The 265,052-nt window shown below is 38.0% G+C and overlaps 1 protein-coding gene across 1 annotated transcript; it reads left to right on the top strand.

Annotated features, from left to right (window-relative positions):
• Positions 1 to 41,213: 41,213 nt before the first annotated feature.
• Positions 41,214 to 247,431, top strand: CCDC141 (coiled-coil domain containing 141). The gene is made up of 24 exons (XM_056110401.1): positions 41,214 to 41,383; positions 44,876 to 44,998; positions 102,444 to 102,635; positions 107,459 to 107,567; positions 110,381 to 110,634; positions 125,085 to 125,201; positions 151,500 to 151,694; positions 165,178 to 165,350; positions 178,117 to 178,258; positions 179,773 to 179,892; positions 181,609 to 181,800; positions 192,034 to 192,213; positions 200,643 to 200,822; positions 201,464 to 201,589; positions 203,655 to 203,843; positions 205,562 to 205,741; positions 208,152 to 208,301; positions 220,099 to 220,239; positions 221,189 to 221,383; positions 224,687 to 224,870; positions 228,467 to 228,579; positions 231,972 to 232,088; positions 242,155 to 242,996; positions 245,299 to 247,431. The coding sequence occupies exons 1-24, from the start codon at positions 41,282 to 41,284 to the stop codon at positions 245,564 to 245,566; spliced, it is 4,584 nt and encodes a 1,527-aa protein (XP_055966376.1). The 5' UTR covers positions 41,214 to 41,281; the 3' UTR covers positions 245,567 to 247,431.
• The last annotated feature ends 17,621 nt before the right edge of the window (positions 247,432 to 265,052 follow it).

Raw genomic sequence — 265,052 nt, 5'->3', positions numbered from 1 at the left:
CATTTAGGAAAAAAAATACTCAATGCCAGTACCTTAAGTTTATATTATGTTTAAATGTTAAGATACATATAATTTAAATTTTGTTAAGCTATATGGTTTTTCATTTCAGAAAATTTTTTTGAAAACGATTTAAAAAAATAACTTTGGTTGTGATCAATACAGAACTGTAGAAAGACTTATATGCTGGTTTCTTCTCCTTTGTCTACAAATGTTCTTATATGCTCCAAAGCAAAAAAACTCCGTCTGAACATTCTAATTTCTCCAGCCTTCTTCACTGCCAGATTCCTTAAAGAAATGTTCATTCACCGCCCCTATATTCTCCTTGCTCCCTGTTCAGCACCTTGCAGTCTGGTTCTCTGACACACACTGTGGTGAAATGGTTCTCAGAGGGCTTGTAGGTATCAGATTGAATGATTTTTTTTCTCAGTCCCTTTCGGTTTTTTCTTCTCTGATTCTGCAACATTTTGTATCATGTCGTAAAGTACATCCTCCCTTGAAGATAGTGTTTTCTGCCATAACTGTGAGTATAGTCACATAACTTATTTGAAATGTGTTTTATTAAATGCTAAGCATCACAGATGTTTGTCTTTAGAATATTTGAGGATCTTCTAGATCTACTGTTCTTCTGTGGGTATCTTATCTTCAGAGTTTCTGTTTCATCCCTGTGTCCTATGTTATGCATCTCTTCCAAAATTCTACACCTGTGCTTTTAGCTACCTACTTGATGTTTCAGCTTCAATGAATTTGTTTATCGTATTAATCACTGTTCTCATCCTGGAGCAATTTTACTTAGAGTTTCAGCCTAATGCCAGAAAATATGGGGCCAAAGTTTTCAACTGTTCCTGCTTGACTTATGCTGCCAGTGCTTCCAGAACATCCTGGAAGTTCTTTCTATATTTGATAATCCTCTCACTCTTTTAGGGCTTATCTACTATGAGTATGAATTTCTGCAATTCTTCATTTAAATCTTTATGATGGTGCTAAACATATTTTTGAGTTGTTTATATCTATACCTGCTGTATCATAAGTTCTCGAGGGAATGGTTCTTGTGTGACTTGTATCTCCAGCCTTTTGCTCTTGGATAACAGTTGTTCGGTTCCCCTGTATGAGAGTGGTCTATTATAGGGAGTAGTAATAATCCTGGTTGGGGTCTGAAGTGTGTTTTAAACACACTTCCTAATACTAAGACTGACTTATAAGTAAATCTGCTCATAAGGAAGCCATTTGGCATTAAAGATAAATGGAAATCAGCTAATTTAGATATTTACTTATACTCTTACCTTTTTTTTTACTGAATTTCAGAATAGTTAGAATGTCTTTATTAGGACTTTGCTAGAAGGGAACAAGATTATAAGTAATCAGACTCTTATTTCTAGCATACACTCAACTATTTATCATTAGATGAATTAACTGTCATATGCCTTAAGCTATCCTGCCTACCTACCAGACAGAAATAAGTTTGCATCTGAAACTGTTATTTTCAATTTGAATATTTCAGATAACATGAAAGTCCTTCCAGAATAGTAAATATTGTTGTTCATTTGTAAATTTGCTGCTACTCTGTATCTGTATATATAGTAACGAATGAAACCCAACAATATCCCAGTATAACCCCTCGACCCCCGATAGGTTCATAGTTTATTTAGAGTACATGTGAGGAAGTGACTGAAGTCTATTACAGATCACACACTCTTTGCATGTTTGCATACAGATAGAGAAAGCACCATCATTCCTATTGATATTCGCCACCTCATTTCACATTACTCTAGTTCATCTCAGGGAATGATTAAGTGTTAATTGGGAATCATTTGCTTTTTTTAATCTCTGGTTTCGGGATTTCTGTCTTTTTCTTTGTTTTCTAATCATATTTGCTCCAGTGTGTGTGTGTGTGTGTGTGTGTGTGTGTGTGTGTGTGTGTGTGTGTAAAACGGCAGTTTGGCATCTCTTCTTTTCTTTTCTTTATGTTTGTCAAACCCAACAGAGTTATGATGGAAAGCTAACCCCTTTTCAGATGAAATGGCACTATTCCCAGTTCCCATTGTTCATGATCTTATTCTAGAATGATTCATTGGTGATGTTCATCCTGCCAGCTTAGATGTTGGTGAGCCTAGGCTTCATGGCTGTGTAGAAGACTGGACACTTCTTTTATCATATAGTCACATAATTTGGCCAGTGTTCTCAAGTGTTATCTAGTCTTATCATGTTCATTGTTTAATCATTACTCTAGAAGTTGGCATACGTTGTGCCATTCAGTTCTTTTTTCCTTAATTTAGTATTATCTTTTATAGCTTATTCCTTAATAAAAGCATGACAATTACTTTTTTCTGGTAGTTCTAGGCAAATTATACTCTTAATTTAAAACAGGCGGCATAATTGAAAGATTAGCTGACCCTATCTCATTCTAATGTTTACATTAGAAAGAATTTAGAGTTCTTTGTAAATTTCTTGTTAGAGATTGGACATTGTATTGGACTTTTTCCATTCTCTCAGGGGACAATGAAAATATACCCTGGCTACTAAAACTAAAGATTATGATTGTTGAAGTCCTTTATATCTTGATTCCATAGAAAATGGTACAGGCAGCTAACAAAGTAAACATAATAAATGAACAAGAGTTGTATGAGTGGAGAATCTCAGCTTAAATCCCCAAAGGAAATTTTTTTCTATAATTAAATAAAGGCCAGACATAGCTGAATAGCAAACTAAATTAACAAGCTTGGCAGTTGTCACTGGTCACTTTCAGTTCTGAATAAGAAGCTTAATATGAGAGTAGAAAATACTCTTCTGGTATCTAGGGGGAAAATTCCTTGACAAAGCAAAATGAAGCACTGGCTTAACATCACACAGTATTGTATGTCAGGGCACACTATGGAAAAGTCGAGGCTATGCTTTATTAGTATGAAGACAGTGAAGAAAATTCAAAAGTTAACATTAAAACAAGTGAATATAATGGAAATAATTTGGAGTTTGAATATCTGACTTCAAAATCTGACTTAGCCATGAACTAGTCTATAAAAATCACTAAACTTCTCTGGTTATTAAATAGAAATACATAAAATAATTTCAGGAATAAATTATGGTTTTTTTAAGTTAGCTAAAGTGTTATCCAAAAAGTGAAGTATTTCCATAATTAAAAAGATGATTGTTTTGTAATAGAAAAGAGCATTGTTTAATCTTAGGCTTGTCTCAAATGGCAAACATGAGGTTTGTGGGGAAGCAGTAGTTTCTGGCTTGTCTCCCTCCCTCAATCCCATTTGCCCTGTATTTATTTCCCAGTTTTACATAAAGTGGGAGTGGAGTTAATCCCATCAGTAAATTACAGAATTTTTATATCAGACAAATTAGTTCTTACTAACAGGATAATAGAAGACCAGTGAGAAGGATCATCTACTTTGATGATGACTGGACATGTTACAGTTTCATTAGTAAATAACTGAAAAAAGTTATTTGGAGTGAAGATTAGTAAGAGACAATTTCTAGAAGCAACGTTGAGCTTAAATATAATAAGGTTAATAATAAAGTTTCTTAATACTAAGGTTAAAAAGTAAATTTAAAAGCCATGAGACTTACATTATTTAGTCTAACTGCACTGGTAGCAGCAATCTTGGCAAACTTGGACAATGATAATTCTAGGACTGGTAATAGAGATCGATGGTACTATGATTGCTCTGTGAATAACATAATGTAGAAGACTGAAAAGGGTTCATAGATATGTTGAAGAACTTAACTGCACTGTTTTAAAGCAAACTTGAAAACTAGTCACTAGTGCCTGGGCTTCATAAAACAAAATTATGCCTTTACAATCTTTGAGATCAAAGAATAGCTAGTAAGAGCTAGATATTTTTAAAGCAGTGAGTACATTTCTAACAGCATCATGACTGTTTCTATAAAAGAACTCTTATGAGGAAATATATGTAGTTCCTATGTATAATGATGTAGGAGCTCTCATATAACTAAAAACCATTATCAGTTGCTAGATATTAAGAACAGAATATTTACAGATTTTAAATCAGACATAAAAAAACATTGGACAAAAGACTATTGAAAACTGAAGCCAACTTAGAGTATCTCAGGGAGTCACCTACTTAGAAATACCTAAAAGCCAAATGCCATCTCTAATGCATTCTAAATGCTTTCATGTAGGGGCAGAAACAGGAGGATAATTCTGATGTTCTTCCTGTCAGAACTTAGGGGCTGTTCACTATGATCAAGCTACATACCATGTTTTGGGTCTACTCATCTTTTCTATTATAGTTACCTTGGTTCTCTTTCACTTAGTAGTCAGGGTAAAATCTTTTTCTGTGCTTGACTTTTCTCTTAAGAATGTTTTTTCATCTTACCTCTTATGTTAGTCGATTTAACCAGCAATATTGCTCAAAATTTACCATCCATGTATATATTGTTTTTTAGAGGTGTGAGGGAATCAGAATATCACTTTGACAAACTTGAGCCAGAATGGAATTGAGAACTTATTTCTCACCTCACACTCAGGAATATGCTTTTACATACTCTTAAATTTCTAAATTAAAGCCAAGATGAAGAGTTTAATAATTAAATTACAGTAAAGTGAATAATAAAATTGCAAGTGGTGTCCTTTTGTAAACATTTCCTATGGATTTCTCCTCAATTTTTATTACAAAATTTTTCAGCTAAAACGTTACAGTATTCCATCTAGCTAGTTAACATCATGCTTTCATTATGTATCTGCAAACTCATCCATTAATCCAGACATATTTAATGCATTTAAAACTAAGGATGTCTACTAAATACTTTAGCATACATATCATTAGGTAGAAGTATTTGCTTACATTTTTTCAAAATGAAAAATCAGCATACACTTAACAGAAATCTTAAGTGTTCATCTGCTGAATTTTGTCAAATGTGTACCGAATTATTAAAATGTCACATATCAGAAAGTTATTACATGGCCCTTCCCAGTACATCCTTGTCCCCATCCTGCTTTATCCTACCATAGGTGAGATTTTTTTCTATTCTAGATCTTGTTGTAAATAGATTTGCATAGCATATACTCTTGGTAGATGGCTTCTCATCACTCACCATGTTTTGGATTTACTCATGTTGCTGGGCATATTAGTAGTTTATTCCTTTTTATTGCTGAATTGTATTCCAGTTTTTGACTGTTGAGGGTTTTTTTAAATCCATTTTCCTATTTATGAATACCTGGGTCTTTATCAATATTGACAATTATAAAGAAGGCTGCTATGACTATTCTTAACGTAAATCTGAGATGACATAGGCTTTCATTTCTCTGAGTGACTTCCTAGGGCTAGAATTTCTATGTCATAACGGTAGTTTTCGAGAAGCTGCCATGCCATTTTTCAATGTGGTTGTATTGTGTCCTGAATTTTATCTATATTTTGGATGCGTGGAAAGGTGTAAACTATTTTTATGATTCATATTTGAAACATTTAGAAGTAGATTGGGGATAGAAATAGCATTATTCATGGCCAAGAGTTGGTACTGAGGGAAGCAAATACCTGTCTGCTCAGAACTGCACCCAAGGGAGTTTCTATGCCTGAAAATTTTGCATTTGTTTCCCTTGAAGGATTAAAAGTGTCCAAGCATGGTTTTATATTAGCTAGAAGAAACAACTTTGGGTTGTTTATGTTACTAACTTTTGCCGCCCGCTTTCAGTAAAATAAAATTGATTATTGAACAGAAGAGGTTATTTCTATTCAAAAGGTGGAGAAAGGGTAGTGAGCAACAAGCACTGCCATTCATCCCAGGTACAGCAATGTGAGAGCATTCGTCTGGCAGGGAAGACTCCTAACGAGTGGTCAGAAAACAGGGTGGGAAGAAGTCTACCTCACAATTGTGCGTAGGAGATAGCTATGTTTTTGCAAGATATTTTAGCCTTTAGAATTTCATATTTTCAATGTTTTTTTTAATTCAGTACCACCCAGCTCTAGTTATTCAACACCCTATTTCTATTGGATATAGCAGTTACCTATCTAAGTCTGTAACATTAAAATCATGTGTGTATGTTTCCAATCTGTGTGTTCAAAGATATTTATATATGGTTCATTCGATCTTTCCTATTAGATTTTTAAGGGCTGGGAAATTTGGCTTCTACTGTAAATCCTTTTAATGTGCCACACATTGTAAATATGCAATAAAATGTTAAAATTCTAAGTAATGGTAGTAGATTTTGATATGTATTTCTTTGATATGTTATGACTTTGGATGATAAGTTTTGTTCCTGTTAATAAAGAGTATAATATGGGGAAATTAAGTTATACTGGTTTTTATAAAATAATGTGTAAGTTGCATTTTGAATTTTTTTAAATCGTTTTACACAAAACTTTAAATATTTCTAATAACATTTATATATATTGAAAATATAACTTATTTCGTCCAAAATAATCGATGAGAGTCTTTGGCAATAGGAGCTGTCCTTTCTCTCACTGGAATTTCCCTTCTCACTCTTGAAAATTCCCTATCCCACTATCCCTATACCACAGGAATTTGAGAGTTTTCTCTAGTCCCATCTTATGAAAAATAGATTCTTTTCACAATAGATAGTGTATTTGGTACTGGGGAAATCATACTAAAACAAGTTAGCTGTATTTTATCCTCTTATTCTATAAATAATAGTACCTACAGAATACCTACTAGGAATTTGGAATTGCCAAGACTGGGGAATTGGCAAGCCTTATACTTTGTCCAGTGAAGTTAAGTACATTTGAATAGTAGTTCAATGTGTAGGCAACATATAAAATGAGATACTTATGAATAGATACTTTCATTTTTCTAATGACTATTCACCCAACTTTAGTTTTTCCTTTAGACAGTATAACTATATAGCCATTCCATTTTCTTTAAGTTGGAGGCAGAGGGACAAATACAAGGTGAGCTCACCCATCCGTGGTATATAGGGAAATAAATCAAGGATATGGGCGATACCAATCGATAATCTTCGACACTGGATTACAGACCTACTCATGGGATTTGGGGAGGCAAGTGGTGAGAGGAATGAATTGACTGGTAGTAACACAGGAACAGTGGAGCACGTGGTTGGTGCTTAGGGAGGTAATAGTAGACATCAGAACTAAATCAACAAATAGTGGCAAGGATGGGAGGAAGGGCTGAATGGAGGTAGTGCAGGGATGGGAGTGGAGGGTCAAGGGCACTTCAGTGGTGTTGGTGATGTGCAGAGTCACTTTGTACCATAAACATGAATACCATTGTAACCCTAATTATAATTTAAAGAAATGTTTAAGCAGTGCCGTAGTGTTTTATGTATAAAATCTGCCCAGAAATATTTTCATAAGCATAATTTTTTAGAAGAAATAATTTCATAATACTAAGAAATCAAGAAGTATCTTAAAATAGCCAATGATAAACTGGAAAAGAAGTGAGCAATTAAATGTAAAGGCTGGATGGTGAGTGTAACAATGGAATGTGTAACAAAGCACACATTTTTGTGTTGCATTGAGTTACATCAGCCCATAGCATAGTTATCTTTAGACGCTTCCCTTCCACAGGAACTCTAATCAAGGTGAACTAAGAGATAAGAAATATGAAAATCTGGGGCCGGAGTGATAGTACAGCAGGTAGGGTGTTTGCCTTGCACACGCCGGGTTCGATCCTGGCATCCCACATGGCCCCCCAAGCACCACCAGGAGTAATTCTGAGTGCAGAGCCAGTAGTAACCCCTGAGCATTGTTGGGTGTGACCCCAAAAGTAAAAGAAATATGAAAATCTGAGGAAGTCTAATTTTAAAAGTCAATATACTGTTGTATTCTCAAACTATGGAACATAATTCTCAGTGAATTTAGTGTTTAAAGTGTATTGAATGTTTCTTGGGGGATTGGTGTGAATTTTTTATCTGTTACATTCCTTCCTTCAGGTCTATTTTAATTAAATTACTTTATGTGGATCTAAATTCCATTTTAAGAGTCAACAGCAATAGCTGTTTTAAGAATCAGCAGCTCAAGAAGCAAGAGTGTATATTTGTATGCAGGAGGCCTCGAAGGAGTGCCCCCAGGGCCTCCTACCCAGCATCTAGCCAAAAATAGCTTTTAATGAATGTTGGATGTGACCCAAATTAAAAAAAATAAATAAATGAAATATTGTGTGTGGAGATTTCAAAGATAATTGTCCTTGTAGGTTATTGGAATGAAACCTCTATTAGAATTATTCCTTTATTTAAAGTTAAAATTCTTCAATCCCTGGATCTGGGATCCTCCAAACCCCAAATCAGAAAACCTGCAAAATCTCTATGGTGTTCAAAAAAAGATGGATAAAAAGTAATTGACTCAACCATACTTTCTCTTTCTTTTTGCATCAAGAGCATTCTTGGGACTATTACCTGCTCCACTGATAACAAGGCTAAGCGCTCCTGGGATCTTAGTGAATTGTTAGAGCCAAAACCACATATTTTTATCAAAAAACAAATGCAATTGGTTCTCTTCAACTACAATATGAGAGAAACAAACTACAAGATAGAATTAATAATGTTACTCCTGCAAATTGTTAACAGACCCACCATCAAGAGATTCTTAGAACATACCACATATATTATTTGCAACTGATCTGTTCTAAGGAAATATCTTTAGACCATAACGGTGTCTCTGGTACTTAGGACCCAAATATAAATTAAGTTGTTAAGGAGGAAACTAGCTAGATCATAAATGTGCAGCTAGAACAAGAACACATTTTCTAGTTCAGTGATAATCCAACCTAAATGTTCCTATCAATCAATTGGAAATCTTATTAAAATACAGATTCTGACTCCATAAGTCCAGGTAGAACATGAAATTTTCTTTTGGAGGGTGCACAACCAGCAGGACTAGGGGTCTGCTCCCAGCTCATTGCTCTGGGATTTCTTCCGTGATGCTCAGAAGCCCATGTGGTGCGACAGATCAAGGCTAGCCCTCCAACAGGCAAAGTATATGCTCAGCTCTTTGAATACCTACCTAGCCCTAGGTTCTTCATTTTCAGCAACTTTCCAGAGACTGCCAACATGGCCTGTCTGTAGCGAATATTTTGAATTGCAAGACTTCATAGTATTTTATTTATAGTTTGTTTGAGGGGCACATTCAGCAGTTCTCAGAAATTAGTCCTAGCTATGTTCACTGTGTTCAGGGATCTCTCTGGGAGTTTTCAGGGAACCACATGCAGTGCCAGGGATTGAACTGGAGTGTACAGCATGCAAGGCATAGGCCTTACCACCTGTACTATCTTCCCAGTGAGTCTTATTCTTTTTTCAAATGTTTGTATATGTATCTTCAAAGATATTGTCTGATTATTTTTTCAAATGATCTAATTCCTGCAATTTAAATAGAGGGATGCAGAGGTGCGTTTTGGGAAGAATGTATATAGGGATTTTAGAAATAAAATATATGTTTATAAAATTATCAGGCTCGAGAAAACAAGCATATAATATATGGTAAATTTTGATCAGCTCAAAATAAATAAATGCATAAAAATCACCTGACAAAATACAATACCTTCACATAAAAACCTAAAAATATTGAGAAGGAACATAACTCAAAATAATAAAGAAGGCTATGTTATTATGAGTCCATCACTGTCACTGTCACTGTCCTCCCGTTGTTCATCGATTTGCTCGAGCGGCCCCAGTAACATCTCCATTCGAGACTTTGTTGTTACTGTGTGTGGCATATCGAATACATCATGGGTAGCTTGCCAGGCTCTGCCATGCGGGTGAGATACTATCGGTAGCTTGCCCGGCTCTCCGAGAGGGGCAGAGGAATCGAACTCGGGTCGGCCATGTTGGCTGCGTGCAAGGCAAATGCCCTACCCGCTGTGCTATCGCTCCAGCCCATATCTAATACATAATGGTGAAAGGTACAAATCTTTTCCTCTGAGATCAGGAAAAAGACCAACTCTAACCTCTCTTACTTGATATAGATCTAGAAGTCCTAGCTAAAGCAATCAAACAAGATTAAGTAAAAAGTGCCCAAATTCAGAAAAAAAGAAGTAAAAATTCCTTTTTTCATAGGTGACATGATTGTATATAAAGAAAACCCTAAACACCACCCAAAAACTATTAGAATGAGCCAACAACAGGAAAATAATATGGTATAAAATAAGAAATATAAGTCTTGGTACATAAGTGTATCAACAAAATATCTGAAAAATACTCTATTCACGAGAGCATGGAAACCAATAAAAAATAAATTAAATCAAGAGAGTGAATTATCTGTAGTATGAAAACTAGCCTGGCAAGCTACCCGTGATACATTTAATATGCCGAATACAGTAAAAATTGTCACAATGTAGATGTTACTGGGCCCACTCGAGCAAATCAATGAACAACACGAGGACAGTGACAGTGATGAAAACTGGATTTTGACTAAAGAAATTTAATTTAAAAACTGGAAAAATATCCTATGATCATGAATTAAAATTAACATTGATAAATTATCTAGTCTACCCAAAGCTGTTACAATCTCTATTAGAATTATTATCACGTGTTTCATATAAATCACAATCCTAAGAAAATTTCGTGTGGATCCCCTAAAATCTAAGTAATACTGGGAAAAAAAAGAAATTTGGAAGCATCACATTTCCTAATTTCAAACTATGCTATAAAGCTATAATCAGAACCAGTATTACACACACACAATGTAATTGAACTGAAAGCCAAAAATAAATTCCCATGTTTATTATCAACTAACATTTCACAAGGAAGCTAATGACATTCAATAGGGAAAAGATAGTTTCTTCAACAAATGATGTTGAGTAAATTGGATAACCTTACGCAAAAAATGTGATTGGAATCTTGTCTCAGCAGAAATTAGCTGAGAATGAATTTAGACTTATTCACAAGTTGAAAATATAATTCTAGTGGAAAACGTAGGGAGAAAGCTCTTCAACATTTCTCTTAGCAAGAATTTTTTAGATACTTTACCTAAAGCATAAACAGCAAAAGCCAAAATCAATATATGGTACTATATAAAACTAAGATGCCTTTACATAGCAAAATACAGCCAACAACATGAAATGGAAAGCTACCCAAAAGATGAAAAGCTTTCAAAGCATTTGTTTGATAGACAATTAATAGACAATATATAAAGAACTTACAAATTAATAACAAAATACAAACCACTCAAAAATGGGCAGAGGAAATGAATAGATATCTTACTAAAGAAGATAAAGATATTAAACCTTACATAAAGTTATTAAACCAGAGGCTGAAAATTAAATGAACTACCACCTCACACCTTGTGGAATGGGTATCATCAAAAGACAAAAGAAAATACTTTTTGGCAAGATTATGGAGGAAAAAGAACCTGAGCATTGCTAGTGGAGATGTAAATTAGTGAAGCCGTTTGAAGAGCAATATGGATTGAGTTTCCTGAACAAAAAATAGATACCATATAGTCAACAAAAATTCTGGCTATATATCCTAAGGAGACAAACACAAGATCTTGAAGGGATATCTTCACTCTCATGTTTACTGCAGCATTATACTCTGTAGCAAAAATATGAAAAAAAAAACCTAAGTGTCTAACAATGAATTAGTGAATAAAGTTATAAGATCCATCTATCTATAGATGGAATGTAGATGAAACTTAAAGGACATTATGCCAAAAGAAATCAGGCAGAGACAGACAAAAACTGTTTGATCTCATTTAGATGCAAAATCTAAAAAAACAACAGTCATCCCCCACACACACTGATAGAAACAGAATAAAATGGTGGATGCTAATGGCGATGTTTCCATAATTTGGAAATAATTGATAATTCTGTTCCCGTTTTTTAAGATGTAATTAACAATGGTCTTGTTCCCATTATTCAGAAATGATTTTTACAGACTTGCACAGACAGAAAGTCATCAAGAGGAGTTTTTTTTTCTTAATTCAATTACTGTGAGATAAACCCTTACAAAGTGTTCATGATTAGATTTCAGTTTTACAATGTTCCAGCACCCATCCCTCCACTAGTGTATATTTCCCAGCACTAGTATCCCCAGTTTCCCTCCAATCACCTCCCCTTCCCCCAGCTTGCTTTGTCTCTCTTTCTCTCTCTTTCTCTGTCTCTCTGTCTCTGTCTCTGTCTCTCTGTCTCTCTCTGTCTCTCTGTCTCTCTGTCTCTCTGCATCTGTCTCTGTCTCTGTCCCTCTGTCTCTCTGTCTGTCTCTGTCTCTCTCTGTCTCTCTCTCTCTCTCTGTCTCTCTCTCCAAACTTTTGGGTATTCTAGTTTGCAATACAGATACTGAAAGGATGTCATGTATATCTCCTTTCCTACCTTTTTTTTTTCTTTTTGGGTCACACCCAGCGATGCACAAGGGTTACTCCTGGCTTTGCACTTAGGAATTACTCCTGGTGGTGCTCAGACTGAATCTGAATGATAATTCTGATAATTCTGTTCCCATTTTTTAAGATGTAATTAACAATGGTCTTGTTCCCATTATTCAGAAATGATTTTTACAGAGACTTGCACAGACAGAAAGTCATCAAGAGGAGTTTGGGATGCTGGGAATTGAATCTGGGTCAGCCGTGTGCAAGGCAAACGACCTACCCACTGTACTATCGCTCCAAACCCCTCCTTACCTACTTTTAAAACTCAGTTCTTGGCATGATCATTTTCAACTATTATTGTCATACTGCCTGCCGGGGCTCTGCTCAGGGCGGGGAGGGAAATTCAACCTGCCCCCCTCCAAGGGGCCACGGTGAGGACAGCCAGGCGCAGGGGCAGGAGACTGCGTTGTTCTCTTCCGGGAGCTCAGATCAGGACTGAGCCTCCTCCACCCAGATCCCCCATTTTCCAGTAGGTATGCCTTACATCCACCAACTGCCCCCAGTGCCATGTTATCGCATCAACAGCCAAGACCCAGAGACTATAAAACCCAGCTCCCGGAAGTGCATGGCGACCTCTTATCATCTAGTTCTTACTCTTGGAGAAGCCGGCAGGCTACCGAGAGTATCCTGCCTGCACGGCAGAGTCCGGCAAACTCCCTATGGCATATTTGATATGCCAAAACCCAGTAAGAATGATGGGTCCCGTTCCCCTGACCCTGAAAGAGCCTCAAATGCGGCACTTTCTAAAATCTCAGGGCTATGATGAAGGAGATGTTACTAGTGCCTGCTCGAGGAAATCAATGAACAACAGGATGACAGTGATACAGTGATTGTCATACTGATCCCTTTGCAAGAGTTTTCTTATAGGTATAGCTGTTATTTCCCTGATTACAACTTACAGGCACATCCTGCTATCTAGTCAGATCACCTCAAGAAGGTGGAATCACTGTATCACTGTCATCCTGTTGTTCATCAATTGCCCTGAGCAGGCCCCAGTAACGTCTCCTTCATCCTAGCCCTGAGATTTTAAAAAGTGCCACATTCAAGGCTCTTTCAGGGTCAGGAGAATGAGATGGGGGCAGTTGGTGGGTGTAACACCTACATACTGGGAGATAGGGGATCTGGGTGGAAGAGGCCCCAGTCCCAATCCGAGCAGGCTTGGAGATCGATGCCCCGGTTCCCGCACACCTGGGTTCCTCTGCCGGTTCCTTCATGCGTGAGGCTCATCCAAACGTGTGGAGAGTGGTCTAAAGCATGGCTGTGGCTGGCACCGGAGGTCTTCAGCTGCCGGGGCTTTGCTCAGGGTGGGGAGGGAAACTCAACCCACCCTCCTCCAAGGGGCTCTGGTGAGGACAGCCAAGTGTGGAGGAAGGAGACTTTGCTGTTCTCTTCCGGGAGCAGGTTTTTATAGTCTCTGGGTCTTGGCCGTTGATTGAATTACGCAGTGCCGGGGGCAGTTGGTGGTTGTAACGCCTACTACATACTGGAAGATGGGGGATCTGGGTGGAAGTATATCCTTTTTTTAAAACAAAACAAAAAAAGTGCACCTTTTTAGAGCCAAAGAGACAGTATATCAGATAAGGCACTCACCTTGCACGTGGCCAACCCAGGTTCAATCCCAAGCCCACATGTGGTCCCCTAAGCACTGTTAGGAATGATTCCTGAGCACAGAGTTAGGAGTAAACCCCGAGCAGAGCGTGTTGTGTCCCAATCCCCAATTTTTCCTTTCAATCCCTGTGTCCTCATAGGTTTCCACGAACAACACAAGGAATGAGCCCTGAGCACAGAGCCAGGAGTAAGCCTTGAGCACAGAACCAGGTATAAGCCCTGAGCACCACCAGCTGAGACCCGGAAGCAAAAATAATAATTAAAAATTGAAATATGTCCCTGCTACCTACCAAATGTAGCTTTTCCTCCTTTAGGATTGCCCACATTTGCAAGCATGCCCTAATAAATTTCTCTTTTGCTTCTGACTTTGGGACCTTCCTACATTCTTCCAAATTTAATTCAGAGGGATTACACCCATCACATTTCAATTTTCAGAGCTGTCCTTTTTCTGAACGTCAGAGATTTTCTCCTCTCTTCTGCTAAGACCTGAAGAGTCCTGGACAGAGAAACAGTTGGCTTATAAACGCCAAAGCTCAGTGGTTTGTGTCTGAGAGTTTCCCATGGCCGTTCTCAGTGACCCTTGCACCTTTCCCTCCTCTATCTTTCCGGACAGACCCATATTATAGACTTTGCTGTTCCAGCACTGATGGGTGAGTCTTGAGGATGCTCCTAAACATTGGAACTCATCTCATACTTTGGACAGTCATGTTTGGAGGAAAAAAACTAAGGAAGCTCATTTCCCCCTCTCACATTACTTTCAACTGGTGGGAGTAGGGGATATCTCTCCTGTCCTTGCAAAGCCCTGGTCATTGCTGCAGTTATGGTCACAGCTTGCCTTGGAACAATAACACAAACCACAGGAGACCATTCCTGTCAGTTCACCAGTTACTCTCCAGAAACACGCCTTCCATTCCCCATGATTCATCTCTGGGCTCTCTCTCTCTCTCTCACTCTTCTTCATGTCTTGGCCTTGCCTCCCTTTAAAATTGATTTTCCCTTTCATTTATTTCTGTCTCCTATTTCTATACTCACAGTAATGCTCTTTAAGCCATTCATCATGACTGTTACACTGATTTTGCTAAAATATTCCATGGTGGCACTCATTAAAAACCATGTAGAATCTGTCAGACAGTCTGTCCCTGTCCTCTGCACTGGGGCCTCAAAACCTCTTCTGTAAGACTCATTTCTTTTACAAGGACAACCATGACCCAAATTAATTCCATGGCACAAATCAAATTCAGAGGGATATTAGTTAGTTCATTTCTCCTAACTTTCTCTGCTTTACATAGTCTCCACTGGAAGGTCAAAACTTTCTCTGATGTTTCTTCTCTCTCTCTCTCTCTCTCACTCTCTCTCTCTCTCTTCTCTCTCTCCTGTATATTTCAGACTTTCAAACTTAAAAAATTGCTTTTCAAACCTTTCTGATTACCTTAAAGGTGCACAAAACAATGCCTCATAAATTTCCCTGACTTTCTCAAAAGGAAGCCACACTATCATAGACATAAATCATAAATCATTTAGCTACCATGAATATATGAAGTAAAAATTAAATACAAGTAAAAATTTAAAAAAGAGAAGAGTTATTTTAATAAACTGCTAGAGAAATTCTTTGCTTATAGTGTTTGGCAGCTAAGAATTTTAGAAGGAAAAAATACATATATAAGAAAAATACGTGAGTTTAACACTTTATAAAGAGATTCTGGAACCAGAAGAATAGTATAGTGGCTAGGGCACTTGTCTTGCACAGAGCTGACCCTGGTTCAATCTTGAGCACCCCATATAGTCCCCCAAGCCTGCCTGGAGTGATGCCTGAGCACAGAGCCAGGAGGAGGCCTTTTGTACTACCAGGTGTAGCCAAAGAAACAAACAAAAAATGAGACTGAAATTTTTAAAAAGAGAATTTTTTGAAGCATAGACTAAAACTAAGTGAACCTAGTAAGTGGAATAAAGTCCACATGCATGAAAAGAAATTTTATAAAAGGACCATTTAAAATAAAATTTAAAACAAGGCTTGTGACAGGAGCAATAATAGAGTGGGTAGAGCATTTTCCTTGCATGGGGCTAACCTGGTTTTGATCCTTGTCATCTCACATGGTTCCCCAAGTACCTCCAGGAGTAATTCCTAAGTGTATAGTGGGAGTAACCCCTGAGCATCATTGGGTGTGATCCAGAAGCCAAAAATAAAAATTTAAAAAACAACACTTAAAGATTTAGGTCAATCTTGGTAAAAGAGCCTACCAAGATCAGAGAAGGATGAGGAAAATTAAAAAAAAAAAATTTAAGTGTGGTTGTGGCTTGTCCTCATTGGCCTCACATTATGGTTATTTACATAAAGGTAACCATACATCTAAGAAATCTGGGATTGACCCAATGTTGTAGCAAAAAGGCCTAGGATAAATCTAGTATGCATGGTGCTAGGAGGAGCACAGGAAAAGGACCACTGGTCTGGTCTTTGGACCAGGGCTCAGTTGGCTGGTGGTCCTGGATTAATGCACCCTGGTCAGCCTCTGCAATAAGAGGAGCGAGTGGATGAGGCTGGGATCTGCCATCTCCATCAAAATCTAGGTCCATTAGCATTTCATCATTGTAATCTCAGATGACTCTTGACGAGGCGGGTAGGAAATCAAATTTCCACTTGATGTATGAGCCTCCTACTCTCCAATGATAGCCTGCTGAGCCCTCTCCAAAAATAACAGCACAGTGACAGAAACTGAGAGCCAGCTGGTCTGACACCTTATGTTATCCCTTATCTCACCCTTACCTGTGAAGAAGTCTCTGCTAGCCTTGCCCACTCCTTTTTTAATGTACCAGAGTGCCGATTCCTTTACTAAGGAGTGTGTAACTACATCTTTTTGGACATAATATTCACTGTCCCCTTGGAAATTAAAGAAAACAATTCTGTAATTACTAGACTCCAATATCTATTTACTCTCAAATGGCTGGAAGACGTAGTTAGAAGCCTGTCTCATGAGCTGGGGGAGAAGGCAGCTGGAAAAGAGAAAGGATCACTAAGAAAATGATGGTTGGAAGAATCGTTCGAGATGGGTGATGTGAAAGTAGATAAAGGACCAAACATGATAACCTCTCAGTATCTGTATTGCAAACCATAATGCCCAAAAGTAGAGAGAGAGTATGAGGGAAATTGTCTTCCACGGAGGCAGGAGGAGGGTGGGAAATGGGGAGTATACTGGGGACATTAGTGGTTGAGAATGTGCACTTGTGGAGGGATGGGTGTTTGATCATTGTATGATTGAAACTCAAACATGAAAGCTTGTAACTGTATTTCATGGTGATTCAATAAAGAAAAGTCTGGGAGAAAGAAAAGAGAGAAAGAGAGGAAGAGAGAGAGAAAGCAAGAGAAAGAGAAGAAAAGTGTCTTCCATAGGGGCAAGCTTGGGAGGGGGTGGCAGAAAGGAAATAGGGGACAGAGGTGGTGGGAAACATACGCTAAGGGATGGGTGTTGGAACGTTGTATGACTGAAACTCAATTATGAACAACTTTGTAACAGTTTATTCCAGGGAACTCAATAATAATAATAATAGTAATAATAATAATTTTTTTTAAGTCTTAGAATTCCAAATGACACCTAATCTCAAGGAAATGCTCAGGTTTGGGATGCCAAAGTTCCTGGAAGGTCAAAAAGGCCTGACAATGTTCAAATTCAGTTAAAAGTACCAGGATTTACCCTTGGAAAAGGCAATATCCCATTAAGCCTTAGAAAAGAAAAGGTTACAGCCCCTTTATATCAAATATCATCCATTTTGAATTAATAACAATGATGCTGTCACAATCCATGTTAGTTAAATCATATTCAAATATGAGCCAATAGTGGTATGCTAGGTAGTGGAGGTAGTAGAGGTCTGCCGATGAGTTATTTATCTGGTACCAGTAGGGTAGGTCTTCTGAGTGTAATCCCTGGGTCGCCAGAGGTTGGTCCAGTACTACGCTCCAGAAAGCTTCCCGGACACTCGGGCCAAGACTCACACATGAGTGAAGTCCCACAGAACCAGGTAAGCGGAACTCTGTGACCTTGGACTCCAGGCTCAAGGGGACCTGGGAACAGACATCCTCTGCCTGCTCCCACTAAACTCTGGCAACCAAGGGATTAAAACCAGAAGCCCCGCCCTACCCTGCTCTGTCTGCTTCCACCAACCACCAGAGACCCAGGGATTACACACAGAAGACCTACCCTGCTGGTATCAGATAAATACCTCATCAGAAGACCTACAGTACCTCCACTACCTCTACTACCCAGCCACCGCCATGCTTCAGGATGCTTTCCCGACACATCATAAGACAGTTAATACCCATCTTCCAAGATTACCGCACCATATTTGATAGGGTTCAAATATGGTTTGAACCATGGGAACACCTGCAAGGGCAATTAGAGGCCGCCCTAAAAGCCTCCATCCCTCTCGGAGAGCCTGGCAAGCTACCGAGAATATCTTGCCCGCACGGCAGAGCCTGGCAAGGTATTCATGGCATATTTGATATGCCAAAACCAGTAAATACAATGGGTCTCATTCCCTGACCCTGAAAGAGCCACCAATACGGCAGCATTAAGAAGGATGAGGAAGGAGAGGCTGATAAAATCTCAAGCCTGAGGGGCTGGAGAGATAGCACAGCGGGTAGGGCATTTGCCTTGCACACGGCCAGACCTGAGTTCGATTCCCAACATCCCATATGGTCCCCTGAGCACTGCCAGGAGTAATTCCTGAGTGCAAGAGCCAGGAGTAACCCCTGTGCATCACCAGGTGTGACCCAAAAAGCAAAAAAAAAAAAAAAAAACCAAAACTCAAGGCTGAACTAGTCTGCCAAAATGAAGGACAAAAATAACTGTACTTTCAACGCATGTACCCTGGCATTGGATGCATCCATTGAGGACCAGATGGTACAAGCGCAAAAGATCAAGTACGACATCATTGGTTTGACCGAGACGAGAAGGCATCAATCACTTCACGCCATTTTCGACACTGGAGAAGAACTGTTCCTCTGAACAGGTGACAAAACAGGTGTCAGTGGTGTCAGTATCCTTGTCAACACGAATTTGGCCATGAGCATTGATTTTGATTCATTCGAATGCCTAACAACCCAAATTGGACGATTATACTTGAACAGATGTGGCTCACTGCCAGTAGTTTTTATCTTTGTTGTCTATGCACCAACATCTAATTATGATGAAGGAGAAATTGAGAAGTTCTACATGGAGCTGGAGAAGTTCCGTAAAGAAGATCATACCTTTTACAAGATCATTGTTGGTGATTTTTTTTTCCCACTTCTTTTTTTTTTTTTTTTTTTTTTTTTTTTTTTTTTTTAGTGAAACACCATGAGGTACAGTTGTAGATTTACAAATTTTTGTGCTTGGATCTCGGTCATACCACGATCAAATACCCATCCCTCCACCAGTGCCCATTTTCCACCACCAGGATAATATCCCTCCCCCCCATCCTCCCATCCCCCCATCCCCCCCTGCCACTATGGCAGGGCATTCCCCCCTGTTCTCTCTCTCCTCCTGGGCGCTGTGATCAGCCAAAGAGGCATTGAGTGGCGAACATGTTCAGTCCAGTCTACTTTCAACCTGCATCTCCTCTCCTGGGAGGATCCTCCAAACACCCTCCACTTGGTGTTCCCCTTTCTATCTGAATTGTCCTTTCCCCTAGAATACCCAGCTGGCCTCTAAGTTATGGAGTAATTCTCCTGGTGTTGCTCTCAGCTATTCTTGGGTATTAATCTCATATTTTATTATTTTATATCCCCCAGATGAATGCTATCTTTCTATGTCTATCCCTCTCTTTCTGACTCATTTCGCTTAGCATGATACTTTCCATATTGTACCACTTGTATGTAAAGTTCATGACTTCATCTTTTCCAAGATAGGACCGAGAAGATCAGCCAAAGAACTACACATCAGGGCCCAGGGTGAGAAACTATCTGAGTTCATCATGTCAACCAAGACCAACCATGGCAACTCACAGTTCCAGAAGGCCGAGTCTAAACTTTGGACATCAGAATCTCCTGGTGAATTATTCCACAATGAAATTGACCACATCATATTCAATCGATGGTTTTGCCTGACCAATATTGCTGTTGTCCCAGAATTCCAAATGAGATCAGACCACCATCTCCTTCGTGCAATATTCTACTTCATGGAATGGGGAGAAAGGGCTACAAAGTTTAAGAGGAAAACTCACAGAATGACAACCAACTGGGAGCTCTTTGGCACTATTGCAGCAACATGGGAAGAAGCCATCATTGACAACATTGGCAAGGAATATGATCGACTGGTTCAGCACCTCCATTATTGTGCGAGGAATACCGAGAGATAGCCACAAAAAGATTCCTGTCTTTGAAAGTTCTTGAGCTCTTTCACCAACGTGGCTTAGCGCAAGCCTCAGGCAACCACAAGCTAACGTCCAAGTTCACAAAGCAGTGCAAAGAAGCGATAAAGGAAGACCTCAAAGAGAAAAGAGCAGCATTGCTGGCAGATGTGACAGAAGCTGAGAAAAGCATTCACAGCTCCCACCTGTCCTTCGCCAACTACAAAACCAAGACGACTGCCCTCCAACGTCCTGATGGATCTATCACATCTTCCAGAAGGGCAATGAAGAAGATTATCCATGACTTTAACTTGGACCTCCTGGATAGCCACGTACACCTGCCCACATACCAAATTCTGCAGGATTGATATGTAATTCCCAATGTTCTCCCTTCTGAAATCTGACACGCCATTTTGTCAGTAAAGAAGTAACAGCACCCAGCCTAGACAAGATCAGATCCGAACACCTGAAGAACCTGCCATCAGTACTCATCACTACATTAGCTCAGCTCTTCACATGCTACCTGTCTGAATGCAAGGTTCTGTCCCAGTAGAAAACCAGCAGGACTGTACTAGTATATAAGAAGGGAGACATCCATGACATTGGCAACTATCATCCGAACTGCCTGTTGTCTGTCGTCTACAAGCTGTTCACTCAAGTCATCCTGAATAGGATTGGCAGAACACTAGATGAAGGACAACCATGCGAGTAAGTTGGGTTCCAAAAAGGATTCAGCACGATTGACCATATCCACATGATAACCAAGCTCATTGAGGTTTCTCAGGAGTTAAGATGCTGCTCTGTCTAATATTCAGTGATTTAAAGAAGGCCTTTGATTCAGTTGAGACTGAAGTGGTCATGGAAGCTCTAGCCAAACAGCTGTTCACTGGAGTCATCAAATTCAAAACATCAGGATCCTCCGTGAGCTATTACGGATTCACTACCAGAATCTCACCATTCTACAAGGACATGATCATCCATGTCGAGAGAGGGGTTTGGCAGGGTGATACCATTTCACCCAAACTCTTCAGTGCCACCCTCGAGAACGTCATGCAAAGACTGGAATGGGAAGGAATGGGAGTGAAGATAGATGATCGGCAACTACACCACCTCTGCTTTGCTGATGACATCATTCTCATAACACCAAACATAAGCCAAGCGGCACAAATGCTGGCTGACTTTGACCATGAGTGTGGAACGGTCGGACTGCAGCTGAATCTCACTAGGACAATGTTTGTGAGAAACGGACTCGTTCCTGATGTTCCATTCGCTCTCAATGGTATGAACATCTCTGAATGCAACAGTTATGTGTATCTAGGTCAAGAAGTCAATATGACGAATGACCTGGCACCTGAGTTGCGCAGGAGGAAGAGAGCAGCTTGGACTCCTTCAAGAGTGTCGAAGAAATAGCTAAGAGGATGAAGAACCTCTGGCTCTGGGCATATCCCTTCGATTCCACTGTTCTTCCTGCACTAACATATGCCTGAGAAACATGAGCCCTACGAAAACAGGATGAGAACACTCTTTGGGTCTCCCGAAAAGGAATCGAAAGAGCTATGCTTGGAGTATCACGCTTCACTCAAATGAGAGAAAAAATCCGGAGTTCTGACCTCCATCGTTGATCAAGAATCAGGGACGCTGTCTCATTTGCCAAGGTGTTGGAAATCAGATGGGCTGGACACGTAATGAGATTTGGAGATGACCGCTGGACTAGAGCCATTACTGACTGGATTCCACGGACGTCAAAAGATCGCGTGGCTGCCCACCTATGAGATAGTCAGGCTTCTTCGTCAAACTCTGAATGATCGGTTTGAGGCTTTTCATGCTCCTAGAAAGAGCAGATGTCATTTGGCTATACTAGCACGAGACAGAAATGAATGGAGACATTACTGGCACCCGCTTGAGCAAATCGATGAGTAACGAGCTGTCAAGTGATCAAGTGGTATGCACTGGGGTCAATTCATGAAAGCTGTGTATATGCCCCTGTAGTACTCCCATTGTCCATCCTCTCCTTGTGCAAAACAAAAAACAAAACATTAAGTTCTAACCATGGGCTTTCTGACTGGAAGACCTGGAAATGTTCGCTGGTCTCCCAGTTACGTTCAGTAGCTGCTGGGTGACAGACTGTCAACATCACAGTACTGGTAAAGGAATCCACTAAAGTGACTTTGTATAGCCCCTTGAAGTTCTTTGTTTTGGTTTTGTTTGGGAGCCACACCCTGCAGTGTTCAGGGCTTCCTCCTGGCTCTGCTCTCAGGGATCACTCCTGGCAGGGCTCAAAGGACCATATGGGATACCAGGAATTGAACACAGGTTGACTTCATGCAAGACATGCTCTACTACATGCTCTCACCTGCTCTACTCTGGCTCCAGCCCCAGCCCCGTGAAGTTTTATGACATGAACAGATACAGGAAATACAGCTACAGGGTTAGCAAAGGTTAACACGGAGGGATTACTCAATACCAGCCCTTACTGTCATGACTTCCCTGAAGGAATTCTTAGGACCTGTCAAATCTTATCCCCTGCAACCTGACAGCCTAAAACTGGAAGCAGGGGAGACTCCTGGAGGTGATCAGAGAACCATATATGGTGCTGGGAATGGAGTAAAGGTCAGTCACCGGCAAGGCAAGTGCTTTAACACCTGTTCTATCACTTTGGAGGGTGTGGTATTTTAAAGAAGATTGTAAATCACATTTATATGTGGTCTAAAAAGAAATAGTAAAAAGGTAACCATTTGAATAATCAAATTTTTAGGGAGCCACCCAATGTTTGAGCATATTTGTACCTTTCATCTGTCTTCTTAAACCATCAACCCCTTCATCATCTATCTGTATCTTTTTAGGAATATAATATCCCAATGAAATGATAAGAGCAGACTATATACTCAATTTACTTGCAAACTCCAGAGTAAATGCTAAGTGTACTTGTTTCCTTTCCCAAGAATATTTTTCTTGCATAACATTGAGAAATGAAATAAAGAAATGAAAACCCAAGAAAAAGGATTATCTAATTTTAATATTTATATTTAATATTTTTTAATTATGAGGTAAACTAAGAAAGTGGAATTAAGTACCCGAAAATTAAAGTACTTTGGGATCGGAAAGATAATGCAGTGGGCAACTAGCTAATCCGGGTTCAATTCCCAGCACCACATGTAATACCCTGAGTCCTGCCAGTAGTGACCCCTGAACAGAGCCAGGAGTAAACCCTGAGCATACCCAGATGTTGCCCCAAACTAAAACAAACAAATTAAGATATTTAAAATAAAAACTGAGCACATAGCTCTGTGGTAAAGCCTATACCTCCCATGTGTAATACCCTCTATTCAACAACTACAACAGTATATAAAATAGATTTTAGACAGACATTTACAACAAATGCTTTTATTTTGTGTTTAAGGAAGGATAAGTATCAATGCATAATCCATACATGACTATAAATCACTAAAGTCTTTTAATGAACATTACCATAAGAATTAATTTTTATTAGGTTCAAAGAGAGAACACAAAGGTTAAGGCACTTGTCTCACTCAAGGTCAATCTGGATTTGATCCCCACCAAAGCATATGACCCCCTGAGCGCTGCCAGGAGTAATCTCTGAGCACAGAGCAGGGAGGAAGCCCTCAGAACGGCTAGGTATGACACAGTTTTCCCCCAAACTTCGCCCAAAAGAATCAAATTCATTCTTTTGTGTCAAGAATCCTTAACAATATTATTTAATGTCTTTTAAAAATAAGAAAAATTGTGATACAAACTCAAAACTTTTTTTTAATAACATTTCACATCCATACATAAAACTTCTGTATCTTGATTCATTGGTTTGTGAGACTCTTTAAGGTTCTTTTTATTTCCAGGCTATTTCAGCATGGCAGAGTTCCCTTGTTATAAAGTCCTCTTGTCAACTCATGTGCATACATTACTTTTCTAAAAGCTGAAAAACTGAAACCAGAGCTTCTGTGTTCTCTTTCAAGGGTTCTTGCTGTATTCTTCTCACCAAAGGGACATTGTCCAGGAAGTCCAACTACGTAGACTAGCAGAGTATGTTTGGGGGAAAAAATGATAATTTTAAATTTATTATTAGGATTAAAAAAACTATTTCCTGTCGCTTTGGAGCAACAGACCTTAATTGAGGCAAGTGAAATGGTTCTCAAAATCAACTGGCTTTCATTTAATGTTTCTCACCTCAGTCCTTTAAACCTACTTTTCACTGTCAAATTGTCACAAATGTTAGGCCTTCCCCCCATGCCCTGTCCCACAAAAATGTGAGGTGGAGACCATTATGTGAAGCTTTTTAACATTGTAGCTTAGATCACACAATTATGAGAGTGTTTAACGCTTACAGTTTTGATGTACAAAGCACCTTCAGTGCTGATTACAGTCCCTGGCAAACATCCACCAATCTCCTGAGTCAGTTTTAGTCTACTTCTTCCTCCCTGGCCCCTCTTACCTTTTGGAAATTTCAGTTCTGCAATCAAAAACCAAGGGCTAAACTTTTTTGGAAAGAAATTGGTAGCATTACTTAAAAATCGCTTAAGTTTTCCCTCCAACACCCATCCCTTCACCAGTGTATAATTCCCACCCTCCCCCACTCTCCGCCTGCCTCTGTGGCAGGTACTTTTCTCCTCTCTCTATCTCTCTGTCTCTGTCTCTCTCTATCTCTCTCTGTCTCTGTCTCTATTTCTCTCTGTGTCTCTATCTCTCTCTGTGTCTCTGTCTCTCTGTCTGTCTCTGTCTCTCTGTCTCTCTGTCTGTCTGTCTGTCTGTCTGTCTCTCTCTCTCTCTCTCTCTCTCTCTCTCTCTCTCTCTCTCTCTCTCCTATTCAGGTATTCTTCCAAATTTTGGTTCAACCTTGGGAGGTTATAGGAATCTAGAGATCTAGCCATTTCTTTGAGATTCTCTTGTTTTGTAGCATAAAAATTCTCAAAGTAATCTTTAATGATCCTTTGAATTTCTGTGGTCTCTGTTGTGATGTCCCACTTCTGATTTGGTTCTCTCTCTCTCTCTCTCTCTCTCTCTCTCTCTCTCTCTCTCTCTCTCTCTCTCTCTTTCTTTCCTTCTTTGTGAGTATTGCTAGTGGTATATCAGTCTTGTTTATTTTTTCAAAGAGCCAGCTTTTGGTTTCATTGATTGTTAGGATTGTTTTTTGGGATTCCAGCTCATTAATTTCTGCTCTAAGTTTTATTATTTCCTTTGTCCTGCCTGTGTTGGGTTCCTTTTGTTGGTCATTTTCTAAGATCTTAAGCTGTAAAGTCAAGTTATTTTTTTGGCCTCTTCTTCCTTCCTGATGTATACTTGCAAAACTTTCCTCTTAACACTGCTTTTGCTATATCCCACAAGTTCTTGTAGCTCTTGTCCTGACGCTTGTTTATTTCCAGGAATCTTTGATTTTCTCTTTGATGTCCTCTATAACCCACTGGTTGTTCAGTAGCAGGCTGTTCAGTTTCCAAGTATTTGATTTGATTCTCCATTTCTGTGTATGATTGACTTCTATGTTCAATACCTTATGGTCTAAAAAGATAGTTAATATAATTTCTATCCTCTTAATGTTATGGAGGTATGTCTTGTGGCCCAGCATGTGGTCTATCATGGAGGATGTCCCACGTATACTAGAGAAGAATCTATATTCGGCTTTTGGAAGGTAAAAAGTCCTGTGTACATCTACCTCCCCCTAATCTTCCATTTCCTTCTTCAAAGCCAGTATTTTCTTACTAAAAAAAATCACTTATTTTTAATAAGTGTAAATTGTCTACAATTATGTTATGAAAGATTAAACTTTCAAACTGAAAAAAAGAAAAACAAAAACATGATGTTCAGATTCTGCAGTGAAATACGATACTCTCCTAGATCTAGAGTATAAAGTTGTTGAGCCATCCAACCAGATGAAGTGTTTACAAATGTGAGGCAATTTAATAAGCACAGTGCTGAAGAGCAGACTGGGGCCTGCGCACATGACTGAGGTCCAGTGAGTGTTCTCCAGAGAACTTCACATCCGTCACTCCAGCTTCGTAACTCAAAAGCAGGGACATGCCAGACGCAGAAGGTAAACTCAAAATTGCATAGATGGACTTGGCTTTTGAACTCTTTCCTTTAGAAGCCTCTGCTTTTTATTTGTGATAGGAAACCTGTTGGCTTAGGATGGTGTGTGTTGTGTGGAGTGGGAAACAAACGGCCGGCTACTTTTGTTTCCATTTTTTATTTCCAGGTTTCTGTAGATTTTTCTCATCTTGTTTCCTGTTTTTCCTAAAAGCCCGACTGTCTGGCTATCTTTTTTCCTGCAGGTGTTAGTAACTTCTTTATTCTTCCGGACATCCTTGACAATCATGGCCTTTCATGTGGGTTCTGTGATCCTGGTGAATGATGTGCTAGCCAAAACAAGGATTCCCTCAGCAAGGGACTTCTGTGTGAAATCTGTTGAGAGACCTTTTTACTCAGAATAGAATGGGCATCTCCAAAGCTAACCAGAAAAATTCTAGAAACTCAGCTAAGTTTTTAATAAATAGATCCTTCTAGAGAGGAATCTTAAAATGTGGCTTTGCTACTAAATTGCTGCCAACATACTGTCAGTTAATCGTAAACTATAACCCTGGTCAACTGAAAAATTTCTTTATAACAGTATTTAAAAGAACCTTACTGTATATAACATATATCAAACACTTAGTTGTCTTTGTGTTTCTTAATTATGCCTATTACCAGGTTTTTTTTTATTATAATTCTGCATACTTCTTGCCTGGACTTGATGCATAATACGATCCTGTTTATGGTATCTAGTATTTTATGTCCTTAGGATTTACATTATATTTCTCTTTTTTGGCAAAAGTTATAGCAACTTGGAAAAAATGACAGCCCAACCTCAGTGACACTGCTGGCTTCCCAAGCCACTGGAATGACTGTTGTGCTTCAGACCTCCCTGGGGATGACTTGGGGATGGAAATTCTCAGCCCCCAACTGGAGTTTAGCAAGAGCTAAAAAAAGAGAAAAAAAGTAATTTTCCAAAATTAAGTTGATTAAGACTACTACCTTCTTATGTAATCACTGTCCTCTCTGAAAGGTAATTCTTAGGACACTTCATTATGAAAAGAGCAAGTATATCAGTGAGAGAACCCTGGTATGTTTTAATCAAGTATATAGTATAGTTCAGTACAGGAAGCGAATCTTGTGATGAACACTTTTTAAAAAATAATATTTCTATGTTAAAAGTCGTCCAGTGATTTTTCTAAATCTTTCCTGACTTGAAATATTGTGTATATCTCTTTGACTCAGTGAGGTATTTTCCCAAATCAACAATAGCTAAATATTTACTGTTTACTTTAATGAAAATTTACACATTAATTAAATTAAAATCTACACAAATGCCTAGCAATGAGTAATACAGTCTTCCACATTATACATTGGTCTAAATAGGGAATTTCAAGAAAAAATGATAAGTATTTGTATCATTTCACACATTATTTTGGCAAATCATTGCTTAAACTCAAACTAAATATAATCACCTTTGATCTCTTCACCAAACTAAGTATTCTTTGAACTTGACCAAGTTTTGTTTTCTTTATCACTTTATACAAGGGAAATTTTCTGGATCTAGAAGTAGCTTGTTTATAATTCTTCTTCCAGGTCTTATTCTCCAGGTTCTACGGAGAAGCTAAGGATTTGTATATCTAAACAGACTCTTTTGTCAGGAAATTTTTTTAACTCAATGTACAGACAAAGTATAATTGTCAAAAAGAGTTATAATATTTTTAATTTTTCCATTAAAACTCTGGTGTCCATATGGAATATCCTGAGGAACAGATCTCATACAGAGGTTGAGGCATTTGCTTGTATATAGCTGACCCCAATTCAAACCCCCTCTCCTACACATGGTCTCCCAAGTACTGCCAACAGTGACCTCTGAGAATAGAGGACTAAATCCTGAGCCCTTCAGTGTATGGCCCAACTCCTGCCTCCTACCTGGTCCAGAAATAAAAAAAAAATTCCCAAAAGCATTATGTTAGAACTGTAATGATAAAATTTTACTGTATTATGTTTTTATTCTTGATGGCTAAGTTTACTTTTCCATAGAGTCCTTTAACTCTAGTTACTTAAATGATGTCCTTCCTTCAGGAAGAAAGCAACCCTTTAATAATGTCCTCCCTCACATGAAATGAAATCCAAATGCCTTACCTTGACTTAAACAGTAGGGTTATCACATAATTATTCATACAAATGGAATAGTTACTAAATACTAAGCTGACCTAAAGGTAAATAGGGCAGGGAATAGATAGAAGCCATCGCTGTACCAAGCAAAACAGGGCATAGCAGTACATACCTAGGACGCCCTACATGAATTCATCAGCCATATCTCTGATCCGATGTTCTATCAAGGTCCTTTTCTCCTAGTCCTTAGTTCCTGCCACACCAACCGACTGGATGCTTTTCAAATATAACAAGCATGCTTCCGCTGCCTGGAAGGTTCTTCCTAAAGATATCTGCATGTCTTGCTCTTTTCAACTTGATCTCAGTCTTTACTTAAATCTTCTTGGTAAAGAGACCTTTCCTAAGTCCTTCTTAAAATAGTATCTTTCTTCTGTTCATATTCTCTCTCCTACCCCTTACCTTTCCTTATCTTTCTTCTGACATAATTGTATATGAACTAACTTTCTTTCTTTCTTTCTTTCTTTCTTTCTTTCTTTCTTTCTTTCTTTCTTTCTCTCGAGTCACACCTGGCAATGCACAGGAGTTACTCCTGGCTCTTCACTCAGGAGTTACCCCCGGTGGTGCTTAGGGGACCATATGGGATGTTGGGTATCAAACCTGGGTTGGCTGCGTGAAAGGCAGACGCCCTACCCGCTGTGCTATTGCTCCAGCCCCTGAACTTTGTTTCTTAATTGGCTGTGTCTCATACCACAAGGCAAACTCTATTAGTGAATGTACTTTGCCTTATATATTGTCATGTGCCTAACATTTAGAGCATTTCTAATACTTAATCAACATTTGACCATTTCTCATGAATTAGTAAATGAAAACATACAAAGATGTACAGATTGGTGGCTAGAAATGAGGCTGTTTAAAGAGGAAATAGAAGCTTTCATTTACCTATAGATAGCAAGTGAGAAAGATTGTTTTCTAAGAGATAAACATAACTCCCTGGAAATGTGTTACATGCTATATTATGTTAGGAAAATTTTTGTCTAAAGTGAATGATAAAGGTTGTATTCTAGAAATAATTAGTCACTAAAATGTATTTATTATGTTTACTAAAATGCATTCGCTGTTTGATTGTGGTGGGATAATTTCCTCTTTGGTGATACATAATCTATATCTTTCTAATACATTTTATCTATTTGGTGTACTGACTAAATTCTTTAGTTTAACTTATTTTTTAAAAAATTGTTTTAAATTTTGTGTTAGTTACTAGATTTAAGGGGCTGGAGCGATAGCACAGTGGTAGGGCGGTTCCCTTGCACACAGCCAGCCCAGCTGAGCCAGGTTTGATTCCTCCGCCCCTCTCGGAGAACCCGGCAAGCTACCGAGAGTATCTCACTCACATGGCAAAGCCTGGCAACCTACCTGTGATGTATTTGATATGCCAAATACAGTAACAACAAGTCTCATGATGGAGACATTACTGGGTCCTCTGGAGCAAAATTGATGAACAATGGGAGGATAGTGACAGTGACTAGATTTAAGAAACCTTGTAACAACAGATTGTGTGACTTTAGAAATAATAATACAATTGGAACACCACCAATGTTCCAAGCATTATTTTAATTGTTTTACAAAATATTTACTCATCCCAACAAACCCTTAGCTATTCATATTATCCTTAGCTATTCATATTATCCTTAGCTATTCATATTATCCCCGATTTGTTATAAGGAAATTTGGACACATTGACTTCAGGGCACTTGACTTCAGAATCTGTGCTCCTAACCTCCTTGTCTTTTCCATATTGTGTGACTTGTTATTCTGATTATTGTTTATAATCACAGTCAACGTAATGTTCCTATTTTATTTCTACATTTCAATAGAAACATCTGAAATAGCACAGAGGTAGGGCGTTCGCCTTACAAGCGGCCAACATGGCCGACCCGAGTTCGATTCCTCCGCCCCTCTCGGAGAGCCCGGCAAGCTACCGAGAGTATTCGATATGCCAGACACAGTAACAACAAAGTCTCCAATGGAGACGTTACTGGGCCCGCTCGAGCAAATCGACGATCAACGGGAGGGCCTTTACCTTTACCTTTACCTAAGTTCTGCCTTTAGATATTTCATCTACTTAAAAAACTAGTACATTATCTTTTCTTAGCTTTTTTCTGTGTATTTTTATATTGGTTATTTGTTTTATCAATTATGGTCTGTGTCACACATTTTCAATGATAGGGATTTCTGTTTTGTTCATTGCTATATTAAAAAAAAGTCTTAAAAAAAGTCTTTGTGAGACTTGGGGGCCATAATCCGTGGTGCTTAGGAGCAACACCTGGCTCTGTGCTCAAATTTCACTCTTGGCAAGGTTGCTGGTGGCTTAGTAAACTGGGAAATGTGGGAGGTAGACTCAAAAAAAAAGTGCTTCCACCTCTCTGTTCAACCAGTCTTAGCATCAGCTGTCAGGAAAAATGCCTGGCTTAGATGAGGACTGGTACAATCTACTGCAAGAACTTACACATCACAGGTGTTTACATCCTGCCTCCTCCACAAGGCAGCCATCAACCTTTTCCTGAAGTTCACTCTATTTCTTGGGTGGCCATAGACTCAGGCTGGAGCAAGGAATTGCTCTTTGCAGAAAAGGAAAGTAAGTCCTAACTCTAGCAAAGACTTGCTGAATCCATTGCTTTCCCTCACAGAAAAGAATTTCAGAAAGAGATTAAATTGGGAAGCAAGATGGTTTTTATTGAATGAAACTTACATAGGAAGACACGAAGGGCAAAGCAAAGAGGAAGTGCATGTCAAGACAGAACTCAGGCCTCTCCAGAATGGAAAAAAAAGAAAAAGCCAAGAGACATACAGACAAGCAAGCAAGAAAAATGCATGTTCAAGGAAGAAAACATGGGTTTGAAGAGAAAGCCATGAATGGCTTTTAGTAGGAGGTTTTATACAGTACTTGCACGTGTTTTTTTTTTCTTGGAGTTTTAACACATTAAAATTAATCTGGGTATTGGCACAGGAAAGCTTGCTCTGTTGATGGTCTTCTCATAATCTCATAGAATCTTCTGTAGCTTCTCCTTTTCTGAGGAGTCTGCTCTTCTCTGAGTGCAGTCTTGAATTTCTGTATTTGGTTGGTCTTTATGCCCTTGGGCTTCTTGAGGGCTAGGCAATCTCTTTTCAAGTTTTATTATTTCCCTAAAGTATATTTCAAGGACCACCCTACCTATCAGCCTGCAAGTGCTGTGTTTGGGGGGATTATATGTTGTGCTGGAGATTGAGCTGGGGCTGATCCCATGCAAGGGTAGTTTCCTACCACTTGTATGTACTATCAATTACCTTATTGCTACAGTTTAATGATTTACTTGGTATATACACTTGTGCTTATTAACTATTGGGTGAATTAATAAGTAATAAATGAGAGGTGGAACTAAGATGGCTGAATGTTTGCATTCTTCCTATGATCATGTAAAAATCTGTGGCAAAACTAGGATTAAACTACATAGATACTGACCAAAAATCACAGTAAGTAAAATTTTCAACATAAGAAAGTCCTCAGATGAAATGGAGACAAAGATGCATGACTGGGAGAGAAACCCTCCTCCTGGGAACTACAAACTGCAATGGGGAAGAGATTTCTAAAGTGCAGAACTTTGCCCTGGGAAGCAGGAGACTGAAGTAATGATGCACGTCAATCCTATTGTCCTATATTTACAACACTGGAACAGGAAGCAAGATATGAAGTATAAACAGGAGTCAGAGTCATCAGTAGGCACATCTTGGTGACCTCTCTCAACCTTGCTGGTGGACACCATATTGATCTGGCTCCAAAGTAACAGATCCTACGGGCAAATTCCTGATAAGCTTAGCCTTTTCCTAGCTCTTCGATGAGAGCAATCAGCAGAGGCTGAGAAACACCATAATTGTTTTAGTCTCACAAATTAATTGATCTGGTTTCCCTCAGTCAACATTCTACTGCAAGCAAATTACATCCTTAAAGGCAGAGAAAACCCTTTGGGTAAAATCAGAAATAGTGACAGTTGATTCACCACTGATCCTCCTCTGTTTCTTGCCAGCTCCCACTGTGATGCTGTGCTACTGGGGTCTCAGTCTCCTCTTAAGTCTGTTCCAGCCACAACACAAGTTTGTGCAACCAGTTCGCAGTGGCGGCAGGTCACTGGTGACCTTGAGTACCTGATTTCTGTATAAGAACTTTCAAACTTGATGCACAAGTGTCTCTGAGCACTAGTAATCCTGAATTTCATAACCTATCCACCCAGATGTCTTCAGTCTGTGATCATATACATTATTGAACACTTGAAACCCTGGTGTCTATCCATATCAGCTCAAATTAGGTGTACAAGTATCCCTGAACACTCATAATCTTGACTCTGGTTGCACCCAGGCTAGCTCAAACTTGGTGCTGCATGCCTTGCCAAACACTTGTAACTTTGCACTGCAGAGCAAAGCCCAATTATACCTCAGCAATTCAGATGCTACTGGACACTTGTGACCACAAATCTCCTGGTCAACAAAAGGGTATGCTCTGCACTTTGCTTTAGTCAGGCATTAGTGACCATGTGTGGCGAGTCACTGATTAGAACTTCTTGACTTTAACATCACATCTGCTGCTGGGCACTAGCAACTGTGAATACCCAATAACACTAGTCACTTTCCAGGTCTTTGAGATTTCAGTGCTGAGTCACTGTAAGGCACTCACAATTGCAAATTCTCAGAAATTAGTCAGATCCACATGAACTGAGAGCTGCATCTGCTTCCTAGCACTTGCCATCAGTAACCTCCAGTTGCTCCCAGGCCCGCTTGAACATCACCCCTCACAGGGCCTTTCACAAAACATGTAAAATGAGGTAACAAAAGAATTCCTCTTTTGAATATAGAAGACAAAGTCTGAGAAGAGCCCCCAAGTACACCAGAGTTATGTAAATGCTCTGAAGTAAACCTCAAATAAACAATCCTAGTGATAGGCACTCAAATGAGGAAATCACTGGAAGAGAACTTCAGGGCACAGAAAGTATGTTAAATATCCAGGCAAAAATTATTAAGCTAAAAAACAGTAGATGAGCTGAAAAATATAATAGAGTGGTGCAACAACTGAATGACAGAAATGAAAATCAGATCAGTGCGCTCAGGAATAAGGTATAGGAAACCATAAAAATGGAAACCTCAAAAAAATTAAGAATTGATTCATATGACTCAGTTTTCTCTACTTGGCATCTGCACTGAGGGTCCAAAAACACACTGAAAAAACATTTATGTTCTGAAGTTTTTGCAGCACTATTGCTATAGTCAAGACTTGGAAATAATCCAAGTGTCCAAGAACAGATAACTAGATTAAGAAATTGTGGTATATATACACAGTGGAATATCACTTGTCTGTAAGAAAAAACAAAATCATGCATTTTTCTGCCACATAGACAGAGCTGGAGCGTAATATTCGAATAAAATAAGTCAGCCAGAAAGGGTCAGGATTAGTATGATCTTTCTCATTGTGTAGGATAAAAGAAACAGTAAGAGAATAACAAATGGCCAAAGGTAATAGACCCTAAGAACTGTTCTACAGAACAGAGCTATCTGGGTGTGTGTGGTGGTAGGGGAGTGAGGACGGGAGGGGGGGCCAGGACTGCAGAGCGCGTGGAGGTAGATGGGAAGAGGCATTCTGGTGGATGGTGTAATGTTGGAATAATGAATACATGAAACTACCATAAACAGTAATGTAAACCACAGTGCTTAAAGTAAAAATAAATAAATACTAAGGTAATAAGCCACAGGGAAGGATACTATATAATGGCCAAGGGAACAATTACTACACCAAGAGGACTTAACACTAAGTAATGTCTATGACAAAGAAGCATATAAAGTAATTACTGACTGACCTGAAAAGAGAGGTTGACAGGAACACAATAAGCAGTAGAACAATTTTACACCTACGCTTTCACCAAAGGACAGATGAGCCAGACACAATTTCATTAAGGAAATAATAGCCTTAAATGGGGAGTTGGAAAAACTGAGCTTAATAGAGATTTATGTGGCCCTTCACCTTTCCAAAAGATAAATTATTATGTCAGTTATCTCTTCATCTTTATAAAGTTGAATACAGTTTAACCGGGCTGGAGCGATAGCACAGTGGATAGGGCATTTGCCTTGCATGCAGCCAACATGGCCGACTCGAGTTGATTCCTCCGCCCCTCTCGGAGAGCCCGGCAAGCTACCGAGAGTATCTCGCCTGCATGGCAAAGCCTGGCAAACACAATATTCGATATGCCAAACACAGTAAGAAGTCTCACAATGTTACTGGGCCTGCTTGAGCAACTCAATGAACAACGGGAGGACAGTGACAGTGACAGTTTAACCAGTAATAAGACACCCAGGATTCAATATTAAAACATGAGCATACCATACATATACTTCATCAAAGAAAATGAGTTATTTCCATGGCATATTCATGGACAGTGCTGGAGCGATAGCACAGCGGGTAGGGCGTTTGCCTTGCATGCCAAACGCGGCTGACCCAGGTTCGATTCCTCCGCCCCTCTCGGAGAGCCCAGCAAGCTACCGTATCTCGCCCACCACGGCAGAGCCTGGCAAGCTACGGGTGATGGTATTAGATATGCCAAGCAAAGCACTAGCAAGTCTCACAATTGTTGTGAGATGTTACTGGTGCCTGCTCAAGCAAACCGATGAGCAACGGGAGGAGAGTGCTACAGTGCTACAATTCATAGACAAATCAAAAAGTAACTTAATGATAAAGCTTTCAAATTATTTACTACATTTGTTTGTTTGTTTATTTATCTGGGGCATTCTGGGCCACATCCAGCAACGTTCAAGGATTACTTGGGCTCTGTACTCAGACCACTCCAAGTGATGTTCAGGGGACATTCTGAAGGGCCTTGAATCAAACCAGTGTCAGCTGTATACAAGATAAAATCACCTTAATCCCCTTTACACTCTCCAGTCCCTATATACCTACAGTTTATTAAAATGGCTGTTTGCCACGATAGAAAAGAATTTGTTCTCTTAAAGAATTAAAAACAGAATAATCATAAAATCGAGCAGTTCTGCATCTGAGTATATAACTAAAAGAACTGAAACCAGGTCTTGGTTGGTTTTGGTTGTTTCTTTATTTTTTAAGATTTTTTAAAATTGAATTACCATGAATTAGAGAGTTATGAAGATATTTATGATTGAGTTCCATGCGCATATTGTTCCAATGCCAACCCTTCACCAGTGTCTATTCCCTTCCATCAACACTCCCAGTTTCCCTCCCACCTCCTAGCCACCTCAGTAGCAGGCACTTTTCCCCTCACCTATTAGTGTCTTTGTGTTCCCTTCTCTAACTCATCCCTCTCACCCTTGCCTAAGTCCAAGCTTCCTACTGAAAACCATTTCTCCTGCTCTTTGTTTCTATTGCAATTGGACATTTGATATTCCCTACAGAGTTTCTTTATATCCCATGTATGAGAGAGAGATCATTTTGAGTTGGTTCCTCTCTCTCTGGCTGATTTCACTCAACATGATACTCTCCAAATCCATCCACATGGCAGCAAATTGCAAGACTTTTCTTAAGGATAAGTAGTATTCCACTATGTATATGTGCCATAGCTTTTTCAATCCAGTCTTCTATTTGTGGGCATTTGGGTTGTACCCATATTTTGGCTATTGTACAGAATGCTGCAATGAATATGGGATTGAAGATGTCTTTTGATTTTTACTTCTGGGTCCTTGGGGTATATTGCCAGGGGTGAAATTGCTGGGTGATATGAAAGTTTAATTCCTAGTTTTTTGCTGAATGTTCATATGAAAGTTACTCTATCCTCACATCCTCTCCAACACAGGTTGTTGTTCTTTTTGATGAGTGCCAGTCTTTGTATGTGAGTTGATGTCTCATTATTGTTATTATTTTAATTTCCTTGAATATTTATGATATAGAGCAATTTTTGGAATGCTTTTGGCCATTTGTATTTCTTCTTTGAAGAAGTTCCTGTTCATCTCTTCTTCCCATTATTTGATAGGGTTGGATTTTTTTTCTTGTAGAGTTCAACCAGTGAGATATATACATGTATAGATAGATAGATATATTTACATATATATTAACCCTTTATTGGAAGAATGGCGGGCAAATAATTTGTTCATTTGAACACTGGTGTTCATAGAAGTACTATTCATAATAACTAAAACATGGAAGCTTACTAAGTGTCCACAGATATATAAATGGTTAAGTAGAATGTATTGTATACAGGTGTGGAATATTATTCAATTCCCCAAAATAGGACATTGGGCTGAAGAGATAGTGAAGGTGATAAGCACTTGCCTTGCATATGGTCACTTTGAATGCAATCTTAGTTTGATCCCAGTCACTACATAAGGTCTCCAGAGCCCTGCCAGGAGTGACCCCCTGAGAACAGAACCAGTAGCAAACTCTGAGCATTCCCAGGTAGGGCCCCTAAACAAAACATTAAAAAAATAAAATAAAAACCAGAACAGGACTTGAGAACATTATGCTAAACGAGATTAACCAGTCACAGAAAGACAATGTATTACTGTATGATTGTACTTAACATGAGATAGTTAGACACATGAATAATGTGGAATAATGGTTTCCAGGGAGTAGAGGGAAGTCATTTAGTCATTACTCATAATGACTAAAACAAAAGCAAGATAAGTGTGTTTTCCACAGAGGGAAGAGGCCATAGAAAGATACAGATTTGAGCCAGAAGCCCTGCGCACCACCCATGTCTACCGCTATGTCGACTCACTCACCAGCCTGGCTCCGCCAAATCCTGACTACATCTCCCAGGAGATGCACGCCAAGCAGCTGAACTTTATGGAATTGCCTCCCCTGCTGCTGAAAACCCCAGAACTCTCAGGGGATGCAGGCAAGCTGAATACCCGCCAAACCACGGTTCCGGCAGCAGCACCCATTCCCCAATGCTACAGATACGCCAAGGACTCAATTCCACCGCCTCATGAATTTTCTCTGTAGACACCAACCTTCCAATAATTTCAGGTACCGGTGCTGGGGCTGAAAACTCTGATGGTTTTCGTTGTTTTTTTTTTTTCCGACTTGGGGTGGGCAGCCTCTCCCCAACCCTCTTACTTCCGGAAGCCGCAGCAGTCCCGCCCCCACCCGTGTTGCTACTTTGTTGACTCTGTGACCCAGACCACAGAATTGTCTGAACTGTGAATGGTCTGAACCGTGAGGTTGCTTCGACACCTCCTGAAGTAACATAAACCTTAACAAATTCTTAGATAAGGACTTACCAACCCAGTCATCAGCTTTAACAATGTTCGCATAAATTTGTTTTCTTAATCTATCAACTTTAATATTGCAACTTTGTTACCTAATCAATTTTAATTCTAGACTTGTATCAACAGTTGTTGCTTTTCTATACATCAAATATTTTAAATCAATATGCATATATTATTTATTTATATATCTATAAAAATAAAGTTATAGATTTGAAGGACAGGGGACGGTGGCAGGGAGGCCTCCCAATTGGAACCACTCCTGGTAATTCCTGGGTAACTGAGCAGGCAGTTCAATGTGAGGATGAGAAGCTTTTCAAGTCAGGAAGCACCAGTACCAACCACCAGCATGATGCTCGGGGACTTTAGAGCTATATTCAGTGTCGTGCTGGGGATGAAACCAGATTATTTGTCAAAGCCCTACACTATCTCCCCAGCACCACATTACAGTTTAATGAGCACAGGTTTTAGCTTTACAAGATGAAAGGGATAGTGGCGATTGGTTTTACAACATTATGAAATTACTTAGTATCACCAAGCCGTATATTTAAAATGATGGTGATACATTTTATATATTTTTTATCAAATAAAAAATTGGAAAAAGTGCTGTTTGCAACTCTGCTGAATCCAGTTATAGCTTTTTCATTCCCCATGGAGGATATTTCACTAAAATTCAACTGGTATGAAAACAGGCATTTCCCAGAGGGATAAACAGAGAACTCATAATAACCTCTGCAAGATCCTCCATAAACCTCAAAGAATATGAGAATGCCTGCAAGGCTTTTTATTTAGTATAGTTTGGGGTGTTTTTGTTTTCTTTTATTTTAGGAGATGATAGGGAAGGTAGAATATAAATGAAATGCATCTCAAAAGTTTTTAGTACTTTAGACTTAAGGAAAAAATTTCTAATAAAGTAATTTAGAATACCACTCTCTTTAGTACAATACATCGTGTACTATTTTCCAAACTATTTACTTGATTAATAATGCAAGTGATAATTAAATATAGAAAAAAAATAGGCCGAGGTGAAGATGGAGCAATCTAACAACAGAACTTCTGCAGAGGAAAGTAGAAAAATCTTAAAGAGGAAAAAAAATTAAAAAGGAGACCAAAGGGGAGAAAAAGTGATTTAATTCTTTTAAAGATTTAACAGTCAAGAATTTGAGCTTAAAGTTGTAAACTGCTTAAATTCCTGTATGCACTTGGCATTATTGTTTATGATCAGTGGTTTAGCAAACATTTTCTTTATGCCACATCCTTAACCTACTCCATTTAATTAATAGAAAGAAAGGTCATCAATGCATACTAAGTCACTGTTTTGGCGGCTGAATAGCTGGATTAATCTTTTTTAAAAAGTCTTAAATATTTCTCATTCCCTTTGCTCTTAAACCTTGGAATTAATCAGACTTTCAGTCATGTTCGCAAATCTCCTCTCCATCTCTCTGTTGCTTTTTTTTTCTTAGTGTGAACCTGCAATTCCACACATTCCACGCTGCCCTCCACACCCTTTATGCAATCATCCATCTTAAAGTGGAGCTTTGTGGACATAACCACTCTTTTCCTAGCCAAATGGTCCCTCCTGAGAGCCTTTATTCAACCTATGACACATGCTGTGTTTCCAACAGTAGGATTAACTTTGGGTAAAAGTGAACTGTGTGTATTTTGGGTGCAGATCAATGTTTGCTGTTCTGGTTGGCACTGTACACAATAACTTAAATGACACACCTTTGGGCATTTTAGTTTCGGTGTGGTCATTATATGACACAGTTGTCAACTCTTTTTTTTTTTGGAAGACAATGAGCTGAAAACTGGTTTTATTCTATTTGTTTTAGTTTGTTAAAACCAACTATTTGTTCATGGAGAGAGAGTACACGTACACCACTGAGGTCACCTCAGCAGAAAAATTTGTTGGTTCTCTGCAAATTCTTAATTGCCACCATAAATTAAAGCCATTTACAGTATTTTAGACTTTGTGGTGTCTTGTGGCATCTGATCTTCCAAGCTAACTACAACTGCTCTTTCAAGGTGTCGTTGAAGATAGCAAAGCTCAGGCACTCATATCTAGGTATGTTTTCGCTCTTACCAGAGCAGCAGGCAAGAGTCCTAGAGTAGAGGCCTGGGTCAAAACTGCTCAATTACAGAGCAGTGCCATATTCTGAGAGACAAAAAAAAAAGTAATTGCTAAACAAAACTGCCTGTAAAAGCTCTCTTCCCCTTTAACTCAAGAATATCATCAGGACCCTTAGCAAAAACCAAGCGGTGATGCTGACTTAGTTGTTTGAACATTGGCCCTGAACCTGAACATGCTTTTAAATTGAGCTAAGGTTTTTAAAACAGCGACTAGACTCATTTAACTCTGTTTATTGCTATATCCTCCACTCTGGCTTTGTCCCAGAGATTTCCGATAGCTGCAGCGGCTTTGGAGTCAGTAACTCTGGTGTGTTTGCATCTGACCTCTGACCTAAACCTTGGTGTTATTTTCAGCTGTTCTTTGCCAGGGACTCTAACAGCTGCTGTTTAATGCCACAGACAACTTGTGACCCACAGGGAGTTTCTAGCAATAAGATTAATCTACTGATCTTGTGCTCTGATTTGAAGCTGTCTATAATTTTCCTGAGAAGTGGGGAGAGGAGGTGCAGGATAAAAATCTATACTGAAGTTAGAATTTTTTCCCTTTCTATTTTATACAATAATAAATCATATGCAGTATTTACTTTTAGTTTAAAAATATCTTGTTTCAACTAAAAGGTAAAGCAAGTTATGTTTCTCATAGTTACTTCTGAATAGTTGTGATATCCTAACTTAAAATGTGTTTAGTGAAGTCCTTACCACAAAAAAAAAATGCTGATATGATAGCTATCTATTGATAATTGCTGGTTAAACAGTATTTTAAAGCTGGCTTTTTTTCTACTCTGGAGAAGACTGTGTTCTACTTGGACACTTATCGCTTTACCTTTCTCCTTTCTATCTCTAAAATTTTCTCAATAAAAACTATTTTCCTTCATTAAAAAAAAAAAAACAAAAAAACCCAAACTGTCCCCCAGAATCTGGGCTTTAGGAAATGTGAGCTTTCTATGCAAACTTTCTTTGGTAAGACAGTGAGTTTTAAAAAGAAAATCATTATGAAGTTGAATTTCAAGCAATTTTGGTTTAATCCCTAAACAAACATCCGTATTTATTTTTTCCAAGTACAGGGTGGTGGTGGGGGGCATGTTTCTTTGCTGGAGGGAGACTTTAATAATTCCAAAATAAGTTGATTTCCAGGTCATAATTGACTAGTTTCAAAGTCCACCATAGCTGTGTAGTTTGGCAAAGCTGATTTGGATTGTCAGGATGTAATTTTTTTTTCCTTCTGCTATCGAACATCAGCTGATAGGCAGAATGCTAGAAACTGCCCTCCACATTGAAGATAATGGCAAAAATAACAGGCGCTTACTGTTACCATACTAGGGGTGTGGCGATTCTCTCCTGCGCTCTCCTCTCTCTCTCTCTCATGATAAACTCAATGGGGTTGTCTATTTTTAACCTCCTGTTCTTTCCTTTTGGCAGAGTAATCAGTGCAAGCAGAGTTCTTTCCCTGAATGAATCCGAGTAACCCCGGTGACTGCCTTCTGAAATGACCGGCAGACACACATCTGCACAGAGGCTGTCCAAAGTCTAAACTCTGGATACAAAGTGCCATGTCCAGCCAAAGAGGACCGGGTGTGGAGCTTTCTGCAACAACAGTCAGTTCAGTAGCTGTGCAGGCTGGGAACTGCAGAATCGTCATAGCTGTCATAAAGGTAAGCCGACAACTTTCTTTCTTCTGTGTGGCTGTGGACTTCTTGCTGCTCCAATAATCCTAAAAAAAAAACATTCCACACAATCGGCTGTACACAGCATCTCAAAAAGAACACAGCCGGTACAGTTTACTGCTTAAACTGGCAACTTGGCGACTAAGAGAAACTACCAAGTTTTCTTCATGATCTCTTTTCATGCACCCACTACAGCAGCTTGATTAAAAGTAAATAAATTAAAAAAAAAAACACTCTCCCTATCCAAAAGAAAAAAATAAATAAAAACAACCACTCTCTACTTTCAATTTGATGTTTAGAGGCAAGGCGTTCTTGATTACAAGGTTTTAATTGCTAGGCTGAAGAGTCAAGTGTGAAATGATGTGATTTTTGAGAGTGGATGTGATGGAGGAGAAAAGAGAAAGGTCCCAGCAGGGACGGGTGGCAACGTTTGGAGTATGATGAAAAGCAGGGAGCTCCTAATGAGAACAGCCCTGCTAAGTGCTCTCAGTAGCACCTGGCTTGACATGGTAAAGACACTAATAAATCCTTGTCACTCGATTGCGAGAAGGAAGACTTTGCCAAAGAAGGTGCAAAGGACATGCATCAAATTTGCTCTTAAGAACAGGAAGTTGAAGCCACTGGGGCTTAAGGCTTTTGCATGTTTCATAACATGTCAAATAATGTGTTTATTTGCAAAGATGACTGCACATCTTTGGGCTGATGAAGACATCTATGACTTCATTTCCTATAAAAATATCCTGCAAGCCCCCCTCCTTTTCTTAAAGCATTATGTTTGGATTTAGGCAATTCACCCATCTGATACGTTTAAACAAGGGAATCCAGCACATAAGCTGATACCAACTGGGTACAGTCAGGACTCTACCAGGAGTAATTGAACGATTTTTATGGCTTTTTGCTAGAGCATGGAGGAAAAGGCTATTTAATTTCACTTAATTGTTGCAAATTTTATGTTAATGTGAACATTCATATAAGGGAAGCAGCAATTGACCTTGAGCAAAATGACTCACTCTAGAATCTCAGAAAGAAAAGATTTCCAACTAAGACTGATTTCCCAGTGCTACTGAGGCTTGACTGTACGTGAACAGGACACTGGTTCCTAGTGCTTTCAAAAGCAATGAATGGACAATGGAACCAAACCCAAGGCAGAAGTAGCAGACACAGTTTGTATGATGTATTTTTATGACGATTTAAGCAACTACAAATTGCAGCAATGAGAGAAAAATGGCAAACCCACTCTTTTAAAAGACTTAAATTTACCTCTAATATGAAATGTTTAGAGTGGGATGAGGACAGATATGTACGGAAAAAACGTGAAGGTGAGAGGACAGTAGATGCTTTGCGCATGGGAGGCCTGGTTTTGACCCCCTGCACCACAGAGGACCTAGAATACTACCAGGAGTAAATCCTGAGCATCATTGGCCATGGCTCCCAAACAAACAAACAAACAACAACAACAAAAACAGAAAGGGAATACATTACAGAAGAATTAGAAGAAGATTGATGGTAAAGGGAAAAAGTCATCTAAGATTGTATTAGAAATACTTTAACTGAATTTCATGTTTAACAATTTTTATTTTTTAAAATGTTTAAACCATATTATTTATTGTTATTATTTATTCTATTATTTTTCTATTTTAAAAAATTGTGATTTAGTTTAATTTAGCAAACCATTTCTAAAATCTCCCACTTCCAGGCCTTGCTTTCCTACCCCAGTTCTCTTAACTGACTGCTGTCCCTGTAAACAAAGTTTATTTTTGCCATTATCCTGACAATCCATGTCCCTTTTCCACTCACAGTGGAAAGCCTATCTTAGAGAAATGAAAGTGTCTGTACTGTGAACTTCTTGTCCCCAAATTTCTCTTGGTACTAATTATCCAGGATAGATGTTTCTTCTTATCTTGAGCAATTTACTTAGGCAGATGCATGTTAGTGGCTCCTCTTGTCTAATCAGTTGTTGCTTCTTTGAAAAGCAATTCCTCAGGAAATGAGATGATAAATTATTTCTTGGAGCAGTGATAGAACTCTGAGCATAGAAAACAAGTTGGCGGCATTGAAATGGCTCTTGTCACATGCATCTCACTGTATTGATATCTTTGTATGTACTTTGTTATATACTCAGTAACAAAATTTAAAACATTATACATAAAAGTTTAGTTTTTTGTCACCCGTTTACTCTGTGATTGAACCCACAAGGCCAATGTAGAGATAATAAGCCTTTAAAAATCTTTTCTGTATGATGGCTGGAGCAATAGCACAGCGGGTAGGGCGTTTGCCTTACAAGCGGCCAACATGGCCGACCCGAGTTCGATTCCTCCGCCCCTCTCGGAGAGCCCGGCAAGCTACCGAGAGTATTCGATATGCCAGACACAGTAACAACAAAGTCTCCAATGGAGACGTTACTGGGCCCGCTCGAGCAAATCGACGATCAACGGGAGGGCCTTTACCTTTACCTTTCTGTATGATGAAGTTTGTATCCTACTTGCCTGAGTAGTTTCATTATTATTTTGCTTTAGTTTAATTTTTTAAATTTTATTAAAGAACCATGTTTTACAAAGTTATTAACTGTAGAGTTTTAGACTTACTATGTCATAGCACTGATCCCATCACCAGCATCAAGTTCCCTTCACCAGGGTTCTTAAATTCCTTCCCACCACTCTTCGCCTGACATTTGACAAGCACATTTTAAAGTTTTATTGTCGTAGTTTGGATTTCGTGTTTGCAGTGCTGTTGTTGTTATTGTTGTGGGCCTATAGAGCTATACCTCCACATTACCGATATGCCCAGAGGTCCTGAACCCTGCTCTCCCTTTAGTTTTGTTTCTCATCTTCTTCATTCCCCCTCAGAGACTTTACTTTTCTGTCCTTCTCCTTATTGAGTTTCATTATTCTTAACGAAATTTTGTTTTGTGAATGAGAGAATATACAAATATGAGTCATTCTGCGATTTTAAAATATTTTATAGTGCCAAATGTATTGCACATGTTCCTTGGTTGAGAATTTTAAATTTAAATCTAGTGTGCCAGGAGAAAAAAATACATATTTTTTTCTAAGAATAAAATTAAAATAAAGATATTTTATTTTATTTTATTCCTTTTGCTTTTGTAGGGTCATATCTGGCAATGCACAGGGGTTGGTTACTCCTGGTTCTGCACTCAGGAATTACCCCTGGCGGTGCTCAGGGGACCATATGGGATGCTGGGTATCGAACCTGGATCGGCTGGGTGCAAGGCAAATGCCCTACCCGCTGTGCTATTGCTCCAGTCCCAGACATTTTATTCTAAGAATAAAATAAAGGCAGACCACAAATTCCTGGTAGACTTTTACTGTTCTTGTCAGAAATTTCTCTGTGAGAAGAATATAATGTTCTGGAGTTAGTACTAATTGGAAAACTAAAACGAAGGGAGGAAGGAGAAAACAAGGGTGAAGAGAAATAACAAGAGGAATTAAAAGTGCATTTTGTTTTATTTTTATTTTTCAGTCTGGCAAATGGGTACAGCTTCAGCTGTCTGAATCACAGCCAAATCTCCTAGAAATTGGTAGCAGTCTAAATGAAACCAAACAACTTCTTCATGATCATGAACTTCTTTTGGCCAAGCTCAAGGTGAGATATAGAAATTACAGCAAAATTTTAAAAGTTGTTTTTCATAGATTTTTAATTTGTTTTCTCTGTTGCCATTGACCTCTAGCTGGTTTAATATAAAGCTATCTAGACAATTTACTGGATGCATCCGATGCCAGCATAAGTGCATTGAAAGTGCAGACAGTCATTTTTGTCCTTCGTTTTGGCAGCCGAGGTCGGCCCTGAGATTTTATGAGCCTCTCCTTCCTCATCCTTCTTAACGCTGCCATATTGGTGCCTCTTTCAGGGTCAGGAGAATGGGACCCATTGTATTTACTGGTTTTGGCATATCGAATACAACACGGATAGCTTGCCAGGCTCTGCCGTGTGGGCAGAACATTCCTGGCAGCTTGCCAGCCTCTCCGAGAGGGAAAGAGGCTTTTAGGACGGCCTCGAATTGCCCTTACAGGTGTTCCCATGCTTTAAACCACATTTCAATGCATTCAAATATGGTGCAGTAATCTTGTATTAAGTGTTTTATGACGTATTGCGCGGCCGCAAAGCCCAGAAAACGTCCTAGAGGGTGTCCGCGGCTGGGTAGTGGAGGAAGTGGAAGTAATGGAGGTCTTCCAGGCTGTTGGAAGCAGGCAGAGGATCTCTGCTCCTGGTTCCGTTGAGCCTGGAGTCTGAGGTCACAGAGTTCTGCTTCCCTGGTTCTCTGGGTCTTCACTCGTGCGTGAGTCCTGGCCTGAGTGTCCAGAAAGCGTCCTGGAGGGCGTCCACAGCTGGGTAGTAGAGGTAGTGGAGGTAATGGAGGTCTGCTAGGCTGCTGGGAGTAGTTTTCTAGACAATTCCACTGGACGTCAAAAGATTGTATGGCTGCCCACCTATGAGATGGTCAGACTTCTTCGTCAAGACCCTGAACGATCGGTTTGAGCCTCTTCGTGTTCCTAGAATGAGTAGGTGCCATTGGGCTACATTAGCATGCAACAGAGATGAATGGAGACGTTACTGGTGCCCGCTCGAGCAGGTCAATGAGTAACAGGATGTCAAGTGATCAAGTATCGAGACAATTAGGAGCTTGCTATAGCAAGTTATGTGATAACACTAGCATTTGAGAATAATAAAAGGATTTTAAAAAATATGTCCCTAAATTAATAGAAATATAGGGTGTGGTAATGTTTTTGCTATACAAAAATAAGAAATTTTCCTCCAATAGGCTTTTGTAAAATTTTCCATTATTTTTCCATTTTCATAGGTTACATTGTCAAATCACAGTAACAGATCTAAACATTCTATTGTTGATAGCTGCTGGAAGAATAATATGGTGAATTCCCCTCCCCCACTCTGTTCAACTATTGAAAGTATCAGATTTGGGGGTTAATAGTTGAAGTCCTTGAAACCGGATGACACTTGTGGCAAAATCAGAGTTATTATTCCAGATATAATGCTGTTATTTGGTTGAGTCTAAAAATTACATATGGTTTGAGATTGCTAGATAAGTTATCAAATCAGGGTCAACTATATAGTTTTTGAGTCTCAGTGAAAATGCAGGGCTTCTGTTCAAACGGAAAAGATATCCTTGTCCTGTCCTCACACTTTTTGTTGTCTGCATTTTGTGTCCAGGTTTTCAGGCTGGAAGATATGTGCAGCAAGTGTAACCTACACAGACACTGGGACTTAGCATTACTCAGTGTCAGGGTGCAATGTGATGCAGCTTCTGCAGAGCTGTGTCCTGATTTCTGCCAGGATCCATCATTAAGGTCACTGAGCATGGGAGGGGGTGCAGATAGGAGAGTAGAGACTGTGACGCTTGGGAGAGGAGGCTTGAGTTCCTCTAACACCCTGCTGTCTTGTACTTCATTTACAAAACAAAAATCGAAAGATGTGATTGTTATGTATTTCAAGACAGTGACAAGCAGAGACTTAAACCCCAGGTGATCTTCTTCTGAGCTCCATGATGTGTGTGAGAAATAAAATTCACAGACAAATGAATGCTGTCATGAGAGCAAAGAAATTTGATTCAGTGGCTGGTAATGTTTATAGGCTACCTTTCTACTTTGCTGCCTTTTTTGAACACTAATGCTGAATTTACACTTGTTTTCTGTTTTTAGAGGTGGATCTTTTGATATACATGGACACAACAACTTTTTGGAAGGCAAAGACTTGAGGAGTTTAGGGTTTTCATGTAATGCTCAGTTGGCCTGAGGACCACTCTTGGTAATACTCCAGATGACTATATGAGCAAAATGGTCACTCATGCTTGTGTGCTGCTGCAGAAGCTACTGGGCCACACCTGGCAGCACGACGGGAGTCAGGGTGGGGAGCAAGTGGTACTGAGGTTTGAAATTGGGGCCTTGAACATTCCAGATATTGTGTGCTAGCCCTTTGAATTATCTTCTCAGGCTCTGGATAGTAGTTTCCAAATATTGCAGTAGGAAAAAAGAACTAGAAAGTCAGACTAAGAAATTGAAAAAAGAATTATTATTGAATTATGCAGAATTCATAGAATCCAGAGTTTATTCTCCTATTTAAGAAAGTTTCTGCACCAAAGTAATAAGACAGTGGGTAGGGTGCTTGTCCTGCATTCAGAGGATCCAGGATCAATTCCTGGTATCCCATATGGTCCATCAAATGAACATAGCACTGCACGGTAGCACTGTCCTCCCATTGTACATTGATTTGCTCGAGCGGGCACCAGTAACATCTCCATTGTGAGACTTGTTGTTACTGTTCTTGGCATATCGAATACATCATGGGGAGCTTGCCGGGCTCTGCTGTGTGGTAGGGATACTCTTCGGTAGCTTGCCAGGCTATCGAATTGTTAGGAATCAAACCTGGGTCTGCCCAGGTCGACCACATGCAAGGCAAACGCCCTACCCACTGTGCTATTGCTCCAGCTCAATGAACATAGAGCTAGGAGTAATTCCTGAGCATCTGGAGTATGACCCCAAACCAAACATTTTTAAAAAGAAAGTTTCTTACTTGAGTTTTGCTTTCAAGGTAGAAATTCTTGGTTGTGAGTTTCAAAAGGAAGGTAGGGGCATGAGGGACTTGAGCTTTCGGTAACCTGAGAACTCTTCTCCTGGCCGGCCCACAGCGATGGATTGATGAAGGACGAGGGGAACGGAGAAACAGGGACTGGGCCCCGGGCTAGTTGGTAGTCAATTTATTTCTCTCTCCTCCCCAGCATAGTCTGATCTTTTCCTTACAGGACAATTATAGTCATAGTTTTGGTCGTAGTCCCGATCATCATAGTTCCATCATCCTAGTCTCCCTATAGACCTCAAAATCCTCTTAGTTCTCCTCTTTCTAGTCCTTGTCTAGTCCTCTCTTACCTCTTACAGCATAGTTATATAGAAGTCAAGAAGGGTGGGGGTACAAATAGGTAGGGTTGAACATTATCATAACAATTCGATGTAAAGTCACTCCTTCAGTGGAAGTGCTATCAAGGAGAAAATTTCATCTGAGGGTTCAGCACTCCACATTACTAGGAGATCCACTCAAGCACGGGATTCCATCTAGGGATTCCATCCTCCTTTTCTCAGTTAGTAATCCATTTAAACAATCATAGGAAATTTACTTTCTAAAATATTTCTAGTCATTTTGTATGAATACAGTAAGAGATATATTAAGCTTAAAGATTGGTTCTTCCTGGAGACATCTCACTATATACTCCAGACCACAATCCTTAGGCCAGGTTTGTCTTTCCTAACCCCAGCAGGGTCCTTGTTCAGTTACTTCTTTTTGAGTCATGACAGAATTCTTACATGACCGTGCTCTTAACTTATTATACTTCTTATGTCATTTAGCTTGTCCCTTTCCGATGTCAGGGGCTTACCACTTGCCCTAGTCCATCCAGTCCCTTCATTGGGAGCCTGCTTTTAGAGTGCTAGGAAATAAAGGCAACTGAAGCTTAAGTCAGGTAAATATGATAGATGCGCAGGAGTAAAAAGCATAATATCAACTGTCTTCCTGTGTCTATACGAAAAGGACATTGCTAAATAAACCATGCAAGTGACATAAAGGAAAGTGACAAACAGTATAGGATTAGTAGTGCTTGATGGAATTGGGTGTGCCTCAGGGGCACTGTTGTGGGAGTAACTCAATAAACCGAAGCTCCCTGTGAGAGGAGCAAGGATAACCCAATGTTATCCAACACTGGGCCACCGTTATCTTGAGTATTTGAAAAAGCACATGATAATGAGAAAAAGTATCTGGAAATGGATCAGGAAATGGGGTCTTATGCTTATTATTTTAACTTACACAACTCATTTATTGGTGAATTCAATAGAGTCCAACAAAGCATTGCTAAATAGTCACACATCAAATTATTCAAACTACCAATGAATCACGCACAGTGATTCACCCCAAAATTCATTCTTGAAAGGACAAGTATAAGAAAGATAAGCTTTGTGTTATTATTATTATTATTATTATTATTTTGCTTTTTGGGTCATACCTGGCGATGCACAGGGCTTACTCCTGGCTCTGCACTCAGTAGTTACTCCTGGCGGTGCTGGGAATCAAACCTGGATCAGCGGCGTGCAAGGCAAATGCCCTACCCACTGTGCTATCTCTCCAGCCCTTTGTGTTATTTTTAAAGTCTTCTTTGACATGGTTCTTGTACAGTAACTTTTTATCCCCCAAAATTCTGAGATCTTTTGAAATATTTGGAAGAAAACAGTCAACAAAAAGTAGTCAACAAAAACTGAAGAAAAACAGCATGTGTGAAGGGAAAGCCCTATTTCAATATTAATTATACCACTAACTAGTGAATCTGGCTAACTACTCAAAGTTTGCTTCTATGTAAAAAGCTTGATTCCATGAACTATGGAAATACAACATTTTACTGGCAATTTCTGCCTATTGACAGAGGTTCAACTCTAGTAATTTCCTGTCTCTCGTTCTTTCTTTCTCCAACTCTTTCTGCTGAAGTTAGCATGACCTTGGAGCACATTCCTTCCCAGTTCCCATTGACAATTTGTGTCTCGATAACATTTTCAAATCCACTGATAAGTTGGGGTGGGTAAACTCATGGTAGTCTGAATCTCCCAGGCTGTCTCTTGTTCCCCAACCACAGACCTGTTCAGGCCCACAACTATAGGGTAAATGCTTTTTTTAAAAAAATTAATTTATTTTTTATTAGTGAGACACCATGAGGTACAGTTATAGACTTACAAATTTTTGTGCTTGGGTTTTAGTTATACAATGATCAAAGGGTAAATGCTTTTTAAGGCAGATCGGCTAAGTTCCACTTTACTCAGAGTTGTACTTAAGTCCATGAGGGAACTCAGCTGGGTTTTCCATTAGTAGAATCCATCCTCAGAAGTGGCTTATAGTACTAGATGTTTTCATCTTCCTCCCTCCCTCCCTCCCTCCCTTCCTTCCTTCCTTCCTTCCTTCCTTCCTTCCTTCCTTCCTTCCTTCCTTCCTCCCTTCCTTCCTTCTTTGTTTCTTAATGCCGGTATTCAGGGCCTAAAGTACCCTTCTGGAGTTTTTAAACTTTTTAAATTGTCAACCTAAAGAAGAGGATGGATCAAAGATTAACATATTCTGTGGTATTCTCTCTCTCTGGGTATGAGTCTAAGAACATAAAATCTCAAGTGAAAGGCCTTTGCCTTTATATATAGGCCACAAACAATGACCTCTGAATTTCTATCTCCCTTATACTCCCTGCACCTCAACCTGCCATTCAACCCAAACAGTCACTCCCAAGAAGTTAATTTTTTACTAGGAACATTATTTTAAACAATGGTTTTGGTTAAAGAAATCAATTTAAAATTTCTTTTAAAGAAATCTATTCCAGTTTTACTAACAAAATACTTTAAAATAACAAAAAAAATATGAATTTCATAATGTAAATGGATAGGTCACTATACCAACCAATTTACTAGTTTCTGTACTTTCAGGATAGGTAAAGGTAAAGGTAAAGGTAAAGGCCCTCCCGTTGATCGTCGATTTGCTCGAGCGGGCCCAGTAACGTCTCCTTTCAGGATAGGCACAACCTTAATTCATAAGAGAAAATTATTGATTGTAAGTTTTAATATGAGCTTTTCAAATAAAGGAACATTAGCAGATCAATAAATCGATAATATTTAATATTTAATGTAACTTCCAGTCCTTTTCCTATGCTTAGGGCCCAGCAATTTGTTCTCATTATAAAGAAGATGCTCTGTAATGGGTGCAGATGGTGGAGAATTCACCGCCCAGTCCATTCAGTCTGTTTCACACAAAGCAATTATTAGCATCTCTGGGCTCTGGTACTTTATTTGAAAAATTATGACAATCAATCACGATCACGACCACCCTGTTGTTCGTCGATTGCCTCGAGCAGGTGCTAGTAACGTCTTCTTCGTCCTAGCCCTGAGATTTTTTTCTTTTTTAAAGTGCCGTATTCAAGGCTTTTTCAGGGTTAGGAGAATGAGACCCATCATTGTTACTGGTATTTGGCATATTGGGTATACCACGGGGAGTTTGCCAGACTCTGCCGTGTGGGCATGTTACATTTGGTAGCCTGCCAGTTTGACCAAATTGGGAATGAGATGATAAGATGTCGCGCTTCCGGGAGCTAAGTGTGATGATCTCTGGATCCTGGCCGTTGTTGGAGTTACACGGCAGTTGGTGGGTGTAACTGTCTAGTTACTGGCAGGTCCAGTCCCAAACTGTGCAGGCTTGGAGATCTCAGCCCCGGGTCCCACACACCTGGGTTCCTCTGTCAGTTCTTTTATGCGTGAGGCTCATCCAAGTGTGTGGAGAGTGGTCCCAGCATGGCCTTGGCTGGGCCTCGGTGGTCTTCAGCTGTTGGGCCCTGGTGGAGACAGTCAGGCATAGGGTAGGAGACTCTGCCTTGTTCTCTCCCAGTTGCTGAGTGTGATGATCTCTGGATCCTGGCCGTTGTTGGAGTTACACGGCAGTTGGTGTGTATTATATATATATTATATATATATATTATATGACAATAGCTGTTCATATAAAAAACTATAAAACATTTACAAAGAAAATCTGGGGGAGGAATGCAATGATATACTAAATTCTGGTTTTAAAAGGAAAAAATTAATATAATTATTATATTAGTGATTAATATGTCAAAGTAATTTATCTGTTTGATAGAATATCTATATTCTACCTTCTGTTGAACATAATATAAAATATTAAACATAATATAAATATTAACAAAATATTAATTAATATTATATAATATAAAATATTAATTGATTTAGACTGGAGAAAAAATTCTGGAAACAGAAATTTTGTAAGTGTTTCTGGTGTCTATACTCTAGAAATATTATTTTATTTCCATCTGTATATGTAGCTAATCCCATGGAGCATCCACAGGAAAAACATTTCCCTGTTTTCAGTGGTAAAAACATAATCATGTGAATAAAGCACCAACTCCCGAACAGTATCTAGATTTCCAAAGTATAGTAAGGTAATTTCAAATAAGAAAGAAAAAAATACCCAAAAATTAAAGGTAGGAAATAAAAGGGAAGACCTGAGCAGGGAAAGAAGATAGATAAGGCCAATGCAAACATATCTTCAGGTGTTCAGAGGTGAAGATGAAGTCAGAAACAACCTACACAGAGGTTTGCTCATGTGAAAGATAAAACAAATGAAGAAAAAATCACACACATTGTGAAAACAAAATGGCGGCTACCCATGGGGAGGAAGAAAGTGGGTGAATTATAGGTAAATAGAGACAATTATATGGTGGCGAATGTATACAAGGCTTTTAACGTTGATAATAACATGGTGCATATAGATTGTGATGCTGTACACTTGATCATTAAATATGTTAAAACCAATCTTCAAAAAAAAATTGTAATGAAGAATCAAGAGAAGCTTATCCCTGAATTCTATAATCTAGGTAGAGAGAAGTTAGCACTCTGAACAATGGCACTTTGGAGTACAGAGTACTAAATTACTGCAAGTCTGAGACGACTCACAAATCTATTGGTTTCCCAGTTCTGGCAAAATTCTGACAGAGAGAATGCTTGTTTGCGTCCTAATTTAGCTAGAAATGGTAAAGGTAAAGGTAAAGGCCCTCCCGTTGATCGTCGATTTGCTTGAGCGGGCCCAGTAACGTCTCCATTGGAGACTTTGTTGTTACTGTGTCTGGCATATCGAATACGTCACGGGGAGCTTGCCAGGCTCTGCCGTGCGGGCAAGATACTCTTGGTAGCTTGCCGGGCTCTCCTAGAGGGGCAGAGGAATCGAATTCGGGTCGGCCATGTTGTCCGCTTGTAAGGCAAACGCCCTACGGCTGTGCTACCTCACTAGAAATAGGTAAATGTTTTAGTAGTAAATTGAAAGTCATTAAAATTTTCCAAAAGGGCTAGAGAGAAGTTAAGGTGCTTGCCTTGCAGTCAGTTGTAGCCACAAATCTGGTATGCATCGCTAGAACCACAATATGGACCTCTAAGCACTGGTAGGCATTCCCCCCGAACACAGAGCCAGAACTAGTCCCTGAGCACTGCGGGGTGTGCCAACTCCTTCTCACCCTCGAAAAAAAAAAAAAGCCCTGTCTTAAATAAGGAACAGGTGATGTTAGTGCTGTAAACTGTAATTAGCATTACTACAATAATACTTTTTTGAGGGCTGGAAAGATAGTACAGGAGGTAAAGCATTTGCCTTGCATGTAGCTGCCCCCAGTTCAATGCCTGGCACCTCATATGATCCCCCAAGAACTGTCCTGAGCACAGAACCGGGAATAGCCTATGAATACTCCTGGGTATGGGCACTGGGAACAAACAAAATACTGTGAAATGATCACCAATACTTCCCAAATGTTTTTATCACTACAAACCTGTTAAGCAATGACTGATTCTCCCTCTTGATCACTTGATCACTTGACTTCCCGTTAGTCGTCGATTTGCTTGAGCGGGCGCCAGTAACGTCTCCATTTGTCCCTGTCCCGTGCTAGTGTAGCCCAATGGCATCTGTTTGCTCCGGGAACATGAAGAGCCTCAAACCGATCGTTCATGATCTTGACGAAGAAGTCTGACCATCTGGTAGGTGGGCGGCCACGTGGTCTTTTCACATCCCGTGGAATCCAGTCGGTAACAGCTCTAGTCCAACGGTCGTCTTTAAATCTCATTACGTGACCAGCCCATCTGATTTTCGACACCTTGGCAAATGAGACAGCGTCCCTGATTCTTGATCGTCGACGGATGTCAGAACTCCGGATTCTTTCTCTCATTTGAGTGAAACGTGATATTCCAAGCATAGCTCTTTCTATTCTTCTTTGGGAGACATGAATAGCGTTCTCATCTTGTTTGCATAGGGCCCAGGTCTCTGAGGCATATGTTAATGCAGGAAGAACAGTGGAATCAAAGAGATGTGCCAGGAGCCAGAGGTTCTTCGTCCTCTTAGCTATTTCTTCGACGTTCTTGAGGGCGTTCCAAGCCGCTCTCTTCCTCCTGCGCAGCTCGGGTGCCAGGTCATTTGTCATGTTGACCTCTCGACCTAGGTACACATAGCTGTTGCATTCGGAGATGGTCGTTCCGTTGAGAGCGAATGGGGCGTCAGGAATGAGGCTGTTTCTCATAAACATTGTCTTCGTAAGATTCAGCTGTAGTCCGACCTTTCCACACTCACGGTCAAAGTCGGCCAGCATTTGTGCCGCTTGGCTGATATTCTGCTGTGAATCTATGAATTTTTCTGTTTATGTAACTCAGATCATTTAAATAATATAATAGTTGCCTTGTTCTGACTTGTTTCACTTAACATAATTTTTTAAATTTAATTAATGTTGTAGCGGGGCTGGAGCAATAGCACAGTGGTAGGGCATTTTGCCTTGCAAGCGGCCAACATGGCCGACCCGGGTTCGATTCCTCTGCCCCTCTCAGAGAGCCCAGCAAGCTACCGAGAGTATCTCGCCTGCACGGCAAAGCCTGGCAAGCTACCTGTGACCTATTCGATATGCCAAACACAGTAACAATTGTCACAGTGGAGACTTTACTGGGCCCGCTCGAGCAAATTGATGAACAATGGGAGGACAGTGACAGTGACAGTTGTAGTGAGTATGAGAACTTCACTCTTTCTAAATAAATGACTAATATTCTGTTGTATGGATAACATATTTTATTTATTCACTCATCCGTCAATGAATGCTTCCTCATTTTCACTTTTTACCTATTATGAATAACATTGCAATAAGCTCTAGTAGATAATTGTGCAGTAAAGCTCTAGTAGATAACTGTAGCTATGTTCAACTCTAGATACTAGAATGAAATTGTTATACTTAATGTCAATTCTATACTTAACTTTGTGAGGAAACACCAAAATGTTTTCACAGTAGCCATATCATATTGCATACTCATCTGCAATGTACAGGTTTTCCAGTTTCTCCACTTTGGTGCCAAAGTTTGTTATTTTCTGTCTTGTTTTTAACTCCCCCCTATAATAACCATGTTTGTAGGTGAGAAGTGATATCTCAGGATGGTTTTAATTTGTATGCCCCTAATGACTAATAATGTTAAGGGTATTTTCCTGTGTTTAATGACAAATTGTCTATCTTCTTTGGAGAAAATTCGTGCCACTTTTCACACACCTCAGGGAACCACAAGGTGGTAGGGACCAAGTGCTGGACTCCAATGTGCAAAGTATGCCCCCAATCTTTAAAGTCATCTTCACAGCCACTTTGCCTTTTAAAAACTGGTTTGTTTGTGTTTTTCATTGTTGAGTGGTAAGAGTTCTTTATATACTGTGGGACTGGACAAATAGGATAGGCAGAATCCAGTTAGATCCTCAGCACCATGTGGTCCCAGAGTGTAGGCTGGTATAGCCCTAAAGGCCACCAAGAACTCCAGTGAGGCCTGAGTAATCCCCCAAAGCACAGGGTCTGTGCAGGTCTGAATCCTTGGGCCTATGCATTGAAACACTGGCTTGGTTAATACTCACCAGACGTGGTCCCTGTACCCCTGAGCCTGCTTGGAAAGTTCTCCCAGTGAAAAAGACATTGTTATGCTCTCTATATAGTAATCCCTTATAAGATGGAAGGTCTTCAAATATTTCTTCTCACTTTCTTGGCAATATCTTTAAATAACATATTTCTGTTATGTATTGTCATAAAGAAAACACAGTATTTATATGGCTCAATTTATAATGCTATATTAAGGAAACTTTCATTGCATGTGTATTTTGAATGCAACAGACCCCTTGCAGATATAATTTGAAGAAGACAAATCCATTTTGCGTTTTCTGTATCATAGCAGTGTTTTATCCACAAAAGAGAAGTTTCTGCAGTCTCAGGAATGAGTTGATGCTTTCACCCATCTTTCCTCCTTTTTTCTTCCTGATAGGAGTGAAGGGACTCTGTTACTTAGTTAATAAAACTTGGGTAGTTGTCACGGGGAAGCTTGTCTTGGCAGGTTTTCCTGCATCCCTAGCTACCCTTGGGTCACAGTCTCCCAATTCTGTGCTTTGGCTGACCTGGCCAGACCCCCTGTCTGGCAGAGGCAGACACACCAGCTGTCTCAGGACAGGACAATCCATATTTGTGCCTCAGATGCAACTTTCTCCACAGGCAAGTCCCAAAGACTAGGTTTTAGGAAGAAAATGGAAAGTAAAATCAACCTCATCCTCCAGACCTTCCACCACTAAATTGTTCTGTGTTTAGCATTTTAAAAATGCCAAGTGCCTGACTTATTTTTTATGGTCATTTTGAAGAAACTTCCTTTAATGAGATAGGAAGGACACAGGAACCTGGAGGAGTGGTGACAGTGTAGTTTAATTTTTCTTTCAGGCTTTTAAAAATGAAAAATTTTTTCCATTAAAAAAACACAAATGGCATTCTCACAACTATGAAACAACAAAGCCTACCAGTGCTTCTTCCTGCTTCATTTGGCACATTTCTTTTTGTAGATCTTCAGTCCAGTGAATAGTATAGAGCTGTTGTGTAAAAATTTGAATAGCAGCTTTTAGATTTCAAAAATAATCACAGTCACTAGAAAATAATGCATTTCTTTTTATGAGAGACTTTATTTTAGGCGCAGTTAGTGAATCCATGACTATTGGCACACGGGCATGGCACTGAGCATATTGCAAACATCACAAACAATATGCTGCTTCTTTAGGCTAAGTAGGTGTTCAGAATATCACCTTACCTAATGAAGAGTTCATGCAATTCCCCTGATTGATGGCTGGAGAAGAAATTCTGTAAGGGAAACATTTGTAGGCACAGACTAAAGAGTAAAAATTGGAGAGAGCATTTTCTCTAGTCCCTGTCCTGGTTCAGCAGTCAAGGTTGGATTCCTTGGCAGATGCTTAAAGAAATGCTTGTGGGAAATATGAAGCACTCATCATTTTCCATTGTGGCAGGGAGAGTGAATGACACCAATCTGGCAGGAAAGAGGCACCTCCACATTTCTGCAAAGATGTGGCTCGTTTAGAGCAAATACTGACCACTATTTTGACAACTTTGGAGGGCACCAGTACACAGAAAGATAATATATTAAAGGTGGACACGAATTCTTTGGCACTCCTCCAATTTAGACTGGGGTCTCTGTCCTTTTCCTTAAAATTGGACAGACTGAGACCGCTTTGATGAACAGATTATAAGCAGGATACAGTATCAGTCTCATCCCAGTTTCAGGAGAATGATTGCTTTTACCTTCTGTAACTTCAAAAAGTTTTCCTTGGATCTCAGCCAACTTGGGAGGCAGGCAAACAGCACTGTGGAGAGGTCCATGTGGAGAAAAAGGAGACACTGAACAACAGCTCTGGCTGGGCTCTGGGCTCATAGCCAATCAATCTGCCAGGCCTGTGAGGGAGCCATCTTGGAAGTCGATTTCCCAGCTGATTTGAGCACAGACAAATCTTTCTTATAGGGCCCCTCAGTTTGAGAATCATGAGCGAAATAAAGAGTTATTTTAAGCCACCAGCATTTGGGCTACCAAAACCTATTGCTATGCTGTTTGCCACACAATAGATAATTGGAAGAGAAGAAAATAGGCATGGAGCTGTCCTTCAGTGCCTTTTGAAATAGCCCCCACAAGTAAAAAGGCACAGACAGAAGAAAACAAGTTTTCACAGGGAGACAGTTGAGAAGTAGAAGTAGATTCTCTGAAAGGAAAAAGCTGGCATTGTAGTAGTCATAAGTAGCGAAATAATTCTGCAGTTTGTGAATAGTTTACATTTGGAAAAAACCAACAATTCAAAAGCACTTCTTTTATAATGTTAGCCTAATTGACTTACTTTATTTGTCAGAAGAAAAATATTTTCCAGTGTATTGAAAAAATAATTTCATACACAGGGACATGCACAAAATATTATGGGTACTTAGTGGAAGAAATGACTAATTCTGTAATTCTGCTGGGGGAATTGTGATATATAAGCTATACTAGGTATTAAAATGAGTTTTCCAGACATCATTCACTAACTTAATGAACAAACAATAGACTGGCAGAAGTATGCATCCGAATTATATGACACTTCATATTATCATCCTTAATATTAATTAAAAATAAGGTAATAAGTAGATTATTCACAGAAAAGACACAAATTTTCAATAAACATGCAAAAGATGTTTAGCATCAAAAATTTCCTGAGAAATGAAATTAAAAGGGAATTTCTTTTATACCAACAATTTCAAAATGAGGGTAACATACAGTGATGGTAAGAATGTAAAGAAGATGTCATGTCTATTGTAGTGTTTGAGAATTTGGACGACAATAATTTTAGAAAACAGCAAAATTGAAGTGCAAAATGTAGAGAGAACTAAAGGGAATGCCCTGCCACAGAGGCAGGGTGGGATGGAGGGGATGGGGGGTGGGAGGGATACTGGGATCCGTGGTGGTGGGAAATGGGCACTGGTGGAGGGATGGGTATTTGATCATTGTATATTGAAAACCAAGCACAAAAATTTGTAAGTCTACAACTGTACCTCATGGTGTCTCACTAATAAAAATCTTTTTTTTTTAAAAAAAAAAAATAAAGTGCAAAATGTTCATATCCCAAAATTTGGGAACTTTGCTTCTGTAGATATATCTTTGGTAATTAAAAAATGAGTAAGGATATAGCTATGAAGTTGTTCTTGATATGATATCAAGCATCTTTTCACTTGTTTTCAATAGATTAATATTGAAAACAAAACATTGTCCATCAATAAGGGAATGCATGTGTTAGTTCATCTCAAGCTTTCATACTGTGCAACATTGTGCGGAATCCAAGCCTTCTTTTTATGACATTGACAATCTCTAGATGATTAAGCTGGTATAGTTTGGGCTTGATGCTAGTTGTCACCAAATACATTCTTATTTGAAGTCAGTCAAAAGAATCACCACAAGCATATCTGAGATCATAGGCTCATAGCCATTTCCGATTATCTGCTTATTGCGTTTAAAGTAGCCCTTCTTTAAAATGTAAATTAATATTCAAAATTTTGTCACTGAAAACAAAACTCAAAGTCCTCTTTCAGATTTTCAGATTAAATAATCTTGCTTTGAGACTTGGACTGTCAGAACTCTGGGGGTTAAGAACTATAAATGAGGGTTGGTCATAGTAAAATGGGAGCAAAATACCCAGTTAATCCCATTTTTTCTTTTTCTTTTTTTTTCTTTTTGGGTTATACCCAGTGATGCTCAAGGGTTGCTCCTGGCTCTGCACTCAGGAACTACTCCTGGCGGTGCTTTGGTGGCCATATATGATGCTGGGAATCGAACCTGGGATAACTGTGTGCAAGGAAAACGCCCTACCCGCTGTGCTATCACTCTAGCCCCATCAATCCCATTTTCAATCCTGAAGATGACATGAGTTTTATTAAATGTTAGGATCAAAGTAGACTTTTGCAGTTTATCCAAAAGGCAACTGATTCTTTATTTTTTTCTTTAAAAAGATTTAAATAGGGGAGGAGAGATAGTACAGCAGGTAAGACACTTGCTTTGCTTGTGGCTGACCTGTTCTTGATCCCTGACACCCAATATGCTCTCCTGAACCCTGCCAGAAGTGATCACTGAGCACAGAGGCAGGAGGAAGCCCCAAGCACTCTGACGGTGGCCCAAAACCAAAAATAAAATAAAAAATAAAACGAGGTTGGATCATGGTAAACTTAAAATGAGCAAATAAAATAAAACAAAGGCCCTAATTCTCTATTAAGTAATTTTTGTCTACTTTCTATCTCTATACATTTTTAAGTTTACCATGGTCCAACATCGTTAGTCTTAGGAAGAATGTATGTTTTCTAAACCATAGGCTTTGTCTTAGATGTATTATAATGCACTATTATATTAAACTCTAGTGATTTTCAAATGACAAGGCTATTTCCTTCTTATGACAAGTTCGTCAAACTCTTAGTGGTCAGGAGAAAATACCAACTTCTTACTACATGATTACTTAGTTCTATCCTTCGAATTATCTATATCCTCTGAAACCAAATCAGTTATCTCTAGTGACAATGGAACTTTTATCTTATAAAGAAATGTTAAAATTGGGTACCAATTCTAGTTCCAGAGAAGATAGAATAAGCAACATTCTCTTGTCTCTAGTAAGTGCAACTTTCAACCCTGGCAAAAATGTCTAAGTAAAGGCAGCAGTAGACTAGAAATAGAAAACAGAATTCCAAACACCACCATTGAAACAGCTGTGTTGCCTTTTTTTTTTTGTCCACTCCAATAATGCCTGGTCTGAATTCAAATACAAGGTGACACCCTGAAATACACAACAGATGGGGAGAAGTTTTTTCTCTCAGGTGCAGTGAAAAGAGGCTAACTGTGGGATCAAACAGAAAGGAAAGGCCTTGCTTTGGTTTTTGTGTTTTCTTTTTCTGCAATTCCCCAAATGCAGCAGTGATGGGGAAGGTGGAGAGACTCTGGGAGCAGAGTTTGTGATGAATTTACTTTTGTTTAGCCCCTCTTTCTCTTCTCTCCACAACTTCGTACCCATACTGCTGGGCAGAGAAACCCAGGCTGCTGATCAGAGGTTCAGGCTTCCTTGGTGAAAGGTCAGGTCCTGAGTCTAGCCTGTTTGACAATAGGAAAGAAGAGAGAAACACCTCTGTTGCACTTCCAGCTCTATAACCTTAAGATAGCTATCTGATTTTCATGAAAGCAACCCTGATTTCTGTCTGTGGATAGAACCAGGAGTTTCAAATTTAATTTGTAGGACATGCTGCTTTACTTAAGTTTCCACTCAAAGCAAATTCCATGTTTTAACATAATTAGAACTAGAAAAAACCCAAACCACCAAGGTTATTGCTGACTGCTTTCTGAGGTCCTGAGATTCTTTCGCTCAGGAATCCCTAAGGCCATTATACTTTTATTAATGTTCTGGAAAGAAAGCACTTTGCTCATGTGTCTTAGAATGGCAATAAGTAGAAATATATAATGCAAACCAAGAAGCAAGTCACCTATGTAATTAAAAAAATTCTAAGTTACAGAATGAAATCCATTAGTAAAGGATAAATGTTCTCAAATCACTATTCTAAGTTTTCGCCTTAAGAAACTAGAAAAATAAGAATAAGCAAACATAATAAAGGGGGGGGATAAAGACCAGCAATCAATGGCATTGAAAATATAAAAACAATGGGGGGAAAATGGTTCTTTGAAAACAGCAATAAAATCAATAAGCCTCTTGCCAGATTGCGAAGCAAAAAAGAAAGAAGACGAAATTTATCAGTACTGGACAAACAACATGGGAAATCATAATAAACTTCACTGATCTGGAATTGTGATTAGTGGATACTGTGAACAACTCCTTGCATAAAAATTCAACAGCTGAGATAAAATGAAACAATTCTTTGAAAGTTGTACTTAACTGAAACTCACCCAATATGAAGACAAGAAACAAATAAAATCACTTTTATAACATGCTTTATTTATTTCAGTATATCTAAAATAATATCACTTAACATGTCGCCATTACCAAAGCTATTAAGATTTTTTATTGTTCTTAAAACTTAAACTTATTATATACTTTTTTTGATTTTTTGGCTCTCACCCGTCAATGCAAAGAGGTTACTCCTGACTCTGCACTCAACAATTACTCCTGGCAGGGACCATGCAAGGCAAACACCCTACCTGCGGTACTATCTCACCAGCCCCTCAGTATATACTTTTGCTAATAACACAATAACATATATTATTTTATATAAATAATTTTTTTAGGTTTTTGGGTCACACATGGTGATGTTCAGGAGTTACTCCTGGCTCTGTGGTCAGGAATTATGCCTGGTCATCTTGGAATGCCAGAGATCCATCCCATGTCAGCCGTGTGCAAGGAAAATAAACACCCTATCTGCATACTACTGCTTCAATCCCTAGCACAAAAAATACTTGAACTGTTCAATTTCCAAAGGTTTGTGGTTATCATATTGAAAATAAAGATTTAGACATGTGAAAAAGTTAAGTCTTCTAGGAATAAAAATCTACTTAAAACCAAAACAATTTAGGAAGGAACCTGAAAAGAAAAATCAAGAGATTTGATTTCTTTTAAGGAAAAGAAAACCTGGTAAAATTATTTTTATGTTTATTTATTTACTTATTTGGGGGGCCTGAGTGATAGCACAGCAGGTAGGGGGGTTCCATTGCACGCAGCCAACCCGGGTGCAAGCTACCAAGCCTGGCAAGCTACCCAGAGTATCTTGCCTGCACGGCGAAGCCTGGCAAGCTCCTGTGACGTATTCGATATGCCAAAAACAGTAACAAGTCTCACAATGGAGACATTACTAGTGCCTGCTTGAGCGAATTGATGAACAACAGGAGGACAGTGCTACAGTACTGCTTACTTTTATTTTATAACTTTATTAAATCATTAGTTTAGCCACATTCAACATTCCAACATCAGTCCCACTTTCATTGCACTTTCCCACCATCATTATTTCCAGTTTTTTCAACCACCCCTCAGCAGGCCTCAATAATTTATTTTATATTGGTTGTTATAAATAATTGGCTAAAAGGATGATCAAAAAATGTTGCCTTGGAGAAAACTTAGTGGCTGGATAGTGCTTTCAGGCTTCCTAACACCCCAAAGTTGCCGCTGTGTTGTTAGCCAGACCCCCAATAAGTTGGGACCAAGTTTACTAAGAAATTAAACAAAAATTAGGTATATGGGAGCCATGGCCACAAACCACCTTTGGTTCAGCTGTACAAGCTCATTTATTGGCTTTATTTCAGAAACTCATAGATAAATCTCAAAAAAGATCAAAAACCACAGTTAAGCTCAGACAGCTCATGGCTGAACAGACCTGGGTAAATCAGAGGGGCATGATTTGGCCTGGGCCTCGCACAGACAGCCCCCAGTAGCCATTTGTTTCCATAGTCCAAAATTGCTGTCATACCCCTGGCCTAACTCAGGACAGACCTAATCAAGATATAATCTGCTTAAAATGTTGGTATGAAGGTTTTGTGACTGAAATCTCCAGGTTTTCTCAGGGTCAGGATAGGCTACGCCTCCACCTCCCTGTACTTCTGAAAGCCTTGACAGTCACACACCCACACCCCAAAGATGCCAAACAATTGAAATGGCACTCTAGCCTTACCATTCTAATAAAATATTGAATGCCCTGAACAAACACCATGACCTCTTAGCACTTGTATTGCAAATCATAATGCATAAAAGGAAAAGGAGAGAGAGAGCAAGAAAGAAAGTATCTCCCATAGAGGGAGGTTGGGGATAGGGAGTTGAAAGATGGTGGTGGGAAAATGGGGGACATTGGTGGTGGGAAATGTATACTGGTAAAGGGATGGGTGCTGGATCATTGCACGACTGAAACCCAATTATGAAAAGCTTTGTAATGGTCTATCTCACTAATATCCAATTGCAAATTTTTTTAAAAGTAATGTGAAGTTTATGCCCAATTCAATCATCTTAATCAATGGCTGAATAAATAGTAGTACTCCTACATTAAAAAAAATAGAAAGTGAATGAAAAAATTTTTTATCTCACCATGGGGTCATTAAGCCCTTGTTCAAGAGATTACTAAAATGTTGCAGCAGGTTAAGCCTTCTGTGTTAAATTTTGTTAATCAAGACTGGTTATTTATACATTACATCCCATCCAGTCTAGAGTGCTTCTCCTGGTTTATCAGTGTTGTAGAGTTTGAGATGTTGCATGGTCAGATTTATGGCTGTGCACTCCTGGGCATCCAGAACTTTTAACAGGGCGGTACAGCTGGAGCTAAATTTTTAACTGGTTGGCAGCTTTGGGGCATGTGTGTTGAGACTGCTAGGACTTCCAGAAGTGCAGGGAGATGGGAGGACGTAACCCATTCCCAACTCCATTAAAGTCTGAGATTTCAGTTACAAAACTCTCATACCTGAGTTTTTCAAGGGATTGATTTCTGATGAGGCTTATCAAAACAGTGGAGTCTGGCTGGTTTAATCAAGAATATTAAGAAAATACTCTCAGCTAATTTTAGATTATGAATTGCATTTGATCTCCCATATTATATTTTGAAAGGAAAAAATTTTGAGGTGATTACTTAAATGGTGCTTTTAGACACTATAATAGGAGGAGTAGAAATATTTTTCAGAGGGTAATATGCAAAAATATGAGTATAAATGTATCAGTTCATGTGTTTTTCAGCTATTGCAATTTATTTTATTTTAAAAAGTAACTGAGGGGCTGGAGCGATAGCACAGCGGGTAGGGCGTTTGTCTTGCATGCAGCCAACATGGCTGACCCAGGTTTGATTTCCAGCATCCCATATGGTCTCCCAAGCACCGCCTGGAGTAATTCCTGATTGCATGAGCCAGGAGTAACCCCTGAGCATCGCTGGGTGTGACCCAAAAAGAAAAAAAATAAAATAAAAATAAAAAAAATTAAAAAGTAACTGAGACTATAATGATAGTACAATAGATAGGGCACCTACCTTGCACACAGTTTACTAGGGTTCAATCTCTTGGCACCTCATATGGTCTCTTGAGCCCTACCAGGAGTGATCCCTAAATGCAGAGTCAGAATCAAATATAAGACCTGAGCAGTACCAGGTGTATACCCCTTCCCAATGCATTTTCCTTAAAAAAATTAAATTAAATTAAATTAAAAAGCAACTAACACAAATGAATTACATAAACATCTGAACAATACAAAATATATTTTTTTACTCCCGTTTGAAAGCATGGCAGTAGAAGGCAGTTATTTAATGGTGAATTGTTTGAATGTGTCTGGAAGCTTTATTGCATAGAACAGTTCATATGTGATTAATTTGTTGTTCATTGTTCACCCATTCCTCAAGTTTTTCTCAGTGGTCTGCTTATGATCATTTTACTTAAAATGATAATAATATGGGAGATCAAATGCAATTCATAATCTAAAATTAGCTGAGACTATTTTCTTAATATTCTTAATTAATTTTGCTTAGTGCTGGTTAACAGATCATTAAAAGCCATTTTTGGTACATTAATGATGAGTATATAATAAAAATAAGGGCAGAGTTGTTTGCTAGCATACTTGTAAAACTTGGACTGTCTTAAATTTTTTCATTCTATTGCTTAATTCTTTTTATAAATAATTCACATGTGAATAGTTTTTCTTTATGGTTGTAATTGACAACCTAGTTTTAAATAGTAATTCAAAGAAGACATACAAATATTATTTAAAAATGTAATCTGCCAATACTTTATGGTTTACAAATATTTATTGTCTGTTAGTGTCTTGTGTTTAAAGACCATGTTCTGTATATTGTTATTTGTACAAATGAAATGAAGATTAAATCTTTGGCAAGGCTTGCTTTATAGAACTAGGTCAACCAACTGGGAAAAAAGTGGTTGAGTAATTAATAGAGATTAGTATGATAAATAATTATACTTTGGGGGTTTTCTTTTTTCCCCAAGAAAATAAAAACTTTCTCTATTACCTGAGATTTAAAACTGACCTGAAGGAATATTTACATAAATATTGGAATCACTGTATCACTGTATCACTGTCATCCTGTTGTTTATCGATTTCCTCCAGCAGACACCAGTAACGTCTCCTTCATCCTAGCCCTGAGATTTTAGAAAGTGGCACATTCGAGGCTCTTTCAGGGTCAGGAGAATGAGACCCATCATTTTTACTGTTTTTTGGCATATTGAATATGCCACGGGGAGTTTTCCTGACTCTGTCATGCTGCAGGATACTTTCGATAGCCTGCCAGGTTCTCCAGAGTAAGAACTAGATTCACTGCCTTGTGCTTCCAGGAACTGGGTTTTATAGTCTCTGGGTCTTGACCATTGATGGGATTACACAGAGCCAGGGACAGTTGGTGGATGTAAATTCCTACATACTGGAAGATGGGGAATCTGGGTGGAAGAGGCCCAGTCCCAATCCGAGCAGGCTTGGAGATCTAAGTCCCGGGTCCTGCATACCTGGATTCTTCTACCGGTTCCTCTATGCGTGAGGCTCATCCAAATGTGTGGAGAGTGGTCTTAAGTGTGACTGTGGCTGGAACCGGAGGTCTTCAGCTGCCAGGGCTCTGCAGTTTTATCCGGTAAAGTGAATGATTAGAGATCTTGAGGCCAAAATGATCTCAACCTATTCTCAAATATTGGAATATCAAACATTTTTAATCATTAATCATTGTTATCAATTTCTTTGAATAGAAGCAAACAGAATTTTCTATCCTTTGAAAAACTTGCAGATACAATGATGGTTACTACCTATTGAGCAGCAACCATATGTCAGTCACCATACTATCTGCATTAAGTAGCATGGAAAATAGTCACATATGCGTATGATTAAGTAAGATCAGAGCTTCGCCCAAGTTCCACAATGTCTTATGCCCCTGCAATTCTAATATATTAGAGAAGTAGGATTCAAACCATAGGCATTGTAAAATAATAAATGGGGAAAAACATATATTAAAGTGCTTACAAGTAGCTCATGTTATCAACCCAGAAATAGTAGTATTTATTTGGATCTTGAAGGGAAGTGTCTTGAAGAGAAGTGATGCATAAGGATTTGAAGCCAAAATGATATTTCAGATGAGTCCAGGAAGTAGGGTTAGCAACACTGTTGGGACTAAAATGAAGAAGATACACATAGACTAGTGGAGAACCCTGGCAAAAAATACCCAGAAGTGGAACTAAGCTGGTATAGAGAATAGGGACTCAGACTAGAAAGCAGTACATGGTGAAGAAAGTGGTTGGATTTGTGTCCCTACAGAAGGGGAATGATTTGATAAAGACAGAGTTTTCAAAAGGTTGCCAATATAGCAAAAGGCAGGGCAGATTTGAATGGTTAAAAAGTCACTAAAATTAAAAATTGCAATTATGGACTATTAAAAGACATTAAAACTTAAACTAGAATTCTGAGAATAATAGTAGAGACCATTAAACTTAAAGGTCGTTATTGTAGTACTTAATACAGTATGTTATGCATAATTGGAATATGTATTGATGAATTAATTTATAAAAGATGTATTATAAAATGATAATTTATTTTACACAGGCAATGAGGAAAAGCAAAAGATAATTTTTAAAAAATTTTTATTAGTGAAACACCATGAGGTACAGTTGTAGACTTACAAATTTTTGTGCTTGGGTTTCAGTTATACAATGATTGAGCACCCATCCCTCCACCAGTGCCCTTTCTCCACCACCACTAATCCCAGTATCCCTCCTACCCCCCCCCACCCCACCCCATCCCACCCTGCTTCTGTGGCAGAGCACTCCCTTTTGTTCTCTCCCTCCTTTTGGGTGTTGTGGTTTGCAAAAGAGGAATTGAGTGGCAATCATGTTCGGTCTATAGTCTACTTTCAGCATGCTTCTCCCATCCTGGGCGGAACTTCCCAACACCCTTTAGTAAAAGATAATTTTGAAACTTAAAAATGATCAAATAATAAAAATAGATGATCTACTGATATCATACCATAATATTGTAAAATGGTGCTATTTTGAATTCAAAGTATTTTTATATTTTCCAGATTGTGGTCAATGATATTTTATAATTTGCAAGACTAAAGTAATGTTGAATAGCATGTTGTAATTGGTTAATTTGCAAATGTGAAGAAAAGGATCAGAAATAGCAAGAGGAATTCCTTTTTTTAACCATTTTTTAAATTATTGAATCACTATCAGATACAATTACAAAGCTTTCATGATTGAGTTTTAGTCATAAAATGATTGAACACCCATCCCTCCACCAGTGCACATTTTCCACCAAGAATGTCCCCAGTATCCCTCCCGCCATCCCTACTCGACCTCACCTCCTGACCCTATGCAGACAATTTCTTTCTCTCTACGTTTGGATATTATGGTTTGCAACCCAGATACTGAGAGTCCATTATGTTTGGTCCTTTATCTATTTTCAGCACACATCTTCCACCCTAAACCACCCCTCCAACCATCATTGATTTAGTGATCTCTTCTCAATCCCAGCTGCCTTCTCTCCCAGCAGTTGAGGTAGGCTTCCAACTGTGGAGCAATCTTCCTGGCCCTTGTCTCTACTGTCCTTGGGTGTTAGTGAAATCCTCTTTCAAAGTTGGCTGAAGCACAAAGGTGATGCTGACTGAGCAGCATTTGTCAGGCAAGCAGAGACTGGGATTAAGGATATGGGCAGGCTTCACTAATTAGTGAAGTATGAGAATTGGTGAAGTGTTCACTGTGAATCTGAATTTGCATGAAATATAGTTGTGAAGTTGATGTATAAGGGGAACAGGAAGGGAAAGATTTTAGTGACCAGAGGGTCTTACTCAACTGACCAAAGAGAAGACAAAATTCCAACTATTTGAAATTTGAGATTTCAAATACTCATGGTGATTAATTGATTATAGGTTATTGTGAGTAAAATCCCTCATGGAAACTTTTATACTTTCATGTTCCTTGATGACTGTTTCTAGATCCAAAACTAGAAATAGCAATTAAGGCAATTTAGGACATGAATTGGAGGAAATGATATGAAAAGGAATAATCTCCACGTGGAACAGAGGAAGGAAGCTCTAAGGAGGCAGTTCTCAATCTGGTCAGCATGAACTCCTGGAACTTAAAAAGACAACATAGAATTCAGTTATCCAGATCCTAAATCCAAAGAACCAAAGCAATCCTGGGATACTTTCAAACCAAGGGAATCCTGGGATACTTTCAAATGAAAGGAATCCTGGGATAATTTCAAAACTTTAAAAACAAAAATCAGAGACACAATGAATAGGAAGTTCTGACGTAAACCAAGAGAAACAACTACTAAATAACCAAATTAAAGGATTTGAACAGAGGTGCCATGATGGCACTGAATGCAATCAAAGATCTAGGCAAAAATATTCAGTATCACAGCACAAAATTTGGGGGAGGGACTGGAGCGATAGCACAGCTGGTAGGGTGTTTGCCTTGCATGCAGCCAACCCGGGTTTGATTCCCAGCACCCCACGTGGTCCTCTGAGCACTGCCAGGAGTAATTCCCGAGTGCAAAGCCAGAATTAACCCCTGTGTATCTCCAGGTATGACACAAAAATGAAAAAAAGTTTTTGGGAAAGGAAACTTTGAGAACAAAATATTGAAAATATAGAAGCAGCTGTGTGTGCTGATGAAACTGCCACTTTATTTGACAGTAAAGAAATTGTTGCTCTCTGAAAACTTTCTGAAATATTTTCTGCTTATTCTGCTGACCACATCCACCTCTGAAACTATAACCTGTCTATCTCTACTTTAGTATCTTTTTCATGGGAAGCACTTAAATTTTTATTTTTGTCTTCTTCATTAGATTGTGAACATATTTCTATCCCCTCACTGGAGCACTCTGTTATGATTAGTTTTTCAATAAATGTTTGTAGAATAAATGAACAAAGGAAGGAAGAAATACTTCCATTCATTGCATAATTCCAGAAGCCAGATGTCATTGTGTAGTTAAAAATATTTTAAAATCTGAAAGTAGAATGTGGGTGAGAAAGCGAAATAGTGATGATTTAGATGATATTTGCATGCCTCGCTCTTCTGGCTCACAACGTTTGGAGGGTTTTAAGAAAACTCAATTATTAATGTATAGAACAGTTGGACCCCCTCAGAGAACATGGTGGAACTGGTTAATTATTCATGCTATTAGTTTTTCTGATGTGTGTCATTATTCTTCTTTAACTAAGCCAAAGGATGAGTTTCCAAATAAATTATTGATACCCACTTTTAGAATGCTGAATTCTCTTCCTCTAGGAAATATTCCCTGGACTATGAGCATACCTTAGGCTCTACTGTCTCTATTTGCTTCCACGGGTCTTTTCAAACAGCACCATGGAAGTAGTCTTACATTCCAATGCAGTGCTCCGTCAAATACAAACTGTATATCCTGTATTTATTTATTTAAGTTGTGGAGCCAGCAACACCTGGAAGTGCTCAGCGATTACTTTTGGCTTTGTACTGAGGGACCATATGGGGTACTGGGGATCAAACCCAGGTCAGCCATGAGCAAGACCAGAACACTACCCACTGTACTGTCTCTACAGTCTTGTATTTAAAGCACAGTTTCTGAATACTTACACTAGAACCAAATTACCTTGGATGCTGTAAAATGGGACCTATTTCAAGTGCTATAGGCTGGGACCCCTGTGGATAAGGCAAGAAGAAGTCATACTTGCCATTTCCAACTCCAGTGGGCTCATCCTCATCAGTTATTATTGTGTTTAACATTTGCTTCTTTTAATTTTTCACATATGCCGATATTTCTCAGATGAGTATGTTTTCATCTGGCAAAGGCTGTATTGTGTATATTTATTATCCGAATAGTTTTTATCTTAATGAACTGTAAGAATTTTGGAACCTAAATCATGACACAAGAATACTCTAAATATAGTAGACTTTTATTGAGCACTCACTGGGTGCTAACCAGTTTTAAATGTTGATGGAAAATATTTATATTAAATATATTTAGCATGAAAATATCTAGGTGCTGAAAATATATTTTTGTTAATCCTTTAGTAAATACATAAGATGCATTTTATGATAGGCATTTTAAGACCGTTTATAAACCTTACCTGCTTATTAATCCCTGGATTTCTACTTAGGTACGTAATTCTGATAAAGTTACGTGTTTTCTCTCCATCTTTATTTCCTCATCTGTAAGAGGTAGATAATAAAAGTGCTGACCTATTAAGGTATGTGTGAGGATTCACTAAGGTACGTTATTTAAAAAATTTAGAACAGAATGTGACACATATAAAGTATTGCATGATTCTTGGCTATTAGTTTTAATTCCATTTACAATGTGGAGACTAATGTAAAGATAAGGTCACTTTCCACACAGCCAGAATGCAGTGAAGCCGTCACTCGTAATTGGTATGTCTCTTTGCCAGTACTTACTTGTACCTGGCATGCTGTATGACCTCATGTCATTAGCGGTACAATAAAACTTCACTCAGTAAGCATGTATGAATAGGGTGAGTTACTTGTCAGCTAAGGACCACACAATAATTTATTATTGGCATTACACGCATGGATTTTGCAGGTTTAGCACGTACAAGCTGTACCAGTAGACTTCTTATTTGTTGCATTTTAGCCTTTTAGTAGGCATGGGGTGTGGAGTTCTACCCCCAACGTAAGGGAAGAGACCTCCTCAGCCTCCAAAAATGTATAAGGGGAAAAGGACATGGGTAGATGCATGAAGCAATAAATAATACAATTATAATGTCAAGGCAATGGATAATTAAGTCCTCAGATAAAAGACACTGATAGAGAATCTGCTATAGATAAGCTCAGGGCGGTAGGGCGTTTGCCTTGCACGCAGCCAACACGGCCGACCCGATTTCCATTCCTCCGCCCCTCTCGGAGAGCCCGACAAGCTACCGAGAGCATCTCGTCCGCACGGCAGAGCCTGGCAAGCTCCCCGTGACGTATTCGATATGCCAGACACAGTAACAATAAAGTCTCCAATGGAGACGTTACTGGGCCCGCTCGAGCAAATCGATGATCAACGGGAGGGCCTTTACCTTTACCTTTACCTTTACCTGGAGTGTTTCTATGGAGATGGTGGAATTTAAGGTCAGCTTTGCATATGGAGTTGTGGAAGTGAGTGTAAGAAGTGTTTCTGGGATAGAGAAGTGAGCAAACTCTTCATGTCAGAAGTAGCTGTCCCCTTCCTGACTTTGACTTGTCCTGTGAGCAAATGTTAGCTTAATGCTGGTATTTATTTATCTTTCTGTTTGGTACAAAAACTCCCCAACATTGTAACTTTCATCAAGTGTTAGGGAATGTGTCATTCTCTTTGTTGTTGCTTTTGTTTTGTATTCAAGCATGGTAGAGTTCAAGTTCTCCAGTAAAATACACAAAAGCATTCTTGATAAGCCTCCAGGGTTCTGTTTTTTTCAGTCACATGAAAGGCCATAGAAAGCTAAGGGAGAGGCAGTGAAATCTAAACAAATCCAAGGGTACAGACTACTTCAAATAGTAGAAACCATTATTAATAGTCAAATTCACGCACCTGTAGATTATTCCTAATCACTTTATTTACTTCATTTCACAGAGCAGGCCAGGAAAAGTCATTTATATGCAAATACCCAAGAAAGAAAAATTAAGAAAAAAAATACCTTTGTAGAAAGTAAATGCTGTAAAACTTTTGTTTGCATTTAAAAATTTATGTTTTTTTTTCTTGCTTTTTTGCGTCACACCCAGCGATGCTCTGGGATTACTCTTGGCTCTGCACTCCGGAATTACTCCTGGCAGTGCTTGGGGGACCATGTGGAATGTTGGGAATTGAACCTGGGTCGGCCGCTTGCAAGGCAAACACTCTACCTGCTGTGCTATTGCTCCAGCCCCCAAAATCTGTTTTTGAAAAAAAATCTTTCACTGGGATCCAGAGCAATAGCACAGAGAGTAGAGCTTGCCTTGCAAGCAACTGACCCGAATTCCATCCCCAGCACCCCATATGGTTTCCTGAGTCTCACAAAGAGTGGTCCCTGAGTGTAGAGCCAAGAGTAACCCCTAAGCATCATAGGGTGTGGCCTCTAAAATCAAAACAGCCCCAAAAAATTTTTTTCCATTGGGCCTATGCAAAAAGAATTTGGGGGGTTTTGTTTGTTTTTTTCTTTAGCCATACTCAGCAGTGCTCAGGACTTACTCCTGGCTCTGCACTAAGAGATCACTCCTGGTAGGGCTCCGGGGTCCACATGTGATGACAAGGTGCAAACCCAGATCAGCCATATACAAGGCAAGTGCCCCACCTACTGTACTGTTTCTTCAATTCCCAAAGAAATCTTTCTTGAGCAATTTTTATGCAATAAATTAGTAAAATATATAATTTTATTTACATTTAATTATAAAGAAGCTATGCTATAATTTTGAAAGATAGAGATTGTTCTGGCATTAAGCACAGATTTTTATGGTCCTTTAATAACTGTGTCTGCCTTGAAAAGTAACTGCCCTCTCTTCCAAAAAAATAATAAAATAAAATTAAAGATTTAGTTTTTGGAATCCGAATGGACTGATTTAGTACAATATCAGAATTTTCCAAGTTATTTTTCTTAATGTTTTTCTCTCTTTAATTGCTTGTAATTTGGGCATTTCCTAGTAATAATATGGCCAACAGATATTTTACTCATTTGGTTTTGGTACAAGAACCTCTGAAAGTTAAGGAGTGACACAGAATTTTAATTAAATGTGGGCTGTGGTCTAGCTTTCACTTGAAGGCTATTTCCAGTCAAGACTGCTGGGTCCCTCGGGGTTTTCAGCAACCCCCGTTAGCTGCCGCTTCCATTTCAACCTGGAAGGCAACCAGATAGCTAGTACTGTCCTTTGTGTGCCAATGTGGATTAGAGGGAGTACATACAAATAGGGCAGGGCAATCTCATCATCGGCCAGGCATGTGAAGTGAGGCTTTCATAGCCAGAATTAGGTAGTGGCATGTTCGTTTCTCTTGCATCAGAAACAGATTTTAAACTAGAAAGCCATTTTGTTTCCCAACAGCATGTATAATTCAAAAAGTAAATTGAATAAGTATGGTTTCAGAAAAGGGTACTGCCTATGTTGTTAGGGAAGTAGAGGGATCTACTGCCCATTAAAAGAAGTAGGCGATTTCTAAAGCACTCATTAGCCTAGCATTATCGTGAATTCCATTGCAATAATGCTGTTAGTAGTCACTGACTTTTATGAAAAACTGTGTGCTGAACACTTTACATACATCATCTTATTTTGTCCTTATTATGAGTGCTACACTCTTATGTCATTTTCTACACATGGAGTCTAAGACTCAGAGTTATTGTGTATTATGACATAGCAGCAGATTGATGTTGTCTTAGTGACACTAATACTCTTGTCCTCACATACCTTCAGAATTTCGAATTTCTAATCCCCAAACCTCATTATCAGAGAAAATTCCTTCCTTCCTTCCTTCCTTCCTTCCTTCCTTCCTTCCTTCCTTCCTTCCTCCCTCCCTCCCTCCCTCCCTCCCTCCCCTCCCTCCCTCCATTCCTTCCTCCCTCCATTCCTTCCTTTCTTCCTTCCTTCCCTCCCTCTATTCCTTCCACCCTTCCTTCCTTCCTTCCTTCCTTCCTTCCTTCCTTCCTTCCTTCCTCCCTCCCTCCATTCCTTCCTTCCTTCTTTCCTTTCTTCCTTCCCTCCCTCTATTCCTTCCACCCTCCCTCCCTTCCTCCCTCCCTCCCTTCCTTCCTTCCTTCCTTCCTTCCTTCCTTCCTTCCTTCCTTCCACCCTCCCTTCCTTCCTTCCTTCCTTCCTTCCACCCTTCCTTCCACCCTTCCTTCCTTCCTTTCCTCCCTCTATTCCTTCCACCCTTCCTTCCTTCCTTCCTTTCCTCCCTCTATTCCTTCCACCCTTCCTTCCTTCCTTCCTTCCACCCTTCCTTCCTTCCACCCTTCCTTCCTTCCTTCCTTCCTTCCTTCCTTCCTTCCTTCCTTCCTTCCTTCCCTCCCTCTATTCCTTCCTTCCTTCCTTCCTTCCTTCCTTCCTTCCTTCCTCCGCTTCCCTTCCCTTCCCTTCCTTTAATTTTCTATTCTTATTTTATTTTTGGGCCACACCCAGAAGTACTCAGGGCTCTGCATTCAGGGATCACTCCTGCCGGTGCACAGGGAACTACATGGGATGCCAGGGATTGAACCCTGGGTCAGCCATATGCAAGGCAAGAGACCTACCTGTTCTGGTATTATCACTCTGGCCTCCTCTATCTTTTTAAAAATATATGTTTTAGGGCCTCTCAAGAGGTGCTCAGGGTACAGAATGTCACTCCTAGTGATACTGAGCCTGATGATATAATGTTCTGGTTATCTCAGTGGTGTGCTCAGGTTGTGGTGCTCAATGGTAGCCAGCAGGATCACACTCAGGGTGCATGGAGTGCGCTCTAATGCTGGAGAGAGAACTGTGGTCACCTCTCAATCCCTTTGAGCTACCTACCTCCCTTTCCCCAGAGAAACATGATTTCGAATTATATGAGTACTATTTTTCACTCAAATACAAATAGTGGAGCAAACCTCTTCTCATTCAGCTACATTTTGCCAATGGGACCTTCTTACTCTACTTTTTTTGGGTTTTTGGTTTAAATATAATGTAGATGCTTTAAAATATAGAGGTAAGTAGAAATGTGAAAGATAAAGGGATTCTAATTTATTTAACATGAAAGTACTTCATGTTTTAATAGTATAGGCCATGAAGATATTTTATTGGTACCAGGGGAATCTAAGGAGACTTCAAAATAACAAAAACGCTTTGGGTTTTTTTTTTAAATAGGTAAAAAGAAAGAATCAAGTTTCCATATGACCCAGTGATTTTACTTCTTGACATACACTTCGCTTCTCCCATCCTGCCACCCCCCCACCCACCCCACCCCCCGGCCTGCCACCCACGTGCCCCCTTGCAAAGTTCAGTGGTTGGACCTTAGATCTCATGTTTTCAGTGCTTTGAGTCTGTGCTTTGGATATACAGCTATACCAGTATAACATACATATACATCACCAGTATAACCAACCCCCCAACCCCTGTTCTCACATTACTTCTCTTTCTCATCTTCCTTCATGATAATTCAAAAATTTTGAATGTGTATCAGTCTTTTTTCATGTGTATTACATATTAGAATCCCAAGAGACTTTTTCTTATAATATTAAGTAGACAGGGCTAGGTAGACTTTGTAACATTGGTTGGTTCAGTGGACACAGTTCTACTTTTGAATAGCAAAATAATGGCTAGCACTGAGACAATGTATAATGATTTGGACCTAAGAGCTAATGAGAACAAAGGAAGAGTCTGACTCTTGAATGATGATCTGACTTTTAGAAGATTATAGACTAATGGAAACTGGATTTTTTAATATTTCCCCTGCAGAGCTCAGGTAGCCATCGGGCTACCCTGGCTGACCTCTGGGAGCTGTACAGTGCCTGAGATAAAACTTGGAAGCTCTGAACAAAACATGTGCTCTGGCCCTTTGAACAATCTTTGCAGCCTGCAGATTTTGAATTTTTTTCAATTTGCTTTTAAGGAATTATTATCTGAAATTAAATTCAGAAACCACCTCCTCAGAATATCAACCATACCTTATTTGCTGTTTTCTTTTCATAATAGTTTTATCTAATAACCTTTCACAATAGTTTTATCTTGAATAAATAAAAAATATCATATGATCCTGTTGGAGACACAAAAATGGATTGCAGTCTTTGTTCTCAGCTTAGCTTTATTACCGGTGGGATGTGAACCTTGATCATGCACAGTTATACTGCAGAGTGAAATGTAGTATCCAGATTAGAAAAGTGGTAATAAAGTGACATTGAAATCCAGAGGAAGGAGGAATTGCTTTTAGTTATGGTAAATGGCAATATTCCATGGAAAAGGAAGATTGGAACTGAGACTTGAAGACTAAAAGGTTGTAGATAGGCAGGAAGCATAAAGCATTCTAGTTAAAAAGAGCAAGAAAAGCTAAAACAAGTTGTCATAGTATAGGCAAGACAAAAGTCAGACAATACCAACAAATTTTTCAAAGGGTTCCTAAATATGCATTATTTAATTTCAAATATCCTAAATTTGTTTTCTCCGGCAGTTTCATGGTTAAAACTACGACAATTTCTTTGAACTAGAGATGCTACCTGTGTCCTACAGTATCTTGCAGATGGATTCTGTAGTGTAAGAAAACATATGCAGGATATGCCTTATATATTTGCTCTTTTAGAAAATTGCTATTCAGGGGACCATTTAATGCTCTACTGGAGAGAAAATCTATAATCCTTTGTGTGCTCTGCATGACAGTTGAGGTATTATGATGTCCATAATAGAGGCTGTACTTAAACCAACTATTTCGAAGCTACATTTAAAAAGACAAAGTACATTTTTCAAGTACCACAGAATATCTGTGACTTCCTGTTCTCTTGGAACCCAAAGGGAAAGTAGTGTCTTTTAACATCGCTTTAAATAACCAGCTTTATGACATTGGCCAGAGTATCTTTTTTCAGATCCAATTTCAAAATACTTTTACTGAGTTTAATGACTAACCATGTGGGAGAGGAAAACTTAAATTAAGGTGGCCTCGACAGGGCCTCAAGCAAGTCATTTTTCATGGATTGCTCATCTTAGAAGCCCCATCTTTCACTGTCAAGCCAAAGTCATTTCACACTGTAAACTGGGCGTTCCATTTTGTTCTGTTAGCAACTAGCTTTAAAAAACATATAAACACATTATACTGCTACTGTGGGCTGGAGTGATAGCACAGCAGGTAGGGTGCTTGCTGCCGACATGGCCGACCCAAGTTCGATTCCTCCACCCCTCTTGGAGAGCCGGCAAGCTACCGAGTGTATCTCGCCCACACGGCAAAGGCTGGCAAGCTACCCATGGCGTATTCAATATGCTGAACACAGTAACAAGTCTCATGATGATGAACAATGGGAGGACAGTGACAGTGACTGCTACTGTAAATTAACCTAAGTGTTTCACTAGGTTACTTTCCTAAGGCTTTCTTATCCTGATAACAGATTTTTTTTTTAGTATCTGAAAATATTTTACTTTGAAAGTAAGGACGAATACATTTTTTTTTAGACTTAGGAAATTGCTGAAGTAGGGTTTTATTTACTTCAGTGTTTAGTTTTTCTTTGTAAAATTTTGTGTAACCTAACTGCCAGTTACTTTATAGTAGAGACTGTACCAGTGAAAAAGTAAAGGGCTTCATTATTCTCTATGGTAGGTGACAGGGAATGAAAGCTTATAAAACAAAAAAGCATACAAAGAAAGTGATCTGTGCTATGTTTAACAGCCTTGAAAAAGGATTGTGACCCACTTCACTTATACCCACGCAGTGCATGTTTTCTCTCAGATGAAGATACAGGTAGAAAGTTAGAAATTTACTGCTAGGATGGGTCTTTTAAGTTTACAGTGGGTTGATTTGACTATCACTACCAACCACAGAACTAGAGGTAACATTTTTTTTTTGAAGATGCCCACCATTATTCAGTTACAAGTAAGATGTAGGGAAAATTGGCCTCACAGATCATTGGTAGGTGTTCTATTGCTGTAATTATTTTAGTTATGATTATTTTAAAATTCAAAGTATCTGGATAAAATAGAAAATTTGATCCCTATAATATATAAATATTTCTGCCATGTGAGAATTGAAATTCCAGTTTAAGAGTCATTTTACAGTCATGTGCAAAATCCCTCCGTGCCCTGTTCCATTAAAAAAAAATTCTTAAGGCATAGAGACCAGCTGATATGAGGAATTTATTTTGTATTTGAGGATTGCCTGGAGACCATTGCATCCAAACTTTATCAATAAAATACTATCTTTTCCCCTTTAGAAAGTCTCAGAAGCTTATAAGCTCAGTCTACTCTGGTTTGCACCCACCTTCCAATCTCAGAATTAAACCTATGTTCCACTAGGTAAGAGTTAATTTGTAGCCTCTTCTGCAAACCACAGCACCCAAAAGGAGAGAACAAAAGGGAGTGCCCTGCCACAGAGGCAGGGTGGGATGGGGGATGGGAGGGGCTGGGAGGGATACTGGGATTGGTAGTGGTGGAGGATGGGCACTGGTGATGGTATTGGTACTCGATCATTGTATAACTGAAACCCAAGCACAAAAACTTGTAAGTCTAAAAAAAAAGAGTTAATTTGTACTTCAAAAGGTATCAAGATATGAATGTGCCATTCCTCCTAGTCGGGAGTTCATTCAATAATTAATAAAAACAGATAATGGATTCAATAGAAGGATAAGTGTAATAACATTTCCCTGCTCAAGAAGCTTATACGAAGGTAGTCCCGTTTTTGGCAATCTTTCAGTTTGAACAGTTTCTAAGTGACAGATCTTTCAGCTGGAGTTAATACTCACATTTCTATATTTGCTTCATATTTGCTTTATCTTTCCACTCATTTATTCACATATACTGTAGCACTGTATCACTGTCCTCCCGTTCGTCATCGATTTGCTCGAGCAGGCACCAGTAACGTCTCACAACAAATTGTGAGACTTGTTGTTCCTATTTTTGTCATATCAAATATGTCATGGGGAGCTTACCAGGCTTTGCCGTGCGGGTGAGATACTCTTGGTAGCTTGCCAGGCTCTCCAAGAGGGACAAAGGAATCGAACCTGGGTCTGCTGCGTGCAAGGCAAACACCTTACCCGCTGTGCTATCACTCCAGCCCATTCACATATACATGGAAATACAATATATATATATATATATATACACACACATATATATAAATCTTTTAATTTTTTTCTTTTGGAGGAGAGAATAAATTATTTAGAAGTACATTTCAGGTGTTAGGGAATGATTATTTAAACAAGTTGGTTTATGAACTTGAAAGGGTTTCATCAGAACCTTATACAAAATTTAATTATAGAGGAAAAAGGAAGGTCTAGGAGGTAAGCAGGAAAATCGTTATAAAGTATCACTTCCCAGGGGCACAGGGGATGGGAGGACAGCCTAAGCACTAGGTAAAGCACACACCCAAGCCCCAGGAGAGCTAGCTGCAAATAATTTGATATGGTTCACTTCCTGGTGATGAAGAGGATAGGGAAAATGTTTATGGACAAAATAGGATGGATATAGGCAGTGGTTAGATCATTGAGGTACAGTATCCATGGAAATGGAGTTTCTCTTCCTTCCTTCCTTCCTTCCTTCCTTCCTTCCTTCCTTCCATTCTTTCTCTTTCTTTCTCCCTCCTCCTCCTCCTCCTCCTCCTCCTCCTCCTCTTCTTCTTCTTCTTCTTCTTCTTCTTCTTCTTCTTCTTCTTCTTCTTCTTCTTCTTCTTCTTCTTCTTCCTCCTCCTCTTCTTCTTTTCTCCCTTTCTTCTTCATTTTAATAAGTGTTGACTGATCACTGACAATTGTTAGGCTGTGAAATGACCTTATTTGGGTACTGTTATCAGAACTTTATAGAGAAAGTACCTAATGTTAAATGGAACCGTAAAAGGGGAAATTTTTTTATGTATATCTTCCACCACAAATCTGTAAGAAGATATATTTTGGGGAATTGGTGGGCCCTAATACTCATGCTCTTTGTTTTCCATTTCCCAAAGAATAAATATATGGAAGCTTCTTACAAAATATGGCCAAACATCAGAGCCAAGGGAGGAGGGATTTTGTGCTTATCGTTTTTTAAGAAGCAGAGAATCTTTTTTTTTTTTTTTTGGCTTTTTGGGTCACACCTGGCGACGCACAAGGGTTACTCCTGGCTCTGCACTCAGGAATCACCCCTGGCAGGGCTCAGGGGACCATATGGGATGTTGGGAATCGAACCCGGGTCGGTCGCGTGCAAGGCAAAGGCCCTACCCACTGTGCTATTGCTCCAGCCCCCAAGAAGTAGAGAATCTTAAGATTCCCCCCTTGCCCCGCCCCCCTCATGATTGAGTCCGAAGTCTTTGAAGTGGGACCTGGGAAGCTGCGTTTCCAAAAACTCCTCTAGGTGGCGCTGGTGCAACCAACCTGCTGTCTGAGGTTGGTAGCTTTAAGCAGCAGAGAGAAGATAGGGAGGATTCAGTGACAGTGGCTCTTTTGTAGCGTTTAAAACTTTTCATTATTTAGAACAGTTCAATCAAATGTCACGGGAATATATTGATAACACTGAACAGCATTCCTGAAATTGCCACTTACATTGTTGAAACTTTGTGCCCTGATTTCACAGTCATGCACACAGGAGAGACTCAAAAAATACATGAAAAATTAATAAACACCAACTAACCCTAATACTGCATGGGAGATGGTTTGCAGAATGGGTGTATATCTTTGTTCCAAACTGTAAAACTTCTGGTTTATTAAAATGAATGATAAAGTTCCCCTAAGGTCCAGATATTTACTCAGGCTTTTCTGTTAATTAAAAAATAGCCGATAGCCATTTTGATAAAATATATGCTGTAAAAAAGAAACAGTATAAGAGATGACATCCATCACCTTGTGAATACTGCCACAGTGAGACTTTATGCGCTAACCTAGAAAATGTGTTCCCTGGTTCTCCATCTGAATCAATTTTCATCATTATATAGTTGCAACAGATAATCTAAATGATGACAGGTGGAGGTAATAATAGTAGTTAGTCCAGACATATATTAAATAATAAAGATAGGAAAATAATTTAATACTAAATCTGCCAGCCATCCTATTTTTAAAAAAATATTTTAAAGTAAATGTTACAAAACCTTCATCTTCTAACTGTGTAAAACAAGAGCAAGTTTCACTGCATCATCATTAGTTGACACTTTTTAAATAAATACTTAAACCAAGACTCTTTCAGACTTTAAATTTTTAAATCTTATTTCTTCCTAACTGCTTTAAATAAAAGTATTATTTTAGATATTGGGAATATGCAGAGGACTGAAAGGCAGTCAATAAGTGATATTGGGAAGAATAACCGATTTTTAGGGACTTGGTTGTACATTATGCTCAAAAACCATATCTCAGTGTAACAGTTACTTTAAAGTGGCTAACAAATCATGGCCATCATATGCAGTTCTTTTGCTAACATTTTGTTAAGTCAAAAACAGGTGACTAATATTTTAACTTCTTTCATCTATTGATTCAAGTATGTTCAGTTTGGAGAAGCAATAAAATATATTAAATCTGAGAATGTGTCTTTTCCCTTCATTTCTATTTTTTATTATTTCTATTTTTTTATTTCTATTTTTTATTAGTTGAGGGAACTACATCAGACAGTTCTTTGTGGGCTACCAGAGACACTCCTATTGGTGTTCAATACAAGAGGAAATAAAGAAACATCAAAGCCCACCTACGTTTATGCTCATTTGTCCAGGAAAGAAAAAATTATTACATTCTTCAATGGCAAAAGCAATGGTGCCCTATTAAGTGAAAAAAAAAAACACATTTTTTGACAGTATCCAATTTGGTTTTCAATAAGGTCTTGGCTATTATAAGCCTCTCACCATCTCAAAATTTATTTTTTATATTGTTTCTGGAAAGGCCACAGCTGGTGGTGCTCAAGGCTTACTATTCGCTTTATGTTCAGGGAACACTCCTGGAGATACCTGGGGAACAATAAGGTTCTGGGGATTGAACCGTACTAGGCTGTGTGTAAGGCAAGTGCCTATCTGCTGTACTACTTCTCAAGTCCTTCAAATTTCCTTCTATTAAATGTGGTAGAAAACAAAATGAAACAGTTTACACACAAGATTTTCTGATACTACTCTTGCACTACTCACTACTCAGTACTCAATAAATGCTGAGTACCAAAAGTTCTTTTGAAAATAATATGTTTGTTGCTAGGGGGAAAGGGAGCTCAGATAGAGAAGGGAGCAGCAAATAAAGGGTGTTGGGAGGATTCTCCCAGGATGGGAGATGCACTCTGAAAGTAGAATATAGACCAAACATGATTGCCACTCAATGCCTCTTTTGCAAACCACAATACCCAAAAGGAGAGAGATAACAAAAGAGAATGCCCTGCCACAGAGGAAGGGTGGGATGGGGGGATGGAGGGGTGGGAGGGATACTGGGACCCGTGGTGGTGGAAAATGGGCACTGGTGGAGGGATGGGTACTTGATCATTGTATAACTGAAACCCAAGCACAAAAATTTGTAAGTCTACAACTGTACCTCATGGTGATTCACTAATAAAAATTTTTTTAAAAATGGGATTAGGTGCTGGAACGATATAAAATAAAATAAAATAAAATAATGACTTGCAAAAAAAAGAAAATAATATGTTTTTTCTTCACAGTATTTTGTTGTTGTTGTTTCTTTCTATTAGCTTATCACATATACAGAAAATATTTAATTAAATCACTTATCAAAAATGGCCAATAGCAAAAGTGTTTGGGAATAGAATTACAATAGACTGACAAAATATTTATTTATTTAAAATTCTTTATGTTTAGAGATAAGCATACAATTCACATATTGGCAAATGACTATTAGTCTCAAGAGCTAGTTATTAGTATGCAATGTATGATGATGAGCTTTGAAACAAACTTGTCAGGTCATTTACTAACTTTAGAGGGAATAGCAGAAGATGACTGTAAACATTGATTTAGACCACATTTCATATTAGCATTAGTAAAATGTAGTTGCAATAATGACAGAACATGTTTATTTCTACATTTCACTTTGTTTTTAATGAAAGATGCCCTAGAGATGCATAAAACGGAATTCATCAATGTTTTCTTAGCCATTAGTACACTCCTCAGCCAAAGTTAACTATAAATCCCAGGAGGCAACATTTGTCTCATACATAGATTTTCAAAATGAATGGACTCAGTTTGATAGGACAGTTGGGTTTACAATAAGGTTCAAAATAATAAGAATTGAACTTTACACAACTAAGACTTGTGTCGAGTTTATTACATTGCTACTTTGAATTTTAAGTAGTGAATATGCTATCTTTCAGCATATGTGATATGATTAAATGAATTTATTTAAAAATATAATCTTGTCACCACAGAGATAACAAAATTTATAGGCAAAACAAGTGACTGAAAATTTTTATAAAAGGACAGTAATCTTAAAAAATCAATAATCTTTTAAAAGAACAATAATTATGAGGGCAGGAGAGATATGACATTGGGTCAGAAACTTGTCTTGCACTTGACTGACCCAAGTTTGACTTCTGACACCATATCTCTTTCCCAGAGCACCACCAGGGGTGGACTCATAGCTGGAAGTAAGCACTGCCAAATGTAGTCCAAAAACCCGAATAAAATAAAATATTTTCTGACATATATATATGTATAACTATGTGTATGTTCTTTGAAAGTGGATCATTGTTATTTGAACTAGGATTTAAGTACTTTACATTTGAACTTTTATGAATTCTGAAATTATTAGTATAAACTATAGTGATTGGCTTGTCATGTAACTATATCAAACAAGGAATACCTTTCTGTTTGTAATTAAGATTATGGAATAATTTAAATAATTCATTTTAGGGCTTCAATATGTTGTCCACCAGTGGTTTTAAAGGATGCATTAATAACACTAGTCAGAGGGGCTGGAAAGATAGTACTGCTTGTAGGGCACTCGAACAATCTCACCCATCCCATGTTAGTGCCCTGAGCACTAGCAGGAGTGATGCCTGATGGCAGAGCCAGGAATAAGCCCTGAGCATTGCTGAGTGTGGCCTGGAAATCAAAAACTGGAAAGAAAAAAAAACAGATACACATAAACATCATTGAAATAATAGCATTTCTTGGAATCTTACTAAGTCACTCTACTTAGAGTTCCACAGACTGCTTCATTTAATCTTTACAAACCTTGTGAAACAGGTATTCTTACTATTGTTCCCTTTTTTATAATAGAATGATCTAACACAGAAAGTGCTTCTAAAATGTGCTGAATTGCTAAGTGAAGTAAGTATGTGGATTCCAGCTTCCATGTTTTAGTCACTATGCTATAATGCAAACCATACATCACCAAATATATATATATATTATTTTGCAATATAGCCACTCAAGGAAAATTCATCTTAACCACTGGAAAAGCAACTCAATGTGTTTGATGTGAGTCAGAATATATTATCTTTAAACATGAAAGAAAAAACATTACTTCAAATTTTTCTTCATGAGCAAACTTTAAAAATGCTAAAATGGTTGAGGAATATTGAGATAATTCAAAGCAGAAACAAGCAATGAGAAAAAAAGATCTACATCTTATTTTCCATATTAACTGAATGCATCAATCAAATCATCTGAGTAATTGCTCAACTGTTCACTTAGCTTTCCTGGCAGCAAATACTTCACAGCTCTTGTAATTCCACAAGAATATCAAGTACTCTGATATGTATAATTTTGATGTTTTTGTAATGCTTCCAGAGGATTTTGCCCATGCATTCACTTCCTTTCTGGTGGCAAATAAATTGTAGAATGACTTGTGCCCTCCTGGTTCTGTTAATAATTATTCCTAGTTTTGGCCTGTAAGGATACCGATTTACATGAGTTTTGTTATCAAGCACATCTCTCCACTCTTGTAACTTCTCCCCAAATCTTTCAGGTTTAATACTGTGATACTGTTTTATTTTATCCTCTTATTTCATCTATTGCATTTTTTCTAAAATTTTTCTCCCCAGATATTTGAAAGTGCACAATTGTATTCTCAGATATTCATTGACAGCTAAAATTCTTTTAAATTTTTCATGATGATCTTAAAATATATAACACAAGCTGCCGAACATTAGTGCGTACACTTAGTGCTTTTCATTTGTGTCAAGTACATTGGGGGATCTGGGTGGAGGAGGCCCAGTCCCAATCCGAGCAGCTTGGAGATCTACGCCCCAGCTTCCTCTGCTGGTTCCTTCATGCGTGAGGCTTGTCCAAACATGTGGAGAGTGGTCTTAAGCATGCCTGTGGCTGGAACCAGAGGTCTTCAGCTTCTGGGGCTCTGCTCGGGGTGGGGAGGGTAACTCAACTCAAGGGGCCCCCGTGAGGACAGCCAGGTGCGGAGGCAGGAAACTCTGAGCTGTTCTCTTCGGGTAGCTGGGTTTTATAGTCTCTGGGTCTTGGCCATTGATGGGATTACACGGCACGGGGGAAGGGGGCGCAGTTGGGGTGTACCGCTTACTCCACCCAGATCCCCCATCTTCCAGTATGTACACGGCACACCCACCAACTGCTCCCCCCCCCCCCCCCCACGCGCCATTGCCGCGAATCTAATTCTTACTCTGGAGAACCTGGCAGGCTATCGAAAGTATCCTGCAGCACGGCAGAGTCTGGAAAACTCCCTGTGGTGTTTTCAATATGCCAAAAAGCAGTAAAAATGATGGTTCTCATTCTCCTGACCCTGAAAGAACCTCGAACGTGGCACTTTCTAAAATCTCAGGGCTAGGACGAAGGAGACATTACTGGTGCCTGCTTAAGGAAATCAATGAACAACAGGATGACAGTGATACTTAATCACTTAATCACTTAACTTCCCGTTAGTTGTCGATTTGCTCGAGCGGGCACCAGTAACGTCTCCATTCGTCCCTGTCGCGTGCTAGTGTAGCCCAATGGCATCTCTTCGCTCCGGGAACATGAAGGGCCTCAAACCGATCGTTCATGGTCTTGACGAAGAAGTCTGACCATCTGGTAGGTGGGCGGCCACGCGGTCTTTTGACATCCCGTGGAATCCAGTCGGTAACAGCTCTAGTCCAGCGGTCGTCTTTAAATCTCATTACGTGACCAGCCCATCTGATTTTCGACACCTTGGCAAATGAGACAGCGTCTCTGATTCTTGATCGTCTACGGATGTCAGAACTCCGGATTCTCAGGACAGTGATACAATGACAGTCAAATACGTTGCAGAATCTGATTATATTGATGGTGTCTTAAACTTGCAGTCAACAAATTATTTGTTTTAAGTCTTGAGCTTGAGAAATGCAGCTAAACAGCATTAGAAATGGGCCTGGACAAATAAAAGGCTTATTGGGTTGCTCCCATCACAGTGCTCCCGAGCCGGGGGAAGGGAGCGACTGCTCTTCCCCTAGTTGCCCGTGTTCGGGGTGGGCCCAGGCTGCTCACCCAGCCAGGGCGGCCCAGGCCCTGGGGCATACAGTGGACGAGACGAGGACCAAGTCGGTTGATTGATCAGATGCCGTTTATTCCATTCTCCCCACGCGCCTGCCCCAGTCTCTCTGAGCCCCCCATTTTAGTCTCTCATTGCTCCAGATTACCATCTCCTCCTGCCTCTCCCACTCTCTCTCCATGCTCCATCTCGCAGCTTGGGCTCTCTCTTCCTCTTCTCTCTCTCTCTCTCTCTCTCTCTCTCTCTCTCTCTCTCTCTCCCCCCCCCCACCTGCTTGTTCCTGTATTCTTCTTCTACATTCTTCTCTCTCTGTCCCCCTTACTAGCCTCTTTGTGGTCCATCATGCTGCCCTGCTTTCTCTCTCTCCAGCTCTCTTCTCTCCAACCCCCCAGGACTCTGGGCTGATACTGCACCTAGTCAGGTAGCCAAATCAACATAAGAAAGCCCTTCCTGAGGGCCCACCAAGTTCAAAGGGAACACCACCTAGAATATTCCAAAGCCCTTCCTGACTGCCCAAGGGCAAAATACCCCTTAAGGTGTTTTTCTTTTTTCCCTAGTCCAATAACTCTATCAACATCTCAATACTAGTTATTTTTGTATGGACACAGTAAGAGATAACATTGAGGCTTGGAGGGCAGCTCTCCTGGGAACATCGTGCCACAGATCTCAGACAATAGCACTCAGGCCAGATTAATCATTCTTAACCCTAGCAGGGTCCAAATCTAGTTATTACTTTTTGGATCATGACAGCATTTGTCCATGAACAAGCTCTTAACTTATAGTTAAGCATTATGATGCTTTGGCCAGGCCCATCTCGATGCCAGGGTAGCACATAGCTTACCCCTTGCCCTGGTTCCACCCAGTCCCTCATCGGGACCCCCGCTTTGGGGGGGCGCTAGGAAGTAAAGGCAGCTGAGACTTAGGTGAGAGAACAGAAGCCCAGGAGGAAAATATCACTGAAGAGTCACATTACACACAAAAGCATGTCTTCTTGTGTCTATGCAAAAAGGACAATGCTCTGAATAGACTATGCAAAGAACTTAGGAAGAAGAGAAAAACAATATTTACAAGTCAACAGAGCACAAAGAAAGAAGTTACAAATAAACACAGAGGAAAGAGAGCACTGTGATGGGAGCAACCCAATAAGCCTAACCTACCTGAGGCTATGCAGAAAGGACAAAAACAGTGTTATCCTAACACTCTTGGAATTTAAATCTCTGCTCTCAAGATTTATGGCAAAGCCAGATATGCAAAGAGATCATTTTATTATATCTTGATTTTGCTCATTCATTGGTACAAATTTTCTGGAGACCAACTTAAGAATAGCATCAGAACTATAAAAATTTGGCTATCCTTTGGCACAATCATGCTACTTAGAACTATGTTATATGGAAATTAAAATATTTAAAAAGATATAAATATATTAAATTATAAAGAATTCAATTAAAATGAGCACTGTTAATATTTTTGCCCAATATTACTTATAATAATTAAAAGAAGAAAAAAAAGAGAGAAGTAGAAGAGGTAGGAATGAAGGAGGAATGAAGGAAGGAAGGAAGGAAGGAAGGGAGGGAGGGAGGAAGGGAAAGAGGGATGGAGACAACAATCAGACAGTTCTCTGCTTTCCATGCCACAACCTGCAATATTTTATGTTCTCTTCCCGGGACTCCTTATGTTTTTTAAATAAAACTATTTTATTCCAGAAAAAAATGAAGAAAAAATATTTAATATTTAATATTTGCAAATAGAGAATACTTAAACGGAAAAGGGCATCTCTTTGAAAGACTATTAGAGATTCACTAAAATAATATTTCTATAAAATAATAAAAGGTACTTAAGAAAACATGAAGGTCTTTATACCATGTTAGGGCATGACTCTGCATCTCCAACCGCAAGCAAGGACCACACAGGAATGCAATCAGTAAGCAGGTAGTTTATTGAGCTGGCTAGCCAGGGTCAAGCCATCCCACCAACTCGCAGGTCAGTGGGTTAGGCAAGACCCTGAGCTTCTTCAAAGGAGATCTTATATAGGCCTTCACTGGCCATTACAGCAGAGCCTGCACATTTCATGGCCAATAGATTCGTAACAATGTATACTTTTTTAACCAATCCATTTAAAAGCACATCACTCCTTAGCCTATAAATTCAAAGATCAGCATTTACGTACATGGGCATTGTGACTAGCGGCTCTCTCATAACTCAGACATCTTGTTATCTTCTATGTCTACCCTGTTCCCCGTGATTTACAGCTCAGGACTCCTGCATTCCGGTGGAGGGGGATGAGGGGAGAGTTACTAGCAGAGGTGCAGATAAGGAAGAGTCAACAGTGGAGGCAGGATTTACATCTCAATTAAGAAGAGTTAACAGTGGAGGCAGGATTTACAGCTCAGGGCTCTACTAGGGAGGGGGCAGGATTTACATCTCAAGGCTTTACTATGGAGTGGGGCTAAGGAAGAGTTTGGGTCCCACGGATCTTACAACCATAGATCACCAAAATTATATTTTGTAAAACACAATGGTAAATAATTTTGATTCTGTGAATCAAATAATTTTGTGATTTGCAACTATTTAAAATGTGTTGTATATTGAAGATAGCTATAGCTAATTCATAAAATACTCTTTCAATAAAAAGTTCACTTGTATCACTTGTCACTTGTCATCTCGTTGCTCTTCGATTTGCTCGAGTGGTCAGCAGTAACATCTCCATTTATCCCTGTCGTGTGCTACTGTAGCCCAATGGCATCTGCTCCCTCCAGGAACACAAAGAGCATCTAACCATTCACTCAGGGTCTTGACTAAGAAGTCCTATCATCTTGTAGGTGGGCGCCCAGGCATTCTTTTGATGTCCCGTGGAATCCAGTTGTTAACAGCTCTAGTTCAGTGGTCATCTCCAAATTGCATTATGTGTCCAGTCCATCTGATTTTCAATGCCTTGGCAAACGAGGCGGTATCCCTGACCCTTGATGGTCAACAGAGGTTGGAACTCCAGATTCCTTCTCTCACTTGAGTGAAGCATGATACTCCAAGCATAGTTTTTGCAGTTCCTCTTTGGGAGACATGAATAGTGTTCTCATCTTGGTTTGATAGGGCCCAGGTCTCTGAGGCATATGTTAGTGGAGGAAGAATGGTGGAGTCAAAAAGATGTGCCTGGAGCCAGAGGTTCTTCATCCTTTTAACAACTTCTTCTACACTCTTGAAGGCGTTCCATGCCACTCTCTTCCTCCTGCAAAGTTCTGGCACCAGTCATTTCTCTTTTTTTTTTTTTATTTATTTATTGAATCACTGTGGGAAAGGTTACAAAGCTTTCAGGTTTATGTCTCAGTCATGCAAATATCAAACACATTTCCCTTTACCAATACTTATTTTTTACCATGAAGAACCCCAATAAAACCCCACCCCCCACCCCTCCCCGTCCCTGTGAGGCAGATGAATTCTAGTTAACACTCTATCTGCTTTGATTAGATTCATTGTTTCAATAAAAGATTCACCACTATTATTTAGAGTTTACCCCCCCCCCCCCAATCAGACATGCTGAAAAAGCATTGTGAAGTGATTTGCTTTCTACAGCTGGGTTCAAGAATTAAATGTTGGTTTTGGATTTCTGCTATTTTACCTATTGACCCTGGAAGTATTTCTACTGAAAGTCAGATAGTTAAGAAATTGGTTTCTGTGTTCTGGAGTCGTGGCCGTGCTGGAGAGCCGCTCGCGGGGGGCAACTGGTGGCCTCAGTAGGGCGTGAAGGGCGGAGCGAAAGGCCCCCCTTCCCATGAGGTTTTAGTCGCCCCCACACTCCCGGCTCATACCTGCTATCCACAAGGCTCCCATGTGGCCGCCATCTTTCTTTCCAGAGAGGAGAGGGCGAATGGGGCAACACCCTTTCCCCTCCGGCAGACTTGATGGGCTGGATCAACGCATAGTCTGTTCACTTTTCTGCTCCAAGCTGCTGGGTTCTGCATTAAGTCCTTGTGCTTCTGGGGCCATGGCCATGCTGGAGAGCCGCTCACGGGGGGCGACTTGTGACCTCGGTAGGGCGTGAAGGACGGACCGGAACGCCCCCTTCCCATGAGGTTTTAGTCGCCCCCACTCCCCCGGCTCATACCTGCTGTCCACAAGGCTCCCATGTGGCCGCCATCTTTCTTTCCAGAGGGAGGAGGGCGGAAGGGAGCAACACCCTTTCCCCTCTGGGCAGAAATGATTGCCTGGATTAACGCATAGTCCTTTCACTTTTCTGCTCCAAGCTGCTGGGTTCTGCATTAGGTCATTGTGCTTCTGGGGCTGTGGCCGTGCTGGAGAGCCGCTCGTGGGGGCAACTGGTGGCACCAGTCATTTCTCATGTTGAGTTCTCGACCCAGGTACACATAATTGCTGCATTTGGAGATGTTAGTTCTGTTGAGAGCAAATGGAATGTCAGGAACTAGTCTGTTTCATGAACATTGTTTTGGTGAGATTCAGCTGCAGTCTGACCTTTCCACATTTACAGTCGACTGGTCAGCATTTGTGCTGGTTGGATAATGTTTGGTGTTATTAGAACGATATCATCAGTGAAGTGGAGATGGTGTAGTTGCCGACTATCTTTATCCCCATTCCTTCCCATTCCAGTCATCACATAACATTCTCGAGTTTCGGTGAAATGATATCACCCTGCCTAACCCCTCTCTTTACCTCAATGATCACTTCCTTGTGGAATGGTAAGATCCTGGTGGTGAATCTGTAATAAAGCTCACAGAGGATCCTGATGTACTGAGTTTGAATGCCCTGTTTGGCTAGGGCTTCGATGACCACTTCGGTCTCAAGAGAATCAAAGGCCTTTTTAAAATCAATGAACGTTAGGCAGAGCGGCATCTTGAACTCCTGCAAAACCTCAACGAGCTTGTCACCATGTGAATATGGTCAATCGTGATGGATCCTTTTCAGAACCTAGCTTGCTCACATGGTTGTCCTTCATCTAGTGTTCTGCCAATCCTATTCAGGATGACTCGAGTGAACAACTTGTAGCTGACAGACAATAGGCAGATCAGATGATAGTTGCCAATGTCGTGGCAACTATCTCCCTTTTTATACAACAGAACGGTGCTGCTGGTTTTCCATTGGGACAGAACCTTGCATTCAGACAGGTAGCATGTGAAGAGCTGAGCTAGTGTATTGAAGAGTACTGGAGGCAGATTCTTCAGGTTTTCGGGTCTGACCTTGTCTGGGCCAGGTGCTGTTTGCTTCTTTACCAACAAAATGACGTGTCAAATTTTGGAAGGGAGAATGCTGGGAATGACATATCCATCCTGCAGAATTTGGTATGTGGGCAGGTAGATGTAGCTATTGAAGAGATTTGAGAAGTCATGGATAATCTTGCCCTTCTGGAAGATGTGATAGATCCATCAGGACGTTGGAGGGCAGTCATCTTGGTCTTGTAGTTGGCAAAGGACAGGCGGACGTTTTGAATACTTTTCCCAGCTTACGCCACATTGGCCAACACTGCTGCTCTTCTCTCTTTAAGGTCTTCCTTTATCACTTCTCTGCATTGCTCTGCAAGTTTGGACTTTCGCTTGCAGTTGCCTGAGGCTCATGCCCAGCCACTTTGGCAAATGAGCTTGAGAGTTTCCAAAAACAGGTGTCTTTTTGTGACTTTCCCACTCTCGGGATTCCTTGCACAATCTTGGAGGTGCTGTACCAGTCAACCGTATTCCTCATCGATGTTGTCAGTGATGTCATCTTCCTATGTTGCCACAATAGTGCCCAAAGAGCTCCCAGTTGGTGGTCGTTCTGGGAGTTCTTTTCTTAAACTTTGCAGCTCTTTCTCTCTGCTCCATGAAGTAGAATTTTGCACAAAGGAAACAGTGGTCTGATCCAGTTTGGAATTTTGAGACAACAGTGATATCAGTCAGGCAAAACCATCAATTGAATATGATGTGATCAATTTCATTGTGGAACTGTCCACCTGGAGACTTGCTTGTCCAACATTTAGATTCGGCCTTCTGGAACTGCGAGTTACAATGGATGGTCTTGGTCGACATGATGAACTCAGTCTCTCACCCTGTTCGCTCCGTTCTAGACCATGGGTCCCAATGTGTAGTTCTTCAGTTGCCTGAAGAATAAAAAGTTATTACACTAAAATTTAACTTTGCATAATTTTCATGTGTTATAAAATAAAATTTTAAAAGTTCATATTTCAGGCATTTAATATGAAGTAAAAAAATAAGGAAAACATTCTTAGCTTAAATACCATGCAAAAATTAATTTCAGATTAGATTTTTCATTGTAGGCCATAGTTTACTGATCTCTGATCTCTATCATATGATTCTTATTAAGTATATTTGCATGTTTTTGTTTACATCTGTATGTAAAATGCTAAGAATGCTAGTTAGTGACTTTTTTGTGAAATATATTTATAAATAATTTTTATTATGTGATTTTTATGTCTTCCCTATTTTATTAGGAAATTATTTTCTTAATAAAAATTTAACATTTGTAGTAGTAATTTGTATAACAGTGGAAAACACTTTAAAGGGGTAAATACTCTGTATCCAAAGAGTATGAGTATGAGAAAAGGTTTACTGTAAAAATCAACCTTTTCATGTTATTTAGGCATTGATGAGTCATTGGAGAGAGAGAGAGGAAAGAAAGGGAGGAAAGAAGGAAGAAAATTTTTATACTTGGAGATTAGACCATGAAAGAGTCCAAAAATTACAAGGATTTCGTAAGATTGGAGGACTGTGTCAGGGAACAAACAAAGACTAGAAAAGTAATCAAGCATAAGAAGACCTATAATGTTTTTACTTTGAATTTTATCTTAAAATTACTGAAAGTCTTTAAAAGAGTTCTAAGTTTCTAAATGAAATAATCAAATTTCAACATAGACGGATCAATAAAGCATCAATTGTGAGCACTGCTAATCTAAAAGAGAGGTAAATGAGTGAAACAGAGAACAGAGAAGGCTTGACAGATACAAGGGAAGCTGGTTTAATTTAGCTTGTGACTAGTTAGCGCTTGGATTTGAAGAAAAGTGGGAAGAGAAACTTTTATGTTTTTATATCTATAAACCGGGTAATTTGAAAACTAGGTAGAGAGGATGAAATAATAAGGTTAGATGTTTTAGTTGAAGGTAGTTTTGGGATATTTGGGTAAAGATTTTTTAATTAAAATATTAAGAATAAAAAGTGATAGAGTCAGTGGTTGTAGTTTATAAAACCCTGTGCATTCACTTAAAAAGACATTTTGAAAAATCGCTTACTCTTTGTCTTCACCCAGTCCCTCCTTCAAGGAATTATACAAAAACAGAGTCTAATTAATACCAGCAGCTTACAGGGATAGTCTACCTAAATGTCAGGGTTACTTGCCCTCTGTCCTTGGAAAGGAATCAAGCACAGAGGGTCTCGAGAATTGCATTGTGGTTTCTGGAGAAAGTGAAATATTGTTGTAAAAAGAAATGCAAATATTTTTATGCTTCCTCTAACTCTCTAGCTAACACCTACTTGTTGAGTAAGTAAAAGAGAAAGATCATGGTCTACTGAACCACCAAGATAATAAGATACATATATACTTATAAATCTCTAAAAGAGATCCTAAGCACAGAAGAGTTGGAATACATCCTCCCTGTGGAAGTTAAAAACAAAAACTCAACTTTAATGGACTATATAATGATATTAATCACAGAAGTAATTAAATGAGATTGTTGGCATTGATAAATGTGAGGTCACTGGATCTATACAACTACATTTAGGTAAATGAAATAATAGAAGACATTCAATAGTGAGTTGGGAAGTAGATTTGTATTAAGAAAAACATCAAGTACCAAAGAAAAAATACAAGAATTATTAAATGCACTACTACTCAATCTTTCATATCCATTATCAAAATGTGTACAATTTGATTAAGAGATACTTGAAGTCTTGCTAAATGGGTTGAGAGGATGGATACATGAATGCATTCATGAATAACACCAGGTTCTTTTAAGAATTATTTCTCTGAGCCATAAGAGTCCTTGAGTCCTTGTTATATTGCATTTGAACAAGTGATTTTAGCTTTAATGTGGCATAAGGAAGACTTCTCATTCAAATGAAATACTTTCTCTAGTTCCCTGCTAAATGAGGATGAGGATATTCTAAAAACTGTAGAGATAAAATATAAGTTTAACTGTAAAGCATTATACAAATATTATTGTTTATATTGCAATACTATGAGTGCATTGATAAGACACTAACATATCTTTTCTCCTCATCATTGTTTTCAGTCTTCAGCCTGAAGAATCTGTTTATCTCCTAGAATCCTCTAACAATTAGAGAGGCAATTTGAGGATTTTGGGTGAAAACAGGAGCAGCAGGACCTCAATTCATGTGTTCAAAACAAGCCTCAAGATTACCTGTCTCTAATTTCCATAGTACATAAATGCTTTAAAATGTTCAAAACAGGTCTAAATATGGAATTAGAGCTAGGAGACTAGTAGGATGATTTGAGGGTTTTTTTTTTTCCACAAATGGAAAACTAGGAGATGTGGCTGTCTGGGAATGAATAGGCAAATTTTTGGTCTGGTCTAAGAAAACTTTTTTTTTTTTTAGTCACTTCTCAAAGCAAATGTTGGCTTTTTTGGAGAAAATCCCAAGTGCAACTTGTACCAAATGAATCCAAAGGGTTCAGTGAGAATGTTCTGGCCTTGAGATTGCAGTGAAGAGAACATTTAGCAGTTCATTTTTCAGGTCATGGGAGAATCCCAAGAAATGCCGGAAGTCCAAATTGTAGTCCTATCCTTTAGTCTCCCAAATTCTGCATGACAAATGCCTCTTCAATGGGAAAAGAATTGTATCAAAAGGAACTATTTTTATGTATGTGTTTAACAAGACCAAAATATGATTCTGAAGATAACTCTATCAGAAGTAGAAATAGCTAGCTTTGAGATTTATCTTCTAACTTTCATTCAAGCATGGGAAATAACATTGAAATACTAAAAGTCCACTTGCTACTATAGGATGAATTATTTATTATATCTTATTTTTCCCCTATATCTCTTCCATGAATTTATCAAGTTTTCCCTATTTTTGATTTTACAGTGTTTGTTATACAATTTATAAGAAATACTAAGAATTTCAAACTCCTGATACATATTTTCTTCTTCCAAATACCATTCATAAGTGGAAACAGATAATTCCCTTAATTTTAAGGATAAGTATAAAATAAATAAACAAGAACAAGACAAAATTAACTAGTCTTCAAGATAATTTAAAGCTTGTCATATGAGGAGCTGAATAGCAAAGTGTACATATTTATTTAATTCTTCAGGCAATTCAGACAATTATTTATTCAGCTTAGTTTTAACATCAGAGAAAACAGAGTTGGAACACATTCAGTCATGTTCTTCAGTCAATATCAGTCTTCAGTCGATATCCTTGAAGAATTTATTGGCATATTCAACCTAATTTTCTTTATCCTTTTTTTTGTCATAAAATGGCCAGGCTCTGGAATAGATTTTTCATTTATTTTGGAATAGAATTTTTAATTTTCCTACTTCACTATGTTTGAGAGAACCTTGATTGTATAAAATATGACAAATTATTTTGTGTTTGTGAATATGTCAAACATTGTTAGGATAATAAACAATCCTTAGACAGTGGTGACTCAGGAATAAATTTTATTTATTATTTGTTGTCTTCATGATAATTGGAATTCATTTTTTTGTTCCCTTTTTTATTTTTTGGGGGACACATAATGTGATGCTTCGGGCTCACTCCTGGCTTTGTTCTCATGGATAAACTCTGGCAGGGCTTGAGGGACAATATGGAGTGCCAGTGTTTGAACCCAGATTGGCCTTGTACAAGGCAAGCACCTTACCTGCTGTATGTACTATATGAATTGTGAGTGTTTGAAATGTTGTCTTTATTTCTTTTCATTTTTCTTTCTTTCCTTTAATATCTGCCATTTGCCTCTTATTCAGTATATTTGTATTGAGATTACTAAGAAGTTTAAAATTGACATGCTAAACTTATTAGTCTAAAGCAAGCAAGGCTTGAGTTCATTGTGAAAGTTTCCATTATTACTCTCTGCTTTCCCCTCATTTTTATGGCTATTTTTTTTCTTTTTGGCTTTTTGACTTTTTGGGTCACAACTGGTGGTGCTCAGGGTTTACTCCTGGCTCTGCACTCAGGAATTACTCCTGGCATTGCTCAGGGGACCTTATGGGATGTCAGGGATCAAACCCCTGCCAGTTGCATGCAAGGCAAATGCCCTACCCACTGTACTGCTCCTTCCCCATATTTTATGTTTTTTGGTATCTCATTATTTCAAAGTAAAGTTTCTCTGTGTTTTATCAAAGATCATTTAGTATTTCTTGCAGAGCTAGTTTAGTGGCCATGGATTTGTTTACTGTTTATTTAACAGTTTTGTATCACTCCTTGGAATTCCAGAGATAAGTTTGGTGGATAAAGCAGTTTTATTGGCTGTTTTATTTTATCAATATGTTGGCTAACCTATACTGCTATTATTTCACTTGATATATCTGTTGTGAGTTTTATGGGATTTGCATTATATATGAATCCTTGCTTGTTTTCCAGGCTCTTTTCAGAATTCTGTACATTTGTTTTTTGCCATTTTTACTTAAAACATTTGAACTTTCTGATTCTCAGGATGTGTCTTCTTCCTTGGTTTATAGAAGGTGTGGCCTATAATTTCCTCAGCCAGTGATCCTTCCTTTTCTGCCTTCTTACTCTTCCTGTGGCACAAATACCTTCTGTTATTATCCCATAGATATCTTGTGCTTTCTTCATTTAAAAAAAATAAATCCAGCTAGTGTTTTGGTGGTTGTTTTTGATCTATATTATCATACACCATAATGGTTCATGACATATTATCTGTCTTCTGTCACTATTCTTGTTCTCTGTCAATCTACTGCTGAGCTCCGGTGTTGTGATTTAAAGTTTAATTACTGTGTATTTTAACTCAGTGATTTATTTATTTACTTATTTATTTTTATGATATTGAGGATCAAATGCAGGGTCTCACACATGCAAGGTACTCAGTGGTTTCAGATTGAAGTTTGCCATACTCATATAAGTTTTCTTTCTCGTTGGAATTCTCCTTTATTAATTTTCTCAGTTCAGTGAACATCCTTATCATTGTGACTTTAAAGCGACATTAGTGAATTAAAAAAGCTCCTGAGTTCTTGTGGTCATTCCAAGGCTTCTGTCTTCATCAATGTGGGGAAATTCCTCTGCTTCATTGTGTCTGGAACTTTGCAAGAGCTAGCAGTTAGGGTCAAGCCTGGATGGCAATGTGAGACTCACAGTCACTGATCCAGCCAGAGAATGTGGCTCTGTGTTTGAGTTGCTTTTGACAACTGTGGGAATTTATACCCTGAAATATAATGCAGTAATCACAGCATCAAGATCTTGTAAATCAGGGCTACTACCCAGGTTTTGCAGTGGCTGCTGTCTTACAGTGGCTGTGGTATTGTTAGTGTAAAAGTGGATTTTTCCTCCTTTTATGGGTTTCTGAGAATTGTATGAAAGATTTGCATACAAAACTCAGATGCTCAAGAAGTTAAACTTTATTGGGCTGGAGAGATAGTACAGCTGGTAAGGTGCCTGCCTTGAGTAGTGCTGACTCACGTTCCATCTCTGACATCTCATATGGTCTCCCAAGCCAGGGGTGATTCCTGAGTGCAGAGTCAGGAGTAACCCCTGAGCATTGCCAGGCATGGTGCCCAAACAAAACAAAGCAAAATGAAGAAGTTAAACTTTGTTATAGTATACAGCTCAATGAGATGGGTCCAAGGACCCTCCCTAATGTCCAGGCCTCTCCTTTTACCCATGTACACTACTTCTGATCCTTAATGCCCTTCTCTGCTGATCAGCTGTCTGTTGTGGGCTTAGGTGGGGGATGGTGGGGAGAAAGAGAGACAGCCAGCCAGCCAGACAGACAGACTGAGAGAGTCTGGGGCTTCTTTTATTTGGTGCCATCTCCCACCTCCAGTCATCCCCTTTTCTATGTGTTTTATTTTTTGCTATGCCCAGCAGGGCTCAGAAGTCATTCCCCCTCCCCCCCCCCCTTTTTTTTGGCAATATCCTATAGTGCTGAGGGCTTATTCCTGGTTCTGCACTCAGGAATCACTCCTGGTAGGCTCTGGAGAACATATGGGGTTCCAGGGATGAAATCTGGGTGGTCACCTACAAGGTAAACGCCCTACTTCCTATATTACTATTCCTCCACCACCCTGTTTACCTGTTTGACTGGAAACAGTTTTAGCAGGTTACATTCATTATTTTTTTCAAGATCATAGTTTATTACTTCAGATAAAAAGATAATATACATATTAGATAATCCCTTAAAATTCAACTTTAAGAGTTATACACCATCTAGTATTTTTGCATCAAAAGTTAACATAGCAGGTTAGATTTAAAGTAATCAACCAAATTAACTAGTGCATCTCGACCGCCACTCTTCCATTCCTGCTGTATCAGTGTCAATGTCCAATGGAACTGGGCACCAAAAGGGATTGTGGATGCTACACCCAATAATAACTACAGCACCAAGTGGACCGGAATAGCTCAGGGTATTTGCATTTGCCAACACCTAATAGCAATTAGATTGCCAGACTCAAGAAGATGTAGGAAGCATCCGTGATCTGATGGTGCAATGTGGCCTGTGGCATCCAGTTTGATCAAACTGAGGTTCAGGTGAATGTTCAAAACAGGGCTGAATGCGGACTTGGAGGTACTGGGAGGTCTGCAGATTTTTATTTATGGTTTTTTTATTTTTAGTTCAAGAAAGCACCTTCTGAATCTAGGTTTTCATTCAGGTGGTCCAATATTGATTGGGAGGAGCTGGTTTCGTTTAGCCTCTGGGGATCAATGACATTCACTGCCCTATAGTTTATCCCTTGCTTGAGATGGTGGAATTTGCCTTTTGGGTCTTTCTGACACAAAGAGGAAAAGGAGGTAATAGTTTCTAACTGGCTTGAAGGAGCCTGCTGAGATCCTTGCTTTCCAATCTCATCTTTTAAGAGTAGAATTTTAAGGTAAGAGTCTATTTTATTTGGGTTTCCAGCTTGGTCCTCACTCCTTTTTCCTGGGGCCATCTTCTGTGGTTCCTTAAAGGTTTAGAAAGCTCTCTCAGCTCTCTGCTCTGTCCCACCCTCTCTGGTGATTGGATTGTGTTCATTAGCATTTAAATTCAGTTGGCTGTTCCTTGTTCACAGAGATCAGCAAGATTCTAGGCAGGATTTTGTACTAATTCAGTTTTTCCTGTTGATTTTGCTGTGATGCCATGACAGTGGTGTAAGATCCTCTTGACATTTGGATTTATTAGCTTTCTCTTTCTATTTTTTTTAAATACATTTTGACCATCTTTTCTGAACTCAGGAGTAGGTGGGTAGGGACAATTATAAATATCTCAAAGCTATCTTACCATTTTAAATTGCCTTTTCCTGTATCAGTGTTGACTTAGTTGTAAACATCTGATTGCTTTCCGGAGTTCTGACAGTGTTAAGACAGCTATTGCTAGTTTTTCTGAAATTTTTAGAGGGATGGACTATGAAAGTTATCTACTCTGTTATTTTCATTGGCATATGTCAAGTATTTTTATATTTCATTAGGCATCGGTGTATGGATTAATTAAAAATGAATCCTTGTATTTTATCATTTTCAAATCTTATAAAATCACTGTAGCACTGTAGCACTATCCTCCTGTTGTTCATCGATTTGCTGTAGCGGGCCCAGAAACGTCTCCATTGTGAGACTTGTTGCTACTGTGTTTGGCATATTCAATATATCACGGGTAGCTTGCCAGGCTTTGCCGTGCGTGTGAGATACTCTCAGTAGCTTGCTGGGCTATCCGAGAGGGGTGGAGGAATCAAACCTGGGTCAGCCGGGCTGGCCGTGTGCAAGGCAAATGCCCTACTACTGGGCTATCACTCCAGCCCCTTACAAAATCAATTCCTTTCAATTTTGGTTTTTTTAAATTTATTTTTTCCTATGCTTTTGGGCTGGAGTGATAGCACAGTGAGCAGGGCATCTGCCTTGCATGCGGCCAGCCCGGGTTCGATTCCTCCATCCCTCTCAGAGATCCCAGTAAGCTACCAAGAATATCGTGCCCGCATGGCAGAGCCTGGCAAGCTCCCTGTGGTGTATTCGATATGCCAAAAACAGTAACAACAAGTCTCACAATGGAGATGTTACTGGTGCCCGCTCAAGCAAATATATGAACAACGGGATGACTGTGCTACAGTTTTTCTATGCTTTAGACTTGAATGTTTAAATGCTTTTTTTAAAAAAAAATATATTTTCTTTCTATCCACCTCTGTCATCAGGGGAACAGTTGAGGAAATCTAGGACTAATAAAGTCTGCGATGAGCCTCTACACACACAGACTTCGTGCCCTTTAGATCCCACTGTCAGCCGTCAAGCCATATTGACATCTACCTGTACCACCTGATCTCTTGGGCAGCCATGGTCTCAGGCTGGAGTGAGGAATTCCTTTCACAGGAAAGGAAAGTCAGTCCTAGAATTGATCCAGTTCTTTTGGGTCCTTGGTCTTTCTCTCAGAAAAAAGAAATTTTAAGAGGGATGAGCAGCGACATATAAACAAGATTTTATTTAGAAATTTTGAGGAAGGGGTGGAAGAAAATGATGCTCTATAGAGAGAAAAAGGCTTCCTCCAAGCTGGAGAAAGCCTTGAATTGCCTTTAAGGCCAACTTTAATTTGGATATTCTTCTGGTTGCCTTGGCCTGGAGTTTTCTGGGATCTGAAAACTGGTTGGTATTGTCCTGAAAAAAGAAATTTGAACTTTTTGGTGGTTCTCCTATTTGTCCCTTTTTGCAATCAGTTGTCTCGCTGAAGTTTGTCCTCTCTGTAGGAGTACAGGCTTCTCTGGATCTCCAGGTAATGTCTTATAAGGCGCTAGGTCCTGTGCTCACAATATGATTTTTTTTTTTTTGCTTTTTAGGTCACACCCGGCAATGCACAGGGGTTACTCCTGGCTCTGCGCTCAGGAATTACCCCTGGTGGTGCTCAGGGGACCATTTGGGATGCTGGGAATTGAACCTGGGTCGGCCGCGTGCAAGGCAAACGCCCTACCCGCTGTGCTATTGTTCCAGCCCCGCAATATGATTTTTATAGCAGCCTTAGAGTTATTGGTTTTATCACTTTCCAAGGGGATGGAGAGTGGAGACTTCTCCATCTATCTACTTGCTTACTTCATTTTTTATTTCTTTATATATAAGGATTTGTCTAATGCTATGAATTTCATCTAAGGATAAAGGTAGTTGAAATTTTATTAGTTAGCTATTTTTTAGTTAGCTATTTTTTCCCCACTTTACGTCAAGCCTCACAAGTTCATTGGTAACAATTATATAGAATAAATGGTTTTACTGGGTTATTTTTCACATTTTTCCTTGAGATCTTCTGTCAAATATGTTCTAATCAGATTGTTTTCTTTGTTCTTTTTACTTTTTTTTAACATGAGACCAATATTCTACAACCATGGGAAAGTAGATGTGCACTTGTGATTAATTTCAAAATCTGAGACGTATTTAGCCAGTCCATGCCCCCGAGTTTAAGACAATCTATTGCTCCCTTGTGCCTGCTTCATAGGCCTGTCCGTGTAGCTAATGAATTATCCCCCCTGTCCTTTCTTGACATCACACAATTTAAATAGCCAAGTGTTTAAAGTGTGATCCTGAAAATAAGATAAAATATAATTTGATTCTGCACACTTGCATTGAGAGACACTGTGTTTCTTCCTCCCTGACATAGGCTTTGGAAGACCGGGTATGGGAACTCCTGCAGGAGGCAGACAAGACAGCTGACCAGAACAAGGAGCAGAGTGTGGTCTATGAAGCCATGGCCGACACTCTGGGTGAAGCATGGGCAGCACTGGTCGCTATGCTTGAAGGAAGACGAGAACTTCTTAGACTCACCTCAGAATTTTTTGAGAATGCTATGGAGGTTTGTGCTTAAAATAACTTCTCCATTTTTTTTTGCTTTTTTGGGGGGCAGGGGTTCACACCAAGCAATGCACAGGGGTTACTCAGAAATTTCTCCTGGTGGTGCTCAGGGGACCATATGGGATGCTGGGAATCAAATCTGGGTCGGCCATGTGCAAGGTAAATGCCCTACCCACTGTGCTATCACTCCAGCCTCACTTCTCCATTTTTATTTTTTAGCATCAGAGCAAATGAATAGCACTCATGAAAAGTTCTATCTCCACAAACAGACATAGCAATCAGTTAAAAAAAAACTAGCAAAAATAATTGAAATACCCATTTAACGATTCATTTCTAGGAAATAAAATGGTTGGTATTTTAATGTAGATCTTCAAATTAAAAAATTAGTAAAGTAAAATAAAATTAATTAAAAATAAAATAAATCTTACCTGTAAGTATTATTATATATTGTTCTCTTTAGAAGATAGTAATATAAGTACTAAATCATAATGTTGCCTACCCCTGGTTATAGTATTGATAGGAAATATTGATCCATAGTATTCTTGGTGGTTAAGGATACAGTTTTTCTTGTTGCCATGACAAGCCAACTGTAAAATATTACATAGATACACAGCATCAAAAACACAATTGCTTTTAGAATATCTTTCTAAGGTATATAGTTGAGATTCAATAGTTCAAATTTATTAATATAAGGAAAGAGAAACATTCTAGAAATAAGAAGTTCATTTCCATCTATGACTTGTCTTTTATTCTATTGTTTTTTTAATAAGATCGTTTTTATTTATGACTTGTCTTTACTTCTATTATATTTTTAAGGTTCCTAAATTCCAACTATGATATTCAAGTATCACTATCAGGAAAGATTATACATTTACTGTGGATAATGCTGAAAATTCTACTTTTAACTTCTCTCCCAAGTAGCAATACTTTGCTTTTGAAGAGAGATCACTTCATTATAAGCACTAACTTTGAAAAACATGACATTTCAAAACTGAAAATTCAGGATTTTATATATATAATGTAAAGATTCAGGATTTAAATGCAAAATAATGAAGAAGAGATGATTAGTAATAGAACATAAAAATTGGGATAGACAATCTCATGCAACATATGTTCACTGAAAAGTGAAAGGAAAGAGCAAAATCCCATTTAAATGTTCAAGTTTTATTTGCTGTGATTTGAACACTGGAGCCCCTCCACTCTTCATTTTATAGATGATCTTGACAAAACGTTTCATTCAGCTTTCTTTCCTAAAAATAAATTTATCATGTTAAATACATCTGTAGGGACAAATTATGGACTTATCGGACTCATCCCAACTTTTGAGTGGAAGATAGTCAAGTGTTCCGTTTGTGTGAAAAGAAAAAATTGTCTTTTCTCAAACACTGAGCCAATATTTCTTACTAATAGGCTAAAGTACTAAAACTGATTTTCTCCCTAATGAAATCACTTCTGGATTTTGCATGACATAAAAAGATACACTAAGTGAACTGGAGTCCAAACTAAAGCTCTAATTCTTTGTGAAAAGAAAATTATTTCTTATATTTTTCTGCCTGGGCTGGAGCGATAGCATAGTAGGTAGGGTGTTTGGCTTGCACACGGCCGACCTGGGTTCGAATCTTCTACCCCTCTCAGAGAGCCCGAGAGTATCCTGCCTGCATGGCAAAGCCTGGCAAGCTACCCGTGACGTATTCTATATGCCAAAAACAGTAACAACAAGTCACACAATGGAGACTTTACTGGTGCCTGCTTGAGCAAATCAATGAATAACGGGAGGACAGTGACAGTGGCCATGATTTTTCTTCCCAAGTTTGTGAATACTTTATATTAAGCTAGGGAGAATCAGTTTCATAATCATTCCTGTCCTTGTCTTTGCCAAAATGGTTTTTTGAATGACTTTTAAAATATGAGGGTGAGAGACTGGAAAGACAGTAGGGAGGTAAGTGCTTGCCTTGGTTGAGGCTGACCCTGGTTCTATTCTAGAATACCATGTGGTCCCCTGGACACTGCTAGGAGTGATCACTGAGCACAGAGTCAAGAATAAGCCCTGAGCACTGGCAGGTGTGGTCCCCAAACAAAATTAAACAAACAAAATGCTAAAATATGCAGGTGAAGTTAAGAATAGGATTTTTGAAGTGTTTTCCTTTGACACTTTGATCTTATAAAAAGCTGAAAAAGGAAGAAAAGCAAGAAAAGAAATTTTCCATGAGGTAAAACTTGATAGAACTTGAGGTAAGTTTTTTTTTTAATAAAACACTTATTGTTTCTTTCTTTGTATCAATGAATAATATAAGATGTAGATATAAATTATAGAAACTCTAAAAAGTTGGTAATGTTCTATAGGCAGAAAAAAAAATCTCAATGACGTGTGTGTGTGTGTGTGTGTGTGTGTGTGTGTGTGTGTTTTCTTTGAAGGTTCTCTTCAAAGAATATCTTAAAATCTGTTATTAGAAATTAAATGAATTTGAGAGGTAGTGAGATAGGAATAGGATCCCTTTACTGATCTGTGTGTTGTGTGGAAATTCTTAAAAAACATAGCATAAGTTATTTTTTCACATGACATAATTGTTATAGGGTGGTATCAGGCTCAAAGACTTAAACATCTGACAGTTTTTGTTTCTCTATCACATATGAAGTAGTAATTTAAGGACATTGCCCCTAAAGGATAAGGGCAGACTCCAACTGGATTTAAGGACATTGCCCCTAAATGATAAGGGCAGACTCCAACATCTCTCTGCATTTCCAAGAGAGATGAGCCATTTATCATTCCACTCATTCATACCTGGATTTTATATGGCACTGATAGTTAAGAATTCTTGTTGATCAAGTAGTTATATAAAAGTATTAAAGTTCACTAAATTCAAATAATATTTGGAGAAAACCTGAAAAAGAAGTAGGAACAATGGTACGAGGAAGGTCACTGTAGTGGTGAAAATGGTCTTAGAACATTGAATGCCTGTAACACCTGTACTATGAACAACTTTGTAAACCATGGTGTTTAAGGCAAAAAGTAGATGAGTAAATAAAATAACTGGTGAAAAAGAAATTAAAAATAACATAGTGGTAGACTTTTGCGTCTTTCTCACTCATATTTTGGCTTTGGTTTATTTTGTATCCAACACAAAGATGAACCTGTGGATTATAATGTCCATATAAATTTTAACAATTGCCCCTAAATCTTAGTGCTCAAACAATCTTCCTTATAGATTATATGACGGATATACAATGACAGATATACAATTGTTTTTACTCTATTTTAAACTTTTTCTCCAATATTATTTCTCTAAAACTGTTTTCCTCACTTTAAGCATCTTCCTTTTATTCTACTTCCATAAATATTTGAAAGAGCAAGCATATTCCTCACCATTTAGGGTATCAAATTGATATTAATTTTTTTCTTGAATCAAATAACTAATTTTCTATTTTTCATTCTTGCAATGCCAACTCTCATTTTTAGTTATATAAATAATGTATAAGATCATTGATAAAAATGGAAAAAATGACAAATTATAGTTTTTAAAACTAAAATATCCTTTCTCCTCTTCATTTCTAATCTCATTCTTTAAAGGTAACTCTGTGTATCTTTTTAGCTCATTTTTGCACAATATATATTAGGTTTATTTGTATAAGAAATTAGTAAAGGGAAGTTGACACTGGTTTTGGGATTAATGTTAAGATACTATATGTCTAAAACTTAACTATAAATAATTTTGCTAATCGCAGTTGTATAATTAAATTTTAAAAATTCAAAGAGAAATAAAAACTGGATTTGAGGCCAGAGTGATAGTACAGCAGGTAGAGTGTTTTCCTTGCTTGCTCCTGACCGGATCCCTGACATCCTATATGGTCCCCCCAGCACCTCGAGGAGTAATTCCTGAGTGCAGAGCCAGGAGTAGTCATGGAGTCTCTCTGGGTGTGGTCCCAAAACTAAACAGACAAACAAAGCAAGAAATTGGATTAGATTTTGCTTTTGGCTAAGACCAAACAGAAATTGGATAAAATCATGTACTATTCTGAAACTTGAACTTTTTAATTGGGGGAAATATATTGTAACCTTTTAAAGTATATTAAGTTAAATTTATTTATAATTGTATTTCGCCTACATGGCAAAGCCTGGCAAGCTATCCGTGATGTATTCAATATGCCAAACACAGTAACAATAGTCTCACAATGGAGACATTACTGGTGCCCGCTCGAGCAAATTGATGAACAATGGGAGGACAGTGGACAGTGTACTTATAATTGTATAGGTTACTGATAAACCAAGCTATTTTTGAGCATGTGTGCACCTAGGAAGTGCTATGGGGCTCATGACCATTCTCAGCAATGTTTAGCCAAGGAAGGCAGTGGTTTCATGTGAGAAGTTAGTCTGCTGGGCTGGGGATTACCTGGCAGGTGCTGGAGGAGCTCCAGGTCTACATTTTGTCATACTCAGGAGGTCATGTGTTGCCAGGGATCAAATGTATGTCCAACAAACTATAAGCCTCTGCTACCTCCCAGTCTCTGATTAGCCAAGTTTTTATTGGTTTTTCTTAACGTACTTTACTGTTACTCTCTGACAAACTTAAATACATATTTAATGATATGAAAAGAATACAAAAGGACAATTAGTTACTTACCTTGGTGCTATATAACTTGCCTGCATGTGAAGTGTTTTCACACAAACACCTTGATCTAACATGCACTTGCAAAATATGTTTACTGAAACAGGTATGTGTAGATGATCATCTAGACAACTAATTGATGGAAATTATCTACAAACAACTCAAAATGGCACACTGAGTTTTCTTTTTCAAACATCTTTTCCTTGTATATCTGTTGTAGTTTGCTGTTAAAATAGATCAAGCTGAAGATTTCCTTCAGAACACCCAGGAATTTGAGAGTGCCGAGTCCTTAAAGTCACTTCTTCAGCTTCATGAACATCATGCAAAAGGCAAGAAATGTATTCACTCTTCACAAAAGCTTTTAAATTTTTTCTTTAAAAATGTTCACTTGTGAATGTTTATATATGAGTGTGAGGTTTTAGTTTGTTTATGAGCAATTCAGTTTGCTCTAAAATTAAACAAATCTCTGTTTTTTGTCATTTTAGACAAGAAAGAAAAGGTTGTAATAAGAAAAGGAGGGATACTGGGATTAGTGGTGGTGGAGAATGGGCACTGGTGGTGGGATGGGTACTCGATCATTGTATAACTGAAACCCAAGCACAAAAATTTGTAAGTCTACAACTGTACCTCATGGTGTTTGACTAATAAAAATTTTTTAAAAAGTCCCTCTTGTGATTTCAATTTAAAAGAAGTATAAAAATCCAATTAAGTACTATATAAAAATATTTTAGCTATCTCTACACAAATATAAAGATGGTATAGTTATTAACAATTTTTGAGTTGGGTTTTTATCCAGCAATTTTATTGCCATTTGATTCACTTTTTGGAAGAGGTTCATGACTGAGGCAGTCTGAAGTACTTTTTGGGGGAATCAGTAGCTATTGAAGTGGGGACATTTTCAAAATATTTGATCATGGAGTTGGAAGAAAGGAAGTAGCCATAAAGTTCTTTTGGTGCTGGCTCCTTTAAATTGACTAGAATCTGCCAGTCTGCCATTGACTAGAGGGAGTCAGTTTTCATGCAGCTTTGAGACTGACTCTAGGTTGCAGTGCCCTGACTTTTGGCTGATAAAGGGACTAAAGTCCTGCCTTTCAGTGGGGGCAGGCTTTGAGTGTTCAAAGGGCATCCTCTTACTCTGAAGAGATCAATTGAAATGCTAGCTGAAGACAGCAAACAGTTTATTTTCATACTGACAAAAGCTTTTTCTATCCTGATGCTATGTTTATCATGAAGGCTTTGTGGCTCTCTATGTGATGCTTGAAGCCCAAGGATTATGGAGTCAGGCTATCTGGCTTCTAATTCATTTCCCCATGGTGGCTTGATTTATGTAAAATGGATGGTGAAATTTATTAATCCACTACTCAGTGGGATATGATGAAGATAAGCAGACTTTAAATGTATATTCAACAACAAAATTCAGGTTTTTCATTAAGGGCTTCAGATCTATCTCAGTCTATTCTTCGTGCTGTTTTAGCAAAATGTCACAGACTGAGCAGCTTGTAACCAATATTTATTTCTCATAGTTCTGGTGGCTGAAGTCTGAGGTCAGGGTGCCATGTGGTTCAGTGATGGGCCCTCTCCAGACTGCATATTTCTCATTGTACCTCCATACAGCAGAAGGATTGGGATCTCTGATCATTTTTATCTTTTTTTTAAGAACTCTTATCTTATGCCATTATAAGGGCTTCATAACTGTGATGTAAGCACCTCACAAGGGTAGATCCCCTCACACCATCCCAGTGGATAGAGAATTTTTGACATTGTAATATAAGAGAGAGAGAAACAAACTATGGAAATAGCATTATCTTTAAACCTTAAACAATACAATACGAGGGTGGCTAGTAACTCTAATCAGATTCTGAGATGTTGGTCAATGAAAAGCACAAGATATGAGAGCAAGGATGGCAAAGGCTACCAAGTTGACTGGAAAGATCGTAATCAAATGTCACCAATATATGCGATTAGTTTTACCTATGCTTTTATCGTATTTACAATGAACTCAGAAGAAAATGTCAAGGAATGACAAGACACTTGTCCAAAGAAGCCTACCCTCATTAGGGACTGTAGACTTCTGCCTGTGAATTACTTTTGTGCTTCGAGCACGTCCCTCTATTATACCACCTAGCACACTGTGGAGTAATCTTATTTGCTCCCCTCACAAGATTATGGTACTCTGAAGAACAAGGATTTCTGCATCCTTGAACTCTAGAACTCAGAGTAATGTCCAACCCAAAGTATGTTTGTTGAGTGTTATTTCTATTTAATTCCAGTGTAAGACTTGGTGGAATAATACACACCACATGATCAAAAGTAAAAGGCATTACACTGATTTATAAAAAAGAATCTTGGAGGAATCATAATTGATTTTTTGTATTTTCCAATGACCGTTGTAAAATGAGCTTAAAATGTAAGAAGTTTTCTCATAAAAAGTCATGTTATTACTTCCTTTTATTTTTTGATGTGATATATATTTGTATTTTATTTTTATTTTTTATTTGAGGTTATTTTTGTTTTTTCTCAGGGTTTACTCAGAAAGCACAAACTGGAGAGCTATTTTTCAGAGAAATATTTTGTTTACTCAGTATTTCTTAGTTTAAGACTATAAATCATGAAACAATAAAATTCTAAAGCTTCCACATTAAATTTATATTTATAACTTTTTTTAAAAAAAAATAGAATCTCCATCAGTACTGAATTCATAATTTCTGATATCTATAGTTGGTCATAACTGGATGACAGCTGACAGTGTTAGACTGAGCCAGCACTTTTCTTTGTCCTTTTCCGTTGATCACAGGGTCAATATATTCATGGGAGGTTTTTTGGCTACTCGAGTCCTTAACTTTTACCAACCACTTTAGGATTTAGAATAATCCAAGGTGATTAGTCCCTTAACTGGTATTACAACTCAAAGAGTGGACTAAATCAGTGGCCAAATCTTATGTTAGTGTCGAGCTTTAGCACCTTTTCACATGGTAGTTATTTCTATAGGTATTGTTAGATCAAGGAATTTGGCCAATAGTATTGTAGGTATTTTATGTTTGCACACTGCTTCCTTGCAGGATAATTTACGAATGCAAAGATCCCATGAAATTAAAAATATATAGACTGGTAACTATTCTTTTATTTTCCTATTTTCTTCCAGAACTCTTAGAACGATCTCTAGCCCTTTTAAACAAAAGTCAACAACTCACCGACTTCATAGACAAATTTAAGTGTGATGGACCTAATGTGAATCCAGAGTTAATTCAGGGAGCTAGTAACAGTTGTCTGAAGATTGACAGCCTTCTTGAACTTCTGCAAGACAGGAGACGGCAACTAGACAAGTACTTAAAGCAACAACGGCAGGAATTGGGCCAGGTTCTACAGATATGTGAGTGGGATCAACGAGAGAATCAGGTAATCCATATGTGGTAAAATGCTGTCTCAACCTCATCCAATGAATTTTCCTTGATATGCTGAAAGCTGTTTCCTGGCATAGTTCTTCAGTTATCATGTCAAATTTCTTGGTCCTGGGTCCAAACAGCTACATTGTCTTTCCATGTAGATGATTTAAAAATCAAAGATTTTTATGTCTTGTTAATATAATACTGATTTTATAAATGGGAGAATTCTTGCAGGCAGTTTTGAGAGTGACAATTGTTAAACTATCTTTCATACTTCCTTTCAGGTAGCTTCTTTTAGACATTTTTCTTTGAAATTGTGAGATATTAATCTTAGTTTTTTTGAAAATTGGGGAGGCATAAAGGTGCTAAATTGTACTAGATTGTTGCTAATGAGAGAAAAACTAAAATAGAAGTAATGTTAAGCTTAAAATGGAGGTAATGTTCTTAAAAAAGTGACCTGGTGCCAGTGAAGAATAGGTTATTGGCCTATGCTGAGTGATTTGAATGCTTTTTTGGGTGCTGAGTGATTAGAATACTTTAGGGTAAGAGGTTGATAGTGTTCTATGGTCATTCCTAGCAGGCCCAGAAGACCGTATGGTTTGTTCAGGATAAAACCTGGGTTGGATGCATTCGAGGCAAGCACACTACCTGGTGTACTATCATTCTGTCCCATAATTCTTATTTTTTAGATGTGTGTGTGTGTGTTAGTTCTTATTTTTTAGATGTGTGTGGGTGTGTGTTTTGCAGGGTTACTTATATAAATAGGGTTTTTGTATTGTTTTGGGTCCAAAGCCAGCTGCACTCAGGGCTTACTCCTGTCTTCGTGCTCAGTGATCACTTCTGATAGAACTTGGGGTTCAATATGTGGTGCCAGGGATCAAACTAGAGCTGGTTGTATGCAAGGTAAATATCTTACACACTGTACTATCTGCCTCCTAAATAACCTTTTAAAGCAGTGTTAGATTCCCAATTAAATTGAGCCAAAACTATAGAATACCTTGTTTCTACAATGTGCATAATCTCTATAACTATCAACTCCTGTACTCAAGTGCTGCGTTTGATATTTTCAATGAACTTACACTAACATATCATTATCATCCCAAATTCATACTTTAACTAGGATTTTGATCTTTTTATTTTATTTTATTTTGCTTTTGGGTCACACCCAGTGTTGCTCAGGGGTTACTCCTGGCTATGAACTCAGGAATTACTCCTGGCCGTGGTTGGGGGACAATATGGGATGCCAGGGATTGAATCTGGGTCGGTCGTGTGCAAGGTAAATACCCTACCCGTTGTACTATTGCTCTGGCCCAAGATTTGTTCTTGATGCAGTGTATTCTATGAATCTGAACAAATGTATAATTACATGTTCCCACCATAGTAGTATATGGAACAAATTTTCTGCCCTGAGTCCTTCGGAATCTCTATTTATACCATCCTTCCCCTAATCTTCTAAAACCACAAATCTTTTAAATTTTACAGTTTTGGGGGGAGTTTTTTTTTTGCCTTTATTTTCGTTTTTACAGAATGTCATATAGTTTAAATTGACTTCTTATATTTAGTACCATGCACTTAAGATTCCTCCATCTATCTTCATGACTTGACAGCTTTTCAAATTTCTTTTTAGTGCTGAATAATTGTCAGTTGTCTGGGTATACTGCAATTTGGTATATTTCACTTATTCATGGGCTGGAGCGATAGCACAACAGTAGGGTGCTTGCCTTGCGTGCAACCAGCCAGGCCGAGCAGGGTTTGATTCCTCTGCCCCTCTTGGATAGCCGGTAAGCTACCGAGAGTATTTTGCCCGCACAGCAAAGCCTGGCAAGCTACCCACGACGTATTCAATGTGCGAAACACAGTAACAACAAGTCTCAAAATAGAGACGTTACTAGGCCAGCTTGAACAAATTGATGAACAACGGGAGGACAGTGACAGTGACACTTATCCATTAAAGACGGTTCAGTATCTTCCAACTTTTGACAATTACAAATTAGCTTGTTATAATCATTCATGTTTTGTGTAAACAGAAGTTTTTAATTAATTTGGATAAATATCAACAAATACAATCATTGGATCCTATACAGTAAAAGTGTACTTAAAAGAAACTGCCAAAATTTTTCCCAAAGTGTCAGCAACATTTTGCTATCTCACTAGCAAAGAGCATTCCTTTTGCTTTACATTCCTGTTTGCAGTTAGTATAACCAGGTCCTGGATTTTGGCCATTCTTACAAGTCTATAGTATTGTATCACTATTATTTTAATAAGCTACATTTTAAAGCTTGGAATAATTGACTTAATTTACAAAACTGTTTTATGGATGAAATGAAATACAATGTAAAACCTCTTGTTTAGGGAATAGTTTTACTACTCTTCTCTCCTTGCCAAGCCTTATAATATATGAATTCTTTTTCATCTGACCATGTTTTCCCCTGGGTTTATTATTGCTGTTGTTATATATATCAAAATCTTTATAATACACGTAATAGATGGAAGCTTCTATAGTCAATGGTGAGCTTCAAGAGAGCATTCAAGGTGAAGAGTTCTAGGCTTCAAGTTGACTGTTGAACCAAAATAAATTTAAGTACAATAAGAGATTATTATTTCTGAAGCAGTACAGGAAGATGTGCATTAGGTGACTACGTGTGTGTGTATATGTGTGTGTGTGTGTGTGTGTGTGTGTGTGTGTGTGTGGAGGGGCGGTTAGGAGAGGGAGAACAATCAAGAACATCATCACTATCACCAACTTTTATCCCTTTCACTCCTTTATACAGGGGAAATGTGTCCTCTGTCATTGAGGTTCATCTCCAGACACTTATTTTGTTTTTAACCATGTTTCTCAATAAATAAGATACTTATTTTCTTAAATATGATTTTTTTGTGTGTGAGGAAGTGGGGCTACCAGGTGGTGCTCATGACTGACTCTGTCAGGTTTGACCCCTGTCAGTGATTGGGGTCTTACCAAGGGTAAAAATGGGATCCCTGGAGAGAGAGGAAGTAAGAGGGACTGTGCCTGCCACAGAGGCAGGGGTTGGGAAGGGGTTGCGTGGCAGGAGGGGTACTGGGGTCATTGATGGTGGAGAATGGGCACTGGTGGAGGGATGGGTATTCTATCATTGTATGACTGAAACGTAATCACAAAAGTTTGTAAGTTTGCACCTATATCTCACGGTGATCCATTAAAAAAATAGAATAACAGTCATGCTTAAAAGTTTTTAAAAATCGAGTCCCTGAAGCAGCTGTATGCATGCAAGTCAAGTGCTTTACCACCAGCACTATTTGACTATGGGCTCTCAATCTCAGAACATTCCATTCAACTTTCTGTTGCTAACATGCTAACATCAGTAACAACAACTGTAATATGTAATAATAAAGGTAGCTCTTTCCTCTGTGTATACATTTAAGAGTACAGAGCCTGGGCTAGACTATTCCCTAGGTACAAATCCTGCCCCACCATTTACCAGATAATCAAATTATTTGACCTCCTTGATGCTCTTTTTCTGTAAAATGTAGACATAATCTACCTCAAAGTGTGGTTAATATCCCCAAGTGAGTTATTTTAGGTCAGATGATTGGAAGAGTACATGGCACATGTAACTGTTTCATTAACATTAACAATTTATCCTTACTGTGTCTGAAAAGGACAGAACCCAACACATATATCCCCATTCTCCCCCATTCTCTGTACTGTGTCATGTAACAGCTGCTCTGGCATTAAAGGATAATTTTATTATTTTTCTTGAGTTCACAAGGTTTAATAAAATAAAAGTTACTTTCATCACCTTAACAGCCATACTTGTTCAATGGACACTCAAGTAGTGGTGCAAATCAAAAATTATAGTTGAATTTTTTTCTGCTGTGACTTAACAATGTCCATTTGTTAAAAATGTCAATGAAATCACTATCCATCTAGGTCATTTCTATAGCATTTGGCATATTGTTATCTTTTAGAGTTTTAACTAAGTTTGTGGGCTGGAGCTATAGCATGGTGGGTAGGACGTTTGCCTTGCACCCGGCCGACCCAATTTCAATTCCTCCACCCCTCTCGGAGAGCCCAGCAAGCTACTGAGAGTATCTCACCCACACAGAAAAGCCTGGAAAGCTACTCGTGATGTATTTATTCTGTATGCCAAACACAGTGACAAGTCTCACAATGTTACTGGGCCCGCTCGAGCAAATCGATGAACAGTGGGAGGACAGTGATAGTGACAGTGACCTAAGTTTGTGTATATGTCTGTGCAAGGTAGGCACAAGCACACATACATTTATTAAAGAAACAACAAGCAAACAAATCTAATAAAATTAACTTATACATTAGATATATATGACCTTGGCTGGAGCGATAGCACAGTAGTAGGGCGTTTGCCTTGCAAGCGGTCAACATGGCCGACCCAAGTTTGATTCCTCTGCACCTCTCCGAGAGCCCGGCAAGATACCGAAAGTATCTTGCCCGCACTGCAAAGCCTGGCAAGTTCCCCGTGACTTATTTGATATGCCAAACACAGTAACAACAAATCTCAGGATGGAGACGTTACTGGGCCCGCTCGAGAAAATCGATGAACAACGGGAGGACCGTGACTGTGACTTCTGAAATCAAATATATCACCTAATACTAATTAAGTTGGGCAAAACACTAGTACATTGTGTGTCAAAAGTATAATAGATAAATGCAATTTATTTTATGACTGGAATAATATACTATTTAATAACATATCAGCTGGTCCATCATTTCACAAAGCGGGCCTGGTGTCTGCCCCGCAGGATGCCTGCCTCACAGGGAGCAGATTCTTAGAAGCATGCCATGCCCCGGGTCCTGACCAGCTCCTTTCCTGGACCCCTGGGTGCACCTACGACCTCAATACGCCAAAGGGCAAAGTGTCAGCACAGGTCTCAAGCTCCTCACACTGCCTAGCGCAGACAACTTCTGCAAGCTGCTTCTAGGACAGGCACTGCTGATGCTAGTGGGGCAAGAGGCCGGCTAGAAGTCCCTTCTATTTTTGGAGGGCAACTCTGGCTGCTAGAAAGAAAAATGTGCTGAAATGAAGACCGATCAAGTTATCAACTCCCTGGTCCAAGCGTCAGGGAGTCTCTGGCTCTTCCAACTCACAGATATGGCCGGGAAGGCTTGGGTGCTTTCCCAGAGCTGATACTGCCTCACTCCCTTGCTTGAGTCAAGCCAGGGACAATCAAGAGCCTCTGGATCTTTGGGGTCTTATCCCAAAGAAGAGAGAAGGAATTAAATACAAAGTGGTCAGCATTTACAAGCCAAGACCCTCTGGTCTCGTTAGACAGATCTTAGGTTATGTTTGGTTTGTTCTTATAAAAGGGAAAGGACGATCTTCGTAGAGATTTGTAGAGACAATTTGTTGAAACAAACTCTTTCCTCAGCCCAGGGTTCGAAATACACTGCACCCACCTCCCAAGTGGAGAGGTTCCAAATGGGTGCTGCCGTGCGCAGAGTAAAGTCACAGGAGGCCAAAGTCAGGAAGCCAAGGGAGCATCTTAGCTGCATATGACTCCTCTTGGCCCAGCCACCACCATGCTGAGACCACTCTCCGCACACCTGAAGGTACTGGCAGAGGGACAAATCCACGCGGGTTCCGGGGCCGAGATCTCCCAGCCTACTCGGATTGGAGTCGAGCACCCTCCACCCAGATCCTCCAAATTCCAGTAGGCGGGGGTCTCACCCACCACCTGGTCCCCTGGCGCTGTGTAATCCCATCAACGGCCAAGACTCAGAGACTATAAAATCTAGTTCCCGGAACCGGGACATCTTTTTGACATCTTATCATCTCATACCTACTTTGGACAAACTTGCAGGCTATCGAATGTAGCCTGCCCACAGGGCAGAGTCTGGCAAACTCCCCGTGGCGTACCAAATATGCCAAGTACCAGTAACAATGATGGGTCTCATTCTCCTAAAGAGCCTTGAATATCATCTCAGGTTTAGGATGAAAGAGACGTTACTGGGGCCTGCTCGATGCATTCGACGAATAACAGGAAGATGAAAATGAAAAATGATGAACATATCAGCACAATTTAAACAATACTTCTTCTTAATAAAGAAATCTCCAGTTTTCAACATAATTCTTATTTGTTTTTACTGTGTAAAAAATATGTGAGAAAAGAATATATATGTGTAGTTTTTTTAATTCAGAGAGGTGAAAATGCAATATATTGTCTAAGTCTTTAACATTTTCTGAATATTCTGTTGTGACGTTTTGTTGATATAGTGTTAAAGAATAACAGCAGGGACAATGAATTGGGTGTAACTTTGTTAGTAATGTGACTTGTATTGTTATCATGTTTCTAGATGAGTTACTTGGTAATTACAGAATATTACTACACTTTGAGTTGATACAGAGGCATTTCTTTTTTAGTGGGTAAAGAGTTTTAGTCAAGTCTATACTTTTATTTTAAGGGAATATATATAGAAACTTTCAAACACTTACAATAATAAAATATAAGGTTTGTCAATCATTTTAAGTGCTTAAAAGAAAGAAAAATTAAGTGAAGAATTAGAGCAAAGATTTTCAATGAATAATAATGTGGATGTCTGAATATCTAATGTCTCAGAAGGGCCATTTAAAATATACATTTAGTACTTTTCTATTTCTAAGAGCTTAAATTCTAATGGTTTTGAACTATAATAATTTTGTTAATTTTTCTTTGCAAAAGAAATTAAATGACCAAAATTATGGTGACTTAATATTTACACCAGTTGCAGGGGAAAAAGGCAAAAAAAAATCACACACTTTTCTGTCTTAAATTGGGATGTAATAGTCTGATAAATATAATCAGAGAAATTTTCTATCATTATTCCCCAAATGCAAAAGTGTGCATTTGTTTTATATTTAAAGATGAGTAGTTGACCTTTCTTTCCAACTCTACTATGTCTTATTTTTTAGATAATCTGCTTCATTAATGAAAATCAGAAGCAGCTTGGAGTATTTTGTGCATAATTAATTATGTTGGCAAGAAGATTTATGAATGCAATTTTTCTCAATTGCTACAATCAGGCATAAGTGAGAAAAACAAATAAATTAAAGCTAAGTTATTCATTGTCTCTTTGTATAAGAGAGTGTCAAGGACATCTAGGAGAATTAAATAAGACAAGAGGACAGATCATCTTTTTTTCACTACCCAGATCACATATACTTATCAGATACACATCTTTGTAGGGAAGGATGATGATAATAGAATACACAATGGAATATGTGGAAGGTGAGTGCCATGTATATCATGATCATGTTATATATCTAATCATACTCTTAACCAATAGGAGATTAAAATAATATCAGAGATGACACATATAAACACATTCTCAGGGCAAGAATCTTGTATCTGGTAGGAAGCTACAAAGCTGTGTATATGTATGTATGTGTAAGAATATACTCATGTATATTCTTTTTATGATATTGCCTTTAACTAAAATTTAGAATTTGAATTATTATTCAGTTTAAATTAATATGAGATAACATGGAAGTCTCTTGCTTAATGACCAACATATTACAAAGGTTTAAAGATAATATTTCTTTGTAACTTTCTAATACTGACTGATATGAGACCAAAATAAGGGTTTTATTATTTGAGAGATATTCAGTAGTACAACCCATTTACAAACATATGTGAATTTCTAACTACTAATATTAAAATTTATCATAGAATTTTATTTGAGCACATAGGCTTCTTTATAATTTATTCTAAATTATGTAACTGAAGCCGGTGGACTCCCAGGTGACTTATGTGAAACAGAGGATAGACATAGACACTTTCTCCTGATCCACCTGTCACCCTGGGTTCAGCTGGGAAGTCTAGAACTGATAAAGTCTATGAGACCCCTGCATGGTCCAGACCATGAGGTAGCCATCAAGCCATCAAGCTACACCTGATATCTACTTGTTCTGCACTGCATGGAAGTTAATCCCCACCACCCAATTTCTTGGGGAAGCAGTGGATTTAGACTGGAGCAAGAAATTGCTCTTTGCAGGAAAGGAAAGTCAGTCCTAGGCTTTGCACAGGTCTTTCTGGTACTTACCTTCTCACAGAAAAGAATTTCAGGGGTAGATGAGAAGTGAAGTAGAAACTACAGATTTTATTTGGAGAATTTGTTGAGAAAGAGGAATGAGGGAGAGAGAAGGGACAGAGGAAGAGATAGATCGATAGATAGATAGATAGATAGATAGATAGATAGATAGATAGATAGATAGATAGATAGATAGAAATGTGAAATGTGTTCAATAGAGAACACAAGCTTCTCCAAAGGTGGAGAGAATCCCTGCACACAAATTAGATTTATACATGAAACCACTAAAGTACACGTCTCAAGAGGGGAGATGCAGGCGACGTATGTTGTGCTTGGCCACAACACATGGACACAAAAAGCAGCACGTGGACTTGGGCAGCATATCTGCAGGTTTCTTTTGTTCATGTGGCTTTTATAGGGCTTCTCCCAAGCTGCCTCATGTTGGATTTTCAAGCTAGGTAAGAGTCCGTTGCAAGAGTGGTTGCCAAGGGGTTAACGTTAGGATTAGTTGATGGTCTTCTTTGAAATTCTTTTCTAGCTGCAATTTCTCTCAGAGAGGGACCCAGCATTCTCTGGTCAGTGCTGGTACCAGGTAAATGTCTTTTCAGCCTTCAATTCCTGTGTCCACAAGGTGGATCCTGATGGCCTTGGGGCTAGTTGGTTTTATCACCCCCAAGAAATCCTATTGCTATGGAGACCCTTCCCTATCTACCTACCTCAACCCTGCTATGAATTAGAGGTTACACAATTCAGATCCACAGACTTCTGCTTATACTGATTTTACCCATTGAACTGAACATCATTTCAACATTAAATAGTTGGAAGCAAAAAAAACTTACATACATACAAATAAGATTAAGAGTCTCATGCTCTACCGACTGAGCTAGCCAGGCACAGTGGGACTGGAGTGATAGCACAGCAGTAGGGCATTTGCCTTACGCGCAGCCAGCCCAGCAGAGCTGGGTTCGATTCCTCCGCCCCTCTCTGAGAGCCTGGCAAGCTACTGAGAGTATTCAATATGCCAAACACAGTGACAAGAAGTCTCACAATGGAGACGTTACTGGGCCCGCTCAAGCAAATCAATGAACAACGGGAGGACAGCGGACATACAAATAAAAGTTGATGGCAATCTTGTGAAATTAAGAAATCCTTATTGCCACTTTTTCTTATAGATGTATGAAGATAAGTTATTTTGTAAATCATAATAATAAAATATAGAAAATTAAGATTACAAATGGGGTGATAGATCATCGATGAAGCTATTTATAAAGGATTTTAGCTTTCCCATTCTCTACCATCAGAGAATACTGAGATTCTAGAATTCATGATTCCAGCAATTTATGGTTTTCCAAATTCCACAGAGGAAAGTTGTGAACATTATCTCTAAGATAATAATAATGAGCCAATAATTAGGTCAGTGAATATATTGGAAAAGAAACCCAATTCACATTTTTTGCTAGTTATTCTTTCCTTCCCTTCTTCCAGGTTCTCTGATACAAACATCACTGATACAGTTTTTGTGTCTTCTGCTAATTATTTTGTTTTGTTTTTGCTTTTTGGGTCATACCCGGCGATGCTCAGGGTTACTCCTGGCTCTGTACTAAGGAATCACTCCTGGCGGAGCTCGGGGGACCATATGGAATACTGGGAATGGAATCCAGGTCGGTCTCCTGTGAGGCAAAAGCTCTGCCTACAGAGCTATCGCTCTAACCCCTGCTAATAGTTTTTATTACCTAACAGAACAAATAAATATTTGAAATCTGGTTACTGCCTAGTTAAATACAGGGAACATCTTACAGATTTCATAATACAAAATAAAGAAATCAATATTCCTACTGTTGAATTTATGGGAGTTATTAATGATTGTTATAATATTTATGTGTTTTCAAAATATAACTGCACATTTAGAACTGTAACTGTAAAAAAAAACGATTAGCAGAAGACACAAAAACTATATCAGTTATGTTTGTACCAGAGGAGAAGGGAAGGAAATAATAACTGACAAAAAATGTGAATTGGGTTTCTTTTCTGATATGTTCACTGACTCAATTATTGGCTCATTATCAACTATAATAATTAAAATAACCCTACATGAGTGCATTTTTGATACTTTGAAATAGACTACCAAAATATAAATTAAGAAATAAATAACTGATGTTATTTTCCCTTTTAATCGTTTTTTTGGTCTCCAATAATAACTGGTTATTCTGCAAGAACTGTTCTTCCCATGGAAAGAAAAATGAAAGTAATTTGAAGAGATTTTCATCTTTTCTTAAGTATATCTGTTATTATGATTTGAATGTTTTATACCACTTTGCCTCCTTGAGCATGGTATTAAACAAAGATTTAAAAATCTGATTTTGGGGGTTGAAGTGATAGCAAAATGGGTAGGGCGTTTGCCTTGCACGCAGCCAACCTGGGTTCGATTCCCAGCATCCCATATGATTCCCCAAACACCGCCAGGAGTAATTCCTGAGTGTATGGGCCAGGAGTAACCTCTGTTCATCACCGGTTGTTACCCCTCCCAAAAAGTCTGATCTCCAAGTGTAAATCGACTGCAGAAAAAGATTGTATATTTAGGGCAGCATGCTTGCATGAGGAATTGCTTTGGGCAGCAGCACTTCTCTTTCTTCCCACTTAAGTTGTTCATCCTTAACCATATCCCTTCTTCTATTCCTTGCTTTCTCTGTTTTGTTCTGTCTTTGGCATAACCTGTTTAAGAACTAGAATTCTCAGTTTGTATTTGCTGATGCCTTTCTCATTGACTCTTGCTAGGAAGTATTCCTCTGGAGCTGGTCAACACATCTATTTTCTTCTCTAAAGCATTATTTTCATTGAGCCCCGAAGGTTGTTCACAGGATTGAGTCACACGTTAGAATCAGCATATATACCTATAATGTTGCACTTTGTTTTTTATCTCAAGAGAACTCTTCTTTTCTCCAACTGACTTTACAGATGGGCATGATGAAGGAACTCACTAGAAAGAAAAGCTTGAGTTCTGATTATGGCTCCTTCTACTTGGTGTTGTTGTTGTTGTTTTAACTTGCTTGTGTATCCATAGTCTAGTTGCTTAACATCCTGAATCCATTTCTTTAACTGTTGAGAAAGTATCCCTTCCTAGGAGGATATAAAGATTGAATGAGGGAATTTGTAATCCACGTACTCTAGTAATCTGAATCCTCTCTTTGAAAATCTGGTTCATTTCTCTTTCTTTCTTAATTTATCTTCCAGCATTAGGTTGAGTTGAGGATGAGTTGTCCTTACCCGAAATTAATGCCTCCAGTGTTTTGCTTTTTCAACTTTACTATAGTTTCTGGTACATTACTTTCTTCGAACTCCTTTATGTGTCTTCAGTTTTCTACGCTGGGAGGAAATACTGAAGTCTCATATAATCATGAAAGGAGATAAAGAAATCTTTTTACTACCTCCAGTTTTTTTCAAACTATCCTCCATCTCACCCTTTGTAAGCCAATAAAATTCTTTCAAAGGGTTGTTAGTTCTCCTACCTTATAACCCCCCATAAATTGCTCTTTTATCCTTACCATATGATGCCTCGTTTCACCATTCCTTTGTTTCTGCTATTTTAATAGACTTAATTAAGACTTAGACTTCTGATCAACATTTAATAAGGATGATCTGAATATCCTTGAATTTCAGAACTATTTAACAAAAATATTGTGAAAGTCATATGTGGTTTTAAATTTTCTTGTAAACACATCCAAAGAAGTGAAAAGTAATGATGTATGTCATTTAATTCAATAATTCTGAAATGATATTCAATATGAAATTCGTATTGACATTCTTAGCAAGAACTTTTCATTATTGTTATACTGTCTATAAAATCTGTTGTGTATTTTATATTTAGAGCACATTTCTATCAGTACATTAAAAAATACTCTATGACCACATGTGATTAGTAGCTACATATAAAACAATGCAGAACCACAAATTTTGACTGGGTTTCTCTGACTCCCCATTCTATCAAAGCTCTTGCTTTACTCTGAACATCCTTTATCCTCCTTTCTTTGCAGCTTGCTAATTTCGCCTTCCCCTTTTCTTCCTTCACTCTGACAAGTATCCTTTCTCTTCATCAGTACAAGATCTACCCCATTCCTTTTCTACCAATTTTACTTTTTCTAGAAACTAGAATGTCTTGTCAAACTGAAGGCATGGCCAGGAAAACAGCTGTTAGGTCAAACTGAAAGTTAGGAATAGATGAGAAGAGAGAAGAAAAATATTCTAATTTTTCTCCTTAATTCACCCTTACGCAAAACTGGTTTCAGTGCATATTTTGAATGCCTTTTGTTCTTCTTCTCCTACTATATCTTTTTCGACCCTTCAGTCATCCCCACTATTCCCACCAGCCCTTAGTGAACATTTGTGTTCTTTTGCAAGAAACCATGTTCTCCGGAATTTCCTAATGTGAATTTACTGTGCTTATCACTCAGGCTTTTAGACAACAGCTGATACAATCTAAATGCCCATAAATATGTTCTTGGAATATCTAGGCAGCTGTCTGCAGAAGCTACTTGAAGGATGTAATGGATGATTTACTGGGTGTCAGCATGTGATGGTTGACATGCTTTCAGTTATTTAGGGTGCCTTACTTAGAAGAGCTCTGAGAATCTATTCTGTGTGCATCTGACCATGCACATGGTAAATCTGATGTAAAATACGGCTCATATGTGTGAATGCCCCATGATGAAATGTTAACACCTCTACAATGAGCTGCTTAATTCTGGTTTTCATGCCAGCTTATCTTTTTGCTCCTTTCTTGGGTACATGTGGTATTAAAAATGTTTGTCTATATAGTCATCATATTTTATCAGTGAGATATGTTAATTGGGATATATGGAATACTATCAAAAATCTTTAATTATGATCTCTTACAGGGAAAAGCACTAGTCCAATAATATCCTTTGGGGGTTGAAATACTAATAGCCAAATACAGGTGATGAGATCAGTAGATAATTTTTAAAAATCAAAACAACCCACTCCTTGACTTTTACTGCTGTGGACATGTGCTAAATGAAAAGTCTCAGACTCTCACAATTGAATAGGATTATCAGAGGCTTCAGACTTTCACCTGTTTTTAGAGCTTAGTCAACACCTGTTTGTAATCCACTTTTTATTCACTTAGATTATCATCCGTCCCTCCTAAAGCATTCTTGAGATTTTTGAGTTCTCCTTACTTTAGCTACTAATAAACTCATTCTTGTTCTATTTAAGATAAGTAATTTTTAAAATGTTAGTCATTGTCTTGGTCTGTTTTACTTTGATGAAAACCTTAAATCATTACTCTCATTCTGTTTATCTGCATCTTTTATGAATAACATAAAATTAAATAGATCAATAACTCATAGGTCTTGATACTTTGTGGGTTTGAATATGTACATTATTTATTACTTGCTCCCAATTTTAATACCAGAAAAATTACTTTTAAATAATTATATACATATAAACATGCCGCTTTAGACAGGAGAACTCACAAATATATGCATTATGCACATATTACGAACCATTCTCAAGAAAATGAGGCATACTTCACATGAAAACTGGTACAAGGTCACCGCATTCTTTTCATTGCACTTATGTCCAAGCTATTATTTGACAAATTTCCAATCCACAAAGAGTGTTGCCCCAAACCAAAAGGTAAAAATAGAGAAATGGAAATGATGTTTTAAAGGCAGCTAACAAAGTGCTTAGCAGCTAATGGGCTCTGAGGAATCAACATGAGAATAATACAGATAGGATTTGAGAGTAAAAACACAAGTTTTGTCCTTTAATTGGGATAAGTAATCTACACCTAGGCACTCCATGTCATCAGTATCTGGTCAATTGATGTCATCATTAAAAAATGTAAAGTTACCTTCAAGTTCTTTACTATTTCTTATTCTAACATTATAAGGCATGCAATATGGATCTTTTCTAAGTGAATATGATTCATGCTTTTAGTCATTTATAATGTCAGTAGAATTTTAATAATTCCATTTATTTTCTGAATATCAATTTCCAAAAATGGTAGCAAACTAAATTTTTACATTGTCTCTTTATAGTAGAAAATATAATTCTACATATGCTGTTAAATATCTTCATGTGGGTCTAGGTAAATTTACTCAAATTCATATGCTTACTCAGGTAAGATGATTTATATTCAAAATGAATATAAATTCTTTTTGAGTAGGTTCATTGAGTAGGCTTTTTTATGTTAGAAGAGTTGAAATATTTTCTTCATACTGAAATATTTATTGAAGTATGTGTTTTTAAGCTTTTGGAGATTTTGTAAATATCAGATCATATTAATTTAATAGTTGGGGCTAGTTTATGCAAAAAAATTGAAATAGTTTTCATTTTAAAAGATTATGAAAATATCTCTGAACTTTTACTCAGTCGATTGTTTGAAATTTGGTCTTTTTATTTTTTTATTTTTTGTAATCTAGGTTACCTGTTGGTTTCAGAAAACCATAAGAGATTTACAAGAACAAAGTCTAGGTTCATCACTTTCTGACAATGAGGATCTAATCCACAAGCATGAGGAACTGATGATAAAAGCGAAGGTAAGAGACATTTAAAATATTGAAGGATGGATGAACTTATCTGCAATATGATTTTGTAGGTAATTTAGGGAAGAACTAAAAATTGAGTAAGTCACTATTTATATTAAGGATTCTGATAGCACTAATATCACAACCCATTGAAGTGGATTTCTGGAATAGTAACAAAAGCTAACAAAAATATTAATAATCATCTTGTTTTGAACAGTGTCAGATACTATAATTAGTAAGAGATTTATATTACCTAAAATAATCACAATACTAATGACAGATAGGTTTTATTTTCCTCATCTTACAGATGAAACTCTAACAAGTAAAAAATCGTCTTAGAGATGTAACTTTAGCAATGTCATGTATCTTGTCAGTGGTGAAAGTTGAGTTTAGCCTAAAATGTATCTAACTCCAGTGCCTAAGCTCTTTTTCTCTCTTTCTCTCTCTCTTTCTTTCTTTCTCTCTCTTTCTTTCTTTCTTTCTTTCTTTCTTTCTTTCTTTCTTTCTTTCTTTCTTTCTCTCTCTCTCTCTCCTTCCTTCCTTCCTTCCTTCCTTCCTTCCTTCCTTCCTTCCTTCCTTCCTTCCTTCCTTTCTTCCTTCATTTTTCTTTTTAAAATGTAGTCACTGTGAAATTACAAAGTTATTCATGACTGGGTTTCAGGCACACAATGTTTGAACATCAATCTCTTCACCAGTATGCACTTCCCTCCACAATGCACTTCCCCCACCCCTTAGCCTCCTACGCACCAGTCTGTCTCTATTAAGAGGCACTTTTTTAATAAAAACAATTCTTTATAAGATTCTGCACTGTGCTTTACAGTACTGTTACTAGTTGAGTTTCCCACGTAATACTTTACCATCTCACAACACCTCTTCCTCTAGACGGAACATTTTTCTCCACTGTTGTCATTGTCCCCTCCCTGTCTTATCTCCCAGCTCTCCTTCCCCCACATGGCATCTTTCCTAAACTCTTAAACACTATGTTTTGACATTAAGGAAAGAAATAGAAGAAGACACAAATAATGGAAAGGCATTTGCTATCATGAATTGAAAGAATTAATTTTTGATGTTTGTTTTTTGTTTGGGGGATACACCCAATGGTATGCAGAAGCTACTTCTGGCTGTGTCTCTGGGCTACTCCTGGCATTGTGTGCCTGCCGCATACAAGGCGAGAGCCACGTCTCTTCAGCCCAGAAATATTTTTTCCAAATGTCCATACTACCCAGAGGAGCCCACAGATGCAGTGCAATCACTATTAAAATACTAGTAATATTTTTTAAATCAAAACAGAGAATATAATACTAAAATTTACATAGAACTATAAAAACCTCCAAATAGTCAAAGTGATCTTGAAAAATAAGGACAAAAATGGAGGCATTATGCTTCTTGGCTTCAAACTAAATAGTAATAAAAACAGTTTGGTATTGGTATAAATGCAAATATACATATCAATTGATATTTTTAAATCCAGAAATAAACCCAAACCTATTTGATCAGTTAATTAATTTATGACTAAGTAGTCAAAAAATACAATTGGGAAAAAGTCATATCTTCAATAAATGGTATTGGGAAAATTGGATAGCCACATGCAAAGGAGAAAAATTGAATTTCTACTTCCCATCATGAACAAAAATGAGCTGAAAGTGGATTAAATACTCAAATGTAACATCTGAATTGTAAAAAACACAAGAACACAGGGTCTAAGTTTCTTGAATTAATTTTTATGAGTTTTTTGTTACTGAAAGTGAAATAAATAAGTGATACTATACCAAAAATCATATACATAACCAAAAATAGAAATAAAGTAGCAACACAACAAAAGACAGTTTATTGGATGGAAAAACATTTGTGAATCATGTATCTGATTAGTGTTAATATCCAAGTTTATACAGAACAGCCTCAACAGCAACAATAATGAATCCAGTTTCAAACTATACAAATTATTTAAATATGTACTTTCCAAAGAAGTCATGTACCCTAGAAGATACTCACTATTATAATTGTCAAGAAAATGCAAATCAAAACAACAATTAGATACTGCTTCACATCAGTTAGAATGGCTATCAAATAGACAAGAAATAAGAAATTTTAGGTTGAGGACTTGGAGTAAAGGGAGTGCTTATTTAGTATTGAGGAAATGTTGATTGAGGCAATCAACATGGAAGTTCCTTAGAACCTTTGAAATAAAATCCTACTCACCAATGATCCATCAATTCCTATTTAAGGTACTTTATGAAAGAAATTAAAGCCCTAATTTGAATGTATATACCCCCCGTGTCCATCATGGCATTATTTACAATTATCAAAGTATCACTTCGGGGATGAATCAATAAGGAAAATGTGTGTATGTGTGTATGTAGACAAACAAAAGGATATCTTTTTTTGTCATTTGTGATCATTTTAAAGGTGAATTATTGTTCCCTTGGGATATTAGAAATTTCTGTGAGACATATGTATGTATACTTAACATATATTATTAAATATAAATACATGTTATGTAATACAAATCATTTACAGCATTAAAGTGGGAGATGTGGAAATCAGTGTTATAAATTGTTCTCTTCTGAATGAGTTGGATGGATAGATATCCTTGACTGCAGGAAATTTGCAATTTTGAGTAAGGTTTCACACCCTAAACATATACAATGGATACTTCTTTATCCTTCTTTGTTTCAAGATCTATTTCTCTGTATATGCCTTACCCAAGTTAGAGAGGGCATATCAAGACACCACTTGCTCCCTCTCATGTGTTAGTTATTCACTAGACAGATTCCAGAGCTATTTCAATATCATTCTCAATGTCAAAAAATACAAGTATTATTTTCTGACATAAAAAAAATCATACATTAACAAGCAATGACACTTGCCCTGCATGTGGCTGAACCCAGTTCAATCTCTGGTACAACATATGATCTCCCGAGCATCTCCAGGAGTGACTCCTGAGCACAGAGTCAGGAGTAGCCCTTCAGCACTGCCAGGTATGGTTCCACCTCAATAAAAAAATTCCAATACAAACAAAAACAAAAACAAGCAATGATTAGATTGGTGGGGAATGAAGGCAAATGCCCAAATGTATTCTCATGCCACATTTTCTATGGAATCCAACTTTATTCTGTTCTAGACAGTTCTTTTCCTCTGAGGTCCAATTGCTTTTACCTCTTCAAGGAAGATTTTCTGAATAGCCACTTTATTCTCATTTGCTTGGCTGATGTGGTTCATGCAAAGCAAACTTTGTAACCTGGTATTAATCTCTACAGGAATGTTTAGGTTCTCTACCTAGACAAGTTTTATTTACAGTTGTGGAACTTTCCAGGAATTGAAAACTACAAAATAATTTGAAATGCAGTTTTCTGTATATCATGTTAGCAAAAGGAAGGCTTTTGGGGTCATAATGGGAGAATATAGAAGGTTCTCCTGGACTTTGGATTCTAATCAATGTGTTGAACAGTCTGTCTTTTTCTGGCTGAAGATTCCTCTTGGGAGGGTTGATGACCACTAAATTTTCAATTCCTGCTGCTAAGAATCAGTCTTCTTTCAGGAAGCAACCTTGGGGTGCCAGGAGGGAAAAGATTAATGGAAAAAAAATTTAGAAGCACCTCTGTTTAAATTTAGGTAACATTTTTCCTCTGACTTCTTATTAAAGTGTGTTTGTTTTGAAATAATTTTCATGCCACCATCGTTGGCTAGTAATCCCTGTTTCCATAGCTTGAATGCTGTGTTCACTTTATGCACTTTGTTGGTACAGACTAGATTCATGTGAGGATATGGAACACACCTGACAAGGCTCAGGGCTTAGTCCTGGTTTTGTACTCAGGGACCATACCTGGTCAGGCTTGAGAGACTTTATGGGGTGCTGGAGATCCCTTCCAGTCTTTAGTATACTAAGTAAGCACCTGCCTGCTGTATATCCAGCTCTTAGGTGGGGACTTTGAACAAATTCCGAAGTCTGAGTCTCGTCTCATGCCCAGAAATTTCATGTACTGTGTTTGAGCCATCAGGATTTTAAAGAATATTCAGAGTTGGATAGATAGATAACAACTAGAGTGCATGCAGAGCACATAATTTGTATGATATAGGAATAGGCTCAATCCCTACTACTGTGTGGTTTCCCCAGAGAATCACCAGAAAGGACATAAGTACCAAGTGGGGAGTAGCCTGGGAAAAAAGTAGGTGTGGTCCTAAACCAAAATATACAAATGAATGAATAAATAAAACTGATTAGCAACTTTCAAGTGTTGGTATTTTAGTTTAAAAATGAATTCATATTTGCTGCTTTGAAAAAAGAAGTGTAGCATACCCTGAGAGTCTGCTTACAGAACTAAATTGGCCATGGGGTTGTGATGGGTGACTTAGAGGCCCTTGAGACTTTGGTGGAGGGACGCTGACTCTGGTGATGCTTGTGATGCTGCAACACTGTATGCCTGAAACTTTATTATTAACATCACAGTGTCTCAACAAGCTGAAAGCTAAGAAAAACAACAACAAAAAACCCACACAAAGGAAGATCTGACAAGCTCAAACTCGTTTTTCTATACAGAGTGGTGACTCTTGACTAGAGTTCTATTATAGTTGATTCCTTTCGAGATCTACTCCAGCTTGCCTTCATGATCTTCTCCTTATCTCCCTCTTCTGCTTTTGCTTGACTGATTTATATCATGTGCCTGGGCCTTGCAGCCCTTGAGTTTGAGACCCAATAGCGAATAAAATACCATCAAACGGAGTAGAAGTTCAAACTGATTTACTTTTTGATTCCTTTGAATACATTATAAATGTGAAGAACAGGAGGGAGTTAGACAGGAAAAGTCACGTAAGCGAACTATTGAAGTTTGAATGACAGGGACTTTAGGTGGAATATGATGTCTTATGAGATGAAAGCTATTAAAGCCCATTTTAAGTCATAAAAGAAATTTATAACTTTTTAGTCAAGGCTTCGCTGCCAGATCACAGCAGTTGAAGTTCTTGAAAATATAACATCTCAGAAGATGCTTCCTAAGCCTACAGGGTCTGAAGACTTTTTTTCCCCTTAGAGAATTTGTACAGAACTAAAGATTAAGAAGACTTCCCCACATATTTTATACATCTCCATGCTACCCTTTATTTCTATAGATGACTCTGTATTATTTATAAAATTCCTGAATAGCAAAAATTTTTGAATTATTGGAGGGATACAAACCAAAAATGGTATATTGAAACATCATCTTTAATATTTTAATATAAAAGAATTCACATTCCTCAGCCTCAAAATTAAAACCATCTTCTATGATTCATCTTCTAATCCGATTTTCCAAGTCATTGAAGATATTTTCCAGTTGTTGCTGAGTGATTTTGTAAATTGGATTTGTGATCTTGGCTGTAAGTTCCTTCAAATATTATTTTTGGAAATCTTTTTTAAAAAGTTTTATTGCCATAGAAATCTTATTCAGAGGAAAAAGACAAGTTAAAAGTTACAAAAATATTCATCACTATGAGATAAGAAAGTAAAGCAGAATCTTTTGCAAGCTTATTTGAATAATTTAAATGCATGATTATCATCAATAGACTCATTATAAGAAAGTGACTTTTAAAAAGTATGTTTCATTGTTCTGATATACAGCATATCTCATTTTGGAAAAGTTAGAAAATATCTAAAATTTTAAGAAATTAAAATTACTTGTGATGTGTAGGTGTATGAAAATTGAAAGAAACATATACTTAAATTAGGCATTCTAGGATTTTTTATCTGTATGTGTATACATTCTATATATGTGATTATATTACAAATTTTATTAGTTTTGCAGTGTAAATTTTCCAATTAGTTTATAATGTAAACATGTCCCCACTTGTATAAGTAATTTGAATGCTTTGACTTCATTGCATGTTATTCAACCACGTAGATTCAACCATTGTAGGAAGCCATGCATATTAAAATATGGCACTATAGAGAATGGTACACATCTCATTTGGAGTTTAATTGCAACATCTCTACTTATTTATGTTAGAAAACAATTCAGTTGAGTAAACCTGAGAACAATTAGTTTTATTATATGATTTATGTATTGGGAAATGTGCTATCTATCTCGTAGAGTGTGCTTGATGGAGTACAAAATAGAAAGGTTTTATAGTTAGGAAGAAAGTGGATGGATATGTTCATTGCAACATTATTTACAATAGTCAGTGTCTGGAACAGCCTGAGCGATACACAGTGGTAGGGTTTTTGTCTTGCGCACGGCTGGCCCAGCCGAGCCAGGTTCAATTCCTCTGCTCCTCTCAGAGAACCCGCAAACCACCGAGAGTATCTTGCCCACACGGCAAAGTCTGGCAAGCAACCTGTGACATATTCGATATGCCACACACAATAACAACAAGTCTAACAATGGAGATGTTACTGGGACCACTGGAGCAAATTGATGAACAACTGGAGGATAGTGCTACAGAGCTACAGTGTCTGGAAACAATACAGAAGCCCAACAACAGATGAATAGATAATAAATTGGGGTGTATACACTATGAGAAAAGATAAAATCATGAGATTTGCTGCAAATTGGATGGAGTTGGAGGGTATCAAGCTAAGCAAGCTAAGCAAGTCAGTAAGAAAAGACAATTACTGGATGACCTGACATGTGGAATATACAGAAACAAAGCAAGGGAGAAGGAAGTCCTCAATGGAAACTAGCTCTGAGACAGTGTGAACAGAGTAGCCATCTGTGTTGACAAAGTAGAGACTGAGGGGACCTTGAAATAATGAGTTCCTGATACTCTGATAGTGGGTATGGTGAAGTAGTATTGCAAATACAAAACAATAAATTTTTTTTAAAGAAATAAGAGAACGGGATAAGGTTTTCAGCGAAATGAAAGATTGTGTCAGGCAAATCCTGAAGCTTTTTTAATTAATTTTTTTCTATATCCACCCTAGTGTGTGTGAAGTTCTATCACATTCTAGTTTAATTTGTATTTCCCTAGTAACTAATGATGCAGAAGATCATGTTTATGCACTATTGAGCCTTTTGAATCTTTACTTTGAAGCAAGGTCTACTCAAACTTTTAGCCCATAGTGTTCTTTGATCAATGAAAGGTTTTTGGTTTTTAGGAGCGATAGCATAGCAGCAGGGCGTTTGCCTTGCTCGCAGCCAACATGGCCGACCCGAGTTCTATTCCTTCGCCCCTCTCGGAGAGCCCGGCAAGCTACCGAGAGTATCTCGCCCTCACGGCAGAGCCTGGCAAGCTCCCCGTGAAGTATTCGATATGCCAAACACAGTAACAACAAAGTCTCCAATGGAGACGTTACTGGGCCCGCTAGAGCAAATCGATGAACAACGGGAGGACAGTGACAGTGACAAGACTGTACTTATCATTGTCTAAGCTTACTGATGTGCTTGAGGGTCATTCTTAGTGGTGCTCGGGAAAGTTTGTAAATTTGTTGAAAGCCAGACTCATGTCCTTTTAATTTTGTCATGCTTTTGTCATTATATCTACAAAACTATTGCCAATTCCAAAATTAAAAAAAATATTTATCCTGTATTTGAAATGATAATTTTAGCTTTGGTTATTGTATTTAGATTTTTGTTTCATTTTGAGTTGTTTGGTTTATATTGTGAAGTAAAGATAGAATTCATTCTTTCCCATGGGCCTATCCAGTTGTGTCAGTTCAGTTCTTCCCCCCATTGAATAGTCTTATTGAAAGTAATTGGCAACAAATGTGCAGATTGATTTCTGAACTCTTGTTTCTATTCCATTGATCTTTATTTCTCACTGATGCTAATACCACACTCTGATTGATTAACAGTAGCTTTTATATTAGTTTTGGGATCAATTCCTGAGTTTTCTAAGTTTGATATTTTCCATATTATTCTGGCTGGGCTAAATAAATAGGACAAGGCTTTAGGCATTTGCCTTGTATTATCCAACCCTGGTACTACTATTTTCTCCTAAGCACCAAGAGGAGTGATTCTTCAGCACAGAGCCAGGAATAAGCCCGGCCCACTAACCATCATTGTGACCGTACAGCAAAACAAAATTGTTTTGGCCACTCAGAGCCTCTTGAATTTTTTCACAGTATGAGCAGATATTTTATTTCTTAAAGAAAAAATAGGACACTGGATTTCAATAGTGACTACATTATATGTATTGATGACTTTGGAAATATTGCAGTGTTAAATTTTAAGCATATTAAGTTTTCAGATCTAAGACCAAAGAATTTTTTTTCATTTATTAAGTGCTTTTTTAAAAAAGGTTTTCTACTATGTTTTATAATTTTAGGACATATATCTTCCTCCTTTATTAAATTAATTCTTAAGTAGTTGTTTTAAGCTATTATAAATGAAATTTTTTTAAATTTCCTTTTCATATTATTCATTGCCAATAGATACAAGGTTCAGGGTTTTTTTTTTTTCTTGGCTGCTCATATTATACTCTACAAATCTACTGACGTATGTTTGTCTGCTCCAGTATGTATTCCATCTACTGAAGTAATTTTCTCCAATTATTCTGAGGATTCTTTAGGACTTTTTTGTGTGTATAATGGTATATGTCATCTACAAGTGTTCCCTTTCATAGTTTTTGCTCCCTTGCCTCTTGGTCATCTAAGTACAAAAATATATATACTTTTTCAGAATATTTAACAGAGAGTTTCTCAAACTACAGTTTTCTCACAAATTACCTGGCCATGTCTGCATTTTAATGAGCTCCAATAAAACATTGATGCCCTTGGTCTCTGGACCACTCTGTCAACAAAAGGTTTTAGAGGAAAGAACTGAGTGTGAATCAGAGTGTAAATGGGAGAGTTGGGTTGCTGGGTCATAGTAGGGCTCAGAGATGTAAGTTTAAGTAAGTCTTTATGCCTCTTAATGTGTAAACATGATTATCTAAGCTTAGAATTTGATCCCCTTTTGTTGTTTGTATTTATACTAGACCCATTATTATGGTAACTGAAGATCAAAGAAATGTATTTAGGTTTTCTGATTGTACCCTTTCCAAAAGAGGAACAATTTCTCAGAAGTAGCACTTATATGAATTACTTAGCATGAAAGGTCTCACTGGTCATTCAGAAAGTATGTAGCAATAGCTATAGTTTCTAGGTTATCCAAATAGTTTTCAAGTCTTTCACAAGCATTTTTGAGCCACTCTTCTCATAGTAGTGCATATTAACCTGCATAAAGAATTTGACTCTTTTGTTTGTACTTCTTTCACATCCCAAAATTCCTTCACTAAAGGTATGTGGGGGAAAAAATGGCACAAAATATATTGCTTCAGTAAATCAGTTCGCAATACCTTTGATGATTGGAAAAGAAATGATATAAAATGAAGCAGTGTGTTTTTTAATAATCTTTTGTCTAATTAAAAAAATAAAATGCAGTCTGAATCTAAGATGACTCCAGGAAGAAATTAAGTGAATCTTCTAAAGATAGACACCTGCATTAGTGCATTTTAATTCTTCTGTCTTCATTTTAGTGACTAATATGTTTTACTTCTCTGATTTTTAATGAACTTTCCAATTAAAAACAGATGTCATTTTTCAGAGAAAATAAATTAAAACAATTCCATTACTAACAGGTACAATATGTGTAAAGAGTATTGAATTTGCCTGCAAGCCTAGGGAAAAATCTACAAAATAATGGAATTTTCACATTGGTGACCTTATTCTAATTTTCCTTGCAGATTATTTTAAAGTTTGGTGAACCTTATGCTTTCCTTTTCAAAGGAAATTTGATTTAGAAAGTCCCTCAGAAAGAAATATTTATACCCTTCTAAAAAGGGGATGAGTTAAGAAAGCAAATGAAGAATGTTGTAGTCTATGATCACTAAGTTTAAAAATACCTGCTGTTACTTTGCTTATAGAGTTTTCACTATTTCATAATTCACATGTTCAGGGTTTTCCTCTTTGTTCTTTCTAGTAATTACTTTTACAAAAATTCATTAAAATTATTTCATTTTATTTATTAATTATCTTCATTCAGATTATTTTGTTTTTCTATCTTTGTCATTTGTCCATCCTTAAATAAAAATTCCCATGCTGTATTATTTGTCCAGTAACTAATATATAGTTCAGGGTACTATTGCTATCATGATAAGAAGAATGAAATTGGGTCGACATGAGGTGGGCATCTAAAAAAGGCTTTTTCTTCCTCCTCTTTCTCTTTCTCTTTCTCTTTCTCTTTCTCTTTCTTTCTCTTTCCCTCTCTTTCTCTCTCTCCCCCCTCTCTTCCTCCCTGCCTCTCTCCCTCCCTTTTTTCTCCCTTTTTTCCATCCTTTTCTCCCTCCCTCCCTCCCTCCCTCCCTCCCTCCCTCCCTCCCTCCCTTATTTTTAACAATCATAGAACATTGCATTCTGTCAACAACTGTTTCTAAAATCTCACTGACATAATAACTCATTCAATCCTTATGATTGTCCTACTAAGTATTGTTGCCTTTAAATTTTTACAAATGACAAAATAGAGGCACAAGAAAGTTGTCAGCCCTCCAAGGTGAGCAACATCAGTCACAGACAAAACTTGAAAAATAGATCATCCCCAGAGTTCTTACTTTTAGTCTTATTAGGAGACCTCGTATGTACAATTTTTCTTTTAGTTTGGTTTTGTGCTTTTGGACCATACCTAGCTGTGGTCAGGGCTTACACCTAGCTCAATGCTTAGGGATCACTCCCAGTAGAACTTGAGGGATCATATGCACTTCTGGGGATCTAACTGGCATCAGCTATGATGATTTCAACATGGATTTCTTATTAGCACTTCTAATTAAATCATACCCTCTGAATCATTCCTCATTTTATTTCAAATTGACACTTAATTTATTGAGTTAACATTGAACTTATAAGACTGAAAATCTTATGATTTAGGAGGACAATGCTGTGACACAACATGTCAATATTCTTCCACAAGTATCTCTAGCATTTTCTCTTCTACTCTTCTCAGTTGTGATGCCAGGATATAAATATTTGTTTCGCTTAGATGTTGTTAATTCATTTGCTCTGTTTCTTTATATAACACATATGGTTGAGATAATTTGGTATTTGTCTTTCTCCCTCCTTACTTCACTTAGCATGACAGAGTCTAGTCCTCATGTTGCAGAAAAAAGCAAGACAACTTTTTCTTATAGATGAGTATTATTCTGTTGGGTGTATATGCTACATATTTTTTCTTCACTCATCTGTGACTGGGCACTTGAATTGTTTCCAGATCTTTAGCTATTGTAAATGTCAGAAAACATAGTGTCTCTATATAATTTTGATAAGAGCTTTTGTGTTTTGGGGATAGATGCCTAAAAAGGAATTATTGAATCAAAAGGTAACTCTGTTTTTATTTATTCATTTTTTGTTAAGTGACCATGCTAGAAGCTGATTGTAGCACTGTCCTGTTGCACCGTCCTCTCATTGTTCATCGATTTGCTCGAGCAGGCACCAGCAACGTCTCCATTGTGAGACTTGTTGTTACTGTGTTTGGCATATCGAATATGCCATGGGTAGTTTGCCAGGCTCTGCCGTACAGGCGGGGTACTCTCAGTAGCTTGCAGGGCTCTCCGAGAGGGACGGAGGAATCGAATGCGGGTCGGCCACATGCAAGGCAAACACCCTACCCACTGTGCTGTCACTCCAGCCCTAGAAGCTGATTAAATTTACAATCTTTAAACAGTAAATGAAGGTTTCTCCCCCCCCCCCCCCCCACACACACACACGCTTTCCAGCACTTGTTGTTTTTATTTCTTCTGACATAGGCCAGTTTCACTGGAGTGAAATGATATTGTTTTGATTTGCATTATCCTCAGTAATACTGAGCACTTTTTCATGTCCCTGTTGGCCATCTGTATACCTTCTTTGGAGAAGTGTCAACTCAGGTTTTCTCCCCATTTTTGATAGAATTTTTGTTGTTGAATTTTGTGAATTCTTTATTATATCACGGCTGTTAGACTTTTGTCGGCTATGTATGGTTTACCAATATTTTCTGACATTCACTTTGAAGTATTTTTGTTTGGGTGATAAGTTTCTTTCAGGTTAGTAACACTGTAACTGTAACACTGTCCTCCTGTTGTTCATGGATTTGCTCCATTGGGCCCAATAACATCTCCATCATGAGACTTGTTGTTACTGTGTTTGGCATATTGAATACTTCACAGATAGCTGTACTTTCATTTTATGCAGTCCCATTTGTTTATTTTTTGTTTCTTTTACTTGCCACTGGAATTACATCATTGAACATTACTGCGGACAACATAGAATCCTTGGCCTCTATTTTATTTTAAGTAGTTTATGGATTTGGGCTCAACATCTAAAACTTTGATTCACTTTTAGCTAACCTTTGTGTAAGATGTTAAGATAGCAGCCTAATTTTATTCTTTACAGTTTCCCCAATACCATTTCATGACAGTCCTATGGGCACTCAAGTTAGAGACTTCAGACTCAAATAAAGTTCTCATTCTTTCTCTAGTCATTTTAGTTTCATCTCCAAATTTTAGTCAACTCATTTTTTTTCTCCACTCTTCTCATCTGAGACCCTCTACTTTAGTTTAAGTTAGTTTTTTCACTAATAACACAATGATGTTGTTTATATCTGAGCCTATGAACTATAATATTTGCATAAGATATTTATTCGGCTTTCAAGATTTTTTCTTCTTAATCTACAACCTCGGCATTAAGTCCGATTTTGCATTACTGTTTTGTGATTGCTGAGACTCTGTCACTATTAGTGTTCTCTTTCCTGAGTTTTTATAAAAGTGCTATGGGTCCACACAGTATACGAGTTTTGTAGAAGAACTATGCATATGTCTATAGTTTCCTATAAAAAAAAAAGCTATTGTCTTAGCCTGAGTAGTCAGAAATTTCAGAGATTCTGCTTCTGTTCCTGTTTGAGGACCTAGGTTGGTCCCACATTTAGAGTCCCAGGAGTGAACACACAGGATTTCCCAGGGATGCCCACATTTCCCTGGGACACTGCCCATCCATGTCAAATCCTGCCTCTTCAGCTCTAGCCAGATCTCCCTGTCATAAAGATTGCCTCAGTCTTTATCGTCTCCTCATCACATATATTAATTTTTATAATAAAAAAGCTGGGAAATTACTTGCAAGTAACTTCTACTTTTGATTTCACTATAAACTTTGTTTTGGCAAAAGGCACATCAAAAATATTGACTGTCTTATTGCAGCAGGGCAGATGGGACAATATGAGATGAGCACAATAAATTACCCTGCCACGTGCCTAACTGGCATCTGCGTCTCTACCCCTCTAGCTTTTCCATTTTGAATCAGTTCTTTATGACATCATCAATTACATGCTGGACAAGCTGAGATGAACCTATTTTTCTCTCAATTCTCTCCTACAACTCCCTGTGGACACAGAATAAAGTAAAAACTTTCTTTTGGTATTTCAAGCCCTCCAGCATGTGACTTTTGTCTACAGGTCTAAGCAGGAAGTATTCAACTCCCTGGTACTGTTCTTCATTCCATAACAGCCCCATGCTCCCTCACCAATCTTGATATTTATTTTTTCTCTTTCTCTTTTTAAAACCCATCTCTTCACCAGTGTACATTTCCCATCCCCATTTTCCCCAGTTTCCCTCCCATCCCACCCTAAGCCTGCCTGCTTGATATTTCTTTTACTCATCTTTTTCAAGCACTGTAGCACTGTAGCACTGTCGTCCCATTGTTCATTGATTTGCTCGAGTGGACATCAGTAATGGCTCCATTGTGAGTCTTATTGTTACTGCTTTTGGCATATCGAATATGCCACAGGGAACTTGCCAGGCTCTGCCATGTGGGCAGGATACTCTCAGTAGCTTGCCGGGCTCTCTGAGAGGGACGGAGGAATCGAATCCAGGTTGGCCGCATGCAAGGCATACACCCTACCCGTTGTGCTATCACTCTAGTCCAAATTAATGAAAATTATGATATTAGAATTGACATGAAAACAATAAAGTTAAAAAATGGGCATAATATAAGGTCACATTTTTCTTCTTCTTCTTCTTCTTCTTCTTCTTCTTCTTCTTCTTCTTCTTCTTCTTCTTCTTCTTCTTCTTCTTCTTCTTCTTCTTCTCCTCCTCCTCCTCCTCCTCCTCCTTCTTCTTCTTCTTTCACCAAAAGAGATGATGAAAAAATGATGTGCTGTCAAAATTAAATCAGGAGACGTGTTATGAAAAGCTAAACAAAGACAAGACCTGTAAACTGTGTTTGGTATATAATTCAAAATTGGGTCTGGTAGAAGTTGTATATTTGTCATATAATTCAAAATTGGCTAAGAAACTAGACAAAGAAAGTGACACCCACAATCAAGATGCCTGGACATTTTGTACATTGGGCAGTATTTAAAGTTCTGTGTCTCCATCCCAACCTAGAAGGTGAACCCAGGCAGCACTTAGCTAGATGACCTGGGGCTCCGAATTAGTTCTGGTTTGTCATATGGGAAGTTTTTGTTTTGGTTTGGTTTGTTTTTTATCCCAATTCTTGTCTTTCTCTTTGCTCAATGAGCATTACTTATTATTCAAGTAAAGCCCTTTCTCTCCTCCTCTTGCAAAATTAAGCTTTCCTTTTTTCCGTTCTGGCATGAAATTTGTATTTCTCATGTCTTCGCATGTCTGATTTCCCTCAGTTATGAACTTCTCATAGGAAAGATGGCACTTCTAGATTTCTTGTAGCACCCAATAAAATGATCGGGGACACAGGAGTTAAACACAGATAGTACTTAGTGGGCCAGTTACTTATTTGGAAAAGAAGCTGACAGTAAAATGTCACCCTGAATCCACGCTTTCTACACTTATAAATTGCTGTCATTTTTTAAGTTAGTTTCAGTTTGGTTAGCAAGTCCCGAGTCACTTTTTCTACCATGTGATCAATCAAGACTGCAGATAAAAGGAGATAGTACAGAAATTAAGACATATACTTTGCATGCAACAGATCCCAGTTTGATCCTCAGCTAGCACTCATGGCCCCCTTCTCCTAACATCACTGGGTATAGCCCTGGAGGCCCCTGGCACAGAGAACCCTCCCAGTATCACATCCTCAGGCCTTATTACTGAGACATCTCCCTGGGTGGGTTGAAAAACTCCTTGAGCACCAATAGGAAGGACCCTCTCAAAAAATAAAAGGACATAAAATGGAATTCTATGGGAATCCTCTTGATTCTGAGGTAATGGAGAAATAGTAGTCAAAATTTGAGGAACAAGATCAATGCAGTACTCTTTTTATTCTCAATTGTTTGGAGAATAATAATCTGACTCACACTAATATTGGATGCTGTCCAATCATACCTGACCTTTGTTTTTCTTCATCTTCTCCAACATACCACCACACACTTGACTTTTGAAGGTGAGTACCTGTTAACCTAAACACAAGAGTGGAACTTCAGGCAGTGTTGAAAAGTAAAGTGACTAGCAACGCCTAACACAATGCTGCCTATACATTGAACTACAATTAAAGAAAAGGTACATTTTGTCTTCTAAAACTATGTCCTGAAATACACCTAGAATTATAAATAGGATGTTGATGGGTGATATGGGCATAGAACAAATGGTACAGGAAAATCTGTGTTTTTATATGGAACTCGTGACTTTGGGAACTTAGTGATTTGATTTCTTTTATTCCTTTAATGTGATATATTCAGCACATGAAATTGTAAGGTATTTCAAGTTTGCCTCATAATTTGATATGAATTTGTGTTTTCCCCAGATAGTTAATTAGCATCAACACTTCAGATATTTTTACTTTTATATGTCTAAGTTCCATTCTCTTAGAAAATTTTAATCATACAATTATATATTAGTATTTTTGACTAAAACCACCGTGTTACATATATCATAGTCTTGATGTTAATCATTTTATAGGTGAAGTGCACTCTTTCATCAAATAAACCTTATTTTCACCCCTCTTAGCAATCTTTAGCCCACTTTTCTACTCTCATTCTGGGATTTGTCTTATTTTTAAGATTTGATGTATAATGATAACTTGAAGTTTTTCATTCAGAGGTACAGTGAATCTCTGGAAGTCAGACTGAGAAAGATGAAGGAAGTATTCAAGGTGTGGGGAGGGGTTGGGAGCAATGAGAAGGATTCAGCACCTTTCCCTTTGTGTGAATTGATACAAGAAACAGTGTAGGAAAGTAACATTAACATGATCCCTGGGTCTGATGCCACCAATATGTGCATATGTCCTACCAGAACTCTGACATCTTGAAATGTGCTGTCACTTCCTGTCACTATACAGTACTTTTACAAACCATCTGGGTTGAATATGTTAAGGGCTTCAGTGCATTCCTTGAGGCCTTCCTGCTATCCAGATTGACAAGCAGTACTTAAATCAATCTCTTGCCTTCTCCCCAGGTCTCTTGCTCTGTTCACTACTTGAAACTCCTTTTCATATTTATGATCGTTTAAGAGGGCTTCCCAGATTCCCCAATTTCAGAATGGATTTTACTTTCCTCTAAAAGATTGCTCAATTTTACATTTGAGTTTATGCAATTCCCTTGTATTACTTAGGTAATACAGCAGTGCATAAGTGCTAATACAAAGAATTTCTCGAATAGGCGCAGACTCACGTGTTACACATTATTCTATATACAGGTAGGAGAATTGTATTGCACCTCCAAGTATTATTTGCTGTTAATTCAGAGATTATTTAATATGGATTGAGAGTCTTGAGCACAGACTCAGTGATAAATTGAAAACAAAGTCTATGGAAAGGGAAATGAGTTGAAGAAATTCTAACATTGACTGGATTTTATTAGGAACAAGTTATTTTTTCTAAACCATTAGAGTAAGACTCTAACAATAGTTTAGATATCAAAATATAGTAAAAAGTTTTCCAGGGAAAGTTCAAATAAGCCTTGAGATTTACCAAAAAGAAAGAAAAAGCCTGGGAAGGAAAAACCTGACTGGTGTGTAACTTGTCTAGGTTTCTTTTATTAAAAAAAAAACTCTGCTGCACTTTTTAAAACAATGGTCCCTTTGTCTGATATAATAATGTGAAGAAAGTGTAAAGACAAGTCTCTGTGTTTTCTTTATACATCTAGGCTAATGATACCTTACATTGCACCGAAGCTGTTTAAAGCTCATGATAGATCTATGTTCATCATTTATGAATAGGAAGATAGTCATTGTATCTCCACAGTCTAACATAGTACTTACTGAATGAAGTAATTTGTAAAATTGAAGTTAGATCTTAGATCTTGGGAATGATTAATACAAAATGTGATTTTTGATAGTCATATTAGTTGAAAATTTTAAGACTAAAACTACCATTAATAGTTCTTTTCTTCACATTTATTAGTTTGTTTTCAAGGATATTATCTAGTGCTACTATTTAATAATTATTATATATTTTAGAATAAGTGATAGCACAGTGGGTAGGGTATTTACCATGCACACGGCCGACCCAGGTTTGATTCCTCCGTCCCTCTTGGAGAGCCTGGCAAGCTACCAAGAGTATTCCGCCTGCATGGCAAAGCCTAGCAAGCCACCCGTGATGTATTCAATATGCCAAAAACAGTAACAAGCCTCACAATGGAGACCTTACTGGTCCCGCTCAAACAAATCGATGAACAACGGGAGGACAGTGCTACAGTGCTATATATTTTAGAATATTCAGATACAGTGTTTGAAAAATTGACTGGTTATAAATTTACATGGGCTGGAGATATAGCACAGTGGGTAGGGCATTTGTCTTGCACGCAGCCAACATGGCTGACCCGAGTTCGATTCCTCTGCCCCTCTCAGAGAGCCTGGCAAGCTACCAAGAGTATCTCACCCACGTGGCAAAGCCTGACAAGCTCCCCGTGACGTATTCGATATGCCAAACACAGTAACAACAAGTCTCATGATGGAGATATTACTGGGCCCGCTCAAGCAAATCAGTGAATAATGGGAGGACCATGACCATTAGAAATTTACATGTTTCCTCCTGATTTCAAGAAAAACTTCAGTTTTTAAAAATAAATATTATTATTATTATTATTATTATTATTTTAAGCTCCCTGATTTACAATACAGCTAATGATAGGGTTTCCTGCACACATTGTACCATTATCACCACTAAATAAAAATTTTTGGACTCTCATAGTAGTATATGTAATTCAGTGGCTAAAGGGTAGGTATAAAAATATGTGGTCTTAAATATTTTCCAGAAGATACTGATAGGCAGTCAGATTTGAGAGTCCTTTTTCTGGTCTTTATCTGATTCTGGTAAGGATGCACTTCTCTGCTTAATCTACTTTTTGTTAATCTATTTCATTAACAAGAAGTAAACATCAAAACCTAATAATACTCCCGATAGTTGAATTATATGTTGAGATCCTGAAGATAGTTCTAACATATTCTCTAGAAAATTAAAAAGTAAGTTATTTGAGGACATTAATAAAAAATGGGACCACCTAGTCAGCCAGGGGCACAATCTTGTGGTAAGCAAATTGTGTTTGATGAAAATAATTTGGCCATCTAGACTTTATTAACCTTGATTAAAAATGAAAACACCAATATTCCCTAATCTGGTTCTTCTCCTTATTTAATTAACTTGAGGAAAATGTGATTAAGAGGAACAAGAGTTCTAAGAAAAACAGGGATGAAATACTAAGTTAAAAAGAATGGTTCTTAGAAAACACAAATCTTGGAAGAATCCTCCCCTGTCCTTACTTCCCATATAATCAGATTTTTATCTCAAAACATTGTGGAAGAAAAAACATAATATCTTTCTTTTTCAACCGTTAGTTTGAAAGACTTGCTTATGATGTAAATTATCATTTTATTTGATTTAAAGTTTTTATTTGACCACACAACCATTTGAATCAGCCTCAGCCATAAGCTCCTGTCTTTTGCAACTGGGTAAACTATTCAGTGGCCAAGTACTGAGTGGAATAAGGGAAACAAGAGACTCTCAGACCACGTTTTCCTTTCAAGTTGTAAAACGTGAATGGAGGAAGAAATAAGAAAACAGCAACCAAAACTCAGAAATCACTTTTGATTTTATCTATCATCTCTCATACAGAGTATTAATTCCAATCTTGGCAAGGTTAACTCATGAGTACAGCGGTTCTTAACCACCAATTCTGAATTTACAGATGATTCACTAGACAAACAGGCTTATGTGAAGGGGTATTGGTGGTCATTATCCCATAAGAAAAGGAAGGTACAGAAAATGCCCCATTTGAACCAGTTTAAAGTTTTCAATAATTTGTGGTGTGCTTCGAGCTCCATTCATCTGTTGTCCATTCATCTGTTGTTACTGAGGGCTGGGAGGCAAGACATTGTGTTTTCTTCATCCTCTTTGATACACAGATTTTCCTGTTTGAAATCTGTGCCCTTTATGAAATGTGTAATGGTGAGGGCAAAAACATCCTATAGGTACTGAACTCTGTTCTCCTCCAAAAGTGGGCTCAGACTCATTTCTCCAGGGTGTCAGTGGCTTGTGTTCAGATCAGTGGTACAAGTGCCCAGGCAGGAAGAATGAGAGGCTCAATCTGATCCAGCTCAGCAGAGTCAGCTTCTCAAGGACTCATCGACACTTCAAAAATGTAAGCTTTTCTTCTAAAAAAATTCCTGCTCAGAACAGATTCAGGTACTCTCTGATGAAGGTTTCCAGGTTTATTTTGTTTATACCATCTGTTAATGCAATCATGCAAAAATTCTATGATCTTGTGTCAGTGAGTTAATTCTCCTTGGTGCTGAACCAAATGACTCCAAGAAGGAAGGAGAAATGGGCTGTGTCTCATGAGAGGTCCTAGGAGAGAGCAGTGCTACAGGAACAAGACAGGAGGTCCGCGTGTGCTTCTGCCAGTCACTGTCTTGACCTATAATCTATACAAGTGGTTCTGACTTAGTTTACCAATACATCCTCTGCGGCTCCTTTGTCCATCTTTTTCTCTCAACTGAAAAATTTCATTCAGATTTAAAGTTCATTCTGAAGATTTACCACCTGAACTTGCCTCATTAGTCCCTGCTCTAGAGGAAAAATTTTATGTGATTAAAAGTACCAAAAATATTGTGATATTTTCTTTTTTTAAAATTGGAGTAGCACTGTAGCACTGACCTCCCTTTGATCATCGATTTGCTCGAGCAAGCACCAGTAACGTCTCCATTGTGAGACTTGTTTTTACTGTTTTTGGCATATCAAATACGCCACGGGGAGCTTGCCAGGCTCTGCCGTGCAGGGAGGATACTCTCAGTAGCTGCCAGGCCCCCCGAGAGGGGCGGAGGAATCGAACTTGGGTCAGCTGCATGCAAGGCAAACAACCTACCCCCTATGCTATCACTCCAGCAATAAAAATTAGAGTAGTTGCTACCTTTATTTTTAAAATAAAATGGCTAGAGTTTTTTTGGGTTTTTTTTGTGTGTTTTTGAACTTTATTTGAAAAGCTAACCAGTAATTTAAAAAAAAAATGGAAGGGAACGGAAGGAAGAAATCATTTTTGACTCTTTGTCTATCAGCACTAATCCTTGTAAACGTGCCCTTTCAATCAGTGTATACAGGTGAAACTCAATTTCCTCTGCAAATGGAATAGCAGAAGGTGCCATTTCAAAAGGTTTCTTCTATGAGGAAGAAGGAAACATGATGCAGTAACTTGTGGAGATAGCTGAGCCCACAGTGCTCTACTTGTCCACTGGGTCAGAGATATGCACGTATCTCTAAGGAACTGCAAAGCCGTTGAAGTAGCAGGCCTTGGCTTTTTTCTGCTGGGGCCAAGTACTGGAAATATTGTATTTTGGAGTGGCTGAAACTCAGTTAGAGACTTACCACTATACAAGCAGGCAGCAAAAGGCTGAGAGAAAACACACTGACCTTTCCTCGCGTGGGCTCCTTCATCCTTGACAACAATGACAGCTACATTTTTTATATAGTGTGATGGATTCCGAGAAGTCTTATCTTAAAAAAGAAAATAGTGGAAGAGTCCCCTAAGAAAAATGTCTGGGGAAATACATCATCAGAATAGTATAGAAATGTATCAGAAACTGCGTATAGATTGCTTGCCCAAAGAAAACAGAACCAATTTTCTGAGAAGATTGAACAGAAATATTGAATGTACCCGGCTTCATTTAATACCTACAGAGTTCATGTGAAAATGTAATTAAGGAGCTGGGAATCTAGACGAAGGGGACAGAAGAGCCGAAAATGGTTCTTTACAGTTTCCTTAGAAGGTCACAACCTACTTTTTATAACACTGTTTGAATCACAAGGTTAAAATGAGTTTTCGAAGACTTGGTTCTGTTCTAGAAGTCTCTCTTTAATGTTGACTGCAAAATTTATATTAAAGGCAGATTTATGGACACTCTTAGAAGACAGCCTTCCCCTCCCCCCTTACTCATAAAGAAGGGTGTAATTCTTTTGGTTTAGTTGCTAGGCAAAATGAAGCTTGAATTTGGTCTGTAAACTCTTGGTAATATCTACAATGACATTGTGTTAATTTTAACACAATGACGTCTTAAAAATATGAGGCTTCTGCTTCAGATCAGAAAATCTCAATGCAATAAAAATAACTTTCCATTGCCTAATCAGGTCCAATGTGTATTTCTTCTCTGTACCTCTAATTTTATCTGTTTGACCTTTGTGTAGTTTGTAAAAACAGTGTCTTGGAAGAGCTGTGATGAGATACTATTGAGAACAGATTCTAGAATCAGATTACCTGAGTTTAAATTCAACCTCTATCACTTACTAGTATTGAGACTTTAGGCAAGTTCTTCAACTTGTTTTCTCTCAGTTATACCTTCTGTAAATGGACATTCTAGCCATTTCAACTTTATAAGAGTGTCCTGCAGATTAAGTGAGATAATACAATGAAGTAGTTAGTATTGTGGTAGCATCAGAGAAAAAAGAAAAATCAAGTCTTTTTTGTTGTTTGCTTTGGGGTCACACCCAATCATGCTCAGAGATTCCTCCTGGTTGGTCACATGCAGAGCAAGTACCCTACCTGTTGAACTATCTCTCCGGCTCCAGAAAAATCAAGTCTTAACTTCGGCAGTTAAGACATGTCCTAGAATTTAGTATTCCAGACTAAGCATACAATGGCTATACTCTATTTCTCCATATTGATACATTATTTATTTATTTGCTTTTTGGGTCACATACAGCGATGCTCAGGGATTATTCCTGGCTCTGCACTCAGGAATCACTCCTGGAGGTGCTTGGGGGACCATATGGAATGCTGGGAATTGAACCTGGGTTGGCCGCGTGCAAGGCAAACACCTTATTCCCTGTACTATCATTCCAGCCCATATTCATACATTTTATTTTTCATTACACTCCAGCCCTTTCTCAAGGTCTTCATATTTGTTTAACAGACTTCCCTTAATGAGCACAGAGCACTCTGGTCAATGCTTAAAATTAAAAGAAAAAAAATTGAATCATTGTGAATTATAGTTTCACAGTTATTCATGATTGAGTTTCAGGCCTACAATGTCCTAACACTAATACCTTCACCAGTGTTTACTTCTCTCTGCCACTGTCCCCAGTTTCCTTTCCCTTCCCCTTTAGTGCCTCGAGCAGGCACTTTTTTCTTTATTTTCCCCACCCCCCACTTCCCTTAAGACACTGTGATTTACTGTACTGATAAGGTATTATTATGCATTTATTTCCTTTCAGGACCTAGTGCTGGTCCAGAGTGATCACTTCCCTCTATTATTGTGGTAATGATTTCTTCATTGACCTATCCCAAGTCTCCCTCCTTCCCTGCTCAGTGGCAAGTACCAAGGAGAAAACTGGTCTTTGTTTTTATTGCCTTGGGCTTTATTATTCCCCCTTTTTTCTTGTTTTTGATTTTTGTTTGTTTATTTGCTTGTTTGCTTGTGTTTTGTTTCCATTTTGGGTCACACCCAGCGATGCTCAGGGGTTACCCTGGCTTTGCACTCAGGAATTACTCCTGGTGGTGCTTGGGAGACCATCTGGGATTTGTCGGTAATCAAACCCGGGTTGGCCCTGTGCAAGGCAAATGCCCTATCTGCTGTACTATTGCTCCAGCCCCTCCCCTCCAATGTTTCTTTGTATCCTACAGAGTGAAATCAATCTGTGCCCGTTCATCTCCCTCTGACTCTTTTCACTCAGGTATAATACTCCCAGAACAACCATATATCAGCAAATTGCTTGAATTCCTTTTCTCTTCGAGCCAAGTAGCACTCCACTGCATCACTGTGCCACATCTTCTATGCAGTCAACTGTTCCAGGCTTGTTGGGTTGTTTCCAGATTTGGAATGCCAGATTGTTTGAAAGAATTACCGGTGTCTACACAGAAGTACTTACATGGCTGAATTATTTCACCCCTGAATTTAACTACAGGGATCTTTTTGGGGTTTTGCTTGTTTTGTGGCATATTCAGTGGTGGTCTGGCTACTCCAGGTTCTCTCCTGCATTGATGGAGGAACAGGTGTGTTGGGCATTCAGCTCAGCCTCCCACATACTTTGCATGTGCTCAGCCTATTGAGCTAATTCTCCGTCCGCCCTACACCACAGATTGTGACCGAAAGTGGGAATGGACAGAAAAGAGAGGAATGAGACTGACTGAGTAGTGGGAGATAGAAGCATAAAGTAGAAGAAAGTAAAAGACAAAGCAGTTTGTGAAAGCAGGTGAACCAATATGCAATTCAGCTCCTTTGAGCTTCAGACTGAGTAATTTTCTGGCATTGTTCAAACTGGAGCTTTGGTCCCTGGCTACAATTAGCAAACATGTTTCTTCATCAGAAGAAAGATCTGTTCCGAATATTCCACATGGTGTTTCTCTCTAGAAGTCACAATACACACAAATTAACATTAAAGATTCAGAGAAGTATCCAGCAAAAGTGATTGTTTAGTTTTGTTTATCACGTATCAATACCTAACTCTGAGCAATATTATTTGAAGATTCTTTCCTCTACTGCTTAGAACTGGAAGACAGAAATACCCAGGCAAGAAAAGTGGGACTATTTATTTAGCAAGGACTTTAGTATGTGCCAGAAATTGTGCTGATGGCTTTGAAAATATTTGGTCAAGGTCAAGATTATGGTTTGTGAGTGGGAAGGGTATTTATAGTGTTTTACAAAAAAATATCATGGCACAAATTAGTTGTCCTTAAGAGGGGACAAACCACTGTAACAATGTCCTCCCGTCATCGATTTTCTCAAGCCAGTAACGTCTCCATCGTGAGACTTCTTGTTACTGTGTTTGGCATATCGAAATCGTCACGGGTAGCTTGCCAGGCTCTGCCATTGCTTGTCGGGCTCTCCAAGAGGGGCGGAGGAATCGAACCCAGATCAGCTGGCCTGGCCGCGCGCAAGGCAAACGCCCTACCTCTATGCTATCGCTCCCTTGGATAGCTCAGCTGGCAGAGTGGAGCACTGTAGAGTATAAGGTCGTAGGCGACAAAGCAATCATCAAAAAAGGAAGGCTCTTGCAGAACTCCTGTCACCTATATTCGTGCTGAAGAGTGCTACTTTTGCACTTACTGAAAATTTTTAAAATTGAGGAGTCTTTCTACACTCACTTGCCTGGAATTATACATTATACATTACACACAGATCTGTACAGTGCTCCTTATTCTGCCACTTTTTGGATATGTACTATTAAAAAATAAGGTCCTTTGGATCCCATGCAAATATAAGGAAAATTATAATATCTAATCAAAGTTTGTGAACCTTATACTTTATAAGCCACAAAATTATAATATGTGCTCGAGCTCGATTTGCTCGAGCGGGCCCAGTAACGTCTCCATTGGAGACTTTGTTGTTACTGTGTCTGGCATATAATATGTGCTATAATTTCAAAACTATAATATACCTTTACTGCTCTATTGACATTGATAAAAATGATTTTCCTATGAAAATACTAGAACAGTTTCTATGGCATTAATAAAACTATCTATACCATATTTATTCAATTATTTAAAATGCTACCATATTATATTTGTTAGTGGAAACAGCCTATACTTAATATTAAATACACTTAATAGTATATAGAAATTATAAAAAATAACAGTTTTTGTGTTGTCAAGGAAATTACTATGTTTTATTCTTTCATTATATTTCCAAGATATCTTTCCTAGTGTCATGCCAGCCATAGTTTTCATTGGTGCTGTGAAATGAATGGTAAACTGCACTAAAATTTTAGTTGTTTTATACAATATTAAAATTCAGCTTAATATAGGATATCTTACATTAGGGAGGCAGGCAGGATGGAATCAGATTTTGACTTTTGAAATTTGGTGCTAAATCTTTGCTTGACCATTTGATCTCAGTTGAGATGGGTACCAGAAAATTCACTCACAAGATGACCTTGTTAGAGATAAACATTGTTTTATAAAACTGAATATGACCTCACTTCTTTTGCGAGAAGTTCAAATGTCCCTTTAAATAAATTTAAGGTTAATGTGTTTGGATTGCCCCACTTTTTATTTTCTTCTCGATTTACTGTTTCTCATTCTTGGGTAACAGGAAGTGAAAAGCTAGCTCTTCTTTTTCTGAAATGCTTTTATATCGTTAGGAGTGAAGCACTGAGAGGTGAAACTAGGGTCAGAAAAAAAAAGAGAATACTGCACAATCATAGCTATTAATTTTGTGGAGAAAAACAGATCTTAATTTCAGTTCTAAGTGCAAACAGATGCAAAATAAGAGCCATAAAATATGAACATTCTATCCCTTTCTTCCACACATTTGCCCACGTTGGCAGTGAGATTGAATAAAAAGAGAGCCTTTTAAAAAAAATACTTAAGTGAATAAAAATAGATCAAAATGAATTAGTGATTGTAACGTGCTGCTGGCTATATTTGGGTACATTTTCTGATAGTGTTAATGAAAATGAAAGAATGGCCTGTATCAATCACACACTCCGAACTTTTTTTTCTTTCTCCTATCACTGCCTCTCCCCTTTTACGTCTTTCTGTTTCCTCTTAAAATTTTATTTGCACAATGCCTGAAAGGAGAGAGAGAGAGAGAGAGAGAGAGAGAGAGAGAGAGAGAGAGAGAGAGAGAGAGAGGGAGAGAGAGAGAGAAATCGCTGCCATCACTCCCTAGGAACTCTGGCACCATTTAAAGAGAGGCAGTGGGGGTGGGGATGGGGGGTGATGGGAGGAAATCTGGGGACACTGTTACTGGGAAATGTATACTGATGGAGGGATGGGTGTTGGAATACTGTATGATGGAAATCCAATCATGAACAACTTCATAAGGATCTGTCTCACAGTGATTAAGTAAAAAAATAAAAAAATACAATAAAATAAAAAAAGTAAAATAAAATTTTATTTGTATATTAGTATTCAAACCTAAAATGTAGCATATATTCCTCCACGATTTGAAAATAGAAGGATGGGTTTCTAATATGTTCAACATATATCCTTTACCTTCTGACTCTTATCAATGATAATAAAGGGGAAGATGTGTCAAAAAACTGAAGAGAGTGATCTCTTGTAGGAATGGAATTCCGCAGTTGAAACGCTGAAGTCTGAGGCACTTGGGATTCTTCTATCAAAGGACAAAATGGAGAAAGAACATCTACAGATCTCAAACCAGAAATTGAATCAACTTCAAGAAGAATTTGGTTGGCTCATGGTGGAAAGGGAAGTCTGGTTAAAAAAGGCCAATGATTTTTTTAACAACGCTAACAAGGTCAGTGTAAGGTCCAGTTGGTCATTTTAGATCATAAGAGCTGACCAATGAGCAACCTGTAGAACCACAGGCTTTGGGAACACATTCCCCAAGTTAAGACTGCTCAAAGTTTTTAATTAATAGGACTAAAGAAGAATTTTTAAAATGTATTCCTGTCATGGTCATTACTTTGTTTGCAACACTGAAACTAAACTTAGGTATGTTTAGTGTCACTTTAGAACAGCAGGATTTTATCTGTTTGTGGTGGAATACTTCGCTAATATTATAGTATTTCTCATGAAGAATGGTAACTATCCTGAAATCTTTCAAGATTCTTTAAAAAAACAACAACAACAAAACTTCTATTGAAAAAAGTCCTTTTCTCTCTCTCTCCTTTTAAGTCTTTCACTTATAAAAATTACAAAACCTATTTGCAAACCATTAGTCTCGAAATCAGCCTTGATAGACAGGACCTTTTAAAGTTAGCTAAAGAGAAATTTGCTTTGGAGCCTCTCCACATTTTCTTGTACTGAAAAAGTGCTGATTATTTTCATGCTGACTATGGCAGGAGCTCCTGCTGAGTGGGATTTTCACATGCTCTTGCCACTTGTATAGGACTCAGAATCTGAGTCTAATGATCCTATTTGAAATTTTTTCTACCTTTCCCAATTTATTAGATATCTTCAAACTGCCTTACTGGAGTTAATACTTTTTAATTCTTATATAATATATATATGCTATATATAAATATATATATTAAGAGTTGGACAATGTGGCTGAAAATAAATGGGTTAATTCCCAGAAACTAGGCACATTGTGATTCAAAGTCATGACCTCAATACCCTGAATACAATGTCCTGGTAGATATAACGCAGTAATTACTTTTGAATTTTTTTAATAATTCATTTATTATTTTTAAACATTTTTTAAAAAACGTTAATGCTAGCAAAATTTCAAAACAAAGGTGCTAGAGTTAAGGAGAAAATGTTAGAGGAATGCTTACTGTGAAATTATTTGTTGTTTTAAATGTCTTTATTTGAAGAGAAAAAACCAGGAATCATGTATTACTGAAGTTGTTGAGCTAACTAGATGTTAGGTGTTAGCTATATTTCTCTTCAATAATACAGTATTTGAAGAAAAAACTTCCTAAGTCAATTCTCTCATTTTCTAAAATGAGTGGGTAATCTAGTCAAACAATGAGTGGGTCATCTGCTAGTCAACCAATAAAGTGTCTAAGAAAAACAGCTATAGGATATACTGCTGCAATAAAGTCACACTTCTACAAGTCCTATCCTTTGTTTACCTGCAAAACAGGGAGTTTTTATCTCTGTTTCATATTCTCATTCTCTTGCTCACTCTTTGTTCTCATTATTTGTTGACATACTAGGGAGATTTTTCTTCTAACACTATCTGTTGGCCTTGAGGGAAAGGGATAGCATCTCTTACAATAATAGAGTTTAAAACTGAAGAACAGTTAACCATATGCATTCATTCTGGTCAAGTCCTAAAATATCATTTTGTTGTTTTAGCCCCAAAGACTTGACTTTGATTGTTATATCATTTGAATGTCGGGATATTCAAATTACTATGTCTCATTGTTTATCTGTGCTATCACATTTTGTATGCCTTAAGTATAAAATTCTCTCTATTCAAACCACCAGGAGTTCATTTGCAACTCCAAATCTAAGAATTAAATGTAAAAGATCATGAATACTTTTATCCCAACAAATACAAATAGAAGTTTATAAAACTGATGTTTAATCATATCTCCTGAATTATTTACCATATTATTAAGAATAAATAATGAAATTATGTAGTGGGTATCCATTACAGTAGAAAACTCCTTCTCATGACTTATAAATGACATTTTTCTTTTTAATTTATATTTTGGACTCTCCATGTTTTACAAAACAATCTCAGCATTTTACCCAATGTTTTGGTATAACACTTTCCAATAAAGGACTGGATTCAAAACTGATTAAATTTTTTAAAATAATTTATTCAGGTAACATTAGTTTCAAAGTTTCCTTAAATATGTTTCTCATCTGAAAATTCTATTTGCTCTAATGGAGGAATATTTAAATGATAACTTTTTTTGGTTTGGGGGACACATCAGTTGTGCTCAGTGCTTATTCCTGGTTCTTTGTTTAGGTATCACTCCTCGTGGTGCTTGGGGGACCTTATAAGGTGCTGGGAGTCGTACCTGGGTCAGCCATATGCAGGGCAAACACCTTACTTGCTATGCTCTCTCTCTGGTCTCTAAATGAATATTTTTATTGTGTAGTTTACATCATCCATTTATTTCCAAAGTATTGATTTTTCTTTTTGCAATTCATTTGATCAAATCTTAAGGAACTTCCATGTGAACGTGTTAACTTGCAACAAATTTCTGAATACTGACAGAAGACATATAAGTCTTCTGAGTCTGTTTTGAAAGACTTTATTATTCATACAAAAGTAGTAACCAAAGTATCAGCAGCAAGTAACATTCTAATTTTCATGGTATAATATAGATGAGCACAGGTAGATGCACATCTGCAGCAGACAGGATTCCCCAAATTTGTGGAATTCATGGCTTTAGAATAAACAATAGATAGGCCTTTGCTTTGTCTGAGAAGATAAAGTAATGAGAGAAGAACCAGATTAAGATAATTCAGTTAGGGTTTTTGGGTATTCCCATTAAATAGATCTCCCCATTCAACTCCTGTGAATTTGAGTACTATAACTGTTGAAGAAAAATAAAAAGTAGGCATAAAAAGCAGTGCTTAAAAAGTTAATACTGACCTTGAAAATATATTTCACTCTGATAAGGGCAATTATTTTTCAGCAGTAACTTCTTGTTTGAATTTGTCAAAGCTAGGTTAATACCCTTACATTTCTGCATGAAATACTAGTGTGAAAAATATGGTAGTAAAGGTGATAAGAAACGGTGAATGTGACACATGTGTGTGCCTAAAAAAATACTATATCATTTACTTATGCTTTTTTAATACTGAACTTTGCTAAAACAATAAAAAATGGCACAATCCCATTTTGTCGAATGGCATGTCATTAGTAAGCTTTCCATATTTTAGAGTTCTTTTTTTCATCCTGACTTTCATCATGTTTCAAGTTGGAGCAGACAGAAGAATGCACTAATATTTTTTGCAATCATTTGGAAATCTCATTATTTTCTTTCATTTTCTTTCATTCCCTTATCTACCAATTTTAGATAGAGGTATGCTTATTTACTGGAATAAAGGCAGTAATTCCTTTTATTGAAGTTGCAGAATAAATAATTCATGAAATAAGTACACTGCTTCTTTAGGAACTCATTTATTTAATAAATATTTTCAAAATAACTGTTGTGTTCTAAATGCTCAGGATACAGCAGAGAACAAAACAAAATATTTATAGGCCAATATATTTCCAATTTGTGGAAGTCAATAAAACATAATTATCACCTAATCACATACATCGGCAATAGAGCCCATACTACCTTTGCTCCTGGGTCCAAGAATGAAATTAAATACTATTTAATCCTACTAAGTGCTAACAAATATTCAAGGTTCAGTGGTCTACTTAAATGACTCTGTCTGTAGCATTTGGCTTGAGATGCAGTGGTTTATACTTAGAGTGAGCAGTAGGTAGTACCTTAGCTCATGGGACCTAAGAGTATCAACACTGATACTTTTCCAAACGAATTCAAGAGAAAATTGACCATTACACTGAAGAACACAGGAAACTTTCTTTTCCTTTTAAAGTTGTACACTGTGCTTGGTCAACCTATTTTCTAAATCACACATACTAATAGAATTGTTTGTGATATTGTCAGCATTGTATGCTTTATTCTAATTGCTAAGAATTATGAGGATATGCCATGCTATACAAACATATTGCCTATTATAGTAAACATGCTACCTATCATCTTAGTCATTGTCTCCAAATTTTCATTCTTTGTGGTTTTAGATTTCTTGTTATATTTCTAGCAGGTTCATTACAAATAGCTTTGGTTATTAGTCACTCAACTACATTTGACATTGTTTAGGGACTGTGGTTTTAATAAAACAGAAATGAATGTATAGCACATTTCAAGAGCAGGATAGCATGAGTCTATAACTTATATGAATATGACAATGATGATTGAACTTAAATCTGCAAAATATGACTGATTGACCATGAAGTTTTATATCCTGTGCTTTCCATTTGCAAGCACATTATTTCATTGCAGAAAGCAAGAAGAGAAGATTGAGACCAAGTCTACGTAGTGTTGTGGCTCTTAGGGGACTAATCTTAAAGCAAAAATTCAATGGAAAGTTAGAGCAGACAGACGAATACACCAAAAACAGTTTGAAATGTAGTAATTGTCATGGCTTATCCTGCATCTGCCATTATCGCTGAAATTTTAATGTTTTTAAAATGGGACTAGAGAGATCGTATGAGGGCTTATGTGCTTACCTGGCATGCAGCAGACGCCAGTTTGATTTCTGGTAATGAAAACGATTTCCCAAACTCTGCCAGGAATGAATGATCCCTGAGTGCAGAGACATGAGTACCTCCTAATCATCTCTGGGTATACTGTAAAAAAAAAAAACACTAAAAAATTTTAAATGGGATTTCATTTTTAAGTAGATTTATAGTGATTCAAAATAGTAGTATCTCTACAGAGACATTATGATTACAGACCAAAAAAAGCATAAGTTTAGGACTTTTTTGTGATAAAGATTAAAAAAAAAGATGCCTTTCCAAAGTAGAAAATCTAAATGTATTTTGCGGAAGAAATTTGCTAAGGTCATATAAAGAATTTAAGAAATTGAACATTTTGTCATGAGAAATCAGGGCAAATATATTACTTTTAATATTAATATTTCTTAAGTAATCATCTAAATTTCCTTTTTCCAGAACAACTTCACTCTTAAAAATGCGTCAGCTTGCTTGTACACTTCCTCCCTTTTGCAATTAAGCATTCAGCTAATTCATGATAGACTTCCTTTGTCATGTTATAGTTCATTGGGCTAAAAAGATGAACAGACACAATCTTATGTTTCTAATGAATCTCCTGCTTGAGCTACATAGGCTCTATGTTGTAGAAGATCACACTAGTGGTGATATTCGTATAAGAACATTGTATGCTTGAAAACTATTAGGAGCTACTTCGCACATCATAGTGTCTTAAATAAGAGAGAAAGATATTGATATTACCAAAATTTTAAGTTTAAAGGTTTTTGTTTGTTTGTTTGTTTGCTTGTCTGCTTGCTTGCTTTTTTGTTTTGTTTTGTTTTGTTTTGTTTGGGGACCTCACCAGGTAGTGTTCAGGACTTATTCCTGATTCTCTGTTCAGGAATCTCTCCTGGTTGTGCTCAGGGGGATAGAACTGGGGTTCGTCACATGCAAGGCAAGTGCCTTAACCCCTGTAAGATTTTTCTGGCCCAACACAAAACTTAAAAATAAAAAGACATAATCCTTGCCTTCAAGAACTTTTGAACATAGTTATAGAAGAGGCAGGTAAATAGAATTACTGCTGGCTGTGGGGAAAACTGTGGTAGAGTGAACCTTGCACCTTAGAGCACCAAATCCTTTACCCCAGCTCAAGAATGACTTCTTCAGAGAAGGGGAGCTCTGAACTAAATTTGAAAGTCTGAGACCTAAAGGGTTGAGGGCTGATGGTATAAAGTTGTGCCAGGTTGGAGAGTCTAGCTTAAATCCGTATGGCAGATGTGATGAGGGGGTTATCCCAGAGTAATGAGACAAAAGTAGTCAGGGGAACCTTCAAGAATGGTCTTGATGGACAGGTATTATCTTTTGCTAAATATGTTTTTAAATATGCAGAGGTATAAGGAACTTAAACTCATGATGAGGCTGACCTCATGAGGTAGAAATAGAGTATCATAGTGCACTCTCTCCCATCCTGCCTCGAGTGGGTTAGAGACTTTTGGCTTTAGAGTTCAGAGACAGGCTGCTTGAACCACATAAAATATTTGATTAGCATGTCTACTTGTCAAATATCCACATTAACACAAAACTATATGTAATAGATAATTATTTTCAGAAAAGACTCCCTTGCCATCTAACTTTTAACAAGGGAGCTCATAGCTTAAAACACATTTAAAATTTTTGCATTTATCATACTCATTTTATTGTTTTTGATTTTTAAATTGTTTTACTGATTAAGATTCTGTGATTTATAATACTATCATTGGTGGCTTTCATGCACATAATTCCAACACCACACCCATCACCAGGGTACCCATCTCCCTTCCTCAAGAGCCCAGTGCCAGTCCCTTTTAAATGCTACATTCAACTTAATTGTGTGGATCTTTGGTTTTGACCCTTTCCTGCTACCTTGCTGTGTATCTTTAAATCCCACACATGACAGAGATCATTCTGTATTTATCCCATGCTGACTGACATCACTTACCATTGATTTCCTCCTGTCCTATTCATGTTGCTGCAAATTACAATTTTGTTTTTCCTTAGAGCTGCATAGTTTTCTGTTCCAACTTCTTGATACATTCATCCAAAGGTGGGCATTTAGGTTGTTGCTATATCTTGGCTGTTGTACCAAGTGTGGTGATGACTATAGGAAGGAATTTATCCTTTCTAATTAATAGTCTTGTGTTTTGGAGATAGATGCCAAGAAGTTGTATTGCTGGGTCATATAGTAGTTTTATTCTTATTTTTCGAAAGATCTCCATACTGCTTTTTATAGAGGCTAAACCAGATAACATTCTCACTGGTAAGGATGAAGACACTTGTTTTTATTGTTACTCACTCATGACTGTCTCATAGTAAAGTTATCAATTGACTTCCATGTCATGAGTGTAATAATTGGTTTTCTTTCCTTAAATAACTTCAGATTGTCGAATCTCTTGTTTTTCAGTAAATATATTATTCCTTGTACTTGGGACTTTTTTGGTTAGGTTTACTTTGCTTTGCCATGTCAAAATTTATTGAAGGAAAACAATACATCCATTTCACATTATATTCACTAAAGTGTAATGTGAAATGGATGTATAGAAAATGCATTCCAGGTAGTAGATTTTCTGTAAGTATTTGAATGATTGAAAGCAGTGCAATATTAGAAACTATGGCATTTGGGGCCACCATTACCTTGTTCATATAAGACTATATTGATCTAAGTAATTGGGATGAGATCATTTCAAAAGAAAAGAGCTTAGCTACTACTTTCATGTACAAGAAATACCAATTGCAAGCTCAATCTCTATGTCATGTCTGAGAAGTTGATTAGTACTATATAAAGACACTATCATCATCTATATCACCTCCTCTGAGAAGTCTTTAGGCAGCACTAATTGCTTTTCCTTATGATTGCATAGTATTTCTCTGTGCTCATTGGAGAGAGATTATGTCTTAATCATCTTATTTTTCACCAGTTTTCATAGAATATTGTAAAATGCATGAATAAATGACTGACCAGATGACAAATCAATTAACAGTTTGAGATTGAGTTTGCTCCTTTCTAAAATAAGTCTACGAAGCTTCCTCTAGCAGAAAAAGTTCCTGAAGTTGGTGATAAATGTACAAAATCCATCCAGGAGAGAACTGGAGTGCAAATAAATAAATGGAATTGTGGAGTATTGTATGAAAACTCAGGATGACACTTTTCTAAAACAATATAATAGATTTTGGAGCTAAACCTCCTGGGTATGAATTTGGTCTCAGATATGAATTAGCTCTATGACCTGGGGCAGTCATTTAACTTCCTGTGTGCCTGGCTTTTTCATCTGTAAAATATAAATAATAATTATATGTATTTCACAGAGTTATTGTACTATGTAAATAAGTTAATGCATGTCTATTGCACAGAACAGTTAAGTATACAGTAAGTGCTAGCCATTATTTTGTCATTAAGTATATACATTTAATACTGCATTAGTTACTCGAGCATGACTTAAATGCTTTTGTTCATTTTCATGCCCTGAATACATAGCAGAGGGCATGCTACACAGAATTTAATAAATATTTGCTTTTCTATTCAGCACTGGTATCTTCCATATTCTGGGTCCTAATCAGTAAATATTTGTTGACTAAATGAAAAAATAGTGCTATGCACATAATAGATGAACTTTTCCCAAATGGACATACTAATATTCTCAAGACCATCCTAAAATCACCTAGGTATATTTAAATAAAATTAAAGAAACCAGTTATTGTACACAATGACAATCTGGCAAGACTTAAAAATATGACTGTAGTTTAACTATTTTAAGATGAACTTAGAAAAATAAATGATTGATATATAAACTTTCCCCATTCATGGCTGGAAAAAATGCTTTATATTTAGGCCACTTTAAATACAGAACCTTTTCTTTTACAACATTTTAAATTCTTTGCAAAAACTTGCTTTAGGTAGTCATCATTTTAAACACCTCTCATTAACACAACTAATCCAACAACATTTACTCTGAACAGGGAGTGCTAGAACCCAGGGGGAACAACATGGAAAAGGCCAGGAAGGAATAAGCCAGAGCACCAGTAGGGGGCAGCAAATGTCTGGAGCTAAAAATCCCTCCCTCCATCCCCCTCTCTGCTCCCAGGACTTTTATAAGGTTGGGTAAATTTGGGCAGGACAGATAATTAAAAATTATCTTGCATATTGAAAGTTTTTTGAGTTATGTATTAGAAAGGAAATTGAAGCTTGGGGTTTTCCCACTTTTATTTTTTTCCCCCCCATTTAAAAAAAATCCTTTCTTATTTCATTATTTGAACTTTAGGCCACACATGGGGGGTGCTCAGGGATCATTTGGTGGTGCTCAGAGGCCCATATATCATGCCAGAGATTGAACAGGTTGGCCATATGCAGGCAAATGCACTACTTGCTACACTGTCTTCCTGACCCCTTTATAAAAACTTAATCCAGGAAAGATTTGAATCTCCAACAGACAGCGTAATCTGATTAGAAGACAATTTGAGTTTTGAGTTCTTGTTAATTAAAGCTTCACCCTTGAAACTCACGAAGAGAAATTTTCAAGGTTTATATCTATATATATATACTTAGATATATAAAATAAATTGCATAGTATGATTAGTATTTTATAATTAATACTGCTATTAATTATCATTAGTAGTATTTTTGCTACTTGATTAATCTGTAGACAATCTTTATATATATTTTTATACAATAAACATTAATTCTCTACAGATTAATCAAGAAGCAAACAATACTAATTTAGCAATGCTAATTAAACATCCCTTTGAAGTAGCATGATATAAGAATTGTGCTGAGGGGGGCTGGAGTGATAATAGCGGGTAAGGCGTTTGCCTTGCATATGGCCAACCCGGGTTCGATCCTCAGCATCCCATATGGTCCCCCAAGCACTGCCAGGAGTAACTCCTGAGTGCAAAGCTAGGAGTAACCCCTGAGCATCTCTGGGTGTGACCCAAAAAGACAAAAAAAAAAAAAGAATTGTGCTAAGGGGATTCTTGCTTAATTTACTAATCTTGTAGGTAGTTAAGAGAGAATAAAATGTGATCTGCCTGATACTACCTCTATTTAGTTTGGTGCAGATTGCTTTGAATCTTGGGCCCAAAATAAAATGAAAAAGTCTCTATTAACATCTCAAAGAACAAAAATCAAGTAATTCTTCAGTCTATTTCAAACCAGGGCCAAAATGAACTTTTTGACTTCTTTTGATATGCCGAATAACTGAGGGGTTCCATATGAAATAATCAGCTAGAACTCAAAAGGAGAATTCTGCTTACATCTATAGTCTTGTGTTTTTTTTGATAATCAAATCATAAACCTTTATTTGAACACAATATGACATAGTTTGAAGAAAGTACTAGTGTGAAAAGAAAACCTAAAGCAAAAATAATTGCAAAAATGTTTGTGTGTGGATATCAGTGTTCTTGCCAGAAATAGCCAGTTATGTACTATGTGTGCAACAAAAAGATTCTTTCTAGGCTGGATTGAGTATATCAGGTTTCTTTTGCATATGGGAAATAAAAAGCACTCAGTTCTATTTTGGGGGTAGATTAAGCAAGAGTAATGACTTTTAAATCATTTCTGGAATTGGTACATGGATTCCTCAGCAAAACTGCGTAGGGATAAGAAAAATGAGCTCTACATATGATTCAGAGTATCACAGACAGTAGAATCTTCTTGATAGAGTGTTCCACTTAAAATCAAGAAATTTAATCATTTCTGCATGCTCAGATTATTTCCATTTGGGTTAGATTAGAATTAAAATTGAGGAATATATTCTCATAGAGCATCCAGCCCACCTTCCCTATAATAGAATTCTGTAAATATATTGGAGTAATATATATATATGTATATATGTACATATACAGTATGCATATATATAGTAATTTGTAGAGCTAATGAAGAAATTTAATCGTTCACTTTCTTTCTACTGTATAGCTCTATTATATGTGACCCCCAAAACAATTTATGTTTGACCTCTGGCTCCACTTGGTCTCAAAGCACCATTGGGAGTGACCCAGAGTATAGGGCCAGGAGTAGCCCCTGAGCACCTCAAGTTATGGGACAGTCCCTAATCTTGTTCCCAGAATAAAATTTATAAGTCAATGCTTCTCCAACATTTTAATATATTTGAGAAATATCTCTGAGAAAAAATTTGGATACTCTCAGCTTTAGATATGGGTCATCTAAGTCCTTTATCACCACCTTCTCCTACTAAATGTTTAGCTCTTTCATTTATTTTCATAAAATTAAAAAAGAATACATGTTATAATTTATAAAATCCAGGAATGGAGTGAACTCACATAACACAGGCATTTAGTATCCACATGGCTTCAGAATTTAAGACCTCCATAGAAAGAGCAACGCCCCAGAAGAATGGGAGGGGTAGGGAACAGCTGTTGATTGTGGCCACAAGAGAATGGATGGTGGTCAGCAGCTGACCAGATTCATCTTAGGACTTTTCAAAAATGTATTGGATCAAGGAAAGGTTACATTATAGCCAAAAAATACTTGCTAAAAACTTTGTACATGTTTAGCATCAGTTCTAGTTATCTCCATTTTTTTCTTCTATAGTTCTCAAACTAATAAACATGATAGGAATTAAGACTATTGATGCTTAATATAAAACAATATAGTTAAACTTGCAGGCAAAAAAAAAAAAAAGAAAGATAGTAAACTTTGGAATCTCTATTCTTTCTCCATTCAGACCAGACCTTGAGAATTAACTTGGAAAAGGATATTAAAGCTCTGATGCCTATGTATATGCTCTTTACCTTGATTTATTCCTTATGTTTTTCTTAGTCGTTCACAATCTTAAATCTGAATATACACTTACTCTAAGCACTTGTTCACATATATATTAAATGTTAGGCATGTTTATGAGAATTCATGCTATGACTGTACCAGATTTTTGCCATAGGCACTTACTTTAAAACTAACTCTTGATTAACAAGCGACTCCAGTTTATTCAAAGTAAGCAATAAAAGATTTAAATATAAAACATAATTACCAAACAATGCTTTCATCCATCTGATGGAAAGAATAGGTTCATACAAATCATTGTCAGTGACATCCTGATTGACACCTTTGTCTTTGCCAGCAATTTCTTGGAAGGAAAAGACTCTGAGAAGGACAGGTGTTGCAGATTCAAAGTGTCTTTGATTATGCCGTCTTTCTTTCTCGTCTGTATGGCATGAGAAATCTCATGACTTTCTTCGCTTGTCTTTCCTGTGAGGAAAGGCAGATGCTTACTGACCAAACCTAGAATCTAGGCTTCATGGAAAACAGTCTTCTTCTTTCTGAAGCCTTCATGGTAATCCTTTCTCATATAAGCATTGCAAAAAGTGCAGGGCCAGACAAATCCAGTGCAAGTGACAAATCTTCCACAGAGAAGTTTTACTGGTGGGTATTATTTAAACGCTCTGAAACCTGGTTTCCCAATGTCCAGAGCTGTAAGGGAAGCTGTATCTTGAACTCAGCGGACATTCAAAAATATTAGTTGACTTTCAAGGATATTTCTTGAATTCAAAACAATAATGAGACAGAGGATATAGAAGGAGTGTCATCAGTTATTATTAATTGCATTTGTTATTGCTAGTTCCTATGAAATAATAAATTTCTTTCAAATAATCTATGACATAAATGATTTAAAAAATTTTTAGTACATGGAACAGATTTAGGAGACATGAGAACTTTGAAGTGAGAACAGAATATCAACATAAATAATTGGCAGTGTTTGAGATACTTCATTTGTACTTTCAAATTTTGTCCAATTTCAGTTTTGCCTTCAAACCTCTTTAGGATGGCAGCTGGGATATGGCCTTTGTTTCATCTCCACCAGAGCTGAGTTAAACTGTATTTCTCTTCTGATCATTCTCTGGTTTCAGTATTACACTCAGGAGACCCACTATTTTCATGTCTAATGAGTCTTCGGTGGGGTCTGTATACTCCATCCTGGTGGGACCCTGCCAAACTCATCTCTTTCAAGATAGCAGTTAAGCAAGATGTTACTTCGAGGTAAATTGGCTCTGGCACTGCCAAACTAACTGCAATAAGATGTTCTCCAGGTTATAGGGCATGTTCTGTAAGGTGGTTTTCCCAGATGAGTCAAAGGACAACATGGCAAGACCTCCCTGATAGCTCAGCTTCAGCATTTCTTCAGTTTGCCCAACTTTTTGCTCTGTAGGCACACACTGAGAAATGGGATGTTAGGAAACCTGTGAAGATTTTCACACTCTGTTCTCTCTCTTTTTCCTTCATATTACTCCAGTTCTCTTTCATTGTCTTTACCTTTCCACTTTAATTCCATAAGACTTGATGATTAAAAAAATTAAGTCGTCTCCACTTTATGTTAACTCCAAAAGCTTAATTTCTTATGCTTGGTTGTTAATCTGTTAATAAAGTGAAAAAGTAAAGGAATAAAAAAAAATCTCAAAACTAGCTTGGTTTACAAGGCTATGATTTTTTCCTGCATAATTTTATTTTGCTTATCAGAAAATAAATATTATATTCACCTTAGTCCATGCACTGCCTCAGAACTGAATTCTAATATAGTCTAGAGATGGATGCCATGTTTATAGCAGACAGAATGTCTTATACTTGGAAATGCAAGAAGCGAAAGTAAATTAGTAATTTTTTAAGTACTTCTCTATAGTATTTTAGTTTCAAAGTGCAATTTATTATCAACTTTCCTCTTAACAATATTACAGAAACATTAGGGTTACAAAAGGTTACATAATATTCTTAAAATATCTCACTCATGATATTTCTATCTTACGGGAGGTGCAAAAAGTAAACCTGGCTGTCCAAATTCTATACCGTCATAACTGTCTTGTGTAGATCTGTTGTCAATGTAAGCTATTTTGGTAATTTTATGATGCTGATATTTATCTATTTAAACAAAACTATGATCACGTTTCCTTATAATTATATGGCCATTTTCCAAGATTAAGACTTGTTTTTTATTATGATTATAGACTAATAAATTGAATAGCCTGTTTTAATCTCTACTATTTCTGTGCACACAGTGATGTAGATTTTAAACTAGAAAAGCAGATGAAAATATGTTTTCTTTGGCAGGCATTTGATGTACTTGGAAGAGTTGAAGCTTACCTTAAGCTTCTTAAATCAGAGGGTTTAAGTCTGCCTGTCTTGGCAGCAAAGCATGAGGAATTACATAAAGAAATTAAAGACTGCACAGCTGATGCTTTGCAAAAGGGACGAGACTTAATCAGCCAAGTAGATTCCTGCAGGTGAGTAAGTCTATTTCCTCCTCAGAGTAACAAGGTTTTACACAATCTCCACAACCTGTTAAAAAAAAAATAAGTGGTGGTATTCTTATTCTGTCTCTGATGTTCGGCTGTATTATGACATGGTTTAAAGGATTTATTGAATTTTCATTAACAGTGAATTTTGCTCAACCAGACCAAGGCCCTCTTCTGAGCCTGAGGACAGGAATATTCTTCCTATGAGTCTTGGAGGAAAGAGAGGGAAAGGACAAAAGAAAAAACAGTTTTGGTTCCCAATGCTTTTCACTCATCATCGGTGAGGGATTTCTTCCCGGGTTTCAGTGCACAAGCCTGAAATCCACCCTGTTCCTTTTATCTTTTATGGGGGGAAAATCTTTTATTCCTTTTAACTTTGTTGACTCATCAAAAAAAATACCCTAAGTGAAAGATATCTCTATTTTCATCAACACCATCATATAAACTCATATTTATTGAGAACCTGCACTGTGCCCAGAGTTTTAGGAGAATTATCTCACTAATGCTCACAACTCTACAAGGCACATACTGCTAATATTCTCCTTGATAAGTAACAGAAACAGAGAGGTTAAGTCACTCAGAAATAATCCCCAGTTAGTTAGTCAGGAGCCAGAATATGAATCTAAATGCACAGTTCCTAGACTACATTCTCTTGACCAGTATACTAGAATGAATTGTTTTTAAGACCATGTTCAGTGAGTGTAAGACTCTAAGCCTAGAGTTGAGTGAGAATAGAAAGAGAAAAGAATCTTGAAAAACAAAAAGTGAAGGCAATGGGAACAGCAAAAAGACACATGGATTGGAAGACAATGACAGAGCATGTGGTGGAACAGATATTGGCTAGGAAGAAACAGTGGTCAGGGTTACAATTTTACAAACAAGAAGGTTTGTGTAATGATTAAACCAGTCTTTTATCTTTTAAATGCACAATTTCCTTGGATCTCAAAGACATTTATTTTTTTGTTTTGTTTTGTTTTTTTCTTTTCTTTTTGCTTTTTGGGTCACACCCAGCAATGCTCAGGCTCTGCACTCAGGAATTACTCCTGGCCATGCTTGGATTGAACCTGGGTTCAGTGATTGAACCCAGGTCGGCCACGTGCAAGGCAAATGCCCTACCTGCTGTGCTATCATTCTGACCCCTCAAAGACATTTAATTTGAAGAAAATTTAAGTGGAGTATACTAAAAATGTATTATTTATATTTCAAATTTTGTTCTGTTCTGTTTTTCATGTGTTTAAGTATATCATTTGGTAGATTTGTTTGTTATTAGGAAATTTTCTTTCTTGAAGACTGTCTGAATATGAACAGACATATTTAACCAGGACTAATGATGAATGTTACAAGATAATGCAAAGCCAAGAACAGATATAGCCAAAGTATTTTTCAAGAGTCAAAAATTTGAGACTCTAAGACAAGCAAATGATTTTCCCCTTTTAAAAAAACTAACAATAGTAACTGTATCAATTAAGTTTCTGGAGAAATAGCACAGTGGTAGGGCATTTGCCTTGTGTGCAGCCGGTCTGGCCGAGCCGGGTTCGATTCCTTCGCCCCTCTCGGAGAGCCCGGCAAGCTATCAAGAGTATCTCGCCTGCACGGCAGAGCCTGGCAAACTATGCATGACGTATTCAATATGCGAACCACAGTAACAACAAGTCTCACGATGGAGACGTTACTGGGCCCGCTCGAGCAAATTGATGAACAACGGGAGGACCATGACCGTGACTTTGGTTCTAAGCTATGAATAAAGTAGTAATGAGCCCACTGTCTCTACAGGCCTCAGAATTTCCATATCTGACCTCAAAGTGTGGGTATGAAAGATCTTTCCCCTATCCCTGGCTAAAAGTTCTATTTTCTAGATCTAAAAGCTTAAATGAGTTAGTTAGAAGCTGATCTATTCAGTGGCTCAGATACTTTTGTGTGTGAACTTATAATACATGTTGGACATGGATTAGAGTCATTTTTTTTCCTTAAATTTTTATTAGTGAAACACCATGAAGTACAGTTGTAGACTTACAAATTTTTGTGCTTGGGTTTCAGTTATACAATGATCGAATACCCATCCCTCCACCAGTGCCCATTCTCTACCACCACCAGTCCCAGTATCCCTCCCACCCGCCTTCCCCCCATCCCACCCTACCACTGTGGCAGGGCATTCCCTTTTGTTATCTCTCTCCTTTTGAGTGCTGTGGTTTGCAAAAGAGACACTGAGTGGCAATCTTGTTCAGACTATAGTCTACTCTCATCAGCTATTTCCCATCCTGAGAGGAACCTCCCAACACCCTTTATTTGGTGCTCCCTTCTCTATTTGAGCTTTCTTTTCTCCTAGCATGTGCGGCTGTCAGATTAGAGTCATTATTGAATGATTTAACTGGTGAGACTTCGAGTTTTAGTTGTGCAGTGATTTCTTGTCAGGGGAGCAACGGGGTCTCAGAGGTCTCAAAGCTCCTGACGATACTAGTTTTCTGGTCCAACTTCTTGCCTGTGCTTTCTCAGATCATGGGCAGTCTCCTTTATTGTAAGGAAAAACAGGTGGTCAAAAACTCTACCCCCAAGTCTCTGGAAATCTGTCTTGGTACCCTCATCTAGAAATTCTACGTTCTTTGGACCCCGTACCTCACACAATCATGCAGGTACAGGAAGTGTGATCTCTGACAAGTCAGTAAGAGTTGTCATAGGGCTCTGTTTGGATTCTACCACCCCAAGCTTTTATTTGAAATGAGCTTCCAGTATTCGGGTGCTACTGTAAGGCTCACCCATCTTATCTGTTACCCTTCTGTCAACAGTATCTGTCTTGTGCTCTTATTCCATTTCTGAGAAACATTATTTCCTATATCAAGCCTATTTATTTTCTAGCCATTTAAGACACGACAGCAAATAGTCTAGTTCTTGCTTCTTGGTGAAGGCTGAAGTTCTCTGTTCACCTTTGCTGCTTAGCTTGTGGAAAGGGAGAGCTGGTCACAATTTATATTGCTCACTTTATCCTGTCTATTCTAATCAATACTATTTTATTTCTATTCTTAAACATAGATGATATACTTTTATTTTATATTGTGTTCTCTTTTTAGCTTTAGTGACCTTTATTAGCCATCATTTTGTGGGAGTTATGTTTGTTGGCTTAGCTAGTCTCATTCTTTTTTGCCTCTTTTGCTGCTTCCAATCTTGATTTTTACTTCTGTATTAATTTTTTTAAAGTGGTATATTTAAAATTGGTATTTCTGTTCTTTAGACTCAATACAAGTACCAGTTCATGACCATTTCAAGAAGATAGATTCAGTGATTAGGTAATTGGATTAAAAGTAATCAGCTGTTTAGTTTCTGCCAACATGTTAGATATTTCAGTTTTCACATTAGTTCCAAGTTAGTTGGTTGCCCTGAGATTTTGCAGTATTTTCACAGCATTTACAAATCAACATTATTTTCCTTTTTCAAGAAAAGCTAAAGGTAAAGTGAAATTGTTACTTGGCAAAGGACAATTTTGATTTAGAAGGTACACATGAATAGAAATCTGGGAAGTAGAGAGATCAGCCAGTAAGTAGGTGGGGTGCTTGCATTGCAAGCAGCTGACCCAGGTTCCATCCTCAGCACTCCACATGGTCCCACGAGCCCCACCAAAAGAGATTCCTGAGTGCAGAGCCTAATGTGCTCCCCGTCTTGCACTCCTCTCGCACCCCTCACCCCACACAAAAGCATAGAAATCCCTTAAAAAGACAATCAAATGCATTAGGATCTCAGTTATAAACTAGGGAAGCAGAGAGCTACTGATTTCAATTCTATACATGTCACTAAGAATTTTCTCCCCTTATTCCTCTAATATTTCATCCGTTTAATAATTTGATCACCATCTATGGAAAATAATAGAGAAGTTTTTAATTCTCAGCCTTTGATGGCATGTAGGGGAGTTTTATAATAGTGGCAATAGAAGAAGCATAAATTTCTCTCAGGCTCATGCCACATGGCTTCCAAAATTTATGAATGCTTTGGCGGACACAACTAAGATACAAAGTGCTAATGTTTTTTATAATCAAATATTTGAAAACTGGCATGGGTTGGAAATTAAGTCATAATGCCAAAGGGGTTTATTTCTTGCATTCTCAAAACAGAACACTACCGTGGCCTTTTAAATTAACTTATCTGAGTCTCAGTTTACTCATCTGTAAAATGGAAATATTTATTTTTTAAAGGCATTCTTTTTTTAACTGAGGTGGTAGCACTTGTTAACCTGGAATATGCCAAATAATAATTAATCATTTAAAAATCTTCTATAAAAAGTTTTAAAAATAAAATGCTTAGGCACATACTGTTTCAAGTTAAAACAATGTCATCTGTATAAACTCATTTTTGCTAAGAAAGATTTAATATAAAAGAAGCAGGTAATTGTTTATCTTAAATTAATTTAAAACAGGATGAATATTGGGACTAGTATGAATTTCAGAGTGATGTGTTTTTCTATTAGTAAAAATAAAACAAAAAACAAAAAAACAGGATTTTAGAACTTCACATTGATCTGAAATAAAACTTCCTAGTAATTCTAAGACTTCTGTCATAATTCTTATGTAATTATTACCTTATTTGGAACAAGTCCACACTGGTGCTTTATGCTGTTATCAACTACCTTTGAAGTTGGAGCAGCCACAGAAAATAATAATCATTATTTATATTTCCTTATGTTTTTCATCTCTTCTCTATAATTGGGTGATGATTCTGAGTCACTGTTAAATATTTATTATGTTTTTATAGTAGTATATCTGCTGTACAGTATACATACACCCAAATTTTAAAAACCAAGTTAGGACATACATTATCATGTTACCTATGACAGTATGTAATAATGCTCGGACTTAGAATTTCAGTGAAGTTGAAAGCTCCTAACTTCATACCCTTCTCACCTCTTCCTAGGTCCTGCTTGGACTGAAACTTGTGAATAAATTCATTGTAGACCAAGGGAAGCCTGCTGCTAAGTCTAAATATTCTGCACTTACTTATTCATTTATTTTGTCTGGTTTTTATTTTTTGCTTTTTTTTTTCTTTTTTGAACATACCTAGCAGTGCTCAGGCCTTACCCCCGGTACTGCTTTGAGGGGTGACTCCTGACGGTGCTCCTGGAGGACCACATAAGGTGCTAGGGATCGAATTCAGATCAGTCATGTGTAAGGCAAATGCCCTACCCGCTGTACTCAGACCCCTATTCTACATTTATTAAGCCCAAGGAACTGTGGTGAGGTGATGAAACAAGTTCAAGATGAAAGTATGAAGTTTTCCACAATTTGAACAAATATAAGCCCCTCCTTTGTTCCCTAGTACAGCTATCAATTCAGCATGCAAGGCCCAGCAAAAGCAAGCCACCTATGAAATATTCACATGTCTTTTCCTGTTTGTGAAAATTAACTTAGAGTTTACAGGTAAACTTGCTTCACTGTTGTCTCAGTTTCTATCTCTATATAGAAGACTGTCCTGATTTTTATCCTACCCCTTAGAATAATTTCATCTAATAAACTTCATCCTATCTCAATTGTCTACTTTGTATCATCGTGTCTATTTTTAATCTTACATGTATGATTACTTCTTTTTTAGAGGTGGATGCCATATCTGGCAGTGCTCAGGGCTTACTTCTGGCTCTGTGCTCAGGAGCCTCAACTGATAGGTCTCAGGGGACTACATGTATGTCAGGGACCCAACCTGGGTCAACCGTGTGCAAGGCAAGCACCCAACCTGCTCTACTATAACTCCACCCCTGAGTACCTTATTTTAGGGTTTATTTTCCTGAGGTGTTTTGGAATTTTGTATTGTACTCTCATCTACAGTAGTCTGTTCTTGGATTTGTTATTTCCTTTTTGATTTATTTTTTTTCCATTTTAACTCTTTCCTTCTTAGCAGTTTTGAAGACTTCCACCTGAAACCACAAGGTCTCTCTTCCAGAACCGAGCTCCTGTTGTGTGAACAGGACGTGTTGTCCTCAGAGCTGCAGCCAGGAACCTGGATGGGGATTGTGGCTCATGGCCTGTGTGTCTGGCTCCTTCACTCCAGTCAAAGTTGATTATAGTGTTTTATTAAACTCCTTTTACATGGAGGAATAACCATTCCTGTTACTTGGATGAGGTGATGGAATCTTAGTTATGGCTCCTTTTCATGTAGAACATGCTTTACTCTCTAATCTGACAGAAATACAATGTGTGGCCTTCTTTGCTTGCATATGGGCCAGAATCCGTGAGCCCTATACGTTTGGCCCAACTTATTCCTCTATTTCTTTGTTGTTTTGTGCATATCAAAGATTGTGTGTATGGTGAGGGAGAAGGAATTATCAGTGTTTATAACATATGTCAGAAAAAAATTGTAAAAATAAGCATTTTTATTCTACAATACCAACATTACCTTTTAAAAGTCAGAATGTAGATTATAAGGTGCCCACAATATTCTCCAACATAAAGAACGTCTGTGGGTTCTGCTCAAAAGAAATAGTGTGCTAAAGATAAGAGCATCTTATTCATTTTCTAACTATAATTCGTCCATAGACAAAAAGAAAAACACACACACATACACACCCAAAAACCACGTGATCAGCTGATTCTTTCTGATGAGATAGAGTAAGCTGTCAAGTGCTTACCATCTGCTTCAGCTCCTAATCCAGATGGGCTGCCAATAGTAATTTATGAAAGGTTTAAAAGCAACTTGCCGTTCTCTGGAAAGAATCATTAGACCACATTAACAACGGGATTTGTTCCCCTCCCCCATTCCCAATTTACAACAGATGCAAAGAGAAGGCAACTGCTTTCATACAGTAAAGAGAACAGTCTATTTTTTTAGCCAGAAGTCAATGTCTTTACTCTTTGGGGAGGATAAAATCATTTTCTGTCCTCTTCGCCTTTCTGCTGTTTAAATAAAAGAGAAAATGCTTCTATGATGGAGCTTTAACAAATATCTGAAGAAGATTTTATAGCCTGTCATTTTTGAGTTTCTGTGATGCTTGGAAAAGTCAAAATCACCATCAGGAATAATCTAGTGTACTTCATGCTTGCACTGCAGAAAGACACCTTCTAATCCATTCTTATATAGAGATAAAGTCCAAAGATAAATCAGTCGTTCTTATGTCAGTCATAGAGCCCCAGATTTAGTACCTCTTCCCCCAAGAAACAAACTGTGATTTTAAAATCAGAACAAAATGACAGGACACCAAGTGTAGTCAAGTTCCTATTACTTATTCTCCATTATTGTCCCACCATTCATATCATAGGACTATGAAATAATAAGATTCATTCCTTGGTGACTGCTGGACTCCTGTTAATTTATTTTCAGTTCATGTAAAAATTTCTGGTAGACAGAAGTAATATTTTCCCTTTGATCAAACCGTCTGATTTTCAGGTTCTGAGAAAATTGCCAATATATATGCTATACCTATTTTAGAGTGTTCAAAAGTCTAGAATCAGTGCAGAAGGGATACACATAAATGAAGTGATCAGTGTATGAAAGAAGATGATGGAGAGGTGAACGCTGTCACCTGCAGTATGGTTTTTACTAAGAAGGGATGCAGAGGTAAGGGCACAGCATAAGGGTTAGAATTTGTGGCAGATATATTTCAATCAGAAATCACGGAAAGAGTTGGGTTGATGCTCGATTGCTTATAAATGACATTATTGAGGATATATACCGAAGAAATCAGGAGTCAACCAGGGTAAGCGAGATATAAGAAAATTTCCTCATAGCAAGGAAATGGCAAAAGGCACAAGAAAGGATAGTGTGAACAGTGGAGAAGGCTGTTCAATCTGTTCCCCTAGGCTTTAGACAGGGCAAGGAGATATCAGAACGAACCATAATGCTAAAATAAGAGAGTTGCAGTCTCTGAATAGCTTGCAACTTTCATAAGAGAAAAAGGGAAAAGTCTTCGTTGTTTAAAAACTATTGGAAACTGTTAGTAGCAATGTAGTGGTATTTTTCACACAGTAACCATCTGTATATGTTCTTGTTCTTCAAACATCTTTTTCTTTTATTAACTATCGATAAAAAAGTATTTTATGAAACTTGAAGAGATAAATCAATCTACTATTTTCAGATTTATGTTCCCAGTACCGCAGGGAATCTACGGACGGATGAATAGGATGTCCATTGAATCTCATTTTTCGGTCTTTGAAAGAGAAAATAAAATAAATAAAACAGAGACAGACACAGAGAGACAAAGAAATAGAGCTATCCTTTTTGTTTTGGCTGTGATTCAGCTAAATTAAAAGCACAAATTATGACAGATCAATATTTTTTATAGAATGAATGCTTGATTTGGTTTTATTTCCACATTTCTCCTTTTTATTGGAGGACCATCATAACATGAATTTTGAAGAAGGTACTGAGTCCCTCTAGTGGTCATTTTGCAAACTGTAAAGTCCGTTACCTAAAGAAGTGAGGCAGTTTCAAGAACTTGCCACCTAAGCAATCCTGTCTCCATCAATACTAAATTTCAAAAGAAGTCAAATTTTAAGGGAAAAATACTACCATTTCTGTTGCATACCAAGAAGAAGTAATATAAGGTTGCAAAGAATGTCAATTCTGAGATCAGATAAGCAGGTGCAATCCCCTTTATGCCATTTAATAATTGTGACTAGGGCAAGTTACTGAATTTTCTGGTCCTCACATTGCTGTCAGAAAAAATGGAGATACCAAATATTCCCAAATGTTTGGGAATTAGAAAATACTGCTTAAAACAAAAACAATGTCTTAAGTGCTTAATAACTGTAATTAGTCAGTGGTTTTTTAAAATTCATTTTAAGCCCCAAATCTTTGTTTTTGCACCTTCTTTCCACAGTTATTATTGACCTAGTGTTTACTTATATTTATTATTCAAGATTTGAATTTTCTACAAAAGACTTGGAACCAGTATTAATAGGATAACTGACTTTATTTAAGGGGAAAGGGGTGGACCACATTAGGCAGTGCCATGGGTTTACTCCTAAATCTGTTCTCAAGATTATTCCAGGTGGACTTGAAAACCATATGAGGTTCTGGGATCAAATCTCAGTCAACTATACTATCTCTTCAGACCCAATAACCGATTTGTCTTTTTTCCTCATATAGTGGCTCAAAGTCAAAATATAGCAAGTATTACTGCTTTTACAGAACTTTTGCTTTAAGTATCATAAGAATTACTTCTAAAACTCTTCAAATTTCTTGATTGTGCTCTTCTCCATATCAGAATTATTAAAATGCAAAAATTACTTGTTTTAAGTCTACGGAACATAAAGTTTCAGGAATAAGGGTCAAGCAATAGTACAGTGGGTAGGGTGCTTGGCTTGCACACTGCCAACCTGGATTCAACCCCCAGCATCCAGTAGGGTCCCCATAGTACTTCTAGGAGTAATTCCTGAGTGTAAAGTCAGGAGTAAACCCTGAGCACTGCTTGGTATGGCCACAAAGCCAAAGTTTTAGAAATAAGATTTCTCACAGTGATTGAATCCCCCTCCCCAGTGACACTTATTTAGGACACTAGTGATTTCCAAGGTCACTGGAATCCCAAGCAAGTTGACAAGATGCTCCTATTGCCATTACTTCAAAGTTACCTTACCTCTCAGTCATTTGGGATCATGCTCTCATTTCATTACTAATTAAATTCATTTTTACAGAATTATAAATTAATTATTTGAGGTAAAATCACTGAGATCTGTACCTTAGCCCAAGACCTTTTTAAACTCTGGATAATTAAATCTAAGAGTTATCCTGTTCATCTTTATTAGTATTTGAAGACAATGACTGACAGGAAATTAAAAACTTCAACTTTTTACATAGTAGAAGAAGCTATGCTAAGGATAGCTTGAATTTTTTTCTTTTTTTTAAGAAAAGGACTCATCTCATGAGTAACATTCACATTATCTTACTAGAAGAACTTGGTCTACAAGGGTGGCTAGTAAACATGCTAATGTAGCTTTACACTGGAGCACATAGGGTACAAATCTGTCATTTGTTGCTTTAAAGACACTTTCATTTTCCAAGTTCTCATGTCACTTTTCTTTTTCTCATGAGAAACAAAATTAGTGAAAAAATGACAAAGGAAACTTGGTTTATTTTATACAGATATGAAATGTGAGAAAATGTTAGTGATAAATCAACTTTCATCTCATGAATGCAGCCTTGAGTATTCGTAATCATTAAGAACAAGGACTTCAGTGTTACACAAATATTTTACCTCATTGAATTAGTAAATATTTTGTTAATTTACTTATCTATATTTTTATTCAAAGAACTTCTTGAGGTGAGTAAAAATTTTAAATAGCATCTCGAAGAAAACTCTTGGCAAACATATACAAGCTAAAGTAAGTAAAATAAAATAAAATTTATCATTATGGATCACTTAATCACTTGACATCCCATTACTCATCTATTTGCTTGAGCAGGTACCAATAACACCTCCATTTGTCCCTGTCGCGTGTTAGTGTAGCCCAACGGCGTCTGCTCGTTCTAGGAACACGAAGAGCCTCAAACCGATCATTCAGGGTCTTGACGAAGAAGTCTGACCATCTCATAGGTGGGCAGCCACATGATCTTTTGACATCCTGTGGAATACAGTCAGTAACAGCTGTAGTCCAGTGGTTGTCTCCAAATCTCATTACTTGTCCAGCCCATCTGATTTTCGACACCTTGGCAAACGAGACAGTGTTCCTGATTCTTGATCGTCAATGTAGGTCAGAACTCCGGATTTTTTCTCACTTGAGTAAAGCATGATATTCCAAGCATAGCTCTTTTGATTCCTCTTTAGGAGACCCGAATAGCTTTCTCACCCAGCTTTGGTAAGGCCCAGATCTCTGAGGCATATGTTAATGCAGGAAGAACAGTGGAATCGAAGTGATGTGCCCAGAGCCTGAGGTTCTTCATCCTCTTAGCTATTTCTTCGCCGCTCTTGAAGGAATTCCAAGCCGCTCTCTTCCTCCTGCACAACTCAGGTGCCAGGTCATTCATCATGTTGACTTCTCGACCTTGGTACACATAACTATTGCATTCGGAGATGTTCATTCTATTGAGAGTGAAAGGAACATCAGGAACGAGACCGTTTCTCATAAACATTGTCTTTGTGAGATTCAGCTGTAGTCCGACCCTTCAACACTCACAGTCGAAGTCGGCCAGCATTTGTGACACTTGGCTAATGTTTGGTGTTATTAGAACGATGTCATCAGTGAAACGGAGGTGGTGTAGTTGCCGACCATCTGTCTTCGCTCCCATTCCTTCCCAGTCCAGTTGTTGCATGACATTCTCGAGCGTGGCACTGAAGAGTTTCAGTGAAATGGTATCACCCTGCTGAACCCCTCTCTTGACATGGAAGAACACGTCCTTGTAGAATGGTGAGATCCTGGTAGTGAATGCATAATACAGCTCACGGAGGATCCTGATGTATTGAATTTGAATGCCTTGATTGGCTAGGGCTTTGATGACCTCTTCCATCTCAATATAATGAAAGGCCTTCTTTAAATCAATGAACATTAGACAGAGCAGCATCTTGAACTCCCAGGAAACCTCAATGAGCTTGGTTATCATGTGGATATTGTCGATTATGCTGAATCCTTTTCAGAACCCAGCTTGCTCTCATGGTTGTCCTTCATCTAGTGTTCTGCCAATCCTATTCAGGATGACTCAAGTGAATAGCTTGTAGACGACAGACAACAGACAGATGGGCCAATAGTTGCCAATGTTGTGGATGTCTCCCTTCTTGTACAGTAGCACCGTCCTGCTGGTTTTCCATTGGGATGGAACCTTGCATTCAGACAGGTAGCACGTGAAGAGCTGAGCCAGTGAATTGATGAGTACTGACGGCAGGTTCTTCAGGTGTTTGGGTCTGACCTTGTCTGGGCCAGGTGCTGTTCATTTTTTTACCGACAAAATGGCGTGTCAGATTTTGGAAGGGAGAACGTTGGGAACGACATATCCATCCTGCGGAATTAGGTATGTGGGCAAGTGGACGTGGCTATCAAAGAAATCCGAGTAGAAGTCATGGATAATCTTCTCTATTCCCCTTCTGGAAGATGTGATAGATCCATCAGGACGTCGGAGGGCAATCATCTTGGTCTTGTAGTTGGCAAAGGACAGGTGGGCATTGCGAATGCTTTTTCCGGCTTCTGCCGCATCTGCCAGCTCTTCTGCTCTTCTCTCTTTGAGGTCTTCCTTGATCGCTTCTCTGCACTGCTTTGCGAGCTTGGACATTCGCTTGGGGTTGCCTGAGGCTTGCGCCAAGCCGCGTTGGCAAATGAGCTCGAGAGTTTTGAAGACAGGCGTCTTTTTGTGGCTATCTCTCAGCATTCCTTGCACAATCATGGAAGTACTGAACCAGCCAATCGTATTCTTCATCAATGTTATCAATGACAGCATCTTCCCATGTTGCCACAATAGTGCCAAATCATTATGGATATGGTTTAGTTAATATAATTTCCTTTACTTATGTTTTTCTGTGTGTTTTTGAGGCTATAAGATTCTCAAAATACCTTAGATAAATATTAATAAGTAAACCTTCAGAGAAAAATAGATCTGGTTGAAAAACCTATAACCTTTTTTCTGCTGCAGGACTGACTGACTTAAACAAAGAAAAATAATTTGTTTTTTCTCTCTGTTACACCAGGGCTATTGTTACTTAACTTCTGTTAACCTAAAGCTGAAAGCTTTAGGTTAAAGTTGATCACTTGGTATCAAACTGGGCCTATCAGGAATGGGCACCTTCATTTTAAAATGTCTCCTTTCCTTGGGGGCTTCTTTATGAGGTAGAGTGAATTAACAGCTGGCTTGTTTTGTTCAGCTTCCGGGTGACCGGTGTCCACGAGATGATGAGATGCATTCAGAGACAAGTGGATCATCTGACTCAACAGTGCTCAGCACACAAGGAATTGGCTCTAAAGAAACAGAAATTAATAGCCTCAGTGGAGGGCTATGTAGGGAAGGTAGATCATACAATGTTTGTTTCCTCCTTAATATGCTACTTACAATGAACTCATTTGGATTCTGTTTTGTTTGAACTTAAGTAGATAGTATGGCATTTGCTGTCTCTGGACCTGATAGAAGGATAGGAATCTCCTTGAGTTTTTCATGCTCCATACTAGTGTTTATAACTGGATGGGATGATAATAGCTCCTTGAACATTTTGGTTCCAGGACACCAAAATTAGATATGTAATTCTCTTGCTACCCCAAACCTTGAACAAAAGAATCCTTGTTTTGGACCTAACTGTATATTTACTTATTGTAGTGGGTCAGAAGTAAAGGTCCTTCTAAAAAAGAGAAGAGATGTGAGACTCCTCTTTGCATAGTGAAAATAATGACTAGGTATTGGAGGAGCTCATTTTCTATTTTTCAAAAAGGAATTAAATTAGTCATTAATTAAACTAAACTTGTCTATTTAACCAAGCCAAACTCTTCTGGTTTGTAAATACAGTATGTAACAGAACTAGTAATATCTCAATGGTATGGATGCTAATGTACCTTGTTTCACAGACTGGGTCTTAAATTTTTAATGATGTTTTCATCTGATCAAATGGGCTCATCCCTGATTTATACCAGTTTGAAAACTTGAAATTTCACAGGAGAGAACAATAAATCTAGACGTCTCTTTCTAAATTGTAACCTACCATTGACCCCCCCAGCTTGGGAATTGAGCCTTATTCTGACGTCTGGGTACAGGGAGATTCTAAATGTGGCATCAGCTGTGGTGCTGCATTCCCTAGAACTGGAAATGAAGCTAATTTGGTAGCAGTGGAAAACTCTGTAGGAACTCAGACAACTGTTGCTGGATCTTGCATCTATCTCAGAAGCAACTGGGGGAAGTATGAACTCTGGTTAGTAAAATGGGATAAGGAATTAACTTTAATGAAATGGAATCTTTTAAAATATTAATTCATTGATCCATGTAAATGAATAGCAAATTATCCTACCACCTTTATCATAAAAGGGCCTAAGTGCATACTTATGTCTTATCGTGACATGTATAGAGTTTGATTCTGCACCAGAGCCCCTCAGCCTTAAGTATGAAAACCAGGATGATCTAATGCTTTGAACCTTGTCAAAATGTGCCTATTATTGGGTTCTATTCCACTTATAACTGTGATTTAATTAATGATATAAATTCTACTCTGATGATATGTTAGCAATTATATTATCCTCACCAGTAACAGTAAATTCTTAGAAAATATGAAAGATTGCATATATCTCATTGCTACTAATAAAGTATTCTTGTGTATATACCCTCAATTGGTGGCCCAGTGGTGGGTATATGATCTTTTATGAAGTGTATTATTCAAGTATGAAATTTTGAAATATTTAAGTATATTTTTAAAATTAATTTGACAAGTGGTTGATATGTATAATAATATTCTGAAGAATAATGCTTGGCTCCTTTATACATACATGTGCACATGTGCAAATACATATTATTAAGACTGCAAGTTTATTTATTTCTGAAGGTGGAAATGTTAATTCAGAAATTCAACCCACTACTTTCTAATGCAATGGATATTGATTCCAACCTTCCTGAATCAGAGAAGATTTTGAGTACATATCTGGAATTAGATATACAAGCCAAGGTAAATAAGATTTATCATTATGGATATGATTTAGTAAATTTTATTTTGTTTCTTTATATTCCATAACTATGAAACTTGATTTTAGGTTCTTTGAGTGTTGGAATTTTAAAACAGTATTGTGACAGATAATGAGTTTTTAAAACTTTGAATAATCAGTATATCTAGTATGATTATTTATATGTACATTCAGTAGGTTGCTTGAACTCACTTGAGAATTAGCACTCCAGGTTGGTCTTATACATACATTCATTTGAATCCTTTACCTTCCCCAGAAGATTAGTAACTATGTTTTGGAGCGTCAGAGGAGAGAGAAGGAATACTTCTAAGACTATTGTTTTATTCTCCTTGAGAAAATGATAAAAAAAATACTATCATCAACAATATGAATGAATGTAAGATTTCAGAAGGAAAAGCAAAATTAACAAACAAAAAACCAAACTACCAAATCCACAGTTTAGTTTGAACTCTCTACAGATACAGAAATTATCTCACCTTTCCTTGGCACCTGCTGTAGTTCCCTCTTACTCATTTCTCATGGATTTGGGTTCAAATACCCCTACCAGCACTTCCAGATCTGCCCTGGGGTTCCTCCTGCCCCAGCAGGTATTGGGGAGCTGGGTTGAGTACCCTCTCCAGTCTTGCTCAATAGCAAATGACCTTGCTCCTTGCTAAGTCATGCATCTTTCCAGAACATTCTACAGTGACATATCCTAAACTCACAGATGAGCTGTTATTTTTAAGTGTTCTTTAAAATTATGAATTGAAATGTGTAGGGTAAAGTACTTATAAAAAAACCTCAATGTTTTTATTTTTAAACTTTTTGAAGGAAGAATGAAATTGTATAGGAGAAACTTTATGACTTACTTTTTCCCAGAATGTTTTCTGGAAGCAGCACTTATAAATTAAAATTACCTTCATTAAAAGGAGTACTTGAGAGGCATATTAAGTACTAGGAAAGTGAAAAAAATCTCTCTTTGCTGCAAGCAAAGATTTTCTATTTCATTTTTGCTTGATTCTTAGCTTGTTCTTAGATGAAATTCAACATAATTCTTTCGATAACAAATGTATATGTGATCTTACAATATGTACTCATCCATTTAATCAGTGGATTCTGTGCCAAAAAATATAGACAAAAAGAAACAATGGGTAATTACCTTAAGCAGTTAAGTATATTGTCTGTGTAGGCTACTTAGTTAGACGTAATATGTAACGTGTATGTCATTCTTGTTTGAAAGACCTGCTTATAGATTTAAGTGACTGCATAATTATGTCCTATTTCTTAAATTTAAAAATAAATATGTCATTTTTATAAACTTGCCATCTCTTATGTAACACAATACATTTAAAATTTTTCTATAGCTATTGTTAAATTTTATAAGCACTTCTCACTTATCATCATTTTATTTAAAATTTTAAAGCACTTTTGTAATTTCGTTTTATAGCCTTCCATACCAAGAAATCTTACTTCTAGTTCTGAAAAATAAAATGCTCTAAATAAGAAGTGTAGCTGATAGTGAAATACATATTTGAGATGATTTTTATTCTTAGGTGTCTTTTCAAATTTTACATCTTTCAAAAGTTACATCTTTTGTTGAGAAGAGACTAGATACAAGTTCAATTAGTAATTGTAACATATGGTTGTAGAGAAGTTAATGAAATGTGAATTGTTCATGATTCCCCTGTCAGCTTCTGACCCTCTGTGCTTTGCTTTTATAGGAGGCATCACATGAATTAGAAGCAGCTTCCAAACTCATGAAAGAAAAAAATGAATTTGAACTTGATGAAGTGGCATCACTTTCTTCTAAAGTTAACCAGCAGGAGCAAGAATTAAACACACTCAGCCAGATCATCAGTTTCAGGTCAAAAGTACTGCAAACTTTTGTGGCATTTCTGAAGTCGTCAGATGAGGTATAGTATCTTAGTTGGTTATTTTTTTTCTGGGTTCATGTTTTCCCTCTTTTTCTTCTCCTTTGTTCTTGTTGTTGCAATGACCAGGGTCTGCATGTTTGGGGCCTGACCTCCTCAGCATGGTGGCCATCATCCATTCTCGACTTCCCAGGGGAATTTTAAGCACTAGTGGGTCAGTCATGTTGTCTGCCCCAGTGTATGTGCTCACTTTCTGTCCCTTTATTCTTAGAGCTACTAAACAAGGAATCAAAGATGAAGTCATTTACTGAAAAATAATTCAAGTGTGACTGTATATATTTCATATGCACATGAAAATCAAGTGGCTATATTGGAACACTTTTTATTCTGACCTACAGATATTTATAATAGTCTAAATATACCCCATATATTTAATGTTAGTAAACTTCTAAATCATGGATTTTTTTATATACCTAAATGTTTAATGTGATATGCTTAAAATACACAGATTAGAAATCAGGGGCTTTGGGATACTATGTCATATCTGTCTTTGCTTGATGCCTTTTAACAAGCTGAAATTCCAAATTTCCTGAAAATAAACCTTAATAGAACAGTGATAGGGTCTCATCTCATTGAACCCAGCTCCCAGACACAGACAGACTCCTCTCACGGAGGTAGGGCAGGTGGATGCAGAGCCAGCAAGATCCACTCAGATCTAGAGCCAGCCGGAGTGAGGTACCATGCTTGGTCTCTATCTTCTGCTCCCTGCCTCCCAGCAGCAGGCCCTCATCACTCTTCCTCCTTCTCCATCTGGCCTAGAACCTTTCCAGATGAGCTCCTCTCATGTGATGTTCTGAATCTCCACCCTGTTGCAGGAAGTCCATACACAGTCCCTGGAAATATCAAAGAACTACTCTTCTTTTCCAGTTCTTCAATTTCATTTCATTTTCATTTCATCATCCTGTTATTCGTCGATTGCCTCGAGCAGGCCCCAGTAACGTCTCTTTCATCCTGGCCCTGAGATTATATTCAAGGCTATTTAGGAGAATGAGACCCATCATTGTTACTGGTATTTGGCATATTTGGTACGCCACGGGGAGTTTGCCAGACTCTGCCCTGTGGGCAGGCTACATTCGATAGCCTGAAAGTTTGTCCAAAGTAGTAATGAGACAATAAGATGTCATAAAAAAAAGCTTTGATAAGATGTTGCGCGGACGCAAATGCGTCCGCGCGGTTCCGGGATCTGTATTTTATAGTCTCTGAGTCTTGGCCGCTGATGGGATTACATGGCGCCAGGGGGCCAGGTGGTGGGTGTGACCCCCGCCTACTGGAATTTGGAGGATCTGGGTGGAGGATGCTCGACTCCAATCCGAGTAGGCTTGGAGATCTCGGCCCCGGAACCCGCGTGGCTTTGTCCCTCTGCCAGTACCTTCATGTGTGCGGAGAGTGGTCTCAGCATGGTGGTGGCTGGTCCTGGAGGTCTTCGGCTGCCGGAGCCCTGGTCGGGGCGGGGAGGAAAGCTCAACCCGCTCCCCTCCAAGGGGCTCCGGGAAGGAACATCCAGGCGCGGGGGCAGAAGACTGCACTGTTCTCGTCCGGGATCTGTATTTTATAGTCTCTGAGTCTTGGCCGCTGATGGGATTACACGGCGCCAGGGGGCCAGGTGGTGGGTGTGACCCCTGCCTACTGGAATTTGGAGGATCTGGGTGGAAGATGCTCGACTCCAATTCGAGTAGGCTTGGAGGTCTCGGCCCCAGAACCCGCGTGGCTTTGTCCCTCTGCCAGTACCTTCATGTGTGCGGAGAGTGGTCTCAGCATGGTGGTGGCTGGTCCTGGAGATCTTCGGCTGCCAGAGCCCTGGTCGGGGCGGGGAGGAAAGCTCAACCCGCTCCCCTCCAAGGGGCTCCGGGAAGGAACACCCAGGCGCGGGGGCAGAAGACTGCACTGTTCTCGTCCAGGATCTGGATTTTATAGTCTCTGAGTCTTGGCCGCTGATGGGATTACACGGCGCCAGGGGGCCAGGTGGTGGGTGTGACCCCTGCCTACTGGAATTTGGAGGATCTGGGTGGAAGATGCTCGACTCCAATTCGAGTAGGCTTGGAGGTCTCGGCCCCGGAACCCGCGTGGCTTTGTCCCTCTGCCAGTACCTTCATGTGTGCGGAGAGTGGTCTCAGCATGGTGGTGGCTGGTCCTGGAGGTCTTCGGCTGCCGTAGCCCTGGTCGGGGCGGGGAGGAAAGCTCAACCCGCTTCCCTCCAAGGGGCTCCGGGAAGGAACACCCAGGCTCGGGGGCAGAAGACTGCACTGTTCTCGTCCGGGATCTGGATTTTTAAAAAAAATCCAGTTCTTCACTTACTTTTTGATTATTGTGGTTCTCCTCCACTTTTACTTAACTCTGATTTCTCCTGGCTTAGAAGAGATTCTACTATAAAAGACAGGAATATCCAACTTTTGTTATGATAAAAAAAAAGTAAACACACTGTGCTCCCCTCTTGAAGTGGTGGAAAAGTTACAAAGAAGTGCATGCCTTCTGCAAAATTGTACTTTCTTGGCTTCTAGCTAAGTAGGTATTTTTCCATGGTCTACCTGACCTTTGACACTAGGAAGCACTCTAGGGGCGGGGCCTATCTAGCCACTTAGCAGTGAGGCCTGATGCCACAGGCCTTCCATTTTGGCCTTCAGAATATCCCCGAAGACAGGACAGATGTTCTGGGCAGTTGCAGCTCCCTTGGGCTCACCAACTCTTCTTCCAGTGTAGGGGATCTCAGCTCATGCTTCTCAGAACTCTGGACTTCCTCTCCTAGGAATCATCAAATCATTGACAGAAGACTAACATGTGCAAATTATTTAGAAAGAGTTAAATAAAACGGCATCGCTGGCAAAGATAAATAAACAAATAATTTTTAAGAGGACTCTAGGACTAGAAAATTGCTTTGCAAACAACACTTTTGGGGAAGAATCATATGGCCTTTCAGCCTCTCTGCTCTCACTAAATCTATTTTCCTACCTGGCAGAGCCTTCTGTCCTTCCAGTCTTGGCCGTGTTCTCCATCTGTCGCTCTCTTCCTCCCTCTGGCTTTCCTTCTCTCTTCACCAGCTTTTGGTCATTCATTTTCATTCCACTTTCCATGCCCTCAAATTCCTACCTTACATCGTCACTAATCCTGCCAATTCTCAATACTAGATTCATCTAACACTCTGTTTACTTAGCTTCTCTTTTCAAATTTCCAGACGGTCCTGTGAAAAATCATATCATTGTGCTGATTAGCTCAGTTGCAAATGTGGGTTTCTGCCTCAGCTGGGTCCCCCCATATGCTCCCAACTTGGCACCCACTCAGTACCAATTCTCAAATATTTTACTCCAGTTCTCCTTCTCTATACCAGCTGATGTCCCTGTTTTGTACATGACAAAGAGAGAGTTCATTGGATCTAATTTCTTGGATTTCCTTTGACTTCAAGACTGTTCTCCATGGTCACCAATGAAGTGAAGTCATATCTCTTACCTAGCACTAAGCAGTACCCAGTCCCTCCCTCCTGCATGCTTCTGCATTTTTCAGCATCTATCTTTTGCAATTATCTTCTACTTTTCCCTTCTCTCCTTCTCTTTGTCTAGTTATCTATACTTCAACCCAGAGTCTTGTCCTCCTCAAGACTACCACTATACAATTTTACTTCATTTCATACCTGAAGTGTAGGAATGAAAAGATGACTTTTCTAGACTCTCCTTGCTCATCCTTTGAATTCCTTCTCCCTCTGTCTTCTCAGTACGGCCACATGGCACTTTCCATTCCATTGAAATATTCATAAAGTTCCTTACCAATAACCAAATAAAAAATAGATATATTTCTTTTTTAATTGAATCACTGTGAGAACAGTTACAAAGCTTTTGGGTTCAAGTCTCGGTTATATAATGATCAAATACCCATCCCTTCACCAGTGCACATTTTCTACCACCAAGAACCCCAGTATACCCCGCACCCCACCCCTCACCCTGCCTGTGTGGCAGATGATTTCCACTTTACTCTCTCTCTCTACTTTGATTACATTCAATTTTTTGACAAAAAACCCACCCCTATTATTTGGAACTATTATTTCCCCCAACAATCAGATATGCTGAAAAGCCATCCTTAGATAATTTGTTTTCTGTTGCTGATTATGATGAGCAGCTGCGTGATTTTGGAATTCTGATATTTCAGTAATTAAATCTGAAGGGATTTGTGCCAAAAGCTGCTGGGTTCCGACATTAGTTTGTGTGCCTCTGGGATCATGGCTGTTAAGGAGCTCGATAAATAGCCAGAAGAGCTGTTCGTGGGCAGCAGCTCAGGGTTTCTTCAGAGTGGGGAGAAGGGCCGGTTCCACCCCCCGTCTCATGAGGCCCTGCGTGTCTCGTCACTGCTGGCTTGTACCTGACTGTCCAATAGACTCTGAAAGATGGCGGCCTCCGTGCCACTGGGGCTAGTAGGCAGAAGGGACAACATCTTTTTCCACTCGGGGTGTGTGGCACCATGGCTTAATGCAAAGTCTGGATGGATTTTTGCCAAAAACTGCTGGGTTCTGAGATTGGTTTGTGTGCCTCTGGGATCATGGCTGTTAAGGAGATAAATAAGTAGCCAGAGGAGTCGTTCGTGGGCGGCAACTCAGGGTGTCATAGGGAAAGGCGAGCAAAAATGTATATATTTCTTAATTTTATTTTTAGAGGCAGTTTCTTCCTCTCAGAGAGCCCAGCAAGCTACCAAGAGTAGTCCGCCCATACAGCAGAAGCCTGGCATGCTACCCATGACGTATTTGATATGCTAAGAACAGTTACAATAACGGGTCTCATTTCTCTGACCCTGAAAGAGCCCCCAATACACTATTGGGCTACACTAGCATGCGCTAGGGATGAATGAAGACATTACTGGTGCCCACTCAAGCAAATCGATGAACAATGGAATAACAAGTGATACAAGTGATTTTTAGACAATTGTTCACTTAACTTATCACTTAACTTCCCGTTAGTCATCGATTTGCTCGAGCAGGCGCCAGTAACGTCTCCATTTGTCCCTGTCACGTGCTAGTGTAGCCCAATGGCATCTGTTCGCTCTGGGAACATGAAGAGTCTCAAACTGATCGTTCATGATCTTGATGAAGAAGTCTGACCATCTGGTAGGTGGGCGGCCACACGGTCTTTTGACATCCCATGGAATCCAGTCGGTAACAGCTCTAGTCCAGCGGTCGTCTTTAAATCTCATTACGTGGCCAGTCCATCTGATTTTTGACACCTTGGCAAATGAGACAGCGTCCCTGATTCTTGATCGTCGACAGATGTCAGAACTCCGGATTCTTTCTCTCATTTGAGTGAAACATGATATTCCAAGCACAGCTCTTTCAATTCCTCTTTGGGAGACCCGAATAGCGTTCTCATCCTGTTTGTGTAGGGCCCAGGTCTCTGAGGGGTATGTTAATGCAGGAAGAACAGTGGAATCAAAGAGGTGTGCCCGGAGCTGGAGTTTCTTCATCCTCTTAGCTATTTTTTTGACGTTCTTAAAGGCGTTCCAAGCCGCTCGCTTCCTCCTGCGCAGCTCAGGTGCCAGGTCATTTGTCATGTTGACTTCTCGACCTAGGTACACATAGCTGTTGCATTCGGAGATGGTCGTTCTGTTGAGAGCGAATGGGGCATCAGGAACAAGGCTGTTTCTCATAAACATTGTCTTCGTAAGATTCAGCTGTAGCCCTACCTTTCCACACTCACGGTCAAAGTCGGCCAGCATTTGTGCCGCTTGGCTGATGTTTGGTGTTATTAAAACAATGTCATCAGCAAAGCGGAGGTGGTGTAGTTGCCGACCGTCTATCTTCACTCCCATTCCTTCCCATTCCAGTCGTCGCATGATGTTCTCAAGGGTGGCACTGAAGAGTTTCGGTGAAATGGTATCACCCTGCCGCACCCCTCTCTTGACATCAACGATCACTTCTTTGTAGAATGGTGAGATCCTGGTAGTGAATCCGCAATACAGCTCACAGAGGATCTTGATGTATTGGGCTTGAATGCCCTGATTGGCTAGGGCTTCAATGACCGCTTCTGTCTCAACAGAATCAAAGGCCTTCTTTAAATCAATGAACGTTAGACAGAGTGGCATCTTGAACTCCTGAGAAACTTCAATGAGCTTGGTTACCATGTGGATATGGTCGATGGTGCTGAATCCTTTGTGGAACCCGGTTTGCTCACATGGTTGTCCTTCATCTAGTGTTCTGCTAATCCTATTTAGGATGACTCGAGTGAACAACTTGTAGATGACAGACAATAGGCAGATAGGGCGATAGTTGCCAATGTCATGGATGTCTCCCTTCTTGAACAGTAGTACGGTCCTGCTGGTTTTCCATTGGGACGGAACCTTGCATTCAGACAGGTAGCGAGTGAAGAGCCGAGCCAGTGTATTGATGAGTACTGATAGCAGGTTCTTCAGGTGTTCAGGTCTGACCTTGTCTGGGCCGGGTGCTATTTGCTTCTTTACTGACGAAATGGCATGTTGGATTTCGGAAGGGAGAACGTTGGGAACGACATATCCATCCTGTGGAATTTGGTATGCCGGCAAGTGGACATGGCTATGGAAGAGATTTTAGTAGAAGTCATGGATAATCTTCTCCATTGCCGTTCTGGAGGATGTGATGGATCCATCAGGACGTCGGAGGGCAGTCATCTTGGTCTTATAGTTGGCGAAGGACAGGCGGGCATTATAAATACTTTTCCCAGCTTCTGCTGCATCTACCAGCACTTCTGCTCTTCTCTCTTTGAGGTCTTCCTTGATCGTCGCATCTCTGCACTGCTTTGCGAGCTCGGACGTTAGCTTGCGGTTGCCTGAGGCATGCGCCAAACCACGCTGGCAAATTAGCTCAAGAGTTTTCGAAGACAGGCGTTTTTTTGTGGCTATCTCTCTCTTGGCATTCCTCGCACATTCATGGAGGTGCTGAACCAGTCGATTGTATTCCTCGTCAATGTTGTCAACAATGGCATCTTCCCATGTTGCCGCAATAGTGCCAAAGAGTTCCCAGTTGGTGGTCGTTCTGGGAGTTCTTTTTTTGAACTTTGCAGCCCTTTCTCCCCGCTCTGTGAAGTAGAATTTTGCACGAAGGAGATGGTGGTCCGATCCCATTTGAAATTTTGGGACAACAGCGACATCGGTCAGGCAAAACCGTCGATTGAATATGATGTGGTCTATTTCGTTGTGGAATCGTCCACCAGGAGACTCCCATGTCCAACGTTTAGATTTTGCCTTCTGTAACTGTGAGTTACCATGGATGGTCTTGGTCGACATGATGAACTCAGTCTCTCACCCTGTTCGTTCCATTCTAGGCCATGGGTCCCGATGTGAAATTCTTCAGCTGATCTTCTCGGTCCTATCTTGGCATTAAAATCACCCACAATGATCTTGTAGAAGGTGTGGTCTTCTAACTACAACTGGTCTCATTCATCTGAACCCGAAGACAATTGTTCACAATAATTTATTACATTCAGTATTCCAACACCAGTTCCAGCACCATAAAGTATATATTTTCAATCTTCATACTGCTCTTTCTGCCACACATATTCAACCGAATTACACTGTCCACCAAGTTTGTTTTAATAGACATATATAATGGCAAACTTTGAGAAGTCTTATGTAGAAACTTTAAGTTCTTTCAAATTCTCTCTTGCTCAGCATTTATTTTGCCTTAGCCTTTTTCATTCCTGACTTTATTGTTCTGTATAAATAGCACCTTTTTATTTTATTCCTATCATCTCCAAACAGTGACTTTGAGAAATTAGGTATATAAAAGAGTTGATAATCATCAAAATTAAAGTTTAACCTCCAACTTCAGGGGGGCTGGAGCGATAGCACAGTGGCAGGGCATTTGCCTTACATGCAACCAACATGGCCGACCCGAGTTCAATTCCTCCGCCCCTCTCGGAGAGCCCGGCAAGCCCGCACAGCAGAGCCTTGCAAGCTACCCGTGATGTATTCGATATGCCAAATATAGTAACAACAAAGTCTCCAATGGAGATGTTACTGGGCCCGCTCGAGCAAATCGATGAACAACAGGAGGACAGTGACAGTGACTCCAACTTCAGCATTTTTTTAAATCTCAAATTTCATGCCATCTTTTGTTTGTCTATAGAGACAAACTAAAAGATTTCTAAATTCTTCTTCCTCTTCATTAGTATTACCACCTGCTCAATTAAATTCCCATTACTTGCGCCTGCCTTAAAAAAAAGTTGTCAAATGAGACTGGCATGATAGTATAGTAGGTAAGGTGTTTGCCTTGTATGCATCTGAAACAGGTTTGATTCACAGCATCCTATATGGTCCCTTGAACCACACCAGAAGTGATGCCTGAGTGTAGAGCCAGGTATGGGCTGCAAATCCCCTTCTCACCGCCACCAAATTGTTGTCTTCTGTCTGCTTTCTTTGTTTTCTCTAATTCTCTCCTTCATGTCCCTTTCCAAAAATTGATAGAAATCCAATCACTACCACGGGAAAACTTAATAAAGTCAACTTAATAAATGCAATTTGTTAATCGAGTTTCACATAACTTTTACCAGAAATGGATAAGGTTTGAGAGTCCTATTAGTATTCACTTAAGATAAAAGTTGTACAGATTCTCAGATTCTAGGGAATTCCTATGATGATTTCATTCTCACTTGCAGTCCAGGAGGCACTTTTGAGAATCAGGAAAGGAGTATAAGTTCATAAAGTTTATAATTGAGAATTGCACATAGCTGAGCCCATCAAATTGACACCCCAGCTAGTAGTGCACAGTCCCATGGGAAGCACTGACAGTAGAGATTCCTACTGGCTGAGTCATTGTGACTGTTAGTCACTGCTACCAATTGTTTCAAATATAAAATTGTGTCACAATGATGTTTGTTATAATAGAAAACAAGTTGACACCTGCTAACCAGCTTTCTCACAATGTAGTCATCCCTCTAGCCTCTTTCTTACCACTCAGCTAATACACTCTGAACCTCACTGTAGCAAAGATCATTTATCATGCTCAGAACCAACCAGGGGTTCATGCTTCTAATTCATGTACTGTTCTTCCATCCATAATACCCTTTTTCTTATCACTCTGACTTGGGACAATTCTGAAAAATACAGATCAAATCTTATTTCCTTTGGTAATTCTTTCCCTATTTAAGATGAAGTTGTGGTATCTCCTTAGCAGACCTATGGCATCGAATGTATACTTGTCTTATGTTATGATCATTTGCTTATATTCTCTCCCCCCACCCAGAGTTTGGACTCTGAGAAAGCAAATACTTAATTCTCACTAGTAACTTGTCTCTTAGACAAGTCCATGAGAAAGGAGGAACTTTAATAAGCTCAGGAAGAATAATCTGTAGCACTGTCCTCCCATTGCTCAAGCGGGGCCCAGTAGCGTCTCCATTGTGAGACTTGTTACTGTGTTTGGCATATCGAATACCTCACGGGGAGCTTTCCAGGTTTTGCCATGCAGGCAGATACTCTCGGTAGCTTGCAGGGTTCTCCGAGAGGGGTGGAGGGATGGAACCTGGTCAACTGGGCAGGTCGCATGCAAGGCAAACACCCTACCACTGTGCTATCACTCCAGCCCAGGAAGAATAATCAGGGGCAGAAATTTTAGGAATGGTTGATGGAGAGTAGCATCAGCAGTACACAGGCTAAAAAAGCAATGGAGTAAGGAAATAAGAGAGAATTTCTATTTCTAACATCTTTTGCAGATTCTTCAGTATGTTTATTTAAGTTAATAATATTAAAATATAGACCAACCATTGCCTGAAATTTATCATCTTATTTAGATTGCTTTTGATAGTCATGAGCTCTTCAAATCCTGTCTTGTTGGCCATTAAGCATTGAGGATATCTAAAATACATAAATTCTTGCACTAAATATAAATTTTTGTGAAACTCATGTTAATCTATAGTTCTATGAGCACATCTGATTATAAATAATCTCTAATAATTTTTCAGATTTATATTTAATTGTATTCCTGCATTACATACATATTTATAAATACTATATATATGCATGAATAATGTCTATGTGTGCATCTGTAGGCAATAAACTTTTCAGTTGAATTTATCGCTTTGTGGTAATTCTATTAATTTACAACTGAAATAGAGTTCCACGTTGCTTTAGTCAACTGACGTTAGTCAATAACTAAAGATTTCTGAAATGTGGTTTTAATTTAATTTTTATACAGACCTTAATTAAAGTCTAGTGTGATTTTTTAAGTGTTTATAATTTATTCTAAAATTTATTTATAGTCTTCTTTTTTTAAAGGTGGAGAAGCAGTGTCAGAGCCTAAAGACATTTTACCAAACTGAAATCCAACAGAAGAAAGAGGATAAAGCTGAAGCCAGGCATCCATCTGACTTCATTGAGGAACAGTGGCACCTATTTTTAAAAAGGAGCTTTTTAACTCAAGACTTAGGACTGGAGTTCCTTCATTTTATAAATATGGTGAGAATGACATTAAATGAATCACACCTTCTGTACAAATCACTTGTCAAAGTCGTACATTAAAAAGTTCAGTTGTTAATCAGCAATGCTAATTTAGTGAGCTAATTTTTAGCTTCACTTAATCTAGAACTGCCCTAAAGTCCAGCATTTAACACTTCTTCTAGGACTTCTTGTTAGTTCTAACAGGAAGGCTGATTTTAGCTCTGAAGAAGAAAGGATGACTGTTACCACAGATCCAAGATAGAAAGCACTCAAAGATTTTGAGTTGTGATGAGAAAACAGGAAAACGACCTTGAAAACTTTTTTTCTCAGGGTGTGGGTGACATTTCCTGTGGTGCTCAGGAGCCTTGAAAGACAGTCTTGTAATTTCTTACCTAAGGTGGGGCTCAGGCCCTGAAGAGGTGTTTGTGGGCCACAACCAACAGTGTTTAGGGGATGTCATGATGTCAGGAAATGAACTGGGTTTCCACACTCAAGACTTGTGCCTTAATTCTTACTCTCCAGTCTTTTCATGAAAAGTTTCTAGTGGCTTACCACAATATTTAAGAGGAATATTGAAGAATTTCTGACCATAGCTTTATATTGAGAGAAGTTCTCTGAAATTTAGTTGAAGCCTTTTATCTGCAAAGTAGTCTAGAATCCTTACATGAACCTCTGGTCTGAGTCAGGATAGCTATCGGATTCTTGAAAGATGTATAATCTGTCTTCTCTTTGAAACTTCCATTATATTCCTAAAAAAGGTCACTCAGTTCATTGTTAGAAAATCAGTTACCAAAAACACTTTTCACTTATTGTATGACCATAAATGTCTTCACGTTTTAGGGGTATGCTACCACAACATACCCACCACTAAAGTGTCACTATGGCTGCACCACAGTCCACTAGGCACCTCTCTGACCATCTTTTACCACTTCCCATCTTTAGTAACATCCTTTCTGTGGTCAGGATCAAAAGACTTATTTTTGGTAGATTCATCTGTTTACTTGCTTTGTTTCTTCACAGATTATATGAGTGATTCGATATTTGTCTTTCTTTTTCTGGCTTATTTCACTTTAGCATGACCCCTCCAGTTCCATCAATACTGTAGCAAATGACAAGATATCATCTTTTCTAGTAGCTGAATGATACTTCATTGCATATAACTGCCACATCTTCCTTCTTCACTCATCAATTGTTGGGCACTTGTGTTGCATGTAAATCTTGGAAATTGTGAATTGCACTGCAGTAAACATAGGTGAATTATCTTTTTGAAATATTGGATCTTTTTAATTCCAAGAATGGAATTGTTAGATCAACTTGCATATCTATTTCTAATATTTTGAAAAATATTCATGCTAATTTCCAAAGTTGTCAGATTAATTTACATTGTCATTTTTATTAACAATTATTTGATAATGAGGGTTTTATTCTGTGCTTGTTTGCCGTTTATGCATTGTCTTTTGTGAAGGGTCTACTCAACTTTTTCTCCCATGTTTGGATTGGGTTGGGGTTCTTTTGTTGTTGCTGACTCTTGTGCATTTTTTTTATATATATCTTGTATATTATCCCTTGGTTATATATATATGTATATATATAGCCTGCAAATATTTTCTATTTTGGGAGGGAGGGTGAGAGCATGCACACAGTGGTGCTCAGGGCTTACTCCTGGCTCTGTGCTCAGGGATCACCTCTGGTGCACTCAGGGAACTATATGGAGTGCCAGGATTGAACTCAGGTTGGCCACATGTAATGCAGACAATCTACCAGTTACACTATCACTCAGGTTTCTGTTTGCAGATATTTTCTGCAAGCCATTTTGTTTTCTAGTCTTTCACTTTATGAAAACATTTGACCTTAATGTAATCCTGGTTGCTTATTTTTGTTTATCTTCGCTGACACTGGTAGTCAAGTCCTTGAAGATATCGAATGAAGCTGATAGAGTATGTTTGACCTGTATTTTCTTTAAAAAGTTAATAGTTTGGGGTCTAATGTTATTCAGTTTTTCAATCCATTTTTAATTCAATGGTGTGCATGGTTTGAGGTTGTTATTCAAGAGAAAACTGCTTTTAATATTAAATGCAATCTATCTCCACATCTGGCTCTAATCTTTCAGTTCCTTGGGGGGAAGAAATCATGCTTAATTCCTCTTATTAAAGTTCTATCAACATGGAAAGTAGCTGCTATGCCTAATCTGAATCTTCAGCAGTTAAATATGTACAGGTCTTTTTATCATTTACTAGGTAGTTTTATTTCTCTCTTCATCCTAATCCTCCCTTCTGGAGTTTTCCATAGCTTGTCAAAATAATTTATAAAATTTAATTAAAAGGTGAAGTACAAATTCAGCACAGAATACAAGAAAGTAGACCTCATTTTTCTCTAATGAGACCCATTATATATGTTAACATTTTTAGCAACAATTTTACTTTGATGATTCATATTAAGCTTTTGATCAAATCAAACTTCCATTATACTTTTGTGGCAACTCTTGCCTAGCTAGGTCTCTACTTTATTTTATCTGTGACAAATATTTAGCTTTCTCAAACAAATATGGGACTTTATGTTTATTTCTATTTAATTTATTTTTGCAATCTTTACCAATTATTTCATATTGTAAAACTAGTTTTTAACTTGTTATCTAAATTAACTATCTCTCCTGGATTTAAGTTTTTACACTCTATAGGTAAGTTTTCTATTACTAAAATTAAATCTTTAATAAAAATGTCTGAGGGACAGGCTGATATTTCAAGTCATTCAAACTATCAGTTGATTTACCATTTTTTAGAATAATAATGAACACTCCTTATAATATTTTAATTCAATCATTATTTCATAATATTTTTAATAAGTATACAATAAAAGACACTGCTCAAAGGAAAGTGATCTACCTACCTATTATTCTACCAACTATATAAATAAAATTTGACATACATTAAGCTATTTCCTGTTGATCAAGAATCTTTCAACATATTCACAAACTCCTCGATCAATAATAAACTTGCTGTAATGTTGGTCAATGTAAAACTTACCAATCTATGTGCAGTCCTTCTTTTCCCCCTTTTGAAAATTAGAGCATATTCTATTCTGATTTTTCTGATTCTTATTTTCTACAGATTAGCAAACATAACTAAACTTTTTTTAAAATACTGAAAATGCGAATATTCAGTCTGTAGATTGAATTCATTTAGAAGAATTAGGTTCCAACTGTCTTCAGATACTTTGAGTTACAATTTTTCCTTACCTTATATGTTTCAACCTTCTTTAAAGATTCATCATCAATTTTAACGTCTCCATCGTGAGACTTGTTGTTACTGTGTTTGGCATATTGAATACATCATGGGTAGCTTTCCAGGCTCTGCCCTGCGGGGGGAGGGTTACTCTTGGTAGCTTGCCGGGCTCTCTGAGAGGGGCGGAGGAATCGAACTCGGGTCGGCCATGTTGGCTGCGTGCAAGGCAAACGCCCTACCCGCTGTGCTATCACTCCAGCCCTTTAAAGATTATTCTGGTTTAAATCTATGTAGAAAGACAATATGCATCAAATACTTTAATTTTATCTGACTGTTCTTAAATGTCAGAGAAAACTTGCTAAGCATTTCCCCATGTTCTTTATGGTACACATGGACCATATTGTAAAATATAGTTAATTGTTTTTTTGGGGGGGGACATTTTAACATGTATTATATAAATGTATTACTTTTACAATTTTAGTTTTTCATATGTTTTTTCATCTCTTGATAGTGTATTTTTCTAATTTGCACTTATGAGGAAATATGAACATATTCAAACTGCATTTTTGTCTATCATTTTTATTACTAAATTCATTTCAGGAATTTTACTTTTTAGTTTTGAAATATAGTCTGTTCTTTAACAAGGATGTCAGTTTTTAGTAGAATTCTTTCTTGTCTACTGTTAGTCCATCTTTTCTATGTTTTCTTGACCATGGGTATTTTAAGCTAATTTAAATATCTAGATCTAGAATTGCTTTTATCTACTTTCCTTTTGGTGTCCAGTCATACTGTTCGTTACCTGGAAGACTAATAAATTATTGTCAAATGCTCAGAATTTCAATCAAAAAAATTTTGATTCACAGAATCATCACCTTTTCTTACCTGGATGTTTGTGGGAGATTATATAAACCCAGTGGTAGCTGATAAAATAGGATCTGACCTGTAATTCTTTCAAGATACAGCCTCCTATTTCACCGTGGGCTTTTAGATATTCCTTACTTAAAGGCCGGTTGGTCCTTTCTCCCCAACACATACCCAACTCCAGACTTGGGAATCTCATGAAAACTTCCAATTTGCTTTTTAGAGGTATTTTCTTAAGGTTTTAAATCCAATTATCTGCAGAACCCCCATATTTTGTCAAGGTTCTTAGGAGGTCAGCTATATGCCTGAATTTCCCAATATCTACTGGAGGTTCCATTAGTTTCTTTAGTTCCCAGTAAAGCCTCAATTACTAACCTCATGTTGAGCGCCATTATGCTATATATATCACCATTGCCTCCACTGTGTTAACAGTAGTAACAGATGAACTTAACAAACACAGATCTTTTTACTCTGTAACCTAGCCTCCTTGTTTATTGTTGCTATATCATCTACTTCCAATTGGATGCTTGCTTTCTGCATTTTATCAAAATCTCTAGTCATTCTACAAGGAAGCACTGTTCTGTCCCCTTGCTACCCCATACTACCCAGACACAGAAGTCTTAGAGTAGTTACTTAGGGTGTTCAGGATTATCACAATCACAAATCACAAATCATCCTTTTATTCGTCGATTGCCTCGAGCAGGCCCCAGTAACGTCTCCTTCATCCTGGCCCTGAGGTTATATTCAAGGCTCTTTAGGAGAATGAGACCCATCATTGTTACTGGTATTTGGCATATTGGGTACACCACGGGGAGTTTGCCAGACTCTGCCGTGTGGGCAGGCTACATTCGGTAGCCTGCCAGTTTGTCAAAGTAGGAATGAGATGTCATAATAAGATGTTGCGCGGCCGTGAATGTGGCCGCGTGGTTCCGGGAGCTGGTTTTTATAGTCTCAGAGTCTTGGCCGCTGATGGGATTACACGGTGCCAGGGGGCCAGGTGGTGGGTGTGACCCCCGCCTACTGGAATTTGGAGGATCTGGGTGGAGGATGCTCGACTCCAATCCGAGTAAGCTTGGAGATCTCGGCCCCGGAACCCACGTGGCTTTGTCCCTCTGCCGGTACCTTCAGGTGTGTGGAAGGATTATACAGTCAGATTTTCATTCAAGGTCTAAGTAAACACAGGTTGGGCTAAGGAGGTAGTTAAAAGGGCTGAGGAACCCTGGGTCTGAATACGAAAAACAGTAAACTTAGATTGTTGTGATATTCAAATTCTCACTTAGATTGCTCATAAATAATGTGCATTTTACCGTATACTTTAGTGATGCTTTATCTTGAGATTATAAACATTTTCACTTTACCCTAAGATATTTACCACTTAGGGAGAGGGGACACACCTGGCAGTGCTCAGCGCTTACTCCTGATCCTGTGCCCAGGGATCACCCTGGCAGTGTTCTGGAGACCATATGGTGGGATTGAACCCAGGTCAGCCATATTCAAGGCAAACACCCTACCTCTGTACTTGCTCTGAACCATCGCTATCATTGGATAAATAAAATCTTCCTTATTGATAAAAATAAAGGTTCACATGATAGTTTACTCAATTGGTTCAACTGTAATTTGAGATATGAAACTGTTAGTAAATCAGATAAACACATTTGTAAATCTCTTTGTATCTTTTGGATCAATATGCTTTCAAGCAAACATTATTATTGAAATGCAGTGCCTCTTGTTATGCAGAAGAAAGAGGCCAGCTGGCATTCACTGTTGAGTGTCCTGCTCTCAGACTGGATGCCACAACTCATATTTTCAAGCTTGAAATGGGAAATTTTTCAGTTTATCAAAAAGAAAAACAAGATTGGAGAAACTGAATTAGGCCAGAAGTCTGGCAGATGTCTTGATGAAGTGCCAATTCACTAATTTATAGTGGTGAATACCAAAATGCTCTCTGGGATACTGCCTTTTTATTATCACAGTATCTAGAAAACAAAACATTAGAAGATCACTCATTGTATGAATCTAAAGAGAAAATGGGTAATTTAGTGCCTGAGTATAACAAATTATGGCAAAATATCTCTTACACATAAGGAGATGAGTAATGTGTTTGCTAACTGGATCTTAGGAAAATCTTTAATCTTTCAAAGTGGTCAGGTGCTTACTTTTGCCCAAAAATCACTGTTCTTGTATTCTGCTAGGTAGATATCAACAAATCTTACAATTACTTTTTTTATAGCTATCCTCAAGACTACCTTGCTTTTGTAATGGCTACTGACATGCTTCAATTTCCAAACTTACATATGCCATATTACATTTTTATTAATTGCTTTCTAGTAGTATAATTTTATTTATAGCAAAAATAAAAATATAACTTGAGATAACTCTGAACTGGTTGTCTAATATCTTTCATAATAAACATTATATTATCATAATAGTAATTATAGAAACATCATTTTCTTACTATATCACGGTCACGGTCCTCCCGTTGTTCATCGATTTGCTTGAGCGGGCCCAGTAACGTCTCCATCGTGAGACTTGTTGTAGTAACACAGTTTCTTACTATGTACTCAAATTAATACAGAAATTTCATTTAGCAGTTAAAAAGTACATAGATATATTTTTCAAATAATTATCCCTTTAATGTCTAAATAAATATAAAGTGTAAATGTATAATATTAATATCATGTGATTAATTTACACATAAGGTGGTATATTATTTAAAATAGCCTGTTACATAGCTGTCATGAGCAGTACCATCTTTGACTGCCTCCATCTTACATTTTTTTTCCAGTGAATTCCTGGGCTCTTTCTGATAGACAAGAAGTTAATAATTGTCCAACTTTGCCTTAGCAGAAGGCCAAGATAAAGGGTGATTCCTAAGGCAAATGGGCAGACCATTCTGATTCTTGCATTCTCTGTAACATTCTTGTCAATCTCTAAGAAATATAAAGACTCATTTTTTATTTAAAAGGATACACAAAAATCTCTTGTCTTTAACTTCCTGCATTTTCTGTAACACAAATACCCACTTGTACTATAAAACCCCACTAACTGAGCCTTAGTTAGTCCTACACTAAGTTTCTCGGAAGTTCCTTTTCTTTTCTCTTCTACTTTCCAACAAACTTTTCTTCTTTCTAACTCTCAGTCTGAGCACCTTTATTTTCAAAAATGAAAATGTTGAGGAAACTGGAAATCATGAACCAACACAGAGACAACCCCCCCCCCCCCCCCCCACACACACACACCTGCTGTCACTCACTCCTGTGCCATTTATGACATTGTTTCCTACAGGGTCCCTTGAGTTTAAATAGATGTCAATGTCATTAAGAAATACATGTATATTTTAGAAATGTAAGGTTTTATCAGTTGAATTAAATGAACTAGCCAAAAAAAAAAATGTGTTACTCCTAGACTTGGTGAAAATATTCTTGGTTACCAGAGGAAAAGGGGACTAGGTAGAGAGATCTTTTGGTGGTGGGATGACCCTGGAACTTTGGTGGTGGGAGTGGTGAACCCTATTCACATAAAGAGATATTAAGCTATACCTTAAAATTCTATAAATCTGTAAACTAATTAAGATCCTTTTTTTTTTTAAGGTTGGGTACAGAGAAATTTAAGGATTTAAGAAAGGCTGGATAAAAGGAAATCATTGTTTGACCTGGTTCTACTCTAAAAAATGTTTGCATATAAATTTAAGCACAGGATCTGCCTTGTTACCTCTCTTCAGTTTCTGCCTGCAATTGAATTTCCCTTTGCTTAAAGTCATTGTTTGAAGGATTTCAAATCAGTCAGCTAGAAAGTGTGAAAGCCAGGAAGAGAAGCCTTTGAATTTGGAGACTGTGCTTGGATGGATACACAGATATAAAACTAGAGCTATCTAGATTTTCAGTTCTGTTCTCATAAATGTAAATAACTTGAAAGCCATTCAAAAATATGAACCATACACAATGGCATAGTTGAAAGGGAAAAACAGGCCAGAACAATTTCTCACATTACACGATACTGAGATTTTTGTTACATTCTAAAATAAAAGGTGTGCTAAACTAAATTTTATGCCAATCAATAATCTCATATTCGACACATCTGGATTTCAGTGTGCATTCAATTTCCCTGAAGACAGGAAACTTAGCAGAACTGAAGAGAATTTGGCAGGAGATACAAATGCCTTTGGAGTCTTATAGGTATAGCCAGGACATCAGAAAATAGTACCAAGCACAGATGTGAGGTTTGATAGCTGACTCTGAACAAGTCAGTCAGACTTGTCTTGATATCAGAGTTGTCCTCTTCTTTGAATATGTACCAAAGATTGTTGTGTACCAAATGTTAACATTTCTTGGGAATTAAAATACATATGGATTATTACTTTGACAGGCAAAAGAGGGCGAAATATCAGATGTGAAAAATAAAATGCAGATTATGAGGAACACTTTGGAAAACCAGAAGGCAGAAAGGGAAGAACTCGGCCATCTCCGGATGACATGGAAACTTCAAGCCACTGAGAAGAGGCCCATGAAACAGCAGTGGGGAGCATTCAAAGAACAGCTTAAAAAGGTGCGTTATACTGTGGATGATATTTATTCAGTATTTTTTTGGCTTTTTTTCCTGGCAGTGCTCCTGGACCATATGGGATGCTGGGTTTGAACCCAGATCTACTGCATGCAAGGCAAATGCCCTACCCACTGTACTATTGCTTCGGCCCTTGATATTCAGTCTCAAGAATGAAATTCTCATACATGGAGTGCTAGTCAGTAAAAAAAGTCAAAATTAAAGGATCAATACTGCATTTATAAATTTTTTAAAAATGCCAATTTGGTAGTTTTGAGTACTATAAGTCATCATGGAGAGAAAAAGCAGAATAGGGGCTGAAGGGGAAAAGGATTTTTTGTCAAATGAGTGAATCTAGGAGGGCTGAATATATTTTGAAAATGAATGTGCCCACGGTTTCACACCACCAGTGTACATGTACTAATGCCACTGAAATGCACATATAAGAAGGCTTAAAATGATGCATTTGTTATGTCTACATTTTAAAAAATAGTGAAGGAGAATCAGGCCTGCGTTGAATTCAGAAACAGGCACTCCTCCAGCCAGACAACTGAAAAATCAATACCATGTCCTCACTGGGATGCTGTTAACATATTGTTGCTGGTGGAAGAGAAAATGTGCACCTAACGATCTGATATTTATTTCAGACTACTCACAACTTAAAACTTCTTCAGGAGTCACTTATGCCTGTGTCTGCACTTGACCTTGGAGGGAGCCTCCAGAGCCTTTTAGGTGTAAGGAAAAAATGGAATGAAATGAAACCTCAGTTCCAGGTGAAGAAACCAATGGATGGATTTTGGTGAATGTTCAAAGAAACCAACTTTGGTGGCGGTTTCCTAGTAAATTATGGTGAATTGTTATTCACTAAATAGTATATTTATGGTGAATAGTAAATGGTGAAGTACTATTTTTCAAAACAATAATAATGCTTCCCAAAATATCTACTTAAAACCACATTTTTCTTATTGTCCTTGGCACAGCTTTTATTTGGCGATCTCAACCATGCCACAAAATGTCCTTAGTATCGTATCTTGGATGATTTTAATTCAATTAAGTCATTTTCTTGGTAATATAGTCATCATCTATATTGACTCTATTTTGAAAGGAGCATAGATGTGATATAGGTTGAGACATGTGAGATAGGGAAGGACAGCCTGCGACAGAGACTCTGCTGCCCTTTACTCCTAAAACCCTTTCCTCCTAAAATTACCCCAGTGAGATCACTGTCCCCAGCCACCAGCACTTAGGCTCCTACCACCCTCCCAAGAATTTTGCTGTGTTCTCCCATTCTCCAGCCCAGAGATTCCTCAGGGCAAGAGAGAGAAAAAGCCATGAGTCATGTTCCCAAGCTCAGATGCTAGTACATTCCATAGCCCCTACTTCTTGCCACTCTTGACTTTCACACAGATGCCAAAAATAGTTGCCAATCCCACTATCCTCCTGCATGGATTCTTATTCTTCACTGAAAAAAATGAAGGTACGGTGTTTTTATTCGTCACTCTTTCATAAATGCAGACTCTTCAGGAATCCCGGAATTAGAAGACTAAGGATTATACACACACACACACACACACACACACACACACACATATACACACACATATATATATGCACACATGTACATATATGTATATATCATTTAATGTATATATAATATGTATATATAATTTAATGTCAAGACAAAATTTAATGTCAAGACTAAACTGATATAATACATAACCACCATACACTGACAGAAACACACATACCATTGCAGCTGTATGTGAGCTTTTTCCTCCTAACTTTAAAAAGCCTCAAATGAGATGGTTGTTTGATCATCGTATGAGTGAAATTCCAACATGAAAGCTTTGTAACTGTAGCTCAGTGATTCAATTAAAAAAATAAATAAATAAAGAGTCTCAACTGGTTCAATGCTAGGTTCTTTGACATGCACTGTTTTCTGTGTTTATTAGTATTTCTTGTTTGCTCTCATTCTTTGAACATGTGCAAGAAGTTATATGTCTGTTTTTTGTGTCCAATCTCTTCTAATTTGTGTGTGTGGGGGGGGGTGGTTGCAAAGATTCTTAGTTCTAGCACTGTGATGTGTGTGCATTGGATGATCATGTGCTCAGTTTCAGCTTGAAGGTCACTTCTGCAGATGACTCTTTTGGTCAAAGTCATTTTTCAAATTTTTTTCCTTCATATAAGATCTACCCCTGAAATGAAAGTGGCTTCCCCTTAAATTGTATGTCTTATAAGTATGGGCCCAGAACCTAGATCCCTCTAAGGAACTGGCACTGAGTTAAAGAGGAAATGGTTTATCTGTTCCTCTCTGTGAGGACTATTTTTAAATTCTGGAATGACTTGTTTTCAAAGCTCATTTATTATAGTGATTCATTTTTACCATTCCTTTATCTCAAAGAACAAATAATTCCCCTCTCATATATTTTCTATTTGTTTTCTCTTGGTCTTCTAACCACATGACATGTGTCTGTCTGTATTAAATGTCAAATGTCATAACAAATGATGATATTTAGCTTCTTAAAATAGCTAAAATGCATAATTATTTAGAGGATGACTATAATATTTAGTGTAGCATAGAAGTAAATGACTTTCCATTTTACCACCTAGCTTTGAAACCTTTCTTTAGCATTGAGCTTTAAATTTTTTTCTAAAAGGACAAGTTAAAAATATTATGTGTCTAGTATCAAGTACAATGCTTGGATTTGAGGGTGTCAATGGTGGAGGTGGTTTAAAAAGAAAATAAATTGAATAAATATTATTTAAATATAGAAATATTGTTGTAAAGCAAATCATTCTCTAAAAGTTAAATTTCACTTATTGTTTTCAATTTTTTAGCTACTAGCTGATGAGGTTCAGTACATTATAAAAGAATCAGAAAGGCTAAGTCACCAAGGTGTCCCTGTGAATGAGAAGTCTCAACAACTGAAGGATCTCCTGTACTTTCACCAAAATCAGAAAGAGAACATCCAAGATTATGACAATATCCTGAGCAAGATCATCCAGTTTCATCAAGTAAAGGAAGAGGTTAGACTTGTCATGAATGTCTTAAAACACTTTAGTTTAAATTATAAAATTTAAAAGTCATTAGGTGGGCTGGAGCGATAGTACAGCGGGTAGGGCATTTGCCTTGCATGCGGCTGACCCGAGTTCAATCCCCGTCATCCCATATGGTCTCCCCAGCACTGCCAGGAATAATTCCTGAGTGCAGAGCCAGGAGTAACCCCTGAGCATTGTTGGTGTGACCCCAAAAGCAAAATAAGTAAATAAAGATGTTTACTTCTTTATAAAAAAATAAGTCATTAGGTAATGGACTAGAGCAAGAGCACAGCAGGTAGGGCGTTTGCCTTGCACGTGGCTGACCGGGGTTTGATCCCTCCGCCGCTCTCGGAGAGCCCGGCAAGGTCCGGAGAGTATCCCGCCTCCTTGGCAGAGCCTGGCAAACTCCCTGTGGCGTATTTGATATGCCAAACACAGTATCAACAAGTCTCGCAGTGGAGATGTTAACTGAGCCTGCTCCAGCAGATGGATAAACAACCAGGGAGGACAGTGCTACAGTGCTACAGTGTTACATTAGGTAATAGTAAAGACCAAATTGCTTATTCTGGCATAGGAATCTTTTCAAAATCTAAAAATACTACTCTATCCTCCCTCTGCTCTGCTCTGACCAAACTCTATGCTTCAAGGATGGAAGACACTTTTTTCTTTTTTAAATTTTTATTAGTGAGAGACCGTGAGGTACAGTTGTAGACTTACAAATTTTTGTGCTTGGGTTTCAATTATGCAATGATCAAATACCCATCCCTCCACCAGTGTCCGTTTCCCACCACCACGGATCCCAGTATCCCTCCCACCCCCCATCCCTCCCATCCCACCCTGGAGGACACTTTCTTACTGGCAGGGCTTGACTCTGAGGCTGTCATTCGCCACAGGTCCCTCTTGCTCCTCTCTACCTTCCAAACCCTGTCACTTTTCCCAGCTGTCTGTTTTCATCAACCTAGCTCTTTTACCACCAACGCAAAGGCAAACTGTTTGCAAGAAGAAAGCATTATAAAAAAAAATGTTCTTGGTATTTTGATTGATATTATATAATGCTCAATAAATGTATATGTACTAATTGCTTTTTTGTGGACAGGAGGAAGGAATGGATTACTCCTGGCAGGGTCTTGTCCTGGCTTTGTGCTCACGGGTCACTCCTGTTAGTGCTTAGGGGTCGGCCTGGATTGGTCTGGGGTCAGCACATACAAGTTGAGCACTTAATTTCTATATTAACTCCCTGGTTCCTTTTAGTTGCTTTTTAACAACAACAAAAAAAAGTTCACAGTTATTAGCTTTTACTAGTAGAAAATGAAGATTTTTTTTCTTTTTGGGTCACACCTGGCGATGCACAAGGGTTACTTCTGGCTCATGCACTCAGGAATTACTCCTGGCGGTGCTTGGGATGCTGGGAATCGAATCCAGGTCTCCCGCATGCAAGGAAAAATGCCCTACCCGCTGTGCTATTGCTCCAGCCCCGAAGATTCTATCAAATAGCCTTTGAATTTATTTAGTTCCTGGGTTTAGATTTTGCTCAAGTTTTGACTAAGACCAAATAGCACTTCTTTAATAGAACTGACAATGGTAACCCCTCAACTAACTCCACTGATTTGTAGGGATTATAGGATGTTAGAAAATAGGCTTTAGAAAGGATGTGTCTTCCTAAAAAATGGAAACTTTGTTTAATTGTCAAATCCCCTAAATTCCAGCTGGAAAATCTCATCAAATCAATGGACCTGGGATTTCTAGAATCGACAAAGGAACTGGATGACGTCCATGATGTTCAGATTCGTCTCGGTCGCTCTCAGGAAAAGAAAACACACATACACCATCTCCACAAATTGGCACTATCCCTGGGAGCAGACATTATCTCATCCATGCAGCGGCCTGTAAGCAACTTTGATCATCACCACTGATAGCCACTTACAGCCAGGGATTTTACCAGCATATTTTTAAAATAGAAAAAATAACTGTCTAGCATATATTAAATCTTAAATTTTTAAAAACTGTAATAAGCCTGGTGGTGAGTCTATCACCTGTAAAAAGAGAAAAAGAACTTTAATTTATTTATTAAAATTCTGTTTAGATATCTACTCTAATGATAATTAAAATTGTAGAGCCATGTTGTCAAATATTCTAGTTGGTTTTTTACATTTTAAATGTATCTAAAGAAATTGAAGAATTAAGCTTTAATTTTTATTCAATTTAAATTAATTTAAATTTAAAATGGACAGTATTGTTATTGGAAAAAATTAAATATGCTGGGAACCACTCAAATATGTAAGTGTATGTTTTAAAATTATAAACACTATGAATTTAAATATAAATGATTTTTTTTGATAGAAGTTCAGCAACTGAGATGTGCTCTAAGTGTGGAAAACACCAGGTTTTAGAGAAACAGCATAAAATAAATTTTATTAATATTTTAAATCTTATTTTTTAACTCGGGCCGACCCGAGTTCAATTCCTCCGCCCCTCTCGGAGAGCCTGGCAAGCTACCGAGAGTATTCAATATGCCAAACACAGTAACAACAAAGTCTCCAATGGAGACGTTACTGGGCCCGCTCGAGCAAATCGACGATCAACGGGAGGGCCTTTACCTTTACCTTTACATATATATATATATATATATATATATACAAGAAAAATTTAAAATTATTTATGTGACCCACACTAGATTTTGATTAGACAATGCTGCTTTAGATTTCAGATGAGAAATATTCTCTGGATATCATCTACCTCAATTAATACTTTAAGGCCCAGAGAAACTATTCATAAGAATCTAGACTTGAGGAGTACAAATCTTCAAGCTCCATCACAGGACCCTGGGACCGGTCGTCGATGCTGAATCATGCACTGAACTGGACTAACAAAGGAGGCTCAAAAGAGAGATTAAAGTTTTAAAATTAAAGCACTAGGTCTGATTATTTTTTCAAATTCCTAATTTGGAAGGAGAAAATGTATTTTTCTACACAATAAGTCTGAGATTAATATAATCACAATGATCAATTTTACTTCAAAGTTCACTTAAGATATCCACTGACCTATATGGAATGCAGGGAACCTAAAGCATTTTTCTAAACAATGTCATAGAAATACAATTTGGTGCTGTTCATAGAATCTGTTTGCCAAGAAGAACCTTTTAAAAAAATGTTTTATGCAATGTTTATGTAATTACAGAACTGTGAATTACAAATAGATGAGCTTGATATCACTACAATTCCATGTATTGATATCAATACAAACAATAGTTGTTTGATATCAATATAAACAATACTTTGATATCAATACAAATTATTGATAGATGAGTTTTAGGAATTTATTATTTCAACACCAATCCCACTACTAGTGTCAACTTCCCTTCACCAGTGTTCCCATACTCCATCCCCAGCCCTTGCCTGCCACCTTGACAGGCATTTTAGAGTTTGATGGTGGCAGCTTAGATTTCATGTTTTCAGTGTTGTTGGTCTGTCTATGTTTTGGATATACAGTTATACCGCTCTCCCATATCACCTGTATAACCCAACCCCTATACCTCCATTACTTCTCTCTCATCTTCTCCCTCCCCCCCGCCCATGATTTTTTTCCTTGTTTGTCCTTCTCCCTAAACTCTAGAGTTAAGGGTGAATGCCAGGCATCCCCCACTTTACTATATTACATTTCCTCATCCAGTTATTTTGTACACCACAGAGAAGTGAGATCATCTTGTGTTTCCCTTTCTTCTCGCATATTTCACTCAACATGACAGTTATCTTCCAGGGAACTTTCTTCTTCAAGACTTTTATTTTATTGGCATTTTCAAAAAGCAAAAAAGGGAATATGCACAAGACACACAAATTGTTCTCCAATTCGAGTCTGGCCTTAGCCTCCGCAGCCCTCTATGTTGAGCAGAGATTGGAGCACTTGCATAATGAACCTGAGGTTAAACTCAAGATGACAGGAAAATTACAGTGCAGAAGCCCAATATTTCTAATGCATATTTTATGCCGTCTGAAGTAAAAATTATACCTTATAATGAAGAGTGTCTCTGAGGAGTTGAGAGTGATGAGCAAATCTTCAAAACTGAAGTTTAGAAACTTGAAATGTAACATTAAGCTTCCCCCCTTCATATTGCTGTCTGGCTTCTTTTAGAAATCATATTCAAATATGCTTAAAGGGAAACAAATTACAAACCATTTTGTTTCTTTTTTTTTTTAAAAAATGGTGTTTGTGAGTTTCATACTGCAAAGAACTAGCAGATTCCTCTTACCGTTGTTTAATCCCTTCCCTTTGTAACTTCCACTTCTCTATTGTTTTCAGAACTGCTTTCATATTTCTGCAAAGAACCTGCAGCAGCAGCTGGACCTCATTGAAGGAGACCATGTAAGCTGGTGTGCCAAAGTGGAAGATTATGAACAGACCCTGGCCCAAAGCTTGGAGTACTGTGCCACGAGAGATGAGATCAATGAGGTGGGGTTGCATGGTGAGAAGTGATCACTGCCAAAGGCTTCTCTGAACTTAAAATGCAGTTCTCAAAGTCTGCACACGCGCGCGTGCGCGCACACACACAGATCACAGATGCACACACGCAAACACCGACACATGCTTGCACACACAGAGCAATGAATCAAGAATCAAGAGAGTTTCTTTTCACCTTTGACTTTAATCATCTAGCAATAATGGCCTTGGGACTCAAAATATAGTAAGCAATCTTAAAGCTTCCCAGATTGTCAGTACATTGTCAGTGTAGAAAAAGCAAACATAATGTTGTCTTTTCTTTTTGCCACCCAACCCACAGTCATTACAGCCATCATTTGTCTGGGTGGACACAGCTTGTCAGGGCAGAAAGGGTGACACTGTCCTGCTGTGGCCAGTTCCAGCCTGCTGAGATTCTATTTTAGTGTCGTTGACTCATTGAGAAAGGGGTTATGGAGAGCAGGCTCTTTGCCTGATGGGCTATAAAGTATTATCACCAAAATCAAGTGGCCAGTTTCATATTTACTCAAACGGCATGGCTTTTCTAGAAAAAAAAACTCTTAAGAAAATAATAAAAATCATTCTCCTATCAATTAACTGCACACACACACACACAAACACAAACACACACACACTCACAACACACGCATCTAATAGCATATCCTTCAGGTTTCCCCAGCTCCCAGGCACTATTGAACTGCCACCCACACCCTTGTTTTGCTAAACTTTATATTCAAACCTTACTTGTGCCATGGAGAAACAGATCTACATAGCAAGGGCCTTAATTTTTTGTTGGTTGGTTGGTTGGTTGGTTTTTATTTTGGGCCAAACATGGCAGCATTGCTGAGCGCTTAATGCTACAAAATCTGTGCTCAGGAATCACTCATGGTGGTCTGGGGACGGGGTGGGGTGTTGTAGAGAAGGGCATGGAATGGGCAGGATCAAACCACACCTGGCTGCTTCCAAGGCAAGTGCCTTACTAACTGTACCATCTCTCTGACACTGATAGCAAGGGTGTTGATCCCTGACAGGGACAGCAAAACAGACGCCATCCTTTCCTTTTGAGAAGTATTTCTGAGTTGTTAGAAACCACTTTGTTAGAAAAGGGAGCCATAGAGGAAGAAGTGGTAAGCTTTCTTGAACATTCAGTTTATACATTCTAAACCCAGAAGTACCAAATACTATCAAACATTATTCGATGTTGGATTAAATTATGAGTGAGCAAACTTGGATGGTATTTCATGCAAGCCCAGGAACAGAACATGGAGGAAAACTGAGACGTTAAAAGGGCAAGAAAGCCACTTGGATCAGTTCAACAGGAAGGACACAAAGTAAGGCTCAGAGCCTATGTTCCAGGGACGCGCTCTCCATTTACAGACTCACTAATGCGGGGTTAATCCACGGTACCGAGAATGGCCCCTTTCAGTTTCTGTCTGTAGGTTAACAACACTACAGCTAGGTCTTGCAATGAAAAATTATCTGACAGAGAGTAGTATCATCCCCAGGGTCTGAAAGTTAGATTTTCAGCTTCAGAAGCAAACTTTTGCACTAGATTTGTTTTTCTTTTGGTTGTTTTGGACTACATCCAGTAGTGCTCAGGGCTTAGGGCTGGCCCGTGCTCAGGAATCACTCATGATACTAATTCAGGAGATCATATGTAATGCTGGGGGTCGAACATGAGTCAGCTGTGTACAAGGCAAGTGCCTTAGCCTCTGTACTTTCTCTCCAGTCCCTTGTGCTACCTTTCTGAAGTTAGCTCTGTTTTCTTTCTCCTTTCTGCAATCTTATCCTATTCTACTCCTTTCTTTAAGGGTGGGTGGGTATAGGACCTGTGTAATATGTTTGTCTTCCTGAAAATTTCTCTGTATTGTTGCACAGCTCTGAATTATTGAAAACACGAGTGAAACAGATGAAGGGTTATTTCCATAATCTCAACCTTCTATGGCTTGATTTCCATTTCCCTGGAGGCTATGGCATTTATGCAGCTGGGTCTCCCTGTCCAGGCCCTTCCCACAGAGGTTCTATTTCAGGACTGCCTTGTGATGAGCCTGTGCTAGGAGCAAGATTGCCAGGGTGGCAGATAACTGCTGCCTGCCTTGGTAGGGATGCCCTAGGATTGTCTAACGCAAAAGAAACAAGCAACCAGAAACATGTGGGTTTTGTTTGTAATCAATATCACTCTAGCATGATCTTAAATACTAAGAAAATCAGCCTTCTTATTCATTTCTAATCCAAATAATAATTTTGTTTGTTTGTTTGCTTGCTTTGGGACACTTGGTGGGACTCAGAGGCTATTCCTGGCTCTGTGCTCAAGAATTACTCCTGGTGAGTTTGAGGGGACCATATCAGATTCCAGGAACAAACCTAGTATAAGGCAAGCGCTTTGCCCACTGTGCTATCTCTCTGGCCCCTAATCCAAATAATTTTATGTGTAAGTTACAAGTTTACTTATGAAGGATATTTTAAAGATCTTTTATTCCTTTCCCCTTTTCCTTTCTTGTAGAATTATATATACAACCTGAAATCTGGTACTATTATACACATAATCTAGAATTTCCAACTCTAAATCCAAAGAGAGCATAAATTAGAGGAGTAGTATTTTTAGTGTCCTTTAGAAAAGTAAAGATAGTTATATCCTAATTTGTATTATGGACATCATAGGCATGAACTGATGGTCAGAATCCAAGTAACAACAATTTTTGAAGCTTACAAATTATTAGTATTGTAATCAATTGTTAGAATTTAGTATAAATGCTGGAGTGATAGCACAGTGGATAGGGCGTTTACCTTGCATGCAGCCAACCCGGGCCGACTCCGGTTCAATTCCTCCACCCCTCTCGGAAAGTCTAGCAAGCTACCGAGAGTATCTCACCTGCACAGCAAAGCCTGGCAAGCGGCCTGTGGTGTATTTGATATGCCAAATACAGTAACAACAAATCTCACAATGGAGATGTTACTGGTGCCCACTTGAGCAAATCGATGAACAATGGGAGGGCAGTGCTACAGTGCTAGAATAAATGCTTAAGAAATTATACAAGATTAAAAACAATATATTACACTATCTTTTTTCTATATAAAATACAGTCAGATACCCTACCAAGGAACAATACCAAAACCTAGCATTTGATTCTTTCAAATGACTCTGAAGTACATTGTTTTTCTTTTAATGTGGTTTAGACTTTTAAAACACTAACAATGATTTTGATAAGCTCATAAACTCTGAATCAAAATGAAATTTGAAGGGCATCTAGTTTAACAGCTTTATTTTTCAGATAAGAGGCAGGAATATCTGGTTTTTATTTGAGTAATATATGACTAGATACAAATTTTTAGCTTATAGTGTTTCTAGGAGACAGCTTTGGGCCAAAGGCTCATTTACTAAGCACCAATCTCTGCTGGGAACCAGCACATTTGTCACTAGTGAAGCTCAGAGTTCGCTGTCCACTTAATGATTCATTCACTGAAAGGTCTGTTAAATATATCCTTTTTTTTGGTAGGAGTACTGCTATTTATTCAGCCACTGATTAGCTGATTGAATTGGGCATGAACTCCACCTTAATTTTTTTAATTTTATTTTTTTCTTTTTATATTTATTTATTGAATCACTGTGGGAAAAGTTACTAAGCTTTCAGGTTTAAGTCTCAGTCATACAATGATCAAACACCTTTCCCTTCACCAGTACTCATTTTTCACCACCAAGAACCCCGGTATACACCCCCCTCCCACCCCTCCAAATGCCTGTGAGGCAGATGATTTCTACTTAACTCTTCTCTACATTGATTACATTCATTATTTCGACAAAAGATGCACCATTATTGTTTAGAATTTCCCCCCAAACAACCAGAATTGCTGAAAAGGCATTGTGAAATATTTTTTTCTATAGCTGATTATGAGAATCATATAATGTCATGCGCCCTCGATTTTGGATTTCTGCAAAGAGCCCGAGAATTACGAGATTGGTTTCTGTGTGTCCGGTGTTATGGCCGTGCCGGAGAGCCGCTCGTGGGGGGTAACTCATGACCTCGGTAGGGCGTGAAGGACGTGCCGGTACCACCCTCCTTCCCATGAGACTGCAGTTGCCCTGTCACCGCCAGCTCACACCTGGCTTTCCTATAAGCTCTGAGGTGGCAGCCACCTTGCTGCCGGGGGGGAAAAGGCAGAAGGGACAACACCCTTTCCCTCCTGGGGAGGCATGGCGCCATAGTTTAACACATGGTCCATTCACTTTTCTTCTGGAAGATGCTGGGCTCTGGACTAAGTCCTTTTGCCTCTGGAGCCATGGTCGTGCCAGAGAGCTGCTTGTGGGGCGTCAACTCATGACCTTGGTATGACGTGAAGGACGAGCCGGTACTGTCCTCCTTCCCATGAGACTGCAGTTGCCCCTTCACTGCCGGTTCATACCTGGCTTTCCAATAAGCTCTGAGGTGGCAGCTACCTTGCTGCCACGGAGGAAAAAGGTGGAAGGGAGCAACACCCTTTCCCTCCCGGGGAGGCATGGTGCCATAGTTTAATGCATGGTCCATTCACTTTTCTGCCGCAAGCTGCTGGGTTCTGGATTAAGTCCTTTTGCCTCTGGAGCCATGGCTATGCCAAAGAGCCGCTTGTGGGGATGGGGGGCAACTCGTGACCTCAGTAGGTCGTGAGGGACAAGCCGGTACCGCCCCCCTTCCCATGAGACTGCAGTTGCCCCATCACCGCCATATCATACCTGGCTTTCCAATAAACTCTGAGCCGGCAGCCACCTTGTATGCAGTCCAGAGGCATTCCTGCCAAAAGTCACTGGGTTTCAAGATTTATTTCTGAGTCTCCGGTATCATGGCTCTTAATCAGCTTGATCAGGAGCCAGAGAGGCCGTTTGTAGGCGGCGACTCGGGGTCCCGTTGGGATGGAGAGAAAGAGTTGGCTTCACCCCCATGTGGTGAGGCCCCATGTGTCTCGTCACTGCAGGCCCAAAACTGACTGTTCAGTGGCCTCTGGAGGATGGTGGCCACCAGGCCACCAGGAGAAACAGGCCAAGGCACGAAACCTATTCCCACCTGGAGTGGCCCAGCGCCAGTAAGGTACTGCAGGAACAGGACACATTTCTGCCAAACACCTTTGAGTTCCGAGATTTGTCTCTGAGTCTCTGGGATCATGGCCTTAATAAGCAGTCCGATCAGGAACCAGAGATGCCATGCCTCCAATTATATAGCTGACCCAGAGGTGGTTTGTGGGTGTGTCTCCCACATACCTAACTTTTGGCCGTTTACTTTCTTGGTAAACTTTGCCCCAAGTTTTTGGGTCTGGCCAAAGACACAGCAGAAATTTTGGGGTATCTGAAAGTCTGACGTTGCCATCAGGCTGCTGATGCACTCACCTCACAGGTACAGATTGACCTACTGGCGGCACCATACCCCCAAAATATATCCTTTTTGTCTGTCTTCTTCCTCTATGTTTTTTCTAGTATATGTGTTATAAATGATGTAATCTTATATTTAGCCCAGTTCATTTGATTATTTCAACCAAATTTTTATTCCTGATTATCTTGTTGCTCTCTTGATGGTTTTAACTGCACTGTGGTTCTTCGAAAGGAACTTGGCACCTCAAGCAAGACAAGTGACTTTTTCATCTTATTATTAATACATATGTGATTATTTTTATGTGCTGTGATATTCTTGAAGGACCAAAACCCATTATTTGGGACCTTGATTATCATTGCACAAAATAGCATTTTCTAATTTCATGTACTATATAAGACAAAAGAAATTATGAAACTAATTTTTTCCATGAAAATAGACTTTCAGACTGCAAAATTTGAGCGTTGTTCCCTATTCATTTCACACAAAGATATATTTGTATGCATGAATATTGAATTTCACTCTACATTTTCTTGCCTGGCAATACAAGTAAGTTGTTAATACATTTAAGCATTACAGACATTCTCTGTCATATTACATGACAGAACACCATTAGTTACTCATTCTTTGCACATCTTAATTTAAAAACATAATAAGTTAATGTTGAGCATGCTTTCTTCTTGCAACCTGACCCCCTAAATTATCTTTGCATTTACATGATGTTAATGGGAATTTTTAAATGGAGTCTCATTATGGGTCACAAAAAATTACTTAGACAAAAAAATAGTAATGACAGAATTGGGTTGGTATCTATTTCTCAAAATAAGCTTTGCAAACAGAAGCCTTTATATAATTATAGTATTTTGCCTGGTAGTTTTATACTGCTGCAACATTTTACACATAAAGAAGTAAGCACAAAAGTTTTTCATATGCTTAATAATCCCTTTTTAACATATATACATATCGTTTAGAATTTCCCACTCTAAGTCCAATAAGAGCATATATACACATATATTTATATTTAAATTTATATATACATGATATGCAGCACTGTAGCACTGTCCTCCAGTTGTTCATTAATTTGCTCGAGCGGGCATCAGTAATGTCTCACAACAAATTGTGAAACTTGTTACTGTTTTTGGCATATTGAAAACTTCATGGGGAGCTTGCCAGGCTTTGCCGTGTGAGTGAGATACTCTCAGTAGCTTGCGGGGATATGTATATATAAATAATGTGCATATATATACATTTATATATATATGATATGTATATGTAAATAATTTATGTCTCTTGTGTCACAGTCACACATTCTTTTCTTGGTTTGGATAGGTTGGTCATTTGAGTTCCCAGGGATTCAAGTAAGTTTACAAGTATAATAGAATAGTATATTAGAAGTATAATAGAATGTCATTATTGACCATATGCAACAACTAATAAAATGAATCTCCTAATAATGCCTTCTCATTAATACAATGATATAAATTCTATAAACAGGCAGAAAGAAAGCAGAAATTGTGTGTATATGAGTAGAGCACCCAAAGGGGGCAGATCTATGCTATAGTAGAAAGATTTGTTCTTTTCCATATTGATAACCCAATTGGTCATTTTAAGGGAAAGAAATACTGTACAGTCATCATTGAAAAAGTATCTTTCTTACCAGGAACATTGGATGGGATTAAACTAAAGGGCAACTAATCTTGATTAAGAAAATATTAGTACACATGGCTCAACCTGTAACAGCATGTTAGTAATATCTTTTACAAGGACTTAATGGCTCCAGGGTTAGATACAACAATCTTGGCACACTTTCTTCTAAGGAAATCTTTTTGATCATTTTTAGCGAGTTATTCATAACAAGTAATACAAACATGCTACTGGGGAAGGCTTGGGTGATGGTTGGGAAAATTGGAAATAATGGTGGTGGGAAGGTGTAATGGTGGTGGGATTGGTGTTGAAATATTGAATGTAATAAATCATTGTAAACAATTTTGTAAAAATTAAAAAATTAAAGACTATCTTTCTTATAGCTGTCAGGTGTGAGCCATAAGAACACAAGACACCTCAGGAATCTTTGAATCCAGGTAGATTAAAGTAGAGCTGCTCATTACTGGGCCCCATGGTAGTACCATTTGCACTGTATTTTAAGAGGACAGCAATGATTATAATTTGTTCCAACAACCACTATCTCATGGGGTTGAAATTACTAAAATTTTGGTGTTTAGTATCTGTAAAAAGAAATAAAATAAAAAACTCATTCTTCTTGAATAATATAGGGAGCTAAAGTTTAAAATCAGATATCGTGTTCAGAAAATAAAACTTCAAAATATTATGAACACACACAATTTTCAGAGGAGATAAAATTGCTGCTACGAGACTAGCTGCTACCTACAACTTAAAACAGAGTGATTGTCTTTTCAAGCTCCCACACTTTCAGCTCTAGATGAGTCTAAAGCATATGAAGACAGTCCTGTGGTTGTTGATGGAAAGGGCCCAACACTTCATCTCAAATCCAGCTGGCACAGAATCTCAGTACTTTAGCATTAATAACTGTGGTAAATCATTTAGGTTAGATTAATGAATCTTCGAATCCCTTCATTTTAATTGCAAAAATCCTTGGTTGATATCATTGCATCTTTCTGTTACTGAAAATAAGTTTCAGGAAGTTTGTGGGTTTTAAAAAAAAACATAAAATGATGTACAAAAAATAAACTTTGTAAAGTGGGCATTAGAAAAATAAATACAATGAATTGTTTTGTATTCTTTGTTTCTGGCTAAATTGTCTCATCCTTGTAATAAAAAGTGTTCATTTTAAATGTAGCCCCTTATTTATAAAATGCCCCATGTTCATAGCATAAATTATGTCTTGCCAGGCACAGATTTACAGATAATATATTCTTGCGCCCAAACTGCCTCGACCAGTTCTATCAAGACTGAAAATAGCAAGCCAGCAAGTCAGTCTCCTTTCCATCTGCTTCTCAAAGTAGCTTTGCTCATTCCTAACCCTCTGAGAAATTTGCTGCTCCCGGGGAAATTTGATGAAGATGCTCATTCTGTTCATTTCAAAATAACTATAGCTTTCTAGCTGAAGAGATAGTAGGATGGGTAAGGTACTTATCTTGCACGTAGGCGACCCGAATTCATTCCTAGCACCAGTATCATTCCCTGAGCCCCACCAGGATAATCCCTTGGCACAGAGTCAGCAGTAGGCGCTGAGCCCTGTCAGGTTTGCATCCCCCTCTCTCCCACAGAAAAAGGAACTAAATTTTAAAATCTTAATTTCATTTCCATTCATCTACCAAATCTGTAATAAATATGGACGTGGGGGAGGGCAGCAAACATGAAGAAGCGTAACTGATATAAGGATAGGAAAATTACATTATCAGTTAAAAATAGAGATTTTAATGCTTTCTGATTTTATTAGTGTGAATCATAACAGCCTTTAAAGATTTCTAATAGGATAAATTTTAACTTGCCCCAAACTTAGTGTATTTTTTTTTCACCTTCTATGCAGTTGTCTTAGCCACCATTCTCCATTGCTGACAAGCTAACTAAAGTTAGAAACAGCTGCTCGAACCATGATACCACAGCTGAGCAACACAGCATTTGATTCTTTTGAAAATAAGATCTCAAGTTATGTGGGGATTATGTGGGAAGTTACATTTTCATCTTGAAGTGTGGAGTTTAGAAAATTAGGCATGGCTAAATTTTTTGAAAAACCCTGCTAAGGTAATGTATAGGCTGTTTTCCACCTTCATTTGTAATCATCATTCATCTGAGCTGAGAAAGGCATATAATTTAAAATTAATTTCCAGTGGGATAGAAAAGTGCTAACAACTTGTCAAGTTATGTCAGAAAAAAAAACAGCATTTTTTTCATACCCATGCCATGAACATTCTTTAGCTTTATGTGTCTTCAGAAGTGTGTACATTGTAAAGCAAAAAGAAGTAGAATTGTATTCATTATTTACTAGTCATAAGTTCCTTTATTCAAACGAGACTTAAAATTTTCTGGTCTGGAATTAAAGTGTTAATTTTTAGGTTTTTTCTACTTATCACATAGATTCAAATAGATGTTGATCCTTCTTATTTGAATAGGCAGTTGTAACCCAATTACCATCAGGTTGATGGCAGAGTTCTTCCTTTTGGGGGCATGAATATGCATCATGATGTTCCAGAAAGAGAAGAAAAATATGTGTATATATATTATATATATACATACACATATATTATAAATATATTTTAATGGATAAATGCTAATGATGTAGGACATTTTCTCTATTTTATTATATTCTGAATTATTTATTTTATTTATTAGTAGTATTATTGGCTTTTTTTTTTTAAATTTTATTTCAGCTGGAGTGATATCACAAGGGTTAAGGCACTTGCCTTGCATGCAGCCAATACTAGATCGATCCTTGCAAATGCTTGATCCCCAGAGACTACCAGGAGTTATCCCTGAGTACAGAGCCAGAAGTAGCCTGTTAACACTGCTAGAAGTGGCTTTTAAAAACAATTTTTTTCTAATTGTGGTAAAATGCACATAACATAAAATTTCTCATGTAAACCATCTTAAATATATACAGTTCGACGATACGAGGTTTATTTATATAATTGTATAGTCACTATCTAGCATTTAAAAAAAATCATCCCAGTAAGAATCATTGTACTCATTGAACAATAACTCCCCACTGAGGGCATATTTTTAGCACAAAGATATTTCTGGGAACATGGTTTAGCACTGGAACATTTGCCTTGCATGTGTGAAGCTTTAGGTTTGGTCATAACTACCACATTCCATCTCAAAACACACATACATGCCCATGCATCCACACACATGAGTTTCTTCAGATGTGGTCGTTATTATTCCTTTAATTGCAGAATATAACTTGGGGGATTAAAGACCCTGATGTAGTTTTATGTGAAGAACTAAAATGTAGTTCCCTTATATCACCATCACAAAACACTTACCTCCTTTGTCTTTTACCACGAAAATCAAACACATACCTATAGAAACATAAAATATTTTATTGATTTAGAATATAGGAATAGTTTTCAAAACTCTGTGTCTTTCTGCCACTAATGATTTGTCATTTTAAATGATTTGTCATTTTATGTGTTTCATGGGGCCTCTGTACTTACAATTTAAAACTAATGTTAACAATTTCATACACTATGTAATGGTACTGATTAGTTTTAGTTATTTGAGGTACAGATATTACTTATGTGTAATAATTTCTATATGTACAAGCCTGCTAGAATTTCATAGATTATTAACTCAAGAAGTGTTAAGAATAAAGTCATGTGTTTTTTCCTGTAATATAAATAATTTGAAATAAGCATTTTGGAGAAAAACATTCTTTGAAGACAGGTATACTTTTCTGGATTGCAAGTCAAAAAAATCTAACACATGCTCAGCCTTTATTCACTCTCAAATCTTTTTTGCTGTTAGTCAAAATAATTTACTGTTCTTATTGCTGCTATAGTTCAAATTTGTCACTCAGAGTAGTGTTCACTTCTGCTGTTAATTGCCTTCCACATAATCTGAAGTTTATGTTTCTATATTTCTTTTTGCTGCTAATATAATTGCCTTCAATGTGTTTACTCTTTTTATGTACAGAAAAGGCACAGAAAGTGAAGTGCTTAATAAAACATACCTGTTTAGAGTTTTGGTGTACTAGTAAAGGTAAACTTTGTACAAAAGACTGTTTACCATTGTAGCCTAAAGGGCAAAGGACATTAAGATTCCCTTTTCTCAATAAATAAGCATCACTATTCATATGTAAGTTAGTATTGCTAATAGTAACATCTGTCATTTTGCATTTTCATCTTTAAAGAACATCCGAAGATAATTACTTCTATTGAAAAAAATAATTTATTTTGAAAATTGTTTATTGGAAAAAATTCTTTTGTTACTAAGTCTCAAACTGGGTTGCTTCTTTCAGTCAACTGATGTTAGAGGTGCTATACATGTCAGCATCTCGATGAGTTTTGTAACATTAATTGCTCCTTGGGGCCTTAATAAATTTACCCAAGATATCTCTAAGAGACCTTTGTAAGATAGATGAATCTGGATCAAGCATCAGCACATAGAGAAGAGAATGATTATGAAAAATTATATCTATTACAAAAAAATCAATCATGGAAAGGCTATGAAATGTTATAAAATGTCTTCCTTGCATTCAAAGAATATGCTACAGTTCCGTAACTAAGGAACTGAGAACAATTTATGATGACTAATATGTTCGGGTAATATTAGTAATAGTGGGTAATATTTAAATATTAAGTAATATTTAAAACCATGTACTTAAAAATCTTAGCATACTTGTTTTCTTTTGAGTCACTCAATGAATTTTAAATATTATAAATATTTTTATGCTTTAAAATATTTGGATTTGTTATCCACCAATAGCAATGATCATTTTAAAATAATCGTCTCTTTTTATTGAACTACTACAGCTCAAAGAGTCATTCAAAGATGTGAAAAAGAAATTCAACAACTTGAAGTTTAATTACACAAAGAAAAATGAAAAGGCTCGGAATCTGAAGGTTCTTAAGTATCAAATTCAACAAGTTGAGATGCATGCTGATAAAATACAGGTATCAAGAAAGTTTGCGCATGTGGTATGTGTGTGTGAGTGGCCAAACATGAGTTATTAAAATTACTGCAGAATCCTTTGGCATTTTAATTTTAATAGAATTGGAAGAGAAACTTTAGTGTCCCATTTTCTATTCTCATAACAATTTGGGTCTTTTATTTTCCATATACAATAAATTTATCTCTTAAGGTAGCTCCAGATTATATCCCGTCAATTTTACCCACCATCCCTATTCCATTTTTCTGCCCCCTCCCCCAACATCACACACATAGACACACACTCCTCTAGTGTAGTCTTCCTCCTTTTCCTGGAATTTGCTTGTCAGGAACTCTGCTCACTATTTCTATGTTTCACATACTTGCCTGGATTATCACTTGTCCTAGTTTGATAATTTGAATGCCTTTTCTAGGAGATGGTGAAATTACCAGAAAAAAACAAAACATTTGATTTCATTATGATTGTGTTTTAAAAATCATAGTATCATCCTCAAATATCAAATGGATAAAATTTCGATGCTTGCTGAATATCAGATCAATACTTGGGAAAAAAAAGCTTTTTTTGCAAAATACACTTATGAATATTTTTAAGATATTATTATGGAAAGCGAGAAGTGTTCAAGTTGGTTGTTTTTCCTTCTTCCTCTTCCTCTTCCCCAACACTCCTCCTTCTTCTTTGTTTGCTTTGTTTTGTTTAGGAGGCAGGGCTCATACCTTCTGGTGTTCAGGGCTTACTCCTGAAGTTCCTTGAACTCAGGAATTACTCCTGGCAAGTCTAAGGGGACTATATGGGATGACAGGGATCAAATCTGAGTCAGCCACATGCAAATCAAATGCCTTATTCACAGTACTATCTCTCTGGCCCTGAGTTCAAAATTTTTCTTAGTATTTAACTATCAGTTAGCTTCACAGTAACAATTAAATGTTAGTTTTCAATTTTTTCCTTAAAAACAGGCCCTGAAAAGGAAAATGGAAAAAGTTGACAATAAAACTTCTGATACTTTTGTAAACTTTCAAAACAAAAAAGTTAATGTTCTTTTGGAAGCTATGAAGGATTTGCAAAAGCATGTGGATGAGTTTGACAGAGTTGTGATGGATTTTAAGAAGAATTTGGATCTGACGGAACATCTCCAGGAGCTGATTGAAGAGGTATCTTCTATTGTTCTAATGTGATCCATGTTGTAATATTGGTCTAAAAACTTGCTATGCTACTTTAAAACAATGCTGCATGAGCTATTATTATCAGAGATTCTTGTACCATACTTTTTTCATGATTATTCCCTTAGGATAATTTCCTAATGTAGAATTTCTGGACCAAAGGGGATGAATATTATAAGATTTTGAATGTACTGTCCAAAATCTTTTCAGAAATATTCTACTAATTTACTCTTACCATTGACATATGAAATTTTCTCATTTATCTATTTTCTTATCAACTGAAAATGTTTAATCATAAAAGAATTATGCTCAATGCTTCATAATTGTCTAAAATACTCAAATTCATTTTTTACTACAAATAATTTGGCAATATTTATTTAAAAAGTTTTTCTTGGCTTTTTTAGGTATAAAAATCAGTATTTTTGTTTTGTTGAAAATATGTAAGATAGACTTTAGGCAGATACACTCCTATTGAAGAAACTCTATACTTGAAGTTCTTAAATGTTCTTTGTGGTCCACTATTATAAGGCACAAAATGTAACTGTAAGTAAATAATACAGTTGAGTTTTTAGTTTAAACACCATATTAAGTGGGAGTTTTCACAAAAAAAGCTTGGACGTGCAGGGGTCTCGAGAATTTGGTGGCCACCTGAAGAGCCGCCTCCCCAGGCTGGACGACGGTGGCAGATGGACAAGGGACCAGGGGAACGAAGAAACAGGATACCAGACTGGTCAGCAGTCACTTTATTTCTCTCTCCTCCCCAGCATAGTTTGATCTCTCCCCTTACAGTGCAGTTGTAGTCATAGTTTTGGTCATTAATCCCAGTCATCATTGTTCCATCATCCTAGTCTTCTCGTAGACCTCAAAGTCCTCTTTTTCATTATATCTTCTTGCTCGTCTCGACAGTCTCATAATACTCTACTTCCAGTCATCGTCGTCATCTAATCCTCCTTCTTGTCCCAAAGTCCCAAAGTCTCCAAAGTCTCAGTTCTCATCCTCCTTCTAGTTGTCAACTTCCTAGGCTTCAATCTCTAGTCCCAATTTTCTAGTCCCTCTTACCCCTTACAGCATAGTTATATAGAAATCATGAAGGGTGGAGATACAAAGGTGGGGTTGATCATTATCATAACAGCAGAGAGATTAACTCAAAGACAAAACCTCATCTGAGATTATTCCAGATTATTAGGAGATCCACTCAAGGGAGGGATTCCATCCAGGGTGTATTGCTCTCTCCTTTTCTCAGCTAGTAATCCATTTAAACAATCATAGTAAATTTACTTCTTATAATATTTCTAGTCATTTTGTATGAACACAGTAAGAGATATATCAACTTAAAATATTGGCTCTTCCTGGGAACATCTCACTACACATTCCAGACCATAGTCCTCAGGCCAAGTTAGTCTTTCCTAACCCCAGCAGGGTCCTTATTCAGTTATTTCTTTCTGGGTCATGACAGAGTTTTTCCCATGACCATACTCTTAACTTATTATACTTATGGCACTTAGCTTGTCTCCTTTCGATACCAGGGTAGTCTACAACTTGACCCAGGTCCACCCAGTCCCTTCATCAGGACCCTGCCTTTTGGAGTACTAGGAACTAAGGGCAACTGAAGCTTAAGTAAATATGGATGCCCAGGAGTAAATATTATTTTGGAGCCAATTAACTCCCATGTTACAAAGCATAGCATGAACTGTCTTCCTGTGTCTATACAAAAAGGACATTGCTAAATAAACCATGCAAATGACATAAAGGAAAGAGAAAAGCAATATAAGATTATTAGTGCTTAATGGAATTGGGTGTACCCCAGGGGCACTGTTGTAGGAGTAGCCCAATGAACATTAAGCTCCCTGTGGGAGAAACAAGGACAACCCAATGTTATCCAACAATTAAGTAGTGTCCATTAAGAAGGATTGAAGCTTGAAACTCAACTGTGAATAACTTTGTAAATCACTATATCTTAATAATGAAAATTGCACTGTAGCACTGTCCTCCCCTTGTTCATTAATTTGCTCGAGCGGGCACCAGTAATGTCTCACAACAAATTGTGAGACTTGTTACTGTTTTGGGCATATTGAATACATCACGGGTAACTTTCCAGGCTTTGCCCTGCAGGCAAGATACTCTCAGTAGCTTGCTGGGCTCTCTGAGAAGGCTGGAGAAATAGAACCTGGGTCAGCCTCATGAAAGGCAAATGCCCTACCCGCTGTGTTATCACTCCAGCCCAATAATGAAAATTAATTTATAAAATAATATAGTTATTCCAGGTCTGATATATAGGTTTGCAGTGGCAAATATAGGGGTTGCAAGCTTATATGTGTGTGTATGTGTATATATAGCACTGTCCTTTCGTTGTTCATCGATTTGCTCGAGTGGCACCAGTAACATCTCACAACTAATTGTGAAACTTGTTGTTACTGTTTTTGGCATATCAAATACGTCACGGGTAGCTTGCCAGGCTTTGCCGTGGGGGCGAGATACTCTCGGTAGCTTGCCAGGCTCTCTGAGTGGGGCGGAGGAATCGAACCCGGGTCGGTGGCATGCAAGACAAACACCCTACCAGCTGTGCTATTGCTCCAGCGCATATATAGTGTGTATGTATAGATTTATATGTATATATGTGTACATATATATGTATATATGCACGTTTAGAGACTTATTTAAAAGTCAACTACTAACAGAATGGTACACTTCTATTTCTCAAAAGTTTTTTGCCTTGATTAGATACTTCTGTCCATCTTATGATTTATTTCTGATGAAGCACTTTCTCAAATCTCCATTGTGCTTTGAGCATATGACTTTCCTACTTTCAAAAGGTCAAAAACAATTCTACTGAGGCATTATTTTAATCTATTGGCTAAAACTTATTAAGAGAGAACTCATTTATTAGAATGTTAATCAAACAATATCTGTCTATTGTTAATTATTTCAATTAAGCTATATTTTATGTGTTTAAACACTTTTCTTCCCTTTTTTTTGCTGATACGTGGATTTTTAAAGTGTCATATGCCATTTCTATTGCCCGCTCTTAAATCTGCAACATTCTGCTATGAATTATTCTTTAGGAACACCTAAGAACCCAGGAGGGTCAAATGCATTTCCATACCTTTTATTTATTATCCAACTCTAGTACCGGAGTACAAAAATAAACAATCATGTTTTGATATTCTCTTTATTATGACTTCAGCAGTTGGAAAATGTGAATAAAATATTTGAAGAGGTTGAAATGTAATATTTCAGTGATTCTTTACAAAAGTTGTGCCTTTAATATTTGTGATTTGTCTTACTTTAACTCAGTGTCACTTTTGGTATGAAGATGCAAGTGCTACAGTGGTAAGAGTTGGAAAATATTCCACAGAATGCAAGACAAACGAAGCCGTGGCAATTCTGCATCAACAGTTTAATAAGTTTATCACGCCTTCAGTACCTCAACAAGAGAAAAGGGTTCAGGAGATCATTGAACTTGCACAGCATTTGTATGGTGAGCACTCCCCATGCCTCCAATAGCTCCCCACATTTGTAGTGACACAGACTTGAGGACCAGTGCTCTATCAGGCAGTACAGTTCTCTGTCATGAGGTCAGGGCCCCACACATAGGCATGTGTTCTATCACATTGAATCACAGTCCATGAGGTCTTTTCTAAGCAATAGTGTGATTTGCCACTGAACAGATCTATAGTGAACCTAATCCAGCAGATAACCAGAGCATAGTAACCCCAGGCATGTTCTCCACACCAGCCCATTCTGGGAAAAGGTCTAGATAAGAGCCCACTGTCTGCAAAAGGTAATAGTAACAGGAATAGAGGATAGAGTTTATAACTGCCAGAGAAGAAGCCTGCTGATATAGAACCTCCCTCTTTCCAGTCTTCTTTCTCCTTCATTCCTGTAAATCACTCCCAAGACATTAAGAGAGAACGATACTGTTTATCTAGGCATGAAGTATCTTATTTTCACTAGAAAGATCTTGAAAACATGCAAAACTCCAGAAATACTAGGAGCAGTATAGAGTTAAGACTAAATTCAACACATGAGGACTGTTAAAATAAAGGGCTGGCAATGGATTTTTAAAAGGTGCTTATGGATATAAGAGTTAGCCATCATTTTCATTCCTTGCCTTCCTTTCACTTGTGCAATAATTAGGAGTTCTCAAATTTCCCTTCTGCTTTGTCATACACACGCTGATCTCCTCTTCTCCATGACTGGGAATGAGAGTTGAGTTGTAAGCTTGAGAAGTCTTCCAAGCTCAAGATGACTTTATTGAAGAAGCCTCTTGAGTGATGAGGTTCTTGAGGGATTTGAGAAATAACACATATAGATACTGATACTGTTAACTATGAGCTCCACACGCTCCCACCCTCACCCCAGACCAAATCCCCAGAGACAAGGCAAATCCTTGAAAGAAGATAGCAACAGGTAGAGAATGTTACATTCTGCTGCCCAGGACTGCTGTCAAATGCAAATTTTCTCTTGTTAAATAAAGTCCTCTTATGAGTATCATTAAAATGTTGTATAATAATGTTTCTGATACACTTACTATCAGGGATCATCAAGAGTGATCCCTGATAAGTGATGAAAAAACAGTTACAAAGGAAAGGGGTAGACATAAAAATAATAAAATACAGACTGAGAAATTAGAGGGAACAAATGAGGCATCTCATAATTACTGTAGTGTCCATAGAACTGCACTCAAAACAAAATTCTGGTGGTACTTTGTTCCATAGCATTGAGTATATGTCCTTGCATTATTGCGCTTTTCACACTGAGGTACAATTATCTGCTTATGTTTGCTTCTTCTGTTGACCATAAGCTTTTTGAATGCAGGAAAGTATATTTTGTCACTGCATGTCAGTTCCCATTCAGTTTCAGGCTTTGGTAAGTACTCACAAATACTGATAAAGTTTTTTTAATTTCCATCATGCATAGTTTTGTATCTTACTTTGTGTTCCAGTTTGCATATTTGTTGTCTTGTCAGGCTATCCTCCTGCAGTACAGGGGGAAGAAAGAGAGAGAAAGAGAGAAAGAATATTTCACTGTTAATTCTCTGCTTAACAGTACATAGTAAGTTTTAATAGACATTAAATGAATAAATAAATTATTGAATGAATAATTTAAATAAAAATTAAGTCTGTCCATCTATTCTATAAGGAAGTTGCACAATTTTAATTTTTTATCAAGTGAGGAAATATATCAAGTCTTACAGGTCACTGAAAAATTTTTGAACCCAAAACTTTAAAGCAAACAAATTTATCCTGTTTTAGAAATATGTTTGTGTGACTAAGAGATAGCATAGTGGGTAGGATGCTTGCCTTGCACATGGTTGATCCAGGTTGTATCTCCAGCAACACATATGGTACCCTGAGAAAATAAAACAATGTTTTAGAAGTTTAACTTGAAAAAAATTCTATGGGGGCCTTAAATGTATATTTTCTAGGTAGCAAAGAACCACTGGATATCCTAAACAGAAGAAAATTGATTAGGATGGAGCTATATGAGGCCAACAGCAATGCTATTTAGATTGCATAAAAATAATATGGTACAAGAAATGAATCATTTTTTCTAAAATATCTTTCTGTCCTTTGTTTTGTTTTGGTCTTGGACCAGACAATGCTCAGGGGTTAGTCCTAACTCTGCTCTTAAGAATTACTATTAGGAGGGCTTGGAGACCATATGGAATGCTAGGGATTGAACAAATGCTGTACTATCTGTGTCTACCTTTTGCACTATCTCTTTAGCTCCCTCTATTACTGTTTTAAATGCCCCCTTTTTAGTGAAAATAAAAGCAAAAATAAACTAAAGTTACTTCATTAAATTTAAAAAGTTTCTTCATAAGAAAATTGATACTCAATCAAAAAGACATTGTACATAAATGGGAGAATAATATTGAAACATCCTACACCTGACAAATGGTAAATATCTAAGATATATAAATAATTCACAAAACTCAACAGCAAAACAAAATCAGACTACCCCATCAAAGAAAAGGGGAAAGAGTTGAGCAGATATTTCTCAGAAAAAGATACGCAGATGGCCAAAAGGAATGAGAAAAATATTCAACAGCATTGGTTATCAGGGAAATGCAAATCAAAGCAACATAGATATAATACCTCACAGTAGTGAGAATGGCCTATCTCAAAAAGACAAGAGAAGAAATGGAATAATGAAGAAGTTGTGGAGAAGGGAAAAAAAAGTATTGTAAACCATTTGGTCTGAGTGTAAATTGGTCAAACTCTTGTGGAAAACGGTACGGGGAATAAATCTGCCAGATGACCCAGCGATTCAGCTCCTGTACATTTATCCAAAGCACATAAAGTAATTAATTTGAAATGATAAATGCACAACTTTGTTCACTGCTTCAGCATTTACAATAGCCAAAACCTAGAAATAATCCAAATGCCCAGCAACATCTAGTGGATAGAGATAATGTGCTATGAGACAAATGGAAGACAAAACAGCTCTAAGAAAAGATGGAATATTGCCTTTTGCAACAATATGAATGCAACTCAATAGTATCATGTGCAGTAAAATAAGTCAGGAGAAACAGAGTTAGCAGATTCTACCACTTGTATGTGGTATATGAAGAAACAAAGCAAGAGAACATATAATGGTCAATGAAAATGATCTCTTGAACTCTGATTACAGGAGTGACGTTACTAAATAGGGAGGGACTCTGAACTTGTGGAAGTATATGGACACTTTTGTGGTAGATGAGGTTGTAGTATGGAGAACATCCAATGATCAGGATGTAAAAAGCCTGCAAATACATGTGGAACAGGATAGAATAGACCTGGATACTTCTCATCAGCTGTTCATCCCATCTGCCTGTATTGTATGACTTGGATTGACACTAAAAGTGTTTCAACACCTGTCTTACAATAGATACATTTTAACACCCTCTAAACCAATGTTATTGTAATGAAAATTTAAACCCCTTTAATTATTTCAAGGTAAAATTTTAAGGCATTCACTATGCTTACTTATAGTAAGCATCCCTAAACCATGGGATGAGAAATTAATGCTAGAGATTTTATTTTTGTCTATGAATTTGACCTTTAAGAAAGTTTTGTTTCTCCACCTCAGGTTTGGAGGAAGGGCAGAAATATGTTGAGAAAATTGTAGCAAAACACAAAGAAGTTATTGAATCTGTTACTGAATTATGTGGCTCTCTCACAGAGCTTGAAGAAAAGCTGAAGGTAATTTATTTAATAATATGTATTTTTAAGTGATATAAATATAAATGTGTTGATCAAGTGTCTTCTGGTGCAAAGAAGTTGTAATGGAAATTCTCAAAGGACATAATGTGCACATTTATTTCACAGCTTTCTAACATAATTATCTGTGTGTCTCATAATTAATTCTGTTTCTTTCCCATCACAGTAGAGAAAAATATTTCTGGGAATGAGAGCTATACACCATTAAGGTGTCTAGTTTACTTTTTTCATGGATCATATGCTAAAGGATAAGTGTGTGCCATTAAAATGAAAGTAATGTCTGCATTAAACAGCCTTATGTTTTCATTTATAGGTAATGAATGTAAGGTTTTCCTATTTCCCAAAATTGGGGCCCCAAAGAAAATCAAACTGATTGTCATTGTTATTATACCCACTTAACTTTCAACTTCATGGGCATATTATACTCATTAGAATCTTTCGTACAATAAAAATTTGATAGCAAATTATGGGGAAAATATAAAGTATTGTCTATAGCTATGCAAAATCCAGTTGCAAGAGAGAACTACATATATCGTCTTGTCTGTGATGTTTTCAAAACTGTCTTCAGTATTCATTACTTCATTTTCATAACTGGCTAAGATTGTTTTCTTGTTGCTATATTTTAGGATGGAGAAAATGTCAAGGTAGCTAAGAATATAACCTCTCAAAAACAACAGAACTGGAAAGCTGGTCTACATAACCAGTTTATTTGGGGTGGAGGAGTTGAGAGGAGGTTCTAGGGACATTGGTGGTGGAAGCAGACTGTTGATGGGTTTAGGGTTTGGATAATGTAAGCATGAAAGTATTATCAATGGTATTGTAAATAACAGTGCATCTGTAAAATATGGGAAAAAATAAAATATGCTCTAGAACAAAATACAGTCCTAGAAATGTCTGCCTTTCAAATTTTTTAATTTGTGAGTTCAGATACATTCCTTAGCCTCACTAATGCTCAGTATTCTGGTCTATAAAACAAAGGAAATGGGGAACAGTGCCACAGAGTAGACAGAACGTGAATGAGCACATAGCAGCTGTGATCATTATTATTCACACATATAGTGCTACTGCCATCCAAAGTCTTTTCCCCCTAATAAAAATTCTATGTGAAGTTCCGTTATAAATCTGAGTACCTATTTTATCCAAAATAGTTTTCTGTATTATTTTATTTTGGTTTGGGACACAGCAGTGGTACCTGGGGCAATTTCTGACTTGGTGCTTGGGGATTGCTCCCAGCAATGGTCAGGAGACCATATAGTACCAGGGATTGATTCTGGGTCTCCTCATGCAAAGTATGTGCTCCAGTCCTTTGAGCCACCCCTTTTCCCTCTTAATTTTTTTTAAAAAAAACCCTAAATCCATCTTCATATAACTTTTAATTTTCTTTAGCATTAATACCTACGCTTACATTTTCCGAAACAGACTTAAGGTACATGGGCATGAAATTGTTATTTTCTGGTATTATATGCACATGTATATGTATATTTTAATATATATGAGTAGAAATATATATAATGAATGTGCAAATTCTTCATGGTTTACTACATAAAATTTAATCTCAAAGCCTTGCAGTTTTTCAGAGGTTGATCATCTTTCCACACCACTATGCTTTGACTTTCATCCCATGTTTCTCTCTCACCGGTTAAGCACCCTAAGCTCCCATGTCACCAGATTTTAAATGTTTTCTTCAAGTCCATTATATTCTACCTCTGCTTATTTAAATATTACCATTACTCAAAGTGAAAGGAAAATTCTACCTCCTCTATGACTCTTTTCTTAGTTTTTCTATCACTCTTAAAAACTACCACATGCATTTCAAGACCTTTACTTGATTATATTTAAAGAAACCTATGACTATTCAGTTTAGCATTTCACACAACATTAAACACTAAACTTCTCCTAAAGTAGTTTCTCCAGAAATGGTTGTGGCATTTGGAGTAAATGCCCAAAGGGTTGATACAGAGAAGAATTATTCATTACCCATGAAAAGGTCTGATTTGTGTAGACATAGAAATGAGGAAGGGCCTTACTGGTAAGATAAATAGGCATCAATCAGCATTGCCCTTACAAGTTACAACCTGAACAAAGCGGGTCAAAGAATGATTACTAACACTTCAATGATGTTTGCATGAGAAGCACAAATACCTCATATGTGTATGTGTTTTTATAGTTAGTGCTTTGGCTCTCTTTTGTATGGGTTATGAAAGAGGAGAACCATAAGTTCTTGTCAAGGCTGAAAGAATAATAAAAGTTCTATGTGCAAAACAATTTTAGATTTACAAAAGATTTTCATATATATTACTTCCGTAATCTCTAAGTAACTTGTGAAGGAGATAAGGCAAATGCTATTTTCCTTGTTTCAAAGGTGAAGTTTGAAAATGGTAAAAGTGTTGTGCTTGGAGTCCCCACCATTAGTAATGGTGAATATAAAATTTAATTTAGATGTGATTCAGAATCAGGTATTCTTTCCACAACAGCTGCCATATTGAAATTAGGAATCATATGTGTACTAAAGCAGAGTGACCGACCCCGTAATGCAAACAAGTTTAAGTTTTAGAGTTGAGACTAAAAGCTGAATCACCTCAGAAAGATGTCTCCTCATATCCTGAGTCAGAGTAGCATTTGTGCTCAGAGAAGCCCACGTGTTTCTTTAAGATCACTTGATAATCATGTTCTAGAAAGAAATAATCTTCTCTTGCAGCATAATCACCCTCCTACCCTGGTGCTCTTTCCTTTGATATGCCTGTGGTTCCTTTTACCATTTCTGAGTATTCTCAGCTCTCACACTGGCTCCACAGCAGTTTATAACCCTCTATAAAGCCACAAGTAAAATGAAACGTAGGCACAAAATATCATCAACCACATGCTTTCTACTTTATTCCAAGTTGTTTTTCTCTTATCATACTCAATGACATCTTCTTCCTCAAGTTTCTCAGATATTTTGATTTTACAAATTCCCTGGATTTTCTAACTTTGTTCCTCACCAGAGATCTTTAGTCATTTCTACCTCATTACTGTTCCTCCAGAATGTCCTTATGATTTGAACTGCTGTGCACTATAATTTCCTGCTGTAGAGAATGTTCGTATAGATACATCCTACTGGAACAATGACTTTTTCTTCCTGCTGGGCCTTTGAACAACCAAATTTTGCTGAAAATGAACTCTATCAAAGGACTTGGGTAGGAGGAGAACTGGGATCAAGGGTAGGGAGGGATAATTTTATAAATCCTGTCATAGGAGTACTCCAGTTTCTTGTGAAAAACATTTATCAAATACTTGCAAAAAAACTGTGTTCTCCCACTGGTTATAATGTGACAGATGTGACACTGTTCTTCCAACTTTTATACCCAGCACATGCTAACCATCACTTTTCACAGCAGGGAGATATTTTAAAAATGCATTTGGATTTGGAAGACTTCCACAATGACTGCACTGATCTTCTAAATGAACCAGTAAAGAATAAGCAGACAATAATCAATGAAGAAATGAATAAGGTAAAGAAAACCCATATAATCTCTGTATTTATTAATTTTGTTTTGAGGTTAGATTATTGTGTACTGAAAAAAATGAATTGAAGTTTTTTTTATATTTGAATCAAATGCCCAATGAAAATGTGGTTTTATTAGTCCTGCTTTCCTTTCTACCCCTAGTCTAATTCTTCTCTTACCTTAGCTACTTTCCTGAGAATCTCCTACTGAATAATAAAATCATAACATTTCACATTTGCATTGGGATAGTCTATTAAACATCTTGCAGTCATCCAAAATACTTCCCCGCCATCTTTAGCTGATATTCCATTATCTTTTTGTATTTAATTCCAGTTTTAAATGTTACTTCTCCCTCTTTATCATACTGCAAACTAGGATATTCTTGTTTTACATTCCCAAAGAAAACCTTAATAAGTGAAATTAGAATATATCTTATTCCTATAAAATAAAGCTTTAAGGTGATATTTCTGTTACAAGAATTAAAATATATATATACCTATATTCTAGCTGAATTTAATAAAATACGTGCCTAGACTTTAGCTGAAATATAAATGTTAAAGTACTTAGAGAGATGTTTAAATTACTTTAAAGACTTAAGAGATTAAATATTTTGCACTCGAAAGAAACTATGCACTAGAGATAAATTAAGCATGAAGCAAAAAGTGCAAATACTCACAAAATGTAAATGTATCCTGATTCCAAAAGTATTATTCAAATCACATCATTATGGATTTTCGCATAAGATGCTCACACTCTATTCATAGCTCCTGGACTATAATTAGCTTCTGACTCTTTGCTTTGCCAAGTTTCCTGCTCCTAATGTTTCTCCCTCTCCCAAAGAACTGAAAAAACAAGCAGAATCAACATCATTTTCAACTGTTCCCAAAGTGTGACATGGAAGTTTAAAGGAAAAAAGTTATTAATCAGTGATGCTATCTCATGAAGAAAGATTTATTTTTCCATGAAGTCAATACAAATCCTGAAAATTCTTTTTTAAAGGTCCTTTTCCACAGGTTAAATCAATGTCAGGGTCTAGTTCAATTATACAACCACAAGGCAGCAACTACATTTGAGCGAAAATGCCCTTTTGCGGGATGGCGTTGAGACATTTAAACCCTGGTTTCTACCTAAGCAAACAAAATGGGTCAACAGTGGTCATTTTGTTGACTTTAGTCTAACATCAGTCATTTTTACTCTTAGATTCTGTATCAGAGTTTCCAAATCTCATCACTGTTGAAATTTTGGCCTCAAAGTTCTCTGTTGAAGGGATGCTGTCTTATGCACTGTAAAATATTTAGCAACGTCTCTGGCCTCCTATAGTAGATGCCAGCTGTGCTCACTACCCACCCTAACGTTATACCACACAGAAAATGTCTATGGAAATGATCTAATATCCCTGGGGAGAAAAATCAACTTTGATTCAAACCAATTCAGTTATTTGATTGTCAGATATCTCCAAACATTAAATTAAGTACATTACAGTTTCTTTGCGGTTTTTTTTTTTTTGTTTTTTGAGGAGAGGGTGCTCAGAGCATACACATGGCTCTGTACTCAGAGATCAATCTTGGTGGAGTGCAGGAGACCATAAAGGGATCTGGGGTTGAATCCTCATTAGCCATGTGCAATATAAGCATCCTTTTGCTGTACTATCTCTGTGGCCCCACTTTTATTTCTTTGTATGTATTGTTGTTTGTTTTGGTGGGGGCCACATCCAGGAGTGGTCAGGACTTACTCTTGGCTCTGTGCTCAGGGCCTGGCCAGGCTCTGGGATCAGATGTGGTGCCAGAGATGGAACCTTAGTTGACCTCATGAATGACACACGCCCTAACCGCTGTAGTATCAATCTGACCCCACATTTTCCAAAATTCATTATTCTAATTAAACAATATAAGGGGCCCAAATTATAGAGTATTATGGGAAGGACATTTACCCCACTTGGACTCAATCCCCACGCACTTCATCTGATCCCTGAACAATGCTAGGTGTGATCCCTCTGTACAGAGCCAGAAGTAAGCCCTGAGTATTTTCAGGCATGGTCCAAAAAGACATTTTATTTATTTTTTTAGTTCTTGTCTATTTTCTAAATTGTCAAATAAGTATATATATTAAGACAGAAATAACTTATTGCTACTAAAGCAAGAATACTCATACGTAAGCATACTCATAAATGAGCGTTTATTTAAGACTTTCTTTTTTATTTTTGCTTGTTTTTGGGTGTTCTTTTGTTTCTGGGGGCACACCCAGCATGCCGAGGGCTTACTCCTGATTTCATGCTTAGGGATCATTCCTGGAGGGCTCAGGAGATCATATTGAGTACTAGCGATTGAAACAAGGTTAGTCACATGTAAGGCACTAACCTTAGCCCACTGTACTAGCTCTCCGGCCTATGTTTATTATTCTTGGAAGAAAAAATTAAGTGATCAGGCAGAAATATAGCTTATTGGGATGGATTTATGCTTCGCATGTGGGAGTCAGGAGTTCCATCTCCAGTACCATATGGTCCTCCCAACATGGTCAGGTGGACCCTTGATCTAGAGTTGGTAGTTCCTCCCCCCAAGCACTGCTGGGTGTGGCCCAAACACCAAAATAAGAAAAATAGAAAGATTCAAGCAGATGTGTGTGTGTGTGTGTGTGTGTGTGTGTGTATGGAGGTGGGGTAGGGGAGTAAGATTTAATTTTATAATTAAGGGCACATTCACCTTTTTTAAAAATGTAAATTAAAAGTTAACATCTCAGTCCTTTGGTATAGAAGTCATTAAGAACTCTCTGACGTCACTTTAATATATTTTTTAGTATAACTGGTCCAATGAGTGTCCTGAAAGGGTAGAGGTGATCTTCCCTTTTAAAAAGCTCAGCTGAATTTCCCCCCATTATGTTCTCTATTATTTATATTTTACGTCAGATATAATGATTCCCCAAACAAATGTATACAGATTAAAAAGAAGTACCAAGTAAAAACCTTGTCTGGGGATTTCAGTGATTACTTCTGTTATCCTTACATGGTATTGTTTTGTCCTTGAGAATAAGTCAGAAAGAACAATTTCACCAAACTATTACAGAAATTTATTTTCCAAAAGTACTATTTTTCTCCTGGAAATAAAGTGCTTCTCATTTTTCTGACCCAAAATGCAGCAGGTGGAATCAGCAACACAGTCAAAGCAATACCCATTGCATGCTAACAGATTTCGGATGGCATTTTTTTCCCTAAGGAAAGCATTGTAGTTTTGACCAAAGTAATAACCAAAGAAGATCCCTCAGGTTAAATGGAGGCACAAAGTATTAAGATAATTGCCTAAAGTCACAGAACTATTTGGTAGAAGATGATGTCTTATGAGGCCAGCAATCGAGTTATAGAATTTTAGTGCTAGAAAGGATTTAACAGTCATCTTATCAAATTTCATCTTATATTTGAGGAAACTGAGGCCAAAAAATTAAATATCTTTCCCTCTAAAAATCACAGAAACAAGTGTCAAAATCTGGAAGGTACTCCTGAATTTGTCATGTACCTTTTCACAAGCCAGAAGGGGAACTCTGAGGAATTGCTGCATATAAATTAGACATTTTGCAAGGAATCTTCTAGATTCTTATGCCAAACCTTTTCCCTCTTTCAATAATCTGTTTATTTAATGAATTTTTAATTAATGTATTTTTTAAATCTTTATTAAAGAGCCATAATTTACACAGCGGGTAGGGCGTTTGCCTTACAAGCGGCCAACATGGCCGACCCGAGTTCGATTCCTCCGCCCCTCTCGGAGAGCCCGGCAAGCTACCGAGAGTATTGGATATGCCAGACACAGTAACAACAAAGTCTCCAATGGAGACGTTACTGGGCCCGCTCGAGCAAATCGACGATCAACGGGAGGGCCTTTACCTTTACCTTTACCTTTACTGTTAGTTGAGTTCTTGGCACACAATAATTAATTCAACACCAGTCTTTCCACCAGTGTCTACTTCCCTCCACTACATGTTTAAAGCAATTGCATGGCAAACAAAAGGTAGTGGCATGAAAGTGCTTTTATATGAAAAATCAGTTTAGTAGATTGCTCTTAGCAAATTGGGTGAGGATGGTCCTGGATCCCCACCACTCACCCCTCACTCTGCCAATTCTTATCAACTGAATGGAGAAACGGTAAATTCTATATAGATATTGACATTAGAAAATATTGGGTTGGAGGGGTCAGAGCAACAGTACAGCAGGCAGGGCTCTTGCTTTGCATGTGGCCCACCCAAGGTTGATCCTTGGCACCCCACGTGGTACTCTGAGCACTGCCAGGAATGATCCCTTGCTGGAGACAAAGTATCTCTCCTTCACCAGCCTTCTGTTAATTTCTTTTACTTTGTCTAAAGTGTCCCTCTCGGAGAGCCCGGCAGGCTACCGAGAGTATCTCGCCCGCACGGCAGAGCCTGGCAAGCTCCCCGCGACGTATTCGATATGCCAAACACAGTAACAACAAAGTCTCCAGTGGAGACGTTACTGGGCCCGCTCGAGCAAATCGACGATCAACGGGAGGGCCTTTACCTTTACCTTTACCTTGTCTAAAGTGTGCAAAACTTCCAACCAGTGGCTATTAATGGCCCTCTTTGAGGTTTTCCCAGAATCTTCTTACATAGACTTCTTACGTTCAATGTTCATTATTTATTTTTAACAGGGAGTGGGTTGGTTGCTACACCTGGCAGTGCTCAGGGCTTACACCTAGCTCTGCACCCACGGATAACTCTTAAGGGAGCCAGGGGACCATAGGGATTAATCTCTGGTCAGCTGCATTCAAGTGCCCTTCCTGCTATAGTATCTCTATAGCCCTTCATTATTTTTCTTTTTCTGTTTCCCACTTACCTTCTTTTAATCTTATTTGTCCCAAGATAACACTGTCATATGGAGATACTTTGGACCATAAAGTCTTGTTCTGTTCCCTTAATTTACTATACAATGTTTCTTTTCTAAAATTTATGTTTTTTGAGGATTGATTCTGCAATCTTAGTTTGTTGAATACAAAATATCATTATTTCTCTCTTCCAGATTCTTATTTTTTTTTCTAAATGGCAATTATCATTAATCCAAGTGATTAAGTCCATCAGTGAGGATAAAAGTTCAGAAATCCTTTGCAGAGATAATATCTGAGACTGCAGATTTAGGATTAATTAAAAGTTAATTGATGAGCTACAGAGATAGGTCAAAGGGCTGAAGTACATGCTTTCCATGCAGGAGGCATAGATTTAAAACCTGACACTGTGTGATTCCCTGAAAACTGCTGAGAGTCACCGTTTAGCACAGATCTGGGAGTAGCTATGGCTTTTGGCAGAAATGCATCCAGTCCCTGCAGTAAGTTACAGGTGCTGGGTCACCCCAGGTGGGAATAGGTTTTGTGCCTTGGCCTGTTCCCCCTAGCGCCGCCCCCCCCCCCGGCGGCCTAGTGGCCGCCATCCTCCAGAGGCCACTGGACAGTCAGGTTTGTGCCCACGGTGACAAGACACGTGGGGCCTCATGGGATAGGGGTGGAGCCGACCCTTCCCTCCCCATCCCAATGAGACCCCAAGTTGCCGCCCACGAACGGCCTTTCTGGCTCTTGATCAAGCTGCTTAATGGCCATGGTCCAAGAGACTCAGAAACAAATCTTGAAACCTAGCAGCTTTTGGCAGAAATGCATCTGGACCACGCAGTAGGTTACTGTCGCCAGGCCACCCCACGGGGGGAAAGGGTGCCGTCCCTCTGCCTATTCCCCCTTGGTGGCTCAGTGGCCACTGTCTGCCAGAGGCCATTGGACAGTCAAGTTTGGGCCCACAGTGACGAGACATGCAGTGCCTTATGGGAGGGTGTGGAACCAGCCCTTCCCTCCCCACCCCAACGAGACCCCAAGTTGCCGCCCACAAATGGCCTCTCTGGCTCCTGATCAAGCTGTTTAATGGCCATGATCCCAGAGACTCAGAAACAAATCACGGAACTCAGCAGCTTTTGGCAGAAATGTGTCCAGTCCCTGCAGTATGTTACCAGCACTGGGCCACCCCAGGTGGGAATAGGTTTTGTGCCTTGGCCTGTTCCCCCTGGCGGTCCAGTGGCCGCCATCCTCCAGAGGCCACTGGACAGTCAGGCTCGGGCCCACAGTTTGGGCCCACAGTGATGAGACACATGGGCCTCACGGGATGGGACTGGAGCCAGCCCTTTCCTCCCTGTCCCAACGAGACCCCGAGTCGCCGCTCAAAAACAGCCTTCTGGCTCCTGATCAAGCTGATTAATGGCCATGGTCCTAAAGACTCAGAAACAAATCTTGAAACCCAGCAGGTTTTGGCAGAAATCCCTCCATATTTAATTGTTAAAATTTCAGAATTTCAAAATCGCAGGGCCACTACTGCAGCCACATGACATCATATGTTATTCATAATCAGCATATAAAATAAATTGTCTACTGTTGCCTTTTCAGCAGATCTGAGTATTGGGGTAAAGGTAAAGGTAAAGGTAAAGGCCCTCCCGTTGATCGTCAATTTGCTCAAGCGGGCCCAGTAACGTCTCCATTGGAGACTTTGTTGTTACTGTGTTTGGCATATCGAATACTCTCGGTAGCTTGCCGGGCTCTCCGAGAGGGGCGGAGGAATCGAACTCGGGTCGGCCATGTTGGCCGCGTGTAAGGCGAACGCCCTACCGCTGTGCTATCGTTCCAGCTCCAGTTGGAGCGATAGCACAGCGGTAGGGCGTTCGCCTTGCACGCAGCCAACATGGCCGACCCGAGTTTATTCCTCCGCCCCTCTCGGAGAGCCCGGCAAGCTACCGAGAGTATCTCGCCCGCACGGCAGAGCCTGGCAAGCTCCCCGTGACGTATTCGATATGCCAAACACAGTAACAACAAAGTCTCCAATGGAGACGTTACTGGGCCCGCTCGAGCAAATCGAGTATTGGGGTAAAATCACAAATAATAATGGTGGGTCTGATGTCAAAATATTGATTGTAATCAACGTAGAGAGAGAGAGAGTAATGTGGAAATACCATAGGTGGAGGGGGGGTGTGGGATGGGGGTATACTGGGGCTTTTGCTGGTGAAGGTGTATGGGTGTTTCATTGTATGAGCGAGACTTAAACCCAAAAGCTTTGTAACTGCTCTCACAGTGATTCAATAAATAAAATTATAAAAAAATTTTTAAAAAAAGTAAAGTGGAATTCATGCCCAATTCAATCAGCTAATCAGTGGCTGAATAAATAGTAGTACTCCTACATTAAAAAAAATAGAGCTTCATTTTCTGATAAGACAGTAAATGGGTTCTCTCTCAACGGAAAAAAATATACATAAACTTTTTAAAAATAAAAAAATTGAACTATTATATTAACCAGCAATCTTATTCCTTGATGTCTATATTAAAGGGAAAATAACACTAATCCAAAGGTATACACACACGGATATTCTTTGTATTTTCAATAGCCATGCTCTGCAAGCAACTCAAGTGCCCAACAATAGAATGGCTAAATAAATTGTGGCATAAATACACAGTGAAATACTTTACATCTGTATGCAAAAATAAAACCTTGTATTTTGCTATAACTTGGATAGAACTAGAGTGTGTCCTGTTAAGTGAAAAAAAATCCATAAAGAGAAGGAGAAATGTCAGATGAACTCAGTCATGTATAGTATTATAAAGAAACATAGCTAGGGAATGGATAGTACCCATCAAAAACAAACCCTTGGATTCTGAAAACAGAACTGAGGTTACTAAGTGGGAGTGGGGTGGGTGGTGGTAGGTGATAAGGGACCTAGGATCTAAGGTGTTAAGGGACCTGGTGGTGCAGTAACTTTGTGTGTCATAAATATAAACCTCATCACCATTGAAAATTACCTAAATGATGAAATAAAAAAGAAAAGGAAGGATATTCCCTACTGTATATGTATTTATTGGTTTGTGTGAATATGTATGAGTGTGTGTTTGCATGTGTGCATATGTGTGTGTGTTTAGTTTGCAGTTTAATGAGAGGGACTTTTAAGAGCTTCTGTATTTTGTTTTTACAAAAATCAAATCACTTTACTCCATTATAATGGTTGTATAAAAACCTGTGAATATTTAAAGTAGATGCCTGATAAGTTTGAAAATCAATAGAGATATTTTTATTCTAAAACGATGTTAATGACTTAATTAGGAATAGAATTTTTTATTTTTGACTCATAATTTAAACTAAAATGACTAAAAGAAACTGCATTCTCTAAGTTGGTGTCATGCTTTTGCTGAGGTTAAGTAATATATGTGGAATTGTAAAAGAATTCCTTTTTTTTGCTTTTAATCTTCAACCTGAAAACACATATTTCAAAAGTCACTTTTAAAAAAGTGTATTCAGCAGCAGTACTATGGGATAAATAAAAAACTCGAAGCCAAAGTTAAGATATGGCTTTCTTGGGGGCTGGAGCGATAGCACAGCTGGTAAGGTGTTTGCCTTGTACACGGAGGGCCCGGGTTCGATTCCCAGCATCCCATATGGTCCCCCGAACACCACCAGGAGTAATTTCTGAGTGCATGATCCAGGAGTAATCCCTGAGCATTGCCGGGTGTGACCCAAAAATCAATATATATATATATGTATATATATATGTGTGTGTGTGTGTGTGTGTGTGTATAGCTTTATAAGCTATATATAGCTTTCTTACATGCAAGCAGTCATGAAGTACAAAAGTCATTCATTGATGATTAAGCAGAAATGCTCAGGAGGCAAAGGAAAACAGGAAATGTAAAATAAATTTGGTGTAGATGAGATCTCTTTTAGCTTCAGAGCTCCTTTCAGTTCATGCCAGATATTTGAGTCTCTTCTTAAACCAGAGGTGGACACAGATTAGTAGTGAGAAAGATAGGAACTGTAAGCAGAGATTAAGCACTACTACTCATGAGGTTTCTTGTATAACCTACATGCAACAAGGGATAAAAAGAGAAAAGACAGGTGTTTGTCTCTATTGTATCATGGTATGTTCTTGTGAATTTCATAGGGTACGATTGTTTCCTTTATGTCTACCCACTCCCCCTGACCAACTAGACAGTCATCTCTGTGAAAAACAGACAGCATATATATTTACTCACCATTTTCTCTTTCCAATACCTTTTATATAATGCACAATAAATATTTCCCAGTGTTAGACTAACATTAAGAGATATTAAGAAAATAAAATCGTTCTTTAAAAATAGCTAGGTATAGTTCCTGAAGCAATTATATTTCTAGAGATAAGAAACAATGTTTTCTAGAGACTTGGAGAAAGAATGAAGTCAGTGTTATATGAGTAGATAATCAGTTAAAGAACATGAAGACATTCTGGAAATGATGATGATGATGATAATTGCACAATACTGTGAATGTACTTAATGTCTCCCAATTGTGTATTTGAATATGGTTAAAATAGTATATTTTCAAAGGGCTAATTCAATTCCTAGCACCACACAGTCCCTTGAATACTGCCAAGAGTGAACCCCAATCACAGAACAGGAAGCATCCCACCCATTACCCATGAACATTGTTGGATGTAGTTCCAAACCAGAACCAAAAATTGAGAAAATTTGAAGGGACATATATTTATCACAGTAACAAATAAAGTATGCCTTTCCTAAGAGAGAAGAGGTATTAGTCTAAGAGGATCTGGAGGGTCATCTTACAAAGGATCATCTAGTTTTTAGGCATTATTGCATAGGCAAATAAACCAAAGCAGGTTTGGTAGTATAAGGAAATATCACCAGATCAGGGTGGGAAACCATTAGCTTGGTAGGAGCTCAGCAGACACTTTCACTGGAGATAAATCTCAACTTTCTCTCCTCTGCTTCTCATTTCATTCAGACTGGGTGTAACTTTTCTCAAATTGTCTCTTTGTTTTTTGTTTGGTATGTATGTTTGGTTTTTGTTCTGAGGCCACACAGCTGTGTTTAGGGCTTACTCCTGACTGTGCTCAGGGAACCATATGGGGTGCCAGGGAATAAACCCAGGTCAGGCAAGGCAAATGAACCTGATGTTCTATCTCTCCTGCCCTTCAAGTTGTGTCTTTGAAGTTGAGTTTCGCTTTTTTCAAAGTTGGAAAAGGAACACTCATTGACTAACCCGAAGCTTTGGCTTTTCTCTTTTGAAGGAGCAGGCACAGGAAGCAGATGTTTTGCACATCGATGGAAGAAAGGAGGGACAGCCTCCAAGGGATCTGAGACAGCTGTCCTCTGCCAGTGAGGGTGAAGTCCTAGGCCTGGTCCTGCCCGCAGACATGCCTTCAGGAGAAGACTCAGAGTGTGTTTCACCTGATGACATCTCCTTGCCTCCACTTCCGGGAAGCCCAGAGTCTCCCCTCACACCTTCAGACATGGAGGTGGAGGACCATCCCAGCCCCTCCCTCAGCCTTGACAAGATACAGGCAGGAGCAAGAGGGCCAGGAGTGGCCCAGGAACTGAGCATTCCACCACCTCCTGCTTTTGCTGATATTTGCAGCAATAAGAGAGACACAGATTCAAGTCATCTGGAAAGGCCTACACCCCAGTTCAGAGCTGAACTCCTGTTAACCTCCCAGGGATTTCTGGAAAAGAGTACTGCCTTCCACACAATCAGTGCTAAACATCCTGAGGGCATGCCGAGTGCTGTGCATGTGAGAGCTTTTCAGCAGCACCCCCTGGCTCAGGAAAATTTGCTAGAAACGAGAGAAAAACTGCATGCTGATAATAATATCACTAAAACCCAAGATAGGCTGCATGTTTCCCCTGATGCATTCTCCAGCCTCACGTTTCAATCAGGCACCAGCCAGGCCTATCAGAGGCAAATGGTTTCCCACGAAGAGATTAAAAGTACATCTGCAAAGAACAGTGTGGTCAGCCTAGCCGACCAGGCGCCCAATTTCTCCAGGCTCCTGTCTAATGTCACTGTCATGGAAGGTTCTCCAGTGACTTTGGAAGTTGAAGTGACAGGATATCCAGAGCCTACACTGACATGGTGGGTAGCCTATAATGACAAACTATAAAAAAGGAGCAAATCCAGTTACTATATACACTTCAGGTTAGGGATAGCTAATTAACATTCTGCAACTCTGCATGGTTCCACCTCACATCCACCACTCGCCCAACTCTCATTATGGTAGAAGCATGGCTAATAAATCTTAAGAAAACAGTTAAACAGTAATTTAAACTCCACAAGTTCTACAAAGTGCTTGTGCTTCTTTTATTTTCAGAACCATTTAACTTTCTACATTTCTAGAGTTCATGGTTTGAACCTATTTCCTATTGTTTATTTCTAAAAAGCATGCCATTTTGCTCGTTTAACATCCTTTATTCAATTAAATAACATAAGCATTTTGGTCTTTCCCTGCTCTTTTGTTTACCTATTTAATCTTTTCCCTCTTCCCAAGACAGTCACACATGTCACTTCTATAATATTTGTGTGTTTCACTAAGAGTTATCTTTATAAATTTGTTCAGTGTAATAGATGGGATAAAAATATTTCTTTCACAGTTGTTCCCTGTGACAGGTAATAAACCCATTTTTTGAAAGGTGGTGTGATAACTGAGATATGAGCGATATTATTTCACTCTGGGGACATCATTATTTTTTAGCCGACTTGTTTTAATGAAAGTAAACTGTGGGATAGAGGTTTTGAATCACCTACTGTTGTTATAAGTAAGTTCTAACTTTCTTAATAAGTGGATTACTTCTAGCCAAAGCAGTAGTACAGCGAGTAGGGCACTTGTCTAACATGTGGCATGTGGCTGACAAGGGGGTGGGGAGGTGGTGGGCTGTTCCAATTTGTCACCAAATATGGTATCCCGAGCCCACCCAGAGTGATCCCTGAGTGCAGAGCCAGAAGTAAGCCCTGAGCACCACCAGGTGTCATCCCAAAACATAAAAGTGTGGGTTGCTTTTAAACATTTAGTCAATTTTATCTCTTAGTAGATTTACTGAAGGAAATAATTTTAAGTATGTGAGAATGAGGTTTGCTATTAAGATAAGCAAAGTAGTGTTCATCTATATTTAAGTGGACGTTAACAGCTTCAATTATTGTGTGTGTCTGCTGATGGTACTTGAAGTGTAAATCGATTATCTAAACAACTTAGAAAACTCTCAGATTACTCAAAGAAACTGCACTTGTGATGGTGTGGCTGTTTATACTTTCTGTTTGGTTTTTAACAGTTGCATGCTTTTTATACATCATAGTTTTTCCATTTATAAATTTTAAAGATATCTAATTCATCATTAAATATCAGTTCAGCCTAAAGAAAAAATGTTGCCTGAAGTGTCTATTGCTTTTTTCCACACAAAAAATAATTTATATATATATATGTGTGTGTGTGTATACACACACACACATATATACTTAAATAAATAGCTTACCCTCACATTTTCAACAATTTTGCACAGTGAACAACTGGCAAGCTCACAGGGGACCATACATTTATTCAGAAGATGCAAAATTATCTATAGGCAAATGGGAGTAGAAAATGATTCCAGTTTGTTATCACTTCTTATTTAGCAGAGAATTAGTATAGATAAATCAACTGGAATCCAGAATACACAAAATCAATTGTTTACTTTATAAAAAGATGCAGCGAAGTGCTTACAATGAGAGGAAACTTAGAAACAAGTCATTAACAGTCATAATCCAATTGCATAAGCACCCTTTATAATTAGAAATCATTTTCTTCTGGTAAATTAATTCACAAACATTCAATGAACTCATTTAGGCAAGCAATATTATGTGAGTACCTTCCTCTAAAAGAGCACATTGGTGTTTTCATGTTTCTCTCAGGGGATAAAGATGAGGGAGGGGAACAGATTACCTTGCTCTAATAGAAACTGCAAGACATAAGTTACTGTTTCACTGCAGCTGAAAGGATGATGCAGGTCAGTTAGGAGAGCATCATTTCATATTCTAGGCCATTGTTACCATGAACATACGGTGGCCCAGTGTGACCAGACACTCTTTCCTGTTTTCTTTTTCTTTTTCTTTCTGAGTAGTTGAATATTTGAATTTTTCATGCAATAATCCAATTATTGTTAACTGTTGTACAAAGGTTAAAAAATCAGAACATATTCTGAGCTGATCAAGCTGTTCTGTGACCACCAATTTCCAACCACTGTTTGAAGGATAAACAGCCCTAATGAAATTTGTGGTAATAACAAAGTTCCTGTTAAGCCTAGAGATTACTCTAATTGTAATTGACCTGTTTGCAATGGTTATTAGAACTTGGAAATGGTGTGAATAAACAGTGATCCTGACTTTAAAAACTGACTCTTTGCTTCAGGTACAAGAAGGGCCAGAAACTGTCTGCAGATGGACACTTACAGGTTTTGCACAAGGAGACAAGACATTCAGTGTTTATTCCGAAGGCATGCAAGGCAGATGCAGGCCTCTATGTGGCTCAGGCCCAAAACTCTAGTGGCATTCTTTCTTCCAATGTCATCCTCCATGTGACAGGTAACTATAGGCCGACGATCACAAAAATAAACTGGATAACGCTGTGTGTCATTTATATTAGTGTATCTCTCTTGTACTGGCTACTCACACAGTAACTGGAGAACTGATTCATCATCTGAGGAGCCCAAAGGATAAGACAGTTGTTTCTTTCCCAGCACTTTTCATCAAGTGTACCTCCATTCTAGAATCATTGCTTGTTTGGCTAATACTATTGTGAGATGAAATAATCATACTTTTATTAGTACTTTCGTGCATTTAGGGAGTTTGATAAATTATTAGCAGTGTGTATGGAAACATTTTTTTACATTTCTAGAAGATGTGTACAAAACCCAAGTAAGCCTTACTATACCTAATTCTGCCCTAATTTAAGATCAGCAAGATCAGTTTAATTTCAAACTGTTTAAACATTTTTATTTATAATAGTATTCATAAGCATCACTTCTCAGAAAAACAGTTGAAATGTTGAAATTAAGTTGCCAATTTTATAGTTCTATTAAATGCTTTTAAATTCTATTTTTAATATCTTGATATCATTTATTGCTTGATATCATTTATTGAAATACATTTAGTGTACTTTTCACATAGCCTATAGTTTTGAGTCTGAGAACGCTGCTATAATCATTACTCTTCTGATTTCATGGGTTAGACATTGAAGAACAGATGTGCCTTCAGCTTGAAATGGATTTTCAAGCTTCCATCAGCTATATGTGTCATAGAGCAAGAAGGAATACAGGCTGAAAAAAATGAACTGGCACTATATCTGTCATCTATTGCATTGTTTTGGACCCATGTACATATATAAAAATACAGTCAGTTCCTCTCCCTTCTAAACTTGATTTTGTTGCTGATAATTTTTGTAGGCAATGGTAAGGCATCTCAGTGACTTGGTTCCTTATATGGAAAATAATTTCATCATCTACCTCTTAAATAATTGATAGTTTTTATTTCATGTCTTGTTAAGAGCTGGAAAATGGAAAAACACTAATGAAAATTGAGGGTAAGAAAACCATTTAATGTAATTTTTTTTTAAATCACACTCTCCCACTATTTATATTTCAGATACTGTTTATTCTAGAATATTAAACCCTAGGAGTGGTGCTTGTGATTTGAAATTAAACTCAGGCAGATAGTTTAGTGAAAGAAGGATGAAGCATATATAAGATAGTAAAAGATGAATTCCGTTCCTAACATTTTATTGTAATATTAAACTATGTTCTATAACTTTCTAAAATATGCTATTAAGAAAAGAGTAACACCAGTTTTGTTCATTTTTAAAATAAACATAAATAAGAGGTTTGCTTTTTAGATTTTAAACACACTATTTTACTAGGAAAATATTTAGTGGAAGTAATTATTTATTATAGATTTTGATAAATTAAAATAATCATGTTGCTGTAAAAACTGAATAATAAAAACATTTAAATGTAATATATTTAAGTTAATATTTAAAAGTTGTTGGATGTTATCTGGACATATGTGTGCTTAGTAGAAATTGATATACTTTTCTTGTGCTGCATATTCAATTTAAAAATTATATTTCCTCGTTTTCTTCAATTTTGATGCAAACTATTAAAGGATCATGTAAACAAAATATTAGTGAATTTATAATCTCCTAATTCTTCTATACTTTTTGTCTAGTTTCAAGTATTTTTTATAACATGACTGATGCTATTACTTCCTTAAAGCTAAAATGTAAGACTTTTGCATGTCTAAGGAGGGTATATAGAATGAGATGACCAACTCTCTGTCTTCCCAGACTCTTACTCTTTCTTGTTAATTTGGAGAAATTTTTTCCTCATTAATCAACTCAGTTGAATAGTGGTTTGGGATTTTTAAGGCATTGACATCACTAGTTTGCTTTCCTTGTTGCATGGCAATTAATGTTAATTATTATGAAGACTGGACTATACATGTTACCTAAAGAATGTAACCAAATAAAGATATATGATATGACTGTTAATTTCATGTGTATATTAAACATAAGATAAATTAATGAATTGATTGGTATATTAGATAGAAATATGTGTACATACACATGCATTGAGTGGATATTAATATATTCAATATCATTATGCTGATATTTAAAATATGAATGATTCTCAAAAAATTGGAAATTGAGCTCCCATTTGACCCAGCAATACCACTCCTGGGAATACACCCTGGAGAGGCAAAAACGTATAGTCAAAATGACATCTGTACTTGCACCTTCATTGCTGCACTGTTCACAATAGGCAAAATCTGGAAAAAACCCAAATGCCTGAGAACAGGTGACTGGTTAAAGAAACTTTGGTAAATCTACACAATGGAATACTATACAGCTGTTAGAAGTGATGAAGTCATGAAATTTGCATACAAGTGGTTCTACATGGAAAGTATCATGCTAAGTGAAATGAGTCAGAAAGAGAGGGACAGACATAGAAAGACTGCATTCATCTGGGGAATATAAAGTAACAAAATGGGAGTCAAACACCCAAGAATAGTTGAGATAAGTACCAGGAGGTCTGCTCCACAGTTTGGAAGCTGACAGCACATGCTCGGGAGAAAGGCTCAGATAGAGAAGGGAATACCAAGTAAAGGGTTTTAAAGGATTCGCTCGGGATGCGAGATGCGTGCTGAAAGTAGACTATAGACCAAACACGACGGCCACTCAATACCTCTATTACAAACCACAATACCCAAAAGGAAAGAGAGAGCAAAAGGGAATGCCCTGCCTCAGAGGTGGGGGAGAATGAGGCAGAGGGGGTGGAAGGGCTACTGTATGTTCATTGGTGGTGGAGAATGGGCACTGGTGGAGGGATGGGTACTCGATCATTGTATAACTGAAACACAAGCATGAAAGTTTGTAAGTCCACAACTGAACCTCATGGTGTTTCACTAATAAAAATGAAATAAAATATTGATTCAAATAGTTCTCTTGGCGATTTGGCCATCTTTGTGATTATACATAAATTTCATAGAGTTATCTTCTATTTTGTTGAAATTTTCGTCTTGATCAAATAATTCTTCCATGAAAGTTGCATTAAAATGATTAATTAAAATCATACTAGAAAATTCAAACGTTTTTATTTTAAAATGACTTATACCTATTTGGTTTTAGAGAAAATCCTGGACTGTTAGATATATAAAAAAATTTCATCAAGAAAACAAAAATTTAAATAAAGATCAAAAAGAAAATATACTTTTCCATTGAGGGAATGCAGCACAAAATAAATTTTGAACTACTTATCAGGTAAAATAATTGGTCATTCAAGTTCAGACGTTCTAATGAAAGGATATGTGAAAGTTCAGTGGTAAAGTTTATTTTTTCAAATTTAATTTGAAATGAAATTTAACACAGGGATTCTTACACTTGAATGTGTATGTTGTATAATATCAATATTTATAAAAATCAATGTGCATATTTTAATATCAATATTTATTTTAAAAAAGCATCGGGTAAGGATATAACTATTTTATTCACTAATGGTAACCACCACTTATAATCAAAATAATTTTAAAATAGATTATTGACAAGAACCTTCTAACTGCTTTACTTAAGTTGCACAAAATCTATACAATCTTCCCAGCTTCTGTTTTATCCCCTCGGATTCCCTAATCAAAGCAACATTTAGTTTCAAGTTTTTACCCTATCATTTTTTTCTTCTTTCCAATCCTTTTTATAACACCCCCTATTATCCTATTTTTTATGAGCTTATTAATTCTAGCTTATCTTTCTAGTTACACTTGAAACTTAACTTCCCCCAGGATGCCTCTGACCACCACGTCCAGTGTAGTTTTGTCTGCTGTTTGCACTGTCAGCACCTGAGCTGTGTATGGCATGTTCCTTAATACAAAGCAATAGACTCACAGAAAGCTCAAACACTGATCTCTGGCTGAACTGTGAGATTTTAATTAGCAATATCTTTGATCATCAAAGAGACTTGTTATCATCTCTTCCTACACTCTAAGACAGAGTCATACTCAATGAATACATCTTGAATTTTTTGAGGTAAACAAAGATAAACCTATTTTGTTTTCCCTTTTCTTCAAAGAAAAGCATATAGAAAAGGTAAAAAGACATTTAATGCATAGCAATAATAATATTCTTATAATGCACATAAAAAGAACCAGGTTCTTATCATGAATCAAGCATAAAATACTATTCAATAATCTTTCTAAACCAGATGAGAATCCTCCAGATACAAGTAGGCTAGGCCTTGATAGAAAATTTATACATAAATATAGATGCAAGGCCCAGCATTCAAAATAGTGCTAAAAAAAGATTAAATCCAGAATTATTGTTCAATATCTTAAAGCTCATGCAATTAGTCATCAATGACCATAAAGTATAAGCAGAGAAAAGGTACTTCTACTCTCAGCAGCTAAGTCCAAATTACAAAAAACAAGTCTTAAGTATTTATCTAGAATGTTACAATAAATACATTTTCTATTATTAATAAGCAGAACCATGAGCTACCAACATTAGAGCCAAAGAAATGATTTACAAAGGTAGAGAGTCGGGGTTGGAGAGATAGCACAGTTGGGTAGGATGTTTGCCTTGCACGCTGCCGACCCGAGTATGATTCCCAGCATTCCATATGGTCCTCTGAGCACCGCCAGGAGTAACTCCTGAGTGCAGAGCCAGGTGTAAACCCTGTGCATTGCCAGGTGTGACCCCCCCCAAAAAAAAGGTAGAGAGTTTGCCTTGTACACAGCCCACCTGAGTTCAATCCCCGGCATCCCATATGGCCCCCCAAACACCACCAGGAGTAATTCCTGAATGCAGATCTAGGAGTAACCCCTGAGCATTGCCAGGAAAAGATGAAAAATTAATTTCATCTTTTGGTCTTTGGGTCACACTATGTGATACTCAGTAACAGAAAAATGCTGGAAAAATTACACTATTTTTTAATAGGATACACCGTTTCTTGGTAAGATTTTTAGGATGCTTCAAAAGCAGTATTTAAAGATAAATTTTAAACATCAAAAGCACATATTAGAAAAGAAAACAAAATTAATAAGGTAAAATTATGTCAATGGCAAGCAAAATAAGAATAATCAGAAAAATTAGAATATAGAGTTTGGAAAGATGGCTCGAGAGGCTGATGCATGCTTGCATTCAAGAGTCTGGGTTTGATACCTGGTACTTCAAGGTCTTCTGAGCATAACTAGGAGTGACTCCTGAGCACTGTGCCATGGTCAGGAGACCATATAGTACTAGGAGCAAGAAAGCAAAAAATCAAGAGAGAAAGAGAAGTAGGGGAGGAAAGAAGGAAGGAAGGAAGGAAGGAAGGAAGGAAGGAAGGAAGGAAGGAAGGAAGGAAGGGAGGGAGGGAGGGAGGGAAGGAGGGAAGGAAGGAAGGAAGGAAGGAAGGAAGGAAGGAAGGAAGGAGGGAAGGAAGGAGGGAGGGAGGGAGGGAGGGAAGGAGGGAAGGAGGGGGGGAAGGAGGGAGGGAGGGAGGGAGGGAGGGAGGGAGGGAGGGAAGGAAGGAAGGAAGGAAGGAAGAAAGGAAGGAGGGAAGGAGGGAAGGAGGGAAGGAGGGAAGGAGGGAGGGAGGGAGGGAGGGAGGGAGGGAGGGAAGGAAGGAAGGAAGGAAGGAAGGAAGGAAGGAAGGAAGGAAGGAAGGAAGGAAGGAAGGAAGGAAGGAAGGAAGGAAACCCAGACCTGAAATTATCAGTAAAATTGAAACACTGTTGGCTGAGCTAATCAAAAAGAGGATAAGCTAGACAGTACCATAAATTAAAGACAAGTCATCACTAGTGATATCTTACTACTAAAAACATAAGGGAATACTATGAGAAACTGTACCCACACATTTATTGAATAAATGACTTTTGTTGAAGAAAAATGAAGGTCAGCAAGCATTTCCTAACTCATTCTAAAAGGTGTGAATTACCCTAACAGTAAAGTCAGCTAAATATATTAAAGAAAACATAGGAAAGTCATATGGACAGTGGTGTAAGATCTTGAACACTTTGGTAATAGTGAAGCTACTGTAACTTTGTGCATCTTCACATGCTAGGGGAGCTCAGATAAAGAAGGGAGCACCAAATAAAGGGTATTGGGAGGATCCTCCCAGGATGGGAGAAGCATGCTGAAAGTAGACTATAGAACAAACATGATTGCCACTCAATGCCTCTTTTGCAAACCACAACACCCAAAAGGAGAGAGAGAACAGAGGGGAATGCCCTGCCACAGAGGCAGGGTGGGATAGGGGGCTGGGGGCTGGGAGAGATACTGGGCTCCGTGGTGGTGGGAAATGGGCATTGGTGGAGGGATGGGTATTTGATCATTGTATAATTGAAACCCAAGCACAAAAATTTGTAAGTCTACAACTGTACCTCATGGTGTCTCACTAATTAAAATTTTTAAAAATTTTTTTAAAAATCATAAACATTATCACTATTGTAAGCATGTTACCAAAATAAAAACCTAAAAGAATAAAACCATAAATTAAAGAAAGTAAATCTACAGACCAATACATATCTATAGAACAAATCTATAGAGCAAATCATATTCTCTTATGAATAGATATACAAAAATCCTTAACACAATAGTTACAAATCTATCAGTGAATAATTAAGGATAACACAATGAATAATATTTATTTCGGCTTGCAAGGTTGAAATGATCCAATATGCAAAAACTAATCAGCTAACTCAAAAATCATAAGGCTATTATCAATGAGGGCTGGAACGGTAGCACAGCGGTAGTGCGTTTGCCTTGCACGCAGCCAACATGGCCGACCCGAGTTCGATTCTTCCGCCCCTCTCAGAGAGCCCGGCAAGCTACCGAGAGTATCTTGCCCGCACGGCAGAGCCTGGCAAGCTCCTCGTGACGTATTCGATATGCCAGACACAGTAACAACAAAGTCTCCAATGGAGACGTTACTGGGCCCGCTCGAGCAAATCGATGATCAACGGGAGGGCCTTTATTTTACTTTTACTTTTTATTATCAATGATGTAGGGATAACATTAAAACTTAATTCAACAATTTTTAACAAAAAAAAATGTCTGATGATAGAAAATAAAGCTTTGAAGCTTTTTCAATTTGACAAGAAACATCTTTCAAAAACCTATAACCAAAATCGTATTTAATGTCCAGAAAACACTTTCTAATACTGGGAACAAGGTCCCTTCTCATTATTCACATTAAATTATATATTTTTTGCTTTTTTGGGGGGGGTCACACCCAGCAATGCAAAGGGGTTACTCTTGGCTCTGCACTCAGGAGTCACTCCTGGCAGTGCTCAGGGGACCATATGGGATTCTGGGAATCAATCCTGGGTCGGCTGCATGCAAGACAAACATCCTACCCACTGTGCTATCTCTCCAGCCCCTAAACTACATTTTGAGCTCATCAAATTTAAGAGTTTCTTCATGGCAAGTGAAACACAGGGGCTAGAATACATGACTGTTTTAGCACCTACATTTAACTGGAAAATTTTTAATGAAATGAACTACTTTGCATTTTCTAAATAATAACTATAAGTGCTCTCTTTTTTCCAAGTTTTTGAAGATATTCATATATGCCACCACTCTGACATTTCACTTTATTGCTTAAAAGAAAACTAAATGTGGGGGGCTGGAGAACAGTGGATAGGGCACTTGTCTTGCATGCAGTTGACCCAGGTTCAGTCTCTGGCATCCTATACAGTCTCCTGAGCCCAGCAGGAGTGATTCCTGAGCACAGAGGTAGAAGTAAGCCCTGAGTACACTGGAGGTGACTCAAAAACCGAAGGGCGGGGAGAAATAGAGAAAGAGAGAGAGAAAGAAAGGGAACTAAATGATGCTCTATAGAAAGCAAGAATTAAACCTGTGTTTTATGTAAGACATAAAATATCGTGTAAATAGCGAAATTTTGTTAAGACCCCATCCAGAGTCTACAAATGAAAATACAAGTACTCAAAGCAGCTTTTGTTCAAATTAATGGCAGTGTGCTGTATAATTTCACAACTATTGACTTACTATTACAAATATAAATGAGTCATAAACATCAGAAACAATAAATCAGTTTTCATAAAATGGTCTTAGTGAGTCACAACACATGTTGAAGATGTAGGAATTGGTTTTTTTAGCATTTGAATCCCATTCTTATGTGCTCCAATTCTCAGTTAAAGCAAATGTCATCTCACAAAAGCCCTCCACAATAACAAAATCTATACAGTTTCTTTAAAAATAACACAGGGGCGATGCCTACGTCACTCCTGACCCCAGAGTAAAAGGTGGAAAAAGACAAAGAAAGAAATCAAGAAGGAGCTATAAGAAGAGGCGAATGAGCCCTCAACCCACCCCCAGCACCATCTTGCTGCACTCAGCAGTGAAGAATCCTGGCGGGCACCACAACAGAGAATTCTCCAGGCCCCAAACCGAGCCGACCTCACCAGGTTGCCCTAGATGGAGCAGGTGTAGTATCCCCACCTTCTCTAGATGGAATCCCGGTGACCATGAGCTTCTACAAGCATGGCTCCAGTATGTGAAGACCAGGACTATTCCTCTGAACTGAGCAGCCATGTAAGCTTTCCTGTTATACAAAGTGAGCAATGGAAAATAGATTACCTAGCATCTGCCCCTAGAAGGCAGGCTTGAATGGTGCTGGGAATATCCAAGCAAAGTATAATGCCCAAAACTATAGAGAGAGTATCTGACATAATTGTCTGCAATGGAGGCAGGGGACTGAGATGGAAATGGAGGGAATAATGGGGATATTGGTGGTGGAAAGTTTGCACTGGTGGAGGAGGATAGGTGATTGATCATTGTATAGCTGAATATCAAACATGAAAGTTTTGTAACTATATCTCATGGTGGCTCATGCTTCTGGACTGTGAATTAAGCAACAGCCCCATGCTACCCTGGGCGGGGCGGGGAGGGGGAAGAGCATTGTCCCTTCTGCCTTCTTCCCCTCAGCAGCATGGTGACCGCCATCTTTCAGAGAGTATTGTACTTAGAGGTATAAGCCTGCAGTGACAAGACACGCGGGATCTCAGGGGTTGGGGGCTGGAACTGGCCCTTCTCCTGGCCCCGACAAGACCCCAAGTTGCCTCCTATGAATGGCTCCTCCAACTCCTAAATGGTCATGATCCCAGAGGCACACAAGCCAATCTTGGAACCCAGAGGCTTCTGGCAGAAATTCCTCCAGACTTAATTACTAAAATATTAGAAATCCAAAATTGTGTGGCCATTACGTGGCCACACGACATCATATGCTCTTCATTATCAGCAATAGAAAACAAATTATCTAATGTTGCCTCCTCGGTAGGTCTGAATGTTGGGGGAAAATTCCAAATAATAGTGGTAGGTCTTCTGTTGAAAAATTGAATGTAATCAGAGAGAGAGAAAGTAAAAAGTAGAAATCATCTGTCACACTGTCAGGGGGAGGGAGAGGATGGGGGGTATACTGGGGTTTCTGGTGGTGGAAAATGTGCACTGGTCAAGGCATGGGTGTTTGATCATTGTATGACCAAGACTTAAACCTGAAGCTTTGTAATTGTTCTCACAGTGATTTAACATATATATATATATATATATATATATATATATATATATATAAAGAGACAAATGGGAAGTAACAAGGAGTAGGGGCCAAGTAAGTGCCCCAGGTACAGTGGTAGGTGTGTTCTACCTATATAACCAAATGGCAAAGTGAATAACATTGAAAGCAGGTGATCTAAATCAAAACATCCAAACTTTAAAATGTGCCTTGTAAGGGTCTTCTTCACAGTAATTCTATTTTAAAAATCTTAAATTTTTAATTAAATCATAAAAAAAATGTGCCTGTCAAAGAGGCAGGCTAGGGGGTGGTGGTTGGGAGGGAAGGAACCTGGGGACATTCTTGGAAGGTAACTAACATTGGTGGTGGTATTGGGACTGGAATACTGTATGCCTAAATTTGAACTGTGAATAACTTTGTAAATAACCTCAGATTTTAAAAAAAAAGAACATTGGGACTGGAGTGATAGTACCACGGGTAGGGCATTTGCCTTGCACATGGCTGACCCAGGTTCAATTCCCAGCATCCCATATGGTCCCTCGAGCACCACCAGTAGTAATTCCTGAGTGCCTGAGCCAGGAGTAACCCCTGTGTAACGCTGGATGTGATCCCCCTCCCCCAAAACTTTTTTTCAAAAGAATTAGATTTATCCATTACCACCTCCACCCCACCCATCACCAAAGGGGGAAAAAAAAAACATTAAAAGGAATTGTTGGTGTTGGGGAGATGGTGTAGTGAGCAGGGCACTTGCCTTATGTGCATTCAACCTTCAACCTGGGTTTGATACCCGACACCCCTTATGGGCCCCTGAACCTCTCCAGGAGTGGTCTCTGAACACAGAGCCAGAAATAAGACCTGAGCACCATGGATATGCCCACCTCCCAAGGAAATTTAAAAAATGAAAATAAGAAATTATTACTGGTAATTTTGACAAATATATAACAGTGTGTCATGTGTTCTTTATATCATGTTAATTAATGAAAGCAGTTATAAAAGTTAAAGATTTTGGTGATAAATATGTGTACCTATTTTTCAGGCTTTAGATTTTATTCATGGGACGGAGTGATAGCACAGCATGTGGGGCGTTTGCCTAGCACGTGGCAGACCCAACTGACCCGAGTTCAATTCCTCCGCCCCTCTCAGAGAGCCTGCCAAGCTACGGAGAGTATTTCGTCCACACAGCAAAGCCTGGCAAGCTACTGGTGATGTATTCTATATGCCAAACACAGTAACAACAAGTCTCACAATGGAAACATTACTGGGCCCACTCGAGCAAATTGATGAACAACAGGAGGACAGTGCTACAGTGCTACAGATTTTATTCGCATGGATTAGATAATAATGTAATATCCAAAGGTGATATGTGCTATAATCAGGTTACAAATCACCTCGTGTTAATGGTACTAGCGTCATAAACAACTGATGAACAAAAGTTAGGAGAGAAATAAAATTTGGTTTTAAAATTTTAACAATTGTTTAAAACAGAAATACATGAACGCTTCAAAACTCAGTATAGCTCCAATTTTCAAAATTATAATTAAAAATAAAATGATTTAAATGGATTCCCAGACAGCTAATACAAACACTGTCCTCCTGTTGTTCATCGAGTTGCTCGAGCGGGCCCAGTAATGTCTCCATTGTGAGACTTTGTTGTTACTGTGTTTGGCATATCGGATACATCACGAGTAGCTTGCCAGGTTTTGCCGTGTGGACAAGATACTCTCGGTAGCTTGCCGAACTCTCCGAGAAGGGCAGAGGAATCGAACTCAGGTCGGCCACGTTGGCTTCATGCAAAGCAAACGCCCTACCCTCTGGGCTATCGCTCCAGCCCCAGACAGCTAATATAAATTGGAAAATATTATTCATATATACATCAAATCTAAATCTAAATATATTTAAATTCCACATAGATAGCAGTCCAAAAATATTTATTTCTAAATAAAATGTAGAGGTCAATTTTATTTGAATGTAATAACAATATCATAAATCATGCTCAAGCAGCTGTTGTTTTCTTTTCACCCATGGCTATAACATTTTAATATTTTCCATTTGAAATAGTGAATGTAAGTTATTAAAGACTAACTTCTGTAGTACATTTTCAAGGCAATTAAAGCATAAATGACAATTTCAAGAACAAATATTTTGTATGTTAAAAAATTTTATACATTCATTTGTTTTGTATAGGTTAGTGATTTATACCTGCTGATAATGAAATGCGTGTTGTATGTACTATGTACCTGGAAACAATAACATTTATTTGCCTATTTCTTAGGCAAAACTCTCCTTGGGAATTCTTTAAAGTGTCATTTAACATTAAATTTCTGTAAAGGTATTGAATTTAACTTGATTAGTGCTTTCAATCTTTTCAAGATAGGAAATATTTATTCTTTTTTTTTAGAATGTTTATTCTTGCATGACTGTTGACACACAAGTGCTCTAATAAATGCAGCTGTTCCAATTCAAGAGGCAAATATCATTATAGTAATTAATAGTCAATAGAAAACATAATTCTACTTAACATCCAATTACAGAAACAAGATCTGTTTTGTAACAGGATAATAAAGTGAGTGAAGACCATTTTTTAAAGTAAGATGTAACCATGTTTGACTGTGATGATATACTTCTCCAGGAAAATGGAACCATTGAATTGATTTATCCTATACTTTTCTCACTGTTATTAAGTTTAGCATATAGATATTTGTAGAAAATTTAAAAAATCAGTGTGTTTACCTAGCATCAAATAACTAATTGTATACTGCATAGTAATTTAAACTATTGGTCATATTAAACACTTTTCAGGTTCATGGAATAGTGCTGATGAAATTCACTGGAATGGAAGTCCATGTCAGACATAAATAGGAAATATTACCTAATGTAATAAATAGATGAGACGACAATGATGGAAAATAATAGCCTATGCACTATTAAGAAATGACAAATGTAATAGAGAATGGGAACTGTTAGAGAGCTGAAGAAGAAATACAGAATTAGTTATGATTGCAGTTAATATTCTTCTCTGTGGAGTTCATTTTTTAAAAACTTGTCAACCTTTTTCTTTCTATCTTTCATTGTGGAGTAAACACACAAACTTACAGGCACATATACATACACAAACATATATGTACATTTATATACACACGCATGCGCGCACACACACACATATATACATATATATATATCCCTTTAAAAAATACTTGCTTATGAAATCCTTCAAATTGATCACACACCTCAAAGGGGCATTCTCTGAAAATCTTACAAATACTTGCTTGGAAAGTCATCCAGGCATCCTCATCTGTCTCCATATGATCATTTTCATAAGGGCTGACCCTGGGAATTCTGGGCTAGTATTGTCCAGGTGAGAAATTTCTTCCATAAATTTCTTCCAGTTTATTAAGCAGACACTGACATGTAAACATACCAGATTTATCATTTTAGCCAAGGCAGATAATTTCTTTATTGTGTGCCTCTACTTGGCAACCTCTCCCCTTCATGAACCTGATTTTCTTTAAGTAAAAAGTTACTATAAAGTGGATAGAAAATAAATACACAGCTGCTCAGAACTAATAATCCTATAAAAACGAGTTCTTGTGGGTTAACTATCTGATTTTATTTGGTGTGCCTTTTAGACCTGTGTTACAGAGAACCAGCAATAGTAGAATCACTAAGAAACTTGCTGAAAATGAGTCTTACCAGATTCCACCTCAAAACTACTAGATCATAAGAAGAATTTAAAAAAAAAATCAGATCATTTTATGCATCATGAAGCTTAATAAGCATTTTTAGATAATATCTTGATTTATGAAAAGTTTAAGCCCTGTCTATAGTAAATTTATGTTGACATCTGTGATGCAAATTCATGTGATTTAAATTGGAAGCAATTGGACAATGGTTGCCATAGAAACACTCAGATCAACAGATTTCGACTATAGAAATAATAAAGTGACTTAGGTAGGGAACACCTGTAATTTATAGAATGCTGTTTGAAAACTAACTAAGGTTTAGAAAATAATTTTTAAAAAATTTTCTTGAGAAACAGGAGGTAGATAAAACTCTGTTTACAAATAATTATACATTCCTTGAGAAAAATAAAAGTGTTTTATTTTTTCAATATGAAAAAAAAAAACAGAAAAGAAAAATAGGCTCCAGTTAGCAAGAAACCTAGTTTATCCAAACACTGTCAGACTTTGTCAGACTTTTGTTCAACTCCCTGAATTTCCAGTTTCAAAACCTGTTAATGAAAAATATGTCAGAATTTGGGTAGGATTCAAAGGATTGGCAACATAACTAAAAACACAGCACATAGCAGTTAATGAAAGTTCATCTCCCTGGCAGAAAAAAGAAAGTTAGTGCACATCAATTCAGTCATTCTCTAGAGAAATATAACCCAACCTGAACATTCACTTTGTTGAAATTATATTAAAAATGCATAGTGGCAATAATAGGACAAAATATCACTTTTACATATCTTGCATATGGAATACTGAATTTTTTTTATACATAAATGATTTTAAACATGGCTTTTAACACTATTGCCCCATAATATCTTCTTTAGAGGGAAAAAAATTACTACCAGTTTCAGGCAATTAAGAAATTTAGTCTTGAGTGAATCCTGGAAGACAGCAGCTAGCCAGAGATCTTTCCAGATCCTGCAGAGAGCCAATTCCACTGGGGCACCTATGATGGAGCAGATGTCCCTTCTCTGCCTACTCCAGATGAAGCCCCAGTGGTCACATGCTTCCAGAAAAGAAACCCAGGTATGTGGGATCTGGGACTAAGACTCCAGGCCACATGGCAGCAGTCATGAACATATGTATGCTTGAGAGACAATGAAAAGTATACCATAAAAGCCTCTTAATATTAAAATGCTATTTATAAATATATTCAACTTCAATGTGATGTCAGTGGACCCCATGGGTGACTTATGTGAAGCGGGGAGGAGAAAGACGGTCACTTTCTCCCCAACCGCCTCTGCCACCTGGGACCCAGGGTTACTGGATTCTTGTCTCACCTCTCAGAAAGGAATTTCAGGAGTAGACAAGCAGTGAAATAAATATATTTTATTTGGAGAATTTTTAGGGTGTGGAGGGGGAAGAGAGTGAGAGAGTAATGTACTCAAGAGAGAACAGAACACAGGCTTCTCCAAGGGCGGAGAGAGCCCCTACACAAATCCTAGTATTAGACAGAAAAGCATGAAAGTACACATCTCAAGAGGGGAGATGCGGGTGACACATGTGCTCAGCCCACATGTGCTCCGCCACATGGGCACAAGCAGCACATGAGCTCAGGCAGCATATGCGCGCCCTTCCTTTGTTCAAGGTGGCCTTTATAGGATTTCTCCAACCTTCCGTCACGTGGCAGAGTCTCCTGCCCCCACACCTGGCTGTCCTCTCTGGGGCCTGTTGGAGGGGGGCTGGTTGAGTTTCCCTCCTTGCCCCGAGAAGAGCTCCGGCAGATGAAGACCTCCAGAACCAGCCACCACCATGCTTTGACCACTCTCCACACGCATGAAGGTACCAGCAGAGGAACAAAGGCATGCGGGTCCCAGGGATGAGATCTCCAAGCTGCTCAGATGGGGGCTGAGCATCCTCCACCCAGATCCTCCATCTTCCAGTAGGCAGGGGTCACACCCACTGACTGACACCCCCCACCCAGGGCCATGTAATCCCTCAACGGCCAAGACCCAGAGACTATAAAACCCAGCTCCCCGAAGCGCATGTGGCCGCATTTGCAGCAGTGTGACATCTTATCTCATTCTTACTTTGGACAACCTGGCAGGCTACCGAATGTAACCTGCCCACACGGCAGAGTCTAGCAAACTCCCCGTGGCATACCCAATATGCCAAATACCAGTAACAATGATGGGTCTTACCCCGGAAAGGGCCTTTAATATGGCACTTTAAAATCTCAGGGCTAGGACGAAGGAGACATTACTGGTGCCTGCTCGAGGCAATCGACGAACAATAGGATGATCATGATCCTGATCATAATCCCTCATCTGGGGCTTCTTCCTAGGTAAAAGTCCTGTTGCTAAGGAGGTTATCAGGGAGATTGGGAGTGATGATGGTCTTCTTTGGGCTGAATCACTAAAGTTAATCAGATTAAGGGAGAGGTCCTAGGGTTTGAGGAACTTCATGGGGGGAGGTACAAGTTTCTAAGGAACTGCTGAAGGTCTTATCAGGTCTGTTTTCTGTATCCACAAGGTGGATCAGTCCTGGCATTCTTCTTCCATGAAACTTGGTTAGCCTAAGTTTCATTGCCAAGGGCCTTTCCCTATCTACCTGCCTACCTCAAATGTACATAGACGAGAAAATATTCTATATGGAACCATAAAGTTTTCTATATTTTGCTTGGATTTGGAGCAAAAAAAAAGTTCAAGGGATATTTGTATTCTTATTTAAGTTACTTAAAGAAGATGAAATTGTTATTTTTATGGTATATTCCTCTAAGACACGGTTTCTCAACTTTGGCAATATTAACCATTTGGATCCAGATAAAACACTGGTGTTTGTTCTGAACATGAAAGAATGTTCAACATCCCCTGGCCACTGGATAATTGTCAGTATGTTACCTTAAGTTATGACAATCAAAAATGTCTCCAAAAATGGCCAGATATCACCTGTCATAAGATTGTTATTATAGGGAATCTATTGGGAATCCCAATCATGTGTATCCCAATCACACGCATGTTTGTGTGTGCATGTGGGTGCACATGTGCATGGCATCAGGGGCAGTGGAGTTGGTGTCAGACCACATCTGACTGCTCAGGTCAAGAGATCTCTTCTGGTGGGTCTTGGGGACCATATTCAGTGTAGGGGATCAACTCTGAGTCTGTTATGTGCGATCAAGTGCCCTACAAACTGTACTATATTTTGGTTCATGGGAATCACTACAGATAAAATACAAGTTAGCAGAGTTTTCTCAAGCTCAGACATTGCATTACATTCACCAAAATTCATAAAATAAAACCTAGCAATCTTGTGATCTTCCTAAAAAAGTTTTACTGTTGCTTTATTAACCTCTACCCTTGTAATTTTTTTTCATAAAAAGATTACCACTATCCTAGGTAGATTATATTAAGTAGCTTTGGTTGAACAAATTTATTATGAGAGCTAAAATTTCCAAACTATTCCTCCTGGCCTGGCTAACATATAAAAATAATGATGACATTCAAATAGAAGCCTATGAAATTCATGGGTTGGAATCTAAATTCTCTTGAAATTAGATAAGGAAAGTATGTGGAAACCTTATTTCTTGGTTAAGAGGGTAGATATATTTGCAATCAAAGGTTTGCACAAACCTCATTAATATCATTGATAATTCTGCTTAAATATGTTCCTCAAGATAAATGGCTTTTTAATCTGAATATTCTTATTTTGACAGACCCCCCCTAAGACCATAGGTGACATATTTACATGATACATTCTGATGTATTCTGAAGACGAAAAATTCATAATTATTCAAAATTCCCATTTGTTATATCTTTAAGACCAGATTTTAATCTCTTTTGTGAAAACCAGTCTATAGAACCTGGAGAAAGTACAGTTGCAAGGGCACTTCCTTGTGTGCAGTCAACCTAGGTTATATCCCTGGTATCCCATACAGAGCTCTGCTAGTAGTGATCCTTGAGCACAGAGCCAGAAGTTGAACCTAAGCACTGGCAAAACTAATGAAAAAGCCATTCATTTATCTAGGAGTAAGCTTGATCAATCTCTTAGGTGCCATATTCGAAGTTGTTCTTTTTCTTCTTATTCTTCCATATCATGGTACATATTCTGATTTCCCTCAAAGAACTCATCTCATGATACATACTCTAATTATTCCAAATATGAATATTACTTTGATAAAACAAAAGTGGGTGGGAATATATATACATATACGTACATATATACATATATATATTTATATTAGAAAGACTAAAATCTCAAACATGGGAATATCAAATGCTAAAAAGGATTTTGAACATCAGGAATTTTTATGCATTGCTGAAGGTAATTTGGTTGTTTCTAATAAAAATAAACACACTCTTGGGCAGAAGAGACAGTGCAACTGGTAGGGCGCTTGCCTTGCATGAACCTGACACAGATGTGATCCCTTGCACCTAATGTGATACCCTGAATCCCACAAGTGACCCCTGACAACAGAGACAAGAGTAGGCTCTCAGCACACCTGGGTGTGGCCCACCCAAACCAAATAAATAAATTAATAAATAAATATACTTTTACTAGTTGAGACAGTTTTCATACTTATACCTAAAATATCTTTGGGTATTTACCAGTAAAAAAATTATGCTTACACAGAAACTTGTACATAGATGTTTATAGTACTTTTATTCATAATTTCAATCTAGGGAACAACCTTATGACTTTCAGTAGATGAATTAAGAAACAAACTGTCATACATTCAGACAATGGGATATATTTAGCAATAAAAGAAATGAGCTATTGAGACTTAAAAAGACACAGAGGAACTTTAAAAGCATATTGCTATATTAAAGAAGTCAACCTGGAAAGGCTATAAATTGTATGACTCTATCTATATGACATTCTGAAAAAAGCAAAAGTATAAGTCAATAAAAAGATCAGTGCTTGCCAGAGATCTGCGGTAAGAGGTAAGACAACAAAACTTCTCTATTTGATACTGGTGCTATAGTACAGATAGATACATAGTCATTATAAGGTTGTAAAAATCATAGATTCACTACATAAGGAGGGAACCCAAATGACTGATATGAATTTTAGTTAAAATAATGTATAAATATTGGCTTACAAGTTGTAATGAGTGCACAACTCTAATGATGCAAGTTTTGAATAAAAGGAAAGAAACCCTGCCTGTATGACAAATGGGGCATATAATAATTCATATTTCTCTGTATTTCTGTAAACTGAGAACTATTACTAAACTAAATGTCATTCATTTTATGTCTCAGAAAAAGTAAAATACTAAAATCTCAAAGTATTAAAAAAGTGAAATCAATCAAAATGTGGTTCTTAATCATAAATGAAATGATAGAGATTCAATCATCATAGATTTTTAGTCGCAATGGTATTTCTCAAAACTTTAGTAAACAAATCTATTTTAAGTAAAAGTATTATTGCAGATCCTCAGATGTTTCATTGTATACATACTTAAATACTTCAATTTGGGTAAATAGATAATCATATATTTTCTTTCTTTCGTTTTTCAGTTTTTGGATCAAAACTAGCAATGCTCAAGGCTTACTCCTGGATCTGTGCTCAGGGATTACTCCTGACTGTGCTCAGGGGACCATATGAGTTTCCAAGTTTCAAACCCAGATTGGCCATATACAAAGCAAGGGCGCTACCCACTGTACTATCAATCTAGCCCCCCAAACATACATTTCTTATGTTTATAGAAATAGAGAAAAACTGGAAGCTAAGCATAAAATTATATTTATCAGTATTCATTATAGAGACATATGATAATTTACTGAGACAAATCACTGTTTAAGATATGAATACTGATGAGCTTCATCTATGTGGGAACCTGGAGAAAAATTCAGGTATGTAGAACCTGTGACTGAGATCTCTGAGTTTGCTCGGAATAGGACTGGACTCCTCTCCCGAGGTCCCTAGTTTTCCAATAGCTCAGCAGTCACACCTGCAAACTGCCCCCGGTGCCATATAACCTCATCAACGACCAAGATCCAGAAACTATGAAATAAAGCTCCTGGGAAAGAGTGACATAGAACGTCCTGGAGTGCATGGCTGCAAATGTGGCCACACAACCACTTACACTCTAGCCCACCAATGTATCAAAATTAGCACGCATTTGTTTGAGTTTAACAAACATGTTTGTAATCTCTTATACAGGAACTTAATTGGCTCCCAGATGAAATACAACAATCTTTACACACTTTCCTCTTATGGTGATGGGATTGGTATTTGAATATTAACAGTAATGAACTATTGTGAACAACTTTTTAAAAATAAAATAAAATTAAAAAATACGAATACCATATTATAATTATTAAAACCAGGGGAAACTGTATTGCCATTCAAAACTTTTTTCAGTAAGCTAAGAGATAAAGGGATACATTTGAATTCATTATCATTGGGCTCAGATGTCCTAACTGGTCTTTCCTAATAAAACA

Source organism: Sorex fumeus, unplaced genomic scaffold (genome assembly GCF_029834395.1).
Source record: "Sorex fumeus unplaced genomic scaffold, SorFum_2.1 ptg000009l, whole genome shotgun sequence".
NCBI lineage: Eukaryota > Metazoa > Chordata > Mammalia > Eulipotyphla > Soricidae > Sorex > Sorex fumeus.
This window is presented reverse-complemented; position numbering and strand designations above follow the sequence as displayed.

Bases quoted from the DNA above. Each gene is read 5' to 3' on its own strand.
- CCDC141 (XM_056110401.1), top strand. From the start codon at position 41,282: ATGTCCAGCCAAAGAGGACCGGGTGTGGAGCTTTCTGCAACAACAGTC. The intron at 179,893-181,608 runs GTAAATAAGATT...TTGCTTTTATAG, and splicing joins AATTAGATATACAAGCCAAG to GAGGCATCACATGAATTAGA. The intron at 205,742-208,151 runs GTAAGCAACTTT...TATTGTTTTCAG, and splicing joins TCTCATCCATGCAGCGGCCT to AACTGCTTTCATATTTCTGC.